A 288358-nucleotide genomic window follows, 5' to 3' on the forward strand; every position below is an offset into this window, starting at 1 on the left:
GGACCTAGTGGAGGGGTTGTTGTTTATGGTCCCCTTCAGATAGGAGGTGTCTTTGGCTGGAACTGTGGGTCTCCAAAGAGAATCCCGGTGTATGGGCAGGTTGATATTGGAGAAGCATTTATTCAGCAACGCAGGTAGAAATAAAAATATTTAACTGTGTAACCCTATCAAGGTCCGATCCGAGACATTTTGCTTCCTGGGGCAAAGGACGAGGCAGCACCTTGCCTCTGCCATGTACAGAAGGCAATTCAAATGAAAGTTGAATCTTCAACATGGGCAAAAGGATATCATCCTTCAAAGAACCAGGCTAACTTGGTGGGTGTAGGGCACACCACATGATGGACACAACTTAGTTCCCTCCAGCATTTGAGGCCCAAGGCAGCTTCCTTACTGTGCCTAATGGTAAAGCTGGCCATGCTCCTATGTCTGACTACTCAGAAGTAAGCTCTACAGGTTTTAATGGGCTTTAAGGCACAATCCAATGCACGGATAATGTAATTTGGCTGGGAATAGGTTTATTAATACATAAGGTCAACTTAAATCAGTGGAATTTGTCCATCTATACTTACTATGGTGACTGTACTATGTCAGAAGAAAAGTAGTTAATTGTGGTTCAAGGACCCAATCCCCGCTTGGAGGAATAAAGACACGTGGACACAGTATATAAGGTTAATGGGCAAGAAAAGGCCACAACTTTATTGATTACAGCTTAGTCATTGGACCACGGAAGATTTGACTCCACCCACTCGGAGAGGGGTGAGTCTGAAGAGGTGTTAACCACCAGTAGGGGGAGCCTGTTGATGCTAATACAACTATAAGCTCTCCCCTGATGTCACCAAGGGTTGTGCCATCCCCCCCCCCCCGCCACACAGGCATCGGACAGGATCCACGACCGCCGGATTCCTTTAACAGAATACCCAAATTTGAAGGGGTAGGCGATGGCCACACCTTGCCCTTCCACACACCAACAACACATTCCAATGCCTAACCACCAAATACCAAGAAAGTTGTGACGATTGCTACGAGGTAGGCAAAAAACCCCCAAAGGCCGGTGCCAATTTGCTAGTTGGAAAAAATTCCTACCAGGCCCCCTGGGCAACCTGGGCAACCAACCATAGGTCCATAGGAAGGTCAAGAGAAAAGCTAAGCCCTAAGCCCTAAGGGAGTGGTGCGTGGGTGACTCGCGACGAAAAGGTGAGCAAATGGGCTGAATGGCTGGCACGGCTGCATCTTGAGCAGCAAACCACGCCCCCACCAAGCTGCCCGATTGGGTGCTCAACTGGGGGCATGGCGTGCCAGCCATGTGAATGGGGCAGGGGGCATAATGCCCCCTGCGTGACGCGGGAATCGTCTCGCGCCCACAACACCTCCCCTCTGGAAGGAGGAGAGGCCTTTTTCCCCCCAGGCAGGCCATTTATGAGTTTCATGAATTGTTCAAAAGTTTTCCACATATGGTTGCACATGAGTGGAATTGATGTAAAGTACTCCTTTTACATTATGTATGAGAAGGTTTGCGACACCCTGAATAAAATAAAACAAAACAATCTGAGGCTTCTTAACTGTTTCAAAAAATAAAATTGCAGTAAGTGGACATTTTTAAAAAACCCCAACTCCATAGATTTCTACCACATCTCTAGAATGTACTTTAGCTATAATTATGACCTTGAGTAAGGGGTGAGCAGTGAGTTGGCCAAGTTTGTTGAGGACACCAATTTTCAGGGTGGTCAGACAAAAAGGGATTGCAAAAGAGCTCCAGAAAGATCTTTCCAAATTGGGTAACAAGGGATCTTGGGTTCATGGTGAGCCTTTTTAGTTTAGGGGGGAAAAGGTGAGAAAGGCGGCCATGGTAGAGGTATATAAACTTTTGTGTACCTTGGGCTACAGACGCTTCGGGTTGCATTTTTTCAGGTTATGGACCACCGAAACCCGGAAGTACCAGAATGGGTTACTTCCGGGTTTTGGTGGTCGCACATGCGCCGAAGTGCTAAATCATGCTTTGCACGTGTGCAGAAGTGCCAAATCACAACCCGCATGTGCGCAGATGCGCAGACATGGATTGCGAACGCGGCGGGTTGCAAACGTGCATCCCACACGGATCACATTCACAACCTGAGCATCCACTGTCCTTCTTCACACAGTGCAGTTAAATTATGGAAATTCACAGCCATGTGATGTAATGATGGCTACCAACTTGGACACATTAAAAGGAGATTAGACAAATTCATGGAGGAAAATGCTCTAAATGGCTACTAGTCACAATAGCCACGCACTACCTCAAGTATTAGTCTGTGAATAATTGTTGCTGGGGATGATGTGTCAGAGAATACGACTGTGCTCATATCCTGCTTGAAGGATTCCCATAGGCATCTGGTAGGCCACTGTTGGATGTTGGACTAGGAGGACTTCTGGGTCTGATCTAGAAAGGCTCTTGCATTCCTAATGTGGAGATTTGGACATATTTCTTTTCAGTGCTGCTTTGCTACACTTGAGGTGAGTTTCTTCATCATTTGTATTCCCCAAAAAGCAATGCAGAGTGAAAACAACACCTGTAGTATATGAGAGAGAGAGAGAGAGAGAGAGAGAGAGAACTCCATTTCAATATTTTTTAATTATAAATTAAACCAAGGAATAGAATAAGGCATGCTGTCAAATTATTGTTGACATTTCCATTCCACCTTAAGGAGCAGACGTGTGGAATTGTTGTGTGTCACATGTCTGTTTACATTTCAGCACAGTATGCTGGGAACTTCCATTGTGTATAGCTTTTGTTTTTAGCTGTTCTGAGACGACGAAAGAGACACACGGCATGCTTCTTTGTCCTGATTTATGATTAACAAATCTGTAGTTGTAGTATGCTTCCACAAGCCTCACGCCTATTCTGTGTGCACAGTTCGATCTGTTGATAGTGTGCCCTGGTTCAGAAGCCCAGGTCGCTGATTTATGTCGGAGCAGAGGTGATGGTCTTTGCAGCGGGATGGCTGGAAGGGAACAGCCCAACCAGGGCCAGCCAGCTGGCCTCCCACTAGACATAATTGTTTATTATGTTAGACTAGAAGTTTTTAAGCAGAGACTGAAAGTCCACCTATGATGGCTGCTGCAGTATCAGCAGAGGTTTCTACTAGAACAGTGTCCCCCAACCTTCATCCTCCAGATGTTTTGTATGACATCTCCCATCAGCTCCAACTAGCGTGACTAATGGTAAGACATGATGGAAGTTGCAGTTGAAAACATCATCAGGTTGGAGAAGGCTGCACTAGACGACCTTTGAGATGCCTTCCAACTCTGTTAATCTTTAACATGCAGCAGTCAGCTGGAAGGGCCCGTGGTGCGCAGCAAAATGAAGGGGCCACTTCTGCAATCCAGTGAGTTCCTTGCAGAAGTGCCACTCCTATTTCACTGCAAAGGTGGAAAAATTTCCATGCACACACACTTCAACACACAATTTTCTGTGCTTGCCTTTATCCAGAGAAAGGCTAGGTGAAAAAAAAACCCCAAGCTGTTCATGGTGCTTAAATCTCTTTATGTAGCTATAATTGCATGTGCTCCTGCAACTATTTATCAAAGAAAGATCACACCGCATTTCTGAAATATGCATTAAATATAAGGCAGTTTTAAATATAGGCTTCATTTTAAAAAGAACATTTCTACAATGGTGCCGAAACCACAGTGTTCTTTAAGGGGAGTAATGACTGGATGATGGTGGTCCTAAGGCACAACTGTGGGTTGTTAAATCCCAAGAAGTGTTCTCAGTTGATAGCTATTATTATATGAAGGGGAAATCCTTTAAAAGTGTGCATTTCCCCCCCCCCCAAATGTGGTGATGCAAAAGAATTTCCATCTTTATTGTGTGTTTCTAAATGCCATGAGCGTTTAGAGGGGGAGTGTATTAAATAAAAGAATGAGATGCCTTGTGTCACAGAATCTGTTTGATTTTCATTTAAAAAGGAAAACAAAAGCACGTCGTATTCAAAGCCGAGCACATTCAAGGTTTTATGTCTTCAGTACAGAAGGCACGATACACTAGTAATGAGTCAAGATCATACTGCAAAGTAAGATTTGCTTTCCAGTTTCTAAGATGAATTCTGGGTCTAATTTAGCATGACAATCCCGAAGAAACTTGACAGCAGAGTCAGGAGAAAGGGTGATGGAATGCACACATCCACCCATCGCTCATGCCTTCGTAACCTCAAGACTGCCCTTGAAGGTTGGTTAGTGAGCTGCAGCTGAAGCAGAACACAACCACTAACCCCTTGGAACGGAGTAGGCTGCTGGAGTGTATTATGCACATGCCCCAGATCAACACTGATTTTTCAGGCTCGATTTGAAGTACTGGTTTTGGCTCACATAGCTTTCCATAGCTTGGCCCAACAAGCACTCAATCCTCTGCCACATGTGTTGTTCAAAACAGGGCAGCCTGTGTCTTGAATCAAGTTTTGGTTAAATCATGGACTTAGTGGGCAACCTGGGATAATTTATACATATTAATTGCCTCCTGCGCAACGTTCCCAACCTAATAGTTAAGAGCCTCTATGAATGCTCTGTTATCAGTGATAGAGCACGTTTTGCCCATCCCAGGTTCAATCTCAGGGGCTGGGAATGACTCCTGTCTGAAACCCTAAGAACCAATGCCAGCCTCTGTAGGCCTGTCTTCCCCAACCTGGTGTGTGCCAGATCTTGTTGGAATACAACACCCATCATACCTGGTATCATACCTAAGGTTTGCAGAGGAAAAGAAGAATCTGTAGAAAAACCCTAAAGATGGAAACTCAACACAGGCCTATGGTATCTCCAAATATCTTAGTGTGCATACATGTTCATACTGAAGATGTTTGTTGAGGAGTGCCAATGCTCAGGCAAAGCTACTACACACATAGGGAATTCTAAAAAATGTCAGCCCTGCTGTCATATTCTAGTCACGCAGAGCTGTCACCAATATTACAATGAATGGGGGAAGCCCTTGATACCTCAGAACTCTGTGTGAGCACAGAAGCACCAGCAAAGTTTTGAATCAGGCTGGCAATGCAGAAATAGCCATACAAATATCCCTGCTATGCAATAAACCTGCCCCCTTCACTCTATACTTGGATGCGGGTGGCGCTGTGGGTTAAACCACAGAGCCTAGGACTTGCCGATCAGAAGGTCAGCGGTTCGAATCCCTGCAATGGGGGGAGGTCCCATTGCTCAGTCCCTGCTCTTGCCAACCTAGCAGTTTGAAAGCACGTCAAAGTGCAAGTAGAGAAATAGGTACCGCTCTGGCGGGAAGGTAAACGGTGTTTCCGTGTGCTGCTCTGCTTTGCCAGAAGCGGCTTAGTCATGCTGGCCACATGACCTGGAAGCTGTACGCTGGCTCCCTCGGCCAATAAAGTGAGATGAGAGCCGCAACCCCAGAGTCAGCCACGACTGGACCTAATGGTCAGGGGTCCCTTTACCTTTCACTCTATACTAGCACAAATAGTTCTTTCAAATGAACCGAAGCTATTTATAGTAGTACATAGTTTGTAACCAGTTCATAGTCTGTAGCTGCCCACAGTCACTGTGCACTTAAAACTAATGGTTGAATACACACAGCCTTAGTTATCACAAAAGTCTCTTATCCCTAAAACCAAACTTCAAGGAAATAAAAGGAGACTCTTATTCCTGCAGTGTTAAACACTGCCCTCTGGTGGTCCAGGAAAAGAAGAACTAGCTAACACTTTCCTATGAACTGTAAAATATAGCTTCTCCACTATTTTCATTAAGGCACGAGCTCTTACATAACACACAAGGACAAAATGCTCTTTACCTGAACACATGTTCTAACAGCATAAAAATCTGCCAACCATTTGATTTGATTCCAAGCTCTAGCATAGTTTAAACAGGGAAAATATGTTCAATGTCATAATGTGGGATGGGGAAACAAGGCTTTTTATATCACCTACAGTTTAGAAATAGGTGGAAGCTAATATGTGTTAGCAGCAATATGAGTGGTTAAACCCCAAACTCTGCTTCTTGTGAAACTATTTTATCTTTCAGAAAGGTGGCCTTAATATGCAATTCACGTTTCAACTTTTTGCATGTTTTGACACTGCCATCAAATACATTTAAATACAATTACATCAATAGTAACTGGCTATCACACTGGCTATTTCTATGACAGCCTTCAATGAGAAAACATACACACTACCATGGAATACACAGAATCCAACAACATATTTTCTTCTCATTTTTTGGCACCTGTCAGCAATATCAGCAATATAGTCCAATGGCAAACATATTTAATGTGAAAAATCATTAATGTACTATATATTGAACAAAAAACACCCTTAGCTACAATTCTGAGACCATTAACCTGTGTTCTATTGCAATGGATTTTTCAAGGTTGATACAAAAGTCTAAGTAAAGAAGGCATTGCCATCCCTTAGCGCCCCAACCTATAACCCACTTAAAGGACGATACATCTGTGCTAGAAAGGAGATCATATTAGATGAAAATAGGAAGATGTCAGCAGTCAAAAATATCCACAGTATCCACAGTATACCTGGACATCAAAATTGAGTCAGGACATTTTGGTGCAGGAAATTATCCAACAGTTTCTGGGGAAAGGGGTCACAATAAATAGCAGCATTGGAAAGTCTGCCCCCTCTCCCTGCATTCTTTATTCATTTCTTTTTGTGGAGTTCCTATGTTGGCAGAATAGCCACCATTTTGTATCCCCCCCTCCAGTGCCTCTGGTTCCAGGGCATTGTGAAGAAAATGGTGGCAAGCACACACACAAAATGCAGAATACAGTGGTACCTCGAGTTACATACGCTTCAGGTTACAGACTCCGCTAACCCAGAAATAGTGCTTCAGGTTAAGAACTTTGCTTTAGGATGAGAAGAGAAATCGTGCTCTGGCGGCGCAGCAGCAGCAGCGGGAGGCCCCATTAGCTAAAGTGGTCTTCAGGTTAAAAACAGTTTCAGGTTAAGAACAGACCTCTGGAACGAATTAAGTACTTAACCCGAGGTACCACTGTATTTAGAAAAGTGTTCATCTTCCGAGGAAGCAGATTTTCAAAAGATTTCTCAGAAGATTATCTTTCTGATAAATTTCAGCTCATCTCTTGAAGCTGGCCAGCTATTCGTGTTTGTTGTGGTAGCTGCATTGGTGAATTCAACAGCTATGGGATAGCACCTTATTAAAATGTGATACTTTGTAAAGAGGTGACTTTACAAGCGTAATAAGAGCCTTGCTGGATCAGGCCCATCTCTCCCCGCATCCTGTTCTCACGTTGGCCAACCTATCGGAAACAATGAACCAGAGTAACACACGGAGAAGCCGAAGCCAACTGCAGTTTTTGCCTGAAACAAATTATATAAATAAGAGGGGTGGTTTGAAATTAGTATGCTGATCCCTTCTTTTTCTCATGATACATTTGCATCCCTACCCACTAGCTTAAAATGATCAATCTGGGTCCCCCCCCATTCCCTGTTTAAATTATAACCAAACTGAACCAAACACAGCTCTCTGCCCCCGCCCCCCCAAGCATATAGTTGTATCCTGGCAAAGCTTGTTATTGTTTTGCTTCTATGTCAAAGGGATGCCTGAAGTCTCAACAATTGTTAACCTCTCCCATGGTGTGCTAACAAGAGGTCAGATGCTCACATGTGTGTTGCAGCTTGGGGAATTGCTCTCGGTGTTCTGCCAGGGAAAGGGACCGCCCGAATGCTTTCTCTCATAAGTTCTAAGCCATAAACTGCATCCTACTTGACGAGCTGTGCCAAAAGTGGACCCAAGGGTACGCAGAGACTTGGCTGATGGGAAAAATGAGTGCTTCCTATGGAAGCTACAGCTGTGTTCCTGAGAGGGAGAGAGGAGAGGGAGAGAAAAGAGGCAGATGCCGGAATCCCACCCCCACCCCACTTTCCGTTTTTTGACTACCTGTTCTGGCAAGAGTTCCAATAAAGGGCAAAGAAAACACCAGGCGCCCAGCTGCTTTAAATAAGCCTTGAAAACACAGGTAATGGTTGCATAAACACGGGGGGGGGAGTGAAAAGCATCCCCCCCAGCACTTAAAGCTATTGTTTAAAAAGGTGTAAGTATGCACAAACATTCCCATTCTCAAGCAGAAATTTTACAACCAGGCTAAAGCCTTTGATTATAAAATCAGGCCCAATTCACACTAATAAGCATTTAAGAGCTGCTTGAAATCTCAGTAATGTCAAAACGGTTCCAATTTGTGAGGAGCTGTGTCTATAGCTGTCTAGGGTGCAGATCCACTCCTTGCCAAACTCTTTCACCATACACTGTAAACCACTCACTGCAAAGCGTAACAACAAAGACAGCTGGACAAGTGACTTCTTGAAATTACCCACCCTATTTGTGTGTAGAGAGAGTGTATTTTTCATCTTTGTTGGAAGCCACTGAGAGTGGCTGGGGAAACCCAGCCAGATGGGCGGAGTACAAATAATAAATTATTATTATTATTATTATTATTATTATTATTATTATTAGAGAGATGGGAAGACAGAGATCAGATCAGTCCACTAAATTCATACAGGGGCAGAAGAAATTCTCCAACATTTTATTGATGGAGCAGAGCACTCAGCACAGTCAATAGGACAAGTGGTTTCTTATTTCTTAAGGTGTTTGTTTGTTTTTTCTGCCACTACAACAAGCAACAGCAAAAATATATTCTTAGAAATTTCAATAAATTTCAACTAGTTCTATCAATGAAAGCGGCTGGAAACCACATTTGCAAAATCAGTGCATTCACGTCAAGTATTTACAGCGGTTGGGCTCAACATTCAGAGCCTGCCTTAATACCATATGAAGGAATCACCACAGCTGCTTATCTTTCCTCTTCAAAATTCTGACTCTACCAGGAAAGATCTTATGTTATCTAAATAAACATCAAGCCATTTTTTAAAAAAAATGTCTAGTATTCAGGTCATGGATACTTTAGCTGAAATTCCTTCGTTGCCGGTTGTTGGACAAGATGACACATGGGGTCCCTCCCAATTCTACAATTCTGGGATTCTAGGGTGTAGGATCAAAAAATAGGAGATGGGATGTAACTCAGTGGTAGAGTATATGCTCTCTTTGCAGAAGGTCTCGAGCCTTATTTCTGGCATCTGTACCAAAAAAAGGTTATCTGTTAGGGTTGGTGGGCAAAGACATATACCACATATGAAAAAAAAACCAATCTTTTTATATGCAACAACAGCTGCCAGGGTAGTAATTGCCACTAAATGGAAATCTCAGGAAACACCAACAAAGGAAGAGTGGATTTGTAAATCAAGTGAGTATATAGAATTGGCAAAATTAACTTCAATTATAAGACATCAATCAAATCAAAAGTTAAGAATGGAGTGGAAGGATTTCAAAGATTATATGTCAAAATATTGTTCTAAAAATGACATGCTAATAGGCTTAGAATAAAAAATGTAAGCAATAACAAAACCAATAAAGAAAGAAGGAAAAATGAAGAATGTAACAAAAATAATTTATTATAGAATGCAAGGGGAAAAGGTAGAAAGAAATATAAAGATGTTGAATTGCTGTAGAGGGAAGTAGGATGCTTTGTTTTATAATTAAGTGTATAATTAAGTAGCTGTTGTTATTTAGATATTATATTTTATGTGAGGGAATCATTGGGAATTTTGGTTATTATGTATATATGTTAAGTTTCAATAAAGATTTTTTTTTGGGGGGGGGAAGGTTAAGCATTGGGCAATGTCAATGTCAATGATCTCTGTGGGATACCTGGATAGCTGTTGTCAGTCAAAGCAATTAGCTCTGCTCACTATAATACTGCTTTGTATGTTAATGAAAAGTACATTTTCTGTTCTTTTCAGTCCATAACTGATTTGCAGCCGCTATGATCAATTCTTGGTTTTAAAAGCATTATTGATATCAATTTAAAGCATTTATTAACATGCAGATACATTTTCATAAAAAAGGGACACGGGTGGCGCTGTGGGTTAAACCAGAGAGCCTAGGACTTGCTGATCAGAAGGTCGGCGGTTCGAATCCCCATGATGGGGTGAGCTTCTGTTGCTCGGTCCCTGCTCCTGCCAACCTAGCAGTTCAAAAGCACGTCAAAGTGCAAGTAGAAAAATAGGTACCGCTTCAGCGGGAAGGTAAACAGTGCTTCCGTGCGCTGCTCTCGTTCGCCAGAAGCAGCTTAGTCATGCTGGCCACGTGACCCAGAAGCTGTAAGCCGGCTCCCTTGGCCAATAAAGCGAGATGAGCGCCGCAACCCCAGAGTCGTCCGCGACTGGACCTAATGGTCAGGGGTTCCTTTACCATTACCTTTACATTTTCATAAACACAAGTACGGCTACTCCTCTGTCACCTATGCTTACAGAAATGATATTGTTTATTGGTGTGTTGTTTTTTTGTTTGCTTAAAAAACCAGCATGTTTGTTTTTGAAGAATTTTAAAACACTTGAACTTCTTTTAAGTGGCTGTATGCAATAAATTCATGAAGATGTAATCTGAACCACTTCAATGCCACATTATAATTAATCCATACAATGGTAACACAAGTATCAATAGAGGAATTATGAGATTTTTGTCTCATAGATTAAAAGAAATTTCATTACTATTTGAGACTTCTAAGCATATACCACTAATCAATGTTACATATAAAAAGGTGCTTATACATAAATAATTTCTTCACTTTAAATATATTTTATTTTAAAAACATCTTGATATGATTTTATTTTTTGCAATGTTTTTTAACCTGTGTATGGGTGGGATTGAGCCCAGACCAAAATTCCATGTGTGTGTGAGAGAGATAGAGAGAGAGGGTGTGTTGAGTGGGAAGTAGCTTGGACCAAAAACATCATGAAACAATGAATAAATCTGAGCCAGTGGCTGGAGGTGGGAGAGAAAACTCGTACAGAATTCCAGAAAAATACTATTGTACACGAACTATTTTCATGTGTAAAAAAGCTAAGTTTGGAATAGATCAGTTTTATGTTTGTTAGGGCTCTGCTACTGCTGAACCAGGCACAAGGTTGATCTCCATATCTACTTTAGCAAACAACCTAAGCCTGTTACAGTCCAAGTACCTGTAGGCTATGAACAATGATGTTCTGCTAAAAAGTGCCCTGTGTAAATGCACAAATGCTAAATTGTGCATACACAGTGTGGGGTTGACCAATGGTGCATACACAGAAGATTGGCCAATGGTGAATCTAGTAGGCTGGAAAAGGGTTAGCCACTGCAACTCTAGGAAGATGGTGCCTAGCACTGAGCAGTGAAGAACTGAGACGGCAGAATATCATCTGCAATAGCAATCTCAACTGCAGATTTAAATTGTTCATAACTTGGAATACCTCTTAATAAAGAGATTGCCTGCCTGCTCACTTAGTGAACTTAGCAGCTGGAAGTAGCAGAGACGAGTATGAGATCAGCTCATTCCCTATTGCTTTCAAGGCCAAATATTTTACGAAGGATTCTGAAAAGGAAGCACAATGCCCCCTAATGATGCTTCATAAAAAAAATGGTGTTACAAAGGAAACACAGCCTAGCCTCAGTCTGCAACCACAATACAAAACCTTTGAGATCTAAAAGTAAGTATTGTGGCAAAAGAGATAAAACACATACTTCATAGCATCAGTGGGGGGGGGGGGGACATTTGGTATGCCAGGACTATCACTAGCATACTGTTCTTTGGGATCTCACTTAAATACTTTTCCCGCATAGGAAATTAAAGTCCGTATCTACTCTATGTCTCACACAACATTTCTTATTTGTTAGCAAACTAATAAGGTAACACAATTGAAAGAAACCACTAGAAGTAAGTCTGATATCCCAATTAAAAACAACAACCCTTCATTGACAGGGAAGCTGCACACACTGGTGTACCCTTCTTAGTGGTGAAGGCAGGGACACACTTCTAAATTTACTCATGAGAAAAGCGCCACTGAACACTTGCATAGGACTGCACTGTGAAGTACTACTCTACAATGAAAGCCAGCAAACCAAACGGCCAGAAGCAAAAACAGGTCATGAAAAGGACAGAAAGGAACACACAGTATAAGGAAACAGAAATATGTAAAGAAAGATAATCAAATCACAAAGATAACATGGCATGAGCAAGAGGACACAGATAAAAAGAAAAACACGCCTTAAAAAATAGTATTGGCAGTTGAGTAAGTGCAGTTGATAAACAGAAAGAGGGGGAAATGTATGAAGCACAGGGTTTTCCAACTGACATCAAGCTGAAAATTATTCATGATTCCAGTTCTCAAGAAAAGTTGGTTTTAAATCTTTGTTTTCATTACCATTATTTATATTTACCATATACGACATTAATATTTGGTGGTATTCTAGATATAAAGATGATTCCTATTCGTCTTCAGCATAACTTGGCAACAGACATAACCAATCACAACCATTTAAGGTGAGTTCATAGAGCATGAGTAAATGTGGGGTCCTCCTAACATGTTTTTTGTTCTGCACCCACCAAATTGTTTGGCTACTATTGCATAAATTACTACATTCATTCTGCTAGGGGAAAGGGGTTAAATTTAATACAGCTGGACAGCTGAACAGCTGCTTTCATGATTTAAATAAAAACAAGCTGAAATCCTTGCTGTCAAATGGGTGATATATGACTTGTAATGGGATGTTTCCAACCTTTTCTTCCATATGGCTGCCTATGTTAGGAAATGCACACAGCCTACAGTCCAGCCAGGTTCCCAGAAAACATCTGGCTCTCATTCCTACTCTGTTAGTTCCAAAGTTGCCTCCCACAAACATAAAATGATTCATAGGGCAACATCCCTTTGCTTCAGGATCCAATTAGGATGCTTCATTGATAATTTTATCATGTGCCACAACTAGAGATACGGGAAAATGGAACACATTCAAAAAAGTGCTCTCCACAATACAGCTGATTCGGTGTTATCTACATATGATAAAATTAGTATTTCAGGCTATACTTTTGCAGCTGATTTGGAAAGAAGGCTTTTCTTTTGTTTTAGCTAACAATCTTTCTTATTTTTTTCAGTATTCTCTCATTTTATAATAAATTTGTTCCGCAACGGAAAGAAAGAAAACAGAGCACAGTATATATTTTTCAACAGTAATCAATAGATGCTAAGTCCATTGCAATTTGTACCAAATTACGCATTTAATTTTCACAACACACTTTGAATAATGATACTTTGAAAGACATGAACACTAACAGTCCAAGGTAGACTCTGCTCTGATCACCACTTGTGCTGGAACTGCAGGGCAGAAGAAGCAAATGCTCTGGCCTATGCTATTTTCCAGGAGATCAAGGGTCACTGAGAGGTTGCAACTCCTGCCTCAGAAGAAGAAACAGAACTTGAGATCAGATACTTTAAAAGACCACATTCTCCCCTACAAGCCTGCCTGGGTTTTAAGATTTTGAAAGACACCAGTCAGTCATTTTATTTTCGTTTGTACAGTGGTACCTTGGGTTACATACGCTTCAGGTTACATGCGCTTCAGGTTACAGACTCTGCTAACCCAGAAATTGTACCTCAGGTTAAGAACTTTGCTTCAGGATGAGAACAGAAATCGTGCTCCGGCTGCGCAGCGGCAGCAGGAGGCCCCATTAGCTAAAGTGGTGCTTCAGGTTAAGTACTGTTTCAGGTTAAGAACGGACCTCCAGAACAAATTAAGTACTTAACCCGAGGTACCACTGTATACCACTCTTCATCTGAAGAGCAAACGGTGGTTCACAACATATAAAATACTAAATGAAAACAAAAACTACATAATAAAACAAACCAGTAACTTCCCTCCCACAAATACATTCAAAAGGCCATGCATTGTTTAATCAGCCAAAGGCTGGTTATAGAGAAATGTTTTTGCCTGGTGCCTAAAGGTAAAAAGGTAAAGATACCCCTGCCTGTACGGGCCAGTCTTGCCAGATTCTGGGGTTGTGCGCCCATCTCACTTAAGAGGCCAGGGGCCAGCGCTGTCCGGAGACACTTCCGGGTCACGTGGCCAGTGTGACATCGCTGCTCTGGCGAGCCAGAGCCGCACACGGAAACGCCGTTTACCTTCCCGCTGGTAAGCGGTCCCTATTTATCTACTTGCACCCGGAGGTGCTTTCGAACTGCTAGGTTGGCAGGCGCTGGGACCGAGCAGCGGGAGCGCACCCCACCGCAGGGATTCGAACCGCCGACCTTTCGATCGGCAAGCCCTAGGCGCTGAGGCTTTAACCCACAGCGCCACCTGTGTCCCTTGCCTGGTGCCTAAAGATACGCAAATATATGTGGCGAGTCACTGCAGAAAAGGCCCACCGCAGTGGAGGGGGCACACAAAGAAAGGCCTCAAGACAATGACTGCACTGGGGCAGTTTGCAGGGTCATGGGGAGAGGTGGTCCCTGAGATATTGCGACCCTAAGCTGTCATTTCCATAAGAGTCCCCTGCATATGTTCAGCTGAATGTGCAGAGGTTGGGAATCCTGCCTGCAACATAGCCTCATTCATGCCTAAATACATTCAATGAATACTCGGGAGGAAAAACTGAAAGGAGCTTATGTCACTTTGATTTCAGAAGAACTCTCAGCTATCTCATTGTGATCCTAGTGAGGTTATGTATGACAGAACCAACCAGTCATTCAGACCGAAGTCTAAACCTGATCTCCTGTTCCTGGGCCCCATTGATTAGCACTATTGCCAATTATCTGACTTGTGACTACAGCCTGAGCAGGCTATCAACCACATGGCAGCTTCTGAGCCACATGTCCAAATCTTCCCATTCCCCGAGAACCACAAGACACATAGCCTTGCAGATACCATTTTGCCATTCCTACAGATCTAGCCCAGTGGTTTTATTCCCACACCACTCTCCTTCTAGTCAGCGCATTTGTTTGCAGCTCTTAGAGATGAAAAATGCATGATTGTATTGTGGTCATAGTGCACAAACACAAAAGGCATGCTTATAAAAAAAGTTATTTCATGATTCACATGTTCTTGAAATAACTGGTAGCTACACTTCAGGGAACAGTGAAGTCATTCTGGCCATTGTTATAACTGTGCAGATAGGGCTGGGAGAGATTCCTGCCTGAAATCCTGAGAGCTGCTGCCAGTCAGTGTAGACAATATGGAGTTAGATAAGGCAGCTTCCTATGTTCTAACTACACATGGTTGCTGATGCTTGACTGATATCATGATAAGAGATATATATATAATTTTAGCTGATTGAAAACTGCTAACAGTTCATTTTCCTTTGCATTTCTGTTCAGATGCTTCTTTCCCCCAAACTGAACCAAATGCTATCGTGCACCTTTCCTCAAAAAAAGTCACATTTGCAACAGCAATATCTTCTGACGTCACCAACATTTCTTTCTGAAACAGTACGTTGTTTGAGTACCTGTACTGCCGTATTTAAAAGGTTCTTAATGGGTGAGAATCAAGGTAGTTTTTGAATGGATCACATTATTTTGACAGGAATGGACATACCTCTCACAGGGTATACTTGAAAAATGAATATCAAAGGTAGAACTTTGGATATAAACTATGGATTTATTTCATGCTCTGGTAGTAGCAATGAACAGTTAAGTAGGTGGGTTTGTTTTTTCCCTACTGTAAAAGTCCACTTTAATAAGAAAAGGGGGCCCATTTATGAACTCAGTTATACAGTCACACACTCATTTCCTGTATTTATATTTCCAGTTTTCTTTCAAACATATGCCTTCTGAAATTTGTCTTTTAAAAGAATAAGCTGCTATTGAAACTTTGGGGGTTGAAAAAGTACACCTCCTCCAATGCACTTGCGAATTTCATTATATGCAAAAACAGTTTTTAGTTGCAAGGGCCAATATTTCAAGGAGGAAGTAAAGGAGAAGGGCAGCAGAAGGTGAAACCCTAGTTTATACTTTCTATGACCTATAAATCTGAATCTTACCCAGATGATAAACAACAATTATTCTCCTAAGGAAGAGGGAATGAAGTAGGTGGGAGGTTATACTGGTGTCAAGAGGAATCCTACAGAGACTGGGCTGAAAACATTTGCAAGAAATTGGCATAGCTACTCACATAGATTTATTTCCCTTACTCTGCTTTTAAATAATGGTTCAAAGGTTCCCTTCACCCGCAGTTACCCCTTCCAATCCTCTGTTCCTTCAGACTTAAAACAGAAAATTCATTTAATCTCTAAAAGCAAAACTCTTTTAAAAGCCTGAAAGCTAATTTGAGCTAATCAAAGTAAACAAAACCAGTGCCAGCCAGTAACCCATTCCATCCAGTAAGGCCAAGGGCCAGTTCACATGACCCTCATTTGCTGACAACAAATATACTTGTTTAGAAAACTGGGTTTAAATATGCTAAGAGAGTGTGTATACTTCATCATGAGCATGCAGTGCTGAAATGGAGAACCTGTAGCCCTCCAGATGTTGTTGGAATACAACTCTCAGTATCCCTGACCATTGGCTATGCTGGCTGATGCTGATGGACATTGGACTCCTACACATCTGGATGAGCAGAGGACCCAATCCCCAATATAGAGTGTGGATCCACCAAAAACCTTTCTGAAGTAGACTGAGTGGTAGCATCTGCTCAAATCAGGTCTGGGATTTGGGTTTAGCATGAAGTCATTTTGAGCCCAGGGAAATGGCATGTTGCTCACAAAGGTTGTTTGAGTGGACATGGAGCAACACTATCCTATAGCGTAGAAGAGTTCCTTCTGACCTATCACAGCTCCAAAATTTGTTCTAGTCAATCTAGTCTTTCTATACAGGCTCAAATTCTTAGCGAGGAGAGAAACTGTTTCTCGCTTTCCCAGGACATTTTGTCACCGACACTTTCTCTCTTAATCTCATACACTTAGCTTCGTTGCAGTGATCCCTTAGACTTCAAGCTGGAGAAAACATAATTTATTTGGGGTGGATTTTAATACAGCTAGGAAGTGGAAATGAGAAATAGCTCCTGGATTATGTGTTCATCTGTCATCTTATAGATGCAGTCATCTCACAGTTACACTGTTCATTTAGGGAAACCCTATGACAGAGCAGCTCGAACAGGATTTGGATTTCTGCTCATTCAAGATAACTGACATTTATTTTTCACCTGGCTGCTTGCCAAGGTCCATTTGTAGAATAATTCTGTAATCCATCTATTCCAGTGACAAGGAATGATGTTGCATTCCTCCTGATTTTTTTTTTTGATTTTTTTTTTTGCGCCTTTCATTTTAGTATGCATTAGAGATCTCTTCGGGGTAGTTTGATCCTTTCATTAAGAGATTTCCAGTATGCTTGGTGGGAGTTGTTCTGTGGATAATTGCCTACAACTGTGGCTGGCCTTTTGAGAGCTATCCAAGCAATCTTCTATTTGGGGAGCATTGGAGCAGTGTGGCATTTACAAGTGTGCTGTTTTAAAAGGATGTGTGCATCTGTACATAAGTGGCTCACCTGGAGGAATGGACCTGCAACCTAGCTTATTGAAAGGTGTGTTGCTGCCACTTTAATGAGAAGGAGAGAGCTAGGTCAGCAGGGAGATCAATGTGGTCTCCTCATGGCAGAGCCAATCAGGTGCTCCTATTGAAATACTTTATTGTCACTTGTAGAACTTGTGTACAATGAGATTACACGAGCACCCCCCCACTCAGTGCTCTTAGTCTTAATTCCCCTCGTTTACTGATGCACACCCACTAAACCCAAAAGTCAGTTGCCCTGTTGTTATCTTTTCATTCAGCAGCCTAACAGCCCACAGATAGAAGCTGTTCTTTACCCTGTTGGTGCGATTAATCATGCTTTTATATCTTCTGCCTGAGGGCATGAGATCAAGAAAGTGCCGGCCAGGGTGTGAATCATCCCTGAAAATTTTCCTCACGTTCCTGAGGCAATGTTCTTCTGTTATTTCATCCAGTGGATTCACGGGAAAGCCCATAATATCTTGTATTCACCACCCTCTGTAGGCACTTCCTATCAATCAGATGATGTCAAACCGGCATACCACACCATGATGCAGTATGAAAGGACACTTTCTATTGTTGACCGGTAGAAGGAGATCATCAGATGTTGATTGTCATTGCCCTGCCCATCACCTAATCCCTGCCTCACCTAGTAAGCAGCAGTGACACACCTGCAGGGAAGCTAGGTGTTGCTGCTCTCCCTCCCTGGGTGAGCCACTTCTGCATCTTTACATACCTGACTCACAGTGAATGCAGGCTATAAATCCGGGAGCTCCAGGTGTTGATGGACTCCTTCAGCCGGAGCCATCATGGCCAATGGTCGGAGACAATGAAAATTGTAGTTCAACATCTGGACGCCAACAGGCTTCCTGTCCCTGCTATTAAATGTTAATTAGTTGATTGGTGAGAATGAGAGTTAATTTGCTTTGCTATTGTAATATCTTCAATACCAAAAGGTGACTATTCTGCAGTTGATGTTCCTGCTAATCACGCAACCTCCTATTAAAGTAGATTGGGGGTAAGGCAAACAACGCAGCAGAAATTTTAATCTTGGAATGAGTAGGAATCCTGTCTGTTTGTTTTTTTAAAGGAAGGCAACATTTTCATCACTTAACATCGATAGGAATACAGCACAACCAATTGTGCAGGCAATAACTATAGCTAACCAGAGTTATACTTTCACGAGTAAGGGGCCTTTGCTGAATCACAGTATCTGTGAACAGGAGTGGCACTGTTCAGTGAGTGAGTTGAGCTGTGTACAAGAAAGAATGTGATAACCAAGGTTTATGTCTTGGCTATCATTAATCAACATACTCGGCAAGAGAACTAGTCCACCACGATTCCTCCTGGAAGGTCATGACGCTTAATTTCTCCTAGCATTCTGATACTCAGTACTTGTTAGGGCCGTTTTAAAACAGACTAATATTTTTCTCCATACTTTTATCTCCCACAGTCAGAAAACCTGTTTATTTCTTGTTTCACTGAGGGCTCATCCACATTGCTACTTGTCCTGTGCCTAGGAAGCACAGGTCTGAGCAGTTTCAGAGCTTTGCCTATGCCCTGCCAATTTCCCATGAAAAACCTACTCTTTAGCACTAAATCACAACAAATAGCAATCCACAGAAAACCTGGTTGATGTTTGTTCAAATTCAGCCCTAAAGATCATGTTTCCCTGGGGGAAAACAGTGTGGCAAATGGAGTTGTGGATAAGCCCTAAGATATAAAAAGTATAAGACTATCCAAATTTGATATTTTAATGAGTAAATAGGGAACCACACTACCAAAACAATTCACTGTAGCCCTTGGACTGCTTCTGTTCAGAGTTCTAACCCATGATGAATTTATGAATTTTCATACAGTGCTTCCAGACTACAGTCTGAGTTTTCCAAGCACAGTCAAGGGATATTTTATTGTAAGCTACGGAATAGTTTTTGTTCACAATTCCTTGCTTTTCAACACTCAGCAAAGAAACCTAACTGCAGTTCTTTGGATCATGGCCAACAAGTATGGCATATCTAAATTTTCCTGTTTAAAATAAAGAAGAGAATATTCATTAAAAAAAATGTTAACATTACATCTCATTTGTTATTTGGTCAGGACTAATTAATCAATCCATGAAAATGTTTATTCACAAATGCAAAAAGAGTCTTAAGTTGGAGCGGCTTTTCTTCAAAGACTATTTTGACGATTTCTACTTTTGATCAGTTCCAGTTGTATTATTAATGCTCATATGCATGTCTGATGTCTTTATGATTCACTTTTTCCACCCGCTCACTTTCAGGTAACTTGAAAACAGATGAGGTGAAATAAAGGCTATTCCTTGCAGAGCATCAGGATTCTGGAAATGTTCAGGATTGCTTTATTAAATAACTTGAAATCTTCGAGAGAATGGAGAATGTTCATATTGGGGATATAAGAGCCAACTGTACTTATTTGTTTGGCTTCAGTGCCTAAAGATATATGGTCTGTAGGAAAGGGACTATGACAGAATCCATTCAGTTGTGTGGATAATATGTCAAGTAAAAATTTTAACTTTAACTTAAACAAAACAACAGAGAGAATTTGTAAACGACTGCATAAACTGTTTAAATTAAGGCCAAAAGTATCAGGTAATACGGCATCAACACACTTAACAGATTTTTGACTACTCAGTTTTTGGACCAGCTCCCAGTTTAAAAAGTTGGATCAAACTCATCTTTACTTTGCCAAACTGATGGAAACTTTAAAAAAAGAAACGAAAAAGAAAGAAGAAAGAAAATTGAAGCTCAGTATAAATGGGAAGGAACAACTTGTTTAGTTGTTCAGAAAATTATTAAAATGTATGGACGCTGAAGAAGCTCCTCAACATTTTGGACTAAGAAAATACAAAAGAAAAGAATTATAAAAACCACTGAAAAAACCGTTTTGGAATAGAGGAATGACATCTCAGCTTTACCATAAAGAAAACCATTTCCCCCCAGCACTATGAACATAAGAGCGGAAGGAGAACACTGATGGATCATGCCAAAGGCCCATGATGCTCCCATAGTGGCCAATAAGATGCCTTATGTAACCTAGCCCCAACTTGTTTAGGTTTCAAATGCTAAAAGCAAAACTTTAAACTGTACCTGGTACCATACTGGCAACCAGTGCATCTTCTCCAGCAGAGGTGTGGTTTATAAAAATATTACGGTAACTTATTGTTGCTGCTGGCATCTGTCTGTCTCAAGAGACAATGGAGTGTGCCTCTGGGGGTGAACCACAGAGCCTGCTGTGGCTGCAAAGACCAATTAACTCATAACTGCCACCTTCTGCATTGTTTTTACTATGCTAGCAGCACTGAAGTGACCTCTCCAGGTGCAAGCCTGGGCAGTGTGTATGGAGGCCCTGGGCTGCCCAGACGACAAGACCCGCCTCTCAGCCTTGCTGATATGGCCCCAAAGGAAAGCAGAGCAATACATTTGGCACCAGCTTGGCTGCAGGAGTTGCCAAAAGGAGGTGTACAAGACACCATCTAACCATCTTAGAGACACCACCCCAGTTTTTTCTTCTCTTGAAGATGTCCTTCAAGACAGCAGATATATTAACATACCACTAAAATAAACATGAAATCAAGGCTATCAATGGCTGCTAGCAACAATGGCTATGCTCTGCCTCTATGGTCAAGGCAGTGTGCTGCTGAATACTAGCTGCTGAAGAATGTAGGAAGGGAGGGTGTTCGTGAGCTTGGGTGCTGCTTCTGGGCTTCCCATAGGCTTCTGGTTAGCCACTGTGAAAACAGGATGCTGGAGTAAATGGGCCATTCGCCTGATGTAGAAGGCTCTTATGAACTGTAAATCAATTTGGGTTATTTGTGTTAAAATATTTATATTAAATTCTTCAGTGAAATCCTCAGGTGTCTAACAGAATGAATAAAAACAATTTAGCAAAACTATCTAGTGACATGACTTGCCAAATCCTATCCTTAAGCCCTGAACCAGTCCTGAGCAAAAATTTAATTTCAGAATAGGTTATCTATGGCTTTAAAATACCCATATTTAGATCTCTACGTGCTGGCCACTTTTCCCAGCTTCTGTTGTTCTGAATTCTTTTAAGGGATATTGAAAGGGGACTGAGAACTAAGCCATTTAGACAAGAGGTGGCAAACATCTGTGGTCATTCCTTTTCTAACAGGAAAGGTCACATCCCACCCAGGGAGCAGAAGTGACCCTCGTAAAAAATGTAAGTGATCGCGCCTGACCTGCATTGTAAGTATGTTGCTCACCTCTGCTACTTAACCATAATGTGTGTTTCTTGTTAGGGAGCACACAGAGATTGCCTAGCGCCATACAGATATGAAGGCCAGTAGCAGTGCTAAAAGTCAGAAAGTGAAACTTGGAAAAATCAGTGTACGATGAAATCAGTGTATTACTGCCTTATTGCACCAAATGTTTCACATTGAAAGAAAACAAGTAGATGTTAAATTATGTATTGGTTCAGAGTTGTTGTTGTTTTTAAATTACACACACAACCAGACAACACTCTTCTGAAAAGGATTATAAACTTCTATACTAGTTATAGCTAGGACTGAGTATAATGCCCCCACTCTTTGTGGTACCATTCATTCCCTACAAAGGTAGGCATAAGGTATTGCAACTTTTTACCACTTTCAGGTGGTAGACGTTGAATGACTTTGAAGGGTGATGCTTACTTTCAATGATGTGGTAATGGTGTTTTCCCCTTTCCTTTAAACTTTAAAAAAGCTAAGACACCAATCCATGGGGGCAACTATTTCACACACCCCTGAAGTGATGGACATGAGGCAGGAGTTGATAATGTAGGTGAGCTGCGCACAGGTGGGCTGCATGCAAGCTGCTGCCCAGCCCTGTGGAGCCTCCTTTTATTGACACAAATATGCAAACCAGGCAGATACATTTTGGGCTGTGACCTTTACACATCTTCCAGTTCCGAGATCGTGGGTTGGTACAAAGTTATTTTGGCACCTGTTTCCACCACGTCATTTTCTCTTTGCACAGTGTATGACAAAGGAGACAAAAGGTCTCAGAGACAAAGGTTACAGACAGGACACCACAGACTACTGAGACCACAAAGGGTTAGACAGAGGCCACGATGTTCAGACAGCTGTGGCTTTGTCTGTGAGGGGGGGTGCCCCACACCCCAAGGTCACACATGCAGGCAGACTGTGGCTGCCTGCGGGTGGGGAGTGTGCTCCCTCCAGACCCCACTCCCCACCCCGCGATCATCCCTACACACCCCAATAGAACAAACATTCTTGAGAAATGGTCTACAAGCTTCTCTAACACATAAATAATTTCAAGCCAATCACATCTACGGCCTGCCCAATTCAATAGCAGACATGAGGAACTGACTGTTTCCCTTCTACTATATAGAAAACAGTTTTTGCTAAATCATACTGCTACAGTGTTCTCATTTTGTGTTCCATCTGCAACCCAACACCGAAGCCTAATCATCATTGGCCTTTGTTGAACCAAGATTATTTCAACAGCCATCATATGGTGACTACTAAAATCATTTACCCATGTGCTTTCTGGTTTTATTCACATGACAAACATCATACTACATATCCATCAGATGCCCTGCTTAAGGCCTCTCCCAGAGAACTTCTGTATTGTCACTTTGTACCTTTGCTAGCTAAGAGGAACTGCCTATGAGTTTGTGGGAAATAATTGCAAAAGGCCCTTATTGCAACAGATTATTTAGGTTCAGGGAGCAAAGATGTCCAGGTTTGGGTAAAGCCCAAGCCAGAGATTGATCCTAACTTCAGGTCCCAGCATAAGTTTCAGCATAGGCAGGTGTGAAAACATGAGTAGAACCTCGGACAGCTCCAAGTGTAGCTCAGGAGAGCTCAGGCTAGGTCAAGCTGTATGTTAACACAAAGGAAGGCTGATGATGTAAATTGAAACTAGTAAATTGAAGTTCACTGAGGCTTAGTGTTGAGCTAAAACATTCAGCCTTTATGTTTTGGTATTTTGGGGAAGGATTGAGGTTGAGTGGAAGTGGAAGAAACCCCCAAAGATTTCAGGGCCAAGACAAAAGTTTTAAAATAATTTAGAAGAGGGGGGCTTACTATATAAACAAGAGATCAGTGAGAGTTACCATCTTTCCATCTGCCCCTCAGCTGGAGGCATGAAGGCTCCTACAAAAGTGTGTTTGTGTGTGACTCTGGCATATGTGTCTTACCCTTTATAAAGTTTATGCAGCAGTATTTTGGCAATAACAGAAAGCGCACAATTTCTCAATTTTTTAAAGAGATCCCCCAAATGGTATTTATTCTGGGTTGAGAGGGGGACCTTTTCCTTACCCTTTCAGTATTTTCTGGTGAATTCAGCTTAATGATATGATACGTGCTTAAAATTAGAACTGAACCAAATGTATTTGGTGTTTGGCTTTTATATTAAAAGTCATTTCAGGAGGCATTAATATTTTTTTCTGATGAGCAGCACTCTCCTGGGGGAGAGGGAAATCACTCTTAGCTGTGAAAATGCAACACCTCTCCATCTCTTAGCAAGACACATGACAGAAGCAGAGAATTATGCTATGCATGTGACCTTCACATCAGTTCGTCTCCACTTTCAAGGAGGTAAATATTTTCATCACTGTGCATGTGTCCTCCTGAAAGATCAATGAAATGACTCCCCTTTTTCATGGGTGTTTTGCAAAGATACACTCACTTTTTTGGCTCAGTCCTATCCCAAATCCATATGTGGGAATATAAAGACCATACAAGTAGTAGTAAATTTAAAGCATCTGGCGACTTTGATTTGTCCTGTCCTAATTAAATCTTATTCAAATATCTGTATCCATCATAATGTGTGTTTCTCCTCACATTATTCCAGAAATTAATTCTTTTGCATCCAGATTTTATACACGTGCTGGAGCTTGATGTCAAATAAACATAGTTAATTTTTTTGACACCTATTTCAGTTCAATATGGTAAAGTTGAAAGACTGACATTTTTGAATATTCTTTTTATGCCATGTTGACAAGGGTTTGGGTTTCAAGTAGCTAAGATGGAGTCAGGTTTTAGATATCAGAACTGAGGATGACTTCATCTATGGATCAAAAAAGACCACAAGGGGATTCTTGAAATATTAATTATTCAGAAGAATTGGTACAAGAGACTTGGTTAATGGGAAACATACCCTTCTGGGATCATTTCACATTGGAGAGCTATCCAGCTGTGGAGATTCACTCCCAGACTGAAAAACACTGAAAACTCTTATTGTTATCCTAAAACTGAACTGTGGAAGAAAAAATATAGTGTGATCAACAAAATCACCACAAGGCTGAAAGACTGGCTTGATCCGTAATACAGTTAAGTGGCCAGTTTACAACGGTAAATTTTCTTATCTCCATGATTCATTAATGATAAATCTTAAATGGCAAATTCTATTTAGCTTGTATTCTAACTAATTTATCTGAATAAATTTATTTGTACAAGAAATTCTTCTCTGTCACCAACTAAATAAATTCCTATCAGTTCTATAACAATTTTACCCCTGTTCTTTTTATAATTACTGCCTGTCATTACAAATTAGTGATATCAGCCATTCAGAAAAGCATGCCCTAAGTAGTTAAAGATTTTTGGGGGAAATGTATAAGAAAAACAACACCACAAAAACTGAAAAGTTCATATACACTATTCATCTGAAAGTGCACCCAATAAAATCTACAAGATCTAATGTGGTTTAGTGAAGTGTTAGACTGGAAACTGCAAAATCAAGGTTCAAACCTCCACTCAGCCATGAAGCTCACTGTGTAACCTTGAGACTGTCACTGTCTCTCAGCCTAAGCTACCTAAGGGTTGTTGTGAGGATATAATAATAATGGAAAGTGAAACTGGAACATTTGTTGCGCAAAGAATGTCATCAGCTACCGAGCTACAACCAGCCTTCCATATGTGCACGCAATAGTGGCCTGGATTCATGTTTCTGCATATTCATGTTTCTGCAGGATTTAACTTCCTTCCGCAGGGCCTGCAAGACAGAGCTATTCCGCCTAGCTTTCAATTTGAACTTAGCCAGATCTTTATTCCCCTTCCTTCCCTCCCTCTCCCCTTTTTATGAAGATTACCCGCTCTGGGATCCCACAGCTAATTCTCCCCTGGTCTCCTTGCTGGTCCAAATAGGACTAATTTAGCCAGCTAGCCCTGGTGATCATCTAATGTTTATTGGATGGATTTTCCCCCTAAATTGATTTTTGAATTCTGAATTTATTGTTATTCACATTTTATACTGTATTTTATGCTGTGTTTGTTGCATCAATTAAGTGTTTTAAATTTGTTGTTAGCCGCCCTGAGCCCAGTTTTCTGAACCGGGAAGGGCGGGGTATAAATAAAAAAACATTATTATTTATTTATTACTATATCACATTTTCTAGTTATTTACTGCTGATGTGTTTTAACTAAGAACATAAGAATAGCCCTGTTGGATCAGGCCAGTGGTCCATGTAGTCCAGCATCTTGTTCTCACAGTGACCAACCAGATGTCCATGGGAAGCCTGCAAGCAGTACCTGAGCACAGCAGCATTCTTCTCTCCTGTGGTTTCTGGCAACTGGCATTCATACCATGGAGTCAAGAGTATTCAAAACCATTGTCAACTATTAGGATGAAGAAGGAATGTGTGACTAGATCCAGTTCTTGCATCCTCTCCTGGAGAAAAGACTGCTGTTGCTGAAGTTGACTGCATCAGGCATCTGTAGTACAGGTAATCCAGCAAGCACCTGCAGTCCTCCTGACATATAGCAGCAGCAAAGGTATACCCTGGATAAGTGCTCTTAAAGTGTTGTATCAGGAACAGCAAACTGGAATACTTAAAAACTGATAGGCTAGAAAGGAGGCTTCAGAATCCTCTAATCACTGCAGGTTGGAACTACTACTGCAATGGCAAAGTGTCAGGTCCTCAATATTAATTCTAAGGAAAAACGATACTAGAGAGGAATGTAATCTTTCTATGGAGGGCATTTGAAACTGACCCAATAAGACCCTATTTGGAAGTTTCTGCTTGCAAGAAAAAGCTTCAACCTTAAAATTGCAGTCTGAAGCTGTTTTGTTTTTTAAGGAACAGAACTGCCAGCAGGACCTGCTCAAGGCACCCTAATGCCTCAAACAAAAACTAGGCTGCTTTATCCATAATGAGCAAGTATGCTTATAAAAATATATCTTTCAAATCTCTTAAGTTAATTTGCTCTAGATAAGATGGCATGCATTCATGGGTAATATACATTTGACTACATGGGCATATAACAATTGCTATAACAGACTGTGTGATGGCCTCTCTAACGCAATCCTCAAACTCCTTACTTCAGAGCAGTAGTTTAGAGAACTGTATTCAAAAAACAGCAGCGGCAGCAACAGCAACATGTGCATCATATAAATATAATCATCTTGCACAACTGCTTCCCTTAACAGCACATCAGAGAGTACAGTACTAGTGAAACTATGCACTGGCAAGCCATCAACATACATAACACAACACATGAAAACCCAGGGGAACGGGTCTATATTTCCACCACAGGTTAAAAATAATTTCCATGTAAGTCATGACTGCCAGCATGGTTACAGCGAATCTTAGGTTTGAGTGCACCTAGAAACTTAAAGAGCCATATGTAGCCTTTTGGGTCGAAAACATAAATCATGTACTGCTGTGAAATAAGTCATCACTCATCAGCTACATTTCATACTAATGCTATCATTGCACTCTCTCTGGGTAATCTGCTCAGGAGTAACAGCTGCTGAGATCTGATATGCAGGCATGTAGCTGAGCAACTTGGCTCACGTGAATTGAGCCGCGCTTGGTTTTCATTTGAAGAAAGTTTTTAGACCAGTGCTTTCATTTAAACAAATGTCGAGCTTTCAAAGAGTCAGCTGAAGCAAGGCTTGAAACTGATTAGTCAAGGCTTATCATATGTGTAAAAAGCAGTTTGGCACTTCAATTACAGGGGGCAAGAGGAGATGCATTGCCTCGACTAATATTTTCTGGGGCTAACCTCACCTTGGAAGGAAAGACCAGGTCAAGGAACGCAGAGAACTGTGGGAGAAGGTCTGCTCACACAAGAGGACCTTCCTTACTCTTCCTTCATGCTGCACCATATAAACACTGATCCTCAGGGTTGTGGACTTGTCTGAAACATTGTGAGAATTGTGTGAGACACAATGCAAGATGGAGAGGGAAATCAGATACTATCTTGTGTAAGCAATAGTACCTTCTGTTTACACAAGTGATTTGGTGGATCCCTCACCAACTAACTCCTCTTTTACTTGTTTGAAGATGGGAAATTGCTGACATTGGAATACTGCTTTATATTTGAGTAATGCTCAAAATGCTACAATTTTCAACAACAAACATCAACATGATCACAATTACTCCTATGTCAGTTTAGAAAGCTATTCAGATTGCAATTAAAATTTTTAATGTTTTTATTGTGTTTTTATTCCTTGCTCACCTAATTTGTAAAATTTGTTAATCAAAATCAAGACCCACGAGTATGGACAACTTACTGTTCTTTTAAAATGAGGAGGCATGTGCGGAGCTGTCAACTGTATATGGCTGACAGGTCCATTAATGCTTTCAAAATTCTGCTGTCCACCTTTGAAACTTGTTATCCCTTCTCTTTTGTTATCAACTCTCAATACTTCCAGTTGATGAAAGATCAAGTTCTAAAGAAAAACCATTTCTCCTCAACTTTCCAGATATATTTGTAGTGACTCATGAATGCTGATTTCTAATTTAGGACTATCAGTCTTTTGGAGGCAAGGAGCGTGAGAATATCTTATTTCATCATGCAAAACAGAAATGTGGTATTATCAGTTTCTAAAGACTTCCGTGTAAGAAAGCAAAGGGGAAGAGCCAAATATATTGGTCCTGTCCCTCAAAGTTTCTTGATATAGACTGCCACATCATAAGGCAAGTCTGATTTGTAAAAACTCAGGACTACTACCTATATGAAAAGTTTATGGCAAGCGTGAACACATTTCTGAAACAGATACATAGCACCCCGCCCCACACAAATGTTACTACATATAACAGGGGTAGTAATAAATTCAATGGCTTCACCACCCATTGAAGATGAAGCAAGGCAGAGGGGAGAAACCACCTGATGTTTTAACTGCTGCTTTTACTGCTGGGCTGCATTTATGATTTTGCAGTTTATAAATTGTTTATTGTTTCACTGCAAATTGCCCTGAGCACACTTGGTGAAGAAAGGTGGGATAAAAACAGACTGTATCAACCCACTGTATTAACAGCACCAAAGTGATCTCCTTGGGTAGTGTGCATGGGGGTCCTGGGCAGCCCAGATGACAAAAGGCTCCCCTCAAGGCCTCACTGATGTGCTCCAATATGCTTGGCTGCAGGACTTGCCGGAAAGAGGCACACAAGACTCCATCCAACTGTCTTAGGGACTCCACACTGGATTTGTGTAGGGCTTACTCCTTAGCCTTTCCTTCTCCTGAAGATATCCTGCAAGGCAGTGGATGTTTACGATAAGAGTTTTCCTTCTCCTAGATGGGCTACCTTCCCAGGCTTATGATCCCTAAATATCCCTCACTTCCCTGTACAATACATCCAGAAGCCACTTTCTTGACCATTGGACTCACTATTGGTCTCATCTGCTCAATCCACCAGAGCCTGTTATCACATACTAGGGAAGTCCCTAACTCACTCATTGGCTACACTCACATGGGTTAGCCAGCCAGTTGAAGCCGTTCCCCAGGTGTGGTTGCTGTTACGTGCTGACAGTTTCTAGCAGCCATAGGTGAGAGATGAGTGCAGGGTGGGAATCAAAGGTGGGTAAACTACCCTAGAAGAAACATCTTCTCTCCTCTAACACCCCTAAATATCTAAAATAGAATATTAAATCAGGAAATAGACTATTGATGCTGTAAAACATCTTCAGAAAATAGAAAAGAACCCAGTCTTTACAAACAAATATTTATTATTATTATTATTATTATCATCATCACCATTCAGTTCCCAAATTCTATTTTATTCTGTGTTAGTTAACTTTCAGCTAGCTATTTCCTGGCAAAAATAACTCAGTGGCTTGGTTCCACTGAATACAATTCTTTTCCATCAGTAAGCAAAAGGTCCAGCATTTTGGCAGCTTTGTTACTGAGTAATCACATCTTTCTTCAGTATGTACAATGGATATCAAAACACACAATAGGGTAACAGATTAAGTGTTAAAAAGTGAGGACTTCTCACAATGCTGTCATTTGCACTGAACTAAGCATACGGTACTGCCTGAGCCTTTAAATCATATATAGAAGGCAGTTACTTGTGGCCTTTATATGGCATTAAGCTAGGAGTATAGGAACTATCTCTTACAAATGACAGGTACTTTATAGATTAGAGCTGGGCCCCAAAATGGTGTGGGTGTATGGGTGTGTGTGTACCATACACACATATGGTTTTTTTGTAGGAAAGCTGCTAAAAGTTATCCTCTCCATTTCAGTGAGTGGGGAGGACTTCAACAGGAGAAAATGTGCTTGCCTGTTCAGAGTAAGAAAATGATTTTGCTGTCATTCTGTACTGGCTTGTACACCATTATGTAACCAGATTTGATTGACTATATAGCATTAGCATGAAGCCAATTCAGAGTAAGGGCAAGAAATGTTGCCCTTTGTCTAACTTGTTCTTGTGACATAATTATGTCACCAAACTGAGTACTTTAGGTGTCACTGTTGTTGGCATCTGTATATCTCAGGTTGAAGTCAAACTGTTGGAAGGTTACAGTGCCTCCTGTGGCTGTAGAGACCAATTACTATGACATCATTATACTGACTATGTGATCCCCATTTAGCTGGGATCATGTAGTCAAAAAGGGAAAATGCCATTTTTAAAGAAGTGGCTCCACGGCTAAGGATTGCCTAACCTGCTAATTTCAGTTTCTCATTTTTCAAAATTTATGTTCAGTTCACCTCATTTCTGCATAAATTAAAAAGTCCATATGAAAGTTCATACACTTTTCTGCTTATATATGCACTTTTGATGCAGTTTTGGTTAGCAGATGCATTTTTGCAAGCAACCTTTCTTTAATAGGATGATTTCTGTACGTTACTTTCCTTAATATATGCATTTTTGTGTGCGCTTCACAAACTGCATTTTTGTACGCATTCTTGGGCTGGAGAACTGCATGGTAAAATTCAGAGAAATTCAAATTTTGAAAAAGGTTCATAGGTTGCTTCAGGAAGTGTGCATTTGGTTGGCTTACATTAAAACACGAGCCACACAATTTTCTCCCCTGTCCCTATCTGGGGCAAACATTCATATATATATATATATATATATATATATATATATATATATATGCATTTGATGCAGTACAGCTAGCACATACCAACTGGCTCTGCAGCAGAAAACTTGTGGTAGGGAAAAAACTTGCAACTGAAAAATGCTAACAAATAATAAACAAATTCTCTTGGCCAACCATGCACACCTGTGAGGAATGAGCATGGCCAGAAAACATCCTATATACATGTAAAACACAAGTTTGAGTCTTGGATCAGCTGGATTCCCGAAGAACTACATGAGTCAGAGGAGGTAGACGGAATATTCCTTCCCTTGAGCCTTGTGTTCTAGCTCTGCCCATCAGAGTAGGGACAACGATTTATTTCCACAAATGCTTATGTCAAATCCTGCCTCACACTAATTCAGATAATAAGATGCACACACTTATTGAATATTCACTAAGGACATATTTTAAGCTAGGGTTAGAAAGAGCTTTTCATCCCTCGTGAATTTTAGAGCTTCGTAATATGTAACATTATGTCGCACCAACAAGGGTGATAGCACTAGTTCCAGCCCCCATTCTAGGCACCCCTGAGGGTGGGGGGATAATAGCATTGGCAATAGGTTTGTTGAAAGCTTAATCCATTGTAACAACATCCTTAAAATTTCTGAAATGGGTATGGGGCCCCTTATTTTGTACCCTAAAGGGAAGGGCAAGATGGTGGCAATGATGGATATGTGTTCCTTTTCATATACAGTGGTAAGGTAAAGGTAAAGGTACCCCTGCCCATACAGGCCAGTCTTGACAGACTCTGGGGTTGTGCGCCCATCTCACTTAAGAGGCCAGGGGCCAGCGCTGTCCGGAGACACTTCCGGGTCACGTGGCCAGCGTGACATCGCTGCTCTGGCGAGCCAGAGCCGCACACGGAAACACCGTTTACCTTCCCACTGGTAAGCGGTCCCTATTTATCTACTTGCACCCGGAGGTGCTTTCGAACTGCTAGGTTGGCAGGCGCTGGGACCGAGCAGCGGGAGCGCACCCCGCCACAGGGATTCGAACCGCCGCCTTTTCGATCGGCAAGCCCTAGGCGCTGAGGCTTTAACCCACAGCGCCACCTGCGTCCCGCATATACAGTGGTACCTCAGGTTAAGTACTTAATTCGTCCCGGAGGTCCATTCTTAACCTGAAACTGTTCTTAACCTGAAGCACCACTTTAGCTAATGGGGCCTCCCACTGCCACCACACGATTTCTGTTCTCATCCTGAAGCAAAGTTCTTAACCTGAAGCACTATTTCTGGGTTAGCGGAGTCTGTAATCTGAAGCATATGTAACCTGAAACGTATGTAACATGAGGTACCACTGTATGAGGGTGTGATCTTTTTAACATGAGCATGTGGGGGGGGGAGGAACTGAACCCTCCCCACTCCTGTGCCTTACAGTCACTTGTTTCATATATTTTTCTCCATTTCTGTCTCCATTACAGGAGTGAGCTGGGATTGAAGTAAGGGGAGAGGAGTCAGTTCAGTCTCCCACGTGCTCTTTTCAAACCATGACACTTATCCCACATATGTGAAAGAAGTCGTGTGAAATGCCACATGCCCATCCCCACAACATCTACCTTGGAAAAACTATAATCCTGATTAGTTTTATTACAGTTCCTTCTGTATTGTCATTATTTTGGCAATTTATTCTAGAAAAAAAAGGTCAATAATCAGGAAATTGGTGAATCCCTCAACCACTCACTATAAAAACAAATGTCTCCTAGTAATCTTGGCAGCTGTCTCATAGGTACTTTCATCTGTTATTTTTCATTTCCAATGAGTGCAGACCATCACATTGTACATTCAAAAAAGCTAAGTAGCTCTTCATACACACTGCGCACATTTATACCTACAGTGTCCAATAGTGAATAAGTAACATGGTTACAACAATAGTAAAAAAAAAGACTTTTCATCATTTCCATATGTTGAGGAAGCTGCAAATTTTCTTATCAGATTTGGACTGAGAAATTCTCAGCTATATTTTGGTAACCTCAACGCATGTTGAAATATATGTGGGAAGCTCATAGGTAACAGAACGAATACATGCCTTGCAATCCAAGTCCCAGTTAAAAGGATGTCAGATGGGTGGGCAAGACCTTTGCTTGACACCCTGGAGCAACATCGCCAATCAGTCAACAGACAGTGCTGGGCTGTGGACCAATAGCCTGATTCAGTATATGGCTATTCATATGCTGTAGGTAGGTCTTCCAAATTCAAAAGGAGTATCTTGTATAAAGGCTTCACAAGCCCTTTTTCTTAGGATCATGGAATTCGACTCTGAGGGTCATCTAGTCCAGGCACAGGCAAACTCTGCCCTCCAGATGTTTTGGCACTATGACTCCCATCATCCCTAGCAGGACCAGTGGTCAGGGATGATGGGAATTGTAGTCCCAAAACACCCGGAGGGCCGAGTTTGCCTATGCCTGACCTAGTCCAACACCCTGAAATACACACAACACCATTCCTGATTTTCTCTGTTTTGATTTCCACTCAGAAATGCAGGGCAATAATATTTAGCAATGAATTAAAGATGAACATTTAATGGGTGGAGATTAAAACTGTGGGATTTTTGGTGCTGTATATACTGCTAATAGATAGTAAGTTACCTAACAAATTATTTTTTTGCTGTTAACCACCCAAGCCATGAGAAAAAGGCTAATCAAAACAGCCATATACAATACCCATATGAGAATTTTAATTTTCTTGGCTCAAAGCTAGAATTTCTACAAAATTTCCATCAACTAATTCAAACTTGGCCAGTTCTTGTTTGGTTTCCATTCCTACATTTCAGCCCAAACAGTGTTTTCAAATACGTGTTGTTACTCATAGGCAGAATATGTTTGTTGTTTTAAAGTTGGGTAAACACAGTCATCCTTAACATATGTTTTGGTTTGTAGGGATACGGTTATTTATTCTCACAAGTCCTCATTTACATTGTTAATCTAAGAATGACAACAATAAATATTTAGAGGAACATGTGGAGAATTTGCTGAAGCAAAGGAAGAGTTTTGTATGGGCAGCTGACTTTCTACAACAATATTCTTAGCTGCTGGGATGTGTCTCTTTATCCAAAATTCCATTTTTGAAGTTGTAGCTGCAAATTTTAACAAATCTAATACACACAACCCTCATTTCTGCTTTTCTCTATTTTGGTTTCTACACAGAAATGCAGTGCAATAATCATCTTTAGCAATGAGCCCCACGCTGGAAAAAAGATTCCTGCATTGCAAGAGGTTGGACTAAATTATCCTTGTGGGCCCTTCCAGTTCTACAATTCCAAGAATAAAGAGATGGCTTCCTGCTAATGTATTCCTACTTTTTAAAAAGTATTTTCATTATCATTGATTTAGATTTACAATGAACTTTCCAAGGCTTGTGGACATTACCAAAATTTCTTTTGTCTTTTCCACCATAGTAATCATTTCACAAATTTAATTATTTCCATCACCACAGATTCAAACGGTCCTTTTTATTTAGACCAGGGATGACCATCTTCTGCATTCTTATGAGCCACTTTGCTCCCCAGATGTTCATGAACCACACCTTGGATAGGTTCCACAGGTAATATTAGGATGGCCATGATGCCACTGGGTGCACTATTCATGTACTGCAGAATTACAGCCCATTGTGTGGGCTGCATGCAAAACAGCCTCTCATTTTGTGTGTTTCTGGATGACTCATTATGGTCAGAGGCAATGGTCTGATCCTTGCCAATCAGATAACATTCAGCAATATCACTGAAGTATTAAATTACTAATGACCTGCGTTTTTCAAAAGGAGTTCATATAATTGTTGTCTTCAGACTTTAAAAGTTCAGAAGTTAACACACACAGCATTTTAGAGTTTACAGATAAAAATTATCCAAGTGAATTTCTGTGTTAGGGCTGCAACCTGGAAACAAAGCTCTAGAAGACCTTTGTCTCCATTGCTTCTCTCGAAGTTTAGTTCAAAGGATTCCAAGGAATACAGGAAGATTTATTAATCCCGCAGGACTCATATAATGGTTGTTTTCCCCTTCTCCAACCGCCCTTCCAGGAGGAGTTCTTCATATTCTCAAATCCTCCTAAGAGCTGAGGCAGCGGAATTTTAGGCTCCAGCTTTAATGCAGGAATTCTTTTCCCTTGGGCTTGTAAGCGGTTATGTATAATAAAGTTCAGACCTAAAATCATTTTCCTTTATTAAGGTGAACAGAAAAAAACAAAAGAAATTGCTGGTAGCTAGCTTGTTAACATAGCACCCAGTGTACACATTAAATGTATCTCCATTATCAATAGATTTCTACACTTATGCTAATGAGAGTATAATTTATTGTGACAACTTACTTATATATTGCCAAAATGTAGTGTAAAATTTTATTTATACACCTAATGAAACATATCTTGTACAGCTGTCCAAGTGTGCAATACACTATGGAACTATTTTGGGTCAGCCTTCCAATTAGACTTTTATTTCACTCTTTAATTCCCATAAATTTTGTCTACACCTTGTCATCCAGCCAACAGATAATGCAAATTGAGGAGAGAGATAAATACCAGGATCCACAGCTGGTTTGCTGCAGAAACAAAACCTATATAAAGGGTTTTTCTGTTGACCATTTGAGTTTACACCAAAGCTTCAAGGTCACAGTATATTAAGGTGCCATATAACAAGCATTAAATCTGTATTCATGTAATAATAGTGTCTGTCACCCTGAAGTTGCCCTTGTGGACCATTTACTAAAATGTTTAAACAGGCTCACCAACTGCCTGTGAACTGATATGCTAGCAATTAGGAGTTTAGGAAAGAGGTGGGGAACTGGATCCAGTGAGTGGGTTGGATCCTGACCTCTCCCACTCCTCAGGGATCACTTTGACAGGTACACAGTCATTCACCTGACATTGTAATGTCAGGTGACAACTTCAAAGGGGCTTGCTGTCAGCGCCGATCAGCTGATTGGGGATTGTCAACGAACCCTACATTGCATATTTCCAGGCGAGGTTTGTAGTCAAACAAAGCAAGGAAGTGACATTTCCCTCTGCAAACTGACAAAGCTGTCTGCAAAGCTACTCTGCAGGGGTAAATGTCTGCCTGCAAACACAGTCTGAATCCAAGCCACACCTACAAGCGTACAACCTCAAATGGGCTCTCTGTCAGCACCAAAGAGCTGAGAGCAAGTCCCATTTGCCGAGGTGCAATCAGGAACCTTGATTGTTCATTGGCAGTCATGTATTCAGCTGTTCCACACCTGACATCACATATTTATAAAAGGTGTGGGGCAGATAGGTGTGGTTTGGTGAAAGCAGCCTCACAGACCTAATAAGGCCGCAGGCTGGATGTTCCCTATTGCTGATAACATCTAACTACTGAGCTGCTACTTCAACATGATTAGTGGTTGTGCTGGTAGCCTGTGGAGGCTGAATAAGAGAGAGCATTAGAAGAATCCCACTGGAACACACTATGGGTCTGTCTAGTCCAATATCTATTTAAAGGTAAAGGTAAAGGTACCCCTGCCCGTACGGGCCAGTCTTGACAGACTCTGGGGTTGTGTGCCCATCTCACTTAAGAGGCCAGGGGCCAGCGCTGTCCGGAGACACTTCCGGGTCACGTGGCCAGCGTGACAAAGCTGCATCTGGCGAGCCAGAGCTGCACACGGAAACGCCGTTTACCTTCCCGCTGGTAAGCGGTCCCTATTTATCTACTTGCACCCGGAGGTGCTTTCGAACTGCTAGGTTGGCAGGCGCTGGGACCGAGCAGCGGGAGCGCACCCTGCCGCAGGGATTCGAACCACCGACCTTTCAATCGGCAAGTCCTAGGTGCTGAGGCTTTAACCCACAGCGCCACCTGCGTCCCCATAGAATATCTATTTAGCATGGGTCTAACTAATGACTAAACACCACCACTACCATGACGAGGGCTATGTCCCAAGGCCATAGTGGGGTCATGCAAAGCAGCACTGGAGTGGAAGCAGGATTTGCATTGGCTTGTATATATGAAACATCAAGTGCGCTGTTGTTAAGTCATCTCACAAGCCTGACAGTAGTAATTAATTGTAATAGGACTTTAGCTGAGAGGTAACACTTATGGAAATAGGCAGACTTAAATGCCAAGTACTGAAAGAACTTGAGGGACTGTAATACAAAAATGGAAGAAAGTGTGTTAAATAAGAGATTGGGAAGAAGTATGAACCAGTATCAGATTAGCCTGAAATGAAGATTAAGTACACTACTTCAACATAATGAAATTACAGGATATGCAGGAGGTAACTAAGCAAATTGAAGCATCATGTAAAATGGGTTGACCCCCTAACCTGACAGTACTATAATCATTCTGCTGTAATGTCACAATGATAAAAAAATTAATAGTAGGAAGGGGAAGTGCAGTATAAAAGTACCAGAATTCCAGCTGGGAAACAGACATGGGAAGAAATTAATTGAGCTTAACACCAGACTTTGAGGAATACTACTAAGCAGAAAGAAATAACTGTTAAGGAAGCCTGGAGAATACAATCCCATAAGAAATTGTTTCTTAGTAAGGAAATTGAGATAGAGAAAAAAATAGAAACAGGAAATAAGAGACTGCAGTTGCAAAAATTAAATACAAAGAAGTAATGGAAAAATATAGTTATGATTGAAGGTTGCAATAATTAGGAAAAAAATAGTATTCCAATGTTTGGTGTGTGTGTGAAAGTGGATTTCAATTTATGCAGCTCCAGAATAGATTGTGAAGACTGTTTTGTCATTTGTTTTCTGCCCTTTTGCTTCTCAAGCATAAATCAATTAACACAAAAAGGAAAACATTAATTTGTTAAACAATTGTTATTGTTTGTAAATTAAAAGTGTGTGCACAGGCATTTTCTTATTTCTTACAACTGGCCTAACACTTCACAGACAGGACTATGTCTCTTCAAGAAGGTGGCTTTGAAGTAGCGATTTGGAATTCTGACAAAATGGCTTTTCTGTATGTATAACATTATTATTTTACAATTGTAACTATACAGCTGAAGATATGTGGTGACTGAAAAAATGTGAGTCGGTTGAGAAAAGTTTGTATTTGCTTTAATGCTTTTACTCCCATCCCCCGATGCTGCCAGAAATGGAGAACATTATACATACAGGACAACCACTACTTCAAAATGCATTTTTTACTGTTATTGTTGTTAGTATTATAAGACTGTAAAGACATTTCTGAGCCAAAAGATCCCTCCATTGCAGAAGGAAAAATTGTTTCCAAAGAATTTTACACATCAAGATAACTTAGCATAAAATGTAGAGAGGGTGATTTCAGTATGTTTTTTTAAACTTACATTCTTTCCTTCAATGCATGCTTATCTTTATCAATACATGATCTATGTGCTTATTTAAGCAATGCTTGTTTTTAATGTCCCAAGGAGAGAAGACATATCCAGAATTAAGAACACTTTCAAAGCTGCAGTAGTATATTTATCAAATGGAGCAGAATTACAGACCTAAAGTTATCAATACACTTTTGGAATATGGCCAAATGTTTTTGTCTGAAAACTTCTGGCACTGAATAAGAGCTATACCAGGTGCTACAACACATGCTGAATTAGGTATTGTGAATGTATCAACTGTTACAGAGCTAAGGGCATTACAATATGGGATTTGTATGTGAATACCTACTTGGAGGAAAAGGTGATATATATATAAATCCTAACTAGACGAACTAGGAAGAAGGAATTGTTACTGTGCCAGACTTCACAAGAAAAAATAGTGGTGTATTATATTGTGATCTCTTAAGTTCAGCTCTAGGTATGACTTCACTAATAATACTATCACTTAGGAAATGTCAATATGAAATTCAAAGTAAAGCAAAGATGGGACAGAATGCTTAAAATTGGGAGAAAAGGAGATCAGTGAAGTCTCTTGCTAAGGGAGAATTCACGGGTCGGTAGATATAGTATGCAGAATTCAAAAGAATGAAGCAAGCCATTCTACACTAGAAGCTGCATCATACATTTACTACAAAGAATTACTACTGAATTATAATGACCACTTACCATCTGCTTGGCAGGGGGTGGCGACTGTGGTCTGGCGTGGCCAAGCCACAGCGGTTTTCTGATCCCTCTGTGAAAGGGGGAGAATGTCTCTTCCTCCTCCACTGGCTGCCCGCAGACAATCATGGGTGACTGGGAGCATGGCTTAGGGAGCAGACCAGAGGGAATATTTCATTTCCCTGGATTCCCTCTGGTCCACTCCCTAAGCATAAAAAAGGCTGCACCTACTTGGCAGTTCACTTGGCATTGGGTTTCTCACCCTCCCACATGTCATGGCTCTGCCCAAAGGTGAGCAGGCAGGTCATGCTTAAGACCTTGCTATCGAAAGATCAGTCTGAAGTACTCAGGGCCAGGCAAAAATTTGACTCCAGACAAATTGGTCCTGTCTGGGTTTTTTGACTACCTCATAGCAATTGTCACAACTTGCTGACAGATAAAGCATTGGGTTGGATCCTCAGTCAAGGTGGAGTGGGGTGTGTGTGTTGAGAGCCCCATGCACCACTTTAAGGAATGGGGTCCAGGGCAAGGTGCTTCTGTCCAGATACTCAGGTGGGGGCTGACAGGCCACAGTACTCTCAAAACATTGTAGTCTTGGAGGGGTCACCCCAATATCATATACATTATAGGACAATCCTTAACCCAGGACTGACCTGTCAAACAATCAACCATCAGACATGCTGGATGATTCAGGAATCAGGATATACACCCAATGCCTATGCCAAAATCTACTGACATCTGTAATCAATGATCCCTATATGTTTGTCCTGTGATTATTGCCTCTTGTCATGTCTTGGCCCCCACTGGCCATGGGCTCAGTGCCCCTAGGCCTGTGAAGAACTACTCTGCATGAAGATACTGCAGATTAAGGCCCAAGAATTTGGTACACATTAACAAACAAAATAGCCTTTATTTGTGTAAAGCAGCCTATACTATTCATTGTATAAAATGAAGCTTGCCTTAAAGAGGTTCCCAATTTATGTATTTGCAACTATGCTTATTTATTACATTAATATCCTGCTTCCCCTGCCTCCTGAGCTCAGTGAAGTGTACATGGGGTTCCAAGTCAGTCTGCCGTCCAGGAACCTACCAGGCAAAGAGCTGCTTACCTTTAGCAAGACTGCTACATCATATGTTTACAAGTTTCAGATTTGCAAACAGGCCCAATGACAAAAACAAATTCTCTGATTCCCTGGACTGGCCACCTAAACTAAAATGTACAAAATGTAAGTGATTTTTCCACATATTCCCAACTTTATAGCTAACACCCTTCTAGTTTTTATCATCACCTCATTATTTCCATTCTTCGTTCAGATTGTCATGGTGACTAGAAAATAGCAGCTTTTTTGTATTACAAATCCCTGCACTCCCCTGAGGGGCTGGATTACTGCATCATAATACCAGTATCTGTTAGTTAATACCACAGACTTCACCCAACTTCAAAGCAAAGATGTTAAAGTCTCATTTTCCACTACAAGGCAGGTGCATTTTTATTACTTCTTTTTCAAAATTGCTATGACTTCACATGTGGATAATCCGCCAGCAGCCATTACTGAAAGCTGGGCTGTAATTGTTATGGAACATGCAACGTCTGAAGCACTAAAGTAACACTACCACAGCCTTCTAACAATTGACTGGAACCAAGTGTTGCATCATTAAAGCTGAATTACAACTCAACCGTGCTGTGTTTTCCATGTGTGCTGTGTTAAACAATGGTACAAAATTGCTATAATTTATAGAACCCTAATGTACTCAAAACTCACGAAGAGCAAGAACAGCCCAACAGTAACCGCTGGCTCTAATTTAGCCCAAAGTGTCATGCATCATAATGAAAAGTCTGTTTTTTCGTATAAAAAAATGGAGATGGAAATATAGTTGCTTTTACATTTAAACAGCCTGTCAAAAAGGGTAGACTCTACATTTGTAAAACAGATTTGAAAATGCTTGAGGGAAGATAAGTAAACTAGCAAAAACCATCCCATTCTTAATTGATTTCTTAAGGAAAATTTTCCATTTACATCTGGTTTGGTCTGAGGATTGCTGGTTTGATGGGAAGTGATTTGATGCCTTTGCCTTTACATATATTGCTGATGATGATTTTCTACAAAAGACTGAGAGGTAAGATGTGTTTTATGGTATTGTAGATGCCGTTTGTCATAGTGTTGTAATGATAATAATAATAAAAAACTATAGTTGATTAGCAACGCTATACTGCTATTTAAAACACCAGTAAAATATAACAAGATAAATAATCTGTTCAATTTACAGCCTTTCACCACAGTGTACTCCAGCTGGAAATATTTCACCATCACACTGGTATGCAAGGGGGCGGGGGGAGAGTTTAGCAAGCTCTGCAATCTTTCGGCTTAGTTCCGGAAATTTTACAGTGCCCAGATTCCACTGGAAAGTATTTGGTCACTCATATGTTGCCTTGGACAGAAACTTGTCTCCTGGAATAGAAATCACACTAAAACTGCCAGCATCCTTGCGCAGACAGGCTCTGAGAATATATATTAGGCAAGACCTCTGCCAAATCACTTGCATCTCAGGCCAACAGTACCTTTCAAATAGACTTTGAATGCCAGCCGCCAAGCAAGAATTCATTATACCATGAATAGTTAAATATTATTTTAGCTTCCACATCTGCAGTTTTAAGGTTATACAGTAGCAATTCATTTACACTCTGCATTATACCTGTCCACAGGTTTAGGCACAGTGGCCAATCACAATATTCACACTTCTCACTGGTAGCTTAACAACCTTCTTTTCTTTACTTAAAATAGATGGCTACACTGAATGCAAGAATTTCCAAAATATTTTTTACTAATCCACAGAGAAACCGCTACAGCTATTTTAATGGGTCCACATCATAGGAAAAACATTATAATAAATGTTTAAAATAACCCAATGCATCTGGTGGTGCTTCAATGTCTAATAAGTAGCTAATAAATTAACTTTTTTAAAAAATAAAAAACTAGCTTATCCAGATTAAATCAACTAGTATTGTTTTGCATAGATCTGCATGCAAATGCAAAAAAAGTCTGAGATTTCCCTGTATTTACTTTCATAAATACAACTAAAAAAAAAAGCTACATTGATTTCTAATTCTATTGGACTGTTACAGTCATGGAGAATCCAGATCTGAGGGAAAGAAAATGCAAAGCATTTTTTAATTAAATTTCTGTTGGTGTCCAACAGGCAATCATTATAGTATATCTCATCTCTCAGTCTGCAGCACTATTAGACAATTAATTATTGACTCTTATTGACTCTTACTTACTAAGGGTTGATACACCCAATACCTTTCCACTCAACTTTGATTAACAATGAAGATACCACAAAGATAATCTAGGCCAATCTAGCAGGAATCATTTGTCCAAACTGAGGCTCAAACCCATGGCTCTGAGATTATGAGTGTCACGCTCTATCAACTGAGCTAGGCGATTTTGCCACTTATCCCCATATTTAACTAATCCCTGTATCTATAGTCTTGATGGCTATATATTACCTCCAGTATCAAAATGAGTACAGTGGTACCTCGGGTTACATATGCTTCAGGTTACATACGCTTCAGGTTACAGACTCCACTAACCCAGAAATAGTATCTCGGGTTAAGAACTTTGCTTCAGGATGAGAACAGAAATTGTGCTCTGGCAGTGCGGCGGCTGCAGGACGCCCCATTAGCTAAAGTGGTGCTTCAGGTTAAGAACAGTTTCAGGTTAAGAATGGACCTCTGGAACGAATTAAGTACTTAACCCGAGGTACCACTGTATGCCTCTGAAGGAGAGTTATGCCCTCCTTGGGAGCATCCCAGAAAAGGGCAACCAAAACGATCAAGGCGATGGAGAAACTATGAGGAAAGGTTACAAAACTTGGGGCTTTTTGGTTCAGATAAAAGGTGAGTAAGAGTATGATAGCAGGTTATGACAGAAGGCATGGAGAAAGTGGATAGAGCTGGGAACCCCAAACTCGGCCCTCCAGATGTTTTGGGACTACAATTCCCATCCTCCCTGACCACTGGTCCTGTTAGCTAGGGATGATGGGAGTTGTAGTCCCAAAACATCTGGAGGGCCGAGTTTGGGGGTGCCTGGGATAGAGAAAAGGGGTTTCTTTCCTCTCTCTCTCTCATAACATTAGAATTCATGGACATCCAATGAAGCTGAATGTTGTAGGATTCAGACAAAAGAAAGCACTTATTCACACAATGCATCGTTAAACTATGGAATTCATCCCCACAAGAGGCAGCGATGGCTTCAAAATATTAGACAAATTCATGGAGGATAAGGCTATCCGTGGCTACTGACCATGATGGCTATTATTCTACCTCCACTGTCGAAGGCAGTACACTTCTTAATACCAGTTGCTGAAACTGCAGAGAGTGCTGTTGTGCTCAGAGCTGGCTGGCAGCTCCTTCCCACTAGCATTTGGCTGGCCCTTTTCAGAACAGGATGCTGGACTAGATTTAACCTTTGGTATGATTCAGTAGAAAAGGGACGCGGGTGGCCACAGAGCCTAGGACTTGCCAATCAGAAGGTCGCCGGTTCGAATCCCTGCGACGGGGTGAGCTCCCGTTGCTCGGTCCCTGCTCCTGCCAACCTAGCAGGTCGAAAGCAGGTCAAAGTGCAAGTAGATAAATAGGTACCACTCCGGCGGGAAGGTAAACAGCATTTCCGTGCGCTGCTCTGGTTCGCCAGAAGCGGCTTAGTCATTCTGGCCACATGACCCGGAAGCTGTACGCCAGCTCCCTCGGCCAATAAAGCAAGATGAGCGCCGCAACCCCAGAGTCGGTCATGACTGGACCTAATGGTCAGGCTTTACCTTTACCTTTTATGATTCAGTAGGCTTTTCTTATATTTAAGTTTCAAAGCAACTCCTTCTTGTGGTGAAGGCCTCAGCCTTAGGCTTTAGCTTTAGCGAGCAGTGAGAATTTGTGATTTTTTTAGAGAACTAAGTTGCAAACAAAATAGGCATTTTTAAAGGGATTGGTTAGTAAGATAAACTTGGTTTCCTTTATTATGATTTACCTTGTTGTCCATTTCTACTCTTATATTTTTTCCATGCCTGACTTAACAGTGATGAAAAATGTCTTTGGATAATAATTTTAGTTTTTCAGGAGGTTTTTTCCCTGACAATTTTGTGTTCTTCATTACTAAGGTGGGATGTTTTCGCTGGGGAGAAACAGAATTAAAGTAACCAGATTTCCCTATTTTAAAATACAAGCTCTATTTTTCCTATCCAATACATCTGTACACCCCTCCCACATACTACAGAGCAAAAATACTTAAAGTCTGGATTGTTTTAATAGTATGAGTTGAATACCACACATAAGATGAAATCGTAAGGGAGATGTCATACCTGGGAAATTACAGTATGTGAAAAGTTATATGTGCAAAATGATATAATTACACTTGATGGCAGTAATAGCACACACTGGAGGCTATTAATAGCTCTTGAAAGCCTCACAAATGATGAATCTTTTAGTCAAGAAATAATAGGATGAACAGTCATAAGTTATCTATTTCATGGGGTCTGCATAAATAAAGAAGGCATGCCACAATTTATACTTTGGGATCAACTTAAAGGAGGGAAGCAATAAATTTTTCTGTTTAGATATAATGGTCTGAAGGTCTCAAAACTATTAGAATGCTGAATTAAAACTCCTTAGTAGTGCTAGTAAAATAATCATTTTTAAATAAAAAAAACCCAAAATTAAAAGAAAAACAGATTAGAACCAATATTCCAGGAAAGTGTTCTAAAGCAGAGAAGAGGAAAAAAAGCAGGTATCATGAAACTAAAGTGAAAATTATTATTCAGGTTCCCACTGCTTCAGCAATGACATTTTACATTTTAATATTACAAACCTCATATCGTAATGAGCACATGAGATCTGATTAAGGTTTGTTTCACTACCCTCTATGATCCAGAACTACCCTCTATGGTCCAGTTCACATTTGATGGGGTAAAGCCATCACAAGGCAAGTGTGAATATTCTCAACCAAGCATCCCTATGTGGTGATAGGTGGTACTTTCTACATCATGATAACAGACAAGGTGACTGAAATGATAGATTCTACCTGTCATCACACAGAGAAGCACCCATAATAGTCACCATATGAAGCTGATGAGGTAAAATAACCTGTTACTCTACCACATCAGAAGCAAACAATGGAATTGGACCTACAGAACATCTTTTTCCAGGCATAAGTGTAAGTATGAATGATGGGATGCTAATAGGAATATGTGATGGAACATTCAGCCCAGCCCCACTGATGCACATAGTTGAGGGCAAACAGAAAGTTGGAACAGTGTATTCACTGAGACACCAAAGGAAATACCTTTAGGATCACAAATTCTCTTGTGATCTCTGTCATGTATTTTTGACCCCCTGCATTGTTGTCACCAGAGCAGGCATGGCCAAACTTGGCCCTCCAGATGTTTTGGGACTACAACTCCCATCATCCCTAGCTAACAGGACCAGTGATCAGGGATGATGAGAATAGTAGTCCCAAAACATCTGGAGGGCCAAGTCTGACCATGCCTGCACTAGAGCATACAAATGGCCAGTACCTCCCTCCTCTAACAAGAGTAAAGAGTAAAGTGTATTGCTTCATTGCAATTGTGCCTGGATCAAGATCTCTTGCACATGATACAACCACATCATGCTGGGTGATCATGGCTGTTGCCAGTATTAGCCTAGGGTACTATTTTGAAGGGGTGAAATAGGAAATCAACCCTACACTAACATCATGATAGTGCAGCAGTTATTTCACCACTTGCTATATATCTGCTAGTGCAGAAGTTTCTACAATCAAGCTGTTAAGAACCCTGGATTCTCCTTTATTCAGCATGAACGTGAGAAACAGCTACGCCCTATATCTTATTGTACAAAGCAAAATACGTGCAATTTAAGTATTCCCTGGACTACCCATAGCTTCCTCTCCCTCTCCCCTCTCTCCCACACACAACCCCTAGTTGCTTACCTGTGTCTATTTTAGATTATAAGACCCTTGGGTAGGAACCTCCCATGCCTGTCATTTGTAATTTGCACCACAGTCAGGTGTACAGTCATATGTAAAAGTACAGTGAATTTAAGCTGCAGATAAAAATATCCAATCCTTTTCTCCACAGAAGGAAAAACTGCAGTTGAGAAGCATTGTCTTTTCTGTAGTGGCCCCCACAACAAAAACCATCTCTCCTAGCCTTCTTGAATGAGCACCATACTTTTCTAGTTGTTGTTCAGATAGACATTCGGTGAAACTTAACTAGCTTGCTTCAGTGATTTTTATTTTTATTTCACTTTATTTTTAAAAAATTGTTTTCAGCTGGAAAGTAGGGTAGAAGTTAAAACAATTATACAGACTTTTAGTTCCATTCTATTCAAGATAGAAGGTGGCCACCAAGGCAAATATATAAGCTCTTGCTTAATAACTGCAGTTGTGGTCTGACAATCAGATCATATTTGTAGAATTTTTACTACTAGTTGAAAATGTTACGTGAAGCATAGGTGTTAATTTTTCACGACATGAAAGCATCACTTGAGCAAAGTCAAGTTTGCATATTTTAAATAGATAAAAAATGTATTCCAAAATACAGATATAATTATAATTTCCTTTTTATTTTAGTAAATGCAAGCACAGTAGAAGACAAAGGTAAATATAATTTTTGTACTGTTTTATTGTTGTTAGCCGCCCTGAGCCCGGCTTCGGCTGGGGAGGGCGGGATATAAATAATTTATTATTTATTATTATTATTATTATCCAGATGATCATAAAGTAACAGCTTCTATGAACTGTTATTTACCGTGGGCAAAATTCAATATTGCGCAAGTGGACTTCCACCCAAGCAACAGAACTTCACCTTTCTGGTCCTTCCCCCTGCAGCCCCCAACACACCCTGAAAAATCTGCTCCAGCAGGTTCCCGACCCTCCAGAGCAGATTTTGAGGGCATGAAGGGTTCTGCAGGAGGAGTGCATGGACAGCGTTGGATACAACCCTGTAAATATAACATGTTTAAAATATATACATTTAATACATAGATCCTTGGAGGGGAAAGGGTTACTTTCGGATTACTGTATTATATTTATCTAAGAAAGACTGTACTTTACACTTGTACACAAATGTGTATCACTGCTTATTATTGCCTCAACTTGTCAAACAGGAATGACATAAATACTGCCAGATGTTTCTTTTGCAGCAAGAACTACAGAAAACACCATTTCCAGTTTCTTGCAGCCACAACACAGTCTCACAACCACAAGTTTCCAACAAACATTTTGTTTACTTTCCTGTGATGGAAGTAATGAAGTCTCATCTTCAACAATATGCTTGACAGTTTCGAACTTCACTTTTTTTTAGTGTCCCTCAACTAGTTATAAATATATACTGATTGTAATTAAGCCCTGTAAAAATTCTTCTCTTGATTTTACCACCTGAAACTGCAGCTGTTGGCTGACACTATCAAAGCCTCACAATTCCAAACTCACGTGCAAATCTCATCAAGGGCAGACATTTCTAATTGATTCCAGAAGTCTCTCTTTTGCTCAGATCAGGGGGCAGGAGAAGAATAATGAGCAGCTTCCAAACAGTGGGCGCTGAGCTTCAGGCATTGAGATTTTAAAAGCTCTAACTTGGCTGCACTGCCAGAAATGCAGAGCAATTTTACGGTCAATTGGCCAGAGCATCTGGAACCATACATCATCATCTTTAGTTGATGGTGGTGAAGCCAGCTCACACACCAGCTAAGGCTAAAGTCCGTAATGACTCTGTCACACCTAAGTGGAAACTAACTTAATCTACTGAATGTAAGGTTCAACTATGATTTCTTTTCTCCAAGGGGCATTATTACCCCCAGGGCTCTTGTCTTGTCAAGAAAGTCCATCTTACTAGTCCACAATGGCTGGATTTTCTCTTTAGCAAAGATAACAGAGAGAATTAATATTACAAGCTCAACTTGAATTTATTTAGATCTAGGTGTGCTGACAAGGCTTTTTATCACAAAGCTTCATGGGAGCTTCCTTCCATCACTTCCTTCCTCCAACATCTTATACAGCATGGGGGGTAGGCATGGCTATGGAGTAGCTTGCGGTTCTTACATTTGACAGGAAAACACAGCTGTACATCCCAACCAATACCCAGGGTATGACAGTCCTTCCTACTATAGAGATGAGCAAAGCTATAGAATAGTATATATACAGATGATTCTAATATTTGAAGATAAAAATCAATGGAACTATTGCTGTCCAAACTACACAATCACCTTTCCTGTCTTGCAAATGATGTCTGGTCAAATGGATTTTTGAAGCGTTATTATAAAAACCAGCAAAATCAATCAGCAGGTTGAGAAAGATCAACATGTACCATGAGCAATTATGACTCTATCATATTGCATTCAGATCTCGTAAGTAGTGTTATCTGTACACCATTTGAGTGCTTACTGCTAAAGCCAAAGTAAAATACAACTGTTGTATTCTGATAAGGCCTTTCTCTCCGTCCTGCCACCTTTAGACACATTTGGTGAGGACACAAGAGAGGGCCTTCTCAGTGTTTGCTCCCAAACTGTGGAACTCTCTTTCATGGAAGGCCAGCCTGGGTCTCTCTCTGCTCTCCCTTTGTCATCAGGCAAAGGCTCCCTGCCCCCTTACACTCAACAGGCATTTGGCTACTAACTGGCTGTTGTGGAAGTGTCTTCAGAGGGTGGGTCTGGTGCTTTTGTGTGCCTGTATGTGTGTGCTTTTAAATGGTTTAAAGTGTTTTCAATGATGTTTTTAATAGGGTTGCTTTTTTTTTTTAACCTTTGTAGGTATTGTGTTTTTAGTTGTAGCTGCTTTAAATAATGCTGTGAGCTGGCTGGGGCCCTGTGCCAGAAGAAAGGTGGGATATAAAATAAAATAAATAGGATCATATCTGGTTCATGGTACTCACTACACTCTGTTATGCTTGCAAGCACTTTTTAAATATTGCAAACCTCTGAGGCCCAGAAACATATATAGTTTATTCTTAAAATAAATATATGCACTGTATGATAAATTAAGTTGCCTTACCTCATATGTCACTGACAGAAATGCAATGTAAGTTTTCAAGTAACCAAGTTTGTGCAGGGCAAGGAAAGTGGAACAGCGGACAGATTCCAAGAAGGGAGCTTCAGGCCTAAAAATAAAGAACTGAAATTAGTAAGGTCTATTTTTAGTTCACCAGCTCAGGGTTTGATTGGCATGTATCCTTGCAGTAAAGAAGAATCACAATTACCCCTCTAAAACATCAGTTGCAGGCCCAGTCACAGTGCCACCCTCCTCCAGGGTCAGTGTCATAATATATGATTAATAACTCAGGCAAACAACAATCTGGATTAAAAATGGCCACAACTTTATTGATGACAAAAGTAGGTGGAATTTTAGCTCAAGCATTGGGTGCATATGCATTCTAGCCTCCTGCTGGAGGTTGTGCCAGGATTATGGCATCCCCAAGAAATTAATCTACTGAGCTGGCCGTCTTGAGGCCGCCGCTGGAAGTCTTATGGACTGTCTGCCCCATGCTTGACTTCAGGACAAAGACATCCACTGAGACCCCTTTAGCAGGATACCCTGAAAACACCACTGGATCAATACTGGGCGATGCACCACTTCACCCCATGCTTAAAGACTAGGATTCCACCCTATGCCTTTAACCACCAAAAGTCGTTACGCTTTGCTAGGGGGAAGGCAAAACTTCTAGACTGGCCAATACAGGGAAATTCTTTCCTGGCTCTGAAAACGGCAACCATTTTGAACCGCAGCAAGGTCAGGAGATACACGGGAAGCAAAATAAGGTTAAACTGTGAACAAAGAGAATAGAGTGTTGTTAATGCTGGCTGGCATTGGTTGGGAGTCCCAGAATAGTTGGAAAGCCGCCCATTGGTTAGGCTGCACTAATACACATTTTGTAAAGGAATTCTAAACCTCCACCATTGTCACATTTTTGTATTGTAAGAAACAATTTTGGCAATCAAGGGCTTGGATCCTCTCTCTCTATAAGTGGATTTCCACCCATGGAGCACTCCTCCTGGAGAAAAGGGCTAGGGAGATTATCTTCACTGCCTTCTCTTTCAACCTGAAAAGCTGCTCCAAAGGGTTGGCGACCCTAGAGTTCCCATAAGGAGAACAGGGAAAAATTGCCTCCCTTCCAGCGGGATCCTCTTTCTTTTCACTGAAGTGACACTCTGAATACAACCCAAGAGGCTGCATTTGCAATATAAAACATACAGAAATGAAATGCTCAATTACTTACCTTTGCTCTATAAGGAATCCAATGGAGGTGAGCGTCAGGATAATGTAGCCAACTCTCATGAGAATAGCTACCTGTGATAACGTCTGTTAAACCAACAAGCAGACAAATTACTCATTTAGGTTAACTCTCTGGAGGAATATTGAATTCTAAACTTACCAGTGAGGCAGTCTGAACTTTCACTCTCAATTATATTACTTTGTTACTGTCTGCTTTCAGAGTAGTTTGATACTTTGAACCTTGCAACTAAAAATCGACTACAGATTCTCCATTCCCTCTTAATGTCATTATATTTCAAGGCTGAAGGTTACAAAAATTGGATATTTTCTCCCAAATCGTTCTTCACACAATGTTAGCCTTGAAAATAACTCCTTCGCCGTTATTATTGTTTCCTCTCCTGAAATTATTTGAACCCTCAATGACCTGAACCAAAGAAGTAGACCTGTTTTCTAAATAAATACCATATCACATATCTGCTCCCCGCCCCCTGCAAACTGTTAATAGCATTACATCTTTGTATTTTCCAATCTTGGCTCCCTAGAGAGCAGTGGCAACTGAAAACACTATCCTATTAAAAGTAAAAAAGTAAAGAAAAACAGAAAAGAAAAGAAAAATGAAGCCAGTTTGATAATTTATCACAGTTTCAGCATGAGCTCACATTTATGCCTTTGCTTCTTAACAATTCAATATATTGACCTAGAATCAGTAGAGCATAAATATCTAATTTCAATGGAACATTTGTTTAGATATATTCCATTCAATATAGATATAAAGATTCAGGACTTGAATTCTCAACAGAGATTAAGCAAATGGGGTAAGGTGACAGGGTTACTACTGGCTTAGGGCCCTGGTGTATATGTAGTGGGAGATTTTCCTGCCTGCCCAATCAGATTATGAACAGCAGCGGCAGCAGTTTGCCAGCAAATAATGGTATAAGGATTACATCAAGGAAGGGAACAGAGACACATGCAATTCTTTTGTAATGCCCTGATGTTTTCAGACAGGACTGCTCAACTCATGATTTTGAGAACGACATTTACATTAACTGGAGAGGGCCACACCAAAAGGTTACCTACACGATGATATTTTCTTACATTTTAACTCATTTGGTTAACACCCCTGTAACCCCATAGAATGCTCTTTTCTCTACAGACCACCACACAGTGGTTTGCAACCTTGGATTAGTAAGCGTAACTGGAATGTTGAGCCAAGCTCTTTGCATCTCTCTTCTGTTCAGAACAAAAGGGAGAGTGGAAGCAGTGCATAGTTAAACTATGGGATTTGCTCCCACAGGAGGCGGTGATGACCACCAAATTAATAATAAATAATAATAATACATTTTATTTATACCCTGCCCTTCCTGGTTTAAAAACCGGGCTCAGGGCAGCTAACAGCAATAATAAATCACTGATTAAAATATGACTTAAAAACAGCATAAAACAGCATAAAATACAACATAAAATGAAGCATCAATATCAATAAAATTCAAGAATTCAGGGGTCATTTGAGGGAGGGGACCCCAGTCAGTAGACATCAAATGATCACCAGGGCTAATTGGCCAAGTTGGTCTTACTAGGGCCAGCAAGGAGACCAGGGAAGAATTTAAATGCGGGGTCCCAGAAAGGGTTTCTTCATAGAAGAGGAAAGGGGGAAAGGGAATAGAGGATCAGGCTAATTCAAACTGAAGGCCAGGTGGAATAGCTCTGTTTACAGGCCCTGCAGAAGGAGATCAAGTCCTGCAGGACCCTAGTCTCATGGGACAAAGCATTCCACCAGGCGGGAGCCATCACTGAAAAAGCCCTGGCCCTGGTGGAGGATAATCTGGCTTCCTTAGGGCCCGGGACCTTTAAGCTATTATTATGCATGGACCTTAGGGTCCTCTGCAGGACATACCTGCAGAGGCGGTCCCGTAAGTACGAGGGAGGGAAATGGTTATCAATGGCTGCTAGCTATGGTGGCTATGCTCTGCCTCCACAGTTGGAGGCAGCAGTGCTACTGAATGTCAGTTGCTGGAAGGCACAGGAAGGGAGAGTGCATGAGGGTTTGCTACAGGCATCTGGTTGGCCACTGTGAAAACAGGATGCTGGACTAGATGGGCCATTGGCGTGATCTAGCAGGCTCTTTTTAGGTTCTCATGTTAAACAAGAAGAGCAAACAGCCTCTTGGGCTTCAGAGGTGCTGGTTTGCAGGAGCCACAGGAGGTACTGGCATCCATGGACGGCCACCACAGGTTTCATGGTTAGACCGTCCTCTCTCTCTTCTTTCTATAAAGCTCAAAGTGTATATTCTTCCATTTCTCTTTCTCTCTTTGCCTCCACCTAACCTGTTTTTTTTCTGTTCCACATGCCATCAAATTTTCTGCACCTCCCCATTTCTTACTCCTATTTTGTTTTGCCACAAGTCTTTTTACCATGTTTCCATTTTTCCTATACATCCTGCAGCACTCTCTCTGCGTGCTTGTGCTTCAGTTTATGTTTTCCTTGTTCAGACTCAATCTCTGCTTCATTTCTGCTCCTCGCTTCCCATCAGCAGTTGGTGTCGTAGGGCAGAGCTGCAAATCTACTCTCATGACACCAGCGTTGCTGCTGTTCAGCTGGAGACTGCTGCTGTGTGGATGAACAAGAGGGGATGTCAGACTGGCTCTGCCAGTGCCTTACCATCAACCCAGTCCTAGTAAACTGCAGCAACTCCAATGCCAGAAGAGCAGCTCTGCTTCATCACACTGACTGTTCTTCTTGCTGACTTTAGTAGCAACAGTATCCAAGGCTTTTATTTTCCCAGCAATTCACACAGTGATATCGTGTAATATGCTGCCTTTGATTTTTGTGCCACATCCAGTGCCATTCCACTAGAGGGCCCCCCATTCCTCGGTAAAATCGGGAATCTTCCCCTGTGGAAGTGCCACTTGTGCAGGAGTACCTAAGGAAACACGCCACAGAAAATAGGCTCTGCTGATTTCTCAATTTCTAATTCTGCCACATGTAAAATGAAGGGAAAAGATATATGAAAACAATAGCAGTTGCTTTTGATATTATTTTTAAGGAGGCACAGGATAACCAATCTATTGACCAAGGGTGGTTCCACCCAAAACTTAAATACATTTACCTTTAAAAAAAATCAAAGAAGAAGCATAAACTGCAGTGGAAGAGTCCTATAATGTTAGTCTTCATAGCAGAGTCTGAGATTTCTAATTCAGACTGCAGGGCTCAATAGTAGATGAAAATGCATGAAACTGTACTAGGAGCTTTCTGAGCTCAATACAAAGTTTTCTGAAAGAACACCACAGCCTTCACAGTGATCCCTTCCCCTCAAAGGCATTTGAGGGAAGGATGCTGTTGGACAGGATTCTCAAATTTAATAGCAGTGAGAACTCCTTTTGTCCATGTTTGGAGAACACATCAAACCACAAGATCCAGGCTATTTCTGAGTGGGTTTTGTTTTACTGAAGAGTCAAAAGGCACCCCCAGGGATTTTTAACCAAAAGTTTTAACTCCTTTTAAACTAAGAAAACAGATTCACTGCCTTTAAAAAAACCAAAACACAATCTAACCAGTTTACAAGCCAACACACATTTCTTCCCAGGACAAACTATCAAACCACAGATTTACTGCTTCAGTTCAAGATAGAGACATACAAAAAAAATGAGGAAATTTAATGTAAAAGTACTTTACATTATTATTGTTGTTGTTTTCTCGAAAAGCATTTTGGCCAGTAGGCAAACCTCCCCAATAACTCGTGATTTTGTATAAAAAAATAAAAAAAGAGAAATGTGTTCAAGTTAAATCTCAAGGTATAAGCTTTTTCCCATGAAGCAAAAAAGATAAGCTCAATTTTGGGAGGTGCTGCCATGTTGTTTTTAATGCATTGCTATGCTTTTTCATAATTTCTGGTATTGCTTTTTGTGGTTTTTATTGCTGTAAGGAACTATGTGGTCCTTTGGAAGGGCAGGTTACAACCTGAAAAAAATACATTTACTAGAGAAGCTATCTACTTGTTTAAAACACAGAATGACAGAGTACTGTGCTTAGCACCCCCACCCCCACCCCCAGCAATTCTTGTCTTGCCTCTTTCTCCCCAATGGCGTATTTCAGCTAGGAGTGCTGAATACAGCTAAAGAATGTGCCAGAACTGGCTCTGGACCTTAGTGGACTCTGGTTGCAGCCAGCCAATTTCAAAGCCAAGATAATCACCTCCCTATCTAAAACTGAAATCCTGTGGCTAGTAAATTATGCAAATTCCCATTTAATGAAAGTAGAGTTAGTCTGACCTGCAACCTAAGCAATAATGTTCTGGATTAAAGTAAAAATAGATCTGAAAAAGTCCTGGGAAAAGAGAGGTACAGCAGCCCTGTGCAGTGGCTTGGTGACACATGGAGGGAGAGACAGAGATCATACTCTCTGTCCCAACTCCAAGGCTCCATGTGTTTATCTGAACAGCACCCATACATATATAACCAGCATACACATAGGCTTTGCTCAGACATCTCGATGAGCACATGGAGATCAGGATGGTGACAGCAGAGGCAATACTAACTCCTCTCCTCTGTGCATTAACTGATGTTTAGAAAGATCGCTCTCTCTCTCTTTTATTAAGATATAATCACTGCAACCAGCGCCTAGGGCTTGCCGATCGAAAGGTCGGCGGTTCGAATCCCTGCGGCGGGGTGCGCTCCCGCTGCTCGGTCCCAGCACCTGCCAACCTAGCAGTTCGAAAGCACCCCCGGGTGCAAGTAGATAAATAGGGACCGCTTACTGGTGGGAAGGTAAACAGCGTTTCCGTGTGCTGCACTGGCTCACCAGATGCAGCTTTGTCACGCTGGGCACGTGACCCGGAAGTGTCTCTGGACAGCGCTGGCCCCCGGCCTCTTGAGTGAGATGGGCGCACAACCCCAGAGTCTGTCAAGACTGGCCCGTATGGGCAGGGGTACCTTTACCTTTACCTTAATCACTGCAACTGATTTAAAGATACTGTATTATCTCTCACTGGTAACCCATAAATCATGTTGTTTCCAGACACAGGATGAGTAAATCCCATTGATAAATTGTTATTACTGTAAATAGCATTTAGAGTTTTTAGTATACATTGAAATACTATGCAAATATGAAATCTCTCTTTCTCTCAGTAACAACACTGGAATGATACACTTTGTTGGCTTAAATAAATAATAATAAATGTTTCAGCTGCTAACCCTAACAGGGTGATTTGTGAGGATGTGTCATCCTTATTTATCCCATTACGATGCAAAAGGAGATTGACACTGGGAAATAGTGAAATCTGTGACCTATGGAAGATTTGAACCAGGGAAATTTGGCTCACAGCTCATACTCTTAAGTCAATATACTAATATACTAGTATATTAAGTCAATATATTAATTGAAATCTTAAATATAAAGATGTGTGATGTGAATAGCTCATACACACAATTTTTCAACTACAAGATGTTTGCACATATATTCAGTCATGGGAGTCATTTGCAGATATTATCAAGAGCCTGCAAATTAAAGATATGTGAACATCTGACATCTTACACACTGTGCCCTGAAGACTGAATAGGCCAAGTGCTGTTGGGAGGGAAAGAGTTCAAGAAACAAGAAGCATGATATGGAGAAGGGGTGACAGTTAGATGGAGCAAGGAGATCTAGAAGTCAGGAGGAGCAGGAATAACCTGCATGTTTCTAGTTAATATCAAAGCAAAATACATGGTAGATGTATATAAATTTTAAACATATTGTGTTATATAAATATGCATTTATTACGTATAGTTTTCTATTTACAATCTAATCGTACAGGAGACGCACACTAGAGTTGTTCCTGTATTTACGTTCCACAATTATATTTGAAATGTACAAACCACAAAGTGGAACTTGGCAGTTATTGTGTTAATTTTCTAGGTGCTGCACCAATAAAATTAAATAAAGAAAATAAACAACTTAGATCACTAAGCTAAGCATTTGCAAGTTGTAGTGGGAAAGGAATGTGACTGTTACACTATAATGGCAGTGTAAGAATCCTCTCTCTCCAAACAAAATACACATGAAGCATGAACATATAAAATAAACGAGAATTTATATACTGCAGTATTTGTATTTAACCAGGGGAAAGGGATGATCTCTGGAACCACAGCAGGATCCCCAATTATAAATTAGGCACAGCTTTTGAAGTGTGGTTATTGACACTGAACAAAAAACGGGATTTTTGTTGTGTCAAAAAGAAAGCTTTCAAATTTACATACTAATTCAAATAAACTTTAAATGATTTTGTGATTTTAAAGCAAAAGTACTTCTCTCATAAATATGATATCCCAGAGCACCAGCAGTTCCCTTTTCATGAGTGGAAGTTATGTTTACGTCATTGCTTGGCAAAAACGTTTCTTTTTCACCAGGTCTTTGGCTCTTAATTATCTGTGGCCTCAAGTGTTTTTAATCCTAACTTTAAAAAAATGGGGTTGTCTTTTTATGTGCATTTCAAGGTTTGCCTTTGACTATTCATATAGTGCATATCACTTTGAATTAACATAGTAAAAAAAAGGAAATCAATAAATTTTATAAATCAGGAAAGTAATAGTAATGTTCTAAACTCTTGCAGCTTCCTTAACATACTTGATTGGATCCAGACAGGCATGCGGGTATTTCCTCTGAAGGAAGCTTCTGTGGATCCAGGCTACTGTATTTAGAAATGCAGGAAGTTGCTTGATACTAGCCGACTTTATCCAGTATCGCTGATACTACCTGGCAGCTGCTTTCAGGATTCTAGGCAGCGCTTTCTCAATGGCCTACCTGGAAATGCCACAGATTGACCTTGGAACATTTCGGTTGCACAACATGTGCTTTACCACTGACCTATAGCCCACACACATTTAAATTTGGTAGAGTATTCGTACAAAAATTAAATCCAGGTTTTAAAATGCATTTGCATACAAATTGCTAGTTTGAAAAAATGGACTGGTATCAAGAAATGGGACAGGGAAATATAAAAGATTTGGAGCAGATGTGTTTAGATCCAAAGGCTTGTGGAAGGAAACTAAAGACAGGAAGTCAGGCAAAAGGGTAAGTTGTATTATCCCAGTGTTGTGGAAAATATGAGCCAAATGTAAAAATTACTTAGGTCTGCCACAATTCCCAATGGCCTCAAGTATTATTTAATCCTCAAATTAATAAAATGGTTTTTTAAAAAATGATGTTCATCAACTGGCAGCAAGCAGGGTTAACTAAATATATTGACTAGCTTGAGGACAACCATGTTAAACAACTTGCCCTTATGATGGAAACCACTTTTGAATATTTCCAGTTAAGGTCTTTTTAAAATAACTGGCTGAAACTTCAAAGGGCTGCATTAAGAAAATTATTTATTTTTATTTTTATTTGGAAATATTAATATAGGGGGAAAAGAGCAAAGGTTGTTAAAAAAGCTGTCTCTTATACAATTTTATTTTATGGTGAAGGAGAAATGAGACCCTAGCTATACTCAAAGATGGAAAGAAATGATAGGATGACAATTTCCAAAGACTAAATGGAAATAAAGAATTCATAGAATCATATAATTGCAGAGTTGGGAAGGACCTCAAGGGTCATTTAGTCTAACCCCCTGCAATGAAGGGATCTCAACTCTTCTTCTTCTTCTTTGGCGATCACTCGTAACCAAGTAAGATTGGCTTCCATAAACACGGTTTTAAGAGCGGTAGACTCGTAATCTGGGGAACCGGGTTCGCGTCTCCACTCCTCCACATGCAGCTGCTGGGCGACCTTGGGCCAGTCACACTTCTCTGAAGTCTCTCAGCCCCGCTCACCTCACAGAGTGTTTGTTGTGGGGGAGGAAGGGAAAGGAGAATGTTAGCCGCTTTGAGACTCCTTCGGGTAGTGATAAAGCGGGATATCAAATCCAAACTCTTCTTCTTCTTCTTCCACAGTGGGGACATTGGTTCCCATGTAGGAGTTGAACACAGTGTGCATTTGCCAAGCGTGCCTTCCTCTTAGCACATTTCTCCCTTGCATCTTGAGTTCGAGTGTCTTCAAAGCCCATGACACCTTTGGTAAAGGCTGTTCTCCAACTGGAGCGTTTGCAGGCCAGTGTTTCCCAGTTGTCGGTGTTTATACTATTTTTTTTTTAAAGATTTTGATGAGCTTGTGAAGTTGTTGTGTAAGTTCAATTCCACCCACTTTGAAGATTTTGGCAGGTATCCCATCAGGGCCACTGGCTTTGTTGTTTTTCATTTAGTTAATAGCTGTACACAATTCACCCAGATTTGGAGATATTGCAAGTTCATCTCTAACTTGTTTTTGTGGGATTTGTGAAAGGACCTCACCAGCTACAGGGGAGTTGTGGTTAAGGAGATGTTGGTAGTGTTTTTTCCAGCACAGTGCAATAGCTTCTTTATCTTTTAGAAGTGTGGTACCATCTGCTAAGTGTAGGGGGCATATGCCATGATTTATTGGCCCATAGATGGTCTTTGTGGCTTTAAAGAAACTCTGCATATCACGAGTGTCAGCTAAGTGCTGGATCTCTTGAGCTTTTTTTTATCCACCAGGTGTTTTTTAGTTCTCTGGTTCTTCTTTGAACCTCAGCCTTAGCGTTGGCATAGGTTTTTTTTCTTAGTGACACAGTTTCTATCTTTTTGCCCGATCTGAAACGCCTTCCTTTTCCTGTCAATCGTGTTCAATCTCACTGTCATTCTCATCAAACCAGTCCTGGTTTTTCTTGGTTTGGTATCCAATAGTTTGTTCATAGGCTGCAATAATTGATGTTTTTAGCTTGGTCCAGTGATCCTTGATGTTGTCAGGGAATTCTGAAAGGAGATGGTCCTTAAAAGTCGTTTGGAAGTAATCCTGCTTAATGGGATCTTGAAGGGCTTGAATGTTCATTTTGCACCTTGGATTCCTTCCTTGAAGCCTGTGTTGAGGTATAATCTTGATAGCCATCATGGAGCATAATAGTCGGTTATCTGTCCAGCAGTCGTTGGCGCTCGTCATAGCTCTGGTAAGGAGCACATCACATCGATCTTTAGCACAGACAATAACATAGTCTAAGAGGTGCCAGTGGTTTGACCGAGGATGCCTCCATGAAGTTTTAAATTTATTTTTCTGTTGAAAGAGTATGTTGGTAATAACAAGGTTGTACGCTGCACATATCGTCAAAAGTAAGATTCCGTTCTGGTTGCTGTTGCCAACTCCTTCTTTTCCAATAGTCCCAGGCCACAGATCGAACTCTCACCCAACTCTTGCATTAAAATCACCCAGGATGATAATTTTACCTTCCTTAGGCGTCTCTGATAGGACGGTATCCAGCTGAGAGTAAAATTTTTCTTTAATGCCTTCATCAGCATCTAGTGTTGGTGCATAAGCGCTTATAATAGTAGCCTGTTTGTTTTTGGTGAGCTTTATTTGAAGGGTTGAGAATCGCTCATTAATGTTGGTAGGGAATTCTGACAGATCATATATGACAGATGGTCATCCAACTTCTGCTTAAAAACCTCCAATGAATGACAATACACCACTGTCCAATAGCTCTTGTGGTCAGAAAGTTCTTCCTGAGGTTTAATCAGAATCTTTGAAGAGAAGAAAGTACGATTGGTACTTACCTGAAGCATAGATCTATATGGCATCATGAGGTCACTATGTTGGGCTATGACTCTACCGTAATCAGGAGCAAAGACTCTTTGGGAAAGTGGGCAGCTCCAATCAGTTTTGCGGACTTGCCAAGTTCAAACAGTCATAGGAGTTTCAAGGAGTAAGAAAATACTAGTTTCCCTATAAACCGTCAGCCTATCTAATGGCCAATATGGCCAGAAACCTGAATGGAACAAAACTGGAATAAAATTATACTGTGGTCCATATTAGGAAGAGGCCCCAGTGACCCCATGACGTCATATAGACCTACGCTTCAGCTAAGTACCAATCATACTATTTCCGATTGGCAGTGATGCCTTGACTGCATGCACCTGTTCCCAGCTGAAAAGAGGAATGCACAGCCAACATTTTTTTTAACCCCATATGCATTGATGAGAGTGGTTTGGGGAAAACGGCTTCACAGGCCAAACTGGACCCACTGGTGAGCCAGGATTGGCCTATAGGTCTAAAGAGTTATGAATAGTTATTTTTATTTAACTTCATGGATTTATCTATGTTGCAGTGTTATAATGTTATTAAAGACAGTGATTTTTAAAAATACAACATAGTTGAGAAATTTTCAAGCCAACCAAATGATACTTAGTGTTGCATTAGGGAAACAAATTGGAGGTGTGAAAATGAATTTGGGAAAACAATCAAACTGGCCAGAGTGAGCATTAAAGGTACAAAGCTGTCACTGTCTCAGACACCAACAGCAAAATGCACCTCTCACTAATATGTAAATCAGCCAAGTTCTTTTTGCTGGGGTTCAGGTTAAACCTCTTAGTGAAAGAATGATCTAACCAAATGTTTTCTTATGGGAAAAAAGTTTCTTTTGTTATTTCTTATCTCCTACAAGTAAATAATTCCAGACTGAGAAAACAAAGCTAATGCATTAAAACTTTGTGTATACATGTAAATCAGACCAAACATAATAATTTGAGAATAATTCTGCACAACCTCGAGTGCATTATTGCTATTATGGAATGGAACATATGTCTAAAAATGAGGAAAACAGTTGTGTCTATTTATGGATCAATGCCACATTTGTGACATAGCCAAGTAAAAAAAGGTTCCAGTTCTGTCTATGGGCATTTCATAACTCTGTGTAGTGGAAAATTGATATTGAAGTTAAATGCCAAGTTATATTATTCACATAAATGCTTTCTTCTTATGATAGTTCCTTCTGGAGTGCTCCTGAAGTTCAGCCTTCTGTTTAGCTTGACTTTCTGTATCATGCCTAGGATCTGGGTCTTGAAACAAGAACTTTTATGCAGTCCATTGTGGGAACTGTGGGGTTTTTTTACACTGTTTAAAGAATGAGTAAAGGATTACAACAGAAGATGGGGGGAAATGTCAGGATGGAGCTATCAGTAAAAATGAGAAATCTCTTACCACATTAAAATTATGTTCACATTAAGAAAGGATAAATCGATCTTGACCCACAAAATAGGTAAGCATAAAAATAATTATACTATCCGTCAGTGTTTTCAGTTTCATGCATCCAGTTTTAACAGAAACATACTTTATTTGCACTGTATCTGCACCATCTTCAAGTATCATGAAACAGCTTATTTAAATAAGTGTAAATTATACTTACATATTTTGTAGCAATCAAATCAATGTAAAATCCCAGCATTAAGACGAAATGTGTAACTACATAGACACAAAGGTAGCTTGGTAATGTGGGGCTGAAGGGAACTTCCTTTCCAGTAACCTACATTAAAAACAAAACAAAACAAACAAATCAGAGTCTTTATTCAATCACAAATTAACTTTTCTTCCATTTTTGCATTTAGTAGTTAAAATTCACTATTCGTCATGTTTTATTGTTATTTTATTTTAAATAGAAGTGCAGCTGAAACCTTTAATCTGTACAAATGATTTATTTTATAGGCCAGAGTGGGCAACCTGTTGCTATCCAAATGTTGCTGGACTACAATTCCTATCATCTTTGACTATCAGCAATGCTGGGTGTGACTGATGGAAACTGGAATTCAGGAACATCTAGAGGGTCATTTTTTCCCATTGTTCTTTAATGGAATGCAATATTTGCACACATAGCTCATTAGGTTCTACTCTCCCTTTCCCTCACTTTTTGGTAACATATTTATTTTCCATATAACAAATATACATTTCAACCTTCTACATTACAAAAAATATATTTATCCTTCCCCTGGGTGTTGGTCAGTTGGCACCATGCCCAGGTAATGCCTCCTGCATACCTGCCACCACTGGCCAATTTTATGGCAGGAGTACGATCCAGTCAGCAATAGGCTGGTTCATAGGGGAGATACAGTGCCTGCCTGCAAAGCCACCAGCCCAAGGAGGACAAGCCGACTTTCCATGAAGATCAGAACCTTGTGTCATCAAGTGCTTAGAAAGAGATTGTACACAAGGGATTGAAGGAGCTTTTAGTAAGGCTGAAAGGGCTTTGCGCTGTGTTGATGGACTAAACTGTTGGGCTGCTGCTCGAACCAAAGGCAGGGACCTAAAACTGAAGAGCTTCCAGGAGCACAGTTGAAAGTTCCTAGGAGCTGACTAAGGTCTTGCCCTGAGCATGAGGTGGTGCTAATCCTACCTGGGTGCAGTATGCCAGAATGGGAGATCCAATTTTTTATTTTTCACTCAGTTGGGTTTAAGGAATGTTCCTGTGTAAGTTTGCTCAGGATCCTGCTTCTATCCCACAAATATGTGGCTTGCGTTTAGGTAAGCATGCAGAAGACTGAACCCTTATGAAAACATAATTTACAGAACCAAGAAGTGAAATCCATGTTATACTTACCTCTGGGATGTCCTCCATAAGACCAAGTCTTGGCTTGCCTGGCCCCCAACCTGGGCCCTTGAACAGGACAGAAAGCTTATTGCAGAATCCAGGAGTATTCCAAAATGTTTTCCATATATAAATACAATGATGGAACTGTAATGATAGAATAATCCGTGTGACATTTCTGTGCAGGGGCACTTTCTTCTGTTAATGAGAATACTTGAAGCTTAACATTCCCCACCCTGCTAGAGGCTGACGAAAACTAGCTTAATTCTTATCTATGTCAATGAACCAAAAACAATCAAATAAAAGCAAAGGAGTAATAGGAAACACACTGAATTCAACCCATGAAATCAAATGTAATATTAAAGCATACAAGCAGGTTAGAAAAACAGATGGACTACCTGAATCTTGAAAAGTTCAAAGCTGTTAATTGGATGTGTTAGGCCATATACAACTTTATCATTTTCTGCAGCAAATGTCCCTGCAGGGAAGGAAAAAAAGCTGAGAATAAAATCACCGCTTGCAAAGCTAATGTTAAGAAAAATAATTAACTACACTTACCAAAAATCCTGTCCCAAATAATCAGTGTGCCACCATAGTTCTTATCAATGCAGTATGGATTTCTTCCTATTTGGGGGGAAATGTTGCAACCAACTTTGTCAATGCCTTTGAAGAATACATTGTGTTTTATCAAAAAAAAATTCTTGAAATAAGCTTCTAGGAATACATTTCCTCATAAACAAATTATAACACAGCCATGATTCTAAGCATTTCTTTAAAACCTCTTGCGTCATTTCCCTTCTAATAATATTTCTCTGGGTTATATACTGCAAGCTGCTTAAGACATTTTTCAAACATGCTTACAAAAATAACATTTGGAGTTACTTTTTGATACATTTTTGAAAAAACTGTTTAAGAGTAGTGTTGCATTGTAAAAAAATTATTTAAGCTGTTTTGTAAGATTTATGGTGAGTTAAATAAGGGGCGAGATATTTCCTTTATTTTTCTTCAGTCTTTGAAGCAGGAAATGTTTTGGAAAGTAACAAAATGGCCATTCACATACCATTTAATAAAATGGAGTGGCTTTCTGAAATGCCATTATATATTATTAATCAAATATTAAAAGTTCAAGTTACAAGTGTGATAGCACAACATCACAAAATATGGCGTTACAATAACACTGACATTGTCACATGTGGTTAGGGCTGAGGAACAAGAGAAGAATTTGAGTACAAGCTTGTTGATATATTTATGGCAGAAGTTAATGGGGCACAAACATCTAAGTAATATCAAGGATAACCCTGACTTCCTGCGTGAGATGTAAAAATACAAGTGGGGGCGGGAATCTAAAATGTTATAGAAGTGCTATTAAGACAGTAATAGAAAAATTCTCATTTACAACTGCTCCTGCTATTCCATTCCTTCATATAAAACAACATTTTAAAAAAATAATACAAACATGAACACAGAACTAATATTGCCTACCATGATGTACTCTGTGATGACTAGGTGTGTTGAGAATAAACTCCAAAGGGCCGAGATTCTTAATAACCTTGGAAAAAATAATGATCTTGTTAACAAAAAGAAAAACAGTAGACAATGTCACAGGAGAAATTCAGAGCAGAGGGATAATTTGGATGTCAATAGCCATCCTGAACAAAATATTCATAAGAGAAGATGAGAAAGCTACTATGATGTGTAAGGTTCACTGAGGACAACCTGTATTCACACAAGACAGGGTTTTGTCATATTATTGCAATTTTATCTTACATTTTTATCCCATCCTATTCTCCGGAGAGCGAAGGGCAACGTATGTGTGATCCAAACCATTTTACCCACACAATGACCCTGTAAGGAAGGAGTGGGTAATTTTTTCCCCAGGCTGTAGGTCACACATTCCCTTTAGGGCAACCTCCCAAGGGCAACTTGCCAGTGGTGGGCAAGGCAACAAATTTAAAGTTTGCCCCTGTACAGTAGACTAGTTTCTGTGCACATGCCTCACTATCCTCTACCTAGACAAGAGGCTTATCAGAGTTCGATGACACATTCCAGCCATGCAGAAATATTTGTGGTATAAAGAAGAGCTGGAGAGGGGTGTGGCCAGGGGGCAGCTTTGAGGACCAGGTAGAAAAGACTGGATGGCTGTATTTTGCATCCAAACAATAGATTCCCCAACCCTGCTATACGGTAAACTAGGCTGAGGGATGGTAACTTGTCCAAGGTAATCCAGCAAGCTTCTTGGCTGAGTAAGAAGCTGCATCTCCCTGGTCCTAGGTCATTTCTTAACCACTGCAAGAGTCTCCACTGCTCTCACATTTTCAGTTTATGTTCAGTGTCAGCCATGCTCACAAACCCAACACACACACACACACACACAAACATAGAAACAAATGACTCCTTTGAAAGCTATCACCTTGATAAAAGGAAATAATAAGAATGTGATCATTTCCATCATGAATGGAACTTTTTATCTCAAAGATATACTTTAATGCAGCAGAAGAGATGTTTTATACATGGTTTTTTATTTTTCTCTAATTTGAAGAGGTGACCAGTAATTTCTAAATGCAATTTGGTCCATCAGTAAAGCAGCTATATAGTACAAACTGAAAGCAGTAAAGACACTTGCTCATTTTTCCAGATGCATCTGAGTTGTGCACATATTATATATGTTGAATAAATAAGCTTATTTAGACAACAGATTAGTATAAAATGACTCCAAAAAGACTGACAATAGAATACAGACTATTAATATTTATTCTAAACCAAAAAAACAGCACAAGCATTCACATTTGAATTCCACAAAAACTGCCAGGAAATATCTCCAAGCCCCTAAAGGCCACCTAAGAGTAAGAAAAATGTTAATATTTCAGGTTAGCTCAGCTTCCATCATTTGTCCATCAGGAGAGTTCTACAGCTATAAACAAGGTGACAGCTAGTTAGATTCACTGTACAGTCCCATAAAAGTCTACTCAGAATTAAGTCATATTGAATTCAACCGGGCATACTCTCAGGTAAGTGAGAACAAGATTGAAGCCATGATAAAATAATAGAGGCATTCCTTGATTCACAGTGGTTTCTCTAAAAGACCACACCTAACCTTCAACCGCTTAGTTTTGGTTTGTTTTTAAAATAAATATTGAAATAGTTTTGTAAAAATATATCATATTTGGGTTCCCAACATGAGGAGTACTATGAACCAAGTTATATGTTTTGGGTAAGCTTAGAAGTGGGCTAGAACTGCACATTTTGATCTAAGTAGATTTTTTTAATGATTTTTTTTTCTTCCCTGCTAACATCACTGCTTGCAATATTAATCCTTTGAAGAGGGTCATATTATGTTCTGGCCCTAATCCAGAGATTTTCATGCATAGCAGTGGGCTGCAGTTCATTGCCAACGAACAAAATTTTGATGCTGTCAGCCCAGACCACCTGCTGGAGGTGGTGGTGGTGGTTGGGAAAGCTGGAATCCATCCCACCCAAACAGGTGACTGATACTGTCAGAACTGAAAATGCTGAACATCTGTTTGGCAGTGCTCTCACACACCCTTGGGTGAAGGATATGCATCCTCTCCCACAGCAGCACCATCTTGCATTTGCAAGGTAGTCTCCATAATGGACAGATGTGTTCAGAAGTTTCTTCACTGGGACGATGGTGTGCACTGTATTCCTTTGGTATCCCCAATCCATAAACAGGGAAAGGAAATGTAATACTAATCCTTTCACACTCAAATGTTAACAATGAGCTATTTATCAAGCTTAAAACTTACAATTCCAAAAGCTACAAAAGTTCTTCATAGTTTGTCAAAAAGATGCATCTTCAGTCATGAATATTCATGTAGTAACTACCAGTATTGCACTACATATACTGTATGTCAAGTCCAAGGCATTTATGTGTATACTTTATTTAAGGAGGAGGAACAGAAAAAGTCATATTTTATAAAAAGACAAATGAAATCAATGTAAAATAAATTTGCTTCTTTGAAATAGCAAAGCTAGCTTTATGGGGATTGAAAACTTTGTGGCATCTTTTGTGGCATGTTTGCTGTCTCAAAGTCATCTCAACACATGAGGAAATCTTTACTGCTTTCTATCTGTAGACTTGAATACTGTTTTTGTTTAAATAATGAAAAACAGTCATGACTTGAAATCTAAGGCAAATGTCACATTTAGTGGCCTAACTCCTCTTGTCACCACTGCAACGTGAATCCTTAGTTCTGCTGTTTTGCAAAATGTACACAGGTCACTTGAATAAAGATCCCGCTTCCTGGATTGTGGAGGAGAAGGTTTATCAATGAAGATCCAGAACAAATGGGGCACATCAGTTACAGTGAAGGTGTGAGAACCATGGCTGAACATCTCCAAGTTTCATTTTGATAGAATAATAGAATTGTAGAGTTAGAAGGGACCCTGAGGGTCATCCAGCCCAGCTCCTTCCAATGCAGGAATCTCAACTAGATCATAAGTGACAGATAGTCACCCAACCTCTGCTAAAAAAAAACCTCTTGTGGAAGTCTGTTCCACCGTCAAACAGCTCTTACTGTAAGAAAGTTATTCCTCATGTTTAGGTGGAATCTCCTTTCTTGTAACTTGAAGCCAATGATTCAGATCCTAGCCTCTGGAGCAGGAGAAAACAAGCTTGCTCTATCTTCCATGTGATAAGTTCTTTAGATATCTGATGCAGGCTATCACATTTCCTCTCAGTCTCTTTACCAGGCTAAAGATACCCAATTCCCTCGTTTCTCAGAAGGCTTGGTTTCCAGACCCTTTATCATCTGGGCTGCCCTTCTTCGCAATACATTGAAGCTTGTCAATATCCTTCTTAAATTGTGGTGCCCAGAACATGGGTCAGATAAGAGGAGTTTATGTTGCACCTCTTATACTACCAACAGTATAACTTTACTGGGCCTGAATAATACACTGATGCTTCAACAGCCCACCAGCATATGGTAAAGAAGACCCGTGCTACTCTTGGCTGCATATGTAAAGTAGCTACGACGCTAGCTGTGATGCATATTATTATCTAAACTTCATAATACATCTATAGTCTGCAACAACGGAATTGTTCAGGAACTTAACATATAAAAACAAATGAAAATGTCAGGTGGGGTTAGGGCCATGGTCTGCTGTATTTGGTTGAACTGAGCCAACTATTTTGTTCTCCCTTAATATTATAAACTACTACACCAAAGTCAAGGTGATTTAAAAAAACCCTTTGGAATATGAATCCATATTTGAGACCATCTGGCAAGGAAACATAAAAATAAAAGCATGATTTGCTTTTTCTACTAAAGTTGTTGAGTTAATTCAAGACAACCCACCCATGTATTTATACAGATGGGCATGGTGGCCATATCTGTCATGTGAATTCTCTACAGGGAAGCTGGGGAAAGGCAGAACCCCTAGGATATGCACTCGTCTGCCCGCCTTAGCACTTTGAATTTTTCGGCAAACCCTGATTTATTCATCGCCAACTGTTTTCCTATCTGATTAGGCAGTTTTCTACTCCAGTTAGCATGTAATATGGAGGTTTCCAAATTTCCACATTGAGAAGTGAAACAATAATATTTTTGGTTTGGAACTAAAACAAGCTAAAGGAATCAGGCCTGTAGGGATCATAAAGCAATTGGGGGGGGGGGTGAATTTCTGATATAACTGCACTATAGGAATGAAGAAGTGAAAGCCTAGCTTTAATGGACAGTCAAGCTTAGAAACTGTTTATATAATAAATACAAGGGTTTCAAGAAATCTGTTTATAATAAATTATCTTGAAGGCAGAATGTTGTCACTCAATCCCCCCACACACATTTCACCAATAATTTTCAGTTAAAGGTTCTACTTCCCATTGGACAAGCTCAAAGCTTTTCTATAGACAGGTGATACATAACTAGATACGGATTTTAATTGAATAAAAAACAAACCTTTCAACATACTTGGTGGAAAAAGTGTGCAATTATAAAGAAACTGAATTAGAACTATTTTAAACTAATCAATGGCTTTTAGAAAGAAATAGGCATGTTTCATTAGCATTTCGGCCCTAATTATATAAAGAACACATTCCTTCAGGATTATTTTATTCACAGTTTGTCACGGCCAAATTATTAAACCTGGCAGGGAGATTGTGGGTGGGTGGAGGCGTATTGTGACTGACAGGTCTAGCTTGTAATCATAGGGAAGGATTTTATCAGCATTCTCCAAACCCAGTGCTTTAGGGAATGGAGCAGCTTTGTGAAAGTGAAGCTTTTATATTTAAACTTAAGGAGGCTGCTAGAGTGAGGAGGGGAGAAGGTGCTGAGGGACAGCTCCATTGTGATCAAAAGGTCAAGTTTACAATCCGAGGGAATTATTTCAACTAGAAAGTGAATTCCTTCATTTATTCACACACACCCCAATCAACTATTTACATGCATAGCAGTGGGCTGAAGTTCAATTAACAAAATTTTGATGCTTGAGCAATGACCACAAAAATTAGTTCAGACCACAATTCTAGGCTGTTCCATTAAGTGCCAAATTGGGGTTTGAAGCAAATATTATGTAGGTGCACACCTTCTATAAAGCATTATTTATTATAGTCTATATTATTCTTTAAACATAAATGTATTGGTTTTTATTTTGCCCTTGCCTGTGGAAGGCTCTATAATTAAAATTATATTATATTAAAATGAATATTTCTGAACCAGGAATCTGTTATTCTGCTTGTGATGCATTTATATAAGTTTCCCATGCCAAATCAAAACAACCTTTTGACAACTGTTCAAAAAGCACTATCCATATGCATGCATGATATTTGGATGTTGCTATGGAAGGCAAGCATGGACCTCCTACACCAAGTATTAGCTAGCAGGTTGCAGAATGTATGTACCTTGCCAAAAACCAGCAGCAGAAACCAAGTTGAAAGGTTCAGTTGAGCCTTATGCAATTCCCTCCTACATCTCCCTCTTTTCAGTTGTTACAAAAGCACTATCATGTTGTCTTTTTCAAATGACTATCAATAAACACTTTCCCCCAGTCTTTTAAGGGCCTGATTCAGCTCCTGAAGTATTGCATTTCAAAGCCCTCTTCTGTTTATTATATCAGTAATTTTGAGAGGAACAACTATACCATTTATTTTAGAAATTTAGGAGCATCATTTATCTAAGCTAAATATTTTCTTTGGGGGAATTTCATGCAGGGCAGCAACACATGATTTAATGTTGCAATAGAGGTAGCCTTGAGATGAGAGAGGCATTTTGTAATGGAAGAACACTTAATTAAATATAATGTAGAATTCACATCTGTCAGACAGCAACATCTGAACAAAATTACATTTAGTTCTGTCACAATAACACCTGGACCCTTTTCTTTATAAAAAGCAGGACTGCTTTATTTGTCCTAACAGCCCATTGTGATTTTGGTATTTTATTATAACTAGCAGACCAGTGTAGTATAACCTTCAGATTTATAATATTTTAAAAGCTGAGGCTATATTATATATAAAAGGCCAAGTGTAACTGCACAGCAAGTAAGCCAAACAATATGCACAGGAAACCTGAAAACAGGATGAGAAAGCATTTGTAGAACTATGTATAGCCTCCTCACAGCAATCTGTGAACTATGTAACTGAAAATAACTAAGCACTTTGTAATGTAATAAACTACAGTTGTAGTAGAGATAATTATTTATTCTAGGATTCATTTAAATATGGGGTGATGGCTATTCAAAATATATTGTTGTATGCAGCAGAAAAATAATATGATCAGCACATAATCCTTGCACATTACTAAAACTTGAAACAAAGTTTACCTGAGAAATAGCATGATGACTAATTAGTTATCAGCACAGAAGACTAACAAATATGTGCTCAAATGCACACAATGTTCACATGAAACTTTCATGAGCAGCTAATCATTAGGACAATGGAGGCCAACACCAAAATTTGGTCATGATTTTAGATCATTAACAAAATGATCTGTTGATCATTGAAAATATTTTCATTGATATGTCTTTCTCAGATATAAAGTCTATCTGTGCTGCAGCAATTAAAATAAAAAGTGTAAAAATATAGTACTAAAATAGTACTTTGTTTTGATATGCTGAAGTTAAAATATTTTAAACTAACTGGGACCAAATGGCCTGTGTGTGTGTGTGTGTGTGTGTGTGAGTGAGAGAGAGAGAGAGAGAGAGAGAGAGAGAGAGAGAGAAAGGAATAAAAAGGAGCATATGTTTCTCTTTAAAGAAATCAGAAAAATACTTCTGTTACACAATAAATCAGCTACTAGTAGATTTCCAAGACACAGTTCCAGACTAAGAGCTTAGGCATTGCTAAAGATCCTAAATTACCTCTGTATGTATCCAGAACTGGTAAAGGAGATTAAACTGGAGATGAACAGCACACACTGAGGGAGGAATAAAGAGAGCCATGGGCAAGTAGAATATCTGAAAATTAAGGAAGACAAGTTAACAAATGGATCTACCAAATTATAATAGACATAATTTTATTCATTTAATAAAAGAATTATGGGAAACTCCACATTCAAGACATGCCTGAGATGACAAAGATAGAAGAAGCCAGCAAAGAGAAAATGTACCTATTGCAATTCCCTTGGTTGCTATTCTGGTTATTAGATACATACCATCATACTCTGAAATATGCTTTCTTGAAACTTAGTATGGATAAAGATGTGCTATAACTAAAATGGTTGCCACGTTTCATTATTTTAAATTGCTTAACTCAATTGTTCCCTTCATTGCTGTTCTGCCATGGAACTGCTAATCAGCCAAAACTCTAAGGGTGAATTCCTAGTGGATTGGAAATGTCCACAATATTTTTCCAGCTATTCATGTGTCTCCACTCAATTAATGTCATCAAGTAAAAATCTGAAAAGTTCAATGACAGAAAAGTCAGCAGTTGGGTTTGTATCCAACCAAGTCTTATTTCACTGCACTTGTAACAGAAAGAGTTTCTAAGTAAAGAATTTAGGAAGGTATTCTAATGAGATGCAAAATGCTTAAATCACAGCACATTGCTTTTTTCCAAAAGCACGAAAAAAGCTGTGGCAATTCTAATTAGTTTCCATTTTGGCATGGCCAAATTTATCTAAAACAAGAACCACTGTCACATTTCAACTGGATCCGTTTGAACATGGCAGGCTACCCATCACTGGAGACCACAAACATTTGCTATGAAACAGAAGCCAGAGATCTCCTATTAGTTAACTATTATTTTGTAAAATCTTCTAATGTCATTCTTCATTAGTTTGATTGCAAGTCTCACAAACAGTCAACAGTGCTGTTACATATTATTTGCTTATATATAGTGACCACAAAAACAGTTAATTCTATTTTTTATAAATCTAAATGGAAAATTTTTCAAAGTAAGTAGTAAATTATGTTAAATAGTTAAGAGAAATTATGCACCCTGATGTAGGGCAAAGAAATGAAACTCAGGTTGCAATTCTTTGCAGCCTGGGAATTCTATATGGGAAAAAACTCATCTGAACTTAGTGGGGAGTTACATCAGAGTGAACACACATAGGATCGGGCTCCATATGTTATTAAACCTCAGAGAGGATTTTAGAAAAAAACCCCACACCTCAATTTACTGTTTTCTGAGCCATTTTACAGGGGCAACCCCAACATCAGAAGCTCAGAACCAGGTGAGGAGAACAGACGTTTGCGTCCACAATCACTTCACACTTTTTCAAATGCATTCTGCATACTTTGACATCACAGCAAAGATCCTTCCACTGCACATGGTCAGTGACAACCATAAATTTTGGCTGGTGATCAAGGCTAGGTTCAAGTCCGGTTTTGTGGCCATGTATGGCCATGTGGCCATACCTTTTTAGTTACATTTTAAAAGAAAAGTTCACTTCCTTAATTTAGGTGACTTAAATTTAGTGTGTGAATTGGCAGCACCAAGCACCTGAACAGTGTAGCAACTACAGTGCCTAATCCAGTGCTAGGACTCACTTGCACAGCCCTGACTATTTGTCATGGGCATCCACTCATGCTATTAACACAGGAGCATAACACACTATAAATGTCCCAACCAACCAAAGGAACTTTAGAGCAAAGGAACTTAAGAGCAAAGCCTCCTTCCTACATATAGATATCACTTCCTAGATTGGGGAAGAAATATAAGAATTTTGCTTGCCTGTCAAGGTAGTTTTGTGTCATTTTATTTAGAACACACACACAATACATATATAGGCTTTCAATGTCATTTAAAACAATTCTCTTTATATATAAATCAATTAATTCATTGTTAATTCAACATTTATAATTTTAGTTAACAGAAACGTTACAATTGCACTTAAGTATTAAATTCATTTTATTTACTTATGTCAAATATATTAATCTTTAAGATATAGAGAAAGTAGAATCCACATGGAAGTTTAAAGTAAATAAAGCATTTTACGAATTACTTTTTGAAAAAAGCTTGTCATAGATTTGATATCCCTAAAGTTGATGACTGACACACATGTTTAGCCATTATTTTATTGCACAGCAGTGTAACTTTTATGCAACATACCCAAGATGCATACTTCTGCAGGACGGATTGCCTTAATGCTGTGAATAAATTATAGTCCTCAGAACTGTGATGAGCTTGGTGTCCTGCCCACAATAAATTAATCTCTGAAAAGACAAATAATTCATGTGAGCTCTGGAATAGAGAACAAAGCATTTTGTTCCTATAATCAAGTAACTATCACAATTAATAAAAATTAGCATGTGATACACATATTTCAGAAATTATAATGATGGTGATTAATTAAATTTACCAGTATATCCCACCCTTCTTCTCAGAGGAGCCAAGAGCAGTAAACAAAGGACATTGTATGGAACTGACCTCCTGAGAAGGTCTTATCTGCAGGGGGTGATCACCTGCAGAGGACAGTGATTGATTGGTAATGTAAGATGTGAGATCATTGTTTCAGTTATCATAGTCGATAGGTGCAAACTCCATGGAGCTGAGGACACCTCCATCCCACCCACAGATTATGTGGGAACAGAGCTAAGCTGCTCCCGATCTTGAGGGGGTGGGCCTTATAAGGCCTCCCTGCAGTGGCAGTGAACCTTTCAGCCTCCTCCCGATGCACATGATGTCACATGTGTGTGTCATAAATGTAATGTCACATGCAAATAATGAGTCCTCCCCCCAATGTTGGGCGGAACTCTATGTCTCTGTCCTGGTCCCATTTTATACATAAAAACCAGCTAATTCCAGAATCCCTTTAGACATTCTCTCAGGATCAAAGGATATCTACACCTAGGAAAATGATTGAGGCTACAATCCTATGCATTGAACGCCCATTGAATAAAGCAATATTTACTTTTGAGGAAATGCTCATATAATTGCAATCAAACAATATAATTGCAAAGAAACAATCACCCTGCCCAAGTGCCTTGATAATTCAAATGACCTATGTAGGAACGGCTCACATGATTGAGAGAATATCTAATGGACCCCTCAGTGGGGTTAATATAAGTGAGAAAAGTTACCTATTTAAAGAGCTGAAGTAATACATACAGAAATAAACTGTAAAGCGAGGAAATTGGGAGGGTTTTCAGGACATATTTTAAGATAAATTGGAAGAGTGTGTGCGCAATTAGATATAATCTTTATCAGTAAAGATAAGCTAAATAAGAGTAAGTGTCTTATTATGTAGTAATGCTTTATTTGTAATCTTTCATTCTCAGTCGTTCCCTGAACATAATATTGATGTCTAGGGATATCATGAGAATTTTACACTTTTTGCATAATAATAATAATAATAATAATAATAATAATAATAATTTTATTTATATCCTGCCCATCTGGCTGGGTTTCCTTAGCCACTCTGGGAGGCTTCCAGCAGAATATAAAAATGTAATAAAATGACAAATGTTAAAAACTTCCCAATACAGGGCTGACTTCAGATGTCTTCTAAAAGTTGTGTAGTTCTTTATCTCCTTGACATCTTATGGGAGGGGATTCCACAGGGAGGGTGCTACCACCAAGAAGGCCCTCTGCCTGGTTCCCTGTAACTTCATGTCTCACAGTGAGGGAACTTCCAGAAGAACCTTGGAGGTGGACCTTAGTGTCCAGGCTGAATGATGGGGGTTGTTCATTTTGTTTGGTTTATTTCCATTCTTAAGTGTGATGGTGAAAGAGGTCAGAAGCCCTGAGCTGATGATTAAATGCCTGGTTGGTTGATCAAGGCCTCCATTCCTATAATTCTACTAAGGAGACAGGGAAGCAGGCAGCCACCAATCAGCAGCCATGCATATGCATACTGATTGTCTCTATGTCCCTTGCCTCACTATCAATAGCCAAAATATATCAGGACACTGTCTTCTTTAAAATAGTCTAGGTGGCCTGGTTGCTATGAATTTTAGATATGTATGTCTATTTTGAGACAGTTTTGAGAAGGAATTTGGCAAGAAGAACTGAAAAGACCAAGTCTTTCATGACCATCAGATGTGTAGCCTGAGGCTCTGTGGAGTGTCTTGAACTCATCATAATGTGAAAGTGGGTGGTGGAGTCTAGTAGTTGTCTTCTTAAAGTTAAACAAATCTCAGGTCACCTGTGTTTCAAAGAATGAAGTTTACATAAATCTGCTGATAATGTGAAAGTTGACTGGATGGCAGCCAGACGAACTCTACTTAGTAACAATGGGAAGGTAAACTTTTGTTGAAACGATTAAGCAAGTAACATTTGGCAAAAATTGGGATCTTGTTCACAATATAAGTATATGATTATAAACATCAATGCTGTGGTATCTTCTACTGCCAAAAGTATATTAGGAGTAATGATTAACCCGTTAGATCAAATTTACCAAATCCAATATGTTAATGAATCTTCAGGTCATTCATTCCAAGACACCAGAGAAATTGCAAACTACTTGTAAGTTAGATATTAGCATATGACAGCCAACAAATTATGACCTGCTAATAATATAGGATGCAACTTAAATTATCCCAGACTGTATCCTGAGCTCCTCAAAATCCTCACATCAGCTATACTGAAAAACTATTATTTAACTGACCCATCAGGAAAATATCCCTAACATGCAACCTGAGAAATCGTTTTTGAAAATTCATCTTCTCAGTATCTTAAACCAATTCTTCAGGGAAATGAGTATCTTAATCCACCCTTCCTAATGAGTGCACTAGGGGATGAGTTATTCATGCAAACTACAATACTGTGCAATAATTTGTATTTGAAATACTTCCTAGGACCATGACAGAAGCTAAATGAGTGAACAAAAAAATCTAAAAAGGGTGGAGGTTAAAGATCTGTCTCCTTAGTTGTTTTAAAAGCATATACTTCCTATCACAAACTGTGTGTAACACAAACCTTGACTCAATGAGATACAGCTGTACAAACACAGTACAGTAACTGGATCTTGCTTCTTTCCCTCAGTCATTGTGAAAAGTTCAAGTAAGAGAATCCATGATGATTTTTACATTGTACATTCATTTAACTTAAGGTTAAATGGTATTCAAAAAGAATTACTAGAAGTCCATTTTATTACTAGCAAGTATTCAATTAAAGAGTGAGAAACCAGTGAGAACAATGCTGAATCATGTTCTTCGTCTTAAATACAGCAAACAGTCAGCTGTGGAAATGAGTGATTTAAAAAACATAGCCCAGAATTCTTGCACAGGTGGGACAGAAATATGTGCACACAGAGCCTCTGATTGCTATTTTTACAGAAAAAGGTTCCTACTGCCTAAGAGGAAACCCATTGATCAGTGAGAATAGTCATCAAAACTTCCACTCCTGCACCTTATAAACAGATTTCCACTTTATAAGCAGATACTTATTGTTTGATTATTTGATTAAAATATATACCAAGCTGGACTTGTCTTTTAAAAGCTAATTTTAAAGACCTATTTCTGAGAGAAGAATTTGCAAAAGCAACCAATAAAGGCTAGTATAACTTCCTTGAGTTTAGAAAGTTAACTGTAATACGAGCTCTTATTTTAAGATGAACAGTTTAATTACATTGGGAGCAGATGTGGTTTCATGGAAAATACTAGTACTGTATATTGTTGTCTATACATATATATTAGATCTATTTTCATTTTGAAATATATGCCAAGTGTCGAGTTGTAAATGTAGACAGAAACACTAATGGTTAGCCTAAGGACTATAGACCGTGTCCTATTTGAAAAATGATTTTTTAAAAAAAAATCCATTGGGCTCTTACTGGCAGGATAAATACTGGCAGGATAAATAAATATTGACAATGTGCGCTAAACCAAAGTTTCACTCTGCTCTGTATTTGCAATGTAGAATTCCTTTCTAAAAAGAAAGAGTTAAGATTAAGTAATGAATGAGGAGCAATGATCATGCCTAGAAGAACTGGAACAGACACACTCACTGCTGGTCAGCCCTGAACACAGGTGGTAGCCTGTTTTATCTATTACTACAAAATATACAGCTGTAGCCAACACATTGTAAAATACAAAAGGTGTCTCTACAAGGATGGAAAGCACACCAGTGTCAATCAACTAACATAACTTATTCTCCCCATGATCAAAAACAAAAATAAAAACGTTGAATCTAGGGAAGGGGAATTTAAGCAAACACTTTTTTTCCAGCAAGACAAAGGAAGTAGCTACACGGCTGCAAACTACAACATAATTTCATTAACATTTCCATTATACTATTTTCAACTTAAAGTTGTCTACAATTACAAATGTTACACATGGTTAAAGACTCAATTTCAAATACCTTTTTTCCATAATAGTTTTCCTTTAACAAATGAACTAAAATGTCACATGCAGAATCCAGATACACTAGCTGCATAAATCTCTTCTCTTCTCTCTCTCTCTCTCTCTCTCTCTCTCTCTCTCTCTCTCCCCTTAATAATGGCCAGCCAGTCATTGAAAATTAAATTACTGGCATGCACCAGAGCCTAAATAACTTTGAACCAGCATATTTAAAGGGCTGCCTTCTGCTACAAAAACCTGCCCAAACTCCAAGATCTGCTACTAGAATACTTCTCTGGGTGTCCCAACTTTCATAGATGAGAGCGGCACTAGGTTTGAAGGAGTCTTTGGCATACTGCCCTGAAGAGTCCCCCATTCCATTGCTTGTATTAAAATGTTGCTAAGTATGTCACTTTTGAGATGTAGTATCAGAAATCAACTGATACATTCTTAAATAAAAAGAAACCAAGTAACTTTATATTTCTTGTTTTTCATTTTTGCTCCTTCAGTATCCAGTGTGTTAATATTTTTATCCAGCCCTCAAATCAACTGAAACAAGTAGCCAGAAGTCAACCCCAGAGGGTAACTTGAACCAGAACACACCAAAGTTGTTCCTCCTTTTTTGTTGCAATAAAAGAAAAAATTTATGGGAGAACTTGCCAGGTTATCCCACTTGCCAGCTTTTGTGTTAAGGACTGCTAGAGATAAGGCACTTGGTAGGTTCAGGTAGGAGGCTGGCAGTAGTAAAGGATAAGGGTTGAAATCCATTGTGATCCAATGCCAATTGTTGGCTTCTCCCCATATCCTCAGTTTAAGGTCTGGAGCTGCACATAAATGTATCATATTGACATAGCTCGCCCTTAAATGCTTTTAACACATCTGCATAATGTTAAAGGAAAAATGTATCAATATATGAACCATTTTAGGGAAAATTGGCAATTTACTGATTTTTCTTTCTCTAATTTGATTTTTCCATTCATTCTCATTCCCATCACTCAAAAATTAAAAACCTTGTGTGGTCTGAAAATGATTCAGTGAGTGGGCTAACTTAGGATCAAATAGAAAAATCAGGGAATATGTTCCCAGGATATACATGCCAAGAACTATAGCAAGCTAGTGCAAAACCTGCCTCAAAGATATGTATGTGTGCCAGAAACCCCTGCCTGATCTTCTGCCATACCATCTGAATAGCAAAGCAATCACTCCCACAGAGAAGATCCACAAGCATTCTAGAAATTCAAAACAAAAACCATTGATCTGAGGCAATGTGGGAAGAAATCTCCAAAGCAAAAAGTAGTACAGACCTCATCCAGGAAAAATAGAGACAGCCAAGCCCTCCTATAGTAAAATCTCAAGGTATCTTGTACACAGCCTATGTTAAGAGAGTGTAATCCATATTAATTTTGCCCTTCAAGTCTACAACAGCTTTATTTTTTAAGTAATACATATTCACGCTTTTTAAAGTGAAACATGTCCAAAAAGCCACATTATTTCAATAGGATTTTGATTTGTTTGTATTAGTTAGTAAGCATCATATTGAGGCTTGGGGGGTGGGATATTTGTGATGGGTGAGCTTGACTAGATATCACCATAGACAAATTTGGAAACGAAACAAATTCTTTTTTGCACAATTGGAAATAACTCACTTCCTTTTCCTATCCACCGTAAGGCTCTAAAAAGCACCCCTCTAGCAAAGTCAAGACTGTGATGAAGACAGAAGTGCTCAAGAGAGCTTTTCCCACTCACTTCATTGCCCAACTGTAACACAACAGCCCTGCAGTGCTGCCAGTGGGCCTTACTCTCCAGCAGTTACTGCCACCACCCTCCCAATTACTCTTTCTGCCCCAGATGGAAAGGAACCTGGGATGCACTAAAGCAGTGCCCTAGCACTCAGTTCAACTTGCACCTTTGTGGTTCACTTGGAGTGTAGTGGAAGCATTCACTCTCTCCGAGTCCCTCCCAGACCTCAGAAGAGTGTGGTTGTAATTCCAATCCAAAATTCCCAGTAGCATGAATGCCAAGTGTTTAGGCATGTAGGGATCCAAAAACTCTGAGACTGGCAACCATATACACAGCCAAATTAAGAAACTTTTTTAGAGGGGAAGCAGAAGGTCAAAACATAATATAAAATAAACCTGAGCACTGTGGCTCTAAAACTGAACTTGCTTATTCACTACACTCATTGTTCAAGTTTACTCACAAAGAATCACCAAGGCTGGTCAGCTTCATAGAAGATTCCAGCTTGGAACCCTGGTTCTCTAAAGGGACCTGGATACCCTGATGTTGGGAGGTACATTTCCCTCTCATTGGGTGGGGAACCTTGCCTCTTTCTCCTCATGTTCTTCAGGTAGGCATTTTAAGTACCCATTTTGCATATGAAGAGCCTTGGCAGGAGACATGTGACATCTTGACTTAGAGAAATAGTGGGCAGCTCAGACCTTTCTTCACAAAGATTTCATCCACTGCTTTGCTAGGTGATTACCTTTCATAGCTACCCCTGTGAAAACTAGGCTTGGGAGCAAAAGCCAACCTATGTTTGGGAACCCTCTTTTACCATGCATCTTCCATGGGCCAGTGTTCCTAGTGACAGTTCTTTAGCACTGGTAAGTCGGAAAGCCTTCTCTTATTTGGCATTTAATAAAAACAAGCGAAGAATTTCAGGACTTCTAATGATCTCCTCTTCTTTGAGACAAACATCACCAAAGCCACCACAATTTCCTGAAGAATTTTGGTAGCATCTCTGGCCTGTCTGTCCATCCATCTTCACAAACATCAATTCTTCTATCACACTCCAACATTTTGTTTTATAATACTGAAGCACGGAGCAATTGAGAAGTAGGAAGACAGGAAGCTGCTTATAGTGAGTCAGACCACTGGTGCCTCTACCTCAGTACTATCCATATTAACGGGCAGTGGCTCTCCAGGGTTTCAGACTGGAGATTCTGGGGGATGAAACCAGGACCTCCTGCATGCAAAGGAGATGTCCTGCCACTGAGTTACAGCCCCATCCCTTGGAAAGGGGGCAGGCAGGCAGGTTTGTGCAGTGACAGAGCACAGGGAGCCACGTAGCCTTCCCTTCCTTGCTCCTTTCTTGCTCAACCTAGGAGCACACCATGCCAACCCAGGTGGCATCTAGGAAAAGGAAATAAGAAAGGTGGCTTTGTACAGTGCATGATGACATCTTCCTATTCTTGACCCAAGTTCAACACATTAGCCCTAGCATGTGCAAGGAAAGATGAAACACACTCTTGGAGCAGAAGGAACAGGACAAGGAGAATTCCAAATCCCAGCCAGCCAATTCTGAGCTAAAAGGACCAATGGTCCCAATCAATATGCAGCTGCTTCTTATGCCCCTGAATTGAAGTGGAGAACAACAGAGACAAGGCAGCAATAGGGTCCCTCCCACACAAATGTCCCTAACCTACACATGTATTTTTAAAAGATCACAAGCACTTAAAATTAAAAACACATAACCAGGCAACAACTGATGAAGGAATCTGTTTTAATTTCCTATGGGTGAACAACTGCAGGCAAAGCATGCAGCTTCTCCCTTCTGGGAGAAGCCACTTCAAAATAGGTTACTCACATGCTGAGAAGAACATTGTTCCCATTGCTGGACAAAACTGAATGAAACCAAACTAAATAAACAGGAGACAAGCTTCCCTGAAACACCTCAAACCCTTACGAAGAGTTTAAAGTAGCAGCCTCAGATGCTATGAAATCAGAAGCCCATGTAGACACAATAGCACTCTGATGCTACTTTTGCAGCTGGGCTGCTGCTCCTCTACTAGTCCAAGAATACATTTCCATAGAATAATATCAACAGCAAAGCCAACATTTAAAGAAATCAAAGCATTTTTTTACATTGTGGAGTGCATACATTTATAACTCAAGTTGCGTTAATAAAAATCTGAAATGTCACTGGGAGAATATATTTCGTTCTGAAAGGATCTGAAGAGGAAACAACTGGAATGAGAATGAAAGGGAGAAGATAATTCTCCTTTTGTTCTTTTTGTGTGTGTAAAGGGTTCTTATTTTCCTGTGTTCTGGGCTGTCTCTATAAAGATTGATGTTTGGTGTCACTGCTAGGAAGTGCAAACTGTTCAGCTTCATTGCAAACTATGTCCTCATCCTCCTGCTCTGCTGGATACCACATACTTTGGCAGCTGATATTCAGATGGGAAACACTTTTAATGGCAAGAATGGTTGCCAGTGAAACCTTTTCCCACAATGTCCAAAATTCTGAATGTGCACACATTAAAGGGGAACATTAAAGTTAGAGTACGCCAAGAGTGAACAAATTAAATAAATAAATAAAAATGCAGATATTAACTAAGGTATGTTGATATTACTTCTACAAACTCAAAAAGAGAATCAAAATAAAAGACAATTGGTCAACCATATACTTAATTAGAAGTTTTGGTCAGGATCTAGAAAACCATCTGACCTAGTTTTACATCCCAACTGGCAGCGTTCGAAACTCCCATCGTTCTAGATGTATTTTGCGACAGGGAATTTCATTAATGTGAGCAGCTTGTGAGCCCTGGGCACAGTAATGAGCCTAAGATTTCAGATTAAAACTGCCACTGCTGGAAGAAAAGGAGGTGCTTTTTCTACCTCCCCACTTCCAGCCACTCCCTGAAGACTGGAGAAGGGACCCTCATAAGAATATTAGTGGGGCGGGCAGGGGAAGTATGCCTTTGTTTTTTGCATTCTTCAGATGAGGACTAGACTATGTGAAAAATGAACATAAGATTTTAGCTGCAGTTCATTCATTTTCAGTTTTGTATTTTTGTTCTAAAAATTGTGCCTAGACACTCCATTGCAGCACCCATAACCTAGGTTTGAGGTGCCATTTAATTTCTAGCTTTCATATCTCAGTTTCTAACACCACCATCTGGGTTCCCATATCTACTTTGAACATCATCCCCACATATCATGGGGAAAGTGGCTTTCAAAAGTCGTTTGGGTCAAGGGCCCACTGTTTGAAAGGTTGTGTTAAGTCCCATTGCAAATACCTAAGCTGATGGACACACCTAATGCAACTCTTCAAATCTTGGCTTGTGTGTTTAAAATTGTGTGTGTTTAGTTTGCATGCATTTTTAAAAGAAAGTCTATTTACATACCACTTTCTTTGCATAGAAATTTCACTTCAAGTGTATGTATGGATATAAAAAACAGACAAGCTTATTTTGTAGGAGATGCACCCCCCTCAATCCCCTGAATTTTAATATGGGGGTGGGGAGGGGAGAACTGCTTATGCTTTTCCCACAATTTAAGCCAAGGGAACTCATTGTGTTGAAGGAGATACTGTATTGCATGGGGGGGGGGGGGAATGGCACATAGCAAACAACACAGTCTATTCTGAATATTCATAGTAATGATCTGAAAAACGAATATGAGATGGATAATTAAATCAAGGAGGTATCCAATTGAGGAAATGTTTTAGTAATTGGTGACTTCAGTCACGCTAACATAGACTGGGTATGTGTGCATTCCGGTCATGATGTGCCCTAGAACAGCTGATGACCTTGAACCTAATATCAGGTGGAACACAGGACCTGGTATTGGATGTAAATAATATTGAATTAAGGGACGCAGGTGGCACTGTGGGTTAAAGCCTCAGCGCCTAGGGCTTGCCGATCGAAAGGTCGGCGGTTCGAATCCCTGCGGTGGGGTGCGCTCCCGCTGCTCGGTCCCAGCGCCTGCCAACCTAGCAGTTCGAAAGCACCTCCGGGTGCAAGTAGATAAATAGGGACCGCTTACCAGCGGGAAGGTAAACGGCGTTTCCGTGTGCGGCTCTGGCTCGCCAGAGCAGCGATGTCACGCTGGCCACGTGACCCGGAAGTGTCTCCGGACAGCGCTGGCCCCTGGCCTCTTAAGTGAGATGGGCGCACAACCCCAGAGTCTGTCAAGACTGGCCCGTACGGGCAGGGGTACCTTTACCTTTACCTTTTTAATATTGAATTAATTAGTTCTATCATATTCAGTATATATGAAAACGAACAATTGCCAAGGAAGTCCGACATTTGACTTCAAAAGAGAGAACTTCCCCCAAAATGAGGGTAAAAGGGAAGTTGATAGCGAAAGTAAAGAGCAACAAATCTCTCCAGAATGCTTGGGAGTTGCTCATAACCACAATAACAGAAGCTTGTCTCAAATGTGGAAAATACCACTGAGGCAAAGAGGATGCTAATATGATTAACAAGCAAAGTCAATGAAGCTATTAGAGACAAAGAGGCTTCCTACATGAAATGAAGAATAAAAAGAACACAAACTTTGGCAAAAGAAATGCCACGACCATTGTCCACTACAACCAAGTATTCATTTGAATGCTTCCAGGGCAATTTGTTTGCTTGCTATGTCTTAGTTCTTGACTTATTGCAATACCAACTGAGCAATTTCTAATCCCCCAATCATATACCCTTTAAACCACACACATATTTTTCTTAATTTGGTCTCCACAAATATAGTAAAAAAAAAAAAAAAAATCAGAGAACAAAGATGGCTGAACTTTTCTGTGATTCTTACAGAGTGGTAGTAAAAAAAAAAATGCAGTAAGGGTAGAATCCTAACCCAACTTACCTGGAAATAAGCATCATTGATTTATATGGGACCTACTGCTGAGTAGACATGGTTAGCAAGGGATTTCTGGCTAACCTGGTAATGCACATAGGAGCATAGGAAGCTACCTTATACTGAATCAGACCATTGGTGCATCATGCTTAGTAATGTCTATACTGACTAGCAGTGGCTGTTCAGGGTTTCAGTGAAGTCTCTCTCTTAGCCCTACCTGGAGATGTCAGGAATGAACCTAGGACTGCAGATGCTCTACCAGTGAACTGTGGTCCTTCCCCAATTATATAAATGGTATCATATTTATAATCAGCTGCTAATGAAAGTAATGGGACTGGTGTACCAATGAAATCTTGTACTTAATGGTAAATTTTGTGTGTCTGTGTATATAACTGTTTTTTAGGGGGGAGTGGGGAGTTTGAGAACCCTGGCAAATAATGCACTATTGTTTTCAACTTCTTCTCTTCTCTACTCCCACACTGGAATTCTCTAGTTTCCTCTTTGCATCTTGTTAACCCGTCCTATAAATCCCTTGACTACGGACTCTAACTTACTGTGTGTCAGGTCCTGACCTAGAAAATGCTAGGCCTGAAGCATTGAGAATACTTTTATTGCCATTAACAGATGACAATAAATCTCACGACATCTAAAGTATCAACCTAGACGGCAAGAATAAGCCAATGATTATAAATGTGTTCAGGAAAGATGACCTGAGTGCCTTGGATCTAGGGGTGGAGATGGAAAGAGGCAGCCTATGCAGGTGTTTGAGATTAGAATAAGATGAAATAATACTGGCAAGTATAGTAAATGGCCTTTCGCTGTTACCAATATTTTTAATGTTCTTATTCAGCTGCGAAAAGTTACAACTAATTTATCTGTTGACAATTTCTGACTCAAATTACAAGAGATCAGTGCTCTGACTTCCACTTCCTATCAAGTGTACTCTAGTTAAAACATAAATAATGCACCACTGCAAAAGGGAAAGAAGAAACCTTACACTTATAACACAAATGATTGTGTTCTTCGATTTATTTATTTTTTTAGGTGTGGTTGCATATGACACAAAGACAAACTATATATCCACAATGAAAAATAATATATTGTATTCAAGAAGCAAAACTCTTTTTAAGTCATGACTAACACAAGTCACAGAAATGTCATGACACATAACTCTCCATCTTTACCAATCAAGCTGAAATTTGTCCATCTGTCATGGGTCGCTGATGACAATGGCTGCAAATTTAACTTAAGTGTCACAATTTCAAATCTGTAGGAAAATATGCTCCCAAACATCTTTCAAAAGGCAACAGACAAAGTGTATCAGGATTACGTCACATTTGTCTAAGTCAGGGGTTCCCAAACTGTAGTCCATGGACCACCAGTGGTCTGTGAGCTTTTTTCAGGTGGTCTGCAACAGATCTGAATATATGGCTGAAGACAGGTGATGGCACAGCCATCACATTAAATAATGAATCATATGTTGTAGACAGTTCTCCACATTTACTATGCTATTTTTATGATAGACATATGACATGAGAAAACTTGGTATACTAATTTGTATAACATTATTATTCTTGTTTACAAAACCCAATAAAAAATAAATAAATAAATATTCATTTTGATTTTTAACTGTATTTTTCTTCCTTTTTTATTTCTTATATTGGTGCCAGATCCAACCCTCTTCCTCCTGCTTCCCTGGTTTATTTTCTTCCTCTTATTCCAATTCAACACATAATAAATCTGATACTACTCTGATTTTGACCACATACACAATCAATTATTGGGTGGGATATTTAGCATATTTTAGTTCTAGTCATTGTCCCACCCCACCCCTCCACTCAGATGAGCTACCAATAAGACACCACGCCATTTAATGGGATCAAATCAGGCCTCAACTTTATTGACTACAGATGAAGAGGTTTGGCACAGACAATGGGTAATCATTTATTTTTTGTCTGCCTGCCGGAAATGACATCAGGGTCAACCCAGCAGTGGTGATTCCTATGACTTACATCAAATAGGGGGATCCCCGCAGGGATCGCCACCTCTAGAAGCGCTGAGGCCCAAGCTGCCATCTGAGCAAATGGACAGAAGCAACTCCTTCATGGATCCCTTTAACGGGAAACCCAGTTTCTGGAGCAGAAAGTGAGGGTACAACCCCCCACTGATTTTGACCACATACACAATCAATTAGTTGGTAGGATATTTGGCAGATTTTAGTTCTAGCCATTCTATAGGCATTATCTAAAGACAGAAAGCAGAAAATACCCTCCTTAAACAGCTTCTTATAAGCTATTTGATACAAACGTTAGGGATGCAATCCTGTGCATACTTACCTGGGACTAAGCACCACTGAAAACAGTGTGATTTACTTCCAAGTAAGAATGCATAGGATTGCACTGTTATCTTAGAATCCTTATTTCTGGCCAGGAGCAGTGGAACTGAGCAGAGTGACAGAGCCAGTGTCACATCAGAAGTCTTACCACTCATATCAGCCAGGGTAGGAGGAGAAAGACAGGGGTGTATTTTGTTAAGATTCCTGCTCCATGATTGCAGTCATGAGGTTGTTGTATGTTTTCATTCCACAGTGGGAAGTGGAAGAGACAGGATGTTTGTGTTACTGTGTTCTGTGAAGTGGGATTATTGTCCTTTGTTCTCTCTCTTTGCTGTCTGATGGGAAAGAGAAAGGAGCTAAGTCAGAATGCTCTGAGTGTTTTATATGTAAATAAAGTAGATTAGCCAAAATGCTGAGTTGCTGAGGTCTGTTACGCAAACTGCAAAGACTTTGCGGATCCGTGAGTGTGCTGATGTCTGTTGGCATCAGTCGCTGTGATGTTCGGGCAGAAGAAAGCTTTTGAAGCTCCCGAACGATCGACCAGGAGGGAGAGAACATGCCAGTCAGGAAGTCCTACCATGGGTTGGCTAGGTTGACCCCTGTGAAGGGTGCAGGCCTAGGGGGGCACAAAAACTTTACCACCACTGTGGCTCAGCGTGCCTAGGAGCCTGTGAAAATCAACAAAAAACCTAACTTTTTGAGTTTCTTGTCCATGGTCTCTCCTGGCTTCAGAATCACCAATACAGCTCCTTGCCAAGGGTGCAGAAAAGCCTGTGCATGCCTCTGGGGGAAGGGGCAGTGAAACTGCTGGTTTTCAGCATGCCAGTACAGGCTGGTGCAGGAGAGAGGCCTGATCAGGCTCATTTCTAGAAGCTGAAGAAGCAGAGCACCCAGCACTGGAAAAGTGAGATCCCCTATTTACAAAGCGAAGCCTCTGCCACATCCTAACTCTGAATTGGAGGTTAGAACTGCTCTGCATATTCACCACACAGCTGTACTTATAAGGATGGCTTGTAATACATGTGGGACTAACCCATGCAATGAAGAAATTGCAATTATTATTTTGGAGACCTTTTATTTTTCAATACATTTCCCCATCCACTCAAAGTAACACTTCTTTGGAAACACCATTCCATTATGAATGCAAAGGCATTGTGCATTTACAACTTTATTTCCTCAAGCCGCATCAGTTTTTGGTGTGGGACATGGGTGGCACTGTGGTCTAAACCACTCAGCCTCTTAGGCTTGCTGATTGGAAGGTTGGCAGTTTGAATCTGCGCAATGGGGTGAGCTCCTGTTGCTCTGTCCCAGCTTCTATCAACCTAGCAGTTCGAAAGCATACCAGTGCAAGTAGATGAATAGGAACTGCTGTGGCAGGAATGTAAATTGAATTTCTGTGCACTCTGACACTTGTCACAGTCCTCCATGTGCCAGTAGCAGTTGAGTCATGCTAGCCACATGACCCAGAAAGCTGTCTGTGAACAAACGCTGCTTCCTAGGCCTGAAAAGAGAGATGAGCGCCACACCCCATAGTCACATTTAACTGGACTTAACTATCCAGGGGTCCTTTACCTTTACCTTGTTTGGTGTACCATGTAGCACACAAAATAATAACCTTACACAATATTTATCCATCATTTTTTCGTGGCGGTTTCAACTGAATCTTTGCACGCTATTTCCACTCTATCTCTTATAAAACTTGACTAATGTTTGTGAAATAGGAAACAGAAGTGAATTCCAAAAGCTTAATATACTAGGAGAATACTGTAGCCAACATTTTCCAAGTGTGGGAAAAATTCCACAGCAATTTCTATGAACCTTGGTCCATAGCAGAATATTATTAGCACATTTATAATACAAATCAAAGTCATGGGAATGTGTCATTCTGAATATTTATTCATATTTCAGCATGACTACATTTCCTATGCAAAGGCTAGGTTCCCTGAAATATCATCACCATTAAAGGGACAATCCATTAACCAAAAAGGCCATGAGCCTCAGCGGTGGTAAAAAAAAAGAAGAAGAAAAGACCTGTATGTAAATATCCATGATATACAAAGCAGCATTATTAATACAGGCAACTTCCTGATTCTGTGGGGGGTTGCATTCCGGGTCATTGCATACATAGACTGTGTATAAGCCCATCCCACCACATTTTTGGGCCACTTCCAGGTCCATGGTGATGCATGCATGCGCAATCACACACACATTGGACCCAAGTAAAATGGTCGCTGCTTTTACGTCATAACACAGTATCACATCACAGAAATAACTATTAATTTCTAAAGTAACAGGTGCTACATCAGCCATGCTTGGAAATCATGCCCTATGCCTCCTACCTCAAAGACCGCCATGTCACTATATAGACCTGTAAGATCACTTAAGTCATCTGGGGAAATTATATTTGTGGTACCATACCGAAAACAGGAATTTTATGCATATTTTTGTTTTAACGATACTGTTTTATGTTTCTGCATTGTACAACGATCACAGTTTTTTAAACCATTGAGCATTTTATAAAAGTTTTAAATAAGTAAGTAATCCCAGAAAGATGGTAAATGATGGTGTTAGTGGAGGAAAAGTACTCCACACATACACTTTTCATTTTCAAATTACAGTCTAAGTACTGGTACTGAACATGCATTTTAGGGTTAAGAGCATTCCTAGGTTCTTGGGCTGAGACTTTGAGATCCGAGATACACAAAACACACACCTAAATATGTTAGTAGGACTGCAGTGTTCCTGCCGAGCTATTCAGGCTATCTTGCTGAGAGAAGAGTTGAAATTAAGGAGCCAATAGTTCATATTATTTGCTAGGAAAATATTTGCAGTGCACATACCACAGAATGCTCCTGCTCCCCTTCATTTTAATTCTTTGTCCAGCCAAAACTCTCAGCTATGATGAAGAAGTAAGCAGGAAGGTTGCCTCATTTGTGGTGCTTTCAAGTAGGATTTAAGACTTTGAGGGCAACCCAGAAGAGTGAGTTCCTAAGCAAGGCCAATTCCCCCCCTTTCAAAAATAGTTAAAACAAATGAACTTAACAATTCTCAGAGGAAGAAAATAATGGGGGTTCGATTACACTGGCTGGGAAGAAGAGTATAAACAGATTGGTGCTCACGGTGTACTGCCAAGAAGAAAGAGATGATGCTGAGGCATCAAAATTTTAAGAGGAAAAAAGAAAAACATTCACAGGAGAGTCTCTGTGTCTTTCACTATTGTGCATCTTGCTGAAAATAACAGCGAAGCATCTAAGAAGAGAACAGCTGAGAAAAATTTGAGGACAATGGGACAGCCCAGACATCACTTCAGTTCACTTCTTTCTTGCAAAATATTTGAATGCATTTTATTGTTCCACCAAGAAAATTAACTTGGTGAGGACTTCCTTGCTTGTGGTGCCCTCATTTGGAATTACCTTCCTGAGAATCTTGCCCAGTTTCTACTTTGATATCCACTTGACACTGGACAAAGGCTTTAAAAAATAAACCCCCAGCATTTCAAGAAAATTAGTTCATTTTAATTGTTCTATGGTTCCTGTCAAAGTTTATCAAATGGATGTTGCTATTTTATCTCTGAGGTTTACTGCACTGCAACATTTTTTACATGCTGGCTGTGGCCTTAAACTGAAGGGAGACTCATAATCTCTCATAATTTTAAAGGCAAATAAAGGATTGCTCTATTCCCAAATCATTGCATAAACAAAATGCCAAGTTTTCAAGAAATCTTGCCTATGTCTGTTTCATCCCCTGTCACCACTCACATTTTCCATCCCTTCTGTTCCATGGTCATTCACAGAATGCTAATTAGATAGAAGAGTAAGACAGCACACATGAGGCAAAGAGTGCTTCAAGAAACACGTTTTAGAGAGGTATAAGGCAGACTAGGGAGAAACATGTGCGCAAGCAGACAAGCCAGCTGAACCAGCATGCTAGTTTGGAAAAGCCCACTCCATAAGGTGATTGGCGGCAGTCAGAGGTTTTCAATAGTTATTTCCCACTTCATGAAGACACACCCCTACCTTGCTACAGCTGTCTAGCATTGCAGCTAAAACAATTAACAGTATAATCTATACTGTTACCATTAACCATCCTATATTTTTATCATTGTTTGTGAATGTCCAAGACAGAATCACAGAAACAGACACAGGCACAGGCACAGCCTTCATCATCTCTGCAACAACCCTGTGAGGTAGGTAAGTATTATTATCTCCATTACTAAATTTAAATGTACAGTGGATGTTTGGGTTGCGAATGTGATCCATGCAGGATGCACGTTCCCAACCTAAGTGCGATTCAGCACTTCTGTGAATGTGCAACAGCCGAAACCTGGAAGTAACCCATTCTGGTACTTCCAGGTTTCGGTGGTCCGCAACCCAAAAAACACACAACCTGAAGCGTCCGTAACCCGAGGTATGACTGTATTAAGACTGAGCTAGTGTGCTGAGCACACCAAGCCCATGGAGGTAAAACAACCGGTAGTTTAATTCCTTATTTATTGACAACGCATGAATAACAGCAGCTCCTGAGATGCACTAAGCACACATAAACATGCTTCTAGTGGCTAGCTAGCCCCTCCTTAGGCTTGTGCTCTGAGCTGGACTGTAGGAGCAAGCGGTGGCCATTCCTACACCCCAAACTTAAGTATGCTTCCCTAATAGTGTGAGCGCAATCAACCTGTAACTTCTCCTACATTGAAGTTGTCGCTGTGCCTGTATCAGTCTCTGGCTCCGCTACCTCTTCCACCCATTCCTCAGAACCCTGCCAATTCCTGACAGTCAGAGACAGTCAGGTATCACACCAAGCCATAGTTTGCACTAAGCATACCTTACAACGCAAATCACAATGTGAACTTCTAAGGTAAACCATGGAAGCTGCTAGTTAGTTATCACTTTCTGTCTGGTCAGCAATTTAGGTGCAGTGGTCCCTGAAGGAGCAGCAGAAAAAGCTTTAAATTATGTTTTGTCAATTCAGGTAACACACAAAACCATAGTTAATCTTCCTTAACTATTGTTTGACATGATGTCAAAACTGTCTAGGGGCATTCAGCAAATTCACAGCTGAGGAAAGATTTGAAGCAGAAACCTCCTTACTCAGAGTTCATATTCAGTCTACAATGTGATGCTCACTTTTCTTGAAAAGGAATGCCACTAATGTCACAAAACTTACTTCTGAAAAAACACACCCAGGGGTGGGGTGGAAAATGTTGGACTGGTACTTCAAAAATGTCACTTAGAAAAATGTGCAGGCGCTGCCCCTTTCAGAAGACAAATGGTCCAATTCTAGTGAGGGAAAGATAAATATACCTAGTAATAACCAGTATAATGTTTAATTACTTGTCACAAGAGAAAACCTGGTAAATTGGCACTTTGCCATCACGTGCCTTTTGGAAAAACATGTACAAATAATATTGAACATTCAGGTAGGCAAATAAACAATTGTCCTAGATTTACCATAGGAACTTCTACTGCCTTCACTTTGATTAATGGTCAAAGGTTTTAATATTAACTATTCTACCACAAATACAGTACCTTTTTCATCTATGAGAAAAAAGTATTTTTGCCAAAGACTATGCATCCATCAGTGGCTCAGCTGTGTTGCTCTCTGAGCAAGGATAGCCTCACTACTGTTGTCTATGCTCTGGTAACCTCTAGTTTAGGTTACTGCAATGTGTTACACGTAGGGCTGCCTCTGAAGATGGTTTGGAAACTTCAGCTGATCCTTGCCCAATTGCACTGGCTGCCACTTAGTTTCCAGGCCCAATTCAAAGTACTGGTTTTGACCTATAAACCCCTAAGTGGCTCAGGACCACAATACATCAAGGACTGCCTCTTTCCATATAAACCAACCTGGACTTTGCAATCATCATTCCTTCCTTGTGTGCCTCCTCCACAAGAAGTCAGAGGGCAGCAACATGAGAAAGGCCTCTTCTGTGGGGCTCCCCATTTGTGGAATGCTCTCCCCAGGGAGAGGCCTGCTGCCTTCATTACACATCTTTAGGTGCCAGGTGAGAATGTTTCTCTTCAACCAGGCATTTGGCTGATTAACATTACAGGGCTTTTATAAAGTATTCATTGAAGAGGTGTTATTGGTTTCTTCTTGTTTTTGTTTTATTATGTATTTTGTATTCTCATTTTGTATTTATCTGTTGTGAACCACCCTGGTTCATCTTCTGATGAAGGGCGGTATACAAATTTAACAAACAACAACAACAACAACAACAACAATATGCAATTAGCAATGTACATATAGTACATAAATGTGTTTTCTAAAAGCAGCTGTGTTGTCTAGTGTCTCAGTCTAGTAAGAATAATTTATTCATTCAAACAAGTTTCTATGCAGAGGTGCAAATCATCATCTAAGTGATTTGAAGGGTGCTATGAGATGAAGGAGATGCTTCCATCACTTGGTGGTATAGGTCTGGATTATGTAAGTCACATATAGTTGGCACTGTCAAAGATAATACCACCTATTTGTGGCAGTCGTGGTCTGATTACTGTCATCTCCTTTCATACAAACAATGGTTTGTAAATAATTAAGATGTTCATCTAATTCATTGTATTGTATAATTTTAGCATTACTCCAGAGCTAAGAAATAATTCAAGTTAATTGTTCTTATATATTTTTTGCTGTTGACATGAATATTGTAAATATTACATGCTTCCTGAATTTTGAATTGAGAGAGGGACGTTGACTCCAAAGAAGGCAGTCCATGCTCACTCCAGCAGCACATATACTAAAACTGGAATGATACAGCAGTAGAGTTCTCTCAGCAGACACCTTTGGAATATTTTTTTAAAGTGCAAGATGTAACTATTTAGCTGACAATGAATTTTTAAACAAACAAGCAAACACGAAGTAAAAGAAATTGCTTATTGCTATTTATTTTTAAAAAAATAAAAATGCTCTTGAAAAAAGGATCTTAAAAGAAATGCTTGGCAAAACAGACTGTAAAGTTTAGCACATGTGAGCAATATGTGTAATAGCTGTTGACTTTCAGTCTGCTGAGTGACTTAAAGATCTTGTCACCAGTACAGTCAATGGGGTGCAAAAGCCTGAGGAATGTGATGCTTCAACTGAGCCAAGCAAAACAACCACTGGATTTTGGGACTCTGGTCACATCACAGAATATCAACACAAATGGCAACGCTGCTTGGTGTCCTGTGCCAATTTTTAAAGCCACGTTCACGAGTTCAGTTTTTTTTAAAAAAATATTTACTTAAGTCTCAGTTGTTTCCTTTATGCTAAGATGCTACGCTTTAATAACTTAATTTTTCATAATGTGGGTCTACTAGAACAGTCAAGCTGATCTGTTTAAAAATGGATCAAATCCCTTTGGCTTTAGAGGACTATCCAGCATGAATCCAAGCAGTTTGGCTTAACTGGTCTGTCTGATTACAAGATGCATAAATAACATGAAGGGCTCTTCTTGGTTGCTTAATTGTTTAAAAGATGAGCAACACAGCAGAAAAACCCTGTGGACATATGGCTTCTTATTAGGGCTGAAATGTTTAGTTGATTCATTGGTTAAACTGACTGACTTTAAAACATTTTTATCAAGTAAATTAATTGGACAGCAAATTTAATACAAGTAACTTATAAAAACTGCAAATAGCAAGAACCATTTTAGGAGTCAGTTTTAATTATTACATATGCAAAAGGAATGTCATCTAAGAGGTCCTCCTCAGAGAAAGTTCTCCATTCCACCTCCCTAGGCTGCAGAGTGCCATATGGAGAATCTCAAGGTCCCTGCTAGAGGTTGACAGTAAACTCTCCATAGAGAGTTTTTTCGGCAGTTTCCCCATAGTAAACACAACATATGCTCTAGCTCTTATGCAACAGCCTTAATGTAGACACCCCAGTAGCACGTATTTATTGGGTTTATTCAGTATGTTAATTATTATTATTTCTTGCATCTATATTCCATTTTTACTGCTGCAGATCCCTGCTTTAAAATTATCAAGCATAAATACAGTTTGACAGCTCCTGGGCTGCTGGGTGGGAGGAGGGATGGCAAATATCTCCCACATTCTTCCCAGCCCTGACCCAGCTCCTGGGCTGCTGGGTGGAGACTGAGGCACAAGGAGGGTGCCTGGTGACACCCTCAATATTGGGGGGGGGGGGTGCCCTGACACTATGTCACATATGCTTTTCACATATCTGCTGTTAAATGGCAGCAATAGAGGAGCATGATCAGGACTGTGATATGCAGGGAAGGGAAATTTAATTCTTTCCCCACAACAGATTCCCAATGAAAATAGCTCCTCAGGCTTTTATTGGCACCCAACAGCTCACCTGTATAAATTGGGGGTGGGGGGAACCACTTTTTAAAAATCCCCACCAAAATACACAACATGCGATTCCACATCACTTTTCATCTAGTTTGGTCCTAAATCATCCAAAAGAAAACTACCTGGACGAAAAAGAAAAAGAAAAAGCTAAATAAATTAATCTGTCATTAAACTTGCATACATAAAATGCAAATGGTCCTCACATTCATACATTTGCTAAATGTGTGAAGAGACAAAAATAAAAGTAAAAGCAAATGGATTACAGAATCCTTCCTGATACATTGTTAAAACTTTGGTGTATTTCCAGAAGTTGGGTTTCTCAGTTGAGAACGTGAAGAGCAATACGAAAGACCCGCATAAAGACAAACTGAATTAGGAAAGGAGGACGGAAATCTACAATTACCACAAACTGCACTCACACCCATCACAAAGGACTAGTGTCCTTTTTGCAAGCTAAAGGCTAAAGTTCATGGGGCCCAGTTCACAGATCAGCGTGACTGGCATGATATACTTGCCAATAAGGTATGTGCCCCAGAACACCCATTGAGCTTTGATTCAGGTGCACACTCTGCAGAAGCCACAGAACACACAGCAGAAAGAACATAACATGGCCTACAATGCTTAAGGGACTGGGCTTCAAAAACATACACAGTCCCCCTGCCCTTTCGTATAGCCTTAGGACCTGGCCATCTATCCATTTTTGTGATTTCTATATTCACTGTGAAACTTGATGTAAATTCCCTGTGTCTTTCCCCCCCCCCTTTTTTTTTTACTTCAAGGTTCATGTCTTACTTTTAAAAAATAGACCTGCTTGCAGATTGTTCAGTTTATAGTACTTAAATACTACTTTTTTTATTGGTAATTGCAGTACAGATTATGTGGTGGAAAAAATCCATCCACTTTTTAAGGCATAAAACCAAGTTCCTGTCTGTTGTGCGGATGTTAGAAATCCCCGTGGCACTTGACAAAGAAGAGTGGGAGTATTAACTCTCCAAAATCCCTGGCTAAGTACCCAGGAATAGATTCTCTTTTGTTTAAACTCCCAACACTGGAGACAAAATTAGTTTGAAAGGCTGACTGCAAAGAAGCAGTTTATGAAATCACAGTAAATAAAAGGCCATTGTCTATGAGGAAGCAATACAAAAACATAATATCCTCATTTATTTTGTCATTCTTATGAACAACAATACATTTTGATTAGTTCAGCCAAACGATTAAGCTTGAACTGCAAGGAAGGTCACTGTGTGAGAGATGATCCATCATTTACATATTATCTATCTAAAAAATACTTCTGTCTTTTAGTACATCTGTGAATATTTAACCTTGGTTGGCAATTTGGAATATCTGCAATGTACGCTAACTAACATGCTTATTTGCAGGAGTGGTTTGTAAGTGTGAGAGATAAATTCTTTTCTTAAGCAGTCGGTTCCTTCTGTTTATATCTTCTGATGTGGAAACCTCTAAATCTAAGCATGTCTCCTCAGGATGCACAATTCTACCCCTTTGAAGTTTACAGCACCTCTCCAATGTATCAGTTACCTCAGATGACACAGGGCTGACAGATAACAAGAACCTGAGCTACTGTGCCTAACAGAATTGATAGACGTTCTCACTGGAGTTAAGGGAGTGGGGGTGAGCTTTTGTGTGCACAGATTGTTAAGACAAACACAAAATGCTGATGCCAAGAAAGGCCACCCTACAGAGCTGTGGATGGATGTTATTATTTTTAAGAAGGATCCCTCTGATGATATAACAGGGTTGACCCTGTTAGTGAGGGCTTCATAAATCTTTCTCAACTGAAGGTTCCTGGCCGTGCAGGTTGGAGGGCGGACAAAAGAATCAAAAGAGCCAGGATGTGAAGTCTCTGTACTGTTCATGTTAGGCTTGCCTGTGGGACTCTGCAATAATATAACAATAGCCAAGATTGCAAGGCACAGCTTCAGTTCAGTGCATCCTTTCAACTGCTTCTAATAACAGTTTTAATTTTAGATTCTTGGTGCTATTGTGCACTAAAGCCTTAAAATTGATACTGTCAGATGCCTTATATGCATCTCTTTTAATAATAAGCTCTAATAACATGGCTGTTTAGCATAGAATCATATGTAGATCTTGAGGGGCTCTCTATAAAGGGAGGTCTTTATTATTGTGTGTTGATATGATTCTGTGAATTACACCATCTATGTTTCATACTGTAATCAGTTGCTAGATCAACTTTTGTACTTTATGCAATCCTAAGGAAGTCAAAGAAAGTTAAGTGAATGCCCATAATTACAGCTCAGAACTAATATAAATGCTTTACTCAATGGAAAACATTGTCTCCACCAATTCATGAGGAGTTTAAAAACACAGTTATCAGCTGTAATGAAAAAAATGTTTTACATTGGTACATGCTAGTCTTGGGAAAGGGCATATGAATAGTGCATACATTCATGCAAACAAATGATCCTGTGATTCCATATTTATATGGAAATGTATGCAGTTAGATGGGTGAAATATATTATCAAGTAAGATGGTATCACTCAAGATACCATATTATCTAAATGTGGGATAAACAAAAGTAATATGAAAAATAACCTTCTCTTGACCAAGTACCAATTTTATTTATGATTTATTATTTTTAAAATACATTTTGATCTACAGATACTGTCTAGAATGTAGCTGTGGGGGGGGGAGACTCAATGTAGCCCCACCCCCACCCCAACTTTTGCCAAGCACATGTTTAACAGAAGCATCAGGGAATCTGCAAGGAATCTCAAAATCCGATGCACTGTATATACAACTGTAATACATATTCTGATTATTTTATGATACTTAGCTTCTCTTCAAAGAATACAGGTGGTGGGAAACCAGACACAAAATAGTGCTTGTTTTATTGGTTAGCAGGTAACAATTCAAGAGTCAGTATATCGTAGACTACATGTTGCAATCCTCCTGGGATTACAGAAAAAGAAGAATGGGATAAAAAGAAGAAAATGGAGGATGCGAAACTAGTAGGAATCAGTGACCCAGCATAATGTTGCCCAATCTAATTCTGATAAGGGAATCAGAAGCACTGTTTAGGTTCATCTGCACCTTCTCCTTTCCTTCCCCTCCTCTTGAATTTCTCCCTCTCTTTTCTTTCAATGGTGCAACATCATGTTTGCATCAGCGTTTTGCCTAAAATGTAATTAGCTCAAAGCATAGTTTGGAGACACAATGCTCATTCACTAGCAATAGATGAACAACACATTTCTACGTGGCCCAGAAGAGCAAACTGAGACACCTTTTAATTTGGCTTAGGATTATATATCCTTTCAATCCCATCAGCTCCACATTTTAAAGAGCTGGAAACTCCTTATTTCAACAAAAAGCTTTCTACAGACCTATCCATAAAACAATTTAGAGGGGGACATGAAAATTCAACCCGTAGGATTTTTAAGCTTCTTCAGTGCTGTACCAAGTTTTTTTTTCCTATTTATTTATATTTATTTAACAGAAATTGGATACTGCTAAGTTGTAAAAAAAAATCTCTTAAGTGGTTTATAAACATAATTCAGTTTTAAATAGCAACATGCCATCTATTCCTTGCTCCTCGTCATTTACAGCCTTAATCAGCTGCTGTTTTGGCACCAATTTTTAAAATCCCCTCCTCCTCCTCCTTGCTGACTATGCAATTCCAGCCAATCAGGGTTACCATACCCAGCATGACATCACTAAATCACATAACCATAGCAACACAGGCAGATGCCTTGTACTGAATTGGACCACTGGTCCATCTAGCTGAGTTCTGACTGGCAGTGGCACTCCATGATTTCAAACAGGGGTCTATCCCAGCCCTACCTGATGATACCAGGGATTGAATCTGGGACCTTCCACAGACAGAGCAGGTGACTCTGCAACTGAGCTAAGGCTCTCTCCAGACCTGGCTATACCTGATGTCACAAAATCAATACAGACTGAGGGCAAGAAACAGAGTCCTTAATCTGCAAAAGCAAACACCTTCATCCTATTCATAGCTACCCCATGAAAGTAACCAAAAGAGGACGCTTTTTTAAAGAGTCTGTTGTTTTCTTTCTGTTTTTTAAAAAGTACCCTCCATTTCACCTCAACGCTATTTTCCACCTTCTGGATGTATACAGTCTACATGAAAAACCAGCATATGTGGCTCTCTAGGAGTTGAGAAGCTATACTTAGAATCATAGAATCAGAGAGTCATAGAGTTGGAAGAGACCACAAGGGCCATCGAGTCCAACCCCCCTGCCAAGCAGGAAACACCATCAGAGCACTCCTGACATATGGTTGTCAAGCCTCTGCTTAAAGACCTCCAAAGAAGGAGACTCCACCACGCTCCTTGGCAGCAAATTCCACTGTCAAACAGCTCTTACTGTCAGGAAGTTCTTCCTAATGTTTAGGTGGAATCTTCCTTCTTGTAGTTTGGATCCATTGCTCCGTGTCCGCTTATCTGGAGCAGCAGAAAAAAACCCTTCTCCCTCCTTTTATATATTTGGACATGGCTATCATATCACCCCTTAACCTCCTCTTCTCCAGGCTAAACATGCCCAGCTCCCTTAGCCGTTCCTCATAAGGCATCGTTTCCAGGCCTTTGACCATTTTGGTTGCCCTCCTCTGGACACGTTCCAGTTTGTCAGTGTCCTTCTTGAACTGTGGTGCCCAGAATTGGACACAGTACTCCAGGTGAGGTCTGACCAGAGCAGAATACAGTAGCACTATTACTTCCCTTGATCTAGATGCTATACTCCTATTGATGCAGCCCAGAATTGCATTGGCTTTTTTAGCTGCCGTGTCACACTGTTGGCTCATGTCAAGTTTGTGGTCAACCAAGACTCCTAGATCCTTTTCACATGTACTGCTCTCAAGCCAGATGTCACCCAACTTGTATTTGTGCCTTTCATTTTTTTTACCCAAGTGCAATACTTTACATTTCTCCCTGTTAAAATTCATCTTGTTTGTTTTGTCCCAGTTCTCTAATCTGTCAAGGTCGTTTTGAAGTGTGATCCTGTCCTCTGGGGTGTTAGCCACCCCTCCCAGTTTGGTGTCATCTGCAAATTTGATCAGGATGCCCTTGAGTCCATCATCCAAGTCGTTGATAAAGATATTGAATAAGACTGGGCCCAAGACAGAACCCTGTGGCACCCCACTAGTTACTCTTCTCCAGGATGAAGAGGAACCATTGATGAGCACCCTTTGGGTTCGGTCAGTCAGCCAGTTACAAATCCACTGAGTGGTAGCATAGTCAAGTCCGCATTTTACCAGCTTCTTTACAAGAATATCATGGGGCACCTTGTCAAATGCCTTGCTGAAATCAAGGTAGGCTACATCCACTGCATTCCCTTCATCTACCAGGCTTGTAATTCTGTCAAAAAACGAGATCAGGTTAGTCTGACATGACTTATTTTTCAGAAATCCATGCTGACTATTGGTGATCACAGTATTCCTTTCTAGGTGCTCACAGACTGTTTGCTTAATGATCTGCTCCAGAATCTTCCCTGGTATTGATGTCAGACTGACAGGGCGGTAATTATTTGGGTCCTCTCTTTTCCCCTTTTTGAAAATAGGGACAACATTTGCCCTCCTCCAGTCTGCCGGGACTTCGCCTGTTCTCCAGGAATTCTCAAAGATGACTGCCAGTGGTTCTGAGATCACATCTGCCAGTACTTTTAATACTCTTGGATGCAGTTCATCTGGCCCCGGAGACTTGAATACATCTAAACTAGCCAAGTATTCTTGTACTATCTTGTTAGCTATTCTGGGCTGTGTTTCCTCTGCTGAATCATTTGCTCCAAATTCTTCAGGTCGGGCATTGTTTTCTTTATCGGAGAAGACTGAGGCAAAGAAGGTATTGAGGAGTTCAGCCCTTTCTGTGTCCCCTGTTTGCATTTCACCATCTTCTCCTCTGAGTGACCCCACTATTTCTTTGTTCTTCCTTTTGCTACGAACATACCCATAAAAGCCTTTTTTGTTGCTTTTAACCTCTCTAGCAAGCCTGAGTTCATTCTGTGCTTTAGCTTTTCTGAGTTTGTGTCTACACGTGCTGGCTATTTGTTTGAATTCCTCTTTGGTGGAATGGGTGTTTTCCCTCCTTTTCCATTTTTTGTACCCTTCCTTTTTTTAATCTTAACTCAGTTAAAAGTTCTTTAGATAGCCACCCTGGCTTCTTTAGGCACCTTCCACGTTTCCGTCTCATTGGTATTGCCTGAAGTTGTGCTTTTACTATCTCCCTCTTAACAAACTCCCAGCCATCATGAACTCCCTTTCCTTTTAGTATTACTGTCCATGGGATCTCACCCAGCACTTCCCTAAGTTTTATGAAGTCGGCTTTCTTAAAGTCAAGAAATTGAGTCCTAGTATGCTTGGCTGCTCCTTTCCGCTGTATAGTAAACTTCAGAAGAGCATGATCACTCGCGCCTAATGATCCTTCCACTTCTACCCCACTAACCAGGTCATCAACATTGGTTAGGACCAGATCTAAAATGGCTGTTCCTCTTGTTGCTTCTCCTACTTTCTGGACAATGAAGTTGTCTGCAAGGCCAGTGAGGAATCTGTTTGACCTTATGCTCTTGGCTGAGTTTGACATCCAACAAATATCCGGGTAATTGAAGTCCCCCATTACTACTATCTCCCTTCCTTTTGCATGCTTGGCCATCTGTTCCAGGAAGGCATCATCTATATCCTCCGTTTGGCTTGGGGATCTATAGTAAACTCCCACAATGAGGTCACTGTTATTCTTCTCTCCCTTAATTTTGACCCAAATGCTCTCACTTTGGCTTTGAGGTTCTAAATCTTGGATCTCTTCACAGGTATACACATCCCTGACATATAACGCCACTCCTCCTCCTTTCTTGCCTGGTCTGTTTCTCTGAAATAGATTGTATCCCTCCATTATTACATTCCAATTGTGGGACTTATCCCACCAGGTTTCAGTGATGCCTATTATGTCATATTTAGTTTGCTGTACCAAGAGCTCAAGCTCATCTTGTTTATTTCCCATGCTTTGCGCATTAGTGTACAGACATTGAAGTCCATTAATCATTCCCCAGTGTCTCTTATTTAAGGATTTTTTCCTCCCACCACTAGGTCTGCGTGCTGTTTGCTCCATTTGGTCTATGACATTTGGATGATCATCTTCATGAGTTTACACTGCTGAATAATTTACATAGGGTAAAAGGTAAAAGTAAAGGACCCCTGACAGTTAACTCCAGTCGTGAATGACTCTGGAGTTGCGGCGCTCATCTTGCTTTACTGGCCAAGGGAGCCGATATTTGTCCACAGAGTTTTTCTGGGTCATGTGACCAGCACGACTAAGCCGCTTTTGGCAAAACCAGAGCAATGCACAGGAACGCCTTTTACCTTCCCGCCGGAGCGGTACCTATTTATCTACTTGCACTTTGACGTGCTTTCAAACTGCTAGATTGGCAGGAGCTGGGACTGAACAATGGGAGCTCACCCTGTTGTGGGGATTTGAACCGCCAACCTTCCGATTGCCAAGCCCAAGGCTCAGTGGTTTACACCACAGCGTCACCCGCGTCTAATTTACATAGGGTGGTATTCAACTATTACTTAGAGTAGACCTACTGAAATTAATGAACCTAAGTAATTCATGCTCAATCATTTCAATGGGCCTATTACGAGTATGACTGACTTTGGATACAAACCATTACTTTTTAATATTACTTTCAATAATTTGATTGAAATGTAACCAAACAATTAAGGGGGGCTGAATTGGTGTGGACAGGTGAAAAGTCAAGGTTTCCAGTTTTGGACATAAATAACCTGAAACATGAGAACAGACCCTAGGAAGCATGGGAAAAGATGGCACACCTATTTCCTAATGCTGGAAAGGCACTTCTGGAAGCCAAGTCTCCCATGAACTGAAATCAATGCACAGAGAGTGTTAAATTAACTTTGACAGATGCAGCCACCATTTCAAAGCTGTGCCTCCATGCTGCAAGGATTTCTTATTTGGAACCGTTGTAGGTTTAGTTATAAAAAAATGCACACTTTTATATTTTTAAAAAGTGAGACAAACTTTCATCAAGACTACAGAGATAAAAAGGTTGTGTGTGTTTACAACTTCCTGTCAGGAGACACAGGTATACCATTGTCTTCCAAAATGTAACATTATCCATCTGGCCAGCAAACATCTGGATATTTATCTTAGCTCATCATTTCCTCCTGCAAGTCCAGAAATTGTCAGTTATTTCAGCTGAGATTCAGCCCAAGGGAGAAAAGAAAAAGTTACATCCTTATTTGCCCAGGTTTTATAAACTGAACTTTACCTTTTTCCCTGGGATGCCAGTAAGCATAAGTATAAGTAGTCTGAAGTCTTCTTATTGTGGTTTAACTTGACGCATTTAAACTACAAGGGCCATACAACCAACACATTTGATTTTATTATGTAACTAAGTTTTAAAGTTCAGCACAGACAATTCAGATACTAATACCACTTTTTAAAATAAATGTTACATTATTTTAAGTCAGGCTAAAATTATCTCCTCCCTCAAACACACACTTCTGGAGTCCACCATTCCCCTGTAAAGCGCAACTTTAGCAAAGTGAATTTTCCAAATGTTCTGGTGGGGGAAGATTAAATGGCCAGTAATTTCTTTTAGTTAAAAACAAAGCAGAACCAAAAAATACCAAGTGGGAGGCTGACTTTGCCACCACTTGAAACAGCAGCTATGCTGCCCTCTTAGTTTGAGTGATTCTCTCCAAACTGTTTGATTATAAAATCACAGAATTATAGAACTATAAGAGTGGGGGACATAGGTGGCACTGTGGTGTAAACCACTGAGCCTTGGGCTTGCCAATCGGAAGGTCAGTGGTTTGAATCCCTGCAACAGGGTCAGCTCCTGTTTTTCGGTCCCAGCTCCTGCCAACCTAGCAGTTCAAAAGCACGTCAAAGTGCAAGTAGATAAATAGGTACTGCTCTGTTGGGAAGGTAAACAGTGTTTCCGTGTGTTGCTCTGGTTTCGGTGTTCCGTTGTCCGCAGACAGTTTTTCCAGATCATGTGGCCAGCATGACTAAGCCACTTCTGGCACATGACCCAGAAGCTGTACGCTGGCTCCCTCAGCCAGTAAAGCGAGATGAGAACTGCAACCCCAGAGTCATTCACGACCGGAGTTAACTGTCAGGGGTCCTTTACCTTTTTAGAGTTGGGAGGGACCACGAGGGTCATCTAGTCCAACGCTCTGCAATTCAAGAATCTTTTGCCCAACATGGAGCTCCTCATGTAGATTCCTAGTTTGGAAGAGTCACTCTTATCACAACTTGCCAGACATAATGACGGATTGAGGTTTGATCAAACCAGAAAGTATTCTATTAAGCTTAGTGCATAATAGGAGGGAAGGGGGGTGTCAACACGTAAGTATAGTGCTTGTTGCGTGTCGAGGTCCCCAATACACCCCCATCCCAACAACACACACTTCACACAGAATTTTTGTTTAAGGTTTTTGGCATAATTTTGGCCACAACTTTATTAACATACATGGATGTGAGTGGTTGCTTAGGCATTGGTTAGGACTATCTGTCCCCCCGTCTGGGGACAGAACTGACTTCCGGATTCCAGCGAAAGTCAGTGAGGGAAAACAATGTTGGGGAGAACTGGAGCTGCGCCACAGGCCCTCAGCTTCTCCCCGCATGCTCCCAGGGGCTTACGCAGCCCAAACCCGATTCCAGGGGTTTGGACAAAAGGATGGCAAGCCCCTGAATTCCTTTAACGGAATTCCCTTGCAGCAGCAGCATTGGAGGGGCAGGCCCAGCCAATCCTTACCCCTCCTCCAACCAATTATAACCAATGCCTAACCGCAACCTTACAAGTTGTGATGATTTGCTATGCAGTAGGCAAAAAATAAATGGCACCAGGCAATCAGCCAAATGGACAAAATTCCTACCAGGCCCCTGCCCCAACGGCAGACGACCCCATGATAGGCATAGCAAGGTCAATGCACAAGACCCAAATTAAGGGAGGGTGGGAGGGTGATACGGTGCACGCAGCAAAAGAGAAAGCAGATCGCTGTGAGCACTGTTTAAAAAACCTCTGTTCCCACCCCCAAATTGGTAACATCAAAATTACCCCAGCAACTCAGGCTACCAGTCTCTGCCAGAGCTATACCATCCCAAACTGCCTGGCAACAGAGGGGTGTCTTGGCTGGCCCCCACCGCAACACGTGCTCTCTTTTAATGAGAACACGCTTTCCCAATCTTTCAAACTATGGTTTAAATTTCTGAACGTTAGAGGATAAGAAAATGTGACCTACAAATACAGCCTAACAAATCAGGAGGCTTGCAGGTTGGGAAATTCAGATATAGCCAAATAAAAGTTGACTTTTAACAGCATCACGTATGGGTTAGAATTTCTCCACAGTAATGTTGCAAAAGTTTATTTGCTCACAGGCAACTACGGGAAGATTAGTTTGTCTAATTCATATGGTGAAACATGACAATAGGCCTTAGACCAATTCTGAAAACACCAGAATGGGTCTATTCATTCCATTGACTATTTTTAAAAGTGAAGAGTGCAGAGGAATAAATCTGTTTTATCCATTTGTGTGTTTGCGTCACCTAGAAAACACTCCAGTATCCTGGGGAAAGCACTGCCATTCTTGAACTAAAAAGCATTTTGGCACCTTTAAAATGAAAATAAAAACCTTTAGCCACCGGGGAAAGACATCACATACTGTATTTGTAATTAACCAAGCAAAAGATATGTAAAACAAACAAGGTAACTACAGTAGATGAGAAACCTTATACTGTCACCTTCTACAGAAAGCTTTCCCACCTTTTTTAAAAGCCTCAGAATTAGTAATGTTAAAATACAGTCATACCTCGGGATAAATGTGCTTCAAGTTAAGTATTTTTGGGTTGAGCTCCACGGTGACCCGAAGTAACGGAGTGTGTTACTTCCGGGTTTCGCCACTCATGCATGCGCAGACGGTCAAAATGACGTCACGCGCATGCGCTGAAGTGGCGAAACACGGCCTGCTCATGCGCAGACGCACAGATGCAGGTTGTGTTCGCTTTAGGATGTGAACGGGGCTCCTGAACAGATCCCGTTCACATCCCGAGGTACCACTGTAGTTGGGTCTGCTAAAATTTGAAAAGCCATCTATTAAGCTTTTTCCCAGTGGCTCACATGTTCGAAGGCACTTTCTAATACATTTTTGAAGTCTCTTTTCTGGTTGTTGTTTTTTAAGCTGAAAGCATTTTTTTTTTTAAAAAAAGTTACTAATAAGATATGTTTAATGTAACATTAATTTTAGTTTACATTGCTGCTCTTCAACAGCCTCACATGGGATGGCTTGTCATTAAAGAGGCAGGGAGGCATTGCTCTCCTGAGTCCTTTGAAAGTTTGCAAAACACAAGTAGCTATTACTGTATCTTGCCAATCCCACATGGTGCTGGATGCCCCAAAGTGACTAGTAACCTCCTTTTCACTGCTGTTTTTTCCACTTCGCTTGCTAGTTTAATCACTAGCAAGACAGTGGTCCTCTACCTATACAACTGCCCAAAACAGCACTTCTAAAGAACAGAACTGGATAGTTTCCTCAGCCATAGTGTAAAGATGTTCCCTTGACAATTCTCTATTCTGTGTGTCTATTATGGCACGAGATTCTTGTACCTTGCTGAATTGGCACCCATCCAGTGTAGTAGTGAGCAGGCTGTTTCAGAATGAACCATGCATGCATCCTGTCACTACACAGTTGTGTGCTTCTTTCCCTGACAGGACCTAATCTCTTTTCTCCCCACAGGTGGGAAAGCAGCTGGGGGGGAGGATTTTCAGCAGAGTAATGGCAGGAAGGATAGGAGTTAAAACAACCCCCCTACTGTTCTCCCCGCTCTTGATCACAGCCTCCTCCAAGGCTGCTTTGCATTAAAGAAACAAATCATCTGGGGAAAGAATCATGCAACTGAGTGTCACATGTAGTTTGAACCTTAAAAATCGTATTGCCTGCAATGAAATGGTCTAATTATAATTTAAAAATAGGAGTTCAACAGTGTTCTCTTAAAGGGCAATTGTTCTCCCCCCCCCAAACAGAAGTGAACAGATTTTCTTTTCCTCTCTGTCAAGGCAAATTTGGTGGATAGGATTAGGTGCTCAGGATGAGATGTATTATAATAGCTTTTCATAATGGAAATCATGGACATCTTAGTGCTGCCAATACAGTTAATGTTGTTGTTGATGAAAAATATTCCCCATCTCTCTCACACCCACACAAAGAATTTGGCTACCCCTTATGATGAATATTCCCTCCCCTTAGCATTGTCTCATCTCCCATGCACTTCCTCATCTCCCACCCACCCCTCTCTCTAAATGAAGTCTGGAGTTCCTCCCCATAGGATTGCTGTATGTCCGATTGCCTCCTTCCTCTGCTGCTTAATTCAAAAACCCTCCCAGCATTGTTCTAGCCCGATTCTGACCCCATTCCTTTTTCCATCACAAGTGTTCTCATCAGCGGCAGGAGCCACCCCACCCTTCCACTCAGTTCAACAGCCCATCATAATTTCCTACCTGTCCTTATAGTTTTTAAGTCTGCAGCAATGTTTTCCACACATCTGAGGATTTAGGAATGTTTCCCCTTTGAACAGAAATCTCTATTTCCTATCATTTGAAGGAAATGCAAAAGTTCACGCTAATCCCAAAAGGGGTCCCCTACTAATTTAAGGCATGTTGGCCTAAAATTATTAAATAATTTATACCTTCCTTTTCAAACCAGTGTTTTGGAACAGCTTACATTTAAAGAAACAAATTAATCAATGCTGGAAATCAAACAACACAATAGAAATGCACAGAGGTATTAAAAAACAAGGTAAAAAAGCAAATATTTTTTCAAAAAAATAGAAGTTTCAAAGCACCTGTATAAGAAGGGGAAGAAAGGGCATTTGTTAGATTTTCATGAGAAGAGAATTTCATAATTGTGATGTCACCAAGGAGAAGACCCCATTTCTGATAACTACCAATCAGATATTTGCGAATGGATGAGCCAGAGAGCAAATCTTAAAGTACATGCAAGTTCATATGTTCCACCTCACCCCAGGCCATTTTGGACTTTAAAGGTGACTGCTAGTCTTTAAAATACAAACATATATAACAGCAAATTAAATGTTTATACGGCCATTCAGTTTTAGCCCCTACCTTTCATGCTTCAGGAAGGCTGACAATCTTTTTCATTTTTAAATTAATTTCATGTGTGTGTGTGTGTATATATGTTCATTCATCTTTGCCTTGCTAATTAAAGAGAGTAAAATATTTAACTTCAAAATTGTTCCAAAGACTGGTGGCGGTAAGGGGAAGAGATTTCTTGACAAGAGCATGGGTACCAGGCAATCAGAAGCATACTGGGTACCCCAGCTTCCTAACTCAAGAAAAAAAATAAACCTTCAAATTGAACACACTCACAAAAAGGCCACACTGCTCTCAGAAGATGACATCTGACTTCACTCTTAGGGAAACGCCAATACATTTTTGAAACTTTTCACTGGTGCATTTTAAACAAGTAATTAAAGATAATGCAACAACTTAGGGGAGTTTCACAAAATATAGTTATTTTCCATACAAGTGAAGTCCTGGTCGTCACAGTGGTTCACTCACATAGACAAACTTTACAATTTGCAGCTTCCAGCCTGCCTGTGTCTTGCCTCTGAGGTTTCTACATCCAGTCATGTCTAGCTCAAAACATTTTGCTGCCTAAAAAGGAGGGGGGGGGGGAAACCACCTAATGCCCCTTCCATTCCATAAACCGAAATGGAAACATGAAATGGACTGGTATGTGAATCATACTTCTAACACTATGGAAAGGAGAACATCCTCTACTGCAGCTGAAGACAGCTGAGGGACACAAAGCTCTGCCCTCGAACATCTCACTTCAATTCACCATTCCTCAACCAAATTCAACAGCAGCAGGACCCACATGCATAATAGCAGCAGAACAATGCACACATATGCCTTCTGGCATCTGGCATTTGTAGCCTGGGCTGCCTGCCTCTCAGCTTTCCTGTTCCAAGGGTACTGTCTGTGATGCACTGGAACATGACTAGGGAGTACAGGAATACAAGAAGTATCACTAACTGTTCAGGAGAGTGAAAACAGCCTGCAAACATGCTGAGGGGACATAGCAGGGGTAGACTGTTGTCACTACTTCACCCCCATTGTCTATTGCCTGACACAGTCACTTTACTCTGCCTACAAGTAGTCTGGTCCTGGGTGACAGGATGACAGTCCTCATGGCCAAAATGGCATTCATGGTGGAGCAACTTGTCAAAGAGAAGATTAATACATCCCTGGCAGCATCAACTGAGCGTGCTTTCATCAGCATCTCTTGAGAAAACAAGTAAAAAATATACAAGAAATAAAAAAACAAAACACGTCTTACCATGAGCCATACGGTGGAACCAGTAGTAACCAAAATCTACTCCAAGGAATGTCAAATACCATGTCCACGGTGAGTCCCATGGCAGTTCCAGAAGTCTGTAGTTGTCCCACACATAGATGTATATTGCCAGCTCAATGGTTATAAACAAAACCCTGAAATTTGGAAGGCATAGTTCAGAAGAAAATTTCTGAGTTCAACATGCAGCCCAATTCTATGCACATTTATTCAGAAGAAATTTACTCAAAAGCTAGATGAATATGGCTTACTCCCAAGTAATAGGAGATTGTTGCTTGACTCCATGCCTTTCAGAATCCATCAAGGATCCATTCAGTCTCGTGTGCTATTTAACATCATATGAAACTATTGGATGCAGTCTTATGGGGACTTGGAGAGTGGTGTTATCAGTATACCTAAGATATGCAGCTCTCTCTTTCCATTCCTTCAGAATCAGAAAAGGCTGTGTTGGACAAGTATGTGGAGGCAGTGACAAATGAGACATCTAAAGCTCTAAATGGCTTGGGACCCAAGTACCTAAAAGATTCCTCTCACTCATTTCAAACCCCACAATCAACAAGTGAGGCCTTTTTGGCAGTGCTGCCACCTGCACTACTCAGTTGCATCACTTTTTCAGTGATAGTTCCCCATTTGTGGAATGCCCTCCCTATTGAGTTGTAGGTCTCCATCATTACTAATGCTCAGGAGGAATTTGAAAATATTCCAGTATTTGGTGGCTGAAGAATACTGCTCCTCCCTGAGATCATTTGATGGAGTACTTTTTAAACTGTAATTGTTTTTAGAATGTTTTAACTGAATAAGAATGTTTTTGTTTTTAACTTGCGGATCTGTTTTCCACCCAGGGCTCCTTCAGGAGGAAACGCAGGATATAAATTCAGTAAGTAAATAAATGTTGTAGAAAAACAGTGAAAGAACACTTGCTGAAGCAATAAACACAAGTTCATAAGGAATGCAAAAAAAGTGAAGATAAATTACTCAAAATCAAATCAACATGAATCTACAGAAGCAGTGGCCCAATGAGCAGAGGCAACATTAAAGAGTAAAAAAATGACAAACAAGACAAATAAGTGCAGTTAGCATATTAGATTGCTGCTACTGTGGTGCTGGAGTCTTAAACTGACCCAAAATTACCTGTAAGGCTCTGCGCACCTGATTCCTCTAGCTACAAAGAATCATTATGATCAAAGTGTGTTAACACTAAACTATTATTTGGGAAATGCATTGGCAATGTTTCCTGGTTACAATTCCAAAAGCCAAAAAGAATTCAGAAAGAGTATGAGAGGACCCTCTTTCACCTCTGGCTGTCATAGTCCACCTGTGCCTCACTCATAGCCCTCCAACAGCTGTCCTGATTTTCCACTCAAGATATCTGTTTAACTTCACTTTGGCAGTTGATGGACCGAGAATTTCCATGCAACTTTCAATGGTAGGTGAACCTGCCATTTTCTAAGGCAAAACACCTGGAAGATGTTTAATTTTCATAAGAGTCCTGTTCTTCAGATATTGTTAAAGATGATTTTATATGACCAACCATATTTTTACAATTTATAGCATGCGGCATTTGCAAGTCTTAGCTTAAATTCTTAATCATACAGACAACTGGCGAGAAGAGAACCAATGCTAGTCTAAAGGGAACAAAAAAAAAGTATTCTCAACATCATTTCACTGCCCAGGAAATGAAAAAAAAGGGGGGGGATCCAGCAACACAATGTTATCATTTATTGGCCACTATCCAGTGAATAGTTACATGGACTTAAACCCTACTGAATCAAAAGGGCTTAAGAGTGCCTGACTCTGTGTTGGATTGTGGCCACTGGATACTGTTTTCTCACTTTGGCCTTGTTAATAAAAGAAATGTAATGCTTTTGCAGCATATCCAGAAATATGACCAGATACGTTTCCTCCATTTTTATGAACTTTCATTTTGCCCTTGAGTCCTTTTTTCCATGGGTTGTAGCCAGAGTGTAAAATTCAGACTAACTGCAAAGAAATGATTTTGTTTTGGTTTTAAAAGTCACTCAAGTAAATTCTGCATATTTTTCATTCATCGTTGGATTACAAAAAAATGAAACATAATAGCTAGAATTGTAAGAATAATTGATTGTATCACAAAAAGCATCAGCAGTTACTTATGTCTTTTTGTATAATATTTTATGAAAGTCATCAACCTAGCAGTTATTTAATGCTTACTCTTTTTTCCCCCAAAACAAAAAACCTTCCACTCCCCCCTTCAATGAGGGTTTCAAGAAACAAATGGGGGTTAATTAAGCTGATTACTTACCTGAAACTAAACTCTTTTACATAAATGGCACTTGCTCCAAGAAAGATGATTATAATCAGAAGCTCTGACAAATTTTCATTGCAAAATAGTAGGAAAATTCACTAACATTCCAACTTGGCTTTAATTTCTACCTATTTTGGAGTAATGTTGCCTTATATGCAATTCTGCAAAAGGTTAGATAAATAATGTGTGAAAAATCCATAAATTGCTGTCTATTTTTGTGGAATAAAGGAAAGGGAGCTGCTAGGAAACATTGGATCTTCAAAGACTAAAATCCAGAAGATATGACACAAATAAAAGATGAGATAGGAAATCTGCTTATAACAAGGGTCGCCAACCTTTTTGGATTAAGTGTGCACATTGTGAATCATGTGTCTGCTGTGGGGCACAAAATGGCTGCCATGGGGAGCATGGAATAACACAAAATTAGAAAGACAGCCAGCCTTTACCACCTTATGCTTACCATGAGCAGCTATGAAAGTTCTGCTGGTTCTGATTATGAAGCGAAATCTTGCTCTTGCTCTTGCGCTCGCTCTCGCTCTCTCTCTCTCTCTCTCTCTCTCTCTCACACACACACACACACACACAAACAAACAAACACAAACACACTGTTCTTGTCTAATAACAACAGGGAGCATTCCTCAGCACAAGGGAAATATTTATTTAATAAAATGTATACAGCACTTGATTGTAAAAACAAAACCAAACCTCAATGTGATTTACAAAGATACAAGCTGGCCACACCACTCTTATTTCACATAAATTGCTGAGAAGTCACCCGCACACACCGTAACTAAGTCTACAGACTTACTTTAAAATTGAAATTTACATTTCTCAATGGGAAAACGACTAGAAAAAGTAAAACAACAAGATTTCCTAATGTTTTCTCTATGAAAAAGGAGGGGAAAGCAGCAGCCTTTGGAAACCTCAGGTTGAAAAAGGAAAAGAGCTTGCCTGCAATCTGAAATCCCCTTTTTATTTTTTGGACAGTTGCCAGCTCTCGAGCTGACAACCAATTTATTACTCTGTCAACCAACTTATTAGAGTTGACACAAATCGAGTTGAAATATGCTTGACATGCTAGAGTCAAGGCTTTTTCTCCCTTTTCACACTCCAATACAAAGCCAAACTTTCCGCAAGGTGGCGGAAAGGGGAAGGAAGGAGTGGGAGTTCTATTCCCTGACTTCGCTCAGGAAGGCAAATATGATCCACTTCTACCCTCAATATGCAAAACTGGCTATGAAGCAACCTTAGGCTAAGAGCAATTCACAAAAATGGCAGTTTTGAATATTATTAGCAGAGCCTAGTAAACGCTTGCTTATTGTTATTTTAATTCTGTGCTGTTTCCATTAAAAATAAAGAAAAGCTCCAACCAACACAAAAATATGTATCATTGTTTTCAGTGGTAAGTGTATAAAGAATTGCAGCCCTTATAGGTTAAATGACTTTCAGCTATTTAAAAAATGAATATGAAACAGCTGCATAATTTTAAAGGATATCAACAAAGGAAGATGTAGAATCACACATAATAAAAATTCCAATAGGAATTTCCCCTCTTTTTGTGGTCAATACAGTGTGGAGAGTTATATTAAGTTGACAGGATTAACTATATCTTGTTCTGGTTTTAGGAATGGAAATCTTCATTGCAGGCATGGCTAAAAAGAAACAATATTAAGTGTACAGCCTAAATACAAAAGCATATCGGCAAACCAACTGAAAGGTATTTTCTGATACTTCATTGCAGGCTGCAATCCTATATATTTCCATGGAAGTTCATTCCTTTCAAATAAATAAGGTGAGTTTAGGATCTGAATACAAGAAAATATATACATAAACACTTCACATTTACCAAAATGTTATTGTGAACATTTACTTGTAGTTCTTAATTTCATGGGGGGAAATGAACCAATATAAGAAATAATGCATGAACTGTAGGTGATATTCATATCTAGCATATATATACCGGTAGTTATTTCCACAGAAATGAGTATTGCTTTGCTTGGTTCACTGAAAACTTTTCAAGATTTTAGGCAAGTTTTATTTGTAATTTATTTTTTAGTGTCAAGGTTTTCAGAACCATCTACTTATAGAAGGGAACAGCTCCCTTGAGTTCAGCGAGACTTATTCCCAAGAAATGAGCTTTAATGTCTCAATCCCGTTTCCATTTCTAAAGTGATTTTTAAAAAGTTTAAAGCTTTACATTTACATGAATTTTAAATGTCTCTTAAATTATCCTAAAGCAGTTTACTATCCTTGTTTTTGATCAATTCTTACTTGGAAGCAAGTCCCACTGTGTCCAATAGACCTTACTTACTAAAAGTTTTTAGGATTGCAGCCGCAATATTCTTCCTCCTTTTAAGAGAATTTAAAAGTTACATTACATACTTAAATTTTAAATCCCTGGCTTCAAATTTCTTCACAGCAACTAAAAAGGTATTCTTATTATATGTCTGAAGATCTGTTCCAACTACAGGTTTGATGTATTGCAAGTCACCATTTTAATACTAATCACATGCTTTCCAAGGAAGTGGGAAACTTTCTCCTGTTAGCCGAGAAGATGAAAATTAGTCCCTAGGAGAGGATATCATCAATAGTGCGTTAATCTAACCCTCAGCTGTTAATGATTTACACTACTATTTCCCCAGATACAGTGAGCTCTGCTGAAATATTATTTTAACAGTTTCTGTCAAACTTCCTTACTATGTATTTGGGGGGGGGGGAGGCTGCCTGAAGCTCTAATGGAAGGAACTTACTATTTTTTTGTTTGCTTGCTTTTTAGGATAAAAAATGACAAAGGAATGTTTTAATTTTTAATCCTGTTAGATTTTCCCCTCTGCTATTCATAACTCATCTAGAACAATGGATAATGTTTGGTCAACTGTTTAATAAAGGGATGGGGAACTTCTGGTCCTCCAGATGTTGCTGGGCTACAACTACCATGATCCCTAACCATTGGCCATGCTGGCTGGGGCTGAAGGAAGCTGGAGTCCAAGAACAACTGCAGGGCCATAGGTTCCATGCACCAAACTATGACTTGTGCTTACCAAGCACAAATCAATTTGTTGGTTCAGATGTAAAGTCGACTATGAACTAAAGTAGTAGTACCTAATTTTACCGAAGCAGCATGTGGAACGTGCACAGAGGAAGGCAACCAAGATGATCAAGCCTTAGGAGGAATGGTTGAGGGAGCTGGGTGTGTTAACATTGCTGTATTTTAATATTTTGTTGAAAGCCACCCAGAGTGGCTGAGGAAGCCCAGCCAGATGGGCAGGGTATAAATAATAAATTATTATTATTATTATTATTATTATTATTATTATTAACCTGGAAAAGAGGAGGCTGAGTAGAGAAATGATAGTCATCTTCAAATGTTTAAAGAGTTGTCACACATGGAAGGGGCAACAAGCTTGTTTCCTTCTGCTCTGGAGACTAGGAACCAAACCAATGGATTCAAGTTACAAGAAAGGAGATTCTAACTAACCATCAGGACTTTCTGACAATAAGATCTGTTTGACAATGGAATGGATTCCTTCAGAAAGCTTTCAGCACCGATGGACTATGCAGAACTGGCAAAACTGACACATAAGCTATGGGACAAGGATAACTGTGACTTTAAGGATGAATGGGAACCTTTCACAAAGTATTTGAAGACGCAACAAAGCGAACTGGACTCCTTGGCAGGTTTTGAATAAACATCCACATTTTTTATTTTTATTTTTACTGATAATAATTAGCTAAACAGTTGGAGGAACTATACAACTCTGTAACATGCAGAAAATAGCATTACTGGAGAAACAAAAGACTAGAACTGAGGGAAGTCGGGGGGGTTGTGGGTGGAGGGGGGAGGGAAAATGGGGGGGAATAAGGATATATTTTTGGAAAATATGTTTTGTTATAACTTTGAATAAAAAAAATATAAGATTGAAAGAAAGCTTTCAGCACATGCCAGAACTACATTACTGTTGGTGCATGCTTTATTTCTAGAGCGAGACCATTCCAGAAGTCAATACCATCACAGAGAAATCCCTCTTCATCATTAATGCCAGATGGATGTCTGCAGGCTGTGCCCCAACAGGAGGCCTCTGTGGATGAACTTAGTGACTGGACAGATATGTGTTGGAGAAGGTGTTTGCTCAGATAACCCAGGCCCTAGTTATTTAGGGTCTTTTAAGTTAATATCTAAGCCTTAAACTAGGGTCAGTTGCAAATCTGGACACTGGTGTAGTTAACAATGGTGTTACATGGCCATGGCCAGACACATCACTCAGCAACCCAGCAGCTTCAAATATTAAGGAAAGCCCCACATAAACTATTACAGTAATATCGAGGATACCAATGCATGGTTCATTGTAGCCAAAGTTGATAAAAAGCAGTCCTCACCTTTGCAACCACAGGAGCTTCCAGCAACAATGATGGATCCCCCATGGCAGCCATTTTGTGTTATGCTATGTCCTCCACGATAGCCATGTTGTGACTGGCACTCACAGCACTTTCTCAAAATTCAAAATGTTCAAAATGGTCCAAAAAGGTTATCAACCCCTGATTTAGTCTAGTCTATTTAGTCGTTTACAAATACTTTCAGATGCAGATGTGGAAAACCAGTTCCTGCAAAACTACATATTGTATTAACAGCTGCATGCCTCAATGGCCTAGTTTGTATGTTACATTAACCCATAATAAAATTAACTTTGGTTTAATGTGCTCACTGCTTAAGCAGTAGGTGCTTCGCTCCTTCCACACTCCTGGTGCTGCTGCACTGCCAAGAAGCAAACCATGGTCTGGCTTAACATTACATTCAAACCCAGGCTCATTGTTGCTGTATGAGCAGTAGCCAAGGTCTGTTCTTAGCTTACAATGAGTGGAGAATAAACCACAAGCCTAGCTTTGGAGGTAACACCTATTGTTTCCCTGCAGTGCAGTGGCAGGAGGAGGAGAAGCTAAATGCCTTCAATTTCACACTGCACTTTCACAACCAACCCAACCTACTAGCTTTTCTGTGTTAGTGAAAGCTAGTATTTGCCATAGGGGATTATTTTCCCCTAAACATGAATCAGCCAAACCACGCAACTGAGAGGACTCACTCTGGAAGTCGAGACAGGATCCCTGCAGAGAGAGATGCTATGCTGTCATTGACCCGAGCTGATGATCCCTTCTGAGCCCACTTAACAATAAACTCTAGAAAAATCAGGGTAAGGAACCATGGAGTTGCCTAAAATGAAAAAGAAACACAAAAACAAGATAGTCAACAATAAAAGACGACAGGGTGCTTATTTTCTAGTAAAGATTTATACTTGAAAACACATTATTTTCGCTATCATCTCATCTGCATATTGCAGTTTTGCAAGAATATTGCTGTTGGTTGATTTTTTAATTTTGTATTACATAAAAAACTCAGTAACAATGTACCGTATTTATTTTCAGTACAGACAATTCACACATATAGCTGAGTCATCAAGAGACAGGAGATCAAGTGAAGTGTCTGAAGGTGTGAAACCAATCCTAACTTGAACATGACATTTATGAAGAAAATTGTATCTTAAAAACATATGAGCTTTCAAGAAAATATAGGTATTGTGTTCTTCTGACCGATCCATGAAATTAGAATATATATATAAAGAAACTTGTATGAAAAATGTCATTTAGCACGGTGAAAGGGAAAATAAACTGAAAATTGCCTTCTGGGAAATTTCTCCATTGTTACATTGAGTAAGTCTGCCCTTGCTTCTGTTTTACACTGTTAAAAACTCCTCTGCAGCAAAAGACTTTATCAGTGTATTGTTTCTGAACCAACTGTATTTAGAGCTGGTAGTTCATAGGTACTGCAGTTATTCCACACTGCAAGCTATATTGATGAGGCTGAGTAGACTCAGGGATCTAATTTTCCATAAAAGTTCATAGCAGATGTAGAATTTATGTTACCAGATCCAAATCTCATTCTAGCACTTTTCACATGTGGGGGTGAGGAGAGGAGGATCACACATGATGCTATTACTCCCAACCACCACATACTCAATACAATGTGTGTGTAGATCCTATAATTCATATATATCACATTTTCTAGTGACCAAGAACCCTGGAAAAGCAGGTTTGAATTTACAAATAGGCCATTAATCCAGCTCACCCACTGTAGCAGCAGCTTTCCAAGATCTCAGACAGGGAACTTTCCCAAGCCTTTACCCTTTAAGATTTTGTGTTCTCCTATCACAGAGAAACTGAATCCCCATTGCAGAATGCCATTCCAGAACTAGGACTGGGATAGATAAATGATATAGTGAGATGAGAGAGGAAGCTAATAGTCTGATCCTATGGGTGGGCTAGTCCTATTGAACTAACTTTTATTTAGAGCAGACCCACTGAAATTAATGGTCATGACTTAGGCCCATTAATTTCAGTGGGTCTACTCCAAGTAAAGATTAACTGAATACAAATAATTTAATTCAATGAGACTTGCCCAGGTATGTGTGCTTATTGTGGGAGCCTGGGTGCTCCACTTTACTCAGGCTTTTGACACTTGAGATATAAATATTTTAGGACCTACCTTATTTCTGTGCTTGTAAGTTGTTTTAAAGTATTTTTAATGTTGTATTTTAATTGTAGCCCCTCCTGGGACCTTGGGGTAAAGGCCAGGTAAACAGTAATAGATACTTTCCTCCAATCATTCTCCCAACACTTGGTATTAAAATGCCAGTCCATATTTGTTTCCCCTTTTTATTTGGGCTTCCTCAGAATTTCCTGTATCATTCTTATTGAAACCTGGTGCCAACCAGCTCCCTGCAACGTTAAGCTCCAATTCATTTCAGGCCACAGTCAGTGCCAGGAACACAGGAAGCTGCCTTAGGCCCAGTCAGAACAGTGGGCTGCCTAGCATGGGCGAAGCTATTGAAAAGCATTGAAAGTATTCAATCAACTGAGGATTTCCCCCGACCAACCAAGCAACCAACCAACACATGCCCCCCCCCCCATACTGGGAGGGGGGGTATTTTTTTTACCTGTAATTTCCCCACAAAACGTCATCAACTTTAGAGGGTGACCCGACTGTCTTCCCCAACAAAAATCCTGGCTACCCCCATGCTGCCCTGGTCCAATGTTTCGGACATGGGAGTCTCTCCCAGTCCCTACCTGGAGATGCTGAGGACTGAACCTGGGGCCTTTTTACATACAAAGTGTGTACCATAGGCAGGGTTGCCAACTTGAATAAAATACTGGGGGGAGGCAGGTAATCCCCACCCCAAAAAATATATAAGAGACCATACGAACAGCAATGCCAAGGGCTTTTTTCCAGTGGGCGCCATTTTTTCTGGTGGGCGCCATTGTCATTCTAAGGGAACAAGGGAGAAATCTGGCCCTTCTTTTTCTAGGAAAATGGTGCTGGCGATGTCCATTAATTAGAGTGGGGAGCTCAAATTTTTTATTGGGGGCGAAGACACCCCGGCCCCCTGGCTTCTAGGGCCCCATGTGATAGGAATTTTGAGGTCTTAGATATATGGTAATGTTCATAAGCGTACCAACCAAGCACGCACATAGATCAGCACAGGAAGACTGACCTGGAACCATTTTGATTCCTAAACTGAGCAAATGTTTTCTCTGCAAGGTCCAAGTGGGAAACCTCCCATTGTCTCTTTCCTCACAAATCCTGTCTCAAGGGCACATTTAAGATATGAATAGGGTGTGAGCCTGTGACCTGGCCCACTAAATATTTAACATTACAAAAGACTGGCCAGGCTCCCCAGGCAATCCAATCAAGTAACCTGCCAGACAGGAGAAAAACAACATTCAAATTTCTGTTTAGACCACCTTTTCTGTGATGTAGGTATGATGGGTTGGTCTTAGATTACACCCCTTCTGTGATGTATGTATGATGTTTCTGGGGGTGGTCTTGATCTAAGGTAAAGGTAAAGGTACCCCTGCCCGTACGGGCCAGTCTTGACAGACTCTGGGGTTGTGCGCCCATCTCACTTGAGAGGCCAGGGGCCAGCGCTGTCCGGAGACACTTCCGGGTCACGTGGCCGGCGTGACATCGCTGCTCTGGCGAGCCAGAGCCGCACACGGAAACGCCGTTTACCTTCCCGCTGGTAAGCGGTCCCTATTTATCTACTTGCACCCGGAGGTGCTTTCGAACTGCTAGGTTGGCAGGCGCTGGGACCGAGCAGCGGGAGCGCACCCTGCCGCAGGGATTCGAACCGCCGACCTTTCGATCGGCAAGCCCTAGGCACTGAGGCTTTAACCTTTAGCGCCACCTGCGTCCCCGGTCTTGATCTACAGAGTGGCAATTTCAAAAGTCTTTATAAGGCCTTGTGCGCCATTGTTCTGGGTTCCTCTTCCTCTCCTGCGAGTGAGGGGAGCACCCTGTTGCAACAGTTCAATAAAGATCAGGCTTACTAGCTGCTTTGCTTCTCAATATTCTCTGTTATCTTTTCCTACCAATAGGGAACCTATGTAAGGACTCTATATGGGCTCTTGGATACTCCATAAGGGAAAAGGGCAATTTTTGTTTACAACACCCAGGGCTGCCTCACAAGAAACAGAACAGCTCCGCCAACACTTCCCCCCAAACGAGCCTTTTTTTCTCCTCACCCCGAGGTAAAACTCAACCCTGGGCTTCTCTAGTCCAGTGTTTCCCAACCTTGGGCCTCCAGCTGTTTTTGGACTACAATTCCCATCATCCCTTGCCACTGGTCTTGCTAGTCAGGGATGATGGGAGTTGTAGTTCAAAAACAGCTGGAGGCACAAGGTTGGGAAACACTGGTCTAGTCTATGGCAGCCCAAGAGCCCTTTCCACGACGTGTGTTCCACAGCCCAAAGCACAGCTTGCTTCCTCGGGCTTCGTGCATTGTTGGTGGAGGGGAGGGAGCAGATGGGCAGCAGGCAATCCCCCTCAGGTAAAAAAGCCAAGCGAGGCCAAGGCCTCCTCCTCCGAGCTGCGCTTGGCTCACCTTGTCTGTGTAATCGGGCACCTCCTCGACGGCGCAGAAGGAGCTCTCGTTGGGCGTGAGGGCGTAGAAGAGGCCGCGGAGCTGCTGCGAGGCGGTGAGCGCCCGCTGAGGGGGGGCGGGCGAAGAAGCCGCCATGGCTTGGCTGCGCTCGCCTTGTTTGCGCAGCTGCTGCTGCTGACGACGACGCCGGCCGCCTTCCTGAGGAGAGGCGCGAGCCCAAGGCGAAGAGCAGAGAGGATATGAGCCCGGCGCTCCCTTCTTAGGGGAAAGTCCAACTTCTCAGGGGTGGGGAGGAGAGAGAGAGCGAGAGCAGCGCTCGCTCGCTCCGTCTTTCCTCGCTAGCCTTTTGGGTTAGTTTCAAGGCCGTGGCCGGCGCGCTGCCAGCGCCACCCCTTTAGGCAAACAGGTTGCGGGAACTGCGCGAGTTAAGCGAGCTCTGCGGCTTCTGGAAGCAGGGCTGCCGCGGGTGACCCATAAGTTTAGGGGCGGCTCTCGAGGTCCCGCCACGGCCTCCTCCTGGCCTCAAGGTCTCTCGTTACGAAATTTGGCCGCCACCCTCGCTTTCCCCTCCGGGGTAACCAGGCACGCTTATCGGACACACCTGAAGAACTTTGCAGTCTGCTCTTCTTAGCCTCGCAGCATCAGCATCACTTTTTGTTCTGCCACCCAGGCTGGCCTTCCAGGAACATAATTCTACTTCTTTGGCGATCGCTCCTAGCCGAGTAAGATTGTCTTCCGTGGAAACAGTCTTAACAGTGAGTCTGTGACTGACTGTGGAGGCCAATTCTGATCCACACGTCCTTCCACAGTGGGGACATAGGTTTCTGGGTGGGAGTTGATCACGGTGAGGGTTTGCCAAATGTGCCTTCCTCTTAGCTTGCTTCTCCTTATCACCCTGAGTTCGTGCATCTTCAAGGTCCACCACACCTTTAGTAAAGGCTGTTCTCCAATTGGACTGCTGGTAGGCCAGTGTTTCCCAATTGTTAGTGTTTATACTACATTTTTAAAAAATATACAAGCATTTCCTGTCCTCTCTCTCCTGATTCCACCTCCTTTATTTATTGGCATTCTAATGGGCAGTTCTTTTCATGCACTAGTGCAGGCATAGGCAAACTTGGCCCTCCAGCTGTTTTGGGACTACAACTCCCATCATCCCTAGCTAACAGGACCAGTGGTCAGGGATGATGGGAGTTGTAGTCCCAAAACAGCTGGAGGGCCAAGTTTGCCTATGCCTGCACTAGTGGTTTGAAGCGCTAATGGTTAATCCCCCACCAGGCATCACCTAACAAAGGAATTCACCTGACTTCATCAACACTTTTTGATTGACTAGGATTTAAGACAATTAGGACTTTCTTGTTATTTATTAAATTTGTACACTAACTCACACTTGGGACGTTGTTACTATACAAATTTAATAAATGATAATAATAACTACCCCATACCTTCAGGTTAATTAACTCTTCACATGCTAATTGCGGGTGCTCAGATCCACACATCCCAATACACCTGGATCTTGATTACATTCGCCTGCGCTGGGCCGGTTGCTGCAACAACAACCAGCAATGGAAGGCAAGTGGAGGTAGGGGTGCCAAATTTTGGTGTTTCACAGGGCACCGCTGAAATTTTGAAGCCTAAAGTCTGCCACAGATGCCTGCCTCCTGTCCACACAAAGAGAGAAAGTAGAGAAATGGGGTTACACTGTAGTATTGCCAGTTTTGTTTTGTTTTTGAGAGGCACCGTCGCTGCAACAATAACAACTTAAAAAGCTTTAATTTGTTACATTACGAAGACAGTGTATTCTAAGGTTACTTCCAGACTGCTGTTTATTTAGCATTCTGATTTGTTTGCACGAAGCTTGCAGGGAGGGTTATATAACGTCACTGTTTATTGAGCATTCGTTCTGATTTGTAGGAGAAAATATAAGAGACTGCATCAAGCAGTTTCAATGCACAATTTCTAGTGCATTTCCCCATCACTTTCTTTGCTTCAAAAAGTATTTTAATTAATTTATTTTTTAAATGTAAATGGGTTTATTTTGCAAAAGCACCAAATCTACTTTAATTGTGAAATTTGATGGTGATGCTATGTAACTGAATCCCACCCCAAAAATACCAATTGTGTTGAAGTGACCTAAGAAAGTAGTGTTTAATGTTCTGATGCAATCATTTTCTTACTATCTTACAATATGTTCCTTATTTTATAGCACTTTGATCTTGCGTCTTGCTCCTCTAGCTTGCTGTCTTGCTGGGAAGCACAGCAATAGGAATTGAATCCAGAAGCAGGTACAATTCTTTAATGTGCTGCCATGTAAGTAGACCTTGTGCTAAAGAATAAGTACCCTGTTATGGTTTCATCGCTGCATTTGCTGTCTCAGCTGTTAATCTGAGTTCAGATTAGGTTTGTCAACATGGCAACGTGGAAGGAAATAACTTTGCTTCTTGAAAATATGATGCTGCACAAAGCTTTGAGACAAAGATAAGTAACAGAGAGGGTATGTATAAGGAATGTTTACAGTTGGAGTTAAAAGAAATTCTTCTCAGATTACAGAAGGCAAGCAATAATATCTGCAAATTTTCATTGATTTTTCCACATCAGTTCCAAAATGTTTAATAGTAACAATAAAATGAATCGACCGATCTTCCTGCTTTGCTGGAATATTTTATATCTCATTATACAGCTGCTGCAGACCAACATTGTGATGATTCTTGGTAGATGCAGAATTGATACTTGATAAGTCAATTATTACCTTAAACAACTTCTAAGAGGTTCAGTAAACTGGTTATCACAAGGTACACATAAGCTATGTTGTTCTCTGCTCATCCAAACAATAAAATAGAATACAGTATGAGCATGTGCATATTGACACAGTAGACTCAGAGTCCATTTTAGAAAATAACTAGAGATGTTTGAACAGAACAGAACAGAACAGAACAGAACAGAACTGAACTGGGTTTCAGGAGCCCCTTCTGTGCTCCAAATAAGAACAGCATATTCACTTATCTTTACACCTTTACTTCAGCCCTTTTATCTATATTATGAGGTTCATTTTGATTCTATGGGGGTAAAGTCCCTGTGTCATGACAATAAATGCATGGTTATGTTTTAATGTGTATTTGTAAACTGCTCTGTGAATAATGTCTCTTTAAAAGCAGCTCAAGTGAAACTTACTGCAAAAGTTCAAATGGGCTCAAAAGTATACAACAAATCATGTTGAAAATGCAGATAATAAAAAGACTATGTGTATAAAACACTGTGAATAAAAAGCAAGAATCAATGATTTTTAAATTAGATTAAACATGGGGTTGGATCCAAAAATAAGTGCACTGAAGGAGACTGCTAAGAACAAACTTTCCTCCCTGCCAGCAACCATCCCAAAAAGCCTTTCATGAGATCCAGGGGACATTGCTGAATGGAGTGACTTATGGCATAAGGGTCTGGATGAACGGGAAAAGGCAGGTTCCATTAGTTCCCTTAGGTGTGCATATCTCTGGATTCAACCTGTGGAAAATATAGAAAATGTTTTGAGTCGTCCTGTCAGTTAAAAATGAGAACATTCATAATTCTTTGGCATGATACAAGCTTTGAGTTTTTTTCATGTGGAGATTACTTCCCACAAATGTCTCCCATGAAAATTAGGTGGGTAAAGTCACACAAAGCAGACCACTTCAGAAACAAATGCATCAGTGTTTTCTCTTAGAAGGAACATTCTACTAATAGGACCCCAGCACCCCCCAGTTTGCAATGTGATAGGACATTCAGTTTATGTGAGTATGGTCTCTTCTCTGGCATACTCTCAAAGGACTATCAGAGCCCTGTTTGTGTCCTGAAGATGGAGAGTTGAAAGAGCAAATGCAGCATATATTTACTGAGCTGAATACTGAACTGCAACTTGTTAGCATTTGGCACAAGGCTCCATAAACAGGACCTTTGTGAGCATGGATGTGTACGTGTTCCTCTGCCCCATGTCTTTGTGTTTGTAGAACCCAAGGTCTCTCCAATACAATTAAAGGAACACAGGTCTAAAGGGATAGTATTCTAGTGTTGACTAATCATTTCAGTATCCAAGGAAACTAAACTCTTGGAGGAAATTGAGGAACTGGCCCAATGTGATCTGCAGGCAGCTCATATTCTTATTTTCTCTGAAGAACTCTGTCCCACCCACTCTATGAGCAGAAAACACCCAGACGCTTCCTGTTTGGGTCTCTTTGGAGCTCTGCAGCAGCATTAAATAATAAACTCATAAAGGGAGTTAGGGTAGGTTTAGAATGGGTTGGGCAATACCGTTTGCCTTGGCAGCAATTCACTGCAAAGTGAAATTGTATCCAGACGTGAGCTGCGGATAGTTTGTTTGAATGATTTGAAATCATACATGAATATGGGAAATAGCTTAAAATAATAAATAATAACCATATTTTTAAAAGTCTTTTGATGCATTGCTAGTTAAGCTATTTATTAAAGTAGTGTAAAATGTGGCAATACAGTGGTACCTCAGGTTACATACGCTTCAGGTTACATACACTTCAGGTTACAGACTCCGCTAACCCAGAAATAGTACCTTGGGTTAAGAACTTTGCTTCAGGATGAGAACAGAAATCATGCTCCGGCAGCGCAGTGGCAGTGGGAGGCGCCCATTAGCTAAAGTGGTGCTTCAGGTTAAGAACATTTTTCAGGTTAAGAACGGACCTCCGGAAGAAATTAAGTACTTAACCCAAGGTACCACTGTAGTGCTATTTATTAAACTATATTCCTAGCCTGATGAGGGTAATTGTGCAACAGCTTATTTTGATTCATTTAATTGGTGGTACCTGTGATTGCAAAAGAGTCAAAGTTCTTTATTAGATAAGCATTATTTCGTCATGTGTTTTTAGTACTTATCAGCCACAAACCAGTACCTGATTCTATCTCTTTAATTTGCGGCTGTGGCTCCCAATATATATATATTTTTTAATGAGCTAGTGCTATGTACTATAGACAAATATTTATGAAGAGTATTTCATAAACAGAAACTGATGGATTATCTTGCTGAGAACCAAGGCATGTGTTTAAATAATAGATATTGGAGGAAACTCTGGAACAAACCTGATATACTTGCATGGCATGTCTTTTAGATGGTTAGCTTGAGAACAAGGACTGTTGCTACTTTTGAGTTAAAGAGTAAGGTAGAAATGCTTTAAACAAAAGAAAAATGTATCTAGGCATTAACAACAACTCTATAGAGAGCTCCAGAATGAATTACTGTATATACATAGGGAGCTCTGGAGTAGTCAAGAACCCTGGCTACAGAAGCAGGACTTGTTAGGAAACTGCTAAATGCTTTTTAAAATGTTTAATTTCACAATGGGTGCAGCTCAAACACATTTGGTAATTCATTATTGTTTAGATAGATGGTTGTGAGGGGACTGAAGGGAAACAGTGGTGTACTTCGGTAATTTTTAGATTCTGGACTTAACTGTCTTAGGGGAGGCCTCTTTAGATGGTAACGTGTATTATTTCACTGCCTCCAAAATGTGGTAAGCCAGGCCTGCTGCACTCGGAGCCCTGGACACCTTCCCCAAACTCCTGTACTGATGTGACACCACTGAAGAGAAGATAATGCACTGGCAGTTTCTGTCCAGGTGCATATACTCAAACACTCTAGACACACAATGCATTCATCTCCCCTCAGAGCTTTAAGGAGCTAAAGGAAGGTGTGAGGCCTTAAAAAATTCTAGTGTACACCAATGTTTATTGTTACTGCTGTTGTTGTTTTTTTAAAAAAGACATTTCTAATATTACCACAGGCAAAATAGAGTATTTTACTACAGTATGAGAAAATAGGGATCAACCCTGGTAAATTAGGACATTTGGAGTGTAAGGACATTGAAATAACTGAGGTTACCAGGGCTTGAATCACCATGGCCTAGAATACTATTAGTTTACATAACAGGCATAGCTGGTAAAAGGCACTTTTAGGCACTGAGGCCACCTGAACCTCCAGTGGTAAGGCTGGGTGGGTGGGTGAGAGAGAAGAAATGATGGGGAGCCTTGCAAGAACCCTCTGTGGTTAAAGGTAAAGATAAAGGGACCCCTGACCATTAGGTCCAGTCGCAAACGACGCTGGGGTTGTGGCGCTCATCTCCCTTTACTGGCCAAGGGAGCCAGTGTACAGGTTCTGGGTCATGTGGCCAACATGACTAAGACGCTTCTGGCGAACCAGAGCAATGCACGGAAACGCCGTTTATCTTCCCGCCGGAGCAGTACCTATTTATCTACTTGCACTTTGGCATGCTTTCAAACTGCTAGGTTGGCAGGAGCAGGGACCGAGCAATGGGAGCTCACCCCATCACGGGGATTGAAACCGCCAACCTTCTGATGGGCAAGCCCAAGAGGCTCAGTGGATTAGACCACAGTGCCACCCGCGTCCATGGTTAGGCCTCCACAGTTTGTATGGCTAAATCATACATTTTGTGGGGGGAAAGATGCTCAGTGGTAAAGCATCTGCTTTGCCTGCAGAATGTATTGGAGGGTAAGGAGGGTGACCAAGATGATCAAGGGTCTGGAAACCAAGCTTCATGGGGAATGGTGGAGGGAACTGGGTATGTTTAGTCTGGAGCTGTTTGACAGTGGAATGGTCTCCCCCTGGAGGTGGTGGACCTTCCTCGGTGGTTTTTAAGCACAGATTGGATGGCATCTGTCATGTGTGCTTTGGCTGATATTCCTGCTTTGCAGGCAGCTGGAGTAGATGATCCTTGGGATCCCTTCCAACTCTACAATTCTATGCTTTGATTGGCTTTCCCGATTTAAAGTACAGCTCAGGATGCCAATATCTCAGGAACCGCCTCACTCCATATGAACCAACCTGGACCTTTTAGTCACCATTTGAGGCCCTTCTTCATGTACCCCTCTTTGGGAGGTCCAGAGGGGGGCAACACAAGAAGAGGCCTTTTCAGTGGTGACTCCCCGCTTGTGGAATGATGTCCCTCGGGAGACTTGCTCGCATCATAATTACATTACCTTTAGTTGCCAGGCAAAAACATTCCTTTTTTTGCCAGGCCTTTGGCTCTTATTTATCTGTGACTTCAAGTGGGTGGAATGTTTCAACCCTGCCTTTAAAAAACAGGATTGTCTTTTAAATTTTCTTTGTTTTTTTCTTTTATGTTTCTTTTATGTTTTTTTTCTATTTGCATGTTTCCTTATACATTGTAAGTCACTTTGAGTTACCTTGATTTTTTTTTTAAAAAATGACTAATAAATTTAATAAATAATAATAAATCCAGCAAGAAATCAGGGGGCAGAACTGAGGCAACACATCCTAGCATAGTGGGAAGCAGTCCTAGGTAAAACATTCATAATGGTGGATATGCATATCCTGGTGGGCTGCACACAGACTCTGAAGTACTGGGACTTAATAGATGAACACAGGGAATGGTTCACCAGAATCACAATGACAAGACAAATACTATTTTGTTTAAGCTATGCTGTACTGCTTTTGTTTGTATTTCCTCTGCTCGTTTTTTATAATTGTATAAACTGCTTTACCTGTTTTACTTCCTTTTCATTGTAAGATTGTATCGTTGTAATCCACCCTGGGACATTATGGTGAAGAGTGGGGTAAGGAATCAAATAGATAATATTGCAAAACTGGATCCATGACCTAGTATTAGCAGCTATATTCTGCATTAAGATTCAAAAAGGGGTCACATTTCAGACAATTTGTCACAGCTCCCTTGAGCTACACATGGAATAAGCAAACTGCTGTATATCATTTCCCCTCTTCACTTTCATTTCCCCTTTCTCTTTCTCTTTCTCCTTCCCCCCACTTTTCTCCTCTTTCCTTCTTTTTATCACAACTGAATTGTAAACAAGCGCTAAGTGGAAATACAGTGGACACTCAGGTTGCGAATGTGATCCGTGTGGGAAGCACGTTGCCACCCGCAGCGCCGCATCTGTGCATGCGCGAGTCGCGATTCAGCACTTCTGCACATGCACAAAGCGTGATTCAGCGTGTCTGCTCATGCGCAAGCGCTGAAACCTGGAAGTAACCATTTCCGGTACTTCCAGGTTCGGCGCAGTGCGTAACCCAAAATCGCGCCACCTGAAGCGTCCGTAACCCGAGGTATGAGTGTACTGAGTACAGCATTGTAATATCTGGAGGGGAAAGGGATTGTAGGAAAGGGTAAGCTCAAACCATAGTCCAGTTATAGTTATTTCCTAGTAAGAATGTTCTGGATTGGAGCCCTAGCTGTTGTGGAAAGCCCTAATTATCTCCTCTATGGTCATTCCAGAAGTAATTAACAGGATTCCACATACTCTCATGAATGTTTCCAATCCATTGAGGGAGAGTGTTATACTCTGAGAAAATAATATAATAACTGTGGAATTTACTCAATTGTGTTTGGTTCGGAGGAACCCTCCCAGAGCCGCCAACTGTTTTGACAGCAGCTGTGATCAAGATGTGGATGGATTTTTCTGTGTATGCTTTTATTTATCAGTTCCGGAAAGTCTGGAGATTTAGGATTTTATCCAAGGCTCATTGATGACAATGGCGGGCTTTAATATAAATGTAATATTTTGCTTTATATTAAAGGATAATGATACACAGAGATAGAATCTATTCTGTGTCTCTGACAGAAAATCAGCTTTATGGCAAGCCATTTGTATTATTCTTTGCATTATGAATAAAGGCTGTTGGTCTGTTCATCTTCTTTAGCACAGGAAGCATGTAAAAATCCTGAAGGAAATGGTTGGTGCCATCTATTTATTTTTTATTATTAATTTGATTTGATTTGTTGCTTGATAGAAAACATCTCTAGGCAATATACATACACAGTAAAAAAAAAAGTCCATCAAGTTTAACAATAAAACAGCAGTACCCCTCCTAAAAACGTAATATAGAAACAGCAATCATAATCACATTCCCTCAAATGGCTGGGAGAAGGTTCTATGGGAGTTTGTCCTTTCGTGTTGATGTGATCATATCTGGAGCACCTTCTGGTAAATTTATGGTTTGTAATACACTGAATTTGTGATTTTTTAAAAAAAATTAATGACTTTTCTTTTTCTAAAGTGCAGCTTCTGAAATTACACTTTAAAGAGATTAGTGTGAGGCAACAAATGCTTTGTCACCCTTTTCCCCTGGATTGTTCATTCACTGATAATTGTCACCACCAAGCTGTTTTTGCCTGTACTGGATTATATATAGTTCCATGCTTAGAATTCCATGTTTACACTGATTCCCCCATTTGCTCACATTGGGACATCCTGCATTGCAGGGCAGGGGAGCATAACTTTTTCTCTCTTAAGGGTTGCATTTGCTCAGGGGTTGCATGCTGTTGGTGGGCAGGACTGGATACCGTATTTTTCGCTCTATAACACGCACCCGACCATAACACACACGTAGTTTTTAGAGGAGGAAAATCCATAGGCATGCCACCCGTAGGCATTCCCTCCATAACACGCACAGACATTTCCCCTTACTTTCTAGGAGGAAAAAAGTGAGTGTTATGGTGCAAAAAATACGGTATTTCAGTGTGAGCAGGGCCCAGTACCTTTTCTTTTCCTTTCCCTCTTCCTGTTCAGTGGGCTACCAAGGGAAGGACAGATTGCTCTTGCCAGAGGTCTAAATTACTTGCTTGCAGAGAGCTTCCCCCTTCTCCTTCCACCACTCCTATCTGTTTCATCCCTTCCCAATCCACCACCATTTTAGTTCTTCCACTTGCCTTTCCTCCCCTCCCCTCCCCCACACGTGAATAAAATTAGGCCAAACACTGCACAAAATTAAGCCTAAGAATTTGTGTGGTTTATATACAAATAAGTTGATCTCATATTGTCTGTTTTTGTATGCACATTGGAAAGCAGCCTTGGCCTGTGAACCAAGAAACTGGAGTCAGACTTCAGCATCAGCTAGGCTCTCTACCAGAGGGCAGAATTGTTGCTCAGTACAACCGGTAAGATTTCACAGTAACTTTGAAGTCTAATTGAGGCCACTTGAGGGACCATGCACCCCAGTTGCCATAAATCATTTTTCCAGGTGCTCCACAGACATGTAAGCTGTTAGTAGCCTGTTGTCAACTTTGAAAAGTAAGCCAAAAGGCCTTCTCTTTTTCCATGCACTCATCAAAAGCACTTTTTTCTAAGAGGTGAATATATTCAGATGCAGAATGGTGCTGTTTCTGTAAATTGGTCAAAGCACATTACAAATGCAACATGTCCTGCTAATTTCAGCTCAAAATTGGAGGAATTCCGTATAGTTTTGAAACCCGTTTTTTCTTCATCACAAGAAGAAAGTGAGTATGCTGGAGTGGATGAAAACTCATACATGCTAGAGGTGATCTAGCTCCTTTCCCATCACCACACTGTAGGCTTAGTGACTGGTGCCAGTGGCGTAGTGTGGGTTGTCAGCACCCGGGGCAAGGCAAGTAATTTGCACCCCCTAACCCATGGATTTGCACCCCCTAACCTTAACCCCCAGGTGTTGCACCCGGTGCGGCGGGGCCCCCCCTGCACCCCCCCACGCTACGCCACTGACTGGTGCCCCTCCTTAATCTCACAAAGATGCAGTGGCTTTACCATAAAATAGATTCATAGAGTATTTTTCTTGATTAACAGTTTTAAATCACTCCTGAAACGAAGTGATCCCTTAAGAGAGAGCTTAAGAGATTGATCATTGGTATAGAGATCTATATCACACCTTTCCCCAAAGACACAACTCATTTGGAAACTTTCTGGCAAATCTCATGGGAACAGCACAATAGTGAGTGGTTTGTGCCCCAAGCTATTGAGATTAATATTTTTTATTCATGAGCAAACCTATTGTACCAAATAAGTTACAGGAAGTTACTGCTCAGTTAATCAACATTGGCCAAGTTGTCAGTGCATGTCCGTATTTGGATTTCTGTGTCTTAATCTTTTGAGCATCAACAATATTGTGTAATCCCACAGGGAGAGGAAGGTCAGGAAGTGTCAGAAATAAACTGGCATGAGGCCAGGAGGAAAAGCTCGTAGTATTTGTGCATGTTGGTTTGGGGATTCAAAAGCTGACACGTCTTCCCCTGAGTCAATATTGATCTAATATCCTGGAGCAACAGAGCATCTCACAAAGGAGATGTAAAACTTAAGACCTGGCAAGGCAGGGCTGTTAAGAACACACTGATCATATAATGTCTGGAGTCCTTAACAAACACAGTTGAATTGGTACACTTTCATAAGCTAGTTCACATAGCTCTTATTCCACCCACATACATTGTTTAGTTGGATGAGCAATATAGTGTGAGCCCATAAACCTCTAGTGCAGCAACTTCAAGGTACATAGAAGATGCTGCAGCTGAGAATTGCAAAGAAAATAGTCTCGTCATTTTGATTAGTTTACTGCTCAACACCTACTTTTCACCCAAAAGCATAGCAGTGCCCAACCTGGTAATAACAGAATAAACGTTGCAAGGAGCTCACTCCCTGCAGCCCAAGATAGGAAAAGACGTGGTAATGGAAAACCTAGCTACTTTAAGTGAATTCAAATCTCCAGGGCCTGATGAGCTGCATCCAAGGGTACTAAAGGAGCTTGCAGATGTAATCACATCTGTCTATAATCTTTGAGACTTTTTGGAAAACAGGTGAGGTCACTGCATACTGGAGGCAGGCAAATGTTGTCCCAATCTTCAAAAAGGTACGGGAAGAAAAGTCCCTGGTAATTACTGAGCAGTCAGCTTGATATCGATACCAAGAAAGGTTGCAGAACAGATAATTACCGTATTTTTCGCTCTATAAGACGCACCAGACCCAGTGGCATAGCGTGGGGGGTGCAGGGGGGCCAGCCGCACCGGGCGCAACATTTTGGGGGGGCGCGTTCGCACTCGCAGCTCTCTGCCCCTACCTGGCTCACTCACTCTCTCTCACTGCAGTGCTGGCTGTGCGAATCCGATCCGAGCTGCCGGGTCGCCGCCCACTGTGGAGGGGGAGGGTGCCAGGCGTGTGTTGCAGTGCGGAGCGGAGAGAGAGTGAGGGAGGGACTATCTGGGGGAGGGACAGTGCAGCGGCCGCCCAGCGCAGCGCTGAGCGCGGGGGAGAACCACACCCGACCAGCCCAGGCAGCAGCAAGAAGCTGGCAGCGGCGGCAGGTTAGGGGTTAGGGGCGCAAATTACTTGCCTTGCCCCGGGTGCTGACAACCCACGCTACGCCGCTGACCAGACCACAAGACGCACCTAGTTTTTGGTGGAGGAAAACAAGAAAAAAAAAAAATTCTGAATCTCAGAAGCCAGAACAGCAAGAGGGATCTCTGCGCAGTGAAAGCAGCAATCCCTCTTGCTGTTCTGGCTTCTGGGATAGCTGCGCAGCCTGCATTCGCTCCATAAGACGCACACACATTTCCCCTTACTTTTTAGGAGGGAAAAAGTGAGTCTTATAGAGCAAAAAATATGGTAAAAGGTTGGTCTGTGAGGACTTAGAAAAGGATGCTGTGATTACTAATACCCATCATGGGTTTCTCAAAAACAAGTTATGCCAGATGACTTTCATGTCTTTTTTTGATAGCGTATGAAGCTTGGTGAATCAGGGGAATATTGTGGAAGTAGTGCATCTTTATTTCAGCAAGGCTTTTGACAAAGTCCCCCATGATATTATTGTGGAGAAAGTGGTAAAATGCCAAGGGGATGAGGTAACTGTTAGGTAGCTTTGTAGCTGGTTGATTAACTGAATCCAAAGAGTACTCACTAATGCTTCCTCATAATCCTGGAAAAAAGTGACAAGTGGGGTGCCATAGGGGTGTCCTGGGCTCATTTTCTCCTGCTCCGGAGGGTAGGACCCAAACAATGGTTTCAATTTACAAGAAAGGCGATTCCAACTAAACATCAGGAATAGCTTCCTGACAAGTAGGAGCTGTTCGACAGTGCAACAGACTTCATTGGATGGTGGTGGACATTATATATTACATCTACCAGAAGACACCATATTTTCGCTCTCTATAAGACGCACCCGACCATAAGACGCACCTAGTTTTTAGAGGAGGGAAACAAGAAACAAGAAAGCAATGCAAAGCCTCTTAAGCAAAGAGGCAGGAGCGCTCCAGCTGCGCTCATGAGGCTTTGCGTGGCTATCCGTGAAGCCAGACGAGCAAGAGGGATCGGTGCGCACCGATCCCTCTTGCTCTTCTGGCTTCAGCAATAGCTGCGCAGCCTGCATTCGCTCCATAAGATGCACATACATTTCCCCTTACTTTTTAGGAGGGGGAAAGTGTGTCTTATAGAGCGAAAAATACGGTATAATGCTGGGAAAACCTCCACCCCCTAAACAATGTGGGCATGCAATCCCACATTGTTGGTAGACATTGGTAGACATTAGAGGCTTTAAATCAGGGGTTGGATGGTCATCTTTTGTGGATGCTTAGTTGAGATTCCTGCGTTGCAGGGGGTTGGACGAGATGACCCTAGTCCCTTCTAACTGTAAAATTCTATCATTCTATGGTTCTTTAATTTATTTACTCAATTTCTCTTTCACCCTTTATAGCAAAGGAGCATGAAGTGGCAATGAGAGGGTCCTGTAAATTAAAGAAGCAGCCCCCCCTGAAAACATGTCAATTAGATCCAAGTTTCCCGGAGTTGTGAGGTTTTGTTTTGATGAAATTTATGCTGTGCACTGCCTTGAATATATTTATCTAGAGAAGCAGTGTATAAATTGTAAAATACTTTCTTTAGAGTCTGCTCTGTTTTATGGGTGTAGGTCAGCCGTAGAGCCTGTTCTTTTCATGCATGTATCACAAGCAGCAAATTCACATACTTCAAGGGATTGCAGGGAGGAAGTCTGGAAATATGAATAGCTATGCTTTTGCACATTTATTTGCAGAGGCCCTCCCACCTAGCCAAGTGTTTGGTGAGCAATAGTTTCACACAGTACATGTCCATAAACTCTGCCACACAACAAAAAGTTGCAGCCAATTCTGGGCTCACACTGCACTTACTTAGGTGTACACATGGAAAAGATAATGTCTGAAGAGGCCCTAGGAGTCTTGCATCTGGAGGGTTCCCATTGCTCTCAAAGGAAGCAAAGATTAGACAGTTCCTACCAGCGGAAAAAGCTAAGCCAACTCCTTTGCTAAGGGTAGACAGAAATAAATCAGGTTGGCACAAGTCCATGGCCTGGTGGATACAAAATGCTACCCTGAATCTCAATCAGGAGGCAGTGGTAGCATCCACATCTAAGGTTTTCTCCCCTGGGAATACTTGATAAGCCAGCCACACCTGGAAGTGGGTGTATGCTGCACTTTCACAATCACTCTGTACAAATGTTAATCTGATAATGTACACAACATTCAATATCCATCTACACTTTACAAGGAATATGATGGACTCCTCAGCATGTATCTCACTCAGGGTGTACATGAGCCCAGATGGTAATCCTCTCTTTGAAGGTTTTCCCAATCCAGTCTGCGTTTGGGAATTGGCACATTTGACTGATCCTTCCCTGTGTGAGAGAATCAATTAGATGTTACCCCAGCCACATGTAAACCTCTTGCAATAAACTGAAACTGACACAGGGACAAATAGAAGAAGACACCTTCACCCCAGTATCACATACACAGCCCAACAAGACAACGACAAAAATCCACCAACAGCATACAAATCAATATGGCTAACCTGATCCAAAACACCCACCCACCCCACTCACACATGAAAACAAAGACCACCACAGCCAACCACAAATGAACAACCGCACCCTAGGCTAACCCCAACCTCTCTCACCACCAAAGGAACACGAGTGAACAGCAAAGAACCTGCACAAGCAACGCTGACACCAAACCCTACATATAGTAAGTAAAATAGAAACATCGCCACCTGATCCCACCCATCTTTCCCCCCTCCACCTCTTTCCCCCTTTTCTTCCTAATGTCTCAACAAATGAAATTGATTTGTAAAAATGGTACATGGGCATCCTCTTGTTTGAAGGTGTGGTCCAAGTCCATCTTAAAGAACCACAAGAAGGGAGAGCAAACAAGGGCCCATCAACAGTTACCACCTGCAGAGGCACACAGGTCACCTGGTCACGATCTTCACTACGGTAATCTGTATTGCTGTTGAAATTTCTTAAATTATATTTATAAATTTGCATCTTTAACAGAAACAAATTATACGCAGACAGATTTCCTGGAGGCATCATTTCAATCCTTGCTATTTTCCAAAGCTTCAGTAGCAGAAAAGATTATGCAAAATCAGTAAATTTAAATAAATAAAGCCAAGTGATTTACATAGTTCATTTAGTTGACAGAATTCATCCCCCCCCCCCCGAGTCCTGTAGCACAGTTAATACAGCACAGAACTTGGTTTTGGTCCCTTCCTTTTTATTTTTTTTTAGCAAATAATATATGCTGTGAAGGACATATATTTTTTCTCATTTAGCCATTCTTTCAAAGACCTCACGGCAGCCTATATGGTTTGCCTCTCTTTATGCTCACAACAACCCTGTGAGGTAGACTAGACTGCCTGAGGTAACCCAGTGGGCTGTATAGCTGAGTAGAGACTTCACTTGTACTCAGCAACCCACTTCAAGTGACATTTATTGATGGTATATGCCTGTAAGTCGTAACGTGGAAAGAAGTCATCTGTTGACGGATGCTGGGGCAAGGGGGTTGCCCACATTTTAATTGTTATACAACTAGGAGAAAACAATCTGATGCATCCTTAGTTGCACTAAAAAGTGCACATAAGTAGAATTACTAATAGTTGTGCCCTTGTGGGTGGCCTCAGAAAAGTGAGTTCGCAGGACTCATTCCATAGATATATGTAAATCCTGGTCCCAGCATTTCTCTAGACTATTCTTGGTTTGTTTGATTCAATACCATTGAGGTAATTTGCTAAGTTTATCCTCACGCCGTCTGCATTTAATTTTAGTGAGATCTTGGCTCCCGCTTTAGCCAGGTTGTCTCACCACACATGTTGGCCTTTTTTATTCATGTTTTGCTCATCTTTGAAAAAATTCCATAGTAACTTTGAACAGGAATCTGGCATTGCCAAAAAGGAAACAATCTCAGTTGTGCTGCATGCCCAGTCCTTTTGTGTACATCTCATTATCACAAGTCACTGAAACATTCAGATGCTGAGTATATTAAGAACACCAGGACCCATCCGGCATCGCATAAAAATAAAAAATAAAAATTCATTGAGGGATGGTAGCAATTTGAAATTAACCAGATGTGGGAAGGTAGGGCTAGGCAACAAAACAAACCAGAACCCTGAACTGTGCCTTATACTGTACACAGTAGGCTGAGTTAAATTTGCGAAAAGATAATACAATAAGTGTGTGGAAAACATACGCACCCTGCACATGTTCAGAGGTTAGTATCCTGCCCTTTCTGTGTTCCATAGCTGAGCACTGAGATTCAAAATAAGTTAGTGGTTAGCCTGATTAGGACAGCTTGTGAAAACCACTGACTTCCAGCCTACCTACCTCACATGATTGATTGTTTTGAGAACCATGTTTGCCACTGTGCTTCTCGAAGGAACGGTGGAATAAAAGTGCAATGAATAGTTAATGAGTTCCAGCCTGCTAAACTCTGTTTCAAATGTATTTCTTTGTTAGACTTATGTTACGCCTTTCTTCCAAGTTTCTTCCCACAACACCCCTGTCGAGTAGGCTCATTTGTTTTAGTTAATATATTATTATGTTAACCCTACCCTGCTTGGCAGGGGGTTGGACTCGATGGCCCTTGTGGTCTCTTCCAATTCTATGATTCTATGATTCCTTCAGCTTGCTTGCTTGGGCCTTTTAGCATAACAGCACCCTCATGAGGTGGGTTTAGTATTTTGTTATTTATTATTTTAAATGTTTATAGGCCACGTTTAGGAGTAAGACCCACTCAAGGCTGCTTGCAGAAAAATGGATGAAATTGCATTTTCCAACAATAATAAAACAGAATACAATACAAAAATCACAGCATTAATAAAACCAGCCATATTAAACCCATATCTTGTCCAAAGATAAAGGTAAAGGGACCCCTGACCATTAGGTCCAGTCGTGACCAACTCTGGGGTTGCAGCGCTCATCTCGCTTTATTGGCCGAGGGAGCTTCCGGGTACAGCTTCTGGGTCATGTGGCCAGCATGACTAAGCCGCTTTTGGCGAACCAGAGCAGCACAGAGAAACACCATTTACCTTCCCGCCGGAGCGGTACCTATTTATCTACTTGCACTTTGACGTGCTTTCGAACTGCTAGGTTGGCAGGAGCTGGGACCGAGCAACGGGAGCTCACCCCGTCATGGGGATTCGAACCGCCAACCTTTCAATTGGCAAGCCCAAGAGGCTCAGTGGTTTAACCCACAGCACCATCCGCATCGCCTGTCCAAAGATAATAGTCAAAATTTTCTTAAGTGCATCAAACAAAAGGAGCTGAATAGCAGCATAGAATTACAGTTATTAAGCCATTGTAAATAAGTTGAGGAGATTGTCAAAAGCAGCTTGTGATGTGGCCTATCTAGTCCAGCACCTTATTCTCACAGTGGCCAACTTCAGAAACTTGCAAGCAGGACCTGAAGGCTATTTGAAAGTTTTTAGCAGTTAATTCTTATTTATTGTTGCCTTTGATGTATGTGATATTTTGGATTTTTAAATTATTATTAAAGGCAGTTTTAGACAACAGAAAGGTGAGTTTTAGACTATTGAAAGGAACTTGTGTTATGCTTTCTCCATGCTTCACATCACTATTCAAGAATAACTATTTGAGGTTCACCTTCCACCTGGAGGGGCAGGGCTCTGGGAAGCAGGGATTTTATTTTAAGGTTTTTCAGATTCCTAGGAAAGCTCCAGCTGGAAGTTAAAGGAACCGAAATCAAGGATGTAAAAATGAACCAAAAAAGCTTCCTTCCGTGTCGAGAAACTTACACTTACAAGCCAACCCACATCCTCAAAGTTTATTAACATTTTTTAAATGCATACTACTCTTCTCCATTCTGTACAGCAGCCTGTCATTGCAGCCCTTTCAAAAGCTCCCCATTCTACCCTCTCTTTAATTCCATTTTATGTTCTGCTGTACTTTCCCAACTGAATATGGCAATTTTAGGCAATTCCAAGGTTATACCATGCCTGACACATGACTTCACTTTAACAGCACCTGCCCAGAGAATAATTAGCAGCCCACTTTTTTGTTTAATAACAGGACTTCCATATACTACAGATGGCATTTTTCATACCAGACAGCCAACGCTGTATGTTGGAAACCAGCCAAACTGTCTGCAAAAACTGAGAGAAATTCAAGACAGACATCAGGGTGGAAAGAGAGTTTGACTCCCCCCCCCCCCCCCGCTTCCTAACTATATGGGAACATATGTTAAAACCTAACCTAATATTATCCTAATGTGAAATGATTTACTCTTTCTTACCTAACGCAATACAATGGAAATGATAAGATAGCAGGTTTGTTGACTAATGTTCTTTTAGGCTTTACGGTAACTATCTCCCTTATGATGATTCTATGCCAGCCAGGTGACTGCCTAAAGCTAAACTGAGAGTACACTCCTTTCAGTGCTCAAATTATGGAATGGCACAATAGAAATTGCACACACCATTTAGCCTTTGAAAAACAGCATGGGTAGGCAAATTAAGGCCCGGGAGCCAGATCCAGCCTAATCACCTTCTAAATCCGGCCCGTAGATGGTCCGGGAATCAGCATGTTTTTACATGAGTAGAATGTGTGCTTTTAATTTAAAATGCATCTCTGGGTTATTTGTGGGGCATAGGAATTCATTCATTATTTTTTTCAAAATATAGTCTGGCCCCCCACAAGGTCTGAGGGACAGTGGACCGGCCCTCTGCTGAAAGTTTGCTGACCCCTGGCCTAAGGATTCTTAGCCAAAGTTTAGGGGACAGGCCCCCTCTGCCCCCCCCCCCCAATTAGAGCACTGGTTTCATTGAACACAGTGTGTCTTACATTTGAGTAAAATGTAGAACAGTGTTTGCTTAGAACAATGGTTTTAATTGCGTGGGTAACAGCCTTACTTGGAAGTATGACCATTTGAAATCACTAGAACTTATTTCCAGGGAAATATATTCAGAGCTGCAAATCCTTTATAGATCCCATTGAACTGACTGAACTTATTTCTGAATAAATATGCATAGAAGTAAAAGTTCAGACATGAAACACACAACTGCCCCCTGAGGATACCTGAAAGAAAGTGGATGCCGGACTCTGCAGGGTTGGGGAGGAAAGTGGTGGGGTGCGCCTGCAGTCTATACTCAGCAGCAATGTCACCACAAATGTCACTAGCAGGTGTAAAACTCCTCACCCCATCCCTGGAAAGGTGCTTTTCAAAAGGGCTTGCAAAAGTTCACGCATGAGGGCCATGCAAATTTTCACAGCTTTAAATTTTATTTCTGCATTAAAATGGCAAAGTGAAGAAACACATTAACACTTTTTTTAAAAAAATTGAGATCTTTTCACGATTTGGAGAATGCATTGTGGTCAATGCATTTTTGACGGGCACAGAGAATGCATTGAAAGCACATTAAAATGCCATGTGTGCACAGCTTGTATGTCTGTATTGTTGCTGCTGTTCTCCAAAGGAATTGCCAGATCAGAGCAAATCAGCATAAATTTGTATGTCCCATTTGTACTAGATTCCAAGCACATGGAAGTCAATTTTCTGAATGGCAAAATTATTCCAGAAATTGCTTCTGGGAGTCTTGTGTGCATGGTATAACCAAATGCTTAGGCAACTATTTTAGCATAGAGCAATAGGAGTAGTGTAATGTTTTGACTTCCAGCTGGAATGCTTTATGAATTAAAAGGTCATGCAAACATTTCCTCACTAAATTGCTTATGTGTAAGCATTCATAAAAATCACAGAAATATCGTATTCTGTTCCTGTTGGGTCATATTTAGGTTTGGCTCCTTTCCTCACTGGAATGTATATACTCCTGTGAAAGTTTTTATGAAGGTAATTTGAAAGATAAAATGTATCTTGGCAACCATATATTTCAACTGTTTTGTCAGCTGCACATGCAAATAAAGTCATAAACGTTCGGAAGATTATTTTTTATTATTCGGAAGATTATGTTTTCTATAGTAATACAGTTGTGGTAAAATGCCCAGTGAAGGTTACATGTTTGTAGATATTAAAAGAAACAATGTTTATAACAAATTATTTCTCTGCTGGTCCATCTTAGTACTGGTCAAAAATGAAATGTTGAGTACCAGCCTCCAGATGGCAGGTAAAACTTACTAGTGCACTTAATAATGATAAAACTTCTAAATTCTGTTCAAATAACTTCATATATATTATACACCAGCCCTCCAAAGCAGTCCATTACAATATTTCAGGTAGGACATTTAAGGATTCCCCTCCCTCTATATTGGAGCAGAGGAAGTCAGATCATTTGTCTATCAATTGCAGTATAGTGGTACCTCGGGTTAAGAACTTAATTTGTTCTGGAGGTCCGTTCTTAACCTGAAACTGTTCTTAACCTGAAGTACCACTTTAGCTAATGGGGTCTCCCACTGCTGTCATGCCACTGGAGCACGATTTCTGTTCACATCCTGAAGCAAAGTTCTTATCCCGAGGTACTATTCCTGGGTTAGTGGAGTCTGTGACCTGAAGTGAATGTAACCTGAAGTGTATGTAACCTGAGGTACCACTGTATTATCTACACAAGCTAGCAGTGGGTCTCCAGAGTTTCAGAACAGGCACCTCCTATATGGAGATGTTGTGAATTGAACCTGGAATCCTCTGCTTTCAAAGCAGATCCTCTAGCACTGAGTTCTGGTCCTTCCCTAAACAGGGCAATATGGTGACTGGTTGTATTGCTAAAAGAACACCTGTCTCAAACCGTAGCTGCTCTGGGACTAAGGGGAAGAACTATTGGTCAGGGAACCATGAACCATTCCTGCTTCCTAGGAAGAATATCATTGCAAGGAGGAGGCCAAACTCACCTCATCCATGGGCCAGAAAAGGAGCAGTTGGAGGGAGTTTGCTTTCCTTTTCCCCAAAATAACATTCTCTTCTAAATTTCAGTTGTGCTGAGACCAGGAGAGCACAAGGGAAGTAGATTTTGGTGTCCACCAGTCTGAAAACTAAAGGCTGCTTGATGGTGTGGCTTTGGTATATTGTTTGCGTATTGGATTTCTGTGCATTTTCTGTGCATCCCCTCAACCACCAATTCCAAAAATCTGCAATAGTGGGGAACATGCAAGAAGGCACAACACATGAAGTGCCTACGCCATTGTTACAGAGTCTTCATACCAAATGGTTACAAAACAGTTTGACACAATGGAAAATTTACTGGGTAACAAACTTACTGAACAACTAGAGTGATGCTTCACACAGTTAGCTTCACCTCTGCCTGAACACTCTGCAGCAGTGACTGGGACAAACTTAATCAGTAAGTAAGTAAGTAAGTAAGTAAGTAAGTAAGTAAGTAAGTAATTAGAATGGGCATGAGAACAGAGCTTTCCTAAAATGTGTTGCTTGGACAATGGCACCCCCTCTTCCATTCCACATAGAAAATCCAACTGAACTGGCACATACAACTCTGTGCTCTTGAGGAGGCTCAAGAGAAGTGCCAGGGAGACTGTCCCCCACCATCCTCTGCCTGGTGTAGGGCAAGCTTGAACTGCAACTAATTCAGTAATTCCTATAGCTGGAGAAGGGAAAGCATGCTGTCTTGATCAGAGAGATCACAGATCCCTATGCTGGTTTGTGCAGCCTGCTCTGTAGTGTTGCTCTATTTGTGCATGAACAGACACCTGGCTGAGAGTGGCTTAACTCTAATGTAAATGAAAGTGACAATCGAAGAACAGACACTAGAATTCCTTTAAAAAAAAAAGTCCTATATTAGCACTTCAGCATATCATTTGGAGTAACATCTATTCCAATAATAATAATAATAATAATAATAATAATAATAATAATTTATTATTTATACCCTGCCCATCTGGCTGAGCTTCCCCAGCCACTCTGGGCGGCTCCCAATCAAGTGTTAAAAACAGTACAGCGTTACATATTAAAAACTTCCCTGAACAGGGCTGCCTTAAGATGTCTTCTGAATGTCAGGTAGTTGTTTATCTCTTTGACATCTGATGGGAGGGCGTTCCACAGGGTCTCTCATTTCCATGACCAGTAAAATCTAATTACCGTTCTGGAAAATATTAGAAAGGGCAATACAGTGGATAGGATCTACTAAAGAGTGAAACCTGCTGTCCGCCATTGCACTCAGGGGACCATTAAGGAAAGGCCTGGGGTGCAACTGTCACACAACCTGGCTCATCCAATTTTCACCATTCCCCACCTTCTACTGCAGTCTTCCTCCATGCCACATGCTGCAGGCCAAGCCTCGTTCTTAACCTTAGACACAACTCCGTATTCCAAATGCGCCGTTATCTTGTATTCAGTCATTTTAAACAAGCTTTAATGTTTATTAGTTTTATTTACATAAAGTATGTCTATCTCACATCTCCGTAAACCAGCCAGCAAAGCAGATTAGAAACACTTGTAAATGTTCCAGGCTTTGATACCTGTATTAGAAGGAGTTGGGGTGGGGAGAGTGGGGGGGGGGGGGAGGGAGGGATTGAGAGCAAAGCAGTTTTGTAAATACTTATTTGACAGTAATTTTGTCTCCAGATGGAAAACTTCCTGTAAATAAGGAGACTTCTCACTCAAGGGGATAGATTTCTTTTTGTGGTTCTCCCAGAGATTTCCATGGAGCACGTGGAATTTGCCTGCCTATAAACTTAGTGGTTCCCTTGGGAGGTGCAAGAGGATTGAAGGAACAACAAAGGGGAAAGGTCGTCCAGATGGAAGGCTTGTGCCTTTGTGTAGTAACTGTGTCTTGGCTCACACTTCCCCCGCCTCCTTTCCCTCTCTCCGTTGGAAATAGCCCTGTTAGGGCTTCTGAAATTAGTAGCTGCATTAGGGACTTCATTGTACCTCTATGCTCAACAATGCCTTGAAATGTTCATTGGCGTGTGTGTATAAAATAAACTTAGTACATTTACCAATTATGTACAGAATCCATCCAGTATATTTCCTTAAGTAATACATTCAGTTACAGCAGAGAAGTAGTTAAGCTTTACTGCCAATATTGCATAGTGATCCTAAATTTTATATGTGCATTGTTTGCGTAGACCAAAATATGTATTGACCCAAGAGAGATTGCCGGACAAAAGCCAGGAAATTCAACATGAATGCTGGGACTAATGCTTGGTTCTTAGCTTGTGCTGTTTGCCTTCCCCAGAAACACTGCATGAGTTCAAGATTTGAAAAACCATGCTGGTTTCATTTCCACTTAGTGACGTGGTGAAATCCTGCATGGATTCTTTGAGATATCTGGAGTTTCAGGCATGCCCACTTTGCCAGATCCCAGTACGACTGGGTGCAGATTGCTTAATAATGGGATATATGTGGCTGCCTGCTCCCACTTGCACACCCAACATGAGATCTAACTCTCCCTTAAATTACCAGTGTGGAGAACATCAGGTTCTGTGGTAAGGACCTGATCTGCTCCGAACCAAAGTTAGAGACCTGATAGTTTTTTGGCAAAAACAGGTGTGGTGTTATTCACACAGCACTGTGCAATTGTGTGGTATTTGATTTAAAAAAAGTGACAGTTCATGAGAATTCGGGGGGGGGGGCTGATGTGGTGGGATGCGTGGGATGGGTTGCCGCTGCTGTGGTTCCAGTCTGGACCCTCCTCTGTCCTGCATGCTTCAACTGCCATTTGCATCAGGATGGTATCTTCCATTTGTGCCCAGGGGACCTCCCTAGAACAGGTATCATGTCAAGGGCAAATTTTTAAAGCCCACCTCCTCACCTTGCCATGGCCCTGATATGGATCAGCTCTTTCCCCTTGCTGCTACATACATACATACACACACACACACACACAGTGGTACCTCGGGTTACATACACTTCAGGTCACATAGGCTTCAGGTTACAGACTCCGCTAACCCAGAAATAGTACCTCAGGTTAAGAACTTTGCTTCAGGATGAGAACATAAATCATTCTCCAGCAGCACGGTAGCAGCAGGAGGCCCCATTAGCTAACGTGGTGCTTCAGGTTAATTACAGTTTCAGGTTAAGAATGGACCTCCGGAACGAATTAAGTTCTTAAGGATTACTTAAGTAATGAAGGATTTCACCCAGAAAATGACTTTTATGCCCATATAAAACAGGCTCGTTCCTTTACCACAAGTCCAATATAGTTTCTGCAACAAGGTTTCATCCTGAGTACAGGAAATATCTTTGGGGTATTAGAAATTCTTTCTGGATTGGTGCTTTTGATTGTCAAAGAGGTTATGCTGCAACTCATGCAGCATAGAGAAGTTTCTGACTTGACAGAATACAGGTGCAGTGGAGAGCCTCAGGCAATATCAGTTAGATAGATAGGGCAGGCAATAAAAGAAAGATATTGGTGATCACCCAATGTACCATTGTGATGAATGGAGGATTTCAAAGGCAGGATGGCTTGTGGTGGTTGTTGTTGTTGTTGATGATGATGCCTGCTGCCTCCTTGAAGCAGTTAGCCAATTTCAAGCTTGGAAGCATGGTGGGGTTGTTAGACTATTGTCACTGTCAGGAGTTTATTTCAGTAGCAGTCAAGTTTTATTAATAATGTTCATCCTATATATTGAGTCTTTATTTGGGTGTGGGGACAACAGTGGCGTAGCGTGGGTTGTCAGCACCCGGGGCAAGGCAAGTAATTTGCGCCCCCTAACCCGTGGATTTGTGCCCCCTAACCCGTGGATTTGTGCCCCCTAACCCTAACCCCCAGATGTTGTGCCCGGTGCGGCCGGCCCCCCTCTGCACCCCCCACGCTACGCCACTGGGGGACAATGACTGTTCAGTGGCAGCAAAAGCATGACAATTGGCAAAAGAGTGAGGAGTATTGTGATAAATTGCTTTTATTTTTAGCATGTTATTTTGCATAATGTATTTGCCTGTTAATATCATCACCGTTTCTTATATGCCTTAGGTACTTACGTATCTTAAATATTTTAAATTGCAATATATGTTTGCTTGGCCTACATCACATTTTTGAACACAAGCCATAATTTCTTCTTCTTTTCCACAAGATGCCACAAAAAATATCCATTTAATATTTGCCTTAGATCTGGGGAAACGGTTTAGCATGTTTCTTGTTGTTCTTGGCTGGAGACTTCTGTAGCTAAGGGTTGCTTTTTCCTGCTACAGGAAAGGATTTCCCCAATGTATCAAGGTAGAAGCCTCATCCAATATGGAAAACCTGGTTTGCACTATCTAAAGCAAACATAGGGTACATTTTTAGAGCATTTTACAGTTCTGACATTTTGAGTTACCTATGAAAACTCCAAAGGAGAGCAAGAATTATTTCCAAAAGGATCATTTATTAAACATTTCCTTTACAAGTACAATCACTGTTTTGTGTAAAATTTGATTGTATTATTCCACTGTATGTACACAAAAGCCTGGAAGGGGGAGGGAATGCCTTGACCTTTGCATTTTCTACACAGAGCTATTTAATAAATTGTGACCATTAATGGAGGCAGTTAACTCTGTCTTTATAATACCTGAATATTATTACATTACTGTAAATAAAAAAAATTCCAATTTATAGCACAGGCTACTACCCACAGTTCTACTGACTTTATCAGGTGCTGCTCAGGAGTAGATGAACTGTGACCAGCAGCTGAAATGAGCCAAGATGTCAATGCATGTAAAACATTTGTGGTAATGAATTCTATAAAAATATGAATCAATCGTTCTTTTTCCGGACAGGCATGATGCTATTTTTTTTTTAAAAAAACTTTTGCTGGTATAAGATAAGAAAATTTGAAGAGCAAGGTTTAATAATTTCCTATTAGCAGCAGTTGATAGTAAATGCAACATAAGATTTGTTTTGTCTGTGGTATAAGGACATTCCATAGCAGACTCTTTTCTGAACACAATGGTCTGCATGTAGCTATCTCTGGGGCAAAAAACAAAATAGAGACAAAAAGAAGCCATTTAATTCTCATGAGTGACTATTGCCGTCAGCTAATATGAATGCGTTGCTAAAAATGAGTGAAAAGTAAAAATGCCATAAAGTAGATATATACAGAGTTAAAATACATTTCTTACCCACTAGACCATGTTTCTGTTGGCACTGTGTTATTTATTTATTAGAATATTTATTTTGTTGAGAGCAATGGCATTTTTTTTCAGTGCAAGCTAAAGCAAAAAATACCTGCCCATTGTCATTAGAATGACAGTCCAATTTGGAATGTTCAAAAGCAAGCTTGTCTTTCTGCTTCTGTTCACAAGGCAACTTTAAGGTGTGGCACTTACTGAATTCATGTAAAAAAAAATTAATTCAAGAGTAGCAGACACCATAAGTTCAAGGTTCTGTTAATTGCGAGAGAGTCGCTTGCATCCGTCAATTACGTCCGTGTAAGGCTTCCTGCGTTAGCGTGTCTTTCCTGAGAACAGAGCTGCAACTCCTTCGTGTCTTATCATAAGTGCGCATGCTCAGAGCTGTGGTCGCTGTCGTGGCTGTCGTCGTTTGCTAGTGAGTCCCCTGTGTGCTGGAGGCTGGCTGCGCCAATGCCAGAAAGCTCCGAGGGAAGGAGCGTGCCCTTTTTGACGTTCACCAGTTCCTTCTCTCGGGCAGCGGCTCCCTGCTGCCCTCCTTTTACCCGCTTCCATTTCATTCGCCTGTTCTGGAACCAAACTTTTACCTTTGAATCAAAAACAAAAGAAAACGGCAATGTAGGACATCAATAAAATAGTCATGCTTATAATTTCTAAGAGGGCGGCTGAAGTTCCTTTGTGCCACAGCTGCATTCGGTATATGTTGGCTTACCGTTGATATAACTGGTGCACAGACATTCATTTGCACAGCTGAAATAGACCATTCTTCATCTCATTTAATACACATTTTGCTTACTGCAGTCCTGGAATATCAAAAAATGTTTATTTTCTACAAGGACTGCTGCATGGAAAAGTCTAGTGTGGAAAGTTTTGGGGAGGTTCCTGTCTCCTTGGCTATGGTTCAGACTTTTTGTTTCAGGGTTTTAAAAAGAAACACCAAGGATTAGCCACAGCATGAAACGTTATATGACACCAGTAAATGGAGCCATGGCATATTTTTCATTTTTCATATAGTGGTAAGGTAAAAGGTAAAGGTACCCCTGCCCGTACGGGCCAGGTCTTGACAGACTCTGGGGTTGTGCGCCCATCTCACTTAAGAGGCCAGGGGCCAGCGCTGTCCGGAGACACTTCCGGGTCACGTGGCCAGCGTGACATCGCTGCTCTGGCCAGAGCCAGAGCCAGAGCCGCACACGGAAACGCCGTTTACCTTCCCGCTGGTAAGCGGTCCCTATTTATCTACTTGCACCCGGAGGTGCTTTCGAACTGCTAGGTTGGCAGGCACTGGGACCGAGCAGCGGGAGCGCACCCCGCCGCAGGGATTCGAACCGCCGACCTTTCGATCGGCAAGCCCTAGGCGCTGAGGCTTTAACCCACAGCGCCACCTGCGTCATATAGTTGTACTATTTCCCAAATAATAAAAAGGAAATCAAGTCAAATTCTGCTGCAGATATTGTTTATAAACCTTTTTCCCCCCTATGTAATTTTATGCTAAATTCAAACTGATGACTTGTGTTGTTTTCATGTTGCTATTTAAACTCAATGTAAGTGTCTGGAATTAGGAGAAGGCGGTTTTGAATTAGTTAGAGGCTTCTCAACCTTGAGCAGCACATCCTTTCTTCTAGACAGCACATCAGAGCCAAAGAAGCAGGCTAGTAAAATAAACCTAATATAAGGAGGAAAGTATTTATTGCTAGTTGCTCTGATGTTAGGAAATATTGTTACGCCATCTGTCAAAAGCTTTCACAAAAACAATGTCAAAGGGCTCATAATGTTTGTACTCTTCATGCAGTCCTTTGTGGAAAATTATATATGACACTTTTCGCAATGAATTTCCTCTAGTAAAATAGCAATGTATTGCTAATGCCAAACACTGTATTAAGCTATACTATGCTTGGGACTATCATTCTGCTATAAATCCGATGAGTTCTTATTTTCTGTAAAATATCAACAGCTTTTTCTCATAAATATTATTTATGCCTAAACATGCACAGAATGTAAAAAAGAGAGAGTGATTAAATTGATCTATGGATGGGGGTGATAGAATAATATACAGCTGGGATGGGGAACCTGTGGTGGACTCTTAACTCCCATCATCCCTGACCATTAGTCATAATGGCTGAGGCAGATGGGAACTGTAGTCCAATAACACCCAGAGGGCTACAGATTCCCCATCCCTTTTAAATATTAGTTGGTCAGTGCAACACTGAACTATAACTGAAAGCGAAGGAGAAGCTGGACCAGGGATGCATTGCATCTCAAAAAACCCACATTCATCTGTGTTTAAAATTAGATCTTGCATATTTTATTCTCTGGAGTTGGGGGACATATCTAATCTATGGGGAAAGTACCACAAATTCAAATATAATTTTAGTAAAATTTAGTAGGCAATCAACCACATTTTGTGTAGTGAAACCAGAGCAAGTGTACATAAGCAGGGCATTTGAGCTAATGCCTATTTAACTCAAGCCCATCGGGTTAGCTGGTTTGTGAATTGCAGCCTTAAATATGTTCAGCATTAGTTGGAAAGGAATAGTTTATGAAGGCCGATGAAGGCAAATGTGCTCTTTTCAGTGGGGTGGGGGGGTCACACATAAAATTCAAGTTCAAGGAAGAAAAATAATATAGTCTAGCATGTGAAAATAGAACTAGCACAAGGAAACTAAGAATAATGCAATGAACCTAGGGGAAAAATAAGAAAAGATTATCTTAATATGTTAAACGCCTTTCACTCTTGGCTGCAATTTGTGGCACTGCTATATCTGATCTGATTTGTAGTGTCTGGCAACCAAAGGGTGGCTAAAGATAGGAAAGTTAAATGTACTCTTGCAGGGCGGGGGATAAAATGTAACAAAGGTACACTGAGAATATAGAAATAGGATAGAAGTCTAGACAAATTCATAGGAAAGAAACTGTATGTCATTATTCTACTGGGGTTGGGGACTTTGCAGGTCATACTTATTAGCAATCTTTGTTTCTGCCTATAAGCGTACAAGTGTGTTTGAGTAATTGTACTTTTATTTTAGATTGCAGAGGAATGGCAACGAGAATGGAAAAATAGATAAAACTGCTTGAAACATAATAGGCCCAAATTGCAAAGGTCATATGTAAAAAGAGGTGTAAATTGGCAAGTGCCTGTGAGTCTGAGGAAGTGAGTAAGCCTGAGGGAGTCTAAGTCAATCTAAGGGAATCTACATTGGCTAGCACATACATGTAAGGCTTGGAAGAAAGCATAAGTTAAACCATCTGAGCCTTCCTCTAAATTTAGATGCCTTCTGGCAAAATTAAGAAGTGGTCTGTGTAAGATGAGACAAGCCCTTTCTCCCCAAGCCCTTCTCTTCACTTTTATTTCCATTAGCTTTAAGCTGTGAATAAGATATGTCAATTAGTCTTTTTCTTCCCCCTTTTAGGGTAACTTTCACTAGCATCAATAGGTTGAAGGCAATAACTACTGGATGGCAAAATAATAATAATAAAAAAATCCCTTTGGTGAATACATCCAAGCAACAGTAAAACACTCTGTTTCTTTACTGACACCCTGCACCATACCACAGGTGGAAGGAAAGGAAAGAAGAATAGGCAATAAACAACTCTAGTGGGTTGTTGGGGGTCAATAGAAAAGAGGTCTAAAGCAAAATCATCATTTAAATTATCCAAAGCCAAACTGTACCCCACAAAGAGATATGAAGGAGTACAAAAGGGGAGGTTCTCTTATATTTAGGAAGCTGCTCAGCAGTTTGCCAGAAAACTTTAAGGATATCCCCTCCACCGAGGTTCATGAAAAGTTGGCTCTCGTAGTTTTAGTTAACATTTTATACTGTTCTTCCTTTTTTAAAAAACAAACAAACTAGAACAGATTACAACATATGCCAGTGCAATAAAAGCAAACAAATAAAGTAAAAGCAATAGCAACTGGACTGTGAATTGATAGCTATACCCAGCAGAGGGATGAGTGAAAATATATTTTTTTGGAGGCACCAAAAACTCAGCATAATTGCTGCTTTGCCTTATTTCTGGTTAGGGAGATAATTCTGCAAGCTAGTCTGCAATAGAAAAGGCCTTCTTGGTTGTCACTAGATTGACACTCACTGGTTCCAGCACATCTCATTCTGAGATCTTAAGAACTGGGCAACCAGGTCCCAGGTTGTTTATATGTTTGGTAACTTGGTCTTGGTAGCAAATTGGTAACCAGTACTGTACTTTGAGCAGTGGTTTCATACATTTGCTGTAAACTAATCAAGTTAGCAGATGAACCACTGCATTTTCCACAAGTTGCAACATCCACACCAACCTTAAGGATAGCTCCACGTAGAGCACATTGCAGTCTTGAGGTAACTAACACATGAATCACTGCAGCAATACTATCTGGAGCTGGTAAAGGACACTCCTAAAGCCCTCCAGTGGCAGTGATGGATTCAGAAGTGCCCCCAGACACCTACAACCCCAACTGGATCAGGCAATTTGCATAATTCCAGCGGGTGGCACTATGGGTTAAACCACAGAGCCTAGGACTTGCTGATTGAAAGGTTGGCAGTTTGAATCCCCGTGATGGGGTGAGCTCCCATTGCTCGGTCCCAGCTCCTGCCAACCTAGCAGTTCGAAAGCACATCAAAGTGCAAGTAGATAAATGCATTCTGTTTTGTTTTTTTTTTATTAAAAAAATGCATAATGATCAGATGAAGAGAATCAAACTTTATAAATGATGGAAAATCCATCTTTTCCTTTGGGTTTTAATGTATCACTTTTAAAATTCTAGTTTAACAGCTTTTAAAATGCAGTCTTTGTTACAGATGGCTTAAATCATTCGTTTAAAATCCCAGTTTCCTATGTATTTCATTTAGCACCATTAGACTGTCAAGTTCTTGTCTTTTACTTTATAATAAAGAACAACTTACACCATTATACTCTGAAACAGAAATAGTATTGAACTGCATATATCACATGTGCTAAATATAACAACCTGTAAAGGATGTTTCATGTGCTATTTCCTCCACAGATCAAATTCAGAGAGATGAAATCTGAACTTCCTTTGGATTTCGTGACAAGTCAATAATGGAACTGATACATGATCCTGTTACATTTTAGCAATAGGAAGGATGTGTGAATTCTGAAAATCAATTCTCTTAAATTCTTAGAAGCCCACACTTTATCCTATTGCTAAAAGTTCCAGCATATCTGAAACAGTTAAGCAGCTTGCTTGAAAGTCAAAATATATATTGAGGAGAAGTAGTAGTAGTAACTAATAGTAGAAGTAAAAGTTGGAATATGAGAAAGAAATACTAACACTTTCTGAAAAATTAAACAGACTTTATTTTTATATAAAGTTTTGTATTCGATTTTTGTAAAGTGTTTGGGGCAAACAGCTGCTTACTAATTTGAAATTGGGATCTTTTCTAATACAAATCTAACTCCCAAATATTTATTTAAATAAAATGTATAAAATGGTATTTCTAAGAACGTTTTTGCTTAAGGCAATTTTACATTTTTAAATAATAATAATAAACCCTACAATTTAAACATGCAAAAGGTTATGGGTGGTATTCAGTATTAGTCATAGAATAGGCCCACTGCAACCAATGGACTTACCGTAATTAAGTCCATTAATCTCAATGGGTCTATTACAAGTATGACTTAGTTTAAGTCATGAAGTTAAACTGATTGACACTTCCCAAACATTTCCAGACCAAAGTGCTGTGCCCTGAATCTGCACATCTTACATCTGCAAACTTCATGTAATTTGTTGTTATTCCAAATGGAACTGCAGGATTAACATGGATAATGGCTGTGCCAAACAAACAAAGCTGCAGTAGGACCACACCCTAATGCTAGCACTTGCTTGAGATACTTCTTAATTAAGACCATTCATCTGTCTAGATACTTTACTTCCAGTTCAGCTTCCTGTAATGGTGCTGGGGTATTGTTTAGCGATTTGGGGTGAGTTGTTGCTCTTATTGATATTAATTATTTTATCTTTATTTTAGATACTATTGTGATTTACATGGAAACTGTTCAGCTTTCTGATGCTTCATTTATTGTTTATGACCACTCTAGTTATGTTTGTCATTATGTAATTTTTTTAAAATATTGTAAGCTGCCTTGAGCAAGGTTTGAACTATGGAAAGGCGGCCTACAGATGAAATGTTGACTGAAAGTGTTCCAAGCCTAACACATTTTCTTGGAAATCAATCCCGTTGTTTTTAATGGAACTAAGTACATATTCTTAACATATTAATGCTGTTTTAGCAGGCTTGGCTGCTTCATACCTCCAAAACATCAAACCCCAGGCAGGTCATATAGGTCACCATCTGGCATGTTCCAACAGACTATTCTAACCTGGGTTTAGTGGTGGTGAACTAACTTAGAATCAGTCTGTGCAGCAAATGATTCAGAGCACCACTTTGTAATGGTACGAAACAAGCAAGGCACACAGCAATCTTGACAACTGGACTTCCAACTGACAGACACTGTTTTGTGAAGAGAGAGGTATGACCTATGGATCTGATTGAACTGGCACCTGATTGAACCAGGAAAAACATTCCTCTTCTCCCAGGTCTTTGGCTAATTAAACAATATATGGCCTTTCGAACTGTGGGGGTATTGTTTTTGTTTGGTATTATGTTATGTACTTATGTTATGTATTATGTTATGTTATGTACTGGACTAAATGCATTGCCATAGAAGGACGAGAAAGTGACTTTAAAATCATCATATTTCTACATAAGAGGTTTGTGCATTTGACAGAAAAGCATGAGTTGGACCTGGATAAACCTAAGCATCTGATGAAATGAAGTCTCCTCTTTCAACCGTTTTATTTTATTTTAATGAGCAGATTCTTATTGTTTCTTTCAAGCACACATATACTCTACCATGCACAGTGGAAAAGGTGGCTGATCTAGAGAGGAGCTATTTCTAAATCACCAGTTATGGACTGATCTGCTAGGCACATCTGCTCACTGGCGTGGTGTGAAAGCACAGCTTCCTTCCCCTTAGTCAACAACTTGGTTAGTATTTAGGTCTCGCAGACTGATGATTTAGCAGTTGCTTAAATAGGTTGAGGAATATATGACCGCACATTGAACATCTCTTTGGGAGCAGGCACCGGAGGAAAAGTCTCTTAGCTGTATCTGTTTTATTTGGAGGAGAGAGAGGGCTACCGAACTCAGAGGGTGGGGGAAGAATATGATATGGGCGCTAAAAACAAGAGGCATTGTTTCAATGTATATAGGACAACAGTAAAAAGGTAACAGTTTGAATCAAAGCTTTTTTCTACTCAGGAGTCAAAACCTAAGCTCACTTCAATGCAGGTGGCTCCCCTAAAAATAAATAAAGTTGCACGGCGTGTCAGTCGGTGGAGAATTTGCCTCACCGCTTTAAAATCAAGTCTGACATATATGTATATTTACACACACACACACACACACACACACACACAATAGTTTTCTTTTCCTTGGAATAACGACTTTCTTTTAAATCCAGAGAAATAATGTGTTTGTGTATGTGAATATGTAGCTTAAACTGTATTTGACAGCCTCTCTTACAGGCAGCGCTAGCAGACATTTCCACTGGGACCAGATCTCACATTCCAAGGCCAGAGCTGCAGGAAACGGACACCGTTTCAGAGACCAAATAAAACATAAAAACCCATACCCCATAATTCTTGTGATCTTTCCTTCAAATGTGGTGGTTTCCTGACCCTCCCAGCAACACATTATAAAAAACCTCCTGTATTGAAGAAGCAGGTGGAGTCTCCGCTCATTTACCAATGGACGGTCACGCAATTTATCAGAACAGGTAAAACCTGCCTATTGAAAGAAAAAAGTGAGAACTATGTAACTTGAAAACTGGGACATTGTTGTCAGTAGAAAGTGGATCGCCCACCCACAAGCTGAAGAATCTATTTATCAAACAGGGAAGTGTAAATTCCATTTTCTTTTTTTCTTATTAATTCCAATGAAACATTGATTCTTAATATTCTGCCAAGGGCAAAGCAGATGTGACATAGAAGATCTATGAAAAGCATCTACAGCTTAAAAAAACAATCAGAAAGCTTCAGGGGGCAAGAGGGGGGGGGGCAATGATTTGGATTCCGACCTCTGCATGGGGGTGGATTGTGTTTTTCCCCCATGCAGCTTTTGGTTAAAATGCTTCTCCCTCACCCAGCTAGCATTAGCCCAAGTTTCGACTGGGAAAATAGCATAATGGGAAGGGTTCCTATTCATTCTTGGATAGTGATATTACTATTTTTTATCTTTCTTTTTTTTACATAAAGAGTTTTAAAAGAATTAAAAGTTTTAGTGCTTATTATAGGACATTTTCTGATAGATAAGTACATGACGTGTCTCATGGAAATCTGATAACTTTTTATTCTTTTGCAGACTATGTTAAAAAGTAGTCATGCAGAAATGTATGTCTCTTTTTGTCACCTTTCTCCGTCTTCATTTTCCCCTCGTCCAGCACTATGGCTATTATCTGAATTGCCCTCTAGGAAGTTTTGGTCTTTAAATAAACCCAAAAAGCAAGAATCTGTGTTTTCAGATGTCCTGCATCACTCCTGATTGGGCCCTAAAAATCCCTTTCCTTTAAAGCCAAGTGATAATCACAGTTAATACATAAATAAACCACCACAACAATATAATCTGAGTAGGTAGGATTTTCTGTAGGCAAATTAAATTAGTATATATTGGATTTCTGCAAAACACTCTTAGGTGGAGCTTCTCTTGCACCAGAATTGCAGTTAATGCAGAATGCTGCAGCACGGTTGCTATCAGGAGTGAGACCATGTCAGCCTGCTAAGAGTTCTGCACTGGCTGCCAATTTGTTGCACCGTCTAGTTCAATATGTTACTTATTGGTATTATATAAAGATTGCTGCCACCTACTCATTTGAACACTCTATATGTCTATTGACACCCGGCAGGTGCTTTCGCTGTATCCTTTTCAGCACCTGCTTAAAACATTTGTTTATCCAGACATGTGGATGTTGATGTGCTTTAATCTCTTTTTAGTCTACTGTTAATTTCAATTACCTTTTAAACCTGTTTCGTCCTTTTTCACTTTTGTATTGATCACCTCAATATTTAGAGGTTTTATTACCATATATTGGTGTGTGTATGTGTGTATATATTAAAACAAATAAGTAAATTATATTAGCTGCCATGAAGCCTAGAACCTTGCTAATTTTTTATTAAACTTCTTTCATAAAAGGCTTTGTGAGTTTGGGACATTTGCCACCTTTTTCATACTGTGAATACCCATCTCTTCTCTTTAGCTCTTAGTAGCTGATGTGCTGAAGTATTGAAGTAGGAGCATTGGAAACTGCCTTATTATATTGACACAGAATCGGTCCACCTAGCTCTGTGAGGCCTATATTGGTTTCTTCTCTGTGGCGCAATGGGTCAGTGTGTCTGGCTGCTAACCAGAAGGTTGGTGGTTCAAACCCACACAGGGATTGGCTGTGGGTAGGATTCCTGCATTGCAGAGGTTGCAAGAGATGATCCTTGGAGTCCCTCCCAACTCTCTGATTCTGTGAAATGTGTGCTCCCATATATGGTTAGACTACAAGTTCCATCATCCCTGGCCAATTTAGCCAAAGGTTGTGGATAATGGTAATTGTAGTCCAACAACATCTAGGGAAGTTTGAAGAGCGTTAATCTACATTGACTTGTAGCAGCACTCTGGGGTTTCAGGCCCTGGAGATGGCAAGGAGTGATCCTGCTGGGATCTATGTGCAGAGCATGTGCTCTACCTACCGAGCAACAGCCCTTCCCTGGACTACCACACAAGTAAGTGGTTTTGAAGGGAGTTTATAGAAAAAGAAAAAGAAAGACAAATTTGCAACAACTAATTTAGTACAACTGCTATCCACCTTTAAAAAGCAAATGAAGAAGCAGAAGCAGAAGAAGCCCAGCTCTTTGCATTCCAGATTTCCCTGGAGGCTGCCACAGCTATATAGCAAAGACAATTTAAGAAGCATCTTTGTCTTGGCAGTTCTGGAGGCTTCCCCCCCCCCCACCCCTCTTTTGAGAGCTCCTTTGGTTCTGTCATATCTCAAGCTATGCAGCAAAAATATGATCAATTACTCCTCTGCAGCATGTTGAATTGAAACCTTTGAAGAATTGCCTCTGGGAAACAGAAATCATCTCATCATGCTCTGCTCTTTTAAAGAAGAGACATGAAAAACACCAAGAATGTGCTGTATTAAGTGCCATTACGAAAGCAAAGGCTTTGTGCACATGCAACTTAATTTCCTCAAGCTGCATCAGTGTTGTTTGGTGTGGGACCTAAGTGGCACTGTGGTCTAAACCACCGAGCCTCTTGGGCTTGCCGATCAAAAAGTTGGCAGTTCAGTTCCACACAATGGGATGAGCTCCCTTTGCTCTGTCCCAGCTTCTGCCAACCTAGCAGTTCAAAAGCACACCAGTGCAAGTAGATAAACAGGTACCACTGAGGCAGGAAGGTAAACAGCGTTTCTGTGCGCTCTGACACTCGTCATGGTCCTCCATGCGCCAGAAGTAATTTAGTCATGCTGGCCATATGACCCAGAAAGTGTCTGTGGACAAACACTGACTCCCTAGGCCTGAAAAGAAAGATGAGTGCCACACCCCATAGTTGCCTTTGACTGGACTTAACCATCCAGGGGTCATTTACCTTTACCTTATATATTATCAGGAAAAGTGGGGGGGGGGGGTGAGAGAGAGAGAGAGAGAGAGAGAGAGAGAGAGAGAGAGGTGAACATTAAACAGGATTAAGGGCAGAAACAGGAATGGGGCAGGTGAGCATTATCCACCAGTAGCAGTTGACACCTGTTTTTAATATATATTTGGAGAACTTCCCTGTTTTCTGAAACTGTTATCCCTATTACAGCACCAGATCATCCCATTTCAGTGTCCACTCTAATATTTCCTCTCACCTTCATTTGTAAAGAATGTTAGCTGTTAGCTGAATGTGAACTGACACACCAGAACAGTGTGCATTTGCAGAGCCTGTGAGCACACAATAGAAAGTGGACCTGTCCTCTAGATGCTGGCCTGAAAACATTTGGACATGCTGCAGCCAAATCACCTCCACGTCTTGACTCAATAAAGGCACCACCTTGCCATCTATGAATTAGTTACTCGCAGCACTGCACTTTTTTGTAACCTTCCCATTCATGTCAAAAACCACACTCAACCTAAAGTCAAGCATTCTCTTACATCTTCCCTTCTCCCTCCCTTTGACACGCTTTGGATAGAGCATAAGGACAAACAGGGGTACTATTTCACTTAAGCACCACCCATCCTCCACAATTTCTTCCCTCTTTCCCCACCTCTCCAGCTTTCCAGCTTCTGCCACTTCAGATTCCTTTTGTTCTGAACACTGAAGCATAACCATGTAGCCACTCTTGGCTGGTTAGCATCTCCTCTCTTCCCCACCCCCTCGGCATCTCTCTCACTTCCTTCATCCTTTCTGGGACAAGCCTTGAGTAAATTTGCCTTTTATTTTACTTTCTCAATAATAACTTCCTGTGTACTTTGATGAATGTGGCTATTTCTGTGGTAGACGTCCTGGACTGGCAGCAGCCAGTATAGAATCAGCGCCACTTAAAGGAGAGAGTAAAGATTTTCCTAGCAGTTGTATAATCCTGCCCAGCAGTCATTCACATTTCAGAAGCAGGTTTCAGACATGTATAGAACTGCATGTCCTGAACATGTCTGACAGCACCCTACCCTGTGTCACAGGTCAACATTATCACCAGTTTTGTTTGAATTGCTAGAATTAATAGAGTGTGCGTATGGAGGGATAGGGATTTATTTAAAAAATGGGACTGGAGAAGAAGATAAATGCATTCGTGTTGTAAATGCTTATAAAACTTTTTAAAAAACCAACAACCCACAGAAGACAGGATGAATGTTAAAAGGACAATCTGAAAATGCATTTGTTCTATTCTGGCAGACACGGAACTGAGCTCATTAATTTTCCATGGCTGTTACAATGTGCTAACTGATTTTATAAGTATCTGTTTCAAAGATAACATTGATGTTATCCAGTATGTATATGCATAACATAAATGTCATGTTAGGATTTTATTCTGTTCCACACATTATCATGTCTACTTCTAAATGAGATAGATCTGGTCTGAGGTAATTGCCTGCACTTAGAACTCCATTAATTTATTTTCCATTCATACCTGTCTTTCAGTAAGATCCAGGTTTACTGCTATCTCATATCTCCGCAGCCTGGTGAGGTAGTTGTGGTGAGCAAACTCTGCTTCTAACTCTCTGATTTGCTCTTTGGTGAAAGCAGTTCTTTCCTTCCTTGGCTTACTGTTGACTTCTGATTTGTAATTTCCCTCTTGAGAATCTGAAATAAATGAAAGATCAAATCAGGAGCCATGATACGTTTATGCTTTATTAGGAAGCAAACATTCAAGGTGAAAATATCATTTGAGATGGTATTGTACAGATAGGATTCAGAAAGTATTGGTATAGGCAGGAAATGTTATGCAGGTGGTATTCTGTCAAATTCATGGGTGCTTGCAATGCTACAGCCTACTGAAATCACAAGTGGTGCATGGTTAACTCCCCATATCCTTCTTATGTACTGCAGGTACAGCTCTGGCCGCTAGAGGCAAATACCTTGAATCACCTACACAGATGTCTTTACAAATATACAAATAACCATCATGCAACCACCATTCAAACACACCCTGTTTAAAATGGGGAAGAGGTTTTTTTGTTGTTCGCATTCTTTGCCATATGCAATATGACTGGATGCAATGATTAGCATCCTGCTGTTTTATGTAAAGGTCATTTGGGATACATTTGAAAGAAGTTTAAACTTGCAACATTTAAATATAAGATTGTTCTAATAGTTTTTCCTAAGCATTCCTCCAAAGAAGGGCTCTATAACCTAAAATACATTGGGATTGTGATCACTTTGGATCAATGAGTTGTCTGCCCATTTTATATTCTCTTTTTACACCAGGCAAGATACCTTCTACTATAAAATAACTTTCTCAATGAAGCAATGTCATAAGAACGGCACCTCCCTGAAGGCCTTTCCCATATTAACATTTGAAAGCTAGCTCATTGCTATTTGTCTATTATTAGCTGACTGCCGCTGCTTGAATGAATTGGGATTTTCCTACATGGACATCACTGCCTTGTAGGAAAAACCATGTCCCCTATGACATGTGAAAAATACATACACATTTATTTTTCCACATGTATTTTCCTACACATAAGAATCATGTGCAAAGTGGCCCTAAAGCAAACTATGACCCATGTATCAGATTACCCTGCCCGCCCAAATTTTATATCCATTTGTTTCTAATCTTGGCATGCTGCATGCTATAAATCCAAAATTAGCTAGCGTTCAGCATGAGAATCACTAGTCAACTTTTGGCTTCATCAACCATCTTAAAAATGTCACAGATAAATTCACACTTCAGCTGCTGATTTAAATAGAAACCTGCATCAACTTCCAAGCAGACAAGCTCATAAGCAGTCTCTTTATGACTTTCGCTGAAGGATGAGTCACTGGCATGCCTGAGATGGCCTTGTTGGCCAAAGAACACCATAACTACAGCAGATCTTATAAGCAGACAAGAATGGTTTGGATTATAACCAGCTCCTATGGAGGGTAGAGTGAAAAGGGTTTAGTTTTCATTGAGAACTTCCAGTAATCATTGTCCCTACTGCCAAAGTCACTGGAAACTTCTATGAAAGAAAATTCATAGGCCTGTCTGCTGATATACATCTTAAAATTAAAAGAAATGTTGAAAGGCAAACAGGATATAAAAAAGACAAATATAACAAACTCTACCAATACGGCATGTAAGATGTTTATTATGAAGGCCAAAGAATGAAATTCAAAGGAACTCTGCACCTTGCCCTCCTCCCTAATGGCACGTACAAATAGAAAGCTTACCATATACTTCCAGGAAATGCCAGTAGGCTTTGGCAGTGCACCAAGGCAAGGCAGTTCCAACAGTGCAGATCAGCCTCCTCGAATGGCTGCCTACAAGCCCTGAGTGTGCAGGTTTGCATCATGATCCTTATCTGTCCTGTAGCTGCAACAACTGCTATGAGATCCTATGGGAACCAAGGAAGGCAGAGCTGGACAGCTGCACCCTGCCTGCCTCTAAAAGACAGCGCAAATATGTGCTTAGGAGCTGACAGACAACTTTGTTGGCCTTAGGAAAGAATGGCAGGAACAATCACAGCCCCATCTTCCTCTTCATTCCTAAAAGTTCCTTGTGTTTTAGTGTCTTTGTAAAGGCAGTCCCCTGTGCTCCATTAGTCAATACTTTGTTGCAAGATGCAACAAAGCCTGTTGAAGTTAGGAAACAGGTAAGCCTGCACCAGCCATTATTTGAGGGCGTCTCTCACGGACAGCTGTTGCAATCTGCACTTTATCCTGGGTTGCATTTCTGGTTTGAGAATTATTTATGGATGTTTTGTTTTAATCAGGGGAGCAGGCATTTGATTAATTGTCCTGTCGTATTTTTTCCAAATCTCAGGCAAAGCATATCAAACACCATTGTCATCCTGAATCTTACTATTTGAAATGGCAGACTTATTTACTTAAGAACAGGTGCCTCCAGATTTTACTTTATTTTTATTTGTGTGTGTGTGTTGTTATAGGCAACATGGTGCTCTCCAGAAATTGTCCCATCAGCCCCAGCCAAGACGGCTAGTGGTAAGGGCAATAGGAACTGTAACCTAGTGTCTGATGGAGGGCAGCACATTGGCCATCCCTGCCATAAATGGATCTACATATGAGTGATGCATTTCCAAGCCTTGTGACTGTTATACCAGCTGAGAGACCTACTGGTAAATTCAACCTCCTGGTACGGTCAGCTAGGGAATGGGATGGGCTATAGTCTTCTGTCTGACCTGAACTTACTGGTTCAGATGGTCTCTATCTCAAAAAGGATATTGTAGAGCTGGAAAGCATGCAGAAAAGGGAACCAAAATTATCTGGAGCTGGAGCCCCTTCCCTACAAGGAAAGACTACAATATTTGGGGTTTGTTGTGGGTGGGTGGGTGGAGGGGAGGGGACTAAATCTTGATGTCATCCAGTGAACTTATTGTCAGGAGATTCTGGACTGACAAGAGGAAGCACTTATTCATGCCACCACATGACATGCAATTGATTTCTGGAATTGGCTGCCACGAGATGCAATGATGGTCCCAAGGCTTGATCATTTTGAAAGGGGATTAGAAAAATATGAATGGAGGATGCAGTCCCCAATGGATACTAATCATTGTAGGAGTTTATGGAACCTCGCAAGTTAAGAGGTAGCACATCTTTGAAACACAGTTGCAGGTGAGCATCAATGGTAAAAGGCTAATGCGCTAGAAATAGCTGGGTAACCAGGATGCTGGACTGGATGGGTCAGCAGTTCTGCTCCTTATGCTCTAGCGCAAGGGTGGGAAAATCTGTGGCTCTCCTGGTATTGCTGGACCTCCAATCTCTGGCTATGTTGGCTGGGGTTTATGGGAACTGGTGTCCAACAGCAGCTGGAGGGACTCATGTTCCCCACCCATGCTCTCACAGTATGTCACATTCCTAGATTCTGCTCTGACTCTTTACTTCGTGCAGCCTGCCATTTTATCTGCTTGCCCAGGCTGTACTTGCCCTGCCCTGCCCAAAGGATGGTCCACTCAGTTACACTTGCCTGGACTGTGTTCAGTCTGCCCGCTCCAGCCTGGGTTTTTTAAAACAAAAATGGATTGTTTTATTTACATCGGATTTTTTAAAATTTAAATTGGATTTTTAAAATAAAATGCTTTGGGCAGAAAAATCTTTCTAAAGATAGTTTTCTATTTAAGTTACATGATAGTCCAAAGGCTATTTATCAGGAAATAAGGGTTTGTTTTAAGTTTTTCATGTGTGCTAAAACTCAGTCTAAGTTTATTAAAAAATATATGTTTAACCACATCAGTTAACAAACATGGATAAATGTGCTATAATGTTATTGTTTTAGTTAAATAAATTGCTTAAATTGTTATTAAGGAAATGATTGTTTTTCTTCTACCAATAAAGTACAGCAGAAAATATAAACAGTTAACTTACTAAACCTCACAATTATTTCATAATTATCTGTCTATGTATTTCTAATAGTATAACCAAATCAGTAATTTTTGAGATAACTGTAAAAACTACTCTGGAAATTTATTATTCCAAAAATGAAACTTTCCTCTGGTTGTAAATCTCATGATTACACCAGCAAGAATGAGTCTTTCTGTAAAATGATTTAAATCAAGTCTGACTCGGTTTTTAAATCGTGATTTAAATAGATTTGATTTAAATCAAATCCACCCAGGCCAGCTCTGCCACCTACCCCCCCCCCCAAAAAAAAGAACCCTCACAGCATTGCACACATTTCAGCGTCTTGCACTAACTGTTTGTTCGGGAAGGCTACGTGGCTGGTGATAGCTTTGCAAGTCTGAAGCATTTTCTCAATGATAAATAAACTGCTGGTTGGACAGTTACTACAGTTTGAGTGGTTTGGTTGTCACTGAAAAACACTTTGCATATTGCAAGCAAGACTATTAAACTGAGTTGCATAGCTAGTCACATTTTGTTAGCCGGAAAGATCTTGCACGAGACCTAAGTAACAGGGGAAGATTCGCTATTCAGACATTCTTGCCATTACTGGATAGAAACTATGCCGTAAAACCTTTTTGGCAGCAGTGCTTCTATCAGCAGCGGTAGCTTTCCTTGGCAGACTGGCATATGGGTAAAGTCTGGGTTGCAGTTTTATTGCATATCACTGAATGTACATGTGTCATACGGCATCTGCTCTTGGCAAAGCCCTCCGGGCTGAACTGTGGTGAGGCTGTTTAGCCCAGCCTCATCGTTTGTTGGCTTCCTGGTCTCTCATTTGCTTTATGGGGCTATGTTGGGACACAATGAAATGTCTGGAGTAGAGTGAAATATCTTGCATAAATTATTGCTAAACACTGACTAATGGTAGAATCCAAACTGGTCTCTGTTTCATGAAAAAACAAATAATCGTCGCATCGACACACAGTTACAGCTACATTTTTTAAATATATCTGTCACTATCTAGTCTCGATAAAACAAGAAGAGGAAATTCTTCTGCAATATCTAGCACACGTAAAATATATTAACACATATTTTCTTGCTGCTAGTTGCTCTCACAAAGTTCTGTGGTGGAGAAACATTATCACTGTAGAACAAATTATCATTCACTTTAAATGTGGAAGCTACTGCATTATCCTGTGAGATATACCACTATTGTTGCATTGGTTGCACTGATTAGGGTGAGATTATAATTTGCCAAAGACCAGCCAGTAAATTCCTGAATAAAACTGGTTATCTCTAACGGCTGCTGACCATACCAAAAACATTATTTTCTATGCCCAGTGTATTAAACACTGACTAATCTATGACCTTATTGAAATCAGTTATTCTTGTGAATGTTTGGGGCTGTTAAATTTTTTAACTATATTTACTTTAATTTAAAATTTTCTGCCTACTTTAACATGTTGTAAAATTCAATACGGCAAGAGAAGAAGGGTATATATAAGGCTAATACAAACAAAATAAATTCTAAAATTGGAAAGGTACATAGAAATGTTAGACATTAACCACAAAGTCCTGGTAACAAGGCTTATGTAACAGAATTATAAAACTTTTAGTGACTGCGTTTCCACAATTATCTGGCTTTCTCTCAAGTTGCAGTCCCACTTAACTACTTCTATTGCGTTATGCAGAACTTCACAGACTTAACAGTACTTGCGTGTCAAGGTCCCCAAGCCACCCCCCAAATAACTCACAACGCACACTTAATTTTTGTTTAAGGTTTTTGGCATAATTTTGGCCACAACTTTATTTAAATACAAAACCGTGAGTGGTTGTTTAGGCATTGGTTAAGACTATCTGTCCCCCTGCCTGGGGATAGAACTGACTTCCGGGCACCACCGAAAGACAGTGTGGGGGAAAGCAAGTCGGGGAGAAATGGAGCTGAGTCACAGACCCTCAATTCTCATCCGCATGCTCCCCAAAGGCTTGCCGGCCCTAGTCCCATTCCAGGGATTGGATGAAAAGATGGCAAGCCCCAGGATTCCTTTAACGGAATTCCCTTTCCGCAGCAACCATGGAGTGGCAGGCCCAGCCTATCCTAACCCCTCCTCCACCAATTTATAACCAATGCCTAATCGCAACCTTAGAAGTTGTGACGATTTGCTACGCAGTAGGCAAAAACCAAATGGCCCAGCCAATCAGCCAGATGGACAAAATTCCTACCAGGCCCCTGCCCCAACGGCAGACGACCCCATGACAGGCATAGCAAGGTCAATGCAACAACCCCTTACTCAAGGGCGGGTGGGCGGGTGATCCGTTGCACGCAGCAAAGAGAAAGCTCCAGGCTGCGTGCAGAGTATTTAAACATTTTACCCCTCCCACCAAAATTGCAACATAACATTTACCCCAGCAACCCAGTGAACCAATCACTGCCTCAGGCCATCTTTAGAGACCCTGCCTGGTAACAGAGGGGTGGCTCAGCAGACCCCACCGCAACACGTGCTCTCCATGAAGGAGAACACGCTTTACAGGGATGTGCAAGATGTCTGCTTGAGATTCTTCAAGAGAACGCTACCCATCCTCACAATGCGAAACTTCTAAGCAGCTTCCACCTTTGCATCCCTTATACCTACATGCCTACAGAAGAACACTTGCATGATGCCCCCACCATCTCTATTTCTTCAATTAACTTCCCAAAATGCCATCTTTCTCACGACCCTTTGGTTTCATCCTTTGATACAGGTATAAACGGCAAAGGGGGTCACTTTACACAAACATCTTTGGCTCCTGTGAAAAGCACTGTAATTTTCGGGAAGATTTGCAAAGAGGAAGAGATGTGTTCGGCTTTCCAGCACCATTCCTGAGTTAGGACAATGCTCCAGCTGGCTTTGTGACATAATAAAATAAAATCTTAATGCTAATGTGATGTTTTGCAATATCATTACAACGGCTATGTGATTTCTGCATGGCCAGGTATTCTGGGGAGTGGAGTTGGGGGTGGGATCTGAGTTCAGCAACATCCAGAGGGCCACAGGTTCCTTCCCCATCTCTGCTATATGAGCAGCCTAAGCTACCTCTGGCTAAACCCAGAGAGACTCACAAGCCCCATTAGTACAATATGGTTCACATACCTGATAGCAATAATAATAATGGCAGAATTTCACTTGGATAAATAATTTTTTGTACTGAATGAACAGCAAAGAATGCTATGCAATTACAAGCTATGGGGAAAATGTGCATTTAGCAGATGTATGATTTTAAAACTCCTGCATACATTTGACTGGTTCCTGTCCTTCGTTTCATGGCCTCGTGTTATGTTATGTGCAACTCTTTCCCCATTGTTTTCTATTAAAATCAGCTTGCTCTTGATACTCTTTAAGTATGTTGTCTCTGTAAGCTTTGATTGTTTTGATTCCCAAAGCAGTATTTTGTTTTATTTTTTGCAGGAATTTATTTTCCACTTTTCTAACAGCCAAGATTAAGAGATTCCATCCCATCTTGAGCTTGGGATCTATAATCATAGTATCACCTAGATTTGTTTTCTCTTTGGTGGAAAATTGGTGGAAAACCTAGAGGAGATTTCTGGCAGATTTCACGTCAGCTTCCCATCTGTTTTGCAGCTGCTGCAACTGAGGCAACCCCCCCTCGAGTTTTCCTCTGCTGCCTGTATCCTATGCCAAATGGTAGGTGTAGCTGCAAAAGGGGGGCGGGATCTGAAAGGGCCCCATAATGCACTCCCTTTTCCCACATAATACTTTAAGTATTAACATATGGTATATAACACCTGAGGTTAAAGGAAAGCATTATGTAAAGCTTGTATTGTTCTCCACACTCGCTGCTATATATTTCATAAAATGCAGATGAGTGATCAGGTGATGCTTAGTTTGATAGCTTTTAGTTTTGTAAAAGTTTTGGGGATTTTTGTGATTAAGCTAACTCAAGAAGACAAACAGGACGTTTGGAAAAACATGCACACTTGCTTCCAAGCATTGTTTTCTCTTTCAACACCCATAGAGGATCTTAAATTTAACAAGTATAGTAAGGGAGAAAGGTTGCAATTACTTGCAGAGGGACATACAGCTTCTTTTAATATAAGGAGCACCATGCTAGGGAAATGTTCAACCTTTTAAATATATATGAAAAAGTAAAGTATATAGAAAAAAGATTATGGTAATGATTGTGAGAAGATTAAACCAGAGTACAATGGTACCTCAGATTACAGACACTTCAGGTTACAGACTCCGTTAACCCAGAAATAGTACCTCAGGTTAAGAACTTTGCTTCAGGATGAGAACAGAAATCGTGTAGCGGCAGCAGGAGGCCCCATTAGCTAAAGTGGTACCTCAAGTTAAGAACAGTTTCAGATTAAGAATGGACCTCCAGAACGAATTAAGTTCTTAACCCAAGGTACCACTGTACTTGGTCGCCACCATTCACAATAACCCTTCTGCCATTTCAATGCAGATATCAACGGCACAACTTCCAGAGTCAAAAATACATAGCACAGTGACAAATAAAAACAATACCCCCCCCCCGTTTAAAAGGCCATAGTTTGTTTAATGAGCCATATGCCTGGGAGAAAGGGACGCAGGTGGCACTGTGGGTTAAAGCCTCAGCGCCTAGGACTTGCCGATCGAAAGGTCGGCGGTTCGAATCCCTGCAGCGGGGTGCGCTCCCGCTGCTCGGTCCCAGCGCCTGCCAACCTAGCAGTTCGAAAGCACCTCCGGGTGCAAGTAGATAAATAGGGACCACTTACTAGCGGGAAGGTAAACGGCGTTTCCGTGTGCGGCTCTGGCTCGCCAGAGCAGCGATGTCACGCTGGCCACGTGACCCGGAAGTGTCTCCGGACAGCGCTGGCCCCAGGCCTCTTAAGTGAGATGGGCGCACAACCCCAGAGTCTGTCAAGACTGGCCCGTACGGGCAGGGGTACCTTTACCTTTACCTTTATGCCTGAGAGAAAAGTATCAGTTCAATAGATTGTACTTCTCTGTTCACAAAACTGTGCCTGTTGGTTGGAGGACCAGTTGTTGAGATTGCTCTGTACCGTCCTTGCTTCCTCACATTACAATTGGTGATTTGTCACACACACTCATTCTAATTTGGTTCACCAACACTAAACCCACGTTAGAATAATCTGCCGGAACATGCCAGGTGGTGTCCTCTACAACCACTGGTTTGTCAGTATATATTTGGATATGGAGTGAGAATGCACACGCCCTTTTCAGAGTTGTTCTAAACTTTCTTTGTCTACATTCATAAGAAAGGTCTTTTATTTTCTTAAAATTAACTTTCTCAGACTGTTATGAAGAGCCCTCCTCTCCACAAATAGGAGTGTGCATGTTAACTCAGACTTTGCTGGCTTTCAAGTTTCCATTTCTTCCCCATCCACAAATGCACAAGCTCCCATCTGACCAAAAATAATAAATAGCTTGCATGTAAGCCAAGGAATGTAGGCTTTAAGTTTTCCATACTTAGCAATAAAATTGAAAAGCTCACAAAGTTTAAGGCAGGTTGAGTTTCTTTATGGCTTTATTACTTTTTCACTTTTTCCTTTTTGTTCTGTAGAAAGGCAGCTCTTGAGGTTGCATTTTGCAAAGGACAATGGCAGTTTTGTATCGGCAAATCAGTTGTGCTCAAAAGCATCAATGCTATACGACAGCAAAGATGGGACTGAATATTGCACAGCTCAGTCCCAATTCTTTGCAAGATGAAACACCCAAGAAAGGAGAGATAAAGTTGCTTCGTTGTGAGCTCTAAGGCTCCAATGGTCAGCATGATGGTTCTTGGAGTCACCAGGAATGGCAGCAGCAACATTCACAATCTAGGCTGGCAGGTTTTCTCAAAATCATATAGCATTCTGCTCCTCTTAAACACTTGCTTATGACCAACAGCATGTTAAGCAGGAAATAAATGGAAGGAGGCTATGAATGAATTAAACCCTTTTGTTTTAGTTATGAAAACAAATGGGAATGCACGTGGTTAATTTCCGAATAAATTTTCTATTTGTGACCTGTTATTTTATTCAGAACTCATCCATTTGAACTGGAGTCCTTGCTTGGAATTGGCTGTGCAGGTCATAGAAAGGTTATGGGGAGAGCAATCAAACTGGCTCATTAGAAAAAAAATTGCATCATCTCTAAGGAAGTATCCATAAATCTAATGGTTCTGTCCACATCATTCCACACAGAAAGCGCCAATCCCAGTGGCAATAGCAAGGAACAGGAGGGAAGCTATGAAAGAGGCTGTCACAAGCTTCATTGCCAATACTATTCCCCCCCATCTGTGAGTTCCCTTTATTTTGTTTTAATACTTTATAAACCACTTAACATAAAATATTTCAGCAGTGATTAAAAGCATATCAAAATATGAAAGATAAAAATCAGTTACTACTAATGTTGAAAAGCATTCTCTTAAAACAAGCAGAACATGAACTCAAAGACACTCCCCACTTGAACTCCATAGCAAGAGGTATTTGCAGGCATACTGCCTCTGGTTACTGAAGTAATACAGAGCATTCGTTCTTAGTGGCCATTGAGAGACATACCCTCCATGACTATCTAATCTCCTTTTTAAAACAATTCAAGATGGCAACCATCACAATATCCTATGGTAGCAGATTCCATAGTATAGCCATGGTGCTATGTGAAGAAGCACTTCCTTTTGTTTATATACTTGCTTCTGCTTAAGACTAGCTGGCAGCTAAATCTGCCTTGCTGCTGAGTTCCTCTGCACCTGCAACTCTCTGCTCTGGTTTAAGAGGAATACAATCTCACAGATCACTTCTTTGCTGTGCCACTCTATGGTTCTATTAGTTTAGATAGCAGTTAGGGTACATCTGCCTTTTTATTAAAATGCCCTTAAAACTGGGACCCTTTATTCCATCTGATCTTTGACAGATATGGGCTTTGAGAAGGTTCACAGAATGAAAAAAAGAGAGGAAAATTAGAGTTAAGAAGAAAGAAACTGGGTCTACCACTGAAAGCAGTAAGGAGCTTTCAGGATGCACACCTTTTAAAATTGCCTCTGAGGGCCAAAGTAAACATGACTTAAAATGCCACTTTGCATTTAACCTGCACATTGGAAAATAAAAAAGCACGTGGCACCTGCTTTGGGGGGTGGGTGATAATTAACACGATCGCCGCAGGCCCGGGGCAGGGGATGTAACACTTTCCTCTCTTTCCAAAGTCCTAAGGCAGGGGTCTGCAACCTTTAAGACAAAAAGAGCCACTTGGACCCGTTTCCGAAGAAAAAAACCATGGGAGCCGCAAAACCATTGCTAACGCACGCACCGCCCCCATGCGACGTCACAGCCAGTACAGCGCCCGCCGCAGTGAGGAGTGTTGGGGCGCACAATGCGCCTCCTCCCCTCGCTAGTATCCGCCCCGGAGCCACGGCAAAGGTGTAAAAGAGCCACATGCGGCTCCGGAGCTGCGGGTTGCAGACCTCTGTCCTAAGGAAAATCCTTCCTTTCAGACTGTTATTTGCATTGGGAGGAAATTCCACTATTGACACCATTTCTACCCAGTGCAACTAGTAGTTTTGGAGAAGGGATTTTACTCAAATCTTCAGCAGTTATGCCTCATGCTACTCCTACTCCTCCCTTAAACTTGTAGTACAGACATGTTTGTTTTTCTGGTGGAATGTAAAATTGAAATACCTAATCCAGCAAAGAGGTTCAGTACATAGATAAGGGCAGACTGTAGGCAAGAAAGGACTGGAGCTATAGGCAAACTCAAGCTTTTGAGCCTGATATTTCTGGGCATCTCTGGGAAGGATGTGCCAATACATTACATTAGACAGAGAACAGTGTGGGAACAGGACTTTCCAACAAGAATGCTTTCAGATAAGCATGAATGCTTAGGGTATTCTGCATCAGCTGATGTAGCTTTCTGCAATGTTTGTTGAAATTTCCAACCAAATCTGTCAAAAGCGCTTGAAAAATCAAGTGGCTTTCACAAACATCCTACACCCATGGTCTATATTTCAGTAATGTCTATATGGCATGATAAAGAACCTCTTGATATTCTCTTGTTCACTGTATCCTTAGCATCCTTTTTCTTATGAAACAAAAAATTATGCCAGTCATTTAATTCTTGGTGCTTGTACTAAAATTTCTGTTAACTTGACCTTTATAAAGCCCTTTATATAGCAACCTATTTGCATGTAGGAGTGAGAGGGAAGGTCACTCTTTTTTCCTTCCCCTGGCCTGGTCCTCACATCCTCTCCACCAGGAAAGTGAAGGAGATGGGCTGGTACTATGAACACGCACAAATGCTTCACCAAGAAATGTGGCTGCTCCAACTAGGAAGGGCTGCTACAGGGCTCTTCTTATGGAAGCCCAAAGTCTGAAAGAAGCAACAACACAGAGGAGACTATTGTAGCAGCAATTAAGCATGAATGGTCTGACTATTATCCAACATTTCCGCATCACATTGCTTTCTCCGTCTCTATTGTAAGCAGTTTTGCCCGGTGTGTGTTTTCAAAAGCTCATATTACACATTAGTAGCATACAGAGTATCTAGCTTAACCATGCATTCACAAATCATTTCCCATTTCATGGTCTAGACTCAAGTTGTCTGTTTGCTTTCTAAATCCTCTTTCTTTCTTTCTTTCTGATTTTGTCGGTTGAATCCAAGCTAACCTCTGTAATAGTGCCAGGAAGAATTACTGTAGAAAAGTCTGCCTTCTCTGGTTTATCATATATGTGCACCTATGTCCGCTACATGTGCTCTAGCCACATATTTTATATATCTTACTACCCCTCAGAAAGCATTAAAACAAAACCTAAAAGGACCAGCTGTGCTCATAAATGCAGGTTAGTAAATAACCAGACGTTATCTGTTTTTCTTCCTTTTTTCAGACTCCACAGGGCTGCCAGTGTATGTGTATTCTACTATTTCATTCACAGTTTACTTTTACAGCATCATCCCGAAGTGCCACACTCACCATAAAAGAAAAGGAACAGTGGAAAGTGCTTTCCCACCTGCAATTAAATGGAATTACCTGTCTTTTAGGAGAAAGCAAAATAAAAAGGGGTTGTAAAATATTAAGAGTTAAAACATCTGAAAAAAGATTTTATTGCCCATGTTCATGTCAAAGAGTCACACATTTGTTTTTGGGGTCCGTCCCCCCACAAAAAAAGACTACCTGCAACTATGAGACAGATAAATCTAATGAATAGACTGGGATTTCAGCAGTGCAGTCCTATACATGTCGATACAAAAAGTAATGTCTTGATACCTTCCTTATAGCAAATTACCTCTTATTTGGCTCAGATTGAATGATAACCTCACAAACTTGTTTCAAGGCTCAATGGAGGAACAAGATAGCATACACCCCATGAACGCCCTCCAGACTTGCCTATACTCCACCAAGAGCCCCAAATGTCCATATGTAGGCATCGTGTTTGAAGAACATGTATGTTTGTAAAATGCACACTTCGAATCATGCAGTCATTTCGCAAATTGTACATGGACTCATTAAAAACAAAAAGATTGTATGGAAGAAGGAAAAAAAGAATAATGATCAGAACTGCCCTGAGAATTGGGGATGTTTTGGATAGAAGCCAAACTCTTATTATTATTGTTGTTATAATTGTTATTATTCATTTAATTTCTATATGTTTAAGAAAAAAAAACATTCAAAGCAGTATACAACCAATATTAGAACATCAAATAAAACAATCCAGAATAAAACAATAACAAAGAAAGCCAAATATAATGTTTACATCCAAAGCAACATAATTAAAAGGAAACTAAAATATTATCTTAAACATTTCAAAATAAAACATTACTAAAGGAAGTAAAATATAAAATGCTCATTTAAAGCAGCATAATGAGCAAGAGAATAAAATTTGAAAGAAAATTGGCATGGGAATAAAACTCTACCCTGTTCAGTATGTGGTGCTTTTCTCTTCCCTTTCCCTCATCCCATCATGTACCATGAGGCAGAGAAGGAGATATACATCCATTTTGGTGCACAATAGAGAGATCCTGAAAATATTAGTAGCTGTTCATTAGCAACCGATGATGTATCCCTATCTTAACCAGAAGAGAAAGTTCATTCTGTAGCTTTCCCATAGGAAAAACTTTTTGGTAGTTATTAAATCCAGATTTGCATTTGTTTTTATATAATGTGCATCCTTTCTTTTCCTAGTATAGTCAATTGTAATCTATACTGCAAAGGCATTAAAAACAAATCCTTCTCTGGCAAGTACAGTAAAGTTAAAAAAGCAAACAAACACACTCATCTACTGTTAAGATGCTTTGAAATTTAACAGAAAGCAATATACTAATACATAAATGCTAAATCAAGTATAATTTACAAAATATATACCCCAAAAGTAATAACTAGCATCAATTTTTATTAATTGCAAACTTGTACCAGCTCAATCATGCTACAGATTTGTCCATTTGGCTCTTATTGGAAGATTTCTTAACTTGTTTTTCCAGAAAGAGTTTAGCATTGTCCCTCTGCACATCCCTCTGGGTACTAGGTAAAGGTAAAGGACCCCTAGTCAAAGGCAACTATGGGGTTGTGGCGCTCATCTCGCTTCCAGGCCGAGGGAGCCGGCATTTGTCCACAGACAGTTTTCCGGGTCATGTGGCCAGCATGACTAAACTGTTTCTGGTGCAATGGAACACTGTGACAGAAACCAGAGCACACGGAAACACCGTTTACCTTCCCGCTGCAGTGATACCTATTTATCTACTTGCACTGGCATGCTTTCAAACTGCTAGGTTGGCAGGAGCTGGAACAGAGCAACAGGAGCTCACCCCAATGGGCGGATTCGAACTACCTCTGGGTACTCCTGCCAATGTGGCAACAGTGAATCATAATCAAACAAACAGTAATGAATCTCAAATTTTAATATGAATTAGCTATGGGATTGTCCTTCTGACAAACCATGTGCAGACTTTTTTAAAATATAAAGACCTGTCTCCCAAGTAACTTGATTCATATTTAATGTCTGTACAGTACCTGTAAAGACCCGTGTGAACTATAGGTATATCTCACGCATTCTGGTTAACACAAGCAACTCTGGGTTAACTTAGCTGCCGAAGTGCAGGAATCCTATGGAGACACTGTGAATTTCAATTGTGCAGTTGGCTGTTTGGTTAATTGAAAGTTTTGTCATGTTAATCTGAGGGCCATCCAGGGCTGGTACTGTTTCAGAACAGATTTACACAACTGCTTCTGCACTTGATGAGTTGCTTTCTCTTTCGGCCTAGATTGTACCTTTCATGTGGCAAATAGCTCATCTGAATCACTCATCAGAACCATAAATCATGATTTGGCACAGCACCAATCAACCCACATTAGGGTCATTCAACCCACATCTTACTCTCTTTAAACTCACTCCAGCTTTTGATTAGCTAGTAAAATATGTCAACAAATTAGAGCTGAGTAAGTTAAAAAGAGTTATTCCAGGATGACTTATCATGTAAATAAGTCATCAGAGCTGCTGACCAGTTCATTATATTCACCAAGAGGTTTGCTTAGCCTGCCTCACAGATTCACATGCTTGGAGCCTACAGCAAATCTGTCCAGAGTGTTCAAGGCCCAGCCACATTACATGGCCCCAAGAAGACATTTTCCTGAGAAAGGCTGTTCTTCAGTCCAGCCTAATAATTCAGGGCTCTGATCTGCAGGCTATACTCTCTGCTCACAATGCAAATGGCCAGAAGCAGCAAGCCTAACCACTGCTCTATTTCATTTTTCTTGGGACGCTAGGTAGAATTTTAGTTGATGGGAGCAATACACAACATTACACGAGCCAGTGGTGTAGTGGTTAAGAGCAGTGGACTCGTAATCTGGTGAACTGGGTTTGATTCCCCGCTCCTCCACATGCAGCTGCTGGGTGACCTTGGGCTAGTCACACTTCTCTGAAGTCTCTCAGCCCCACTCACTTCACAGAGTGTTTGTTGTGGGGGAGGAAGGGAAAGGAGAATATTAGCCGCTTTGAGACTCCTTAGGGTAGTGATAAAGCGGGATATCAAATCCAAACTCTTCTTCAAATCCAAATTTATGAATTGCAAGATCAGTGAGCTGTACAATGAAAATTGTGATTTGAAACCCCAAAATTTAAACTGACAAAATAACAGGAACAACTTAATGTGGATTTGTGTCCAGCTGCTGTCACCTGTGGATCTAAGATTCACAGGAGATCAGCTAACTCAGATTTCCACTAAAGAGCAAAAACTCCTCCACTCAGTTTTTTTACATGGCTTTGTCTCATGTGCCTATGTCTTCTGAGCTTAGCAGAGATTCCGTAAAAAGAATGACACAACTTTTAGAAGACACCTGTAACAGGAGGTTTTTAATGCTTGATGTTTTTATGTTTTTAGATATGTTGTAAGCCATCCAGAGTGGCTGGGGAAACCCAGCCAGATGGGCAAGGTATTATTATTAATTATTATTATTATTATACACAACAATGCCGTCCTCAACTATGCACCTTCACTCTGAATGATCCATCTGGCACTCTCAGATCCAAAGTACTTCCACTATATTTTCTCTGCTCTTTCCCACTAATTCTGCCCCACTATGTCCCCCTCCATTGGGTATTTGGCCTGTTCCAAAGTGACCAAAATACACCCCTACTCATATACACACCCCTCTAAAGACCATGAAAAGTAATGCAAAGGCATAAAGGGGGCTTTGGAATGAAGTATCAAACCCCAGCCCAAGATCACAAATTAAAAAGATTATCTCTCCATAGATAAATGTAGGTATAAATATTATTTGTGTCTCTCTGTGTGTTTATTATATCTATAGCCCACCTTTTTCTCGGCTATGTTTTGAAGCAAGAGGAAGAACAAGGAAGTAATAAGTCCTCTGCATGGAAAAGACTGAGAAATATTCTTGGGTTGGATGGCCATAGCCACTTCCACCCTTCCGCCCAGCCCCCTTGTGATTAGGGGGATTCCTGGCCGCATCACCACCTGGCCAGCCAATCAGCTGGCTCTGGGGGTGTGGCCTGCCCTATTTAAGGCAGGACGTGGCCAGGGATCTCCCTCTTTGCCGCCCCACATATTGAAGGGTAGTCCAATAAAGGATTCCAGGGGGCGTGGCCCTGTCCAAAGCCTAAGGAGGTGAGGGCCTAAGGCACGCCCCCTATCGGTGACCCCGGGGGAGTTCCTAGTTCATGTACATCAGCAGGACTCCCTCTACTGGTGGTTAACCCTTCCCGGACTTCAAGCGGACAGGCTGAAGTCGAATATAGTCGGTTAGGACCAATGCCTAAGCCAATACCGCTCATCACCTGTAACCAATAAAGTTGTGGCCTTTATTTTAGCCCTTTAACCCTAATAATTGTGTCATGCACCATTATTTCCACCTTGGGGGTGGGAACTTGCCACGCAACTGTCAGTGATTCTTTGGCTGTGATTCCTGCATTGTAGGGAGTTGGAGGAGATGAACCTTGGAGTACCTTCCAAGTCTATGATTCTATGATTGAACCTGCTTTGCTTCAGCAAGGATGCTGCATCATATGTCATTGCATCCTACCCTTGGGCCAATATGCTCTTGGGAAAGAGGGTGTGGCCTGGGAAGGGGACATGGTCATGAAGGTAGGATAGAAAAGCCTGGAGAACCACCTTTGGACCCTGGCTCTGAGGTTTGCCACCCTACTTAACACGTAAAGCAAGTGTTCTACCACTGTGCTATGTTAGGCAACTCTATGGAATCACAGAGTTGGAAAGGACCACAAGGGTCATTTCTTCAACCCTCTGCAATGCAGGAGTCTTTCTCCCAACATGGGGCTCAAACCTACGACCTTGAGATTAAATGTAAATGATATTTTTAGGCAATAGTGAACTTTCAGTGCAAGTCTTCTTCTTTTTTCATTCAGCCGCCTAAGTTTGAAAGCCTGATTTTTTCCTTTGGAATGCACGGTGTTGTGCATAAATTAGCAAGACCTATGGAGCATTCCTTTTCCTTCTCTCGCTCCCACACCCTGCTGCCACCCAACTAACTCTAAAGTTTGTTTAAAGATTTGTTTGAAATTTAATACTACTTCCACAATGCTGAGTGATTGTACTTGGCTTTGTACATTATTTATAGGCCTCTGGAGAAACGAAGAAATGTAGCAACGACTCCTTTTGCAGATGTAAACAAGGCTATGAATAAACAGATTACTTATATTCCTAGTATTCCACCATTTATGAGTGGAATGGTAAGGCAAAACATCCCCTTGGCCCTTCCTGATCTGTTTTTTTTTAAAGAATAAATGTTACATTCCCCACCCCCACCTGAAAATTGTCATTTGTGGAAGAAAAATAACCCCAGATTTTTGTTCATTCAGAACTGTTGAAAAAGGAAATATTAAGATTGGGAAATGTTAAAACAGAAAATCACTGGTAAGGGATTGGAGTTAAAAGTTAATAGTTTTGCCTTTACTTAGGGCCAGCCACACACACACACACACACACACACGCACACACACATATATATATACCACTTGAAGCCCTGTCATCAGTTCACTCAACATTCTGGGATTGTGCACATATGTTCTACATCTGACAACTGGTGAGTGGGATGTGTGAATATGTTATCACAGATAAACACCACAAACTATCTTTTACTTCACTCCACCTGACTTCAGTGCTTTTCTATATGTTACATTGTCAGATCCAGAACTAGAAACATAAACTTAATGCTGACATGTTGTGCAAGATGTATATCCAGGACTATCTCCTGTAAAGTTGGACACCTGGCTTCCTAATGCAACCCATTGCCCAAAACCTTTATGAAATCCAGGGGAAAAATTGATGATGATGCAGTTCAGAGATGTTCTCACAGTAAACTGATGTAATGGGAATCTAGGAACTAGACAGATAGCATTTGAATGACTCATAATAAATAGAAAAGGTTAAAGGCTTCTTGTAAAAAAAAAATCTAATCTATTAAGTCTCATTACCTAACTTTCAAGTGTGAGTGAGATAAAATCTTTGAATTCTCTATAGCAGAGAAGCAGAACCTGTGGCTGTTCGGATGTTGGTGGGCTACAACTCCCATCATCCTTAATCACTGGCCAGTGCTGGTCAAGGTGATAGGAAATGGAGTACATGTGCAGGATGACAGGTTCCTTACCCTTACTCTCTACCAAATACGATTTGATTTAAGATAGTTACAAACATCTTCATGCTTCTCTGTGGATTAAAGAAGAACATTATAAGTTACTGTGTTGCTGGTTTTTAAAACTTGCAAGGAAGCACAGCAAAATAAAATAATAATAATAATAATAATAATAATGATAATAATAATAATAATAATAATTTATTTATACCCTGCCCATCTGGCTGGGTTTCCCCAGCCACTCTGGGCAGCTTCCAACAAACACTAAAATACAGTAACCTATTAAACATTAAAAGCTTCCCTAAACAGGGCTGTCTTTAGATGTCTTCTAAAAGTTTGGTAGTTATTTTTCTCTTTGACATCTGGTAGGAGGGCGTTCCACAGGGCGGGTGCCACTACCGAGAAGGCCCTCTGCCTGGTTCCCTGTAACTTGGCTTCTCGCATCGAGGGAACCGTCAGAAGACCCTCGGCACTGGACCTCAGTGTCCAGGCAGAATGATGGAGGTGGAGATGCTCCTTCAGGTATATTGGACCGAGGCCGTTTAGGGCTTTAAAGGTCAGCACCAACACTTTGAATTGTGCTCGGAAATGTACTGGGAGCCAGTGTAGGTCTTTCAAAAATGCAAAAACAATGGCCCAGTTTGCATTTACTGCTTAACTAAGCTATGGCTATGGCTAACCATGAATTGGCGAGTGCCCAGCTGCTTTGTTCTTCCTCTGCTGGTGCGGCATTCCTGTAGCCAAGCCAAGGTTTGGATTAGCATTATATTGAAACCCAGGGTTCTGGTTTGTCTCTCTGGACAAACCATGAGTAGTAAAGCAGGAAGAAATCTTGTCAATAGCTCATGGTTCATGAGAACTGAATCAGTCTATGTGTGCTTATATCTCTATGAGGCATCAGGCATCCTTACCTACCAGTCAACGAAAAAGCCAACGTTTTATTCTACTTTTTGTAGAAGCCGGGATATGACAAACAGAACTGTACTGTATTTGTTCCCTCAAATAAATATTAGGTAACATATCTTTAAATCTTTGGAAGTAGCAAAAATAAGTCAATGCAAAGGACCCATGATGACCCATATCTTTGCCATGTAAGAATCTGCAGACATACTATAAGGTTTTGTTTTATAAGAATCTGCAGACATAAGATCCCTCAAGTCTTTTCAATACACTGGCAGCTCTGTGCAGATGTGTGGTTCTGCATATACAAAGACACACAATAAATGCTGAAGGTGTGACCATATTAGAGCAGAAGTTTTTTGAGAAACAAATTATATATGAAATTTATTGTTTCTGCTTTTCTATATGATTTTCAATCCAATCCGTACTATGTTGGGGCGTTTAAGTAACAGAAATCTCATAATTTCTGGAAAAGAAATAATTGCAATGGCCTAGGTCTACTTTTCATTTCTGAGTGGTGAAATTCTTGGACAATTGCTAGTTGGTGAAACTGATGAATTACATAAGTATGAGGAAAGGTTAAACAAAACACAAACACTTTGAAAGGGTATGGCTTTTATTAATTGTTGGTCTGTAATTCAAAAACAAACCATTTGTAAATATTTTTATCTTTAATTGCAATATTTTGTTAATTTTTTTCTGTTGCATGTATTTTGGCATATTCTGAGTTCTTAGCCTATATGCTTTAGAAAACAATAAAAGATTTAGGGGGGGTACACATAATTTATTTCAATGTAGAAATCATTCTTTAGATGTAGCTCGGTAGATGAATTGCCTGCACTGGAAAGACAGCCTTTGAGATTATCTAGATGACATGAAAGCTTTCTGGTGTTTGGAATATTATGGCTGCTTCACATGCAAGTTGTCACTTGGTGGTGTAGTCAGAAGTCAATTTTGTATGTAACACTAATTTAATGTTATGTGCGCAAGACCAGCTCATGCATGCTTTCCTTCCCCTCCTCTGACATGATCATGAGGAAGCTTTTGCTTCTGTTTCAACTGGTCATAGTTCCTCATTATACCTGAACACAGATAAACTGTGGTTGGTGTCAACTTTGGTTTCCTGAAATAGAGCAACTTCAAACTGTGGTTAACAATCATAGCCAATTTCAATTGAGTATATTTAGTCTTTCCAATAATTACTGGTTTAGAGATAGCAAGACATAGTGGTTTGGAGAAAAGGAATAACAAGAAACCATGGTTTATTGAAAATGGAAGTAGAAGCTTCCAATCTCATGGCCATGGTGGAAGACAGGAGCACATGAGCCCTAGATTTGTGAATATGTTCTGTTATGGTTTAATGTGTGCAGCCCTTGAGTGATGAACATGCTTGTGTGAACACATCCATAGAGAAACAGTTTTCAGCTACAGACAAGGTACTCTGAAATAGTGCAGGAATATGTTTCTAAGGAAACCATTTCCTTTCCTTTGATTAAAGGGTATAGAAATAAGGCTGAATTTGAAAATGTCATTCAAATCTGTTTCCTAATTAAGATTTTAAAATATCTTTACTGATTGTCATCTTTCATGGCCAAGATCCAGTTACTCCTTGGCAGAATCCTGATCAGAAAGGAAGAGACTTTGTAGCTCTGGTGTATGAAGACCATCTGTATTTCTCCTTATCCTAACTTTTTAGTAGGCACATATTGATCTCATCATTCCAATGAGCTGAAGGATGAAGAGGAATCTATGGAAATGACAAGTCCTTCCTCTCAAATCTATTCATTATGAAATCCTGCTAACTGAATCTCTACAAACTCCTTTCCCCAAGTTATCCAACTGCTGACGTGCTGGAGATAATTCAGCTTCTTGTTTCTTTGTGGCTTTTATATCGAAACCAAACATGCTCTCAGATTCTTCCACTAGCAGAAATCTAGAGGAAAAAGCAAGAGATAAACATAGAAGGAAAACCCTTGATTCTTGATGCTGGATGCCTAATCTTGAAGTTCTGTGGCAACCACAGTCTATTTTATATCCATGACACAAAAGAAGTTTCATTTTTCTAAGTTATTGAATGCCATGTCTCTCTGCACATATGCCCAGCACCTGTAATTAGGATTTACTATGGGTTGGCTTCATTACTTAAACACACATCTGGAAATGAAGTCACAAATGCTGAGAAAGTTCCTGCTGATAATAAGAACAACAGAGGTCTGCCAGGCAATATTGCCAACTCTCAGATCTGCTCTCTGTATTCACTGAAAAATGGAGAAAGCTTTCCATTCTAAAGTATATCCAGGACTCAACAGGTATTTAGTTCTAGAACCAAGACTTGGCCTCAGGTCATATGAAGGTACAATAACAAAGAAGTGTGTTTCTTTTACCTGTGAATAATCACAACTGGCCTTTGCGTGTCTGGGATTAGAGATAGTGTGGCTTCTAGATCAGAAAGAGGTGACTTTTACAAGCACATCCACACTTCTAGCAACATATACTCAGGAATGAATTACATAGCTGTGCAATTTTTCATTTTTACCCACATAACCATAGCCTCCTATCCAGGAGCTTGGTGTGGGAGTGTGCCTCTAGTGGTTCTACAGGACCATTCAGTAAATTACCATCAACCATGGTATCCTTCTGGACCACCTTGCTGACACGAGGTTGCGAGATGGACCATTTCGTGCTCGCTCCTCCTTTTCAGTAGGTCTCAGTAGATGGTGCTTTGGAAGTCAATGAGGGCTTAATTTTTAACAAAAATTAAATCAAGACAAGACAGGATTGTTGCTCAGGAGGCTACCAGTCCAGCCTGTTCTGCATGGGATTGCACTCAATTTAAAACACCACTATTGCTGCCATGTAATGTCCAGGTGTGAACTACAGACTTGAGTGTTTTCCCTACTTATTTGCATCCTACTGGAAATTGAAAACTTTTTAAAACAAGCTTGCAGACCCAAATGCAGGATGCCCAGGTGGTGGGGGAGGGGGAAGGCAATAACCAGTGAACAAATTGACACAACAATGTTCTGGGATTGAAAATGGCCACCACTTTATTGATTACAGATGTAGGTAACCTTTGGTTTAAGGCTAGTGGTTTTCAACAGTGTGCTGTGAGCAACACTGGCCTCTGTCCCTCTTTCTTTCCTTCCCTCCCTCTCTTCTGATGCCCTCTCGCATCTCAGCCTCCCAAAGGTTTGTGTGGCTGTTTGTTACAGCAGCCTTGGCTACAAGCTCCCCAGGCATATAGTGCCTCTGGGGCTGGTCGGGGGTGCTGGTTGCCAGGAACTGAGGTGCCCCGGAGTAAGCAAGTGAGTGAGGGAGCTCAGCCAGCCAGCCAGCCAGCCAGCCCCAGGCACCTTTCTTTGGGGCAGGGTGGGAGCAGCTCTGAGACCAGAGGTGGCAGCGGTGGCTGCCTAGAGGATTCCTAAGGAGAGGGGAGAGGAGAGGAGGCTGAAGGCAACACTCCACAAGGGAGGGTGTTCGGAAAGGGGTGAGAGGCTGCCAGCTCTGGCATAACTGTGCTCCTGAACCCTGCAGGGGTGCCGCAGGAAGAATGCAGTTGGTCAAGGGAGAGCCGTGGGCTCAAAAGGCTTGAAAACCTCTGACTTAGCCATTGGGTATGCATCCTGATTGATACTCCTGCCGTTGACTTGAGATTTTCAGGGTTGTGCCTGGGTTAAGGGCCGCCTCAAGACATGGGTCAAATAAGCTAGGCTCCCCCACCCCCCCGACCACCATCTAAACATTCTATGGCCTGTCTGCTCCCTTCTGAGATCAGGTTGTGAGTAACGCATGAGAGGGCCTTTCCTGTGTTGGCACCCCATTTGTAAAATTCCCTGCCCCAAGAGGTTAGGCCACCTTGCTATTTATTTGTGTTCTACTGAAAACAGAAAACTTTCCTTTTTTAAAACAAGCTTTTGATTCTCATGCTGTTCTTTCTGTTTTATTTTTTGCTGCTGTTTCCGATCATTTGTGTTTAATAATGTGTGTTTAATTGCGTTGTTTTTACGTTTGCATTTCTATTTGTTAGCCGCTTTAAGCAACTCCTTTGATGGTGGGTATATACCGTATATTTTGAATTATAATAGAAAAAAATCTTTAAATATGCTGGTTTTGAAAATAAAATCCAGATACAATGTTATCTCAGAAACAAAATACCCCAACAAGCAAATAAAAAGTTTGACTAAGAAAGACATTTTTCACAGCTGCCCAGTTTACAGCTTAAAAGATGCATGGCTAAGCACATCAACCGTAAAAAGACACCATTTATACATTTGGTTGAAATTGTGACTGTCCCTTTGTTGTGGTTGTGTGTCCAATGCCCCATGCAGTTCATAAAATGTTAAGTGTTTAATAGTCCTTAATTTTTTTCTTCCTTCCTGCAGTAAGGTGGTTTAGCAGTTACACAAATAAATCACCCAAGGACATGATTCAAAATCTTTAAAGGATCGCTTTCATACTTCCTGAGAAGTGCACCTGTGCTTATTTAGATTTCTTTGTTCCTTTTTTTTTCTACATTTATTTTCAAGCCATTTTAAAGAGGTCTGGAAATATATGTTTAAATCATTTGATTTGTATTTCAAAATGCCTATAGCAAACACGGCAATGCTTGGTGGAAATAAAAATAAACAGAAAAGAACAAAGAAACTGCAAATGGACATGCTACATATTGAGCAAATTCCAGAACAATGAAATCATGCACATGAAGCATTCCACAACATCTTTCACAGATTGCATTGCACTGATAGCTACCAAAAAAGAAGAACATATTCTGCATTTACCTATGTTATAACACCAGGTGAAGTTTATGAAGTGTTTAGCTTCACAGTATCAAATGCTTTAGTGCCTTACTTAGACATGTAAAATGTATAAAGTTAAACAAAGAAAGAAAGAAGGCAAAAAACACCATTATAACATTAATTAGAAAATTTATTTCAAGTCTTTCAAAATGTTCCAATGGGCCAAGCTAGATGTGACAGCGTTATATTTTTAAACCCAAGTATGCCTCAATTATGTATAAAGTATTCTTTTTCCTTTTTAAAATGGAAGAATTGTGGTAAATCTTCTCTTGCCTATGGCTGACTTTACAAAAGTCAGTTATATGTGTGTTATAGGCATAGTTGTCTTCTTAGGAGAGGTGCTCCCTTCTGAGTGAGTTGGTAAGCCACAGCTTACCATCTCCAGTTTTTATAAGCACATATATTAAAAAATAATAACTTTTTAAAAATAATTTTTATTAAATTTCCGTTTAACAAACCAATCATATCATATTAATTATTCCAAATTATGCCAATACATATCACAAAGTCAAATCAAATTATGCCAATACATATCACAAAAATAATAACTTTTTAAAAATAAAAATTACCTTTTTTTAAAAAAAAAAAGTCTGATTCATCAGGGGTACTCATGAAAGTTTTTAACCAATTAATACAATTGATCAAACAGTTAAACATTGCAACCTGACTTTCCCCCATGTATTTGTAGTTTCCCGGGATGCTAAATTCTGTCTTCAGCACTGTGTTCCATACTTCAGTGGTAAATCAATTGCAAATAAGGGTTGAATATTACTAAACAGGTGACTGCTTTTCATTCAGAACACTAATTTTGGAAACTGTATCACTTGCAATCCATTTTCATTATGTAATGAAAATAGCACAAGGTAACCAAAACTGGCTCTACTGGAAACATTTGCGTAATGCGATATTAACCAGTGAAAAAGTGGCTAAATTAAGTATTTAACTTCACAAAGCATATAGAAAGGGAGAACCCAAAACGGACCATCAAAATAATTTCCCAAAACATGCAGAGCACCAATGGGCATGTGAAGGTACCTAGAGAACTGCCAACACATTATTATCATTATGCAGAGAAAATTGTGCACTGTTCCAATAAGTCTGATACTGAAATATATGTGAAGGCTCGAATACAGTGTAAAGAAAAGAGCAGCCAGCTCAATGGAAGTGACAGACCTAGCTGGGTTTCCTTTTGGATTCCTTTCCATTTTCACATTTCCTATGGTCCTATGGAATTGGCTTTCTTTTAGTCGTTTTGAAAGCTCTACAATTCATTCCTTTGGCTAGGCAAGTTCACTTTCACCAAATGCAATGATCTGAGGTTTGTTTGAATTCCTGCTGTGTGGAAACCTACTGTACTTTCCAGCAGGTGCGAGGAACCCTCGGACTCCTTCAGCTGCAGCTCATTTCCACTTACTGACTATTTTATCTCAATGGAAGAAGCAAAAGTGACTTTTGTGTTTCCTGGAAGTCTGCTGCTTCAAAGAGTCTCATAGTGATTTGTTTATTTCAAAGGAAATGGAGGCCAGTAGGTGATGACAGATTTATTGGTTATGCGGACATCACACACACAAACACACCATCCTGCACAGTCTGGATTCTAACCACACTAATAGCAACTCGCAGTAAAAGTTGGTGCTCTATATCTCTGAAATTCAGCCTTTCCCACTCTTCGCATTCATATGGTAATTTTTTTCAGTTTTTCAGAACTCCATAAAAATGCAGTATCCCATATGCTGAAAAATCAAGTTAGCATTTCAGAACCTGTACATTTGAAGCAAAAAAAAAACCTCTTCCCAGCTGGATGACTAGGTCTCTGCCATGGGCATCTCTTCACTATTATTTTTGTAATCTGCTATTTTCTGTGTTCTTTTCAACTTTTTAAAAGCTGTTTTTATTGCATTTTGTGAATTGCTTGAGGTGTATGGAATTATTATCATTAATAATAATAATAATTAACTAAATAGCAAACAATATGTGATCTGGCAAAAAAGCAAACATATTGGGATCATTTCAGGCGATAAGGGAAACAACTACCGTAGATGCTCAGATTTTTCTTAAGGCACACACACACATACACAGAGATCCTTAATTGTTGGCTATAGACCCTTTTGAATATGGCATGTGTATCAGTAGTTCCTATAGCTAGAGAACCAGACAGTGGAGAATATTACATAGGAGCAATAAAGCGTGAAAATTAATATGAAACCTCTTTGAGAGCCAAGATAAATTGTACAACATAGCTGATCAAATTTAGACCGCAGAAAGCAAAGACCAGAGCTGTCAGCAGTTTTGAGGCGTTAAATGGGCAAAGGCCTATTAAAAAGGGACAGCACATTCTATGCGTATAAATGGCAGAGTGAAGAAAATCTACACTTTAAAGAATGTTTTATTTAGGACCTTATTATTACAGAACTCCAAGGAGAACAGCATGAATATTCCAATAGTTCTATCACTTGGGAAAAGCCAAAGGAGTTACAGAAGCAACTGCCAGGTCTCCTCTATTTGGCAAGGACCACTTACCACCAGATGAAGGGGAGCAGTGGCTGTGGTCCGGCGCAGGGGAGGCTATCGATTCCTCTTCCATTTCATTGGCTGTGGCTGCAGCCAATCGTAGGCGAGCTAGGGGGAGTAGTTTAAGGAATGAACCAGAAGAAACTTCTTCCCTCTGTTCTGCTCCCAAGCCATGCCCAGGACTCAGCCACAGCTGGCACTGGATTCTACCCTACAGCTTATGTTGTAGGGGCTGGCCGTGGATAAGCAGGCAGGCCTCACATAAGACTTTGCTATGGAAGTATTTTGTTGCTGTATTCAGGGCCAGAGAGGAATTTGCCTCCAGACAAACTAGGCCTGTCTGGGGGCTTTGCCTACTTCATAGCTCTCACAACTTGATGGCACTGAGATGGATCCTTAGTCAAGGGGGGGGGGATGGGGTATGTATGTGTTGGGAGCCACTCCACCCCTCCAAAGAATCAGGGTATCATCTTAAAGGGATCCAAGGCAAGGTGCTTCTGTCCAGATGCCCAGATGGAGGCTGATGGGCCATGACCCTTCCAAAATTACCATTTTGGAAGGGTCACCCCAATCTGATGTATGTCATAGGACGATTCTTAACTCTAATGATGCTAAATAATCAAGCAGCAGACAGACTGATTAATACAAGATACACACCCAATGCCTGCTCCAATAAACCTGCTTAATCCAAAAATGGTTGTACTGTGTTTATTGCAGCTTCCCCTGGCTTGGCCATACTATCCAAGGCTTCACGGCACCTGGCCCAAAACTGCTAGTTTTCACTAAATATGAAGATGCTAATTGGACCAGGCAATGAAAACCAATTAGCGAAATAAGTGTTTTTCCCCCCTGGGGGTACTCAAGGGCACATAGTACCGGCAGCTTTTTCCCCCTAGAAGAAATACAAAGTGAAATAATATTTTATTTAGATTAATTTTGTTTTGATGTATGCCTTCTCAACCAAACACCTGCAAAACTGGTCACCTACACTAGGTCTGCTGGAAATCCTGCATCGCATCTATAGATAGGGTTAACTAAATTAGAACAATTCCTACCAACTATCCAAGCACATGGATTAGGAACACTCCAAGACAGACAAAACATTTTTCATGTGTATTTCTCATTGGGTAGACTTTCAGAAATTACTCATGCTACATTAGAACCACTTCTTAACTGAGCTAGGTCAGGATGTGGCTAGGACACCACTTCCATTTTCAGCACTTTTGCTAAGAAAGGGGATGGGATGGGGCTTCCCAGCAGCGTTTTGGAGTGATTCTGTCATTACATTTTTGAGTTGCAGAAGACTAACCTGGAAGGAATGCTTATGAAAAATGCTCTGTTTAGCTTTGAGCTGCATGGCTCCACCCCACTTGGCAAGCTTTTGTGTCTCAACAAATATCTTCTATTTTGCAGCATACTTAGCTTGACTATACTTTCATATTAAAAGCCCTCCATTTCTATCTTATTCCCTTACTATGAAAATTCAGTGTAGCAGTGTCATGACAACATTGGCAGCCCTTAGGATAGAGTGCCAGAGACTGCTAGCAGCCTATACTAGCAAGTTTCCCAACAGCGGCACTAGTGCAAGGCAAAGTCCAACTCATATGTTTGTTCTGTGACCCTAGTTATAAATCCTAACTACTACTTCAGTTGCAGAATGGAACAAAAGCATAACTAGTGAATTGCAATTCTAATACTTCTGCTTAACTGGTTTCTGGATCTTAAAATGAGGAACTGTGCAAATGGCAGAACGAAATGTTTGTAAACCTGGCAGAGATCTTTTCCATCCATAAGAACCTGAATATTTGGGCTACTTGCTCATTTTCCAATGCGCCTTCATTTTTTTCTGCCAGCTCCTTCTAGCTTCTCAATTATTTAATATGCCGAGGTGAATAAAAATATTAGTTCAACAGCGTGTCCTTTCAGATATTTCTTTACATTTACTAGTTCTTGCCTATTAGTTGACAGCAAGTTCAATAAGTACATAGGCACAGACAATTACAAACCTTCCAAAATAAGTATTTAAGAGGTGTATAGACTGGTATAAAAAGTCTAAACCCACCTTACTTGGCAAATAACAGGATAAGAAAGTAGGAGGCTGGGTAGACTGAAAATCAACACACAAGTAAAATGCCATAGCTACGAGGCCAGGGAAAAGTCTGCTAGATCGAAATGTGAAAAATAAGGGATAATATAGTTGCAGCATTTAAAATAAGGGTCATCTGGAGCTCTGATACTTTGGAAGTACATGTGATGATCTTTTAAAATATGGGGAAATGGGAAGCCATAAAATATATGAAAATGAAAAGATACCATAGTGTTAAGTATGCAGAAGTCATTAGTAGCAGATTGTCTTATGAATGTGAAGGGACTGGCTCCTTCTTCATTTCCAGGCACAATTTAAGATGCTGGTTTTGACTTATAAATCCCGACAGGATTTCAGACCAAGTTATCTGAAGCACCATCTACCCATATAAGCCCTTCCAAACTTTAAGGTCAGTGTCTAAGGCTCTAACCTCAGGTGCACCAGTAAGAAGGTTTCAGTGGTGGCTTAAGAACTTTGGAATTGACTCTCCAGGCTAGAAAGTTATTAAAATAAATAATTGCATAAATAAATATTATAAACCACTGTACACTGATTTCAAGGCAAGGGACTGGCAGATTGGTTTTATCATCTATGTGTTTAAAGATAACATCCTGGTTTTCGAGAAGCTAACTATTCTGACAACAAATCTTAGCATGAAGGCAAAGTAACAGTAACAAAAGTTACAAACCTGAGCAACAAAGAACCGCACCTGTAAAAATCGCAGTGCAGTTCCTCTTTATAAACAAATCTCTGTCCCCATGAGCCTTTTTAAAATGGTGTTTCTGTCTACCATGTTTGAAAAGTAGAAGGAGTCTGAGAGCATTATTTATGAGAGGGTTGGGTAACCTGTTAAAATCAGTGGGCTTGAACAAATGTCATTCGTGACAATATCTGACAAACTTCCTAGTGAATTATGCATTGGATTTTTCATGATGTGCCTTTATTTATTTGCTCACTTGCTTTAAAGCTGTGAGTATGTGGCAGGGCTTCATTGTTGCTGTTGTCTGCTTAGCTGCCTGAATATTTTTAAACAGTGATGGCAGAGTGGATGAGGAATGGCTAATTTCAGTATGACTGTGGCATAGAAGACTACAACAAAGCCCCAAAGTCCTATTTTTTAGCAGGGTACAGATTTGAGAGCAGTGTTTCTCAACCAAGGGAGCATATGAAGCTCTTGGGTGGGGGTGTTTGAATGTCTCAAAAAAAAGAGTACAATGTAACTTTTAAAAAATTAAAACACTGAGCAAATCATATGCAGCTTATTACGTGACCTGAACGTCATCATGCGTTTAGAAGTATCTCCTGAGCAACGTGGTATACAATATACACGGCAGAGCAGTTTGTCATGTTCATTGATCTCATGTTTATTTGTACAGTTCATTGCCATTAAGTTTGAGAACTTCAAACATACTATAAGCTATTGCTATTACATATCAAGCAATCCTCAGATTTAAGGCAAGGTCTTTTTAGTGTGCAGTTGGAAGAAAAATGTTAGGAAATTGGCCAGAAAAACATAGAGGAAGTCACACACTCAATACCAAATATTTCATCAATGAAAACAGGGTGGGGTGTTCATTTGTTTTTTGCTTTTTTTAAGGAATGCTGCATCCCCCTCCCCTCCCAAACACACGTACAAATAAAATAAAAAAAAAATTCTTCCAGTAGCACCTTAAAGACCAACTAGGTTAGTACTTGGTATGAGCTTTCGTGTGCATGCACACTTCTTCAGATACACAGAAGAAGATATCTGAAGAAGTGTGCATGCACACGAAAGCTCATACCAAGTACTAACCTAGTTGGTCTTTAAGGTGCTACTGGAAGAAAAAAAATTTATTTTGTTTTGACTATGGCAGACCAACACGGCTACCTATCTGTAACACGTACAAATGTTAGAGACAGGAGGGAGAGATCCAGTTAGTGAGTCAATCTAGAGATCTACTTTTGGCTTTGCTTATTAAACTCCTCTATCTAAGTCAGGGCTTTCAGATTGACCAGGCCAATCATAGGGGTGGCCTGAGTCTGAAATAGACCATCTAGGGGACAATCTGTCTAGAACAGAGTCTGATGTTTTCTGTGCCTCTCCCCCATCGCCTCTTATTCCTTCTTCTTAACAATGAAGCATATATTTGTGTGGATGTTGTGTTTGTGCGAGTCCACCAATCCTGTTTTTTTTCTTTTCTTTTTGTAATCCCAAAGAAAGGAATTAGCTCCCTTGAACTAACAGCAGGGGGACAAAGAGGATTTACCTTGCCCTTGCTTCCTCCTTCTGAAGAAGAGAAAGGAGGATGAGCTGCCTTCACCCAGCACAAACCCATCCTCAACAGCAGCAGAAGCAACTATGACTTATGTTTTAATGCAATTGTCTTTTTCTATCCCTAGCAGCAGCTGCCCTTGCTTAGTCAGGGTAGAACAGCCCTTGTGTGAAATCATCTCCACTGGAAGCAATCTTTTTATAGCATACAGAATTAAGATAACAGGCAAGAGATGAGATGGTTGATAAGATTCATAAGTGACCTGGCAGTAAATCAACTATCACCCAAGATGTGTCTGGTCTGAATAAGGCTATACTTGAGTGCCTCCCTTGCTTAAGTCCCTTTCATATGGACAAGGTGCCTACAAGAAATCAGTGCAGACCTTAAACATCTGTGAAATCCTTTTATTGTCTTTGGATAATGCCTTGATTTACTATCGTGGGCTGATCCCCATAAGATTATTATTTTACTTCACAAATGTACCCTGAAGTTTGGCTTTTTATAAGTAAGATTAATTTAGCATTCATAAAAATTAGGTGATTTATTCCTGGCTAGAGCCAGGTGTAGCTCAGACAAAAAGTTGTAAAAATGTCTCCAAAGAACTGTGGAAATGCATCTCAATTCTGACACTCATTTCTGCCTGCTATTTCTGTCCTGGAACAGAAGCCTCTTGAGCTGAGTCTTTAGTTTGTGCCAAACAGTGTGGCGGGTTTTTGTGAGATGGAAAAAAGTCCTCTAGGGACTAGCAATAGACTAGCCAGTGTATAACTCATATGATCTAATTCTCATTTCAGCTACAGTCTTCAGAGCTGAGACTCTTAATACCCTGATCCTAAACAAATTGGCCAGTTAAGTCCCATTGAAATCACTGAAGTATAATCATGTGTAACTCTGGACTGACTTCTGGACAATCCAGATAAAATTAGGCGTGCCTAAATTATATTGAAATTAATGGATTTCTAGCCCAATCAAAACCATTAAACTACAGGATTTACTTCTGAATATAAAAATGTATAGGATCTGGTTATTAGGCACATAGGTCTTATCTGCAAATATCCTAGACACTACCAATTTCGGCAGTGGTGGCAAAAAGAAAACAATAATGAAGTTAACGCAGTGCTGAGATAGGCAGAGCCCAGGAATCTTATCGGGATGCAAATCACCATCTCCTTAATCATCATATTGATCGTTTGATGAGCAGAGAGGAGCACTACCTCTCCTCCTCAGCCGATCTGTACAGATTATTTATTTTCTTTATTTATTTCATACCATTTATAAACCTCTTGATTATTAAAAAAACCCCTCAAAGTGGTTTAGAAAAATATTAGCTGAGAAGGTAGGGGGGTTGTCCTTTGTGTGCACATCTATGCACACCATTTTAGTCACATCTACCACTCGTATGCAGCCCCAGGAGGTTGGCCATGGGTAGATGGGTTGGCCCTCAGGCTGAATAATTTTAGCCACTCCTGCAGCTGAAATGTATTAATGGGGCAATTGCCCAGGGTGGCAAACTTGATGGGTGGTGTTTGCAACAGTGGCATGGGGACTGGACTCTTATGGTTTTGGGTATTATAACAAAAAAGTGATGTAAAACAAGGTAAAGGACCCTTGACAGTTAAGTCCAGTCGCGAACGACTCTGGAGTTGCAGTGCTCATCTCGCTTTCAGGCCGAGGGAAGCCGACGTTTGTCCACAGACAGTTTTTCTGGGTCATGTGGCCAGCATGACTAAGCCGCTTCTGGCAAAACCAGAGCAGAGCACGGAAATGCCGTTTACCTGCCCACCACAGCGGTACCTGTTTATCTACTTGCACTAGCATGCTGTCAAACTGCTAGGTTGGCAGGAGCTGGGACCATACAATGGGAGCTCACCCCGTCACAGGTATTCAAACCGCCAACCTTCTGATCAGAAGGCCCTAGGCTCAGTGCCACCCGCGTCCCAAAAAGTGATGTTGGGAAAATGTTATTAGGCTAAATATGAGCCCTGGTGCCCACAAATTTCTATGAAATGAGCTAGACTAACTGGGCTGCTCTAAATCCCCATCAATGAATAACACCACTGCTGTGGGCTGAGTGTGCAGGAACTCCTCCAAAGGCCTTTCCGTCAACGTTTGTACACAGGGAGAAGTCAGCCCAGATCGTCCATATTCAGAAATGCTATTAGTGGAAGAGGAGGCATTTCCTGGGATCCAGATGGGAACTTTGCTGCTTCTGCTTCTTCCCTTCCCATTTTGGGAGGGTGGGGTAGAAGAAGCAGTTAAAACAAAAATGTAGGGAGGGAGGGGCTGTCCTGAATGGTGTTGCATGAATGAGGGATTATGATATGTATGGGGTTGTCTCCACCGACCCCACCTAGTGGGAAGATGCGGACCTATGATTCAGGGTCTGCAGGAATGAGTCTCATCATTTAAATAGTTTCTCTTTGTGGGAAAACAAATCTCTTCTGCCCAGGGGTGGGTAGACAACATAAATACGCCTCTGCTTTGCAGCAGACAACAGGGCTGTGCATATGATTCAAATGAATCCCAAACTACAGCAGGCAGCTAGGAAGAAGAAGAAGAGGAGGAGGAGGAGGAGGAGGAGGAGTTTGGATTTGATATCCCGCCTTTCACTCCCCTTCAGGAGTCTCAAAGCGGCTAACATTCTCCTTTCCCTTCCTCCCCCACAACAAACACTCTGTGAGGTGAGTGGGGCTGAGAGACTTCAGAGAAGTGTGACTGGTCCAAGGTCACCCAGCAGCTGCATGTGGAGGAGCAGGGAATAGAACCCGGTTCTCCAGATTATGAGTCCACTGCTCTTAACCACTACACCACAGTGGCTTTGGACAGATTCAGGGTTTGTCTGAGATAAAGCAGCGTCCTGAACTGAAGCGGGGACATCTGATTTAGTGATTGAGGGAATTTCAGAAATTGTGGTATTTATGAAAACAGTGGCTACAGTGCAGCTGCAAATCTGAAACATCTCCCGAAGCATGGCATTGTATTTTGTATTTAGTTTCTGTGTCTTATGGTGCCAACTGTGCAGAACACCAGTCTGCTCATTCAAGTCCACTCACAAAACCACAGGGAGGAAATGAAATCCTTTTCATCTCTCTCTCTCTCTCTCTCTCTCACACACACACACCAACTTTAAAGGTACTTAGCACGTATGCACATGCATGCACAAACCCTGGCAGGATTCTTATCTAGTGGTACCCCTGTAATGCACGCTATTTTCATACAAATTACTCACAAAACAATAGTTGGAAATAAGTGATTCCTTTTTTACCACTTCAAGACTGCAAATGCAGCTCTTTCAGGGGGAAAAATGCTGCAGTCATTAAATTGGGCATTCATCCAGCGCTCTTCATTTCTACGTCCCACCGCTGCTATCGGGAAAGCTTTGGAGGAAAGGAAGATCTGCAAGGGGTCATGGGGGATTAGGGGAGGAGCTACCTATGTACCAATGTTCATGATAGCATGAGGAGGCTAGGAAATAAAATAATTTATTTTCTTATTATTATTTTGTGAAAGGTGTTAGCTTAGCTATTCTGAGCCTATTCTGAGCTGAAATGTGTCAGCTTTCCCATCACTACATATAAGTGTACAATTCTAAATATTTTCCCCCAATAACCACATTGAGCAATTGTTAATTCCTAGCTATGTAATGCAGTTCATTTAAACAGATTTTGAAACAGTGTACTACAACAAAATGGCTTGCAATGTTGATATATAAAGCTGAAGGGATATCCAAATCATTGCCCTACTTCATAAATTGGGCCTGACAGTTTAATAGTGGAAGATACAGAAACAATTGCTTCTAACACAGGATATTTTATCTCTATTTATATTGAAGCTTCATTTTATGCAGAACATTCTTGTCCTTCTATTTCTAATGAAGAAATTATTCCCAGGCTACATTCTGAGTGGACATCACCTGAAGTCTACTGTAGTTTGCTAAAGCTTGGGAGACATGCTGATTTTTCCCTCTGTATTGTGCAACGCAATGAAAATTAATGAGGCATCATCAAGCTAAAACTATAATCAGCTTTAGAGGATGCCATTTATACCAGTGGGATTTGAGCAGTCTAACTATTCTCAGGTTGGCAGGGAGTTCCTTGCAGTCCTATTTTAATTATGGCTATTTTAATGAAAAACTATGCTGACCTTTCTGTAGTTTATTTCCAGCATGCTTTCTAAGAAAGCAATTCTCAAACTGTGAGTGAGTGGATAGTCACAATTAAGCAAAAAAGGAAGACAGTGACTTCCAGATCAAATAGAAGAGGAGGTGTCAGTCAGAGTGCATGTCCTTGCTTTGCATACAAAAGATCTCTGGTTTAATTCCAGGAAACTACAGATAGGAGGGCAGGGAGCAGGTCCCAGTCTGAAATCCTCCATAACTGCTGCCAGTCAATATAGACAATAATGAGCTAGATGGACCAGTGGTTTGACTCTGTATGAAGCAGCTTCTTCCTATGCTTCTAATGTAATTATATTACAGTATTATTATTACAGCTTATTACAGTAATATCAAGCACGGCTTCTGTAGCTGACCTTTGGGTCCAAACAGGTTCATATGGGGGAGAAATTAGGCAGTGGAGCATAACATAATGTCTCATTTTGTAGTGGGTTTCAATTTGTGTGTTTCAACAACTCTGTGCAACCTTGTGCATGGGAACCTGCATGCAATTCCTACAGTTAACGGAGAATGTCATTTCATCTTTACAGATGGAGGATTGAGGCTGAGTCAAAAACTGACCTGAGGCTACCAAGCAAGTCCATTGTCTGCTTATGACTTTGATATATTTCTCTGGCTAACACAGTCCCCATTGGACTACTGCATTAGCTCTCATGAGAAATGAGGACATTCATGCTTCTCCATCTTATAAGTTACGTTAATAAAATTTACTGTTCGGATAACCCCATAATTACTTATGTCAAACTAAGGAGAACAAACTGAATCTTAAATACCATAGGTTTATATAGTGTCAAGTCAAACTTCTGTGGCTTGTATGCTTCTTCTATAGACCAGCCAAAAGTGAAGAATCTTTCAGATAAGCCATGCCAACACAGGAGAGAGACAGAGAGAGTGGGGAAACAGAACAGAAATGCCTGAATTTACTGCCCCCTTCCAAAGTGCTATGCTGTCATATATTTTCCCTGTTCTTTGTACCCAAATAATCAAGGTGGCTAAGAATCCAATAAACTTGTAAAATAAGAATAAAAATCACTGCAATGATAGCAACAGCTATCAAATAGCTGGGGGGTGGGACTTGCTGGGAATTGTTTTCATAGCCCTTCAACCATAAAATCTGAGAAATCATTTTGGGAAGGCTGTTCTACATTCTGGGCACCACAATAAAAAAGGTTCTCTCTTATACCTACTCACCATGTATCAAACAGCAAGGGTGCCGGGAGAAGGGCCCCAGAGGCAGCAGCGAATGGTTTGATGGAATGCCACTGTTCACCTCATCTCGAGTCAGTTACATTGCTGCTGCTTACTAGGAGGTAAAGTAGGGAGTCAAGGCAGCAGGAAGGTTGTTATACTGGAAACACATGGTCAGGAGCAGAGGATTAGCTTAATAGTGCCTTTGGACCTCCATGACAATGCTTCACCTCTGCCTCTGGGTAAGCTGCAGTGGTATGACCAAACAGAGGTCTGGTGACCAGTGGCACCCCACCTAAGCCATCCACTAGTGCTAGGCATGATTGGATCTGTCAATTTCAGTTCTCCAATCTTCCAGTATTAAATTCAGTTACACACATTTCCACAGAAATTTGCTATTTTTCTTTTAAAAATTCATCAGCATTCTCGTGTAAATTTCTCCTAATAAACAGATATATATTTTTTGCATGTAACTTTGCCTAATGTACAGACGCGGGTGGCGCTGTGGGTAAAACCTCAGTGCCTAGGACTTGCCGATCGCATGGTCAGCGGTTTGAATCCCCGCGGCGGGGTGAGCTCCCGTCGTTCAGTCCCAGCGCCTGCCAACCCAGCAGTTCGAAAGCACCTCCAGGTGCAAGTAGATAAATAGGGACCGCTTACCAGCGGGAAGTTAAATGGCGTTCCATGTGATGCACTGGTGCCAGTTCACCGGAGCAGCTTCATCACGCTGGCCACGTGACCCGGAAGTGTCTGCGGACAGCGCTGGCTCCCGGCCTCTAGAGTGAGATGAGCGCACAACCCTAGAGTCTGTCAAGACTGGCCTGTACGGGCAGGGGTACCTTTACCTTTGCCTTTACCTTGCCTAATGTGCACATTTTGCCAAGAAAGTTCCCCTAACACATTTTGAATGCTATCTTCACTAATACTGTATATGCATTTTATGCACACACTTTACATAAGTATGTAAGTTTATATGTACCCATTACTTGGCTGGATATCTACACTGCAAAATTCATAGAAGTTCAAATTTCAAAAGCTGACTGTGTTTTGATTTGCTTATTTCAAGGAGTGCAGGTTCGATAGGTTTACCTTTAAATGAAAACTGAATTGAATTCCTCCCCCTTCCCTAGCTAGGCGCAGATTAAAGTACACAAGCTGGATCATATGAGGAGGGCCGTTTTTAAGGTACTATGCCATTTATGGCCTTAATGGTTAAAAATGGAAAATTGATCTGAATACAGAAACCAACTGTAGATAATATGATGCCCTCTGCTGCCTCCAGTAAATATCCTGGTGTTCAAACTTTGAACCAACTGAAATTTCTGTATTGTCTTCCAAGGCAGCCCAAGGCAGAATGCATTACAGTAATTTGACTGTGAATGACTAGGCAGTGTCTGATTATTCATGTCCTAGTCTCTTCCAGGTAATATTACTGTAAAGGGAAACCAGAAGAAGGAAGGCACCAATAATAGGAAAAGAGGGACAGGGGGAAGGAGAGGAAATCTCAACGGTACACAAAAACAAAGGTTTTTTGTTGTTCCAACATGTTTTGATATACACTTTCTTGAGGAGCACTTAAAAAGCAGGTGACTTTCCCCCCCTTTGGGGTGCTCAGTACCAAATGATTTGATTACAGAAGTCACTAGAGAACAGTGGTACATATTTCAAAACATGTTGGAACAATAAAATCTTTATTTTTGTGCACCCTTGAGATCTCATCACTCCCCTTTTTTCTAGTTAAATTACTGTAATGCCTCTTCCCGGGTTTGCCTTTGAAGGCAGTTTCAGGAATTTCAACTGGCAGCACAAAGAGAGTGTTCACTGACAAAGCACTCTTTGTTTTTATTGCAGTAGTTCAATAACTGAGAAAATATTTTTGTTTTTTGTTAGCAAATGCTGTGCTTGACTAGTGGTGGGGGTGTGAATCATAATTAAAACAAGATTAAAATACATGAAAATATAGTGTTATATGGGATCATTGCAATTTGCATCCACTTGCTAATTAGTCCACCTGTTCAAATACTCCAAATTAAAACCAATTTACTTAGGGCTACATAAACCCCGCAAAAATATTTATATTTTACACAGCATACTCATAACGACAACTTCCACATTATCTTAGTGTTTTTCCCAAACAACACCTGAAGTTGTGACAATGTAGAAACCCAGGATTCACCACTCACCTGAGAGATAAAGGGAATGTCATGCTGTAGAAGACATGCTGTCATCTCAGTAGAACTTACTCACAAGTAAATATGTTTAGGGCAATAGATTAGTTTTCAAACAGATGAGTTGTGTTCAGCATTTATTGACCTGGCATTTATTTTAAAATATAATGCACCAGCAACTTTATTTCCTTTTGTTTGTGCGAATGGGACACTTACATGATCTGGCAGCCTGTTTATAAAAGTATGCTCTTTTATCAATGAACCTAACTGGTCCTTTCCATCTTTACTCAGAAGTAAGTTCCACTGCCTTCAGGATAGCAGCCTTACAATTTCTCGCAGGAACATAGTAATCTTTTTCAGAAAATGCACACAAAAGACTCTAATTCCTCTAGTCCTGGATAAATTGACTTCAAAGCCTGCCCAATGTCTGAAAGCAAAGACTCTTAACTACAGAGCCAAACATTTGCTTGCCCAAGAAAAATATACAATCATAATACGTTGATCAATCATCCTAGTATTTAAATTTTATCATATTATTGCTATGATCCCAGAATTTTCAGTGTTCTTCATTTGCACACACGGCAGTCTTTTTAAAAAGTTAGAAGCATCGTATTAATAGACTTAAAATGCTTCAATTAACATGAACATGTTTCTTTCATATATATCCCCAACCCAGCTTTCTGTTGTATGTTTATACAGAAATCTTATACGGGGAAATCTTAGCATTTGGTATCCCAACTGCTAGTATTGTTGCAGCGATCATGCTGTACTGCAGTGACTCACCATAGAGAATATGCAGAATAAAATTTAACAGGTTCCATTATCAGCTTGATTCAATGATGGTCAAGGAAAATCAGCTTTATTGCTATGACTAAATCCACCTTAGTACACACTCAGAATTGCCAGCTGACAGAATGAGCAGCAGGACTCTTAATACCTATGAAAAATACAGTTTGGCTGAGTTACTATTCTTAATTCCACTACCTTCTAATCTTTAATCACCCATCTCTTCAAAGGGTTCCTGTACTTTTTCTTAGTATTTTAGGAAGCCATTCAAACCCAATATCCTCTGGGGTGTGTGGAGTTTGGAATCCAGTGGTACCTCACGTTAAGTACTTAATTCATTCTGGAGGTCCGTTCTTAACCTGAAGCTAATGGGGGCCTCCCGCTGCTGCCGTGCTGCCAGAGCACAATTTCTGTTCTCATCCTGAAGCAAAGTTCTTAACCTGAGGTACTATTTCTGGGTTAGTGGAGTCTGTAACCTGAAGCGTCTGTAACCTGAAGCTCATGTAACCTGAGGTACCACTGTAGAGAGATTTCTGGCTGAGCTGGGATGAGCCTGGGCTCAACCAAAGCTATACAGGCCAAATTCATTCATCCACAGGGCTGGCCCGATGATGAGGCAGACTGAGGCAGCTGCCATGTGGGAAAAAGTTGTGACAGCCATATGGCCTGTACCCACTATGCTATCCTGCTGCTCTCAAGTGTGGTGGGCTATATTTTCATCTCACCAGTATTGGATTAAGATTAAATTGCCAGTCCAACTGTCTTCTGTATGGGCCTTGGGGGAGGATGCCATCTTGTCCTTTGCCTCAGGCAGCAAAATGTCTTGAACCGGCCCTCTTCACCTTGTTAAGTGTCAGCTCAGCTGGGGCTCAACCAGGTAAGCTGAAGGCGGCTAAGTCTCCAAAAAGAGGTCTCATATAGGATAGAACAGGGGGAGACTTACTCCCATCCCAAACCCTATTTAGCTTGGTCACATGACCTAGCAATCCAGTGGAAGCTGCACCGCAAAAAGGATGGCATAAGTCAAATTAGTTTAAAGGCTTGTTTCCCCTCTCCAGGCTCAGATTGGCTCAGCAGCCAGTTGCCCTGCTCCTGAATGGGGTTTGGAATGTATTGGCTCCTTACACTTTTGGATTGCTCTGTCCATTAAAAAGACAAAGGCATTTGTGATAAGTCTATCAGAACTCCTTCGAGATCAGAACACAAAGGTCCATTTAACTGAGAGGTTATGCTTATTATTTAAGATACACAAAGCCAAAATCAAGGACATTAAAAAAAAAAGTTGTTTCTAATTTAATATGTTGCTTACATGACATAGGAAAGTGTTTATAGTTTCCCTGGTTACAGGAGATCAATAGCAAAGAGCAATTATAAATCAAAATCCTCCCGTGTCTTTTTTCCAGAAAGCACAGCATGGAAACCATGAAGGACAGCTTTGATAATTTGAAACTGAAGACAAAGCAGAGAACAGAATTACAGCACAATGCTAACCATGTCTACTGAGAAGTAATTCCTATTCCATTCTCCCAGGTAACTGGACTCAGGATAGCAGCCTTAGGGAACAATCCCCAAACCACGCTACTGCAGGAGGGTTCTGCTACCATGAAAGTCCTCGCTGCACTTGCTGAAAGCACAGGCAGTCAGGAAGCTACCATCTGTAAAGTCAGTAGAAACCACCAACCCACTCAACAAAACAGGTCATTATGGGGTCAAGGAAGAGCTGGCAGTAGATCCACTGGTTCAAAAGCTGACCCATAACCAGGTGAGGAGCCTGGCAAAATCTCCTGTATTTTTGAGAAGAGAAATGAAAAGAATGGTCTCACTCCCTGCTTCCAGGAGAGATGTTTTCAAAACTATCCATATATTCCCTTCTTTGCCATGACCACTTTAGCCTATTTTGAAAGTCTTTCTTAGAGGAAGAAACATCCTCTGTATTGTGCACATCCATTTATTTACTAGATTTTAACACATGCACATTGCTGTAATACTCACTCAAACTGGGAATAACAAGAAATTTCTTTATGGAAGTCTTGATGTATAACTACATTGTTTCCACCTGTCTACACACAGAGAAAGCTACTAGATTTCAATTCATGACAAACTTTGGAGATTTTTAAATACATTGTTGACGATGAGCTACACAGCACATTTTTTTCTCCTTTTAAGGGAGTAATGTGGTAGGCTCAATTTCTTGTGCAAATTGTAGTTCTCTTGTCAATGCTGAAAATTATTATAGACCCACTGATTTACTATCTACCTGGAGAGGGGGGATTATTAGTGGCTGGATGTACAACCTCTTGAGGGGTCAAGAAAAGGACTATACAAATATGTGGATAACTCGCAAAGAACAGCACCTGCATTTAGTGGTGCGTAGTATTTTCACTCATATTCATTTTCAGTGTACTTAAGTTAGTCGTGCCCCTTGATTCTACTCTGATTATGACTTACTTGGGTACAACCTTGCATGTGTAGTCATTAGTTTTTCCTCCTGTCATACCAGAAAGAAGTTTCTTATTAGCAAAATCTTTTCCTTTTAATGCTTATTTGGCTTCCAGGGTAGTTTCCCTGGGTGGTATTAGTTGAATCCAAGCATGTTCTTTGGAAGCTGGCTTCAAGCACCAGGCCTGCTGGCAGACATGTTACGAAGATGTCTGCAAACGTGACATGAAGGTTGGCAACCCCGCCATGTGGAAATCTCTTGCAGACAACGGCGGCGCCTAGAGACAAGTCATTTGGGTATTGCCTCCATAGTAATGACCAGAGGAGGAATGTCTGCTGGGAGCAGTGCAGAGAGAAAAAGCACCATGGTACATCTGCAGTAGCACAACTGGGCACCTTCATCTGCCCCCAGCTACAATAAAACATGTTTCTCCTGTACTGGTATCTACAGCCACAGCAGACACTGTAACCTTCCAACAGTTTGACTTCACCCCCAAAGGTGCAATCCCTCACTGTCTCCCAAGACAGATGGATGCCAACCAAATTTTAGTTATAATGAGACCATTAAAAAAATAAAATTGCAAATTATTAATTTTGTCCATTAAAAAACAGCATGAGCTGCAGTGGAGTAGATCCCAATGGGAAAGAATAGCTACTGAAACTAATTCAAATATCCTGGTTTCCTTGCTGTTCTTCTACTGTTTTAAAGGGGTTCTGCAACTTCTGTAAAAGCTGCTTTAATGCTGGCAGACTGAATGATAGGAGGCACAGGCTCCTTCTACTGTAAACAACCATGGGTTACACGCTCATTAGGAATATACAAACAACATTAAGCTTTGGAGTTAAAGCCTTTGTACTACTGCCTCTGCATAATTACTAGCATGTTTTAAAATAATATTATGCAGTAAAGAAAATAAATAAACTCTCCACCCTTATTCTCCTGGCTTACCTCAACTCCTACCGCTATTCTCCACCTGTTGCTGAAACTGAAGGCATATCCCAGGTTCACTAAAGCTGCAATCCCAACAGGATCTCCATCTAAAATAAACTTGTTTATAAATATTGGGTTTAATAGCAGAAGGAAAGGACCATCCTGCATTTTCTGCACCCAAACAGAACCCCTAAGTCCGACAACTAGGTTCAGTACTGAAAGTCAGATAAACTCTTTCCTACTTTACTCGCTTTCGTATGGCTAAGTCAGTTTACTGCATTAAAATATATTAAAAATGAAGAGCTTCATTAGACTTATTTTTTAGAACCATATAAATAATAAATCCCAAATATGGTATTTCATCTAGTACAGAAAACTGGCCCTTGCATACCCAGTGGGGAGGAGTGGCTGTTGCCCCTCTTCTTCCCCTTTATATCACCAACTGCTATTGAGGATAATTCCTGATCTCTGCGCAAACCTCACGTATGCCAGTGGGTTTGCTCAAAACAACAACCTATTTGCAGTTGCTAACATTATTTGCAGCAATCCGCATAAGATTTTCTTCTGAGCACAAAGCAAGCGGATAGAGTTGCATTTAAGCAGCTGCTGCTTACTATGGTTGACTGTTCAACCTGGCTTCTATATGACGGTTGGAGGGAAAGAGTACAGGGTAAAATAAAATTCATTGTTTTCATTATGTCTAAAATACAGTGGAAACTATTTGTAATGTTATAGCAGATCCCGCCCCCCATTTTCTATTTATTTATTTATTTATTTTTAAAACTGCAATTTATCCTGACCCTGAAAATATTAAAGAATGCTCAATTTGCTATGGTTCTATTTTCGCTTGCCAACATGACAACAGATAAACAGAAGTAAGGATAAAACAAAAGGAATTTAATTTGTAAATGATAGGCGCAAAATTATTCTGGGCCAGCAGTATATATAAAATTATACTGTACCGCTGTAAAGGTACACATTTTTCTTTAATTATGTCTTAAATGTGCAATTGTGTGAATGCAACTTTGCTTGGGTGTGTTACTAGCCAGTTCAGATTAAAGATGAGGATTATTGGCAGTTACAGGCATTTTACTACAAGACAAACCCAAGCTAGACAAGCATTCGAATTCTATAATGCATAAGAACAGAAGGTAATTTGAAGTGTCAACACATAAGCAAAACTTAACTTGCCTTTGTCTTATATGGTCTCATACTGAACTAAGTAATCTCACACCGTTTGCACAGGCCGTGTATTATCTCCTACCCTGATTTGTAAAAATAAGTTCAGTTGGAATCTATGTACTATTCTTCCAAGCAAATGAGATTATACAGCACAATCTTTAAGCAGGTTTACTGAGAAGTAAGGATCCTTCCAGACCGGCATTGTTTGCAGGTGAGATTCAGTTTCATACTGGCAAATTTAGCTTACCCAATTATAGTGGACCTGGAAGTCTTCCACAACATATCCTTTCCCCTGAAAGATCAGACCTTCTGAGATAAGGAAAGTGTTGGGAAAATGCATTTGAGAGTGTGGGATAACACTTGTTTTGGTGCAACATCATCTAACCTCCTAGTAAACAAATCACAAAGAATGCTGAATAAACAAGTCATCTGGAAGCAGTGTAGTCCAATGGAATGCAGTGAGGGCTATTCTCTAGGAAGTGCGTTCAGAACACAACCTCCAAATTTTTAAAATTAAAATTCCAAAAGTATTTTAATGCACTTCAATTATTTTAAAGCTGTTTTGATGTATCATAGGGAAAAGTCAGAAAAGCACACAACTTGTTTTGAGTACCCACATATGCTTTTGAACTGTGCTTTTTTAAAAATCATAGTTTCTTACACCACATTATAAGACAAGGGACATGGTGGTTAGATGTTGAAACTAAATATAAAAAAATCCTATGTATACATGCAAACAGCCTAATTCAACCCAGTGCTCTCCCGAGGTTCCACAATTCCCATCATCCCTGATCACGGGACTGTGCTACTTGGAGCTGATGGGAGTTTTCATCTAACAAAATCTGGAGGGTACCAGGTTGAGGAAGACTGCTCTAGAGTATGTCTCAAGTTGTTCTTTGGAAAGTAGTGGGTTTTATCATTCACACAGCATAGTTTCAAGTGTGATCGCACTGTGTTCAATGGAGGTTACTCCAAAATAAGTGAGCACAGAATTGCACATTGATTCAAAAACCACTTCGTACTAAAATGATCTTATCTTCTAATGCGTAATTATAATATTTGTGAAAAGCATTAGAAAAATATATTGTAAATAAAAATGTCTTGCTTAGAAACTTAAACTAATACAGTGGTACCTCAGGTTACAGACGCTTCAGGTTACAGACACTTCAAGTTACAGACTCTGCTAAGCCAGAAATAGTACCTCGGGTTCAGAATTTTGCTTCAGGATGAGAACAGAAATCGCGTGGCGGCGGCGCAGCGGCAGCGGGAGGCCCCATTAGCTAAAGTGGTAACTCAGGTTAAGAGCAGTTTCAAGTTAAGAACGGACGTCCAGAATGAATTAAGTTCTTAACCCAAGGTACCACTGTATAGCATTTCATATTTTCATATTAAGAATATAATTATAAGCATATTCAAAATAATATTCTTTGCCTTTGTGTTATTAGTGTTTTGACTCACAAAAAGAAACTCCAACCCTAAATGTGTCCATCCTAATCTAGAGCTCCATTCAAAATACATATAAAGTTCAAGGAGCTCCGACTTATCACAGAGGCGCACACTCTGATAGGTGTTCCATACTATTCAAAATGGGAAATCCCTTCCTTGCATGTTTCAGAGTTCCATACGCCTAGCAGAATACCCGCACATACAATGTGCTACTAGAAATAAGTGCTACTGTAATCAATGGGCTTTATTTTCATAACCCACATTACGGATTTGGGTTAGCAGGGCTGGCCCAATACATTTAGCTGCCTCAGATGGGACAGCAAGTTATCCATCCCCATCTAGGTTGACCAAGTTATTTTGGTACTTGAGGCAGAAACTCCCATAAGCCCCTTTCAGCTTCCCCGGCAATAACAACACATAATAGGAGGCTGCCTAATGGTAGGATTTGTATTTGGCCCTGTATTTGTAGGAATTGTTTTAAAGTTACTATGTTATCAACAAAATATTTGATTAATCTAATTAAGCCAAAGTTTTGGCCCAAATCAAGACGTATCTACAATACAGTCATATCTGTTTAGAATCCTACAGCAAAATGCAGTAAAGCATCGCTCCCTCTCTCTTTCTTTGTGATAACTAGTTTACTTTGGGCTCATGTATATTGGAAAGCAACCCCGAAGACTACAGGAAAAGCTACTTTTGAATTCAGGGAAACTTTCAAAAGCAGCTTGTAATAATATGGCGTTGTAGTCTGCTGCTCAAAAGGGGTGGGGTGGGGAATACCACTGGGCACACATATGGCCTTGGCTGGGGTTAAAAGAACTAATTTAGGTATGCCAAAGGCTGGGACATGTGGGGATTTTAATTTCTTCTTCTTCTTTGAGCACCAGACCACCCATTGTGCCATATAAAATGTGCTTTTAAAAGTCCCCTTAATTTCAAAAGTGGTTTGCCATTTGGCATGGGGAGGTGATGTCTGATAAACACAAGCCCAATGTCCCCCATGAGAAAGCAGAATGACTTGTGCTATTCTTTGGATTCTAGCTCTTAAGATGCGCCTATATCGCATCTTTGGTTCCTGGCCTGTAGGATTCGGTCTTTTTGTTCAAGATGAATGATATGTTGATAATAAAATTAAAAAACCAAGCATAATGAACAGATTACCTCTGTCTGAAAGAAAAACACACATAGCAAATATATTGTGCTTGTACTGTAGAAGCATGCTGAAAAGTTTGAGAACTCGGATGAATCCTTTATGCTATGTGTATGCATGCGTGTGTATATACACCAAAATGCTTTGTAAAGTAATCATTAAAAGCAACAAAAAAATCACACTATTAGCAGGCATTTATCAAATCATTTTCTCATAAGCAATATTTTTAATAAGTACGCTGGTACATGTATTTTTAAAGGCATTTCTTGGAAATTATTGCAAATATTTTGGGAGTAATCCATCAGATGCTACCACTGCACAATGTTTGGAGTTTATGCAAGACTCCAGGTCACTTAATTCAAATTGTGCAACAATTTGTACCAGGTTCTAAACAGATTATTACAGAATTATCAGCCATTGATTCCAATGGATTTAAGGATACCTAATTCTGTGTGATGTTAGGATAGCATGTGGTAGTTTAAGCTTGGATCTCAGGGTTGCAAAATAGTTCGTGAACATGGAAAAAATAGTTTCGTCATTATTTTAAATAATTAAGAAGCTTTCCCAAATAGGTATAATGGGAACAAATCCTACTGATGCCAATGGAAAATAAGTAAGGAAATGTGTTTATTCATCAGTTTATAATGTAGGAAAGTCTAGCATCAAGGTATAAGGAAGTGATCAGCAAAACTTACAATATGCAGAGGATATTTTATAAACCTTCCTTGCTATCATTTGTTTACTTTTGGGATTAATATATTTAATATTACTGAAGATTAATTTATGCTTCCATATTGCATATTGCACACCCTTCCTCAAATTCTTAGTGGGCACAGTATTCAACAATTTGCAAATGCCTAATTTTGTTGCCAGTATTAAATGAATTCTAAGAACAGACTTGGAGACTTTTATTTATTTATTTTTAAAATGTTTTTTCAACATGCACTTTCTTTAACTATGTAACTGCTATTATTCAAAATGCTATCAAATAATATTTCCTTTTTAAAAGTATTTCCATATTCTTATAAAATTGGTTTCTTATTACATTTTTCCATTCAAGTCTCCCTGATAATATCTGATATTTAAGATATTTAAGAAGCTCTAAGGGCAGCTATCAGGTGGGTCAAGAAGCAATCTAAAATAAATAATAAAATGATTAACATTTCAAACTCCATCTTGTTACTTGTAAGGCAAGAACCACTGAATTAAATAGGCCCGGCTTGATTATAAAGTGCAAGTCCTTTGTAATAGTGGATTGCTTGTATTCATCTCTAACTATAAACTACATTTTAACCAACAGTGAAATAAAGATAAGTGTAGACAGAAAACTAGAGATGAAAATTGTTTGATACACTGAGGCTTAATAAGGATTCATTTTGCATGACAGATCAAATAAATAAATGTTAAATAAAATGAATAAAGGCTTCTACCTGGCCATTGTTATCCTCATTAACATAGGTGAATTAACCCCCACATTTAAATTTAAATTTGTTTGCAACATATACCCACGATTATTACACAAATGCTCAGCACTACAGTGTTGAATTCAGAGGTTTTGATATGAAAGAGGTGCAGTGATGGACGACATAGATCATTTAAAAGGAAAGAAGTTTATCTGATTAAAGATTGTTGTTTTTCTCATGCTAGGTTATATTACATCAGCGAAAGATACTATCAAAAGGGAGCTACTGCGGACACATGGAGGAACTGTCAGCAGTTGTCTGCTAGTTTTGATGACTGAATTTCCCATCATGATATCATGTACAGATCATGTTGGAAACAGATGACAGTTTCCTGTGATGCTACTGCAATCAGTCAAATACAGAGGTCTTTTTAACCTGTTGAAAGTCAATACAAGACAAGGGCAAAATTTAAGTCTGTTCATTGCTCTGCAAATGTACCTACTGTTGCAAGTTATAACTACCAAAACACAAACACATTGCTTTTGCTACTGATAGGGTTTCTAATGGAAGAAAAATTTGTACAACAGTGATGCCAGATGAAGAAAATTACTTACAATTGTTCATTGTCAGCACCACTGTAAATACACGCAGATACATTTTGGGAAAGACTCTATTGAGTTCTTTGGGATATAGAGGTTCTAACAAATGCAATGGTCTGATTCATGCCTGTTTAGAATCTACACCTTAGACATTGCCCTAGTTATTTGTACATAAAAATTTTCTAACGTACAAGCGTGATAGACATATGTATAGGTATTAATCCATAGGCGTTCAAGTTTCAAAGAAAATGAAATAGCAATTTGAAATCTAATCTCTATTCGTATGCGAAAGTGACCCCCACAAAAATCATTATTTCAGTTATGTCAGAAAGATACACCAATTTGAAGCAGAAAACAAAAATATATAATTTACATATACTGAATAAAATTCTGCCAAAAAACCTTTTGAAATGTTCAAAACTATGTAACTGGACTAATTTAAAATTGGTATTTGCCATCCATTGTTAAGCATGTTTTGTTACATATACTGTTCTGAAATAAGCCGTGATGGCTTCATTTGTATAATGAAGTCTATAATAGTGAAGAATTTCAATAATTTAGACAAATTTATGCCAGCATTCTTAGACAGATTACTGGGAAGTCAGCTTCACTAAATTGCTTTTTCTAGGTAATGTTTGATATGACATGGATCTAATTCTGTAATCCTAAACAGTATTCCTGTTCCTATGAATATGTTTAGGACTGTGTTTTACTTTGGGTTAATTGTATTACAGAATATTACTCACTGCAACTCAACTTTAAATATATGAGTTTTTGGATTTCAATAACAGCTAAATATTAATATTTTCCTTGAATTGTGATGAGCTGTTTTCTTAACATTTTGCATTGTATGAAGTTTTCCTTCTTATTCTTCTGCCAATTAAAAATTATTTCTCCTTGAAATAATAATAATAAATTACCAACTTAAACATGTGAAAAAAATTAATTAATCACTCTTTATATAAATATACAATTTCTGTTTGCAGATAATTCAGTGTTCTCAGATCAACAAGACCTTTTCCTCATAAATCACAAGATAGAAATAATAAGAAACTACAACTGTAAAATAATTGGCAAAGAAAATTGCTCAAAAAGGATATAAAACTACATAATGTAGACAATTTCAAGTATGAGTTTTCTACTACTTATTCTAGCAATTATAAATGACACGAGACAAGGTCAAGGCTTTCCTTGTGAACTTTTCATACTGTCTGAACACGCCTATTACTTTCTCTTTCTAAGCATTGCTTCATTTATCTTCCTCTGTGTGTGTGTGTGTGTGTGTGTGTGTGCGTGCATGTGTGCGCACAAGCACATCTTACCTTTAGCAGTTTTACTATGGGACTGACATGTTTCATTTCTAGCTTCCCACTTGGAATTTTGTAGCATATTTAAATCATTTTACAGAATAACAGAATTTGTTGTAGAAGATATGAAATCCAGATAAATGCACATGTCAAATTTAGCTTTAAAACTATAGGACGTATAAAATAAACTCTGAAGTGAATGGAACTTCCATGTAAATGCATCTTTTATCACAGAATACCACTAAATTTAAATATATTGAATTTACTTTCAAGTAAATGTCTTAAGAACTGAAATGTAATTGCAGAAATTCTACACTTTTTGCTTTACATTGTTACTGATCAAAATTGAAATTCACTTCTATTTCTTCCTAAATAATGCTTTATGCTCTTTATACAAGACTATGTACGGTATAAAAAGTGGCATTTATTGTGGGTATTTAAATAGTATACATACTATTCAGTTTGTAGTCTCTACCTGAAGAAGTTGCACTATGTGTATGATATAATTTACATTGTATCTATTACACAAGTAGTACTGTAAACATCTGAAACATGTACTTCTAATTTATCAGTTTATGTGCTTTTCAGAGGCAGGACTGTCATTTTATACATAAAACTGTTTACATATTTGTGTGTAACCCTCTTAATCCATAAAACCAACCAAAAGAATAATTACAATTAACTTCTTCCAGGGATAGAACTTGCATGGTTCAGTTATATATTAGGCAGCCCTAAAGAGAAACGGGCTCCATGACTGCTCCTGGCGCTTCTTCCAAAAGCGCGCAGCAGCCTGCGACTTTGAACCGGAGGGAAACAAAAATCTGGGGAAAGGAGGACTGAATGGAAACCCTGGTGTCAGAGATGCACACGCTAATCCGGATTCCGAAGCGAGTCTCTCCACCCCGCCCCGCCGGCCAACGATTTTATGGTCCACCACCTGATGGTCCCTGCATCTCTCTGCCCGCGATGAAAGGTCTAGGCGGCGATGCGCTGCGCTCTCGGCGTCTCCCCAAAAGGTGACTTAACCTCACCCAAGGAGCGCACCAAAGAGGAGGCCACTTACTTCGCCAACAGCCCGATCCACCTGGGGGTGGGTTTCCCCTTTTCGACCCCCGACCCCACCCACCTACCCACCCAAGAAAAGACCCGAGGGGCGCGTTTACCTGAGCTGTCGCTTTTCCGCTTGCCCGCGCGCTTCTCGGTTTCCACCGGGGACAGCGCCTGCCTGCCATAATCTCCCGGAGCGCACGCCGCCCCCGTCGGGGTGCTGGTCCCCAGGCTGGATGAGTTCGAGCACAGTCCCGGGGGGCTACTGCCCAGCTCCGGGGGTCCACCCGAGTCGGGCTGCAGGCACAGGCTGTGCCTGGCCGAGGCGGAGGGCGGCGGCGGAGGGGGAGGCGGCGGCGGCGGCGAAGCCATCTGCGGAATGTGCCAGTTCGTCTGCAAGGGCTGGTGTTGCTGCTGCTGCTGCTGCTGCTGCTGCGCCTGGTGGTGGTGGTGGTGGTGATGGTGATGGTGGTGGCCCCGGTGATGCTGGCTGCCGAACATGCCCTCCTCGCTGGGGTATCCCGCGATGATGCAAGAGGAGGCCGAGGGCGAGAGCTCCGGGTAGGACATGTGGTCGGAGCGGCCGTGCAGGGCGAGCGCCGACTGCGAGAAGGGGTGCAAGCCCTGGCCCGGGGCATGGTGCGGGCTGCGCAGGCAGCCGAAGAGCGTGTGATCCATGGCGGCGCGCAAGGCGGCCCCGCTGCCCAGGGAAGCCCGCGGTTCAAGAGGCGCCCGGGCGCTGCGCTCTCCTCCCAGCCAGCCACCCCCCAAGCCACCCGATGCCGCCGCCGCCGCTGCGCGCTCGCCAATAATCCAGGGCTTGTGCGCCCGAGCGGGGCCTCGATCGGATGCTCCCGATCGGCGCGCTGTCCGCCGGCGGCAGAAAGGAGGTGGTCCCGCGCAAGTGCTCCGAGGGGGAAGCGGCTCGCCGAGGTTATAAATACAGGAGTGTGTAACGTGAGCCGGGGGCTGGCTTAGCGGCGGCGCGGCGGCACTGACCACATGCGAGCTGCTGCCTCCGCGCGCCAGCCAGCCAGCCCAGCGCCCGCCCGCGGCTCCCCTCGCCCTGACCCCGGCTCGGCCCCCGAGGCGCGATCGGGAGGCAGGGCGAGCTGCGGCGGAGAGGGAGCCCCGGGCAGGGACAGGGGGGACCCGCTTGCGCCCAGCGTCGCCGCTCCTCCGACGCAGAGGGGGCCAATGGGGCAGCTGCTCCGGCCAGGGTCCCTCCTTCCGCCCCTTTGGCCCGGAGGGAGAGCGCAGAGGAGCAGGTGGCACGAGGAGGAGGTTACTACTCCCTATATCTGGGGGGCACCGCCATCGAAGGGAGGGTGGGACCCAGCCACTGGCGTAGGCAAGGAGGGCGACAACTGCCTCCACCCCTATATCAAGTAATAAAATATTGCTCCCCGCTAACATAAATCCTGGCTACGCCCATGGAGCCAGTCTGGCAGGCCAGGATGCGGAAGCCAAGAGGAGAGAGCCAGGATCTCCCTCCGGACAGCCACCCAGTGCAAAATGGGATTGGGCCTTTGCGCAAGCAGCCGCCGCCTGCCATGACTTTTTTGGTCCACATCTTCTCTCTGGGGGAGAGGATAGGGCTTGCTGGGCCTGCTCCCTCTTAACAGGAGACCAGGACGCGCGGCCTCTTCTTCCCCACTGGCTTGCCCGCTCTCAGCCGCTCACCTGCACTTCCCCATCGAGCCAGCCTCCCTTGCCAGGCCAACCCAGAAATAAAGTGGCCGAGAGCAGCCGGTGTGCCCCTTGGCTCATTTGCCTGCGCTCTCCCTTTGAACAGTAGAAGGCGGCACACGGTGGAGGAAGTTGCAGGGGCGCTTCCTACAAGGAGTGCGCCCTCAGTTCCATGTGCGCCCACTTTCACACCCACACAAGGCGTCCCAAAGTTCCCCACGGGGCAGTCTGTAGCTGGTGGCACTTCAGCAGACCAGTGCTGGGGCCTGACCAGCTGGCCTATAGTCCTGATCCTAGCCCTGCTGAGAGGACACTTAGAAATCTGCAACAGGCAGCATTATCCGCTACAGAGTACCCATTTCACCTTGTCAAGGGTTGTTTTTGTGCTTTTCTTATCTTTTGAACCAAGCTGAGATCTTTGGATAAAGGGCGGTATATAAATCTAATAAATAAACAATGGCAGACAAATCCATAGAAATAACACAATATCTGCCTTTGGGTTTAGAATCTAAGAAAACATGGGGAAAGGAAAAGGGGGTGAGGAGGGAAGAGGCAAACACTCAAACTCAGGCACCAAATTCTTACTGTTACAAAATTCTTATAATGATGAGCTTGGATGGAAGTTTTGTGCTACACAACCTCACATATATATATATCCAGTGTCTTAAAAAAACAGGAGGGGGATGCCACATGAATATACAATGTTAACATCTACCATTATATGCTTCGTTGGCTAATAAAACTCTGTCTCTGTCATCCTCTCAACAGAATTTCAAAATTAATCTCTCTGGTGCAGTATGTTGGCTGTTTCCCCATCCCCACACTAGTTAATTTGCAATATGGGGAAAGCAATCTGGGGGTTATAAGGAATACTGAAATAAGGTATGTGATCTGTGCAAAACAAATGTTGAGGTTCTCCCTCCTGGCTAAATATTAGACTTCTCCCTCCCCTCGGATAGATGGGTGCACACACAATGGCTGTAGAACATGTACCAAGGATGGATTTATATGAAGTAAGTTTGTGCTCTGTTTGCGCCACTCTTTCACCCAAACAGCATTTGTCACAAAGGATGCACAAAATCTAAGCCTGTTCTGAAGTGATGCTAATGTTAAATAGGGGCACTCTATTTGGAAGTGAATGAAGTTTCATTCTTTCCTCAGCCCTTATGAGCCTGAATGTGTATATATCAATAAAGTGGGTTGTATCTGACTATCACTGAGAAGAGGCATCATTCCACTATCATTCTGGAGCTTTTAATTGTTTCTCCAGGACGTGGATAACTTGGGCTTATTCTGTATATCTGAAAAGTAGATTCTTGAGAACAAGACTTTCCTCCAAATCAGCATGCTTTTTGAACTTGCTTGCCTCTCAAGAAATGTATTGACTGAGTGAAGGGAAAACTTATCAGATGGATTAGAATCAAAGTTTACAGGAGAGCCCAATGTAACTTTTTTTTAAAAAAAAAGTTTGTGTCATCTCCCTCTTTCAATTCTTCAATTGGGGCATTTTCAACAAAGCGAAAAGACTCTCTGTTTGGGCCAAGCCTCAGGCCTATTTCAACAAAGTGAATACATTTCAATATGGCAAACAGCTGGTGATCACTTGCTTTATTGAGCAATTGCAGGTGTGGAGAATTCATTTTACGCTACGGTTACCCACACCTGCCCATTACTTGATCACCATCTTGATGGGCGTCAGCTCTGTGACTGGAGATTACGAATTTAGTGGCACAAAGCTGTGAGCAGGTTTCTCTGAGGCAAATTCTCCGCCTGCGAAAGTATTCTTAGATTTGCCTGATCCTAAGAGATAACTGTGACCACCTGAATCAGTTCGCTGGCTATCAAACTGTGTAGGCTAGGGACCAATGACAAGATATGAATCCTTCAGATACCTGACACCACCCCGCTTTCCCCTTGTAAATTTAGGTCAGTCTCTAAAATAGCTAACCCACCCACGGGATCCAGGTAACATCTATTGACATCAGATAGGTCCAAACAGTATGGTGATCACCTCACAAAGGTGGAACTGCCTTTCCCTAGAGCTCTTTGCAAAGAAAAGAAGAAACTTTTGGCAGATGAGCCTTAAGCAGAAGGGAAGTTTCAGGATCTGAGCGCTTAAATACTTCAGCTTGCTTTGGGGCTGCTTCGAAGGGCTAGAAATAAATATGTGGAGGAATAAATAAACGCGGGTGGAGTAAACAGAAAAGAGTGTTTGCTTGAAGTGTACATGAAAACGGGACGCTTGGGGGCAGGGGGCCGCCTTCGAGGCGGAGGCGCGTTCGGAATCCGAGGCGCTGCCTCGCGTGAGGCAGAGCGCGGGAGCGACTAGGCGCAAAAGGCGCTCGAGCGCCTTCCCGCCTCAAGCGCCTGCTGGGATTCCCTCGCCTGCCCAGCTATGGGGGGCGTGCAGTTGTCGCGCGCCTCTCCGGCGTCCCTCAGGCGCGATCTGATTGGCCGCTTCCCTTGCTTTCCCCCCTACCTGACAGAATTCGAGCCGTCGTGCCCGACGTTGCTTGTTAATAATAACAGCGATACCAATAGCCAGAATCTCACCTAGAGGTGCGAGTGGGGCGGGGAAACCTCTTTCTAATGATAAGGTGCCATGGAAGCTGAGCTAACTTGACAGGATCGACGTGAGGAACTGATGGTCATTTCGGCGCTCGAAACAAATCATGGCTTTGGGAGGCAAACCCCTCACGACCCCTTATGTCAAAGCGCCGAGTCTCTCCCCTCCCCCCGCTCCACAGAGCCGATTTCTCGTCTGAGTAGTAAACAAAGATATTCACCGGGCGCGCAAAAGAGGTCGCAGGTTCTTGTGCTTTCAAAACAAGGCATCCCGCCTTCCTCATTTTACACACAAACACACGACACAGTTTGTTCTGTTCCCTTTGGCGAGGCTGTTTGTATTGTCTCAGGTGTCAGGAGAGCCTCCGAGGGCGCTTCGAAACAGCAAACGGCAGAGACAGTTGAGCTGACCGCTGATAAGCAAACGATTAAAAAAAAAAAGTGTTTCCCGCCTTTTCCCCTTCTGTGTTTGCTTGTGAAATCCCAAACATTTAGTCGCCTTTTCTCGACGTTGTAAATTCTCGGGCGTGTGAAAACGCGCGCGCGCTCTCTCTCCCTTTCCCCCTCTTTCTCTCACACAAGTCATTTTCATCTGCCAGTGGGGGAAAAAAGGGTTGTATGAGATTTGCAAGAGGTAGTTGCTTAAACGGAAATTGAGTCCTATTTGTGGGAAATTAGTTTTGCAGACTTTCTCTTTTTAAAAAAAAAAAAACAACACCAACAACTAGAAGTTTTGTTCAGCAGCTGCTGCGGTTTGCCTCACAGTTTTAGACTGAGCTGGAAACCTGCAGCGCTCTGTGGCCGGTAAGAGTCTTTCCCACTTTTTTGAGATCTCTTTTCTTCTTATATTTATAACTATCTTGAAGCGGTTTTTTTTAGTCAAGTGGCATTTCTCAGAAGTCCTCCTGGAAGGGCCAGCGGTGGCCATAAGTGGCTGGGCAAGGCCAGAGCTGCCCTTCCCCACCCCTTCCTCCAGGAAGGGGGGAAAAAAGAGGAAAATCTATGTACTCAACAATCTTGATGAAATATGTTGTGCCTTGTGTTTATCGTTTCAATATGTGCTCTAATATAGACCAAGGCAAAGGAAACACAATGGCTGGACTCTCCGCCAGCCGCCAGCCCCCCTTTTGGTACTTGGAGCTGCTGTTTCTGGGGAAGAAGCCCTGGTCCCATCATGGAACATTTACCAACCATCTATTTAATCTAAAATAGATGGATCTATAGGTATAATGTGGTACCAGATGAATCAAATTATGTAGTAGGACGAAACCAAGTTAACCTGAAATACTGAAGTCACTTGCTAAAATTCAGTATGACCAGAGTCATGGTAAGCTTCCATTATTTAGGAAAACAAGAAAAGGGGGAATCTAAAGTCCCTTGGTATTTCAGGTGAGCTATAAACATGGTCCTAGCTTTCATCTCTAATAGGTGCGACTTCCCTTAATGTGGCCACTAATGGGACTAAGTTCTCTCCCCTAAAGTGTCAGATCTTAATGTGCCCTGAAATTTATTCCCAACCTGTCACTGTCAATCAGTCACTGTGGATGTGGGACAAGAAGAATCAAAAGGGTGACTGCTCAGTTTGAGCCATAAAATGCTCCAAGCGGCTGGAACAGTTAATGTTCCAGATCAAAGGCAATATGAAATATGGCTCCTTAATTCTATCGTTCGGAAGGATGCCTGCCATGCTTTCTTCCTAATTCATTCTTAAGGCAAACCTAAAAAGGGTTTCGCAAATTGTATGTCAAGAGAAAAAGCAATAGACTGGACCACATTTTTCTATGTGTGTGGTTTGTGTGTGTAAAAGTCAGTAGATATCAGGGAAGGAAATAATAAAAAGACCAAAAGTTGAATACTGCACAGATTTAAACATAATGCATATAATCAGAAGCTGATTTCTTTCATTTTGGTTTCCTAGCCATCGCATCAACTGCCCTGCCCCTCTTCTGCCATGTCTTCATTTTTTCTTACAATCAAAACATTATTGTTTAAATGGAACGTATTTGCTAGTGCATCAAGCAAGCCATGCAGACACAAACAATAATTTACAGTGTAAATGTTTCATTAAACAAAAGTTGATATATGCATACATATCAAGGGATTGTTACCTGAATAATATGGTTACTTGTACAGCTTTTCAAATTAGGTTTATTAAATGTTAGATTTTTAAAATATTGATTGTTTTTAAAAAAATTCTACTTCCAACTTTACTGATTACAGCAAGTCACGGTTTGCCTTTCTGGAATGCTTATTTGATCTGGCTCAGCAAGAAAATAAACAAACTAGTGTCAGCTTTTTTATTATTACTCCAAATACATAATCATGGATCATGCAAACTATAAGAAAAAACAGTCTGTTAAATTTTCTAAACCTGAGATTAATAAAAAAATAGCTAATAAGTAAACTGATTTCAAAAAGCAATATTTCCCAGAATGTATGGAAATTCATACATTGCTTCTTATATTCATAGCTTCTTATATTAAGTTGCAGGACTTGGTTCTGTTTAATATAGCTGTTTGCTTTATTGTCACAAAGGATTATCATCCGAAATAGCATTAATTTATTGTGGTCTCCATGTTTAACTTTGAATGTGTTTAATTTGCAATGGCTAGTTAGTGGCTGCCATTTAAAACTTTAAATCCAAAACTGTGTCTTTTAAAAAATAATGCTGATAGTAGGTTTCATGAAATGTACTCAGTACCACAAACCTATTTGCCTTCATTCATTCATTAAACCTTTATTATGTTGAATTGTGAAATATATACTTTTTTGGTCGTCTGTCTGCATTCACTGACTCCAAAAAATTACCTGGACATATTTGTTTCCATATAACCTCCTGATGCTAAACACATGTACACAGGAGTAAGTTCTGTTGATTCATTAGAGCTCAATTTAGGTAAGCATGCTTAGTTTCACTGACTTTCACCCTGATCTTATGATCTACTGTGGAAGGCAAAGTGTAAGGTTAGCTGCCATAATGTGCCAGGACAACAGTGTCAGTGTGGTGATGTATGCACCAACACACGATATCTTGTGCTATTGAAAAAAACAGAGGGCACTGCAGTAGAACTGTTAAAGTTCTTACATGAGTGAGGTATGGACAAGAAAGAGTCACGGTATTTAAAGGGAGAAGTTGGATAAGCTGAAACAACACTATCTTGTCCACACTGACAGGGCAATGGACTCCCTCATATTGAAAAACCCACACCATAGATGCATATTGATCCATATGCATGAGTCTTACATATGAAAGCCCATAGCCAAACCCTAAAGAACACAGACTTGCCTTATTTGGCATATTCTTTGCATAGGATGCAACTAGCTAGTGCCAATGTTTGTGCAGCCACAACCTTTTACAAGCATTCATAGGATGTGGCTACAAGTTTCTTATTCCCAGTTCCCACCAAAACCCAGGAATCATCACATGCAATTGAAATATGGGCCAGAATGATACATATAATTCTCATTTTTTATTCTTTTGAACACCTTGTTCATACACTTTATTTATGAAATAGGCTACTCATCTAATTCCACACATTGCATTTTGAAGATGGCTTATTATTTAGAAATATTCCTCTGGAAGAAAGAAAAAAACCTACTGACAAATATCTTGAAACAATGCCTGTAATGAAAAATCTGTCACGCTGTCCATTGGTTTTGTTTTAATTCTCACAGGAAGCAACAATGTACCATACACTTGCAACTTTTGTGAAATTAATGGATATATAATGAGGCGGCGGTGCATTGTGGGTTGCAACCATGATTTCAACAGGCACCGCCTGATCCCCACAGGTATAAATTGATACAAGACCTATAGTAATGGGTGGGATTTATACAGTACTTTTGGAATGCAAGTTATGAAAAATAATTAAATTGTGTATGATTATATAAATGTCAAGTTTTCAGGCTTGTAACATGAATGGAGGAACAAGAGGGAAGTATCAGTGTGCTTAGGGGAACTCTGAAATTTCCAGTAGTATACACACACACACAAATCCTAATGAGACAGATGCTCCAATAAAGACTGAGCATGCTTAGCGGCCACAGAAAGTTAAGTTATGGCTGAGGGGGAAAACAGAACAACGGTGGGGGTGGGTTAGAATGCCCTCCTTTTGGGGGAATGATGGACTAGTATTCTGAATAAGAACACTCCTTTTAGAAGTGGGGAATACACTGCAACATTTTGTTGCAGATCCAACTTGAGTCTCTTCTAAGCACATTTACAAATACCCATTTAGCTCAAAACTTACACATAAGCATGCTTGAGAACACAGCCTAAAGCAGATGTGTTTTATTTTCCAACTTGATATTATCTGATACTTACCTAGGTTTGAACTGTAAAGTTTTTGGACACTTCTCTGTAATACATTTCTTTGCATGAAGTGAATCAGTAAAACAGTACTAAGTGGGTATTATAAATAAAAGGGTATATTTCTGGGTTATTAGGTTTTGAATTTTTTTTTGTATGAATACTTTTATCCCATTCCAGCTTTCATTAAAATCAAAAGAAAAATTCCTAGCAACTTCAGCAATGCCAAAACGAGTCTTCCTTCAAAATACATATTGCAATCTGCTGCAGCAGGCCCTAAAGCAGAATATTTAAGATCCTCTTCATTTTTAGAAAACTACACATTGATTCTAGGATCTCATCCCATCTCCTCAAATCAATGTTCAATCCTAAAACTGATATTTGAGCCAAATTATATTACAACTTTGGTAAGAATAATTCAGTTGTACTTTCTTTATTGTGTTAATTGGCTTGATTTTTTTTTTTTAATCATTTTGAAGTTGAATTTGTTCCATATTTGATAGGAGCTTTCAGTATTTCATTTCATTCACAGCATTGAATGCTGTATGGTCCAAAGAGTCCCTCTAGGCAGGCATATTGCCACAGCTCCTTGCACTATATTGGGGGACAATTCTGAAGTGTGTGGCACAGAGGGAGCTACTAGAAGATGATTTAAAAGCCCCAGTAAACGAGTTATCATAAAGCTTTTGCTCTCTTGCCTTCCACAATTGGTGTGTTTGTATGTTTAAGGGAGGGTGATACCATCTGGGTACAGCATTCCTAACCCCTTACTGAGGGTTGTATTTCACAGGTCACATTCAAGGTCTGGAAGGCAGCAGGGAAGAAGGAAGTATGAAGACTGCCAAGGACGTCCTGGGCACGGTATCTGGCATGAGGAATAATCAGTTTTGGCCATGGAATGCGCAGTTGGATTTTTAGTTCCCAGACATGTCCGCCATGGCTGTGTTAGTGTTTGTTCCAGGGGTGCACATCTTGCAAGGAAACAACACAAGAAGTTGGAGGTTCATATACAGGCTGGCCTTCAGAGTGCTGGCAGGAAGATAGATTGTGCCCAAGCTGGGAATAAAGAGGCAAGCTACTTATCAGCGGATTAACTAGGACCATGTTAGGGACATGGGAAGCTGCCTTATACTGGACCCAGAGTATTGATTCATCTAGTTTAGAATTATCTACACTGTCAGGCAGCTGGTTAGCATTTCAGACAGAGTTCCCCCGCCCCCAGTCCTGCCTGCAGATACCCTATGGTGTATTGTCACTAAGATGTCTGCCCAAAACGAGGAGATCTGCAGTTGTAAGATGAGTAAAGACAGTAAGGCAAGGGATAAAGTAAAGGTAAAGGGTCCCCTGACCATTAGATCCAGGCATGACTGACTCTGGGGTTGCGGCACTCATCTCGCTTTACTGGCCGAGGGAGCCGGCGTACAGCTTCTGGGTCATGTGGCCAGCATGACTAAGCTGCTTCTGGCAAACCAGAGCAGCACACGGAAACACTGTTTATCTTCCTGCCGGAGTGGCGCCTATTTATCTACTTGCACTTTAATGTGGGCAGGAGCAGGGACCGAGCAACGGGAGCTCACCCCGTAGCGGGGATTTGAACCGCTGACCTTCTGATCGGCAAGCTCTAGGCTCAGTGGTTTAGACCACAGTGCCACCCGCGTCCCTTATGACAATTTCTTGCTGCCTAGATAATGGAGAACACAATCTTTTCCTGAGCTGCAGTGAGCTCCTGATAGCCACACCTTTCCAGCTTGACGTTCCTAAGTCACTACCTTTCCAAGTTCCAAGATTTTAGCTGTGTGATCTAGGCAATCCCTAAAGAAAATTCTTCCTTGCTTCTGGCTCTCAAATCCCTGCTCTTTTGCCATCTTGGTGGCTGTGTATACACTCTAGTCTAGTGACTGCTTTTAACTATTCCTTTCCAGCTCTACCCTTTCTGTTGTGATCAGCCTTTTGATTCTGTTTATGGCAACACACCCTAAATTAATACTCAGTTTCCAAAAGAAAACTGTGCGGAGTAGACTTTTTAACAACAACAAAAACTTGTTTTCCTTTGTCAATATGCACACACATCTCCTAAGCAACCAGATGCTTGGTGGGCAGGCACTGAGACAATTGCAAATGTATTGGCGAGGGATGGGCACACCTTTCCTGGACTCATGTCACATTGGATATCATGTGCATGTTTATGTCTACATGCCAATATCTTCATGCTCCACCCATGCCAAGTTTGAATACAACTGCAACAATGGCCTCACCTCCCACACGCTCTGGTTTGGGGGAAGGAGTGGACATCTGGCCAGTTTGTGTCCATGATAACATCCACAGTTGGCCCTCCTTATATGAGACCAGATTCAGGTTTAACGCAAAAACTTTAAGACATAGATCCCTTTTCTTCGTTTCCAAACAGGTTAAGTGAAAGTAAGGGCATTTTTAAAATTTCCCGCTGCATATAAGTAGAATACCAGTATTACTCATAACCTTGCCAACAAAGGTCCGTATAGTTAAAGCTATGGTTTTCTCAGTAGTGATGTATGGAAGTGAGAGCTGGACCATAAAGAAGGCTGAGCGCTGAAGAACTGATGCTTTTGAATTATGGTGCTGGGGGAGACTCTTGAGAGTCCCATGGACTGCAAGAAGATCAAACCTATCCATTCTTAAGGAAATCAGCCCTGAGTGCTCCCAGGAAGGACGGATCCTGAAGCTGAGGCTCCAATACTTTGGCCACCTCATGAGAAGAGAAGACTCCCTGGAAAAGACGCTGATGTTGGGAAAGATTGAGGGCACAAGGAGAAGGGGACGACAGAGGACGAGATGGTTGGACAGTGTTCTCGAAGCTACCAGCATGAGTTTGACCAAACTGCGGGAGGCAGTGGAAGACAGAAGTGCCTGGCGTGCTCTGGTTCATGGGGTCACGAAGAGTTGGTCACGACTAAATGACTAAACAAATTACTCATAACTGTTACTGAAGTGGATGGCTTTGTTGCCCATATACAGGGCAACAGAAACCTCTCCCCTTTGTGTACCTTGAGTTCTGGTCTTGACTGGGCTTCTAGGCATGTTTAAAAAGAGGAAAAACTTTACAAACATGATATGCAGTCCTTCGAAGCATTGCTTGGGTTGCTGGAGGGTAGTGCTGTTGGGTGTTACTGTTCTGAGTGTTCTTGGGTGTTTACTTGCTGTTGTGTCTATACATCTGTAGATTTTTATATTTCATGTCATAGATAGCGAAATACTTCCATATGAGAAACAAAAACAAAGCAAGCGAAAAATCTTTCCATTCCTCTATAACTGCTTCAAAATGGCATTTTTGGGAAAGCACAGACCAAATGGAAATAAGTTGCAACATGTGCCATTCTTCAGTTAGCAATGCAGATTTTGCAGGTCCTTTAAGCAAGCTGGTGGCAAATGGCACACATCAAACCAAAAGGGAACAATTGTGATGATGCAATAGTGTGTGTGGCCTTAGGTCTTTAGCGTTGCTCCAGTCACCAAACACCAATATTTCTGCCAAACATATAATGGAATAAGCTGTTGATGGATGTTTTTTTAAAGAGAGAAGACATTTGAATATTCTTACTCTTCACAAGCAATAGAATATGTCTATGAAACCCCCCTCCCCAAGTATTTCCAATAGAAACTGCTTTATTAAATTTATAATCTGTTATTGAAAACTGATTTATACTTCAGTCATAAAGAATTCCATGGTATTGTGCTATTTGCTGTGACATTGTTTAGCTAAATATGTCACCATACACAGCTTTAAAAATTAGACTATAATTTAAAGGAAAATTATATATATATATATTTCCTGGAGACACTTGTTAAGAAATTACATTTTAATATACTAGTAATTTAGTCTTCCTGTATAACCTATGTAGAAATGCTAGACGTGTCTGTTTTTTAAACCAGCAAAACATATTTAGTGCTCTACTAACTGCAAGAACAGTTCGGAAATAATATTCAACAATGAATAGGTAAATTTAAAGCATACTAATTATGTTTAATTACACTATATTTGAAGGATCACTGCTAATATCTCACTTTAAAAAAATGCTAGAAAAACAAGATTAGGACTATAAGATGTGAGACATATTTATCCTGCTATTAAATCCTAACATGTTAAGTGGGTTGTGTATCAAACTATGGAACATCTCGTAGGAAAAATATACTGCAGGTAAAAACAAATATTTGCATATAAACAGATTGTGTTGTGATCATGTTTTTAGTAATGGAAGACATATATTATTGGTATGATTTCTCACACACATATAATTTCATCTCGTGCACAGTCCCTAAACATTTAAGTAAACTCTGCTGAATCCTGTTCTTATAGCTTTGTGCAGCTTTTTTGTATGAAGGGGAAAAGATGAACAGTGTACGGCATTTGTAAAAGTTACAGTATATGGTAAAATAATAGATTTGTTACCCAGGCGAATCAAGTAATTGACTCCAAAAAATTGTATTGGAATGATACAATTTGTCTATTTGTGATGGTACAACAGCAATCAAATGCAACATTGAATCCTATGCTATCATAGTCACAGATCTCTGTGAAATGAAAAATTGTAGATATATTTGGGTGCAATATCCCCACTTATCATAAGAAGCATATATATATATATTTACTTCACATAGGTCTTGACCATTTCAGATGCTTTTTATATTTAGCATTTTCAAATGCATGCCCAGTTCTTTCATTAAACATCACACTGCAGCTGTGGTAACCAGATTCTTTGTTTAAAATATACCTTGACTTGATGATGAGAATATTTGGCTCTAAAAATAGGACATACATTTCACTGCTGATATGTCAGAAATGGCATGGGTCCAGAGATGTGGGCAAAACATTTATAGTTAACCAAGCATTTCCAGCTAGGTCTCATAAACACAAGCAGGCATAGCTTGTTTGTTTTACATTAAAGTAAAAGTTTCCTCTATCGATTCTTGCAACACTTCATTCCAAATATAAGAAAATAAAACTGTATCACATTAAAATGCAGGGACATGATTCCAGGCATTTATTGAGTATAGCTAGTAAACATTTCCTGGCAAACAATTTAGTGTCCATAAATTCCATCCTAACACTACTTCCGCAGCTACCTGCGTACACCATAATACACAAGGGTATTAGCTCAGACTCTCTTATCCGGAATGTGTGGACTGGAATTGAAAATTCTTCACCACCTTCTTTTCTGCACCACATGCCTTGAAAACTTATCCTTTCTCAGGACAAACTGCGCCTTCTCAGATCCGCTTTGTGCATTGCAAAGAATTCTGCTGCCCTCAAGAATTCAGTCTAGCAGATTTCTAAGTATCTGTTAACATAGCACAATGCAGCTTGTATCCCACTAGCATTAGCACAAGCTAAGTGCACATACAGAGGGAGGCTGGAATGCCAGAGTCGAGACCTATTATGCCAAGCAAATTTGTGGGGAAAATCTTGCTCTGAGGTCATGGGTGGGAAGGGAAGGAAGGGAAGGGTAAAGCGATCACAGCTTCCTGATTCCCTGGATAGTTACTTAGCCAGCTAATGATTCTTATCCAGCTAGCTCCAAAACATCTTCAGTCTAAGAAGACTGCGTCGAAGCCTCAATTTAATTGTGTTTAAAATATTTTGAATATTTTCCACGTATAATACCCGGGTATTGATGAATTCCACAGGTGAAAACATTCTTCCCTCCTTGTGCTAAGTGTCAGTAAAAATGTGGAGGCTTCAAATCAACAGTGAACATTTTAACGATACCATTATCTGAACCTGAGACTTCAGAAGTGGTTGGGATAAGTATAATTGTGTAACCTTGTGGGCTTCTTCAGCAGCTTAGCTGGGCAGATTCTTCCTTCAGAAGAATCTGATTGCCCTCCATAATTTTGAATTTTGTGGCCCACCAATTTTTTTAATTTTTCAGCCAATCAGGGCCCTAGTGGAGGGCGAAGCTTATGTAGCAGACAAGAGTGAACAAATCTTCACTTTGGTTTGCCACTGAAGGATAAAAGTGTTGGTTTCTGCTTCCTTCACTGTGCAGCGAAGTGCTTGTCACGAGACAGGTGTTTACATTCCACAGTCTGTGCTGTTGGGTTTTCCCACGGGAAAGGAGACTGGATGTGACGTACACTGGTTTCCTGTTTTTCACTGTTTTCACAGTTCTCTCCGTGCTTTAGAGGAGAGAGGATGCTTTCTCTGCTCCGGCAGAGGCAAGATGTTTTTCTGTAATCTACCAGCTTTGAAGTGTAAATAAAGCAATATAGAGTATGTGGCACGTACTCCTCATCATTCCGCTGTGCTTGGGACACTGCAAATTCAACATTTATGGTTATGGGCCCAGAAGAAAACGCAGTCATCTTGAGAATGGAATTTAGAATTTGAATCAGAATGCCGGCAAAAGGATCAGAATGCAGAGGGACGGATCGGACGATATCTCTGCGCGTCAGGATGATTGATGAGAGGTATGTTGCTCATGCTCCGGGCAGCCTGCCAGCTTCTAATTAATGGCTTTATGGCTGGACTCTGAACTTTTATGGCCATTTTGCCGGGCACAGGCAAAGGCTCAAAAGAACAAGCTCCTATGCTTGGGGGAAACTGAAAGTACCTTTTAAAATTGCCTTTGGAAAGAGGTTTGAAGCAGCTGCAGTTAAGCAGAGTGGCACAGGCTCACAGGCAGAGGTTGGAAATCGAAAGTACTTCTGAACTTGCTTTTGGAATGCAGCAGCTGCAGCTGTACACAGATGCAGCTTGTATAAAGCAGCTTGATTTGAAGCAGCAGAGACGCAGCTTATTTAATGCTGCAGAAGGCTAATGCCAGAGTCATGATGGCTAGCTGCAGAAGGCTGGCTGATGCTTGTGGCACTCAGGTTGCTGTTCATGATACTGCTCAGCTCACAGTAGCCTGTGATACTGCCATGATTCAGAATGAAGCAGATCGCCAGGGTGATAGCTGCATGGGTAAGGGAGAGTCTTCACAGACGTCATCCCAGAGTGCAGTGGAACCACCAGATGGCGCCAAAGCTTTGAAGGCAGTGAAATGCTACTCGTGTGGACGTCTAGGCCATATGAAGAGGGAATGCAAATATCCCAGGGCCAAGACAGAGCAGCGCAGCGAAAGCTCATTGCGTGGAAAAGGCCGAGGCAAAGGCAAAGGTCCGGTGTCCAGGACAACGCAGCACATGGCAATGGTCTCACGCTTCACTCCAAAGGTTGCAAAGGTCCAGAAGACGTCTAGATCTTTCTTCATTGTTGATTCAGCGGCAACGCACCACATGTGCAACGATAAGCGACTGTTCGTGTGTTTTACACCGCAGGAAGGTGCGATTCACCAGGCGGATGACCACACAATCACCAGTAAAGGCTACGGAACTGTTGTTCTTCACAGTTTGGACTTATCGATACAGGATGTGCTTTATGTACCGGATGCCAAACATAATCTGCTCAGCGTTGGACAGCTGGATGAGCGGAAAATTGACGTTTCCTTTAAGAACAAAAAGTGCATCATCACAAAGAAAAATGATTATGTATTGCATGCTGAATATGTTGATCGTTTGTATGTTTTGTATTTTGATGATGTTGTGCAGGATGACACTTGTTGCATTGCAGGTTCTAACAAAAGTTTGCATGCAGAATGTATTCATGATTTTCATCGAAAACTTGGTCATTTGAATTTTGAGGCAGTATCTAAAATGCCTGCCTTGGTTGAAGGTATGACTATTAAACCCTGCAGGTACCACATGAAGTGCAAGGCATGCGCAGCAAACAAGGTAAAAATGGCTGCGAAAGGTAAGGTGTCTAGTAGACAAGCTACAGAACCATACCAAATTGTTCATGCTGATTTAGTTGGACCACTAGTGCCCTCTTTGGGTGGAAACAAGTACTTCATGGTTCTCATTGATGCATTTTCCAGGTATATTTATGTGTACAATCTCAAGCAGAAATCAGAGGCTTTTCCAAGGTTCAAGGAATTCTGTGCTTGGTTGGAAAATGTGCATGGTAAGAAGATAAAAATTCTTTTCACTGATCGCGGGGGGGAATTCACTTCTCAGCAGTTTGAAGCTTTTCTGTCTGAGAAAGGAATTCAACACGATTTGTCTAGTCCTCGCTCGCCATGGCAGAATGGACTTTGCGAGAGGGCAAATCAAACATTGCTTCAAGGGTTAAAAACCTTGCTGCATGATGCAAATCTTCCAGAGAGTTATTGGGCCGAAGCTCTCTCGTGTTTTACTTACAGTTATAATCGCAGGTTATCTTCAGTGATTGGTTGTGCCCCCTATGAGAAGATGTTTGGCAAAAAGCCATACATCAAACACATGAAAAATTTTGGTTCTGACATGTGGGTTCACTCACCACAAAACTCCAAGTTAGACAAGCGTGGATTGCATGGTATCTTTCTAGGTTATCAGAAAGGTTCTTACAGAATAATGATGACTGACTCTAAGACAATTAAGCTCACAAGAAGTGTTGAGTACAATGCCAAGTGGGGGGAGAATGTGGGAATTTTCCAATGTTACCCTGATGACAGTGATGAGACTGAGGATAGTCAAAAGCAACCGCAACAACCCACACCCACTGATGAAGGTTCTGATTCTGAGTCTGAAGCTGAATCGGGTGATTCAGAGGATTTCAAGAGTGCGAAAGCCTCTATGCGACCCTCTGAAAGCTCTGATCAAGAATTGGAAGAACCATTGTTCACAATAGGTCACTTTTCTCCTAAGAAGGAAGAGGAGAGTGTTGAAGACCTAAGGCTAATTCGCAGGTCACAAAGAGCCACAAAAGGCAAACCTCCAAAGAGATTTGCTGATGAGTTTGCTAAGATAGCAGTAACAGCTGTTAAAAGCTCCAAGAAGGTATTTGAACCTTCAAGTTTCCAAGAAATCCAGGATTTGGATTCAAAGGAAGCTGAGCCATGGTTAAATGCCATGAAGGCTGAGCTTGATTCCTTGGAAAGGAACAAAACATGGGAACTTGTTCCAGTAGTTCCAGGAATGAAACTGCTTGGAAGCAAATGGGTCTTCAAAGCGAAGACTGATCAAAATGGCAAGATAGTCAGACACAAAGCCAGATTGGTAGCCAGAGGTTTTGCACAAGTACCAGGTGAAGACTATCATGAGACCTACTCACCCACAGTGAGGTATGAGAGCATTAGGCTTATGCTCAAGCTAGCTGCAGAGGAGAATCTACACATTAGTCACCATGATGTGAATACAGCTTTTCTGTACGGATCTCTAGATGAATCACTTTATATGCTTCCACCTGATGGCGTACAGGTAAAACAGGGATTTGTTTGTGCTCTGAAGAAGTCCCTTTATGGTCTCAAACAAAGTGCACGGTGTTGGCACACAAAACTCACTGAAGTATTGTTTTCTCTAGGTTTTAAGCAAGGGAAAGCTGATCCATGTGTATTTGTCAAAGAGGAGGGGCAAAAGAAATTGTATTGCTTGTTTTATGTTGATGATCTTTTATTCTTTTGGGATGATGTCACAATGTACAATAACGCCCTAGCTCAACTGAAAGAGCACTTTGACATGAAAGATCTTGGTGAGGTAAACAACTACCTATCTCTGGAAATAGAGAGAGATCAAGATGGTAACCTTTTAGTACACCAGTCACGGAAAATTGCTGATGTGTTAAGCAAACTAAACCTGATGGATGCTAACCCTGTAGACACACCGATGACAACAGGTTATCAGGTAGATGACACTGAAGAAGCATTTTCTGACACTACACTGTACAGAAGTGTGCTAGGCAAGCTAAATTTTATTGCCAGATGTTCAAGACCAGACATTGCTGTTAGCTGTAATTTGCTAAGCAGACAAGTCAACAATCCTACTGTTAAGGATTGGAAAGCTCTGAAACGCATAGCGCGGTATTTGAAAGGCACTATGCATTACAGACTGAGATTTAACAATCAGAAGTCTGGTGGTCTTGAGATATTTGCAGATGCAAGTTTTGGAAGTGACACTACAGACAGGAAAAGTACGTCTGGAGTTTGCTATATGTACAATCAGGGTCTATTTGGTCATGCAAGAAGCAAACAACAGTTAGCTTAAGTACTTGTGAAGCTGAACTGAATGCACTGTCTTATTCACTTAAGGATTGTGAATGGTTGTTACAATTGTGCAAAGACATGAAAATTCCTGTCAAATGTCCAATCCAGGTTTACCAGGACAACAAAGCATGTTTGGCTTTGCTGAATTCTGAAGGTTGTAAGCAAAGCATGAAGCACTTGCAATTGAAGGTGCAACATGCTAGGGAACGTATTCAGAAGGGACTCGTAACGGTGTCCTATATGCCAGGTAATGAAATTCCTGCTGATGTATTGTCCAAGATTGTATCAAGGGATCAACACTGTACCTATGTGCAGAAGTTGGGTTTGTACTGATATTGTACGAACACGCTGCCCAGTGATGTTCACAGAAAGGGGGAGGATGTTGGTTTCTGCTTCCTTCACTGTGCAGCGAAGTGCTTGTCACGAGACAGGTGTTTACATTCCACAGTCTGTGCTGTTGGGTTTTCCCACGGGAAAGGAGACTGGATGTGACGTACACTGGTTTCCTGTTTTTCACTGTTTTCACAGTTCTCTCCGTGCTTTAGAGGAGAGAGGATGCTTTCTCTGCTCCGGCAGAGGCAAGATGTTTTTCTGTAATCTACCAGCTTTGAAGTGTAAATAAAGCAATATAGAGTATGTGGCACGTACTCCTCATCATTCCGCTGTGCTTGGGACACTGCAAATTCAACAAAAAGGCAGCTGCACATAGGATACAATACAGTCAATAGATAATACATTTTCCTTCAATGACATTTAGTGCCCCCCTGAATCAAAATCTTTTCAAAAGGGGATGACTCCATTAACGAGAATCAGCTCTTAATAATGCTCTTACAGTATGTCTAATTTGAAAATACTGAAATGTCATGGATCTTAGCCGTCCAGTTTGCTGTGCTGTTGAAACTGATCATGTGATAACATTATTCCATTCCTCAACGAGGCCCTCAGTCTAACCAGTTTTCTGTTTTCCCATCAAGGTTAAGGTTGAAAAGTTTGGTTTTAATAATCTGTTTGTATTCTCACACCAAGAAAATAGCACACTTACATTTTACATGAACAGCTTTACATTCTTATTCTAATCAAATCTTATAGTGTGTTTTTAAAAGACAAAGTAATGTCACCTTACTGAATTTTACATAAAGCAGATTTTTTTTTCAACCACCCTTTCGTATTTGCCAAACAGGCTGCTGGATAATATTAGGGAGTTCACATTTAGGCAGTTTAATTCCACCCTGGTTGTAATGCAGAAGATGCTATCCTGGCAGGTTTTACAGACCATATGACTTTTCTATGTAGTTTTTGTCATGCTTGTAAAATTGATTTAAACAAGTGCATGGTCTTGCCCAAAATGGCCCAGTTCACTGAATTTCCAGTACACTTGTCTTTCTGCAGTGTAGGCTGTTTGTAAAAGTCTCTGCTTTGCCTCGATTGGACTTTTCTTGCTTTCTGGATAGTGGTGTTGTTTCAGGACTGTTGTCGTCACTCTTGAAGTTTTGCTGCTTCCCTGGTGCAGTTTTTCCACACTTTTAACTGTTCTGTCAGTACCCTCATCTGAATCACAGGTACCCTGACTATCATGGTCTCAAAATCCTTCCATGTATAACATAAATATATATTACAACATAATTCAGCCAGGATAAGAACCATTTCCAGATCCACACCATTCCTTTAGTTTCCAGGCACAACTCAGAGTTTGACCTTTAATATCCTACAGGGTTTTAGACCAGGCCATATAAACCTTCCAATATATTAATATCTGCTGCAGACACCCACTTCAGACACCTGGACCACCCTTCCAGTTGAGGGGCATTCTAGCTTTCTGCTAGCTTTCTGACAATTTGAACCCCTTTGACCTGCTGTATTAGGCATCATGCTGTTGGTGTATTTGCTGTTGTGTTGATGCTTTTAGCTTGTTTTTGTAAAAATAAATAAATAAAAATAAGTATAAATAAATAAAAATAAGTATTCTTTGTTGTGAGCCACATAACAATGGCAGGCTATATGCTTTAATCTCCCTTCCTTCCCTCATTAACCCCTTGAGCTTATCTTCTGTTCTCCTCCACGGCTGTTGAAATAAACCATTGGATTTTATATCCATGAAAATTACTGACATCTATTCAGGGTTAGTTTGCTGGGGATTGGCTTAGGGGTGAATCGATCATTTCCACCTCTTCCTGCAATCCCTTAAGCCACTAGGGGGAGTCCTCATTGCAGTTTAGGAGATCTATGGATGATAGAGTTCAACCTGGGGAAACAAGTGCTTGAGGTAGAGACAGTTCAGCCTGTTTTGCCACCTGAAGCGAAATGGAGAGGTGCTGCCCCGCATTCCCACCTCACTCCCCTGCTGCCTCCACCCGGTTGTTTACTCCACCCCCAGTTGTTTACTGGGGTCACATGGCTGTGGCATCCAAATTCTGGTGAGACAAGAGCCCTGTGGAATCTTGTGTGATCTCACCTGAACTCGGAAGCCTCCACAGCCTCTTCTCCTTGCTTCTCTAGTGGTGGCAGGGAGGCATGCCTATGGATTCCACTGCCTGAGGCAGCTGTCTCAGTCTGCCTCATGGACAGCCCGGCCCTTACCTGAAGACTCACATTTGCTCAGTCCTTTAGGCTGAAAGTAGGTATGCTATCCTTCAGCCCAGCAACTACCCAGTGACAGGGAGCTTTTAACCATCATGCAAGTCTCTGCTGCCATGATTTCATGGCAACGTGAAGACTAGAGACTATGTGTGGAAGTTTATTTATTTATTTATTTTTTAAACCACTCAAACTTTTATTGCACCCTAGAGATGCAGAAACACCATCCTGTTCTCACCAGGGTTCATCTGAGTGTCCATATGTAGGATACTCTCATGAGAGAGAGTGAGAGAGAGGCATGAACCTGTCAAAAGCAGGTCCCTGCCCCAAGGAGTTCCAGTCAAAATTGACAGAGGGCTGTGTTTCAGTTCTCATATTGTTCCAGGAAGTGTGGACTTCATAGATTCACCTTTAAATGGGAGTTCGAATTGAATTGCGCCCCATCTTTAAGTACCATGTTAAATCAGATTACAAAAATTAAAAACAGCAGAGTAAATTAACAGAGCCTAGAGTGCCCAGTTAAAACAGCTTCCTGCAGAGCTGAGGTACTAATGTTCAAAACGCTTTCTTTAAAATTACTATAACAACAGATTTTTAACATGTGGCAAAAAAACCCCCATTAATGACAGGTAAGGCAGGCTTTCCTTGAGATGGCGTTCCGGAGCCTTTGTGCAGCTATTGTGTAGGCCTGCCCTGGTCACAACCAGATGCGATTGTTGTATGGGATTATTTCAGTTTATGAACAGCTGAGGTTTCGTTGAAGAGATTGTGATAATATCCTGTTAATAGAATGCAAAAAAAGCAATTGATAATTAAGAAACAGAATAGTTTATGGTATGGCATGGGGCTGTGGATGTGATAAGAATTTGCGGAAATTCAGTTTCAAATCTTCTTTTCAGCCTACTGAGTGTCTTTGGCCATGTGTCATGCATGCCATTATCTAACAGTTTAATCTGTCTGCCTGGATTGCTCTGATATTTAAAAGGCTGTTTTAATTTCCTTGGAGGAAGGATGAGATGACGGTGTAGCAAAATGAAAATAAATAAATAAGCAAACAAACATTTTACACGCACTTATTGTATATTTTATCATTAACAACCAGAGTTATCAAATTATGCCTTTTTGAAAACAGCTAAAATATTGGAGAGTTCCCAGGTTTCTAAATCAATTTCTTAGAAGAACATATTAACCGTTATCCTTTCTTTCTTCAAGGATCTTTTATTTTAATTTTCTGATCTCCTGTGCCCCCACTCCAGTGTAATCTTGCAGTATAAGGACCATTTAGCTTTCGTTAGGGAGAATATTGCAGACTTAATGTAATTTATCAAAATAATGTTTGCAGGACTGCCAGATCCCTTTTCTTGATTTATATGACAGAGGTGAGACTTACAAACATAAGGATTTTGTTTTTACTCTGATACTTAAAAGCTCACTTTTCGCTGGCTACTTTTCAAATCTGTCCTGCTCTATATTGTGCTAACTATTCCCTGTTTTATCTTATTAATACAGGTTGGTTGCTGGATCAAAAAACCGCAAATAATTGGGGTTCACTTTATCCTAGTAATTACAGATTTATGCTTTTTGTTCAGAATGTGCACCAACCACAAGATTAGGTTTGGACCTGGTTTCAGCACTTCAAAAAACAGCCCACCCCAGTCCAACATGCATTGGAGGCTGCCCAACTCAGCTCGGGAGCTAAGTATGCTTTGGAAAAAATGAGGCTTCATTTCCACCCCATTCACTATTGGGAAAACAAAGCCAGCTATAATTTTTTCCCCTTTTGACAGTAGGTAAAATTTGTACACATAGCAGTCCCTCCAGAGTGAATAAAGGCTGCCAAATTACAGATAAATAGGTCCAGGGTGTTCATGCTGGGCAGTTCTGCATTTTTAAAGTTTTTCATTGGCAGAAGTGCATGAAATTTGCAGGAATGCTTTCCCTTTCTGAGGGGATTAATCCTGCCAAATTTCAGATGTATAGCTATAGTAGTGTCAGGCGTGGAGTATCCTCTCCTCCCCCGCTAGCCTCAGAGTCAAGAAGAACAAACAGTTCGTATTTTATGTCTTTTTATTCAGGCATCTGGTTGCAAGACAGAAGATCCATGTCTCCACGCATGGGAGACGTTGGCTACTCTGAGTCCCTCCTCTTCCATCTCCCACAACATCCTGGAAACCTACGGGAAGGCACAGGAGTCACATCCCTCTGCATTCTCTGTTCCTGAATGCGGAGGGACCTTCTAGCCCTTGGACTAGGAGGGTCTCCCATACTCTCCAGGGAGGTCTCTGCTGACTGCTCTCTAACTTCCCCCTTCTTACCCTGCACTATCTCATAACTAGGGATATCCTCATTCAGCTGTACATCACCCCCATCTCCTTCTCCTCCTGAAACTTCTGGAGACGGAGAGGGTGAAACTTCCCACTACTCCCAGGGGCACAGAAAGGGGAGCGTGGTGGAGGCAGACCGCCCCGAGTGACCTCACTGAGGGGGGTGACATTCAGCGCACCGCACGCCCATGACTCCCAAACCTACCTCAAGCCCTTGGGGTGAGGAGGGGGAGCTGCACCGCTTTGCCAGCAGCATTCCCCCTTTTCCCCTTCATTTTGACAGCTTGGGGGAGGCTTGGGAGTTGCGGGCAGGCAGTGCGCCAAATGTCCACCATGGGCAGCTCACTCCGCCCATGGCTGCAGGGTGTACGTGCTGCTCCGGACACCCAAGCGGCTATCCCGCAGCTGGGAGGGCACCCTCCACACCATGCCCCCCCTTGGGAGCATGCCCGCCCTGGGCAGGGCGGACATATGCTCTGCCACTGACTCCTCCTCTCTTCTGAGAGGAGCTGATCAGACTGAGGGCTCCATTCTCATTCCTCCTGCTCAGTCCAGTCCCTGACAAGTAGCTTCTCATAAGGTAAACCTTTAAAGTTGGGCTTGTTGGTGGTAAAAATCGATGTTCCCCAGGGCTTTGTGGGCAATTTCTCCTAAAGAAGAGCAGAGAGAGTTGCCTCTCAGTAAGAAACCTGCCACATTATGAAAACCTGCTGCCCCCATTTCATGGCCCCAGCTTATGACTTGTCCATTGGAGTGGGGAGGCAACACCAACAGTGCCATCAATGTTGTATGTTGGAGGGAGTGAGGGGTGAGGAAGAAGGGAGGTCAGCACCTTGCAAATGCAGCAGTGATAACACTATATTGGGTCCACCTTTGCAACCTCACAGCATCCATTTCCTGCCACTCCATCCTTCCCAGTAACTGGCAATGACACCACTACTGGAACGCCAGGTGTGTGGTGGGCCAGCCCTCCGAAGCAGCTGCTTCTGGTTTGCTGCCGGAATTGAAAATATTCCTCGTTGTCAGAAACAATGTGAGATGAACCGGGGTGTAAAAGGCAAAAGGTAAAGGGACCCCTGATGATTAAGTCCAGTCGCGGACGACTCTGGGGTTGCGGTGCTCATCTTGCTTTACTGGCTGAGGGAGCCAACATTTCTCCTCCGAGAGCTTCCGAGTCATGTGGCCAGCATGACTAAGCCACTCCTGGCGAAACCAGAGCAGCTCACGGAAACGCCATTTACCTTCCTGCCAGAGTGGTACCTATTTATCTACTTGCACTTTGACGTGCTTTCGAACTGCTAGGTTGGCAAGAGCAGGGACTGAACAACTGGAGCTCACACCGTTGTGGGGATTCAAACTGCCAACCTTCCAATCGGCAAGTCCTAGACTCCGTGGTTTAGACCACAGTGCCACCTGCATCCCTGAACCGGGGTGTAATTGTGTTAAATCTGAGAGTTGGAAGGGACCCTGAGGATCATCAAGTCCAACCCCCTGCAGTGCAGGACTGTGCAACTGTCCTATACGGGAATCGAATCTGCAACCTTGGCGCTATCAGCACAGTACTCTAACCAACTGAGCTGTGTGTGTTCTTGTTATGTTCCGCTTTGCTGCTTGAACACTGCAGTCTAGTAACAGGCAATTTGTGCGCATGTGGAAAACAGGCACCCTAAAGACACCAGTAATAATGATGAAGATAAATAGATATTCATTTGGACACACAGACAGTGACACTAATTGTGGCAAGCACGCAGAGACAGAAAGCAATAATTAATAATAATGATAATAACTGATGAATAAAAAAATACTTGGTGCACACACAAAGCAATAAAAATAAGGAATGTAAAAGGCTCTATGATACATATATAAAATAACTCAGAGTGATTAAAACAGACTACACAGAGTCACACAGAAGCAACGCCGTTAGGCCTAGAACTGGAATAACACTGCATACCATGAAACAGACCAAGCACAGTTCTAACAACAGCAAATAAAATCAAAACTAAATGAAGGACTGTTAATGATAAGAAGGGGAAATAAGGTGGAAAAAGAGGGTAATAAAAATGAAACAAAAAGGATTAAAGAAGATAGCTGAAGAAAGTCTGCTGCAGGTATCCTTTTACCTCAAATGTTAGACAAAATGCCAAATATTGAGGTAAATCATCAGCTACACCCTCCCCACATATATAAAGCTTTAAACTGAATGAAATATACTTGAAATGGTCTTCCAAAACTGCAGATTTTTTTAGAAGAGACAACCTTCCCAATAGGGAACTTCATGAGTTCTTTTTTAATGGCTTCCGTAATCGAGATTGAATTGAATCATACAATATCAAGAGGTTCCTTTAACCTCGGAGATCAAGGATAAGTCAGCCTGTGCCAAAATGCCTTTTAGTTTATTTTTAAAGGCCACTTTAGCTGCCACTGTTCTGAGAGAGATAAGCTTGAGAAAAGCTATAAGATCAAATCAATCATTCAGTTTTCTGAAGCCATGCATCGCTTCTAAACGGCCTATGGAACTCATCCCCTACAAACAACTTTTGGGTAATCTCCTCTGATTTAATTTTAATCCAATAATTGAAAAGATGAGGAAACATTCCAAGCACCATGGGTAATATTCCTGTTTCCACTCTGAAGGATAATTGAGGATATACATTTGAGATCACCCTCAATAGTTCTAGGTGTCATAGGCCCCATCTGCACTAGACATTTAAAGCAGTATTACTCCACTTTAAACTGTCCAATTCCGGTAAATTGTAATTGGCTCCAAATGCTGGAGCCACACAGTAAGTGAGAATAGTCTTGGATTTTACCAACCTGTCTTACAAATGGTTCAAGAAATGTGCATTAGCCATTGAATTTGGCTATCATGACGACTTCCTTAGGCTAACTTTGTCTAAAACCGATCTTGGGAGCCAGCGGTATGAAAAATGGATATGCCGGACCTTAGATTCCATACCCATACTCAGGGTGAACTCCAATAGCATCCCTGGAGAAGGTTGGAAGAGCCTTATTTGTAGTATAAAAAAAGGACCTAGAACAGGATGCGGCCTGGAAGACTCGCCACTCTTCCTTTCCTTTAATCAACGTATGCAGCACCCTGATTTGGGGCACTATCCTTCTGAAGTCAGAAAAAAACAGAACCAGAAAAAATATTCCAGGTGCAGTGGTACCTCGGGTTAAGTACTTAATTCATTCCAGAGGTCCGTTCTTAACCTGAAACTGTTCTTAACCTGAAGCACCACTTTAGCTAATGGGGCCTCCTGCTGCTGCCGTGCCGCCGGAGCACAATTTCTGTTCTCATCCTGAAGCAATGTTCTTAACCCGAGGTACTATTTCTGGGTTAGCGGACTCTGTAACCTGATGTGTATGTAACCTGAAGCGTATGTACCCCGAGGTACCACTGTACACAGAAGAGGGAAAGTTAATTTGGGAAAGGGGCATGTGAAAAATGACTTTATTTTAAGCTGTCAGAGATTCAGCATGGGAGAAGTGGAAGAGAGGAACTAGTTGTTGGGGTGGGGTTTACTCTGCCCCACTCTGGCTCTGCCTATGGGGAACAACCTTTTGAAATGACCGTGAGTCTAAGACACCAAAAAGGGGGAAGTTATTTCCAAAATGATAGGGAGAGCCTTTATTGATTTAATTCATTCCCGTTCCATTAAATATATTCAGCTATTGCTCTCATGCTTGCCCTGCACTGTAGACTAAATTTTGTATCCAATTAGACCCACTGAAATCTGTGCACGTGACTAACTTAGGTCTATTAACTTCAGTGCATTTAAGTTTAACTCGGTCAGATGCAACTCTAAGCTTTTAATTTGCAAAACCACGGTGAGAACAGTATTTATTGATCATTTTAATTGACCCTGCTTGACAGCAAAACCCTACAGGCAAATAAATAAACAAATTTCAGTAGCTCTCAACTACTTCAAACTTCACTATTGGCTCCCTGAACTTCTCTGAAGGCTCTTTTGTCCTCCTTAGATGAGAAAGAGTTCTGCTGCTCATATCCACAATTAATAGGATAAGAGGAAGAAGCAGAATAGCTTTCAGGGGATTTTTTTCCATGGGCAGTCTGCCTGGAGAATGTGACAGTTCCTGCTGGTCGATGGAAGAGACTAGGAAAAATCAACACAGGCAGTATAGTCCACATTCTTTCAAGTGACACTTTTTCTTTTTTGCTTTAATGCTAAATGGCCAGTGGGGGGGAAACTGACATATGGACACACAGCCTAACTAAAACTGTGTGGGTTTTGTGCTGCATTAAATGTTTTTCCCTCCACATGCAGGTAATGGCTTTTCCACCGTGCATCCAACAAGTATAAGGTCATGGGGGCAGGAGAGTAGATTGGATGAGGGTGGATACCAAAAGAGTCCACAAGGAATGTAAGACTTTGGTGTGTTTTTTAATGTCCTTAACACTTTTCCTTGCAAGAATGAAAGACTAATAAGCAAACAAATAAAAAAATAAAAATGAAAGACTGAATCAAACGAGAAAAGTGTGCAGGGATATCAGTACTGCTTGGCTGTTTTTGAATTTCCACCTTTGGAGAGGAAGGGCAGAGCAGAACTTTGAATGTTGGAGAAAAAGTGGGGCTGGCTATGGTTACTGAAAGCTGCTGAACACAGATGGCTCTGGTGTGGGATTGGTCTCCTTTTGGGAGTGGGATGGTTAACAAGAGAGTTGTAGATATCTAGCAAAATGGTAAGGCTTCAAGATTCATTTGCTTTTTCAAAACTAGGAAACAACAGAGGGGGGCGACAACAGAGGGAAAGTTTGCAATTTGATTTGAGAGAAAATCTAACTCTCTTCTCCCTTGCTGCAGTCCTGATGAAAATCTCTGAAGGTGCTATTTTCATAGAATCAGAGTTGTAGAGTTAGAAGGGACTCTGAGGGCCCCTTCATTAGGAGGAGTTCCCCCATCAACACTGATGTGCATTTCTACCCAAACCAAAGCAGCTAGCAGCTTCAGAAGAGTCCCTGCAGCAGGACTATAGAAAGAGAGGAAAGGGTTAAATTTCCTCTGAATCCATTAAATGTCATTAATGAAATATATGTCACAAGACCACCACATGGAGCAGCTTTTTTTGCTTAGTAGCTGTCTTCTGTATTTCAGCCAATCTCTTGATTATTTCAGGCCAATATTTGATGGCTGTTCTCCCCCCCTCCACATCTCAACCTTTCTCTTAAGGTAAAGGTAAAGGGACCCCTGACCATTAGGTCCAGTCGCGGATGACTGATTTATTGGCCAAGGGAGCCAGTGTACAGCTTCCGGGTCATGTGGCCAGCATGACTAAGCCGCTTCTGGTGAACCAGAGCAGTGCACAGAAATGCCGTTTACCTTCCCGCTGGAGTGGTACCTATTTATCTACTTGCACTTTGATGTGCTTTCAAACTGCTAGGTTGGCAGGAGCAGGGATCAAGCAATGGGAGCTCACCCCATCGTGGGGATTTGAACCGCTGACCTTCTGATCGGCAAGTCCTAGGCTCAGTGGTTTAACCCACAGTGCCACCCACGTCTTATCCCTGGATAAATATGTTTGAGGGAGGGACCAATTAAATTTCTAAGAAGCATGTCAGCTACTGCTGCAGCAGAGTAAAGCAGGTGAAACCAAACCAAGTGGTCTCCAACTTTATTCATACTCAGAGTAGACCCACTGAAATCAACTGACTTAAGTACAGCTTCTTTGGATATAGCTCTGGGAGTCCATGGGGTGGAGAGCCCATGGGGTGCATGTATGTGATACCATCAGTGCACACGAACCAATATTTTAAACTGGAAAAGGACTATCAGAAAACAGATGAGCTTCTTCTGAATGCTTGCCAAGAAATCCCATAAATATTGAGATGACTACAAATTGAGGCTGTGAGAGTTCTCCTCTCCCTACTGAAAGTATAGCATTGCTGCTTTTTCATTTGACACAGTAATTGCTGTTTAAAATTAGTTTACAAGGAGTTTGCCTTTACATTGATATAACATGTAAGGCTAAGGAAAATTAATGCTTAAAAATATGAATTATCTGGAAAAAGTGCATTTATATGTAATAGAGTATCACTGTGACTAGCGGAAGAGGCCAAGGTGTTTTATGAGACCATGCAGTTGCAGCAAAGGCTGGCATGTAGCCCAATCAACTAGCTGTTCTTTTCCGGTGTATTTCTACATCAGACTTTAGCTGAAATGCCCACAAGAGACTTGGATAACTGTACAAGTGCTTTTTGCAAGTAGTGAGTGTTAATATAATTTTAAAAGTCCAACGTTTTTCTCTTCCCCGCCACCTTATTCTGTAAATTGTAAATCATTTATAGGCAAACACCTTGTGGGATTTGCAGAATGGGCCACAATAAGACTTTTTCTCTCTTCGGCATAATGCTAAGTAATGCAATGTGGAATTTTGAAGTGACTGTTTATTAGTTCTTATTTATCAAAACTGTACACTATTCATCAAAATATAATGAATCTCCTTAAAATGAATAATAACCTCAGCAGTAGACATATGTAGATTCCAATTTGCACAGACATTTTTACACATTAGTTTCAGGACGAAGTCCCCACAAATTGTTTTATTTTTCAGTGGCTCTGAATGTGCTTGCCATTTTTGTGAAAGTTTTAGACTATGACAAGGTTATAAGTTCAAGGTTCAAGAAGAAGTTGTCAAAAAGAAGCAATAAATTATCACCGTGACAAATTTCAAGCCACTCAACCTAGCTTTGGCTACCTGGTCTGCTGAATGCTGATCACACACATGTAGAGAATCACACTTCACTTTCAGAGCTGCAAGATAACTTTGGGAGAAAACAGCACTTGATTCATGATACAGCCAAGCATTGCGAGCTAGACGTTCATATACAAATTTGAATCATTATGAACTTGGACATCATCACCAACTTAAAGGTGTGAGTTTATTCTGTGATGCCTACTTCAGGCCTCACAGGGGTGCAGAGATGATGACAGTATACAATTGTTTGATGGGTTGCATCGTAACCCAGGCAAAAAGTTCAAATCATGGACCACCAAAGAGGACAGTGGTGGAACCTATAAGGCTGTTCTCCTGTTCTGACCCATTAGCTTCAGGGATGCCTACATTGTTCTCTTTCAGACCTGCTTGCCACCAACAGGTGGCCATTTCAGGTGCTAGCACTTGTATAACATAAGTGAAGAGATGATAAGGGAGATGAAAACGACTTCTAAATACATTTTTGACTGATCTCACAGAGTGCCGACATCAGAGACAGAGCAGATCACTGTACAGAACAACATCTTCCATAAAGAGGCCAGCTTTTACTGGTCTCGCATTCCCATCAAAATTTGGAGCTTCATCCCTTGTATCTTGGAACCATCTAGCCAGGTGACCAAAGATGGTCAGAACCTCTCTTTTGCAAGAATAGGCCCTGAAACCCAACACTCTCCTCTGAAACCAAACACTCAAGCAGTTAAGATATAACTAGCTAAGTTAGATTGACTTTATTTTATTTTCTAGTCTGTATGTTCCTTCCTGCCATCACTTCCAAATAAAATCCTTTAGACCTTGGCATTTGGGTTTAAAATGAATTTCTCTTGAATTTTTCACTAGAATTTTTCCTGTGTGCTACACTGCATGAGTGTTAAGCTACCTCTTGTATTCTAAGGATATCCCCTCATGTTTCGTCAAGTTTGTGTCCCCTGGGGTTTGGGGGGGGAAATTCAATTTGTTCCTCTTTGTTTTATTCCCCCACCACCACCTTAAAGCTGGCCTTAGCAATTCCCCAAGAAAGATGAGCATGTCAGGAGGTTCGCGGTGTGGTGACAGCCTATTGTAACTGCATTTTGGGGGGAACTGTAATACAAAAAGGGGTTCTGCAGGTGAGGAAATGCCATTCCCAGAGCCACCATAATGTCTAGTTCAGCAGCACACATACTTGCAAAGGCTCACTTCCAGAGTAAACATGCATAGGAGCCCTCTCTAAAATTATCATGGGTTTTACAGCAGCTTTTCTAGCAAAAAAAGGCAAAAGCAGGGCTGGGGGGAACCTGTGGCCTTCAAAAGGTTTCTGGACTGCAAATCCCATCATTTGTGATTGCTGACAATGCTGGCTGGGGCTGATGGGTGTTGGAGTCAAAAAACTTCCTGTGGGTCAAAGCATTTGAGGCTTTTTAACTTTAAAAAATAGGACTAAGGGCAGTGGGGGCTGATATTTGTTTGTTTTTATCAACTTTTGTTGAAGCAGATGACAATTATTCTACATTAGGCTCAATGCTGATAGAGGTTATCTGCTTGATAATCTCCAAAGGACTGTGCAAATCAATGAGACGCCTTTTCGTTCTTCTTTAAAATTTTATTTAAAACAAAGATAAAACAAATACATACAATCAGCACATATTTTAGATATTTTAGTTATTACTATTTAGTTATTAATATTTTCTCCTTCCCTCCCACCTTTGTATAATAAACCCTGCAGACAAGCATTGCTGCTGATACAATATATCTTTTTAGTTGTGGATAATAGTCCAAGCAATGGAGGTTATTATGTATCATTTGGTGTTTGTTAAGATTGTGGTGATTTTAGCCTACACTATGTTTTGTGGAGTACTCAGATGTTGATATTTATTATATAATATGATTATTAACATTTTCCCTCCACCCACCGGGCAACGAATGAAGTTGATTGGCAGCTATTTCAAAACCAAAGAAAGTACCATTCTGTGCACTACGTTGTTAACCTATGGAATACCAGTGGCTTAAAGGTAAAGGTAAAGGTACCCCTGCCCGTACGGGCCAGTCTTGACAGACTCTGGGGTTGTGTGCCCATCTCACTTAAGAGGCCAGGGGCCAGCGCTGTCCGGAGACACTTCCGGGTCACGTGGCCAGCGTGACATCGCTGCTCTGGCGAGCCAGAGCCGCACACGGAAACGCCGTTTACGTTCCCGCTGGTAAGCGGTCCCTATTTATCTACTTGCACCCGGAGGTGCTTTCGAACTGCTAGGTTGGCAGGCGCTGGGACCGAGCAGCGGGAGCGCACCCCGCCGCAGGGATTCGAACTGCCGACCTTTCGATCGGCAAGTCCTAGGCGCTGAGGCTTTAACCCACAGCGCCACCTGCGTCCCATACCAGTGGCTTAGATAGCTTTAAAAATGGTTGACAAATTCTTGGTGGCGAGATCCATCAATGATGACCAGCCATGAGAGCTAAAGAGAACCTCCATCTTCAGTGGCATTATACCCATCAATATGTGTTGGGTGAAGGATGTTATAGATTTCCCATTAAGTTGGCCAATGCTGGAAAGACAATGTTTAAATAAGTACATTCAAAGGACAAGAAGGAATGTCAGTTTTGAAATACAAAATTGAAAAAAAGTCAAAATATGATATATGTAATAACTTGATTTTTAAGAGTTTTTTGCTTTTTGTTTGTTGTAAAATGAAAAAAATATATATATATATTTTAAAAAAAGGAATATCAGTTTGATCCAGTAGAGATCTTCGTATGTCCTATATTCACATTGGTCCAGGACTTTACTTCTGTTTCTCCATCTATACACTTGTCCCCTCACAAATAAAGGAAACCTCTAGCTTGCTGGCTGGTGAAGATAGCCTTCATAATGTAAACAAAGTCCATTCATCTTGCGGGGTCAGCATACTATCAGCTAAAACAATAGCTTCAAGAGAAATTAATACCCCCATTCATCATAGAGGCCTTGTCATTTACGAAGCATAAATACAGTGAAGAGCCAACACTGTTAACTACTTCGTTATCTGTTTGCCTTTCTTCTTTTTTAGTCTATTCCTGGTGTTAGATTTATTCTACTTATTCCTGGTGTTAGATTTTATTTTATTTAGGTTTGTTTTATTGCTCTTTCACCCATTTGTTGATGTGTTGTTTTACTGCGCAGGTGGCGCTGTGGGTTAAAGCCTCAGCGCCTAGGGCTTGCCGATCGAAAGGTCGGCGGTTCGAATCCCTGCGGCGGGGTGCGCTCCCGCTGCTCGGTCCCAGCGCCTGCCAACCTAGCAGTTCGAAAGCACCTCCGGGTGCAAGTAGATAAATAGGGACCGCTTACCAGCGGGAACGTAAACGGCGTTTCCGTGTGCGGCTCTGGCTCGCCAGAGCAGCGATGTCACGCTGGCCACGTGACCCGGAAGTGTCTCCGGACAGCGCTGGCCCCTGGCCTCTTGAGTGAGATGGGCGCACAACCCCAGAGTCTGTCAAGACTGGCCCGTATGAGCAGGGGTACCTTTACCTTTACCTTTTATCATAAAAACCCCAGTTATAAGTTGGGGCCATTAAGGAATGTTATTTTAAAAATGAGAACAATCTAGGAGAAGAAACTTTGGAGAGAAGAAAGCCTGAGGATCAACACCATCTTGCAAATGACCTCCTCCTCTTAGGCAGTGGTGGTTAGGCCATTATGTCAAATGAGGCATTGCCCCAGTAACCAAAGTCTTGATTCCCCAAACCAATCTACCACTTAATCATAACCACTCAGCAGAGTGGACCTGGCTGTCTCCTCCCTCCTCCCCAGTCTCTGTTTTCTTCTTGTAGAACTCAGGAGGTAGGAGTTGAATTGGTTGACTCTGTCTGCTATTGGGTCTGGCTCCACCTATCATTGGCGTCCTTGCTGTCTGCTCTACCAGTGGGGATTCTGACACACAGGTCTATGCTTCCGAGATTCATATGTTTTCACTGAAGTTCTTAATGGACCATATGCCAACCGCCTGCTCCTCTCCCATTCTGATCAATACACTCTCAGTTTTTCCCTATGCTCCATTCATCAGAGGTCAGTGCAAGGGACAGCAGTTGCCTGAAGCCTTCCTGGCACAAGAACTTTCAGGTTTAATTATCAGTATGATAGCTTAGGATCGAATATTTGCGCAATGAGTAATTGTGTGGCTGATATATATATATATATATATGGCCCCCAATCTGGATTTTGACCGTCGGAGGTATTGGGCAGGAGGATTTCAACCTTCTGCCTCCTGTCGCCCTGATGTAGATTAGGCCCCTGTTACTTGCATTTGAAGAATAGCTTCTGTTGATGGTGGCGGGGGCACAGTTAAAAGCACAAGATCCCAAACCAGGTTGATACCCTCACACCCACCATTTACTTATTAAAATGCAATAGTTACGGTAAATGCCTGGATGCCTGGATGATGTCTCATATAGTTTGGCCCTTAGAATAAGAAAAAAGAGGAAATAAATTTTCTGATCAAAGTGTACGAGTCATTATGATGGCTCTCTTACATCATAATGCTGTGCTGGTAATTTCAACCTTTCTTTCTTTCTTTCTTTCTTTCTTTCTTTCTTTCTTTCTTTCTTTCAATTTGCTTTCTGTAATATAATGGATTTATCCAAAGTTTACAGTGCAATCATAGCTCCTTGCTGTTGGGGAATGATTTATTTGACTAGCTTTAGCTTTTATTCCAAAAGGCAGAATGCCAAATCATTACAGTCTATCTGGTGTTCTATTGTTAAAATATATGATCTAGCATTACGATGCTATGCAGAGATTCAAAGAGCCAGAGAAAAGAATTGTGGTAAATCAAAACCTCATAAATACTTTATAAAGTTCTTTTTAATCTCTACCCTGATGTGCAACAAAAAGTAGTACTTTATTTGCCATTATAATGGCAGGGTCTTGAGACCTTATCCTCCCACCTTTGTTTTATAACCAAATGCGTACATTTATCCTTTGTAGGGACTTGGAAAAAAGCAGCAATTGCTTGTTGTCACATTACATTTCCTGGACTACTGCGCTGTTAATATTTTATTTTGCTTCTAACCTTTCCTGTCCCATAGGCTTCTTGCACCTAATGAAAGTTGTACAATACCAACTACATGAAACATAGTAAATACATAAATACATGCAAATATATTGATAAAATATACAACTACCTGTGAAATTTTATAGACTGGGTTTTAAAAAGGTTTTTTTTTTACAAAAGATAATTCAAATACATTCTTGTCACTGCCTCCTCAGCAACAGGAAACTATTTATTTATATCAGATATGTATATACTGCTTAATATTCAGATTTTTTCCTGCAAAAAGTTGCAAATGTCTCCCCAGCCTGGATCGGTTGAATGACAAGGATAGGTATAATATCTGGGATGGCCAAGAAATCTAAAACAATTATGCAATATTTTACTATTCTTACAGACTTTGGAATTTCCACAATAATAAGGATCAAATGAAATGCAACAGTAAAACCTATTTGAATTCCAACCTTTGGTGCTTCCCCCCCCCCCCTTTAAAAGGGATCTGTGAGGGATTCGAATCAGGAGATGGGAGGGGAGAGATGGGTAACTCTTGAAGCCAGCAGTAGCTTTGAGGGCAAATACCAACTTTGGGACACATTCAGTTGAAAGATGGCAGAGTGAGGAAGGGTTAAACTTCATTTCCCTACAGACCTGATCCGTGTTGCCCTACCTGCTTCCTGATGCTACAACTAAAAATAAAATAAAAATAAAATTACAGGAGTTTTAAATCCACAGGGCTCAAAAATGTGTTTTGCTTTGCTTGTAATCTGACCCTTATTTTCTTGCAATATCCAAAACACTAATATAGAAAGGCCCAAACTATGAGGATAAAAATCAGACCCGATCATGTTCCATGCAGTGAACATGCAGGGTGGGTGGCGTTGTGGTCTAAACCACTGAGCCTCTTGGGCTTGCCAATCGGAAGGTCAGTGGTTTGAATCTCCACAACAGAGTGAGCTCCTGTTGCTCTGTCCCAGCTCCTGCCAACCCAGCAGTTCAAAAGCACACCAGTGCAAGTAGATAAATAGGTAGCACTGTGGCAGGAAGGTAAACAAGGTTTCCGTGCACTCTGGTTTCCATCACAGTGTTCTGTTTTGGCAGAAGTGGTTTAGTCATGCTGGCCACACAACCCGGAAAGCTGACTGCGGACAAACGCCAGCTCCCTTGGCCTGAAAGCGAGATGAGCACCTCATAGTCGCCTTTGACTGGACTTAACTGCCCAGAGGACCTTTACCTGTACCTTATAGGGTAAGGCAGCACTTTGGATCTTAGGCAAATCAATTGAAAAATCATGGTTATTTGGGCATTTTTTGTAACAAAAAGCTCAACAATTTGGAGGGTTTCCTAAAAACCTACAGATGGTTATGCACCAACTAGTCTGATTGTTCCATTCTACGTATAAATTTATTTGTTTGTCAATGCATGGCGATACTCCTCACACTGAAAATAAAACTTATCCAGCTAAGCAGCAAAATAATCATTCTGCAGAAACACTATATAGTGCACACTGAATTTGGCACATATATGTGGCCTAATTTCCATTTGCGTGATTAGTCCATAATATTATACTCTTATAGATGCAAACACAAACAGCTTAGAAGAGGAAGCATTAAGCAGAGTGAACATAGATATAGCCCATGAAACCTCATGTATTCCTAATAAGAAATGAAATTTTATAATAAAATAATACAGCTATTTTTGTCCATGAAATAACAGGTCCCTTGGCCTGAAAAAAGGTTCCCCATCCCTGAACTTAACATCCTCATGACTTCAGAATTTTAAATTACTTAAAAAGGAAAACAAGGTTGCATCTCTTTTCTACCCACCACCTGAATTGTTGTATGGTGTAAGGCAGGCATAGGCAAACTCGGCCCTCTTTGGGACTACAACTCCCATCATCCCTAGCTAATAGGACCAGTGGTCAGGGATGATGTGAATGATAGTTCCAAAACATCTGGAGGGCCGAGTTTGCCTATGCCTGTGTAAGGTGTATTTTTCTTTTTTATGGATGTGCTTTGAGTCTCTTTGGTAACCCCCATCAAAAAGCGGGATACACAAATCTCTTGAATAAATAGTATTATTTATTTGCTTGTTTGTCTAATGGCTTCCCATGAAACATCCTGAAGCGATTAACAACACAAACATCAATTTAAAAAAGCAATACACAAACAAACAAACAAACAAACAAACAACAAGCAAAATTTCAGATCCATTGCAAAGCACTTCAATCCAGTCAGCATCTGATCACAGATTTGTGTACTACAAGTGGACATGAAGCATAGTCAGATAAAAACAGCTGAAAAGCACAATATTTGCTCACTTTCTCCCATGAATTAAGACAGGTTTAGTGTGTGTGGGATGTAACTGCCTTAAAGGCACGTTCTGTGAAATAATCTTGGCTTACTTTTGTTGGTTTGCCAAAAGCTACCTACGTTTATTAACAGCCAGTTGTGATCAGGATGCTGATTTTAAAACCCAAATTAGACTGGCACTTGTCTTAACAGCATGCATCTTAAGTCAAAACCAGAAATCTCAGTAGGTGGTCTTTGTGCTTAATTTATACAGCATCTGTATTTTCCTTGGAGTTCTACCCAAAACTTGACAAGGTCCAGCCCTGCCTTTAATTTATGATACAAGATCACAACCCATGGTGATAGGAATTCTGGCACGGATTTGTAAAGAAAGCTAGGACTAGTTAACAAATATGTTTTATGTTACAGTTCAATATTCAAACTTGCACAATGTGAAATATAGAGATCAAAGAGACATTCAGCACAAAGAACCTCTTGTGTGAGATTCATGTCTATTCTATGGCTGGGGGCAGGGGGGTGGGATATTGTTGTTTTTGAATTCAGTTTTCCGATTAAGAGCTGATTCAAATATGAAATGTGGTGAGTTTGCTGTTTTCCAGTAAATCAACTCTTATACTTTGTTACTAGTGATTTATATCTCCTTTGAGCTCTATTTATGGGATGCCGTTTAATCATGTGGGGGTGGGGGAGGGCAGTTCTGGGGAAGACTGTAACTGAAGTGGGAGATCACACACTTTGCTTATAAACATGGATATAAAATTGTATTTGTTTTTTAAAAAATATTTTAAGCACAGTAATAAATTAATAAAACACAATGTAAATCCTCTGAAATAAATTTTCAGATAGTTAACATAGTAGCATACAGAGAAAGGGATAGCTTGATATTGTTCAAAATGTTCAAATATTACCTTAAACATAATAGTTGCACTTTATGTTGTACATGTACAGTGAATGTACATTCCATTTATGTGAAAATGCTATTATTAATTCCACAGAATTGAAAGTTGGTGTTGAAACTTCTTTTTCACCGTGTAAGGTGTATGGATTTATTGCAGCTTAGACTTTATTATTCCAACAAGAAATAAAAAGACTCAGTTTCTATGAGTTGTATCTAAGGTTTGCCCTATGGTTTTAAACTTATGGTTTGTTGGGAAGAGCCAAACCATAATGACAGATGACACGCTAAGCCCAACAACAGCTTAGTTCAGCAGAGCACGGCAGCAGTACAACTGGGAAAAGCAAAACTTTCAAGGAGCCTGCACACTCTTGCATTCATGCTAAACCATGGTTTGACTTAGTGCGGCTTGTGAACCAGGTTGTGGAAAGGGGGCACACAAAGGTCTAAATATAATACGATAAAACAAATTTTCCAGATGTGGATGAAATCCCAATGGAGGCTGCTGGGTGTTAAGTGTGGTGTAGTGGTTAAGAGCGATAGATTCGTAATCTGGGGAACCGGGTTCGCGTCTCCGCTCCTCCACATGCAGCTGCTGGGTGACCTTGGGCCAGTCACACTTCTGTGAAGTCTCTCAGCCTCACTCACCTCACAGAGTGTTGTGGGGGAGGAGGGGAAAGGAGAATGTTAGCCGCTTTGAGACTCCTTCGGGTAGTGATAAAGCGGGATATCAAATCCAAACTCTTCTTCTTCTTCTAGGACAAATGGGGCACTGCCTCACCAAGCTCAGTCTCCACTCAGCTAGCTCCCCACCAGCTTGCCTTCTTACTTACTACTAGTCAAGGTGTGTCACTGGCTATCTGCTTTCTCTTCCTAAGTCTCACTGTGGTCCGTAAAGAGCTCAGGAGGGTGAAGGCTACAGATAAAATGGGAGTTATTTGCCCAGATTTATTTACTGCTGGTTTTCTGGTCTTCTACCCTACCAGTCCCAATGGGTTCCAGCCACCTCTGTGACACTGACAGGTAGCAACTGCTGTCTGATGCTGAAGTAATCCTAGCAAAGGGTTAATTTGGGCAGCTTCACAAACAGGGTGAGTTTATGTGTTAATGGCTCTTCCCTTTGCCAGAGATCTTATTTTGAAAAAAAAGAAAAGAAAAAATAAAGTCTTCCAAGATCTAATGTAACATCTATTTTCTAGGAAGAAAACAGGTTAATAAATAATATTGTCTGAGGTTTATTGGCCTTTTTTGTCATTCATCCCCAGTGGGAATTACAGCAAGGAACCGTTGCCCTTGTTAACCTGCAAACATTTTTCACTCAGTTAGATCATTGACTCTGACTCCAGGGTCCAATTTTCTTTTTATTCATTAAGCACATTGGGAAGTGGAGTTCCTAACCCTTTCCAGTCTAAATGTGGAACAATCACATCCCCTCACAATCAAACGCCAATGTGCTGGGACCTCCACATTTCAGTGCAATCTCTCAGTGACGCAAGTTTTTAACAATTGAAGGATATTAAGTCAAAAAGTTGTTTTCTAATTGGAGGCGCTCAGGGGAATTCAAAAACACACTGGAAGTTGGTACATGTGCCTTTCCAATTATCTTTGTTGAAATCAGGGGAGAGGGCATCATAAATCTCAGGCAGCAGCTTCCAGAAGCTGAGTTTGGGAATTAAAGCCTGTTAGGATAACACATCTGATGACCACAAGTATTACTGCTTTGGAGAGCTGACACGACATGGTGGAATATGTCGTTTCCGTGGGTGGTGTAATATTGACATTGCAATTCCACTTTAGGATAAAAGAAAAATAGACGCCGTACAGAAAGTCAAAGGTGTTGACATGCACAGAGGGTGGCAAGGGCCCTCGGTTTTAGCCAAATTCCCCTTTCATGTTGCAGTCCTCTACAGTCTATGCCATTCTGGAAGGTTTCCCAACCCGTTTTTTGAGAGTGCAGATGGGTTGCAGGAGGAGAGAAGAAATTGAAAGGCCCCGTTTCGTGTGCAGAAGACCATTTTTTGTACTTGGGATTCTATCTGACATGTCTGGTTGTGTTTCTGTTTCATATCATGTGTATTACATCAACTTCAAACTCCTGTCTTAAGCACAATAACTGGTGCCTACAAATATGTCAGATTAAACATGTGCTGTAATAGCCAAGTCAACTCCTGAGCATAGCTTGAACCTGCACATATAGGGAAATTTATTTGGGACTATTGAAAGAATTGAGCTACAGTCCCAAGTTACCCAACCGTCGTCATCCAATGACACTCCCCACTTTGAGTATGCCCAACAAAGTCATGGACCTTAATAGAAGTCCCCAGGGGAAAGAGAAAAAGGAAGTGGAACTTAATAAAGTTCCCAGGCCCTCATGGGAGCATCAAGGTTTGACTCATTTGGGATGTGAACCAATAAACAAGCTTCAAGATGATAACACTCACATGCTGCCAGATCTATTCATGTGTCCACACAGACATACATGTGATCCTGTACCTTACATGTATGTACACAGAATAATTACTTTGAGAACCTCCACTTATATGCCACAAATATGTGATGGGCTCAATTGCTCTGTGCACACCAATATTGACTTTTTTTGGGGGAAATTAGCAAAACCATTAAATGCCAATCTAAATAAATATCAATGTTAATTTAGAACAAAATGGCAGCCAACAAGTGAAATGGCTTTGTGGCTTCAAGTGCCATACAAAAACATAAAAGGTCAAGATGGTTAGCTGTCGCAAACTATCCAAACCCACATCCTCTGGAAAACAAACCTCATATCACAGAGGCAGAGGTAGGGAGAGATGTTGTCTTATATGGAGTCAAGAGGGCCATTTTAAGTTCAGTTCTTTTAAAAAAAATATGTTTATTAAAGATTTTCTTGGTTTACAAAAGTACCTGCATTGTTCATAAACCTTCCCCAATGACAACAGGGTCTAAATTCAACTATATCACAAAATTAAAATAAACTGGCCTGTTTAGAGGCAAAAATATGAAGAAGGTTTTAAGTCCGGCCACATAAAAGCATAGCCTTGATTTATGAACTGGAAAAAAATAATATGCCAGTCTGTGATATGCCTTTTTATACATAAGAATTTGCAGAGTGTTGTGGTTGCATTTTAAAAAGGGGCTTGCCCTTCACACATACACAACATTCCTGCAAGGGTAAGAAGCAAGGCTTTGTTTGTTTGTTTGTTTGTTTGTTTGTTTGTTTGTTTACAGAAGAGAGAGCCAAATAAAGGTGAGTTTCTCATGACCTCCACAATGGTAATTTTAAGAAAATCCCTAATAATGAGAAACATGGTGAAATGGCCGAAACTGGTAATCATTGCTGCTATCTGACATGACATCATTGTGTGAGAGGCTTTGACTCTCAGTTGAGACATCAATTAGGCTGGGACAAAACTGTCAATTCCAGGTTTTCCTCAATTCCTTGTTGCTTGTATATAGAGTCTGAATGAAAATTCATCACGAATTTAGTGCAAATTTTTTCTGAAATATAATTTGTTTGCAATTTGCCTGGTAGTCACATTTCCGCAAACAATTTCCCTTAACACAACACATTTTTATGTTACTTTTACTAATATTTGTGCTTTTATGCATTGCAAAATTCAGTGAAGTGCTTTGCTTCACAACTTGTTTCAGCAACCGTGAATTAGGCAGGCTCACTTTAAAACCCTAAATAAACCAAATTTCTCTTCCACCTCTCGTGCGACTCGAACATACTCAGAACAGTGCTCTCTCCTTCCTATTTTCCATCACACAAGACTGTCCCAAATCCCAGCTCAGGGCCCCTGCAGTAGCTATATATTTGTAGCCTGCCAGAGACAACTGTGTTGGAAGGTAGTGAAAAGCAAAGAAATTAGATCACAAGGTCTGAAGAGGAAGCCCAGAGTACAGTGTCATCGATGTGCTCCACATAGTCCCTAACACCTCATAACTTCAGTGAGTAAACCATGTGGTACAATACATCTCTGTCCAGGTGTCTCCCTCGTCCAATGTCAATATCCTCATAAACTTCATAGCCAAGAACATTTTTCATTGTCTTGGTTTCATGTTTTCAGTCCAAACCCTTAAGAACTTTTTTAAAAAATAAATAAAAGCATGCATTTGAATAACTACATTTCTGTAACTGTGTTGGTGCTTTTTTTTTTAAACTCACTATAAATAAAGAGTGACATTTACATATATTGGGAATGGCAAAGAAAAGTCCAGCTATACCACAACTCTTTACAGGCAGATTGACTCACGACTGTTACCTACTGATGCCAGAAATACTTCATGATGGAGTATTGTTCCCGCATTGACCAAGTTTTGTTTGTTTGTTTGTTTATTACAATAGCTTTGTTTTGAGGGGGGAGCCTTCAGCCACTTCATCCTTAATGGTAAGCCCCCTCCACCAAAATTATTAGAATTTACTCCTCCACATGTCACCAACAATCCCCTCACTTTCATACAGCACAAATAGTCACACACATGTGTACATGGGAAAGGACGCCTCCTTCAGCCCAGCTCTAGAGTAAGTCAAATTTATATAATCAGCTTCATAAGTTGAAAAGCCTGGGAGACATAAGGTGTTGTTGAGCGATTCATGCTTTATTGAAATGCTGGCACATTATATCTTGCTGATTTGAGAGTTTCCCACTACCTACCCCCACCCCCTTTTCAGCTATACCCCTATGACCTTGGTCAGGGGTAGTCAATGAGGCACTTTCCAGATATTGTAGGACTACAACTCTCATCATTCCACACATGACCAATGATCGGGGATGATGGGGTATCTTTGTTTGTTTGTTTGTTTGTTTGTTGTTTTGTTTGATTTCATTGTGCATTTGGTCCAATTCCCCTCCCCTCCATAGCATTAAATGTTCATCTTTACATGTATCTATAATAAAACTATAGAATTTTTTTTTTTTTTAAGGATCTATGAGCTTCAAGGTTTTACAGAACGTTCATGACTGTTGAGTCTCTAACATGTTCAGGAAATGTTAAAGTAACTCACACCATTGTCTGGAGATAAAATGTCCTGCTTCACCCTGACCATTGACAAAAACAACAACTCCTGTTCTTGTTTCTTGCTTTGTTTGTAGGACTGCTGCTGTCCAATCACAGCTGTTTTAAAACCCCAGATTCTGATATTATTTCACATGGATGGTTTTAATTTCTGTCCTGGAAAGGAAAAAAAAAGCAATTTAAGGGAACCAGAAGTTGGGCCGATTCTGTGAGATTAGCATATGTCTATGGTCGACAGCAGTTGAAACAGAGAATGTTAGCATACTCTCAACTGTTCCATTTAAAGCAGGGCATCCTGGAATCACAGATGACAATCCTGGCTTCTGATTGGATCCTAGAATGTTCTGTTTTGGTTCTGTGTTCTGGCACGAGACGCCGGCCCAAAAGATGCTCACTCTGGCATGAGTCATCTGGGTCACACCAGAACAGAAGCTGCTCGGTTTTTGGTCTTGTGAGACCAAGAAAAAAGCGTCTTTGGGTCTTGTGCTCTTACGCAAGTGCAAGAGCTCAGGACCAAAATAGGAGCATCCTGACTTTGGTCCCAGGAATGTTGGGGGGGGGGTTATGTGTTAGGGTATCCGTTGAGAAAGAGAAAGGAGGCAAGAATGAAAGGCAGGCTAAGAGAGCAAATTGGCTTACTAAAGCCACTAGCAGCCCATAATAAGCATCCTGGATGGGGCTCATTAGGGGTGGGAGGATGAATTCACGTTGTGAGGTTAACAAACTCCTTTCCCTGCACCATTCAGGAGGAAGGAAAGGAAAAAGCACCCCTTTCCCCTTTCCATTTATGTAGAACCACCACCACCAACCTTCCATAGTAATAAATTGCTAAGAGTTTGGCAGCCCGGCAGTCAATCTCATGCCCAAGGCCTCTGTTGCAGTAGAGGAAGGTACCAGGGGAGGGAGGGATGGAGGAAATGTTCTTTCTCACCTTCTTCTTGTCTCCTCTACCCTGAGAGGTTTGAATACAGGATTCCTGTTTCAGGCTGGCTGGAGCATTGAACAGAAGCAGTTGTTTAATGGGACACAAACACTGTAACATATTGCAGTGTATTTTCAAGGATAATCATATTATTATCTCACCCTCCATCCAATGAGCTCACCATGGCATTCACGTGGTTATCCCATTTTATTCTTTCCCTCTCTCTCTCTCTCTCTCTCTCTGGGATGTGGTATTTGCTGAAAGGTAGGAACTGGGCTTGGAACACTGTGTAAGATTCATGGTTGAGTGGGAATTTCAACCCATGTTTCTCTGATCCAACATTCAGGGCTAACCCAAGATATTTTGCTGCCTGAGGCACAATAGCAAGTCTCTCCAGCTCCTCCGCCTATCCTTGGCAGTAAAAATGCAATGGTAATGAATTAAATAACTGACTGTTTGCTTAACTTTGGTGACACCCAAAATCAGCTGCCTAATGGTAGAGATGGTCTCGCCAACATTCTTACCACTACGCCATATTGGCCTTGTTTTTTTTTTAGGTATACTATGTAACTTTGGGAAATTGCCTTTCCTCCTTTAATTAAACATACACACCCTGAATGAGAAAACCTACTATTTTGTAAAAAGTTGCCTTTTGTATAATGTTTTCATGCTACTGATCTAGTTTCAATAAAAATATTGGGGCATCTGTTTTTGCATATTCAAAAAAAAAAAAAAAGGCAGAAAAGGAAATGGAAACAGATATGTCAAAAATAAAGCTAGTCAACTGAAAATAAAAGAAATCCAGTATGGACTTAGATGGTTTCAAATGGAAATAAAGAGGATTAATGGAAGAAAGTGTGTTAGTCAACAACCTCTTCATGACCTTCTGGCCACATAAAGTGGGGAGGAGGTGATGGACCCTTTAGTCAGGCAGGAAGTTAAGAAGTACAGATCATTCTTAAAAATGCACACAAATGCAATATTTGAATGACTGTAGTGGAAGAGAGAGAAATCTCTGAAGACCAGCAGGAGGAAAGAAAATGCATCATATTTTCCTGGCTCACCAATCTTATTAGAGGAAGTAAGGAGAACCCAGACCCATTGCCAGATCACTAGGATTCACTTAGCATGCCAGAATATTTCAAACTGAACTAAAGAGACTGAGAGTGGAAACTACTTCTTGCCTAATAATCTATTAATTATTGGTTGCAAGGAAGCAGAAATAAACAACTGAGTAGATGAAGGACTGTATTTTTAAATAGAGAAAGCATTTCTCAGCCAGTGAGAAACAGGGATGCTGGGAAAATGACCTTTTGTAAGACTGCAGAGACACCTAACAAGACATGGACACTATCTGTCTGCCCTTTCCAGGCATAACAAAATGTGATTGCTAGTGTTTCACCCCAGAAAATAACTAGTTCTTATGCTTCTTCCCAGTCTCAGGACACCATCCCACTTTCTGTTTACGGAATTCCAAAACAATATGGGGTATCCTTGCACCACTCTCTTGGATAGTCAGGAATTACTTAGAAATACCTCAGCTGGGTGGCCATGTGTCCAACTTTACAGAAGCCAGTTCTCCATCTGAAGGAGTCTTCTGTATGCAGGGCTGTCCAGTTTAAAGATGCAGAACCTGAAGAAGGAAAAGCAAGCTTTGATGTTGCCCATCCAAAGTTGGCTTAGCACATGACGACAACAGACTGAGCCAATAGATCAACTTGTTACGGTTTTTCCCACTAGTCTGAGAAATGCTGCACTTCTGTTTAAATTATATTAATTACTTATAAAGTCGCAGCTATGCAAATAAATCTGCATATACATATTTAAATGCAAATTCATATCCTCAGCTGCCACCTCAACCTCCTACCTGGAACACTAACTGCCCTGATGAAAGATCTCTATTTTGGAAAAGGTCCTGCTTCTCAAGATGTCCTTCCTGTATCTTATTTCATTCTTTCATGTTTATTGGCAACAGAACAATATGGAGTTCATTTTGATCACTCTCAGGCAAAAAGATAAACAAATATGAGTTGTTTATAATGTGTCAGAAGTTGCCGTCTTGCATGGACTTTTTCCATAAATTTGTGTGGCTTCATACTAGCAACACAACCTTGACCGTAGCGCCCAAGAAAAGCTAAATATGATACCTGATTCTGAAATATATACATGCAATATATACATTGGGTTTGTGTGTAACAAAATGCTATAGAGTGCATATATACCTCTTAAGGATACCCAGTAATTGCACTGAAGACAATTAAATCATACCAGTGTAAGTGCCAATCTAGTGAGACTGTTTTCAACAACGTCTAGCTGGTATTCTGAAGACATGGAATTTGGAATCTAGTCAACAGAACAGATGTTGGGGAAACGCCCTTGGTGACAATTTGTATGTTATGGCGGCACTCATATGGAATCAGCCAAGTAGTTTTTTCTGAATGACAGCACTTCACACGGCAGGACAAAACATCTGTGCTGGGCTTAGTATGTGAGGCAGCCAAAGTAACATGGCTTCTCTGTAACAGACCTGCAGATCCCTGGTAGCAGTAACTAGTGCTGGCATAAATATGTTCCCTGCCATTGCCAGAACCACAGTCTGGTCACCCAAGGAACACTAGGCACATAGAAACACTTCTAGCGGGGTCAGTAATGTATGATGCAGCCCCTGTTATGAACCAAAATCTTCCCAGAACACTTTTTCAAAGCATTAGTTGGAGTAGTTATGAGAACAATGTCAAGAATTGAAGAGATCATTAGGCACATGAGCGTTGTGCTTCCTTTGACTTCAGGGTAGGTAAACATCTAGAAAATGAACCATTATATGGAACCAGAAAAGTCATGCCTCTTGCATCATTACCCCCAGGCATATTATCGTATTAATTCCTTCAGAAGAGCTGCTGTCAAGCAGTTGGCTCCACTGCACAAATGGCATGAGCTATGAAAGACACATGAAATCAAGCCTAACATAGCATTTAAGGGAAGCAGGCTGTCCACAGAATCGACTTTGAGGCTTGTGGTGATGATTGAGAAGTACATGCAATTTTGAGGACCCCTGACTAGTGAGACAGAAAGGGTTTTCTCCTCCAGACAAATAAATTCCACTCGTGTTATTAACATCATTAATTCACTCTGGCGCATCATGCGTGCCAAATGTGTTGATCAATCTTGTTTCTTCGGCAGTTCAATTGTAAACAGTAATAACTGCCAGGTTTGAAATGCTAAAGGAAAGCAGTTGTTATGAGACTAGAAAATAGAAGCAACCCATATTATCAGACCACCAAAAATGCTACGAAGTTTGGCACAATTCTAAAAGTCTTTGTTCTACCAAACCCAAGTCCAGACCACACACACACACGGCTTCAATTAAAGCATATTTCATTCTCCAGTAAAGCAAGGATGATTTAAATAATCCACAAAAGAATAATCCTGAATCATACTTGGAAGGGCAAATTAGGAAAGCTTTGGGGTCACACCCAACTTAATGACTGATCAAACAAGTGGCAAAGCCTCATTTTAGAAACCCCTCCAGGTTTATCACCTTTGTGTGTACATTGTTTATTATGACTAGAATGCAAGGAATATTCTAATGCAATTATTATTATTATTATTATTTATACCCCACCCTCCCCAGCCAAGGCGGGGCTCAGAGCGGCTTACAAGCAATAATAAAAACAAGTTGAATGATTACAACTTAAAAACAAAATTAAAATACAGCATTAAAATATTGAAACATTAAAATATTAAAATGTAGTCTCATCGCAGGAGGAGAAGGAAAAGAAAAAAAAGAGAGAGGGAGGGAATCAAATTGGCTCCAAGCCAAAGGCCAGACAGAACAACTCTGTCTTACAGGCCCTGCAGAAAGAAATCAGATCCTGCAGGGCCCTGGTCTCATGAGACAGAGCATTCCACCAGGCCAGAGTCAGTGCTGAAAAGGCCCTGGCTCTGGTTGAAGCCAATCTAACTTCCTTAGGGCCTGGGACCACTAGGGTGTTGTTATTTATGGACCTTGAGGCTCTCCGTGGGGCATACCGGGAGAGGCGGTCCCGTAGGTACGAGGGTCCTAGGCCGTGAAGGGCTTTAAAGGTCAAAAGCAGCACCTTAAATCTGACCCTGTACTCCACCGGGAGCAAGTGCAGCTTGAAAAGCACTGGGTGAATATGCTCCCATGGCAGATGGGGAGCCTCGCTGCAGCATTCTGCACCCGCTGGAGTTTCTGGGATAGCTTCAAGGGCAGCCCCGCGTAGAGCGAATTACAGTAGTCAAGCCTGGAGATGACCGTCGCATGGATCACTGTGGCCAGGTCGGGGTGGGAAAGGTACATTACACTTGGAAAGCTTTACTGTGCCATCTTAATCTGAAATTTCATGACCATATCTGAAACCAAAGCCTGCAATTCAGCCTTACATATTGTTTTCCTTCATCTCTTTATCCTTTTAACTTGTTTCTATTTATTTACTGATGGCTCCTATCTCTTGGGCAGGTTGGTCTTGCTATACTGGCAGGTCTGACGCTGAGACTAACATGAGTATAGACTCGGCACTGTGAAAAAAAAGGCCAAAGGACAGGCAGACCTGCCATTTATCCCAGCTCTGAGCGCGGGGCCAAGCACTGCCATTGGGCAGTGGGTCCCGTGCCCAGGTGAATGCCCTCCAAATTGGTGGCAGGGAGACAATCTGACCTGCCATTTACCGGCTCACAGGGAGGCCCGGGGCAGGGGTGGGGTGAGCTGTCCATGGGGGTGCCGAAGCGATGAGTCAAGCCCCATGCTGCCGTTTCGAGCATCGCAGGGCCCCGAGCCACTGCGTCACTCCTCAGGGATGACACCCGGGGCGGCCCGCACCCCCTTCCTATGCCCCTGATCCAGGGCCCACCTGCAAAACTGCCCACCCAAGAAGGGGCAAATGGACTTCTAGAAAAAGGTTCTCATAGAATGGCAAAGGCACCTGGAACTCACCAGAAAGGTTCCGGGACCCACCTGAGAGTTATCCGAACTAAGTTCCAGTGAGTTCCCCCTGGGGGGAAAAAACCCGGCATGAGTGTAACCTAGTCTATGTACACATTAGCGGCTTAAAATGTAGCAAGGTTGTTTATAGCTGCTGCATTTCAAGTCACAGCTGAACAACAATCATCTGCATTTACTGTGAATTTCTCCTAATCTGCGTATTTTTGCCTGCAGTTTAACTACAAATTTTTGCAAGCAATTTTCTCCAGTATAATGGATTCTTTATGTCATCTTCAATAATGAATTGAGTTGTTAGGATACTCCATTCCCCTCACGGAGGTACAATTCCTAGGGCACTTTCATTCCTAGGGTTCCCTCTTCCCAGGGAACTTTGGGAAATGGAGTTCTGTGAGGGCAGCAGGAGTTTCCTAACCACTCTCAGGGCCCTTAGCAAACTACAGTTCCCAAGATTTTTTTTTTTTGGGGGGGGAAGTCATGGTTGTTCAAAATTATATGGTACTGCTTTAAATGCATTGTGCAGATGGGGGCCAAATTCTCTGAGAGACATCTGAGTCTTATCTCGCTCTGCTAGAGATGTTTATACATTTGAACATGGGAGACTTGGATACTGGACAAGGAACACGATAAATTTTGTTAATCAAACTGGGTATCAAGAGGAGGCCTGTCATCGTTGCTGCTTTCCCTTTAAGAAAAGGAAATGCAGAGCATCAGAAAGTCATCCCCCCCCCCCAAGTCATTAAACATTCTCTGGCTTTTGTCAACAGTCGGGTAAACATCCAGAAAAAAAGGGAATCTGAATCAAATAGTTTATTTAACATTCTTCTTCTCCAACTGCTGATTAGGATAAATAGTTTGGTTGGGGTTTTTTTTTAACTATCTGCTCCAACAATCACACACAAGGGGAAAGGGAGGGAAGCTTTCAGCTATCAGCTGAGTTTAGACTGGGCTTCAAAGTTTTTAAACAAGGAAAGATTCTGGGCACTCTTTGATATTTTTGTCTATCCGCAGCACGTCGTGTTAGCACCATGTCATAGCAAAATGGGAACATTTTTTTAAGAAAAAAGAAAGAAAGATCATTAGACAGTGGACTGTCTATAGGCTGCAATTCCAGACACAATGCAACACTTGGAAAGAATCCAGAACAGAGAGCAATTTGAACAGCCTATATATACCGAAGTGGGGGTTTCATCTGGCAAAAGACCTTTATGGGCAAAACACCTGAGGAACTTCTGTATTCTATCAGACCAGTGAGGAATCTAATCCAGTAATCCTCGACAGGGGGTTAATTGCAGCCTCCCCAAGAATTCAGGGACAGCCTTGTCCAGAAGTCATGGGTATTGTGCGTGCGCGCACACACACACACACACACACACACACAGATGTGGCTTTTCCAGATGAACTGTTTAATAAGGACCCAGCTGCAGCTGGTTGCAGAAAGATCAGATAATGTCAGCTATTTAATAAGCATTCACCCTGATTTGTTTGTTGGGAGAATAGACAACATTCCATCAAGAAAGTTTTAAACCACAGCATTCTGTTCATTTCCCCATCACTTAACTTATCTCAAAAAACAAACCTTTAGGAAATGCATTTGTTTCACAAAAGCTCCATTTTAGTTTTAATTATGCAGCCTGAATGTGCTGGGTTGTGACTGAATTCCACCCGAAAATGCTGACAATCTGGAAGCACCCTCACACCCAAGCTGGTGGAAAAAAAGAAAGCGAAAGGTGTTAGTGTTAATTATTTCAGCACCCTCTTGGCATCTGTCAGTTTGCAAAAGGCGGGGGGGAACCTTATCGAAAAACACCATAATGATTCATTACTTTAGCACAACCACAATCTATTATGTTACAGAGCGTGCCTATGCATGTTTACTTGAAAGTTAGTCTCAAATAACTCAACGAGTTTTACTCCTAAATTACTGCACACAGGATTGCAGTCTTGTTATATAGTAGGGGTTGAGAACTGGATCTGGCCAACTGGATCCTATTTGTTGGCTTGGTTGTAACTAGCCTTGGGTTGCCCTGGGCATGATAAAGGAACTAACAAATTCAGTAAACAGCAACAACAGCAACAGACAGATCATTATCTCCTCCACACCCTGTGGACCAGGTTTGGCAGGTGCATGGGGCACCCACCTATCAATCTTCTCACCTCACAGGTTTTTGCCCACACAATTTGAAGCCAAAATGTGCAGACAAATTCACAGTCTGCACAGCATCAAAAATCAGCTGATCCTTAGGACCTGTGAAGAATCTTGCACCTGGCTTTGCAAGCTCCAGTAACTGGAGCAGAACAATCGAAGTTGCAGAGGCCATCAATCAGCTGATTGACAGTGTCTGCAAGTGCCCCTTCCGCTGAGACAGGTATTTGCCTGCCTTGGAGGACAGGTGTGCGTGGCTTGGCTGAAATGGCCTTGTAGGCCCAATGGGGAGGCCTGGTGGGCCTGATTCAGCCATTGAACTGGAGGTTCCCCACCACAGCTATCTAGTATATAGACAGTGGCTTGGCAATGTGGTGCAGAACTGAGGTCAACTAAATGCTGTGTAAAGGAACAAGTCAACATTTTCAGGAGTGGACAGAAAAGGGCCCAAAGGAGTCATATGTGTGATTTTTTTTATTTTTTTTTTTGCACTGCTGAAAATGCCAGAGGGAAGCTTGTTTTTGCTGAGCCATGCTCATTACTCCAGCAGAAATCCATTTATTAAAGAGTTCTTAGGTTACTGCACTAAAAGAATATATAGAGTACTTTCTCTATATTTATATAGAGTATTTTCTCTACATAGTGCCTTTAATTTTGAGGATTTAAGCAACACATTTGTACCCTGCCTTGATAACCCATCCTTCTTGTTAATTGACAGTCTGAATCGATAGGCTTTCTTTTCTCGATGGTACTGAAAATAGATGAAGCGTTTGCATTCTGGCCTCTGTATGCTCTTGAATCCCTGTGTGGTCTTGGACAAATTACTCAGTATCACTTGGCATGGATTTCCTTTCTATAAAAATGGAAGGATATTGACCTCGTTTAGTAAAGGGGTACAAGATGTTAAGCAGGTCTCAGTCCACAAGGACTTTCTCCCCATTGGTGTGTTCTGCACTACATTACATGTGGCATTAATGTTGTTTGGAAGTTGGAGATCGTTTCTTCATCCATGTGGAAACCACATTTGTCTACACAACAAAGTTATTTTTAAGTGCAAATATGCCTATACAGTTTATGTGTGTGTGGAAGACAGAACATATGGAAAATAGGTGAACAACACATTCTGAAGTCACGTTACTACAAATTTGAGGGCCTTTATGTTTAATATTTTCTTGCCGACAGAACTGAAAATGTTGATGTGCGGAAAAGTCCCTGACTTAGGTTTTATTTAATGCTGGTGGTGTGCTCTGGAGTTAACTTTTCCCAAAGGTATGCAAAGATGGCTCCCTGTGTCCCCCACGTTGCATGGCTCTCTGGTGCACGTAGTGTTTCCACACAGTATTGGAAACTCAATCCCACGGAGATTTTGTGATGACATGGAAACCTAGGGGCAAACAGCAATGCTATCAAGGCTGCAGGAAAGCTATTCCTCTGCAGCAAGAGCAGAGAAAACAAGGCAAAGTCCTTTTTGATGAGTTTGTTCAATCATAATAGTGAGAGGCAAAAGAACGCAGCAAGTCTTAACAATGGTGTTGCTCCAAACTTGGCTCCTCCTCCCTCCATCCTAGCAACGGCATCTTCCCTTACGGTGGCCTACACTCTTAACAAACACTGAGTTCTGGGAGAAGGGGGATCAGAAATACTGATCTGGCTGCCCTGCTGCAGCCCCCCCCCTAACATTTCCCAACCCTTCTATCTATCACAACTGTTCATCTGTCTCTGAGTTGTGACTTTCCTCAAACCCCTCAAAGCCCTGCTGTAATTCAATGCTTCATCCCTCTTCTCTTGCAGCATCAGGAGAAGGGTGTGTGTGTGTGATCTCCACCATTCCTCTTCCTCCATCACACCCTCTGGGGTCCAATTCCTGACAAATGTGCAGACAGGTTTCCTCTAGTCAGACTTCAATATGCAGCATGTGGGAGTTAGGGCTGAGGTGCTGCATAATGTCAGGGGCAGCAATGTAGTCCTGATGCCCATCCTGCATGTGGAAGGGCTACAGCCACGAAGGGGGAAAGGGTGAGGGAGGAATGTCATATCACCGTATCCACTTGGAGAGTTTTAATTCTGCCACATTGGGAGTGGGGCCAATTTCTGAGCAAGCGTTGGAGTCTGATTAAGTGCTGTTCCTTCCCAAATATACCCCATCCCACACCTCCCTTTAGAGTGGTTGTGTACCAGCATAATTACACCAGAGAAACTGTGTGGCAAAAATGTTATAGTGGGAAAATGGTACTTAAGTAGTAAAGCACATGGAGTACATGCAAAAGATCCTGGATTCAGCCCCTGGGATCTTCAGGAAGAGCTGGGGGAAACTCTTATCTGAGACCCTGGAGAGCTGCAGCCAGTCAGCATAGACAGTAATGAACTAGATTAGGGATAGGGATGTTAAAAGGCAGAAACTTCCATTCTGACCTGTTTTCATCACAATCAGTGCTGTTTCCAGTCTGCTGCAATTAGGTTTCTGCCAACTGCTATGTTGCATGTAACATAAGTTATATAAGTTATATAATTATTTACATAACTTACCTTAATTTAAATGCAAAGGAAATGCCAAAACAATGTAAAAAAGTAATTAATTGCATATTGTTGACAAGCTTAAAAAAACAACAACGATGTAAATGAATATCAATTGTACATACTTCGCTGATTTCCATTCCTCACCACAGACGAACCAGCAAACTGCTGAAATTTCTGCTTCTTTTTCCGTTTTTGTTGGTGGTGCTCTCTAGAGTTCGGCTCCCATCACCCCAGACAATTGCCATGAGCTGGCTTAACAATGGGACCATAACGATGGGCACCATGCATGTTCAATGTTTATTTTAATGAACTGAATAAAGTGAAAGATTATGAGTCAAGGAGGCATGGAGAGTGCTCAGAATATTTTTTTAAGCTTCTCTTTTCTCCATGTTGTTAATAATTGTTTCATAGATTCTAAATGCCTTATTGATTTGTTTATCATATAATAGGACTTCTGCTATAATTGTGATGCTTAGCTTATTTTTTAGTTGCTGTTTTGTTAATAGTGTTTTATCGATTGTAATTGCTTTATTGATGATTTGTTAATTATTTTATATGATTCGTGCTGTATTTGTGATGCTAATGTTCTCAATTGATTGTAAGCTGCTATGAGATCCGATTGAATGAAAATCAGCACAGAAATACAATAAATCAAATCAATTATAGTAGCATGTAGAGGGCACCAGTCTAGATACGCCTTCAGCTAATCTGGCTCGGTATGAGGCAGCTCTCCATTTTCCTTTTGTGCTCCTCTGGTGCAAGGGAATTTTGGAGTGATCCCGTCCTCATCTAGCCGGCCTAATTCAAAGGAGTGGGTTGCCCCGAAAGAGATGCTATAATGAACCTAAATTCATATCGTAAGGCAGCTCCAGGTTGAGGCTATTGCCAAGCATTATAAAGAGGCTGGGATTCTTGTGCTAGGTTGAGTGAAATGCCATATGGGCTGCATTACTACTTAGGCAAAATGAGGGAAGTTTCACAGTGGAAATCTCGGGGTTATTTTAATTCAGTTTTTATCATTTAATTTCCTTTGTTTCTTCAATAGTTAAAGGCCCAAAGAGAAGAAATGATGATGTAGGTGTGAGTCTCCCATCATTCGAAGGTCTTTGACAGCAATCAGAGCTTGACACGGGGAGGCACAGCCTATGCAGAGCTTGATTGAAGATCTGACACCAAGAAACACCTAAAAACATGTGTATGGGAAGCAGTTCCCTAGGGATACATGCAAAAAAGGAAAAAAAAATGTGCCTGCAACATTCCTTCCTTTCGGTCCTACTTTTTTGCTCTGCATTTTGTTCGTATGTTCTGTTTTGGATTTCTCTTTTGTTCCCATAAACCCTCTTGCCAGCTCAAAGCTAAGAAGAAAGGCACTCATGTAACAAAGGCGGGGGGAAAGAGCTTTGCTTCGTTTTGGCCCATGAGAGTGTTTCCATTAATGGGGGACATACCTTTCACCAACAACAAGTAGTAGTAGTAAGAAATCTCCAAACCCAAAATAACAAAAAATAGGAAATCTCCAAAAAAGCAAAAACAAACCCAAACTCCAAGAAATAGGAAACCCTAGGAGGTAAAACACAAAAATATTCATTGGGGAATATTTTGAAATCTGTTAACAACAAATGACAAACCTCCTTGTAAGGAGATTTATATGGGAGGAGGCAGCAGGAACTGCTAAATGGGAGAGCCTTTTAGTTTGTGCACAGCCCTTTTGAATCTAAGAAATTGTCATTAATAAGGTGTGGTGTTTCATTTTTATGATGTTGTGTGCATTGCACACGATGAGAAAACAGTGATGATGACTGTAAACAACCGAATATTCGGAGCCCACACTACTAGATGTCTGCCAGCCTTCCACAACCTATTGGCCACCAGATGTTTAGGACTACAAATCACAACAACCCCTGCCATCATGCTAGCGATTGCTCACATGGTTCAGTGCTATAAACTACAACTGGTAGGGGCAGGGAGCATTTGCCCATTACAGATTGCGTATCTGATGACAGTCCTAAAACATTTCCCATTTGCACAGCCTTGTCAATGTTAAATCTCAGCATTTCATTATACTGAGAAGTGGATGGAAATTCATGGGAGAAATGAACGGATGAGAGCAACCTTGGATCTTCATCACCCTCAAATGAAAGTAAGCAGTTGATCTAATTTTACCACTACTCGAGGCTTCACTGTTGATTTCAGCTTTGGCTAGAAGTAAAACTTCATCCTTCGTGATGTATTGATCCCAGCAACACCCGTTGATTTTAATATGGCAATGCATTTGCAAATCTCCCATGATCCGCTGATGGGTTCTTAGAAACCTCTGAGACAGATAATGGCTGGGACACCAGCAATTCAAGAAACAAATTTACTTTCCTCAAATTAAATCCCACACATTGTTTAGAGTCTCTTGTTATGAGCATAGTATTATTATTTTTTTAGACTTGTATGCCCATTTCCTCTGAAATCTTCAAGAAAATTCATTTCTGGCTTCATATACTAACATTATTTTGTGTTTCCTTTAACTTTTATTTGCAAGTAAAAAAGAATGGCCTTGGTTGGCTTAGGAGGAGCTGGAAATATATATTTTTTCCAGTGCTAGAAAACAGCTAATGTTCTTGCCAGCGAGTTAAAGCCAGAGTATCCCTTTGTCATGACCACATTTATAACACGGATCAAAAACTATAAAAGGTAGCATTGCATCCTGCTATTACGGAGAATTTAAATTTTCAGTGGCATTTTTAAACAATGTTTTCCTGGTGTCTCTTGTTAAATGCTGATTGTTGACTTTTCATCCTTGTATGCCAAACACTTTCACTGAAACTCTAACAAGACTTTCATCTTAACAACGATTATTTCTTAATAGACTTGGATGCAGGCAGCGTTTGGAAATGGGTTTCCTTTTCAACGCTCTGTAACGACCCGTCATTAGTGAGCGGGATTCCGCAGAACTATTATGCACAAAGACATTTAAAGCATTTCCAGAGCGACATGCCACTTTTCCTAAAATTCAATTCATACGCCATCTATTATATATTGCAGCAATGTTTCAGCCATATCCCGCTTTTAAATATCTCTGTTCTGATTGCTTCTCTCTGTGTGTGTGTGTGTTTGTGTGTCATACAGTAAAAGTCATAATGAATGAGATCATGCCTCTTTCTTTTTTTAAGTGTCTTTTGGAGAACTTTCCCCTCATCTTGGGCAATAAATCTGCCTTTGAAAAACCACAAAGCCCAAACATCTGACCATTTGACAAGAAGACCGTACGGTGACATCACTCATCACTTATTTCTTATTAGTGGATAGATTATACGATTCAGATTTGGCAACCAAGCATTGCCCATTTTCCCCATTTCTATTCTTGCTATTTTTAGTCATTTTTCTACCCGTTTAGCTGGCTCCGACCTTCTATCTGTCTCGAAAGGATCCTCTCCTTGCTTGCACTCTTGGGTTGAGCACAGAGTGAGTAAATCGCTTTCAAAATTGCCCACTGCAGCCATCAAGCTTTTGCATTCCTCGTAAGTGTTTCTAAAGATTCCTCTGCAATTACATACCCAGATGTAGCTTTGGAACATGTCCACTTCTGGTGGTATTTTGAATCACAGCCGTATTGGCAGCAACTTGAGTCAAAGTAAAGACCTTGCAGGGTGATGCCATCCATTTTAAGAAGTTCAGCAATATTTTTATATCTTCATTCAGGTTTTATTTCAAATGCTAACTGGCTTTGCAACCTTCATTAAGAGAAGCTGGCATCCGTGCAGACATGCATTCATTTTTCCATTCTTCAATCCCTTCTGAAGTGAATTGGGCCAGTTGTGTAGTTTCCACTAGCTTATACTATTCGTATACTAGGCATGCCTTTCCATTTTAAGATTTTCTAACCTCGAGGACTTTGAGCTTGCCTTGTATTTTCTTCACATCGTTCCCTTGCTGCCCATAACGTTTTCTCCCCCCACTTTTTGTTCAAGAAGGTACTTTCGTTGGTGGGTTTCATAACATTTTTGATAGCATACTCTGAAGGCAGTTTTCCTGTGTTCTTTGACAGATGGAGCACAAAAGCTGTAAATGACTCCATTTAGCCTCATTCCTAATTAAATCCAATCAATTAAATCAGGGTTTCATGAACTTGGGTCTCCAGCTGTTTTTGGACTACAGTTCCCATCATCCCTGACCAGTGGTCCTGCTAGCTAAGGGTGATAGAAGGTGTAGTCCAACAACAGCTTGAGACCCAAGTTTGGGAAACCTTGCTTTAGATGTTTCTATCCTGCTCTAAACTGGGTTGGAAAGGTTGGTGGGGTGGTTTGGGGGTAGCAATGGGAAAGCAATGCCCAATCAATATCAACAAAACATATGATATCTCCACTAAGAAAACCCAAACAGACTGGAATCCCGAAAACTCTTTGGCTGCTCTCCTAGACCTTGCAGTGCTGACCCAATAAGATTGTCAGTTTTGCTTCTTTGAACAACTGGTCCCTCGTGGCATATCACAAACTATTTAAAAAACTATCCTCAGATTGAAAAGCAGTTTGCCTCAGCCCTCTTCTCAACTAGTGCTTAGAGATAGGCTACCTCTCAACTTGGGCTACCTCTGTCAGGTGTGCGTGGAGAAGCCAGGCCCTGTGACCAATAGGACTTTGCAGGACTGGGGCCTTCCTAAGTTTGTTCTGAAGAGGCAAGGTGTGGCCTCACAGGTGAGGCCGATTTGTAACTCACAGCACCTGGTGGCAAGAGCTGGGAAGGGATATAAGGTCAGCATTTCCCTTTGGCTCTTTGCCACAGCAACACACTTCCTGTCTTGCTGTGTTTGGCTTCTTGCTTCCTGATCCTTGAACCTTGGCTTGGTGACTCCTTGCTTCCTGGCTTCTGGACCCCTGTTCCTGCTCCCACCCCACCATCTTGTCCCTGGTCCTGACGTCCCCAGCCGGGACTTCAATCACCCGTGAACTGGACCGTGACAACCTCTACCATTAGACAGAGTGAGGCTGTCCCCTCCATTAGCAGATGAATGAAGCAGGGGCAAGGGGTAGGGCTCCACTGTGTGTGCCACAAAGCCTGCTTTGCTCCCCTTAGGCTTCCTTGCTACTCTCCAGTTCAGGGAAGGTCACCTTTACATTATCAGTGTCAAAGCAAGATTCCAATATGATCAGGTTTTGGGGCAGTGGGACAGGCGGTGCTATCATGTTCTTAAGCAGCAGATTGTTTTCAGATACCTATAGGATTGTACAGTGGTTAGGCAATTTTGGACTCTGGACATAATGGCCTGCTCTCCTTTTTAAATTGCAAATACCTATTTCCAAAGGTGGTAAGCTAGCCCTAATGCACCTGCAAGCCCTCCTCCTCATTCTGCACACTTGAGCAGACTCTCCAAGTGTCCCTATTTTCCAGGGACAATCCTGGATTTAGAGAAGCTGTCCTGGTTTCTGATTTGATCCCAGAATGTCCCGCTTTTCCTTATGATGTTTCTATTTTCATTAGAGAAATGTTGGAGGGTATGGATTAGGACATCCCTAGTTTCATTGGGGGGGGGACACGGGTAGTGCTGTGGTCTAAACCACTGAGCCTAGGGCTTGCCGATTGAAAGGTCGTGGTTCGAATCCCTGCGACAGGGTGAGCTCCCGTTGCTCGGTCCCAGCTCCTGCCAACCTAGCAATTTGAAAGCACATCAAAATGCAAGTAGATAAATAGGAACAACTCCAGCGGGAATATAAACAGTGTTTCTGTGCACTGCTTTGGTTCGCCAGAAGCGGCTTAGTCATGCTGGCCACATGACCCGGAAAAACTGTCTTTGGACAAACGCCAGCTTCCTCGGCCAGTAAAGCGAGATGAGCGCCGCAACCCCGGAGTCGTTCATGACTGGGCTTAACTGTCAGGGTTCATTTATCTTAGTTTCACTGGAGAAATTTTGGAGGGGACACTGGAGCCCTGAACTGCTCACAAAGCCATGCCTTGACATCACCGTTTGCCAGACCTGCTTTCATAACTAGTAGCCCATAAAGGACAAAGTGAATTGATCACTAACGGGCCTCATATCCTGCCGTATCCCAACTTCATTTCTTTTTTCTTTTTGCTATGCTCCGCAACTAGAAATCTTTACCCATGTGGATGAAATATTGGCTATTTCAAACAGATGAGTTAAAGGGCATGTAAAAAAAGCTACTCACCAGAATTTGAATTACAGGTTCTGAGCCGTATTTCTTTTATCTGAGCCCATACAGCTTTTGGAAACAAGTTCCTCCCTGATTGGTAGTAGTCTATAAGATTTAGACTTTTATGCCATATTATTTTAGCAAATCCCGCTGAACTCATTCTGTTTTATATTCCTTCTTAGAGGAAACTATTATATGTAAACGGAATCTCTTAAGTTTATCATATCCAATATAAACACCCTCTTTATAAGACACACCTCATACCAGTATGCAATGTGGAGGCGATTCTAGCCCAAATGAGTTTAACTACTTCGCTGAAAATGCTAAACCAGACGGCAAAAGCTATCGCACAAAAGAAGGAGCAAATGAGTAGGGAAAATGAACGTGTGGTGATATTGCATGAAACTGAAGAGACAAGTTTTAAAGGCTCTCTCTCTCTCTCTCTCTGAATGCTTTTGGCTTTTAAATGAAATATTCAGGGACATTTTCTCTCTTTCCCAGAGAGCATAGAAGTAAAGGAGGTGGGTTGGGGCTGTGCTAAACACTGCAAATTGTTGCAGAATCCAAACCTGTTTTCATTTATTAAACATTATTACATAATGGAAGTGGGATGCTGTAATTCAACCCAAATGGAGAACTTCAGAAAAATGGGTGGAAATGATTCAGGACATTAAAGAGAAGCTGTTTAAATTACAAATCTTTCTTATAATCAGGAGTGAAGTGGTTAATTTAAAGGATTTACTGAAAAATAGGCTGGCAAAACTGTTTCCAGGGATGTGGAGATATTTCTCTCCCCCCACCCCCCGCCGTCCCTTTTAGTCAATAGGGGTTTAGAGAGTAGGCTTGGAAGGGAAGGAGGCTCCAGTTCCAGGTTCCCCACATTCCCACGAGTTCCATTAAGGAAGGGGGAAGGGTTTCCTGTGGAGTCAGACATCTGCAACATTCTGCAAACAGCAGGAACCAAAAAGACCTGGTAAAAGGAGAGCGAACCCAGGCTGACAATTTCTGTCTGGGCTGGAACGAGGCAAGGAGAGTGGCTGGCTTTTGATACACTAATACATTAATAAATTAATAAACCATACGAGGTTTTCTTTCTTTCATCCATTTTCTGGCAAGCCACCTCTCCACACCCCACACACCCTGCCCACCAGCAACAAACAAAACCCCTCTTACAAATATAATGGAGTGTTAATTGTGGCAAAACAATAGCAGAGAAGTAACAGGCGTGAACACGCCCAGACATCTCTTTCCTGGAAAGCACTGATGTTCAAAAAATAATAATGATAAAAACCGAACTGGGATTGTCATCAGCATCATCCAGGCTACCAAAAAAACAAAAAACACCTCTGCAACACCATTTTTGGAAGATCTGTGGGTTTATTTATTTATTTGGTGAGGCTCCCTTACATTGCCTCTTCAGAGCACTTTTGATCGGGGTTTTTATTTTTTTCTGTGTCGCTCAGTATGCCTGTTTTATTAAGGTTTTATTTTATGCTTATAAATTTGAGGCTAACACAGCTGCTATTTCCTCCACTAGCTTTGATGAGCGTTGCCGGTGGAAAAGGAGCAGAGAGTGACACTGGGTAAAAATAGCCAGGGGACTGTAACTTCCACCATCTGGAGAAAACAATGTGAGGAGAGAGAGAGAGAGAGAGAGAGACCATGAACAAATAGGTAGAGCAGCATACCAAAAGAAAGCCCACTTATTTTTTTTTAGTCAGAAGAGTCAAACGCAATAATGGAGAAGGAAAGAAGACCTCAAGAGAAACAGTTCCAAACTCAGCCTTCAGTTGTCCTAATGCTGAGCCGATAAAGGATATATTAATGAAAAAAGGGCCTCATTATATATATTCTCCCCCACCCTCAAAAAAACAAAAACAAAAAACACAATCCAAAAAGAAATCTCCTTTCAATTCTGTCTCCAAAACTTCCCATCACAAAGGTTTCAATAAAATTTTATCATTGTTGCATATAATTCCGGGGATGCTTCTTAGAAGAATTAAGGAAATGCTACTCTACTTCAAAAAAAGCAAGCAAGCAGAATGAAATGCAGTAAGTAGAATAATATATATTATGATTAATAGTGCAGAGTACTCTTTGTAGGTATGTGGAAGGAGGAATGTCACTATTGGTAATATTATTAAAGGAAAATTCATGAGTGTTTTTACTCATATTGGGGGTGGGCAAGTCTTCAGGGAAAGAAAAAGCTTTTCCTCAAGGCTGAAACGATTTCACAAGGTACTTTTAGCAGACATAAAAAGAAAGAAATGTGCTATGCAGTTCTCATGATGGAAACACTACATTTCACAGCATCCCTGTGTCTTCCTTGTTAAGAGGATGGGAGGGGCGGGGAGAGTTGCCTGATATTTTTTAATAGTGTACATTCCTGAGCACTCCCATTTGTCTGAATTCCTGTTTGTGACCTTCAGATTCCATATTTATGATGTCACCACCTGTTTTTCTCCCCTTTCCCTTGGCATTGCATTCGAAAATGAAAACAATACAAAAAAGGCTTCCCTCCCCACCCTGCTTTGCCCTTTTAACAAGTATGGCTTTGACAACCATAAAAGAGATCCAACAAGTGACCACAGATAGCTAAAGTGGAATAAATATCCTGTCTTTAGTTTACATGCACTGTTAAGGCAAATTTATGTTATGTCAATATTTGGGCTTATGTACATGCTATCTGAGGGATTCGGGGGGCGCTGTGGGTTAAACCACTGAGCCTAGGGCTTGCCAGTTAGCGGTTCGAATCCCGGCGACAGGGTGAGCTCCCGTTGCTCAGTCCCAGCTCCTGCCAACCTAGCAGTTTGAAAGCATGTCAAAGTGCAAGTAGGTAAATAGGTATCGCTCTGGTGGGAAGGTAAATGGCGTTTCCGTGCACTGCTCTGGTTCACCAGAAGCGGCTTAGTCATGCTGGCCACATGACCCAGAAGCTGTACATCGACTCCCTCGGCCAATAAAGCGAGATGAGTGCCGCAACCCCAGAGTCGTCCGCAACTGGACCTAATGGTCAGGGGTCCCTTTACCTTTACATGCTATCTGAAGGACTGTATTCTCCCATACGAGCCTGCCTGGGACCTGAGATCTTCTGGAGGCCCTTCTCTCAGTCATGCTTGGTGAGGACGCAGAAGCGGGCCTCCCAGACTTTGGACGTTGCTTCCTAGAGAAGCTAGACTGGTTCCCTCCCTGTTGTCCTTCTGCCAACAGATGAAGACCAGGGCTTTTTTTCAGCTGGAACTCACCAGAACTGAGTTCTGGCAGCTCAGCGGTGAGTTCCGGCACCTCTTTGGTGCATTGTAGCACCTCTTTAGTATTGTGTTCCTTCCTTGGGTTTTTGTGGCTGATGGCATAACAGTTTCCCTAAAAAAAGCTCATCCTTTTCCAGTGGGCGCTCCCCTAAAAAACAAGTTCCGGCACCTCTTTTTCTAGAAAAGACTATTTTCCTGGTGAAGACTATTTTAATCCAGCAGGCTTTTCGCAACTGACTGTTTTTAAGGAAATGTCTTTTAATAGTGCTGTGCTGTTTTGATTATCTCCATTCTAATAGATTTCTTGTTACATTGTTTTCATTCTGATGCAGTTTAATTAGTTCTTAGCTATTATCATATATATATATATATATATATATATATAAGCCATGTTTATATCTTTTAGCCATGTTTGTTTTAATTCTTTTGAGGCATCCGGAGTCCCAGTTCTAGGAAGAAGGCAGAACCCAGCATAAGAGCAATCTTCACTGCTGTGGTTTTCAGCAACTGGTATTTAGAGGCATTACCTTGTAAGAGGAAGATAATAATAATAATAATAATAATAATAATAATAATAATACAGACACAGCTTTTGGAGAGCATAAGCATAAGGCCTGCATGCAGCCTGCGTGAGTTGATTTACCAAAATCCCACAATCCACCAGGTAGCACACAAAAGCCTAAATGCAACTGTGTGGCTCTCTAAATTACACCTGCATTCCAGAAACTATATATTCCCAAATGATCTCTGACTAAATCCAGAGCATAGTGTGAAGCCTGACATAAATAATAAATAGTAAACTCGAGCCTTCGAGGTGTTGGGAGTTCTTTAGTTTCAGTGGGCATTATAAGTGGTGCTCCTATAGATCAGCCTCAAAGTTCCTTTTTTCTTAAAGATTTATAAGTCAAATGTGCTCGCTTTCCTGAAGAACATCTAGAGCCCCAAAGCCACCGGAACTAGGCTGGCATGCCTGAAAACCTGTCGGAGGTCTGTACAAAGAAACTGAATAGGGGAATGTTTCCTTTCTCTGTCTCGTTTTTTAAAAAAATGTTTTTCTCCTAAGGGATTTATGGACATAACACAGATTCACAGTGCTGAAATCTAATGGCTGAAGTAATATCACTGTGATATAATAGTACATGTGTTTTAAAAAGCCCTCAACTCTTTGTTTTATTAATTTTACATTTTTAAGTGTTCAAAGGGACAATACAATCATTTCTAGCTTTAAAAACAACAACAGAAATGGTTTTGCAAAGTCTGTAACTGAAGTAATGAAACTGATGCTCCCCAACAGCCTATTGTTATTATTATTATTGTTATTACTATTATTAATAATAATATTTAAATTTCATGGCCTAAAGGGCATTGTTAGGCATATTCCATACAGAGAACAAATATTGCCCTCATCGTTGATTCTTGTATTATTTTTAAAACCTGTTTTGGTTAGGTTAAGCTAACTTTACTAACGTATGGGATTGTGGGTCTGCAGAAGTGGAGCTGCTGGAAATTGGAGAAGACAATAGGTTGGCCTCATGGAGAGAGCTCATAATTAAAGTTCTGCATTCAAATCAATCTGACCTGGAATTTCTTGACCTAGGCTGGATTGGGTCCATTTTTAATCAACGTTCATATTTCCCACTGCTGTTTAAGTCTTTGAAAGAGGAACTGCCTGAGCTCAAATCCCAACACCTGTGGAACTCTGCCCCACCAGTCTCAGTCTGACCTTAGCCAGCCTCCACCTGCCTGCCTTCTGACAAAAAAGTGCAGTGGGTGCCACTGCTATCAGCTTCCTCCTCCTTAATCTCAGCATTGCCCTTTGTGGAACTCAGCTGGGAGGAGGATGGGGACAAAACTAGAATTAGTTGGCTCTGTCTGTCATTGGCTCTGGCTTTACCAAGGTTGCCCTCCCTGCTTCTTGCTCTGCCACTCTCAATGGGCACCAGCCGCCACCACCTGCCACTGGGTCCATGGCCACCTTAACACACCCTCTGAAGCAAAATCACAGGGGAGACATTCTAAAAGCAGCAGCAGTTTCATTTTCTGTGGCTGGCTCTTCAACAGAATGGCCTCCGTTGTGATTACATGGGGGAAAGGATGTCCACCATGGTGTTACAACATTACGAGATTATGGAGGGAAATGTTCAGCTGAACAACAGCTGGGGTTGGAAAGAAGCAGTTAAAAGCCCACAGAGGAAGAGTGGAACTGAAGAATAATGTTGAAACATATAAGACATTTTAGCATCTGTGCTATACTTCCTAGGCCATAAAAAACGTCTTCTGTATAACGTAGGAAGTTCTTTGATGCAATCTGGTTACAAAGAGTTGCTTAAAAAAAATAATCCATAGTAACATCATCCTATCAGTCAAAGCAAACAAAGGAATTGATTCCAGGGTGTACAAGCTGATACAATTTGTCCTGTTCTTTATTTTTGGAAGTTTTGAGGCACGAAGGGCTGTTTTCATTCCACCACATTGCAAGGTTTCCTTTCATCTCCCTACACCTTCTTTTCTGCCCACTTTTCCACTAAGGAAGGGAGGAGAGCTCAGTGGAAGATCCCATGTAGAAGGCCCCAGGCTCAGTCCCTGGAAACTGCAGTTAAAAGGAGCAGGCAGAAGATATTCTTGAAAGGAGGGAACTCTGTCAGAGACCTGAAGAACTTCTGTTAGCCAAAGTGGGTTGGGCTAGTGTTGAAGATGTGCAGATTAAGATAAAGCAGATTCCACCTAGTTCTCAGTTTCTCAGGCACTGTGCTGGTCAGTCTGGTAGGTTTTTATTCTTCTGTTTCTAACCTCTGGCCAGGATCCAAAGAACCGCGAAGCTAGTTCTGTGACTCCAAGGAGGTTTTAGGCTTGTTTTGCTCAAAGTCAGCAGCCATCCACATTGCATGGCAAACTTGACATAGCAAACTGTTTATAATATGGCACGGGAGTCAGCTGTTGACAGATAAAAAGCAAAGGCTCCACTGAGCTAGCACAATCCTTTATGTGAGTAGAAGGAGTTCTTTGGGTCCCAGGATCTATCTTTACTGAAATTGTTTTGGCCTTGCTTTGTCCTCCGTTCCTTACTCATTTTGGGTTTATGAAATAGTTTCCTTTTCTCTTTCCTCAGAAATAATCTGCAGCAAATAAAGACCCACCATCACAACAAACTGTGTCCGTTTGTGTGTACAGTAAGGATTAGCCCACAGTTTTTGCTGTAAACATGACAGATAATTAACATGGCAAGAGGATCTGTGCAAAAGCCCTATTTCAATGGCCTCTAACTTTTTCAGACAGTTTTGACTCACACACACTCTGTATAAACCAGCATTGCATTCCCATGTGAACTGTAAACTGGCTGGAATGCAATTTGTGACACATTAAAGTGACATAATTTATCATGTAACCTTGAGGAAGCACACTATCCTGTTTTCTTTATCTGGGCCACAGATGTCTTGGCCTACCATCTCACTAGAAAAACCACCAGTTAGGACCATTGGCCTTCTTTGATGAATGCATCATGAACAGCCAGTTCATTAGCTTCTTTTATAACTTTTTTAAAAAAATAGAATTGCATTGATTTGTACCACGGAGTCAATGTTTCAGTGAGACTTCCTATTCACAATGAACATCAAGGGAATAATAGATGTTGGACACAAAATTCACTATTGAGGAAGCAATAAATTAAATAGATGGGGTGGAAAGCTGCTGGCTCTCACAGAATGGTGCTTCTTTGTTACTTTAACAATCTGTTGCCTTCTGAAGCTAACCTTTTACTTCTTAAAGAGCCCATCCAAACAGAATAATACAATCACAAGGATGGAGGAGGCTTTATAGACATCCCCCATCATTCAGCCTGGACACTGAGGTCCACCTCTGAGGGTCTTCTGCCGGTTCCCTCACTGTGGGAAGTGAAGTTACAAGGAACCAGGCAGAGGGCCTTCTTGGCAATAGTGCCCTCGCTGTGGAACACCCTCCCATCAGATGTCAAGGAGATAAAGAACTACACAGCGTTTAGAAGACATCTGAAGGAAGCCCTGTATCGGGAAGTTTTTAATATTTGACATTTTATTATTTTTTATATTTTGCTGGAAGCTGCCCAAAGTGACTGGGAAAACCCAGCCAGATGGGCGAGGTATAAATAATAAAATTACTATTATTATTATTATTATTATTATTATTATTAGTCCAATTTCTTGCTAGATACAGGGATTCCAGAGGTGGAGTGCCTGCTGTCCAGTGACTGCTTAAAGACTTCCAGTAATGAAGAGGCCACTATCCCTCTAGATGGTGGTGGTGGTGATTCAGTTGTTGATCTGCCCATACCACTAAGACATTCCTCCTAATATTAAAGTGAAACACATACCATCCAATAATTTAAGGCCATCAAATAGCTCAAAAAAAGCCATCCCTCATGCACACATCAATGAGAATGATTTAATGTAGCACCATTCATGTGGGGACTTTTGGCCTATATTTGGTAGCTGAAATGGAATGGTAGCTAACTCACTATTTGAAGCATAGCTCATTTTGGGGTAAATAAGGGAGGGGGAAAGGGGGGTGGAGCGTGTCATTTTGCTATAATGTAAATCTACCCCACTCAAAGATGCTGTGACTTTTGTCCACTCCCAAGTCAACAATATTCTCCCCACTACCACCTTTGAAGGGGATGATCCTGCAAACAGGTGTGTATGTGATTCCACCCAGCCCTAGTTTCAATTTCTTATATCTTGTGTGTATCAACCACTTTGACAGAGCCATCCTATATGGTCTACTCAAATGAAAGTCCCATGGAACTCCATGGGACTTACTCCCAGGTAAGTGGGTGTAGAAGTGATACGCCTGATCGACACTCAACAGATCTATTCCTGTATGAGAAACTGCGCAATGTGTGCTTTGATTTTGACGTTCCACAAATCTATGAGCATGAACTCTACTTTAAAATGAATTAATTCTGTCTTATTACAGATGTTAGTTGAAAAGTTCTCCAGACGCGTCAGAAACAGCAAGGCTCGGCATGTATTATTTTTACGTCCCTTAGTACCGGTTGGAACGCATGGGCAGTTGGCCCAGCAGATGATGATGCTTATTTTTAAACCAATCTCGATAAACAAACCCTTCCATTTTTCATCCTTCCATTTCTCTTGTTTGCTATAATTAATCCTCTGAGAAGTTACAAATTAAACAGCACTTACTCAACCAAACTGGAAACTTCTTATAACGGTTCCTTTTACAGAGAACAGACCAAATATAAAGTCACATTTTTTATTATATATCTATTGAATATGGAAATACTCCTAGTGATGAAAGTTATACTTAGTAAATGTTGGAATGCGTACTTCATATTTTAAGTGTTTATAAAAAAACACTAACCATGCCAGTGAACTTCGATATGATGATGTTTAATGGGCCCTGGAGCCATCTCAGATCCAACAGTCTGAATCCAAACATTAAACTTACATCAGAACTGGAAGCTGAATAATGCTGAGCATGAAAGACCCACAGTTTGGTTTGTACTAGTGCAAAGAGCATTTAGCTTATGGAGAAGATTGAGAATTTGGGCCAGATAATACTCCAGCCGGGATTAGGGAAGGACAGGCCATTCAAGTCCCAGTTTGTGTCAGTTTCACACGTATTCATTCATAAATCTTTTCTGTCCCATTTCCACATCTCTCTGTGAATTCTTTTTTTAAAAAAAACCACAACCAGAATCCTCCCAAACAGGCATTTTTGGTAAGCATTTGATTCTAAATCACTTGGCTAGAGCATGGTGCAGATAACACCAAGGTTGCAGGTTTGATCCCCATATGGGGCAGCTGCAGATTCATTCCTGAACTGCAGGGGGTTGGACTAGATGTTTCTCAGGGTTCCTTCCAACTTTACAATTCTATGATTCTATATAAAGAAATACCCATTTTAACCTAAAACGTGCATTTTTATAAGTCCCTTGCCCTGCTTTTTCTGCCCTGAACTGTATTGCAAAATGGATAAGTCTGAAAACCAAAGGGATAATAGCGTCCCCCAAAAGTACAAATTAGGTCAGTTTGGTTTTTTTAAAAAAAGGTAGACCTAACAAATTCTTCAAACATTGCTAGTTGGAGTTAACTATGAAAAATCACTACAGCTAACATCAGTGTATTGTCAACGTTTTCATGTGATCTGAGATGGCTGCAATGGAAGATAAACAGTTATTTTCTCATCTGAATTTAGACCCAACCAGTATTGCTCTTTGGAAAGTGCAAATTGGATAAGTTTGCCTTCAAATGTGAACCTTCCCTCCCCTAAACAAGTTTCATGGTTTCTTGAATGAAATCTTAACCTGGGTTTGTGTGTGTGTGTCCATTGCTGGGTTATTCTGATCTAAAAATAAAATATATTCATAATGACTTCTTTTTAAATCTAAAATTAGAAAATCACTTCAAACCACTCCCCCGCCCCCCAATTATTATGCCTATGTAGTGTTATTGTCTTGGTTTACTCATAAAGGGTCTGTACTGTAAATACGGTCCTTGAAGCAGCTGCATCGCATTTGCACTGAAAGAAAACATGCTGAATTGTTTAGACAGAGCCATAATATAGTGGCAATTTCTTTCCCCCTTACTTCTGAATTAACAGTTTGAAATACTGTGCCTGAAGCCCCATAAAGCTCGGTATGCCTTGGGGAAAGCACTCCAACCTTAATTTAGGCCAGGCTCCTTTCCACTTTGAAGGAACCAAATGAGGGTTTAACAATTCCAGGAGCCCTTAAGCAGTTGCGGACTGAAGACTTCAAAAGCAATCGAGAAGGTATTGTTGGTGTGAAACACTCCAGAGAGGCCAGTTATACTACAAACGTCAGTGCCTCCCATCACACATCTAGGACAATCAGTTTGGTTCCCCACTGTCAGCACTGCATGCAAGTTTCAGATCTCACTGGTCCATATTAAATGTATGAATGCACTGCATATTTTCCCATTTCAGTTTTCAGGCCAAAAGCAGCAATGCCCCTGAACACTTTATGAGAATCTTCACCATTTATTGACCCTATTCATTCCCGTGGCACACTTAGCTTTAATGTCATTCTGCCACTGCCCCCTATGAACTGCTTCTTTCTCCTTCCTAGATTTTAACATAGGTGATCCTGGACAATCAGGGATCACCAAAGGAACAGTGTGATGTCACTGTACCATGCAGATTTGGCTACAAAGGCTGTTTTCACAGAACAGTTTATTCCATTTTCATCACTTTTTCCTGTTACGTTCCGCATTAAATTTGAGCTTTCACGCGATGTCAAAGCCATCTCTGGGTCTAAGTAAACATAAATTTCTCTCTGGGATATTGTGTAAGTTTTGTGCTCATTACTATGTTATTTGCTTCCAGGAAAAAAAAACAACCTTTTTCAAATAATAAGGAAAGGAGTACCTATTTTTTGACAGCGAGTGATATGCAAATACTTTGAAAGCATGTTGCAGCTGTCTGGTTTATGGCTATATGTAGTCAAGAGCAACTATATTATTCTTTTATATCCTAAGCCAAAGCATAGTGTGTTAAGCATGAGTAAAAACACTGTGGTTGCAATATGAAACACTTTAAAACAGTGTGCAGTGGTCACATGGGGACACTCTACCAACCATTATTCCAGCTAAAGAACGTTTTTCCATTTCAGTGATCAGGATCTCATTGGTTGCCTCCTAGACTAGACCTACAGGAAATGTTACTTTCGCATACTCAAAGCTCCATCCCTTATTTCAAGTTTGACTGAAATTGAAATAAATGTAACTTTGAGAAAGGCGCCAACAAGTAAACAACAATTTCTCTTCTATGAGAGGATCAAAAGTTCAGAACTAATACAACTGAAGCATGCTCGTGCATATTCAATTTCTCTCAAAAGAGCCACAACTTCTGGTTCTGAAGTTCACTATGTTAAATCATGTGAAATTTGACATCAACATTTGAGACAGTGTTAAACACTGCTGTCCAGAACAAATATTAATGGATATCTCTGGTCAAATGCTGAATATCATTTCATGTCACTTCTCAAATATCATGAAATGCCAAAAGTTAATAAATAATAATAATAATCCAATATTGAGACAGATATTGGAGTTATAAAATGGCATCAGATATAAGATATTGTCAGGTGTCAAATGTTGTGATCATATGAATAATGTTCTCCAAAGAAAATATTTGGTTCCTCAAGAAAATGTTCAGCAAATACTTTGCATGAAATTTCTAAGTGCAGAATTATTTTTGCTCCAGAGAACATCCATGTTGCAGCCCTGTTTAGGGAAGTTTTTATTGACTGATGTTTTAATGTATTTTTAATCTTTTGTTGGAAGCCACCCAGAGTGGCTGGGGAAACCCAACCAGATGGGCAGGGTAGAAATAATAAATTATTTATTACAGTGGTACCTCGGGTTACAAACACTTTGGGTTACAGACTCTGCTAGCCCGGAAGTAGTACCTCGGGTTAAGAACTTTACCTCAGGATGAGAACAGAAATTGTGTGGCGGCAGCGCAGCAGCAGTGGGAGACCCCATTAGCTCAAGTGGTACCTCAGATTAAGAATGGACCTCTAGAACGAATTAAGTTCGTAACCAGAGGTACCACTGTATTATTATCATTATCATCATCATCATCATCATCATCATCATTATTATTTGCCACAGCTGCAGAAATACTGCTTAAAGTTTAACAGACAGCTTACTCTTAAACTGTGTTTATATCACTGCCGCTAAAAGACCACAGTGTTCCTCAGTGCTCTCTTGGGATATTTCACCCCAGTTCTGAGGAAAGACCCTACCTTATTGTGAACTAGGATCCTTCTTCAGAGTGAGGCAGTGTGAGTGAAATGGCCACCCAGAGTGTTTCAAGGAGTGCTCATGCTGCTGTCTCTACCAGGGTCTAGTGAAGCCAGCAGGTTGGTGCAACATGGGGCGAAGGAAGTGGAAGAGAAGTGGTTGCAGGGAGTAGCAGCATCTATTGGTCTGCCTCAGGTACCAGGATGTTTTGAGCCGGCCCTGCTGGCGAGCATCTCTGCACTGAAACCAAACAAACCAGTCTGGGCCACCCTCCACAGCCCTTCAGAAATAATCAAAATGGCCTCCCAAATTTGCCCTCTGAAGAATGGGGTGGTGAGTTTTCATTCTGCCCCAACACACACAGAAAGGAATGCCTCTGTGGACACAGCCTCCTGCTGTGAAGAGCTGTCGTCTGGATGGTTCTCCAATCTCTTCACAGCAGGCCGGCTGCCTTTCTTCTGACAGCAGATACACTTGTGGGAAAGCTGAGCAGCTGCCTGTTGCCTTCGTGTGCAATATTGGCCGATTGGCTCCATATAACCTTTAAAAGAAAACACCGAAGGGCAGAATAATAATAAATGTTTGCTTCAACAGCTCCACCTATGATTGTGTGCTTTGGTGTTTGGCTTTTCTCTCCTTCAAAAAGAGGTGGATATCGGATCTGAGCAATCCCATAAAAATGTTTGGTTTGGCTTCCTTGCCATTTTCCACAGGTCTGAAGTTAAGAAAAGTAACAAAGATTCTTGTTAAGTTTCCACAATGCTACTGACTCACTCACCACGGTACATTCTAGGTATGAAGTATGCACCGCACAACAAACTTGAGAAGTGTTGCTATTGCCAACTGAGGGTCTTCTGGGGCCTGGAAGGCCATCTTTTGTTAGTTATGTCAACTTACGTAACCCGCCTAAGCAATCCTAGTTCTCACTGTGCCCAGCCAAGCGATGTATTTAATTAGCAACCACTATTTGTCGTTAATTATTACAAATGCATGTTTAATATTCAATCTTAATTAAAATAAGCTGCTTTATGTGTTCAAAATCTTTACCACAATAATGAGAAGAGGCAGACCACACCGATGACTTATGTGAATTGCTTCTCAAATAGCCTATTTTCTTGGGGCTGAGTTCCATCGGTGAAGTGGGACTTACTGCAAAGTAGACATGTACAGGATTGTGCTGCTGTTTCATTTTAAAAGAACCATGCATCTGAAACAAGTCACATGCATGTTGGGAAAGATCTTCTATCATTATAGTCATCCGTATTAATCAAGACAAATGATTTTAAACAACAGTACGATATGAGTCGATTGGCTTGCCAATGCCAGAATGTATGTGTTGTCAGCAACTGTTTTGTGATGAACCCTGTTTATTATGTTATTATAACCCTCTTGGAACTTTGTGAATTTCATTTCTCTCTGACCTTACTGTTTATAATTCCATCTAGCCACCTCAAATTATGTATAAATTTACATGTAAACTAATGTAACACTTCATGCATAAGATGAAGTGGACTGTACTCTTCAGAAGCTTACAATGCAATATATTTGACAGTCCTTAAGGTACCACAAGAGGGACACGGGTTGCGCTGTGGGTTAAACCACAGAGCCTAGGACTTGCTGATCAGAAGGTCGGTAGTTCGAATCCCCACGACGGGGTGAGCTCCCGTTGCTCGGTCCCTGCTCCTGCCAATCTAGCAGTTCGAAAGCACGTCAATGTGCAAGTAGATAAATAGGAACCACTCCGGCGGAAAGGTAAACAGCTTTTCCGTGTGCTGTTCTGGTTTGCCAGAAGCAGCTTAGTCATGCTGGCCACATGACCCGGAAGCTGTCTGTGGACAAACGCCGGCTCCCTCGGCCCATAGAGCGAGATGAGCACCGCAACCCCAGAGTCGGTCACGACTGGACCTAATGGTCAGGGGTCCCTTTACCTTTAAGGTACCACAAGACTTTTTTTGTTAGTTTTGCTGAAACCGACAAACCCAGGAAATACATATTTTAGGCACATTCTTATTTGCTTGTTTGACCTATCAACAGCTAATTGTACTGGAATAACCTTATTTGTGAAGGACACATTGTGCAGGACTGATGGTCTCCAGTGTGGGGAGAGAGGGAAAGGTGTGTTGGACAGTCACAGCCTTTCATTTTAAATAAGAAACTGACATTTTAGGCCTTCTCTACGGCTGTGTAATTTTCACAAATTAATCACCGAAGCGAAAATCTTTATGCTGGAGTAAATCCTATTAAATTCACACAAGTTTACTTCTGAGTAAACATGCACAGGATTGTTCCAGTCTGTGATTATTGCGTCAGCAAGCAAATTGCTTAAGACAGAGCACTAAGACTGCTCAGTCCTTGCCAACACCCCAAATTGCAGTTTTACATGGATGTGACAGTGACATAAGGAAGCTGTTGCAGGGAGATAGACTGGTGGAAATATTTAGCACTGGAGTGCCAGTAAAATGAAACATCCTGGTTTCTCCCCCCTCCTCCTGCTGAGACTCATTCCTAAAAGGTGTCTGAAGAACTTCTACATTTTTCCAAATTATTAAGTGTGTAGATTTCTGGGGTTCTGCTTTATAGACAAAAATACATTATCCATAAAGCAGAACCATGTTGATAGCATATGCTTCTACGATGCCTATTTTAACTCAGAGGTGTCATCCATTTGGGCAGGAAATTAACTTTTCAACCACTGATCCTTGGTGCAACACCTCCTAAAATGCTACACGTATACCAGAAAAAGAGGTTATTACAATACTTGACAGTGAGATAATAACCAAATATCGCAACAGCTTCCATCTCAGATACTTAGCAACTCCAGGTCTTGTTTTTTAATTTCAAGTCAGAATTTCCCCCAATATAGCTCAATATCCTACCCTGCAAAATCCATTTTCTTGCCAGTTCTCTCTTGCATGCACTTAAACATGTCTCAGTAATAATTACATGAATTAAAGAGGTGAGGATCAATGAAGGAAACATTTTTTTAAAAACACACACACCAGGAGTGTGTTTGGATGACACCCCAAATTTTCTCTTATTATTTACTTTGACTTAGAACACAGGTGATAACCCCAGAAAAAAAACTAGTTTGCAGATGTCAAGGAGTAGCAAAGATCATTTTTTTTAAGGAGCAAGGATTTTCTATGCACCTTAAATACAAATATTATGCAACTGGAGGAATGAATGGTGTACCTGGTAATATTTAATGGGAGTGGGAGACATCTGCTACTGCTCACTACTCATTGTAATCATCCCTGCTACAACATCATCCCACACTACAGAGGAGATACCACAGGTTTTCTTGTTACCATGCAATGGCCTTTAGTGTCATAATTATCAGTAGATGCATTTACTGTATACAAACTTTATGGAAATGTCTGAGTTTCTGAAATATATATTAAACTTGTTGCTCTTGTCCAGGTGGGGATCCAAATTCTTGTTGGATATTCTCTCTTTGTGTATGAGTCGTTTGTTCCAGAAACAAAGGAGAAAAGAGGAAAAAGTTTCAAGAAGCAGCAGAAGACTGAGATTGTTTTGTCTATGCAAGGACATTTTCTGTGGAAACTGTTCTTTGCACATGCACAGTGTGACAGGAAGTACTGATAACAAAGGTAACTGTGCAGCACTGGATTCCATCCAATAATAAAAAACAACAATACACCCTTCTGCAAATCCCTTAATGTTGTTGTTGTTGTTTAGTGGTTTAGTCTTGTCCGACTCTTCGTGACCCCATGGACCAGAGCACGCCAGGCCCTCCTGTCTTCCACTGCCTCCCGCAGTTTGGTCAGACTCATGTTTGTAGCTTCGAAGACACTATCCAACCATCTCGTCCTCTGTCGTCCCCTTTTCCTTGTGCCCTCCATCTTTCCCAACATCAGGGTCTTTTCCAGGGAGTCTTCTCTTCTCATGAGGTGGCCAAAGTATTGGAGCCTCAGCTTCACGATCTGTCCTTCCAGTGAGCACTCAGGGCTGATTTCCTTAAGAATGGATCGGTTTGTTCTTCTTGCAGTCCATGGGACTCTCAAGAGTCTCCTCCAGCACCATAATTCAAAGGAATCAATTCTTCGGCGATCTGCCTTCTTTATGGTCCAGTTCTCGCTTCCATACATCACTACTGGGAAAACCATAGCTTTTACTATACGGACCTTTGTTGGCAAGGTGATGTCTCTACTTTTTAAGATGCTGTCTAGGTTTGTCATTGCTTTCCTCCCAAGAAGCAGGCGTCTCTTAATTTCGTGGCTGCTGTCACCATAAATCCCTTAATATTACATAGATAATAATGTTGCCATTTGTTAACCCAGCTACATGCATCAGAGACCCTCCAAGTGTCCCTATTTTCCAGGGATGACCCTGATTTAGCGAAGCTGTCCCGGTTTCTGATTTAATCCGGGAATGTCCCACTTTTCCTTAGGATGTCCCTATTTTCATTGGATAAATGTTGGAGGGTATGGAATAATCTGACCCCCGAGCCATCTGAAGGCAATCCTATATAGGGAAGTTTTAAATGTGTAATGTTTTATTATGTTTTTATATATGTTGGAAGCTGCCCAGAGTGGCTGGGGCAACCCAGTAAGATGTGTAGGGTATAAATAGTAAAATTATCATTATGGAATGGGACGTCCCTATTTTCAGAAAGCTGCAACCCCCTGGCCACTTTTCACCATTTCCACAAATGTCAGCACAAATCCTATTCAACCATTCCACAGAATTTGGGGTGCTGCCCAGGGGGCAGGAATTCAGACCTGTTGCAGCCTATGAATCTAGGACTGCTAAAAATGAGCACATTGATGATGTCCAAGCTGTTTTTGTTTTTTGTTTTGAACTGGTTATGAGCACATCTGGATGATAGCCTATTTGATTAAGCTCACATGTTACAAAAAAAAATGTAAAGAAGGACATGCACCAGATAAACTCACTGAAAGAAAATGGAGCTTATTCATAAACCATTGAAAAAAAAGTCTGGATAATATACTGCCACATGTATCATTTTCACTCATATAACTTAACATGATAAATTTGTAATAGAGCAATCGGATGGAGCTATAGGGTGCAGGAGAACCCATGGTGGGGCTCTTCCTGAGGCTGGAGGAACATCGCCTGATTGTGAGGCGTGAAGGCAGCTCCCTGCAAGGCCCTTTCCACCTGGCCTAGGGGGTGAGGCCCAGACTCACCCAGCTCTAGAAAGAGGCTCCTCATGAGGCTGGAAGAACATCGCCCGGCTATTGTTTTATTGTTTTAATATGCTGTAAACCACTTTGAGATTTTTATTAAAAATATAAAGCGGCATAGAATTTTTAAAAATCAATCAATCCAAAATTGTTCCAGGAGACGACTTTTAAAAAATCATTTCGTTTCATCTTCTACCCCTTTCCCAATAGCTGCAATAGGAGCAAATTAACTGCACCAACTCCAGGGATGGCATTCAACTCAGATTTACTCATGGTAGATCATCTAAGATTAAGTTAGGTCCATTAATTTCAGTGTATCTACTCTGAATACCAGCCAGGGTTGCTGTAGTGTTGGAGCAAGGCTGAGGATGAGGGGACTTAGGATCCTAACTTCAAAGCCTCTCCACCATGCCCTGGTCGCATCCTGCTTTCACTCTCCACTGCCCAAGGAACACCACAGGAATATCAGTGATGGGGCAGAACTTTCTGTGGCCGCCAGTAACAGACCTCCTTCTTCAATGGTGGAAATGGAAATTCACAGCATTCTGTGGGTCCTCTGCTGCCCTCCTAGGGAGAATAGCATTGCTCCCTGAGTTTTCTGCCCTTCATGTTGTAATTTAAGTGTCTGTTTTCATTATATTGTTGTACTTCATTGCTTAATTTTATGTATAATAATAACAAATACAGGATAACCTCTAGGAAAGTGGGAAAGAAAAAAGAACTGGCTGACACTGATTTGCTTTGCAGGAATCCCCATCCCATCTTTTGCTTTTGGTTCACAGTGAGTTCATGGCCCAATCTCTGTGGCTCCCTTGGTGGGGCTATAAAGGCCAAAGGATGTGGTGTAAAAGGGTACAGATGGAATTTAATTTTAGCGTTTATTTTTATTTAAAAAACCCAGCCTTTTATATCCATTATCATCTCTGAGAATAAGAGTGGCAGTAGAGGGAAGGGGAGTTGTAATGGGACAAGGTTTTGGCAACCTTCTTAGCTTGGATCATAGGTACAAATATTGGTCACAACTAGGAACAATGAAGAAATTGGATTCCTTTCTCATTCAAAGGCAAACCTGTCAAATACGCACCTCCCAAAGCAAAGACATATTTCAAAAATCACACTTCTCTGAATTTTGCAGTTACAAATTTTGCAGTCCCCCAGCCAAATAATGTGTACAAAACTGCATGTAGTATTGTTTTAAAAAAAGACTCTATTTCTGAATGTAACATAGAAAAATGTGTTATATTAAGGAGAAATTGCTCTGCAAAAAAAAGTGCATATAAAAATATGTATATTAGGAGAGAGAGGTACTAAAATGCTGGTGAATTTTCATGTTAAAAAATTGAATATCAGACATGTGAAAATGTGGAGAACTGAAATTACGACTGGAAGAATGAGAATATGGGAGAAAGTGAAACTGAGAGATTTGCCTATCCCTAAATGCAACCCCTCTCCTCCTGCACACATAAGCTGTGTATAGTGGAGGGACAGGAATAAGGACTGGTCATGCCCGTTCCTTTTACTGCAGTCTGACTCCTGAAAGAAATACGTCCCCCTGTAACACTTTCCCCAGTGCGAAATCAGATTGAAATGAATGATGATCTTTACAATGCACAACGATGGTGCCTGTATATTACACTTACACACACACACACACACACACACACACACACACACACAGACTTCTATTAAATCCCACCTTGAGCTATTCATAGCCATTTCCCCTTTCTGTGAGTTAAAAAAGTAAAGAAAACCAAGAGCATATAAAAAGCCCACTTCCTGAATGAGCAAAATGAC

The 288358-nt window shown here is 40.9% G+C and overlaps 2 protein-coding genes and 1 long non-coding RNA gene across 3 annotated transcripts; all 3 read right to left on the reverse strand.

Annotated features, from left to right (window-relative positions):
• Positions 1–1715: 1715 nt before the first annotated feature.
• On the reverse strand, positions 1716–120001 carry AGMO (alkylglycerol monooxygenase). Its single transcript, XM_079947938.1, has 13 exons — positions 119730–120001; positions 115878–116005; positions 108501–108652; positions 72766–72869; positions 70572–70667; positions 63741–63807; positions 62817–62882; positions 62657–62736; positions 62271–62405; positions 61086–61202; positions 49887–49969; positions 48665–48770; positions 1716–2546 (listed from the first exon to the last, which is right to left on the reverse strand). The coding sequence occupies exons 1-13, from the start codon at positions 119862–119864 to the stop codon at positions 2466–2468; spliced, it is 1350 nt and encodes a 449-aa protein (XP_079804064.1). The 5' UTR covers positions 119865–120001; the 3' UTR covers positions 1716–2465.
• A 25020-nt stretch (positions 120002–145021) lies between these two features.
• MEOX2 (mesenchyme homeobox 2) lies at positions 145022–210243 on the reverse strand. The gene is made up of 3 exons (XM_079947951.1): positions 209374–210243; positions 157946–158118; positions 145022–146370 (listed from the first exon to the last, which is right to left on the reverse strand). The coding sequence occupies exons 1-3, from the start codon at positions 209933–209935 to the stop codon at positions 146146–146148; spliced, it is 960 nt and encodes a 319-aa protein (XP_079804077.1). The 5' UTR covers positions 209936–210243; the 3' UTR covers positions 145022–146145.
• A 42095-nt stretch (positions 210244–252338) lies between these two features.
• LOC307199730 lies at positions 252339–255940 on the reverse strand. The gene is made up of 3 exons (XR_013832145.1): positions 255895–255940; positions 255163–255259; positions 252339–252860 (listed from the first exon to the last, which is right to left on the reverse strand). It is a non-coding gene; the product is annotated as an uncharacterized lncRNA (long non-coding RNA).
• Positions 255941–288358: the final 32418 nt, after the last annotated feature.

This window comes from Podarcis cretensis, assembly GCF_951804945.1.
Source record: "Podarcis cretensis genome assembly, chromosome: 12".
Classification (NCBI taxonomy): domain Eukaryota; kingdom Metazoa; phylum Chordata; class Lepidosauria; order Squamata; family Lacertidae; genus Podarcis; species Podarcis cretensis.

Coding starts and splice junctions, on each gene's coding strand:
- AGMO (XM_079947938.1), bottom strand. CDS start 119,864: ATGGCGGCTTCTTCGCCCGCCCCCCCTCAGCGGGCGCTCACCGCCTCG. Junction 108,653..115,877: donor ATCCTGTCTCGACTTCCAGA/GTGAGTCCTCTC, acceptor TCCAAATTTCAG/GGTTTTGTTTATAACCATTG. Junction 62,406..62,656: donor TTGAACTTTTCAAGATTCAG/GTAGTCCATCTG, acceptor CTATCATTACAG/TTCCATCATTGTATTTATAT.
- MEOX2 (XM_079947951.1), bottom strand. CDS start 209,935: ATGGATCACACGCTCTTCGGCTGCCTGCGCAGCCCGCACCATGCCCCG. Junction 158,119..209,373: donor GCGGAAAAGCGACAGCTCAG/GTAAACGCGCCC, acceptor CATTTATTTCAG/ATTCTCAAGAGGGAAATTAC. Junction 146,371..157,945: donor TGGATCTTACTGAAAGACAG/GTATGAATGGAA, acceptor TTTGATTCAAAG/GTAAAAGTTTGGTTCCAGAA.